We start from the raw sequence: 288,358 nt of genomic DNA, 5'->3' as shown, positions 1-288,358 counted from the left end.
AATTTCTCTGCTAGTGATTGGACAGATTTGTGTCCGGCTTTAAGCAGGCTTGGCTGTCCATTGTTTCAGCGCATCTCTTGGCAACCTACAGTGACCTCACCTTTTCCCCGTCCCAGCTGGCTTAGTCCTACACCAAGTTTTCTCAAGGTTTAACCCTGACTGTCATTGGCTATTTGTCTTTGAGAAAGGCAAAACAAACACACAGTGAAAGTAAAAAGGTACCCATAGCTCTCCCCCTTTTTCTTATTCCTGTTATCTTTAGTGACAAGGGAAAAATTCCACAAACACTAGCTTGGTTATTTATCCTTCCATGGGCTTGGTTTTCTTACTTGAAAATAGAAAATGTTAAACAGAATATTTCCTGTCTTGGGAATTGATAGAGAATGAGCCAGTGGTAGGAAACTACCTGACGTTGTTCTCTGCAGTAAGCCCTCTGCAAACACCAGCGACCGTGTTTCCTATTGGGTACCATGGAGAGAAGCACGCAAGGGAATCAGGGTGAGACCCTTCACGCCCTTAAGCCCAATGTGATTTGATCTGTGTGCCACTGTCCATCCGCTGCATCCTCACAGGATGGCTTCTTATGGAAACAGGTCCAGCTTTCCCTGATGCTGTGTCCCTACTTAACAGCTTCCTACTTTGTTTTGTTCTGTGTTGTTTAAGTTTTAATCTTAAAGTAATATATGTATACCAAAGTCACCATCCTATTTGCGGTGAATTCTACCGAAAAGCAAATTATTCTTTTTAAAATTTAAATTTGTGTGTGTGTGAGGGGGAATGGGGTAAGAAAGTCAGAGGACAACTTGCAGGATTTGGAAGTTGATCCTCTCCTTCTGTCATATAGGTCCTTGGGATCTAACTCATAAAGTCAGGCTTGGCCGTAGTCTCTTTTATCCACTGAGCCATATCACTGGCTTGTCACTTTCATTATTTTTCTCTTTCTTGTGTGTTATTTAATATTTTTAGAAAATTTACATTTATTCTTTGTATCTGTGGATCATACACATTTGGGGGGGGAGAAACCCTACATTAGATCTGAGCAACATGGTAGCATTTTACATGGCAGGGTACTGCATTCGGTGCCTTAAACAACAGAGATGACTTAAGGATACAGGCGGATGTGTGAGGGCTGTATGCAAATGCTACGCCATTTTTATAAAGAACTTGAACATTATTTATTTGCATCTCTGTGGGATTCTAGGACCTACATCCCCAGGATGCCAACAGTCAACAACACTTATCTTGTTATTTCTTGGAAATTATTTTCATATATATATATATATATATATATATATATATATATATATATATATATCATACATACACACATACACACACACACATATATATATAGTCTCATGTATCCTGGGCTGGCTTTGCTGTGTAGCTGAGGATAAGCTTGAACTTCAGATCCTCCTGCCTCCACACCCCAAGTTCTGGGTTTACAAGTCTATACCACTAAAACCTGGTTTATGTGGTGCAGAGGACTAAATGCAGAGCTAGGCAACTGAGCTGCACCCCCACCGTCTTGGCATTCACTTTAGACCGTTTGTTGGTTTCCTCAATGGAAACTGAGTCTTGCTTTCTTATATACTGCTCTACACTCGCAGAATGAGTTTAGTACACTCTGCCATTAGCATTACATCGTATTTCCTCTCAAATTGTTCTTCAGTATTTATATCATTTTATTATGTAAATATTGTTCACTGCTCAGCACCAGAATGGAATGAACCGTTGTTAACTTTCCTTTTTTTAATGAACCTTTGTTTTCTCCTTGGAGTTAATAATTGCTTTGCTTATTTATCTCATTTTTTAAAATTGAAAAAATATTTTTTCATTTATTCTGATCACGATGTTCCCTCTCTCCCATCTCCTCTCAGATCCTCCCCACCTCCCCATTCACTCAAGTCCACACCTTTTTCTTCTCTCTTTAGAAAACAAGCAGGCAAATTAAAAACAAATCAGAATAAAGCAAAAACAAAGAAAACGCATGAGAGCATACACATGTAGACACACACTCACACACACACACACAAACAAAGGATCAGTAAGGTTAAAAAAAATAAAAGCCCAAACACAGCACTATGAGACAAAACTACCCTGCAAAAATGCCACTGACTTTATTTTGTGTTGGTCATAAACTGCCGAGCATTGGGTCTGTCCTTGAGTGTGGTTTGTATACACAATGAGACGCCACTGGAGACAACTAGTTTTTCTTTTGTGAGGCATTGTCAGTTGAAGATAGCTTCTTGGTAAGCAATGGAGGCATGTGTCTACTTCCCCTCTCGGCACTGAAACACTGTCTGGCATGGACCTGTGCGGGCCCTGTGTATGTGTTTCTGTGAGCTCATATGTGTGCCAGTACTGTCGTATCTGGAAGACACTGCTTCCTTGGTGTCCTCCATCTGCTCTGGCTCTTTTAATCGTTCTACCTTCTCTTCCACAGACATAGCCTTCAGGACTGAGTATTTCAAATCTCTCACTCTCTGCAATTGTCCAAGTGGCTCTCTGTATTTGTTGCCATCTACTGCAAAAGGAAGCTTCTCCCATGATTGTTGAGAGAGGCACTGATTGATCTAGGAGAAGAGCAGAATATCTTTAGGAGTCATTTTATACTGTGTCCCTTAAGCATAGCAATAGTATTTGGTTTTCTCCTAGGTCTGTGGTCTATCTAGTCTTAGGTTGTTGACTGCCTGAGCCAAGTCAGACATGGGCTCCATCTCATAGATTGTGCCTTAAATCTTCAGACAGTGGTTGGTTACTCACAGAGTTTGTGCACTATCGCACCATCGTATTACGAAGACGGGTCATACTGTTGGTAGAAAGAAGGTATTGAAGCTGGCTTGGTGTTTCCTTTCCTCCTCTGGTAGCGTGCAGAGTTCCTTCCAGTACTGTGAACACTCATCACTAAGGGTAAAGGCTCTAGTTGGTCACCAGCTCAACTTCTCCATGTTCAATGAGTTGTGTAGGTACTACCATTAGCAGTGGGACCTTGCTCTTAGTTTGTGGAGAACAACCAATAGCCTTCTCAATATAGCTCGAGTCATTTGGGGCTTTACGGCCACTTTGGCCAACAACTCAATTAGCTATAATCCATTCCTGGTATATTGGTGGCAAGAGATATCTAGCGAAACTTTATTTGGTGACTCCATTTAGATTTCTTTCAAATGTGTATATATTCTAAGAAGCTTCTAGTTGAGTAGGCTTCCGTATGACCCCACAAATGCCCCTTCACATTATACCTCTCTCCCAATTTATCCATTTTTCAATGTCTTTGTTACTAATTTCTTCTCAAGCACTTTGGTGAAACTATCTGAATCTTTCTGACATGTCCCAACTGTCAATTTGATGTTTGAAGGGGCCTTGATTCTGTGTCATCCAGTGCAGAGTACCCTCCCTGTAGGCTACCTGCCAAGTTATGCGTCTCCATGAAAAAGGAGGCTTATTTCTTTCTTCATTTTAGCATCCTATCTTCCCCAGTTACTAAGGAAGAGCAGGTGGGATGCAGAAATAGTAAGACTGCGTGTCTGGCAATACAAAGACACTTTATTACTACAGTTGATGAATCATTTATTTAGGTGTGTAGTTCTGCCTTAAAATAATTATTTTCCAGAAAAATCCAAGGCTTCTCTCTACTGCTTTCTGGTTTTTAGGTTATGATTTGGGACATCTAAGTACTCTGTCCTCTTCAGTAGGGGGCACATCGTGCTTGCCATCTCTCAGGAAGTCCTTGGTGTGAAGTCTACTCGGCATTGCTGGGGTTTTGAACATCCTAAGGCTTCACCCAAGAGCATACTTCATCTGTTACTCTTGTTGTGCGTCAGGGCCTTAGTTCCTTCTAGAGATTCATATTCTACAACTCTGGCAGATTTTATTGTTGTAAATAATTAATGGTTGCCTCTCCTTTATTTTTCCCATTTTCTCTGCCTGAGCTTCCCATTTGGGACTCCAGATTGAGCCTTTAACTTTATTATCTTAGACTTCCTGTATTTTCTGCCCTTTTTGTTGTATTTTTGAGATTCTTTTTCTTAATTGTGCCTGTCATTTCTTGTCTTCATTTGCCTTATACTTTTGTGCTAAATTTCTGTGTTAAATTACCTTTTGTTTTCAAAAGTTAGAGGTTTGTATTTTGTTTTTTAAATAGAACGCTGTCCTTGCTTCATGAACACGGTATCCTTTTCTTCTTTTCTTGTGTATGTATGCCTGACATATCTGCTTGTGTGTATGCGTGTTCACACATGTGTGTGGGTGTGCGTGAAGGTATGTGCTCATGTGTGTAGAGACCTGAGGTTTATGTTGGGAATATTCCTCCAATGCTCTTCCACCTTATTCTTTGAGACAGAGTCAGTCACACCCAGAGCTCATCCATACGGCTAATCTCACTAGCTGGTTTGCTCTAGGCATCTCTTCTTTACTTTCTGATGCTGGAGTAACAGGCAGGCTCACATGTCCTCTTAGCGTTAACATGGGTTCTGTGGATCTGAACTCTGGTCCTCTTGCTTTGTGGCAAGTGCTTTAACTACGTAGCTATCTCTTCAGCCTATACTCTGTTATTTAGGATTATGTGTTTGGAATCTGGGTCTGTTTCTCACACTGTGTCTTTTCTTTGGCCTTCTTCCATTCTCTCTACCTGCCCCTCCACTGCACAAAATATTTGCTTTCATTTTAATCTTTAGTTCTAGAAGATTTGTTTATGTATCTAATGTTCTTTGATTGTACATCTGTATGTTATGGAATAGAGGGAGGAAAGTGCTTCAAACTTGACTCTGGGGTGTTTTTAAGCATTTTCCTGTCTGGGATTATGTATATTCTTGTTTTGTATATTCTTTGGTGTGTATGTCAATGTGTGTGGGGGATATGTGCTGAGAAATACCTTTAGGTCTTTGAAGTATGTGCTTTGAGGGCTGTAGGTACAGGATGTGAGCATACCTGCATGTGTGTGGAATGTGTGTGTCAAATGTATTTGGCAATATTGATGACTTGATAGTAAAGGAAACATGTTCCAGCTATTTTTATCATTACGCTCCTCAAATGTCCATACATGGAACTTTATTTCTTTGATTTAGTAAATATCTCTATCTGGTAATCTTTTTCTCCTGCCTCAGAGTATATAGTTACTTCTGTGGTAATCCTAGAAGCTTTGCTAGGCAGAATGGTGGTGGTCTTATCCCTTGGCCTTCCAACTTACACATCCATATTTTATGTCTGAGACCTCATCTAGTTCTTTGCCGTGTCTTGAGTTTTCACATAAGAGGGCAGCATCTGACTTGATATCTCCAGATACAAGAAGAAAAATAACTCCTGCGGTCAGGTTGAGCCTGAGCCATCTATGAGGGGTTGTAGGAGACTTTGGACGTCTGGCAATTCCCTTGGAATTTGGACTAGTTCTCTTATTCATTTTAACCCTTCCCCTTTCCCCTTAAAGATATCCAGTGTCTCCAACTCTCGAACCTTCCTGGGCCACAGCAACATAAATTCCCAATCTTGTCAGCTTCTCCCCTACTCCCCAGATCCATCTTTTAGGTCTCAGGAGTCAGTGTTCATAGTTTGCTGACGACTTTTAGCCACCAACATCTTATTTCTATTTCTGTGTCCTTGTACCTTTACTGACATTTTAGTGTGAGCTTAGAAGGAAGCCGCCTCACTCGGTGCTTTCCAGAGGTCTCAGTGGCTCTTTGTTAATGCACTCTGAAGTCTCTACATCTCCACAGAGTGTGACAGAGAAGAGTGGCTGCTTTCTGTTTTGTTCTGTGCACTGTGTCCAGGCAACAGTATACATTTGCTGTTTTGGGGATATCTATTGAGCACCTATCGTATGCTAGGCATCAACCTAGATGGAGAGAGGAGGGATATAGAGACTAACAGACACTGTCTATGCTTAGGAAGTTTCTGGGTGGTTGTCATGGAGATAAGCCATAAAGAAAAACACCAAGCTGTCATTGTTATGTGGTTCTAAGTGGGGACTAGTCACAAGGTTTAGACTGGGTGGCTGCAGGCTGTATTGTAGTTTTTAAGGGAAATGGGCTGACTGGTTTATGTGTTTAAATAATTGGTCACCAGCTTGTGGTGCTGTCCTGAGAGGTTGTTTAGGAGGTGGGACCTGGCTACCAGGGATGCACTACTAGGGATGGGACTTTGGGAGTTGTAGGACTACCCACTCTTGGTTCTGTCTGTTGCTATGATATGGTCTGCTGCATTCCAGTTCTGCAGCATTGATCTAACCAATTCAACTGTCGATGAAGGGCTGTAACTCTTCAACTGTGAGCCAGCTTACATCATGCCTTCTTTAAATTGCTTCTGTGAAACAAAAAAAAAAAATTGCTTCTGTGAGGTATTTGTCAAAGACCTCCCTGTTAAAGAGACATTTATATTGACCTGTGAGTAACCAGAAGGCATCAGCTGTGCCAAGGTCAGAAGAAAAAATACCATAGATGTAGGGGGCAGTTGGAACAAAAGTCACAGTGGAAACCCAGAGACTTAAAAGTCATGGGCAAGGGCGGTTATGTTGGGGGCCATAACTGAGGTGTAAGCCATTTGAGGACAGGTTAGAGGCTTAATAGGATGACATTCTCTGTTATCTCTGTGCTAGGAGTGGGTTTTGAACTATAAATGCTATAGCGAATGAGTTGATAGTGCTTTCTCTCTTTCTGTAGTGCATGTGTGCATGTACACACTTCTGTGCACATGTGTGTGGAGGCCAGCAGCTGATGTCAAGCACCTTCTATTATCTTTCTTCTCCTTGTCATTTGAGACAGATTGTCTACCTGGACCTTTATCACACTAGACTATCTACCAACACGTGCTGGGATCTGCCTTTCTCTGCCACAATCTAGCACTAGGGTTGTAGAGTTGCTCAATTGCACCAAGTTTTCATGTGGGTCTTAGGGATCTGGACTGAGGTCTTCTGGTTTAAGAAGAAAGCACTTTATCATCCGGGCCATCTCCTCAGCCCTCTGATAGTGTTAACTTGGAAGGGGAAGTAGTGAGATTTGAGTGCAGGCTTCTCAGATTCACTGTGGAATTTGAATAGAACCAGTGTGGTGGTTTGGAAGAAAATGGCCTCCAAAGGGAGTGGCACTATCAGGAAGTGTGGTTTTGATGGCCTTGTTGGAGGAAGTGTGTCACCGTGGAGGTGGGTTTGGAGGTCTCATATATGATCAAGCTGTGCCCAGTGAGACAAACCACTTGCTGTTGCCAGCAAGTCAAGATGCAGTAAACTCAGTTCCTGCTCCAGAACCATGTCTGCCTGTATGTTACCATGTCCCACCATGATGATAATGAACTGAAACTCTGAAAGCTTAAGCCACCCAAATTAAATGTTTTCCTTTATTAGAGTTGCTGTGTCTCTTCACAGCAATAGAAACTCTAACTGAAACAGAAGATGGTACTCGGGACTGGAGTATTTCTGTGATAGGCCTGATTTTTTTTTTTTTCTGAAGAAATGCAGGCCTTGGGATTGTGGATTGAAATAGCAGTTGAATGCTTTAAGTGCTGCTTAATGGGCCATCCCAGTGGTGGTGCTGAGTGTGATTTAAACTGTGGGTGCCTTGATCAAGAGGTTTCAGAGGAGAAGAATGGAGGAGAAGAATGCTAGTTTGTGGCCTAGAGATCATTCTTGTGATATTTTGGTGAAGGATGTGACTGCTTTTTTTGCTCTTGTCCAAAGAATATGCCTGAGAATAAATAAAGAGTTTTGGATTAATTCCATTGGTAGATGAAATCTCAAAATAGTCTAACCTACTATAGACTCTGTTGAGAGGTTACTAGTGGTAACTCTAATGAAGATTTATAATGAAAAGGAGCAAAATGAGCAAGGAAAATATTTGAAGAGAAAAGTGAAATGGAGCTAAGTTCTATATTCATCGAGATAAACAGATTAATAAATGGAATAAAAAATTAACAAAAAGAAATGGAATAAAGGAAGTGGTCACCTCAAGGCAAGATCACACCCAGTTAAGTTTCCAGCTCATGAAAGTAGTTAAATAAAAGATTAGAGCCAAGTGTGATGGTGTATGCCTTTAATCCCAGCACTCCCAAGGCAGAAGCTGTTGAATCTTTGAGTTTGAGGCCAGCCTGGTACACAGAGAAAGTTCCAGAACAGCCAACTTTAGGCAGTAAAGGTAATCACTGAAAACAGCAAGTAGAAGATGTAATTAAAAGATCTCTGAGTTCAAGGCTAGCCTGGTCTATAGATCTAGTTTCACGATAACCAAGGTTAGGCAGTGAAGAAAACATCAAAAATAGAAAGTTGGTGAAGATGTAATTGAACAAGGGAACCATGTTCCAGCCCCAGTGATGAGGGAGGGGATGTATGCTGTGAATATGTTTTATTGCTATTGGTTAATAAAGAAGCTGCTTTCAGTCAATGGCTTAACAGAGTAAAGTCAGGCTGATATATATATATATATATATATATATATATATATATATATAGAGAGAGAGAGAGAGAGAGAGAGAGAGAGTAGGCAGATTCAGGGAGAAGCCATGTAGCTTCCAGACACGCTGGAACCTTGATGGTAAGCCACACCCATGTGGTGACACACAGATTAATAGAAATGTGTTAACCAAAGATATAAGAGCTAGCTAGCAATACACTTAAGTGACTGGCCAAGCAGTGATTTAAATAATACAGTTTCTGTGTGATTATTTTGAGTCAGGATGGTCAGGAAATGAACGAGCAGCCTCCCGGCTACACCTCAGCAAGCTGCAGAACCTGGCAGCTTTGGCCACATGGTTCTGGAGATAAGGAGAGAAGAAAGGGGCTATGGAATTTGCCCCTGAGACTAAGGAAAGCTGCTGAGGCCAGACATGAGTCAAGGATGTCCCTGAATTAAGGCCTAGAGAAGTCATTGAATGAAGCTGTGAAGTTGAAACCTGGATTGCCTTAGAGGCCTCAAGATATTTGAGATGCCAGAGCCATGGGATACTTGCTGAGGAAAGCTACCAATAGGAAGTGGAACCAACCCAAGTGGAAGAAGTATGTTGCAGTCAGCAAAGCTGAAAGGAATTGAAGATCTGAAGAGTACTTTGATATCAGACATGGAGATGCAGAATTTGGAGTCTGCCAACTAGTTTTTGGTCTTGTTTTGGTCCAGTATTTCCTCACTATGCTCCTTTCCCTATATTTTGGAATGGTAACATATATCTTCTGCCATTACATATTGGAAGTATGTGATCTGTTTTTTTGATTTTGTGGTGGATTATAGTTAAGAGAGTCCATAAACCTCTTAAAAGAAGAGACTGAACTTTAGACTTTTTAAATAAGTTTGAGCCTGTTATAGACTATGGGACTTTTGAAGTTGGACTGAATGCATTTTGCATTATGATATGGTTACAAGCTTTTGGGGGCCAGAGAGTGGAATGTGGTGCTTTGAAAAAAAATGGCCCCTAAAGGGAGTGGCACTATTAGGAGGTGTGACCTTGTTAGAGTAGGTGTGGCCTTGTTGGAGGAAGTGTGTCACTGTGAAGGTGGGCTTTGAGGTCTCATATATGCTCAAGCCATACCCAGTGAGACAGACCACTTTCTGTTGCCTGCAAGTCAAGAACAGCACTTAGATCCTTTTCTGGCACCATGTCTGCCAATACGCCACCATGTTGCAGCATGATGATGATGGACGGAACCTCTTAAAATGGAAGCCACCCCAATGGTGTTTCCTTTATAACAGTTGCCGTGGTCATGGTATCTCTTCACAACAAAAGAAACCCTAACAAAGACTGCCAGTAAGTAGAAACCAAACCTGCTAGTGCTTCCCTAACATGTGTTTGCAGACTGTGAGGCTTAGGAAGTGGGTAGGCATTTTCTCATAGTTCTGGACTTTAGAGAGCTAAGATCAATGTATGGGGATGGTTGGTTTCTGCTGAGGGCTCTTCCTGGTCTGCAGATGCCTCCTTGCTGTGTCCTTACATAGCTTGTTTTTGTTCTTCACACATTCCTTGCTTTCCGGTTGTAAAGATATCAGTCCTATTTGATTAAGGCTACACCATTAGAGCCTCAGGTAACCTTAATCATCTCTCTCAGAGCCACGTCTCCAAATCAGGGTCACTGGGGCTTCAACTATAAATTTTGGTGAGAGAGCTCAGTCCACAACAGTCGCTTGACTGGAGCCCTCAGGATGGTAGGACATAGTGTTGGGAACACAGAGAGGAATGCTGACTACTCGAGCAGATAAAGAGGGGAGTGAGGTGGGCTGCAGGTGTACTAGATGTGGGAAACTTGAGCTTTCCTAGAGAGATTCTGGAAGAACTTGTTTTTAAAAAGAATGGTTGGTAGCACCGATCTGTGAATTTAAAAAGTGACCTCTCTGTCTCTACATCTCTCCCTCTTTGTGAATGTATAGGTATATAGGTGTCTGTGTGTGTGTGTGTATGTATGTGTGTATGTGTATAGGTTTATATGTGGTAGGTATGAGTCTGTGTATGACAAGATGTGAGTGTATGAAGGCACACCTGTGTGCATACATGTGGCCAGAGGCTAACCACAGTTGTTATTTGTCAAATGCCATATATCTTGGTGTTTTTTTTTTTTTTTTTTTTTTTTTTATGACAGAGTTTCCCATGGGCCTGTAATTCACCAATAAACTGTGCTAGCTGCTAGGTGATACCCAGCTGTTTCATCTTCCCAGCTGAGATTACAAGAATATATCACTCCTTGTGACCTTTTCTACGTGGCATCTAAAGATTTGAACTCAAATTCTTAGGCCTGTAAGGCAAGCTATTTTTTTTTAATACTAAGCTATGACCCAACCCTAAGTGGGACTTTTACGAAAGTATGAACACCAATGAAGTCACTTTGGTAAACACTGTGGAGTCTCACTTTGGGCCAATGTAGAAATTTGTCCTGCAGAGGCAACTTGGGTACCCAAATCAGATAGTTAGTCACTGTCTGGAAGACAAGCTGCAGGGGAAGTTCAGGAGCCATTTTAAATCTCATGGCATTTAAGACTAGATGAATTACCTGCAAGAAGAATCTAGGCAGAACTGTGAATGTTGTTCGCTGCTGTGTGTTCTACCTCACCACACCACATAACATCCACTGGTGAGGATGGCCATGTTTTGAATAAAGTTATAAAATCGTATTAGGAGTGAGCAGCAGCCCATGGACAGGAGGCACGGTGGCATCATATTGGCTTCAAGGCAAGATTATGTTTCAGGCAAAAATGTCCAGGTTACTCTCAAGCTGCCAAGTTGCAAAGCAAAATGAAGTCGGACATACATCCTCTAGTCTGGGTGGCATGAGACTCCTGGGTTGCACTGAGGAGTTGTGGTGGGAGAAGGGTGAATTAGCCGGCCTCAGAACAGCATCAAATGGAGTGTGAGGTTGTGGAAATGGCAAGATGACCCAAACTTAGATCATTGGTATGAAAGGAGGAGATAGATCCTGTGGGGTCTAGAGGGAGTTGTAGGGTGATGCAGGAGTATTTTTTTTTATGATTAGAACATTTTCATACACAGTGTGCACTCTTAAGAATGATCCAGTAGAAGGGATGACATGGGAGTGTGAGTCTGAGCCCTATGGAAGAAGATGAAATTTAATTTTTTTTTTTTTTTTTGGTTTACCAAGACAGGGTTTCTCTGTGTAGCTCTGGATGTCCTGGAACTCACTCTGTAGAACAGGCAGGCTTCAAACTCAGACATCTGCCTGCTTCTGACTCCTGAGTTCTGGGACTAAAGGTGTGTGTCACCACCTCCAGAAATGGGATAAAGTTTAAGGAAGGACATTTCCCCGGTTATAACAAACTGCAGACCGATAGAGTGACTTTGGTGGAAGTGAGTAGGTAGATTGGTGGTAAGGGTTCATGCCTTAGTCCTCATAACTTCCTGAAGTATCAGTCAGGGACCTGGCTAGAAGGAGCAGAGTGAGAAATGAGTCAGGTCTTTCGGTAGAGGAAGGGATGAAGTAAGCCTGCTCCTGGTGATCTCTTAGGATTTGTATCCATGGGATTTAGTACAGAGTCACAGAGAAGACAGCACAGTAGCTGTGAGTGTTTCAGCGAGTCGCCTTCCAATGCTTAGGAGCCAGCCTAGAGCAGGTAAACAGTGATGCAGAAAACAGCATCATTTGGTCCCAGAAACAGCCCTTCCAGGGAAGTAAGGAAAGCTAGCCAGAGACACACAGTTTCGTTATGGGAAAATACTCTTATATACTGTAAAGATTTGTCACTTGTGTTGGTTTAATAAAATGCTGATTGACCAGTAGCCAGGCAGGGAGTATCGGTAGGGCAGCCAGACTAGGAGAATTCAGGGAAGAGGAAAGGCAGAGTTGCAGTCACACAGCCAGTTGCTGAGGAGATAAGGTACTAAGCCCATGACTATTTATAGACAAGAGTTATGGGTTAATTTAAGTAGTAAAACCTAGTTAATAATAAGCCTGAGCTAATAGGCCAAACAGTTTATAATTAATATAAGCCTCTATGTGTTTCTTTGGGACCAGGCAGGACAGAAACTTCTGTCTACACAGTTTGTCACTAATAGAGCTTTACTCTACGTTTCTAGTGTCCTGTTGCTCAGCTGGTAGAGCATGGTACTTTTAATCCCAGGGTTGTGGGTTCAAACCCCACATTGGGTACCATATATAACTGGATGCTTTCTCTGTCCTGCCTAGTCCCTCTGTGTGGTTTTCTCTCCTGCCTGCCAGTCCCCACAGCCATATAAATAATTATTCAGAGACTTAATATTAATTACAATTGCTTGACCAATGATTCAGGCTTATTACTGGCTAGCTCTAACATAAATCAACCCATTTCCAATAATTTATACATCACTACATGACTTTATGCTGTTACCTGTTCTCCAGTATATCTTGCTGCTCCAGCAGTTCACTGGCATCTCTCTCAACTCTGCCCTTTTTCACCTGTATCTCTGCTTGGATTTCCTACCTAGCTTTATTTTGTTCTGCTATAGGCCAAAGCAACTTTATTAATCAACCAATAAAAACAACACATATTCACAACATACAGAAGGACATTCCATACCAGTGTCCCTCATGCCCTGTGCACACTACTGTCACAGCATGAAAACAGGCATAGAGAAAGGTCAGCTGCCATACTTGGCCATGTGCTTTTTGGTGTGTGTGTGTGTGGCTGTGGGTAACTTCAGACTTACCATGTAGCCAAGGTTTCAGACCCACTATGAAGCCAAGGATGACCTTGCCTTAAGATATTCCTGCCTCTACCCCCAGAGTGCCAGGATGACAAGTATAGTGTACCACAGTCAGTTGATGTGGTACTGGGTAATGAACATGGGCTTTGTTCATTTCAGACCAACTGTCTACTAACGAGGCTCTTTGTGCAGCCTGCCTTTTGCACTCTCATCTTCAGTGTGCCCTCTTGATTCCAACAATATTTAGAAACTGGGAGAACAGGTAAACAACCCAATGCTTTCTTAGCTCTCACTGGCAGAATGGGATAGCTTCCCTTTGTTTGCTGTTGTAAAGGACCTGCAAGGCAAGCACAGTTGGGATACCAGTCAACATGCTGTGTCATGGCCCAGTGTCATCTCAGTGCATGGAGACAGGAGGGAATCAATCTATGTGGGCAGAAGTCAGTCCAGATACCCATGTCATAGCTCCTTGTCCTCCTGTGGTTAAGCTATAGGAAGCTGATCATGTAGGTTCAGATGAACCTTTAACCAGCTGGGTCTCCCCCATATGTTTACCCATCTCTGAATTCTGCTCTAGGGTGTCACCATGGGAACATATTTGGGTGACATATATAACACCCAATGTATGAGTAGCCCTGGAGCCAATCTTCAACCAAAGGGGTCTGGAATGTGCCATACCTCTCATCCCCCCTGATTGCTCTGGGAAAGGGCATCCATCAACTATCCCAGGGCTGTAGGGCCCCTGGTACTCCTGGGAGCAGCCATGATAACCTGACCTGGCCTTGACTTTTTCTCACTCCCTGCCTTTCTATTGTTTTCTGAGATTGTCTCCTTCTTCAAGTGCCCATCTCCAGCTCCACATCTCAGGCTGTCCTTTTAGAGCCACCAAAAAGAGCAAACTGTCTGGGTAGTGTTTTGCTGAGGACAGCATCCCACAGAGCTGGGAACAAAATTCTGTGTGAGGAAGTGGGATTTGACAAGAGCCAGATTAAGCAGAAAGAAACACCCAAGAAACAGTTTGGTGGGGGATTAGCTTTAGCTTCAGAGCCAGACCTAGGGGCCACTGAGCTATGCAACATCTGGATGTGACTTTTGCAGTGTCCTTTTACCCCACGGCAGCTCCCATTCCCACATGTAAAGAAGCAAGATAAGTCAATGACCTCCAACTGAGATTTACATGAGAAACTCAGTGGATGTGGAGGAAGCAGGGTCCCAGGTTCCAGTGGCACAAAACAGAACCACTAGGACCGTCCCTCCTCCCTGTTTCACTGGAGATCTTGGTACACAGCAGTAAGAGGAACATTGCCTTGTGGGGCAGTGATACCATATACAAAGCACCATGCATCGGATAGAGAGAGTGCTTCACACTCTGCTGACGTGACCCTCATAAACGTGAGCAGTGAGGATGATAATGATGATCTAATAATTACTCCAAAGGCGCCACTTGCAATTACTGTGCTGAGCCCATCACCCCCAGCCTTCCTTCTCCAGGGCAAGAGTAGGAAGCTTGGGAGAAGATAGCATCCGAGACAGCAGCTCTCCGAGACAGCCGATACCTGAGAGACTCTGGGAAGCAGTTCTCAGGCAACCGTGCCCACAGGCCAAAACTAGATATCAGAGTTTAGATACCAGGCATGGAGACTGCTACCCCCTGCCTTGGATCCTGAGTGCCATGGAAGCATGCTGTGTTGTCTGCTGGTGCCTGAGTGGGGGCCTAGCTCTCTCCTTAAGGTGTGCTGGGAGTCACCCTCGGTGCAATATTTATCTCACCACGTAAACCAATATAACTGGTTAGAAAAACAAGTTTTATTGCCTTCCCAGGCGGTGCACTTAGCTGGCTGGTCTCCTATGAAGCCATCTGTGTCTGAGGGTAGAAATAGCTTACCGGCATAAAGGCTGGATAAATTGGATTAAGAAATCACTGTGTGCTGAGAAAGTGGACAGAATAAATTTAGAAAGGGAGGAGAGGAGACAAGAAACATTTCATGGAGAAAGAATTGGGGCCGACGACAATCGTGTAGACCAACTGTTTGGATTCAGGACCTAACTTCTTTACCACACAAGCAGTGTAACCCTGAAGAGTTTGCTGACTTCCTGTTCTTCAATTTGCATACTAGATGGGGAATTAAATGAGCAGCTGTGGATATTAATAAAGTAGGCTGCTTCCTGAAAAGCTCCGTAGTCTTGAATTACAGTGCAAAGAAACCATGGGAAAGTACCGTGGTGTATACCTTTATCTCCAGCACATGGGAGGCTGAGGCAGGAAAACCACAAGTTTAGGGTTGGCCTAGGCTACATAGCAATGTATAGGCTTAGCTTAAGCTATATAGTTAGGGTCTGTCTTGGAACAAATGGAGAAGTTGGATCTGAACTATCAGAGCTGGTACCAGAGCAAAGTACACAAGTCAACTATATCAACTGCACAATTTGAGAGTATTGAAGAACTTAGTAACCAACCTATATAGTCCTTCAGTGTTCTTGAGGCATTACAGTCTGCCTTAATTAGGGTTTTATTGCTGGGAGCAGGCAACATGACCACGGCAGCTCTTATAAGTAAATATTTAACAGGGTCTGGCTTATAGTTCAGAGGTTTGGTTCATTTTTGTCATCGCAGGAAGCATGGCAGCACACGGGAGGCATGGTACTGGAGAGGTAACTCAGAGTTCTACATCTGGATGAGCAGGCAGTAGGGAGAGAGAGAGAGAGAGAGAGAGAGAGAGAGAGAGAGAGAGAGAGAGAGAGAGAGATACACTGGTCTAGGCCTGAGCTCTAAGACCTCAAAGACCGCCCCCCCCCCCCAGTGATACACTTACTCCAACATGGCCACACCTACTCCCAGAAGGCTACACCTCCTAATAGTGCCACTTCCATGAGCCCATGGAGGTCATTTTCATTCAAGCTACCATAGCGTCTATAATGAACAAAATATCTCAATATTAAACCAAAATAGAATCTGAACCAAAGACTGTTTCAAATGAGGCTCTGCTTGCCTCACCTGAATCATGGGCTTTCAATTAAAGCTTATTAGCGAAAATGATGACTGAAGGGGCCATGATTTAATGACTTGCTTTATGAAAGAATTACACTGATGTGGTTGGAGAGATGGCTTTGCAGTTAAGAGCACTTGCCGCTCTTGCAGAGAACTCCAGTTTAATTCCTAACACCCACATCTGGTGGCTCACAGCTGCCTGTAACTAGAGCTCCGGGGGATTTGATGCCCTTTCAGGACTTCATGGGCACCTGCATTGACACGGACATACTGTCCCTCCCCCACATAGACACACACCTAATTAAAAAATAAATCCATAGCCGGGCGGTGGTGGCGCACGCCTTTAATCCCAGCCCTTGGGAGGCAGAGGTAGGCGGATCTCTGTGAGTTCGAGACCAGCCTGGTCTACAAGAGCTAGTTCCAGGACAGGCTCCAAAGCCACAGAGAAACCCTGTCTCGAAAAACCAAAAAAAAAAAAAAAAAAAAAAAAAAAATCCATAAACACTATTCTGAAATCTATATTCTTATGTATGGAGTTTGTTTTGCTGTCTAGGATAGCACCTCACTTCCTTGTCCTATTCTAAGCCCAGGATGCTTTGTCCCTCTCAGAATCTCAGAGGAACTCACATCACATACTGACATCAGAGTTCTTCCTGGCCATTGAGAGGGTCACACTGCTCTGGAGGCTGTAGAATATTGGCCAAGGGCACACAGGACATCTAGCGGGTAGCATGTGCTTTTAGGAACTACTCCGAGGTCACTTTCAGGCTAAACTTCAAATCGGAAGAATAATGTTTCCCTATACTTCCCCTTCCCCCACAAAGAGTATTTTGAAATTAAACTAAGTGCAGAGGGAATGTTAGGGCAAAGGGGTGGGGCTGGGGGAGAGCTAGATGAGAAATTCCAAGGCTGAGAGCGACTGCCTTGTGCTGTGTTGTTTTAACCTTCTCCGTGCTCTTCAGAAGGAGACATTTGTCAGGGATGCTATCAACTTTAGTGCCCTTTGCGTTTATGGCTGTGAATTTAATAGCAGAGACATAAACATATACTTTTCATCCATTTTCGCTGTTGCCTGCGCAGTTCAGACAACAGCTGGGATTATTAGAACCCTTCAGAGGGAGCTATTATGGGACCTATGGTTTATCCTCGCCCTCACAGAGCCGTAAAGGACTTGGTGTACAGAGATATGCCATTGCCATGGCCCGGTCATCATAGAAAGGCCCCTCCTGGCACCTTCTGAGAGAACCAATCCTCTCTTTGAAAGGCTCAAAGTCAACCGGTTCTTAGGGAGTTGTCACCCCGGACAGTTGCTTATTATGTTGCAGATCCATGAATGTGTATAAGCTACAGGCTGAGAAGTGACCTTTCCCAATGTCATGTTGTGTTAGTACTCATGCTGAGCCTGTGTCTCATTTGATCCTGTCTGGAACCCTAATGTCAACACAGCCCCTCATTGTGGTGACCTGAGGAAACTAAAGTGCTCTCTCTCTCTCTCTCTCTCTGTGTGTGTGTGTGTGTGTGTATGAGAGAGAGAGAGAGAGAGAGTGTGTGTGTGTGTGTGAGAGAGAGAGAGTTGTGTGTGTTTGTGTGTGTGTGTGTGTGAGAGAGAGAGAGAGAAAGTGTGTGTGTGTGTGTGAGAGAGAGAGAGAGAGAAAGTGTGTGTGTGTGTGTGAGAGAGAGTGTGTGTGTTTGTGTGTGTGTGAGAGAGAGAGTGTGTTTGTGTATGTGTGTGTGTGTGAGAGATAGAGAGAGAGAGGGAGAGAGAGAGAGAGAGAGAGAGAGAGAGAGAGTTTCTTTCTCTGTCTTTCTGTCTCTGTCTCTCTCACTCTCTGGTCAGGCTGCCTGGACCCTTGCCTCTGGGTCAGAAAATTAGGGAGTATGAGGTTAGCCATCTAGGAGGGCTGCGTTTGCAGGGCTTTTAGTAATACAGAACACTAGGAAATACCAGCCCTTCAACTGTATAGAGCAGTGATTCTCAACCTTTCTCATGCTTCCACCATTTAATACAGTTCCTCATGTTGTGGTGACCCCCAACCATAACATTATTTCACGCTACTTCATAACTATAATTTTGTTAATGTTACGAATTGTAATTAAGTATGTGATATGCAGGATATCTGATATGTGGCCCCAAAGGGTTCATGACCATAGGTTGACAATTGCTGGTGTAGAGGGTCTAGGTGTGTCCAAACTTTTGGCTTTGGAAACATTCATGCTTGAGAACTGAATAATTTAGTTAATAAAATGAATAAAATCTCACGTTTTATGTAATTTATGGTTTTGCACTGAGTTGCATCTATAGGTGTCCTGGGTTGCATGCGGCCAGTGGGCTGATGTGGGAGAGTCTTCTGTTTTGTGTTGATTTCATTGGTTAAATAAAGAGACTGCCTTGGCCCTTTAATAGGACAGAAAATTATGTAGGCAGAGTAGACTGAACAGAATGCTGGGAGAAAGAAGCCGAGTCAGGCAGTTGCTATAGCTCTCCTCTCCAAGATGGATGCAGGTTAAGATCTTACCCGTAAGCCACCACCTCGTGGTGCTACACAGATTATTAGATATGGGTTAATTAAGATGTGAGAGTTAGCCAGGAAGAGGCTAGAGCTAATGGGCCAAGCAGTGTTTAAAAGAATACAGTTTCCGTGTAATTATTTTGGATAAAGCTAGCCGTGCAGGAGCTGGGTGGCAGGAAGCGGCCTGTGGCTCCACACTACAGTGGGCCACAGATTGAACACGCCTGTGACCAATACCATATAAACTACACAAAAGTAATGGTAACTAAATGGGGAAAAACCAAGACAACACATATACACACTGTTGGTACAGAGTGGGGTTAGTTTTCCATCTTTTCTATGTATTCTTCATCAAGAGGATCTGTATCCTTGAGTTGATGTGACTTTTGTAACATCCTTGATGATGCAAAAAACTATTCAGAGCTGGGTGTGTTGGCACTGCCTGTAATCCCAGCATCCAGGAGGAAAAAGAAGGCAAATTCTAAGTTTAACGCCAGCCTGGGCTACATAGGAAGATCTTGTCTCAAAATAGATATAGAATAAACAAAGACTGGAAGAAACCATTCAGTAAAGCAATACATTTATTAAAGCTACTCTCTAATTCTCATGTATAAATCACATTATCCTATTTACAAACCTCACATTTTAACAATCTCATGAAAGGAAATATTATTTACTGACTTTATTAAGCTTATTTCATATCTCATAAGCTTATTTAAAATATTTTCTGCTGCTCGGTGATTTTGGTCAGACTCAGTTTCCTTTTTTCTTTTTCTTTTTTTTATTAAGAATTTCAGTGGACTTGAACTGCATGAGTTTTCCAACCTTTCTACTTGCCTCAGCCATTTTTACCACTCTCATAAATGAAGCTCTGTCAAGATGGTACTACGTGATCTTAAATGTTGCAGTATTGCTTTTAGAATAGACTTTAGAATTGCAGGCTGAAATTAAGTACAGACATGCTACGGTTGGGACATGAAACATCTCCCATAGGCTCGTGAGGTTGAACTCTCTCTCGGTTTCCAGAATCTGGCGCTGTTGGAAGATTGTGGGACCTTTATGAGATGGAGCCTTGTAGAGGAAGTGAGTGGTTGGTGGTGGGCTTTGGGGGTTGATAGCTGGCCCCACTTCCGGTGTTGTCTCTGCTTTCTGGCTACATACACAGTGTGACTGCAGCCTCACACTCCTGCCCTTAGACTTCTCTACTACGGTGGACTGTATCCTTTCTTAAATCACAATAAACCCTTCCTCCTGGGAGTTGATTCTCCACAGGTGTTTGGTCACAGCAGCAAGAATATTGACTAATACCTCTTAAAGTGGGATTTAAAAGGTAGTAGATTAACTCTACTAAACGAAATTCTACTTCAAAAATAAAGCTGTAAGGAAAGAAATAATGCTCATAGATATTCTTTTATTTAATTCTAAATCCAACTGAAGCAAGGGAGGACTGGAAAGATGTCCCAGTGGGTAAAACACCTGTCACGCTAAGGTCAGGACCTGACTTCGAATCTTCAGGACCCACAGAAAGCTGACATGCATCTGTAATCCCAGGGATCCTATGGGATGATGTGGGGAGAGGCAGGAGAATCTGCAGAGCTTGCAGGCCAGCTAGCCTGGGATATGCAGCAACGAACAACAAAGAGGTCCTGTGTCAAACAAGGTAGACAATCAGGACTGACACCATCCACATCTGCACATGTACAAATGCCATGTCAGAAATGTGGAGCTACCATTGTGTTTTCCAATGTTCTTGAAAACTCCCTATGTCCAGAGATACCCAGTGGAGTGAAGAGGAGACCCAGTCCACGGCTTTGACAGTGGAGTAAGTCTGCACCTTCAGTTCGCAGGGCACACAGCTCCATCCAAGCTGATCTGGATGCTCCATTTGTCCGATTTATAAGATCTGTGACCACAGTAGACATCAGCATTTAGTCGTACACACTCTGTGTTTTGTAGATAGATGAGCGTTCTGGCTAATATGAAAATGACAACAGATAGGTCTTTGCAAGGCTATATTTGAATTGTGGAGGTTGGGTTGTGTCTCCTCAAAGCAAATGTTAAATTCTTAATGTTGGTGTAGTAGACTTTGACCTCAGATAATCAAGAATAAGTCCTTTAAGGTAAGCCTTAACGCTGTGTGACTGTGTCTATAACATAAGAATTTAGCACACAGAGAAAGACACACAGATGATAGGAACATGGCTGTGTACTGTTGAAATCAGAATTGGGACAGTCTGCAACCAAGGACTGTGTGAGACTCCTGGAAACCAGGAATAAGGCTTGGCACGGATTCTTCCGTAGCATCTTCAGAAGGAGCATGGTTCTGCCAGCACCTTGGTTTTGAACTTCTGATAGCCAGAGTAATTAAGCAATCCATTTCTGTACCTGAAGCCACCGTAGACATAAATCCAAACCCCAAGGAGGCCATTTTGGTAAGAGTTAGGGTTTTATGCCTCAGCTTTGCCCCATCTTGCTTCTAAAACTGCTTTCAATTTCATGAGTGTGCCCAATTGGTAGCTCATGGACTATGCACCTGGCATTCTGTTGGCAGCTCCATGCCAACAGTTTTTACACGATTTTTGTTATGGTGTTGAAAGACAGGAGCTAACACTGAGATGCTGCAAAGTAAAAACCGAATAACAGCTGGGCCTTATTTTCAGTCTCCAATAGTAGGAGAATGAAAATGACCCAGATTAAAGGCAGAGTTGCCTTTCAATACCAAGCGAGAAAGTGATTACAAGTGGAATTTTGCAGTTATTTTCATGTGAAAGGTATATGTCATGAGTTTATGGTTAACATATCACGAAGCATCCTATGGTCAGTCAGTCCTCAGAACCATGGAAACAATTTATGATGTATAATCCACAAGATTATTGAGGAAGAGACAGTCAAAAACGTTGACCTCTAGCTAAGGACATGTTCAAAGCCTAACAGTGTTTAATTTAAAAAGAAAATGGAGTCGGCCATCCCTTAACAATTTTCTCCCATGTACTCTTTCCTGAGAAGCTTTCCTGAGCCACCTAGTATGAAGGAGTCCTGTTCGCTCTGTGTCCTGACCCTCCCTGATTTACGGATGTCTCGCCCTGCACAGCCCAAAGTTGTTTTGGGTGAGTGTTTAGTTGTTGTCGAGAGATGTTTGTTCCCTCTCCCACCCTGCTACAACTTATTTTCTGAGGTTTTCGAGCATCCCCGGTGACTAGCGATCTCTGATGGAGCATGTATCAAACCGGACTTTCTGAACGTATCAGACAAGGAGGGCTGACTGAGAAGCCAAGGACAATGGCACTGGGTTTTGATCCTACTGCATGCACTGGCTTTATGGGAGCCTAGTCTGTTTGGATGCTCACCTTCGTAGACCTGAATGGAGGGGGGAGGACTTCCCACAGGGCCGGGAACCCTGACTGCTCTTTGGACTGGAGAGGGAGGGGGAGGAGGATGGGGAGAGGGGGAAGGAAATGGGAGGAGGTGGAAATTTTTAAGTAAAAATAAATAAATTAATTAATTAAAAAAAAGGAATACAGAAGAGGTTCTGCCCATGGTTCTGTTGAGACAAGTCTGTACCATTGATCATCTATGCTGAGGTCTCTGTAGCTCAGCCCACTGGCCACACAACTCCTTCCAAGAACAAAGGTTCTAGTCTAATTTGCTTGTACTTTGTGTCTGGTGTGCTGACTAATACTTGGTGCTAGATAAGCTAAGATCCCATGGCCAAGCCTGAAGGAATCATGGAGTAGCTCTCTGCCACCTGTTTGTCACCAAGTCCATCCTTTTTTATTTCTCTTGAAGTTCTCATTGGAAAATTGCTCTTTCCCCCTCTTCACCGTTGCCCCCTCCTCTATCCCCATATCCCTGAAGGTTCTTAGTGGAAAGCCCACCTCCTTTGTTCCTTCTAGTCTCTGTTTATTTTTCCACTCTTCCATCCTCCTCCTCTCTCCCCTTTCCTCTACTTATCCCTCTCTTTATCACACTCTATCAAGCATCCACCTTGTCCTTTTTGTCCAGTCTACTGTGCTGAGCAAGAGAGCCATGTGCTGTGTTCTTAGGGTGTTCGAGTCTATGAAGACGGTATTCAACAAATGTCCCCTCTTCAGTAGGTGTCAGAAGGAAGACTGTGAGTTGAGGTGCATGTTTGCCATGGGGATCTTCCTTAGATTGTAGGACACGTGTGAGGAGATGGGCAGGAGATTTTAGATTCAAAGAGTGGGAAACGAAGAGCATTGGCTTGGATGACTTCTCTGTCATGGTCAAGGGAAGAATGTCTCTGATCACTCCCTCACAGCTTGGCAAGGTGACAATCGGCCCACCTTTTACACACAGTGTTTGTCTAAATGCAAAATGCACAAAATTCTTATAGTTAATACAAATTTCAGAGACAATTCTCTCAGAAAATTTGTCATGGCACTTATATGCTAGTCAGACATCGATGGTGGTTTAACTAGCCCTTCTCAGGGCATAGTTGAATACATGTACATGTGTGTGTGTATGTGATGGTATCTTGTACATATGTGAAAATGATGTTGTGCCTCTTTATTCGTTGGTGTGGGAAAATGTCTGTGGCACTGTGTATGTGGTGAGGTGTGGTACATGTGTTGAGTGTGCATGTGGAGGCCAGAACAGGACGTTGGGTCTCTTCTTTCATCATACCTCCTTGCCTTGCTTGCCTTGAAACAGGGTCTCTTGCTTAACCGGAAGCTAATATTTAATCTAGGCTGGCTAGCCAGTGAGCTCCAGGCATCTCTGCTCCCCAGTGTTGGGACTACAAGCGGTAGCAACCATGTCTGGCTTTTCAAATGAGTGCTAGAGATTTGAACTCGGTTCCTCAAGCTTGAAGAACAAGTGTTCTTATATCTCTCCAGCCCCATGGTATATGTTTGTTTATTTTTTTTTGGGGGGGGGTAAAAGAGCATTAATGAAATGATCCTATTTTTGTAAAATAGGATTTTTTTTATTTCTATTTTGTAAAATAAAAAAAATTGGATCTCAGCTTCTGGGGAAATATTAAAAAAGAACCTTTGCCAGTATGTTCTTGAACACGAAACTCTACGGCTTTCTCTCAGGTGCGAAGGCAGAAGGAACAAAGGACTGCTTTTGAGAACATTTATGCAACTCGTTGGCACCCTAGGACTGAGACAATGTGACTTCATGAAGTCAGTCTAATGCATTGGGGTAGCTCCGTCTCAACGCCTTAATGAAGGCCTGAAAACGTTCACTGATTTATTTCATGTGGTGCCTCCATCGCTGAACTCTCAGCAGGCTGTGAAGAAGAAGTTAAGCACCCAGTTTAGAGTGTGTCTGGCTGTGTGTCCTGCCCTGCTGCTTGGGGTATGCCTGGGCATGTGTTGTGTGTGTGTGTGTGTGTGTGTGCGCGCGCACGCATGAGAGAGAGAGAGAGAGAGAGAGAGAGAGAGAGAGAGAGAGAGAGAGAGAGAGAGTTTGAACATGGCAGTCAGCTCCACAGAGACTTGCTATCCTTATCCTTACCTGGGCACAGACTCACAGCTTCAGGCAGGGCTTCCTAAGAGCCGGCTGGTATCCAGTACTCTGCCCTGTACCTGGTACATATGAGGTGCTCAACAAAGCACAGACAAAATGTTCCTGCTGTCTCTCAGCCCCTGCTCTTCTAGGCACTTGGTAGGTTCAACCTGCCCCAGGTAACTTTGAGCCTGTAGGGACTATGTTGAAAGAAGGACGGTAGAGGAGAGAATGCACTGGGCCACAAATAAGATTTGTCTTTCTAGGAATTTACTTTGTAAGTTTGGAGACCCCTGAGCTGAGTTTCTTGTACTTTAAAAAGAGAAACTTGGACTGAGAAGTCCTCTACCCATCTAATTCTAACATCCAATGACCAAAAAATATTAAAAAAAAAAAAAAACAGGTTCTGGCTATTACAAATAATGCTGCTATGAACATAGTTGAACAAATGCTTTTGTCATATGATAAGGAATCTCTTGGGTATATTCCCAGGAGTGGTATTGCTGGGTCCAGGGGTAGGTTGATCCCAATTTTTCTGAGAAACCGCCACACTGATTTCCAAAGTGGTTGCACAAGTTTGCATTCCCACCAGCAATGGATGAGGGTACCCCTTTCTCCACAACCTCTCCAGCAAAGGCTATCTTTGGTGTTTTTTATTTTAGCCATTCTGACAGGTGTAAGATGATATCTCAAAATTGTTTTGATTTGCATTTCTCTGATCGCTAAGGAGGTTGAGCGTGACCTTAAGTATCTTTTGGCCATTTGAACTTCTTCTGTTGAGAATTCTCTGTTCAGTTCAGTGCCCCATTTTTTAATTGGGTTAATTATCATTTTAACGTCTAGTTTCTTGAGTTCTTTATATATTTTGGAGATCAGACCTTTGTCTGTTGCCGGGTTGGTGAAGATATAGCCATACTGATGAATATCTTGCATATCACCATAGAACCTTCATCTAGCGATGGATGGAGATAGAGACAGAGACCCACACTGGAGCACCGGAATGAGCTCCCAAGGTCCTAATGAGGAGCAGAAGGAGGGAGAACATGTACAACGAAGTCAGGACCACGAGGGGTGCACCCACCCACTGAGACAGTCGGACCGATCTATTGGGAGCTCACCAAGGCCAGCTGGACTGTGACTGAAAAAGCATGGGATAAAACCGGACTCTCTGAACATGGCGGACAATGAGAGCTGACAAGAGGCCAAGGACAATGGCACGGGGTGTTGATCCTACTTCAGGTTCTGGCTTTGTGGGAGCCTAGACAGTTTGGATGTTCAACTTCCTAGATCTGGATGGAGGGGGGAGGACCTTGGACTTTCCACAGGGCAGGGAACCCTGACTGCTCCTGGGACTGGAGAGGGAGGAGAAGAGGAGTGGGGGGAGGGGGAGAGGGGCGGGAGGAGGGGGAGGGAAATGGGAGACGGGGAGGAGGCAGAAAATTTTTTGTTTCAATAAAAAAAAAAACCAACAACCAACCAACCAAACAAACAAACAAAACACCAAGAAATAATGAAAACAATACCCATGTTACTAGCTCCAACTTCCAGGTGGGGCTAGTTATCTGTGTGCCCTGGGCTGAGGGCTTCTCTCAGGGACGTTTAACAAGCAATTCTTTGCTATTTACTTTCTGATCCCATTGCATCAGCTGACAGCCTTGCAGAAGGATGCTATGGGCAATTTATGACCACCTAATGCCATGCTTTTATCAGCGCAGCTAATCACATTTTAAGCTCTTTGAGCCCGTCTGCTTGGAATAATTGCTCACTTTTACTGCCCAACAAATCTTGAAGTGATAGTGGTTCTTTATTATGGAAGAACTGGAAGATGGTTCTGGAAAATTCCAGATATTTCTGCCACAGGAAGAGACAGATTAGGTAAAAACAAACAAACAAACTACAGTGAGAAAACTTCAGTGGCCTTGGCTCTGGCTGACTAGATGTTGAGGTGTTGATTGTTTTTTAGTGTTTTCCTAAAAGGTTACTCATCATTCTAAAATTCTTGTCATTAGCTCCCAACAGTCATCCTTAGGACAGTTTTCTCAGAGCTGGAAAGATGGCTCAGTCCACAGAGATTTCTCCTTACAAGTGTGAGGACCTGGGTTCAATCCCCAGAACCCATGTCAAAAGAAACCCACACATACAAATGTATAATCCCAGGGTTTGGGAGGTAGAAATAGGGAGATTCTGGGGTTTGCTGGCCAGTCAGCCTAGCCTGCTTGTGAGTTCAAGGGCAAGAGAGTTGCTCCACCTTACTCCCCAAACAAAAACCCAAAGGCCTGAGAGATGGCTTAGCATGCGTGTTATTCAGGGTTCCCTGAAGGAACAGAAATGATAGAATGAACACACACACACAATCAACACAAATATGCACTCATGCACACACACACACACACAAGAGATGTGATGGAGCTTGTTTTAGAACAAAGTTAGCAATGAGATGCAATTAATATGCATGCTGAGATTAATTACCTTAAAAAACTGTCAAAAATGTTAGAAAGTCAAGAAACTTCCATACTTAGTGACTATCTCCCTGCCATTTTCAGAATATAAAACTTTTAAAAAGTTTTAGATTTATTTATTTTATTTGTATATGTGTGAGTGCTTGCATACATGTTTGTATGTACATCACGGGTGCACCTGGTGCCCACGGAAGTAAGAAGAGGGCATTGTATCCCATAGAACTGGAGTTACAGCTGGTTGTGACCCACTATATGGGTATAAGAATCTGTTGGTGGTGGCTGCTTGTTCGTTCCTGACTACCCAAAATAACCACACAGAAACTGTATTAATTAAAACATTGCTTGGCCTATTAGCTTATACATATTTCTAGCTGGCTCTTATAACTTAAATTTACCAATTTCTATTAATCTGTGTATCGTCATATGGTTGTGGCCTACTGATTAAGGTTGCATCCAGTGTCTATCTCCTGTGGTGGCTTCATGGCTTCTTCTTTTTTTTTTTTTATTTGCCTTCTTTCCTCCTCTATCTGCTTGGAACTCCTTTCTTGCTCTATTCTGTTAAGCCACTGACTGAAACGCTTTCTATTAACCAATGACAACAAAACATACTCATAGCAAAAGAGGGGAATTCCACATTACCTCCTATTTTCTGTCTAAATAAAAGGAAAAGTTTAACTTTAACATAACAAGATTACATACAACAAAACAGTTATCAAGCAAGAATTATAGTTACATTTATATTTATTTTATCTTTTATCATAGCTAAGAAAAACTATAACTATTTTTTAACTCCCTCAAAGTCTCCAGAAAGATATATTACCTAAGTAAACAGGAAGTACATTATAAGCAACTTTTTTTTTTATTGAAAAAATATTTTTCCGCCTCCTCCCAGCCTACCATTTCCCTCCCCCTCCTCCCACTCCTCTCCCCCTCCCTCCACTCCTTTCCCCCTCCCTCTCCAGTCCGAAGAGCAGTCAGAGTTCCCTGCACTGTGGAAAGTCCAAGGTCCTCCCCCCTCCATCTAGGTCTAGGAAGGTGAGCATCAAAACTGGCTAGGCTCCCACAAAGCCAGAACATGAAGTAGGATCAAAACCCAGTGCAATTGTCCTTGGCTTCTCATCAGCCCTCATTGTCCACTGTGTTCAGAGAGTCCGGTTTTATCCCATGCTTTTTCAGTTCCAGTCCAGCTGGCCTTGGTGAGCTCCCAATAGATCAGTCCCTATGTCTCAGTGGGTGGGTACACTCCTCGTGGTCCTGACTTCCATGCTCATGTTCTCCCTCCTTCTGCTCCTCATTGGGACCTTGGGAGCTCATTCCGGTGCTCCAGTGTGGGTCTCTGTCTCTATCTCCATCCATCGCCAGATGAAGGTTCTATGGTGATATACAAGATATTCATCAGTATGGCTATAGGATAGGGTCATTTCAGGTTCCCTATCCTCAGATGCCCAAGGAACTAACTGGGGACATCACCCTGGGCACCTGGGAGCCCCCCTAGGTTCAAGTCTCTTGCCAACCCTAAGATGGTTCCCTTAATTAGGATATATGCTTCCCTGCTCCCATATCCATCCTTCCTTTATCCCAACCATCCCAATTCCCCAAGTTCCACCCATCCCCTCTTCTCACTTTTCTCTCCCCATCTCCCCTTATCTGTATCCCACCCAACCCCCAAGATCCCAAGTTTTGCCCAGCAATCTTGTCTACTTCCCATATCCAGGAGGATAACTACATGTTTTTCTTTGGGTTTACCTTCTTATTTAGCTTCTTTAGGATCACAGATTATAGACTCAATGTCCTTTATTTATGGCTAGAAACCAATTATGAGTGAGTACATCCCATGTTCCTCTTTTTGGGTCTGGGATACCTCACTCAGGATAGTGTTTTCTTTTTCCATCCATTTGCATGCAAAATTCAAGAAGTCATTGTTTTTTATCGCTGAGTAGTACTCTAATGTGTATATATTCCATACTTTCTTCATCCATTCTTCCATTGAAGGACATCTAGGTTGTTTCCAGGTTCTGGCTATTACAAATAATGCTGCTATGAACATAGCTGAACAAATGCTTTTGTCATATGATAGGGCATCTATTGCTGGGTCCTGGGGTAGGTTGATCCCGAATTTCCTGAGAAACCGCCACACTGATTTCCAAAGTGGTTGCACAAGTTTGCATTCCCACCAGCAATGGATGAGTGTGCCCCTTACTCCACAACCTCTCCAGCAAAGGCTATCATTGGTGTTTTTGATTTTAGCCATTCTGACAGATGTAAGATGATATCTCAAAGTTGTTTTGATTTGCATTTCCCTGATCGCTAAGGAGGTTGAGCATGACCTTAAGTGTCTTTTGGCCATTTGAACTTCTTCTGTTGAGAATTCTCTGTTCAGTTCAGTGCCTCATTTTTTAATTGAGTTAATTAGGATTTTCAAGTCTAGTTTCTTGAGTTCTTTATATATTTTGGAGATCAGACCTTTGCTGTTGTGGGGTTGGTGAAAATCTTCTCCCAGTCAGTGGGTTGCCTTTTTGTCTTAGTGACAGTGTCCTTTGCTTTACAGAAGCTTCTCAGTTTCAGTAGGTCCCATTTATTCAATGTCGCCCTTAAAGTCTGTGCTGCTGGGGTTATACATAGGAAGCAATCTCCTGTGCCCATATGTTGTAGGGTACTTCCCACTTTCTCTTCTATCTGGTTCAGTGTGTTCAGATTGATATCGAGGTCTTTGATCCATTTGGACTTGAGTTTTGTGCATGGTGATAGATATGGGTCTATTTTCATTCTTCTACAGGTTGACATCCAGTTGTGCCAGCACCATTTGTTGAAGATGCTTTCTTTCTTCCATTGTATACTTTTAGCTCCTTTATTGAAAATGAGGTGTTCATATGTTTGTGGGTTAAAATCCGGGTCTTCTATACGATGCCATTGGTCGACTTCTCTGTTTTTATGCCAAATACCACACTGTTTTCATTACTGTAGCTCTGTAATAGAGTTTGAAGTCAGGGATGGTAATGCCTTCAGAAGTTCCTTTATTGTATAAGATTGTTTTGGCTATCCTGGATTTTTTGTTTTTCCATATAAGGTTGATTATTATCCTCTCAAGATCTGTGAAGAATTTTGATGGGACCTTGATGGGGATTATATTGAATCTATAAATTGCCTTTGGTAGAATTGCCATTTTTACTATGTTGATCCTCCCAATCCAAGAGCAAGGGAGATCCTTCCATTTTCTGGTATCCTCTTCAATTTCTTTCTTCAATGCCTTAAAGTTCTTGTCAAATAGATCTTTCACTTCCTTGGTTAGAGTTACCCCAAGATATTTTATGCTGTTTGTGGCTATTGTGAAAGGTGATGCTTCTCTGATTTCCCTCTCTGCTTCCATATCCTTTGTGTATAGGAGGGCAACTGATTTTTTGGAGTTGATCTTGTATCCTGCCACATTACTAAAGGTGTTTATCAGCTGTAGGAGTTCTTTGGTAGAGTTTTTGGGGTCGCTTATGTACACTATCATATCATCTGCAAATAACGAAAGTTTAACTTCTTCCTTTCCAATACGGATCCCCTTGATCCCCTTATGTTGTCTTATTGCTATTGCTAGAACTTCAAGCACTATATTGAAGAGGTATGGAGAGAGTGGACAGCCTTGTCGTGTTCCTGATTTTAGTGGGATGGCTTTGAGTTTCTCTTCATTTAATTTGATGTTAGCTGTCGGTTTGCTGTAAATAGCTTTTATTATATTTAGGTATGACCCTTGTATCCCTAATCTCTCCAAGACTTTTATCATAAAGGGATGTTGAATTTTGTCAAATGCTTTTTCAGCATCTAATGAAACGATTTTATGGTTTTTTTCTTTCAGTTTATTTATATGATGAATTACATTGATAGATTTTCATATGTTGAACCAGCCCTGCATCTCTGAGAAGAAGCCTACTTGATCATAATGGATAATTTTTCTAATGTGTTCTTGGATTCGGTTTGCCAGTATTTTATTGAGGATTTTTGCATCGATGTTCATGAGTGAGATTGGCCTGTAATTCTCTTTCTTGGTTGAGTCTTTGTGAGGTTTTGGTATCAGAGTAACTGTAGCTTCATAAAAGGAATTTGGCAATGACTCTTCTGTTTCTATATAGTGAAATACATTAAGGAGTATAGGTATTAGGTCTTCTTGGAAGTTCTGGTAGAATTCCTCATTGAAACCATCTGGTCCTGGGCTTTTTTGGTAGGGAGGTTTTTGATAACAGTTTCTAATTCTTCACGACTAACAGGTCTATTTAGATTGTTCACCTGGTCCTGGTTTAACTTTGGTATGTGGCATTTATCTAAAAAAGTGTCCATTTCTTTTACATTTTCCAGTTTTGTGGCATACAGGCTTTTGTAGTAAGATCTAATGATTCTCTGAATTTCCTTTGTGTCTGTGGTTATGTCCCCCTTTCCATTTCTGATCTTATTAATTTGCATATTCTCTCTCTGCCGTTTGATTAGTTTGGATAGGGGTTTATCAATCTTGTTGATTTTCTACAGGAACCAGCTTTTTGTTTCATTAATTCTTTGGATTGTTTTCTTTGTTTCTATTTTGTTGATTTCAGCCCTCTGTTTGATTATTTCCAGTCTTCTACTCCTCCTAGGTGAGTCTGCTTCTTTTTTTTCCTAGAGCTTTCAGGTGGGCTGTTAAGTCTCCAACGTGTGCTTTCTCTGTTTTCTTTAAGTGGGCACTTAGTGCTATGAACTTTCCTCTTAGGACTGCTTTCATAGTGTCCCATAAGTTTGAGTATGTTGTTTCTTTATTTTCATTGAATTCAAGGAAGACTTTAATTTCTTTCTTTATTTCTTCCTTGATCCAGGTGTGGTTCAGTAGTTGACTGTTCAGTTTCCATGAGTTTGTAGGCTTTCTGGGGGCATTGTTGTTGAATTCTAACTTTAATCCATGGTGATCTGATAAGACACAGGTGGTTACTAATATATTTTGTAGCTGTGGAAGTTTTGCTTTTTTACCGAGTATGTGGTCAATTTTCGAGAATGTTCCATGAGCTGCAGAGAAGAAAGTATATTCTTTCCTATTTGGGTGGAATGTTTATAGATGTCTGTTAAGTCCATTTGATTCATTACCTCCATTAATTCTCTTATTTCTCTGTTAGGTTTCTGTCTGATTGACCTGTCCATTGGTGGGAGAGGAGTGTTGAAGTCTCTTACTATTAGTGTGTGCGGTTTGATGACTGCCTTGAGTTTTAGCAATGATTCGTAAGTGGGTGCTTTTACATTAGGGGCATAGATATTCAGGATTGAGACTTCATCCTGATGAATTGTTCCTGTTATGAGCATAAAATGTCCCTCTCCATCTCTTCTGATTGATTTAAGTTTGAAGTCAACTTTGTTAGAAATTAGTATGGTCACACCTGCTTGTTTCTTAGGTCCATTTGCTTGATAAGCCTTTTCCTAACCCTTTACTCTGAGTAGGTGCCTGTCTTTGTGGTTGAGGTGTGTTTCTTGTAAACAGCAGAATGTTGGATCCTGTTTTCGTATCCAATCTCTTAGCCTGTGCCTTTTTATAGGTGAGTCGAGTCCATTGACATTAAGTGATATTAATGACCAGTGATTGTTAACTCCGGTCACTTTTTTGGTAGTAGAGTTTGTGTGTTTCCCTTCTTCGGATTGTGCTGGTGAAGGATTTCTAGATGTCTGAGTTATTGTGGGCATTGTTGGACTCCTTGGTTTGTAATTTTCATTCTATTACTTTCTGTAAGGCTGGATTTGTGGCTACATATTGTTTAAAATTGTTTTTATTCTGGAAAATTTTGTTTTCTCCATTTATAGTGAACGAAAGCTTGGCTGGGTATAATAGTCTGGGCTTGCATCCGTGGTCTCTTAGTTTCTGCAGTACCTCTATCCAGGATCTTCTGGCTTTCATGGTTTCCATAGAGAAGTCCGGTGTTAAGTCTGATAGGTTTACCTTTATAAGTAACTTGGCCTTTTTCCTTTGCAGCTCTTAATATTCTTTCTATATTCTATATGCTTTGTGTTTTGATTATTATATGGTGAGGGGATTTTTTTTTGATCCAGTCTATTTGGTGTTTTGTATGCTTCTTGAACATTCATAGGTATATCTTCCTTTAGGTTGGAAAAGTTTTCTTCTATAATTTTATTAAATATATTTTCTGAATAGTTGAGCTGTACTTCTTCTCCTTCTTCTACTCCTATTATTCTTAGGTTTGGTCTTTTTATTGTGTCCCAGATTTCCTGATAGTTTTGTGATGAGAGTTTGTTGGATTTTTTGTTTTCTTTGATCAGTGCATTTATTTTCTCTATGGTATCTTCACAATCTGAGACTCTGTCTTCTATCTCTTGTATTCGGTTGGTTATGCTTGTTTCTGTAGTCTCTATTCATTTACCTAGATTTTCCATGTCCAGTCGGCCCTCGGTTTGTGTTTTCTTCCTTCCCTCTATTTCAGTTTTCAAGTCTTGAACTGTTTCCATTATCTGTTTGATTGTTTTTCCTTGGTTTCCTAGGGTATCATTCACTGATTTATCAATTCTTCAAACTATCTGTTATACTTCTCATCCATTTCTATAAGGGTGTTTTTTACATGCTGTTTAAGGGCCTCTATCACTTTCATAAAGTCAATTTTTTTCTGCTTCTTCTTGATTAATGTGTTCATGTCCTCCTGTTGTAAGGTCGCTGGGTTCTGGTGGTTTCATGTTGTTTTTCAGCTTGTTGGGTGAATTCTTGCATTGGCGCCTGCCCATCTCTTCCTCTGAATGCTCCCCGATAGATCTTATTTTACAGGATCAGGTCTCCTTGCCCACTGATGTACCTTCCCAGTGATGGCACTCCCCAGTGCTGGCTCTCCTGGTGCCTAGATCAGATCTCCATGCTGGTTGGGTAGCTCATAAACAAAGGGCCTACCTTGCTTGCTGCAGGCAGGCTATTGAGACAAAGGAACTACCGCCCGCCTGCTTGCCCTCACGATTTGGTCCCAGCGCCCAAACAGGGTGATGTTATGTGCCCAAAGAGGGGAGGGAGGGAGAAGGGGGGCTTCTGGATGCAAGCTGGGTCAGATAGGAAGAGAGAGGCAATATCTGGGGAGTATAGCCCTTGCAGGAAGATCAGGAAGTATAGGGGGGATGAGGAATGTCTGAGTTCCATGTCCTGGCTGCTGCCACGGGTCAGAAACTCACTCACCCAGTGATGGCTCTCCTGGTGCTGAGATCAGATCTCCATGCTGGTTGGGTAGCTCGTAAACAAAGGGCCTACCTTGCTTGCTCTGTAAGCAACTTTTAAAACTCTAGAGTTGACAGAGACATTTTGCTGCCTGGATAGTCACCCAAAGTTTTTTCTGTAACACTGGGGCACCATCTTCAGCCTACAGGCCCATAGTATCCACAGACTTTGTCATGAAGCAGGAAATCTCAAAGACGTTTCACCTATATTGGCCATTTTTCAGTCACTTTCTTCTGTGTCCTGCAGAATGTCTGGCAGACTCTTTCATAAAGCAGAAATCCCGAAGGACAGTCTCACCTTTAGGCAAGTTCAGCAGTCATTTTTCTGTGGGTTCTGCATGCCTATTTCATACAGCAAAACATCAAGCAGTCCAGGCAAGAGCAGGTTCTTGCCCAAATGGCTAGCAAACTCCATAAGGAGTCTCTTTGATGCTCATCATCTTCTTGAAGTAGACTGGTGCTGCCAGGAGCAGGTGTGTCTCATTGTCATGAAAAATCCTAAGATTTTAAAACATTTTAAATGCCATATTCCATAGGTCTTTGAAAGGTTTGAAGAATATCTATCTAACTGAAATATATCCCTGCACTTCTAGACAACCTAACTAACATGACTACAAGCTTGACTATTGTAGATGACTACCTATTATCCTGTATTTCTTAATTATACATTACATTTTTTAATGAGCTGCATAAACACAATACCTTAATCAAGAGCAGAAATATACATATAACAAAATTGACCTTAAATCTATATCAATAGATCAAGATCCATACCAATGCAAAATATTCATCTCTATAGCATATCCCCCTTTATATATAAACAAATATTTATAAACAATCTTTGGGAATTTGGACATAGTTCTCTCCAAACTGCTTTTTGCTGTTTCTTGAAGGGGGGCTAAGTATTTTCTGTGGTTCATGGAGACCTTTTGAGGGGTCTTGGTCCATAAACCACATTAGTCTGGAAAATATCCACAGGTTCTCATCCTCTGTGGAAACAGAAGCAGAACCTCTTTTCCAAAGCAACATATCCTTAGACCCAAATTTTGCAGTCAAGATACCTTTAAAGTATATATGTTGGTTTAGCTTAGAAGCCCATACAATGAAATATCTCTCTGTATTTAGCTCATTCACAGTCAAAAAATTTAAAGAAAACACAATAATAGACATAATCCATATATACATAATAATATACATAATACCCTCTGTGTATTTTCCATCTTTACATGGCTTATCTTTCTTTACTCTTTCAATCTGTGACTATCTGTACTGTGTCTCTTTAAAGACAATGTTCTATTTTTTTAAAACAATTTACTTCTTTATATAACTCTCTATACTCTTTTTTTTTCTCCCAAGCCTATATTCATTTTTTAAACACACTGTGTCTCGTTTAGAGGTCTTTATGTCTGAATCTGTCCTAGTGTATATCTGAAATCCTTTTTGACAAAATGCATTTTAAAATGGTAAGCAGTGTGGTCATTGCAGTCCTGGATACTGACTCCGCCTCTCTCAGGCTTTTAATATAGTACCTTACTGTCAGCTCTGGGACTACCAGGTAGACCTCAACTCTGTGTAGCTCCATGCAGCGTATAAGGGCCTCAGTACCCTGTTCCTAGCCTCTAGTTCACTGAGCCTACCTCTCCTATGTATTGGCCTTAACTAGGAAGCAGATAGTTATACCAGTTCTGCTTTTTATGTTTTAAATAGCCACTCATCAAATAATGTAATGATCTTGTCTCTGAGTATCACAGAATGGGGACTGAAATCAGAACAGAGGCCTCTGTTCACATGCATGCAGCCCCCTGTACCTCTGGTACCAGAGGTACCAGATCTCCTGAAGTTCAAGTTATAGGCAGTTGTAACCACCTAACATGAGTGTTGAGAAACAAACTCAGGTCCCCTTCAGGAGCAGTATGTGCTCTTCACTGCAAGGCCGCCTGTCTAGTCTTATAAAGTGAGTTTTAAATATAAATGATGGGGCTGTAAGATGACTCTATGGTTAAGAACACTCACTGCATGTAGAGGGCCAAGTTCAGGTCCCTGAATTCATGTCATGCTAGTGCCTGGGAATCTGATGTGCTCTTGGACTCCATGGCTACCTATATTCATATATCACCTCCATATGAAAACAAATATAAAAAGAGACTAATTCCAAATAAAATCACACTCTGAAACCTTGAGTGTGATGCCTAAGGCCTGGGACACAAGTGTTTTTCTTGCCTTTTCTGGGTCTTGAAAAAGTTTGTCTTTGGCTTCTTGACTTATGAGCTTACTTTGGAGGTTTGGGGACTTGGCCATCCTCTGACACTGAGTAAACCAGTTCCTTATGACAAATTTCCCTCTATCATCTCTTCTTCTCTCTATATCTTATGTACACACACACACACACACACACACACACAGAGCCCCTTATTTGTCATGTATCCTCTCTATTGGTTCTATTTTCTGGAGAACCCTAGACATACTCTAAGCCCAGAGTTGGTCAATATCAGATGTGATAGCCTGGATTCTGCCTTTTGTCCTACATATTTTGGTAATTACTGTTTGATCCTTTTCAGGGAGAGCTCACTGACCCCATATCTAATGTGGCTGTCTCAAGGACATCAACAGCACAGTAATTGTTTGCCCTCTATAATTTCAAAATTATTACTATTTATACTCTGTAGAGATTTTTTTTAACACTAAAAAATTGAAATGAAGTTGTGGGGGTGGAGAGATGACTCAGGTTAAGAGCATTGGACCTCTTCTAGAGTCATGAGTTCAGTTCCCAGCAACCACATGGTGCCTCACAGCCATCTATAATGAGATCTGGTCCCCTCCTCTGGTGTGCAAGCATATATGGAGGCAGAATGTTGTATTCAAAATAAATAAATCTTTAAAAAAGAACAAGAAATGCATCCGAATAGAATAGGATCCCAAAAAGCCAGTACATGCAGTAGAGACAAATCCCAGTGCCATTATCATTGGCTTCTCAGTCTGCCTCAATTGTCAGTCACATTCAGAGAGTCCAATTTGATCCCATGCTCATTCAGTCCTAGTCCAGCTGGATTTGGTGAGCTCCCATTAGCTCAGGCACACTGTCTCAGTGGGTGGACCAAGCCCTCATGGTCCTGACTTCCTTGCTCATATTCTCCCTCCTTCTGCTCTTCAAGTGGATTTTGAGAGCTCAGTCCAGTGCTCCAATGTGGGTCTCTGTCTCTATCTCCATCTGTCACCGGATGAAGGTTCTATGGTGATATTCAAGATAGTCATCAGTCTGACTATGGCACAAGGCCAGTTCAGCACCCTCTCCTCCACTGTCCAGGAATGCATACCTTTCTAAGCCTGGATGTAGTGGGGAGGGTCTTGGACTTCCCACAGGGCAGGCTACCCTGCCCTCTCTTAGAACTGGAGGGGTAGGGGGAGGTCAGTGGGAGAGCAGGAGGAAAGTCGGAGGAGGGAAGGAAGTGGAAATTTTGAATGGTATTATTTATAAAGTAATAAAAACAAATTATTTGAAAAAAACAAATTACCAGCTTTTAGTTCACCTCTTTTTAAGGTTTTCCTCATAGGCCAGAAGTATTTAGATAACTCAGTGTGTGTGTGTGTGTGTGTGTGTGTGTGTATATGTATATAATTCTGTGCCCTGTATTTTGATGTTCTAAAGAATAGAACACCCTTTCTATCTATCTTATAATAAAGTTGTGGAGATTGAGTCTAAAAAAAGTCAAAAAAGCTTGGCATTATGAGCTTCAAGTACTGAGAGACCATAGATGCCAGTCCAAATTACTACAATCAGCAAAACTATCTGTCATAATTGATGGAGAAAGAAAAACTTTCTAAGACATAAACAACTTATGCCCACTGTGCAGTTAGAAGGTGAATGGCACCCATAGGCCCATATATTTGAAAGTCAAGTCACCAGGCAGCAGCACTATTTGAAAGGAGTAGGAGGTGTAGCCTTGTTGGATGAAGTAAGTCACTGGGGGCGGGGGTGTCTTTGAGGTTTTCAAAAGCTGATGCCAAGCTCAGTGTCTTCCTCTCTGCCTGTGGATTAGGATGTAGCTCTCAACTACTTCCCCAACATCACGCCTGCCATGTCCTCTGCCAATCCTTTGGCCATGGAAATATTGGAGTAAACCTCTGAAACTGTAAGCAAGCCCCAATTAAATGCTTTCTCAGTACCAACCAACCAACCAACCAACCAACCAACCAACCAACCAAACAACCAAACAACCAAACAACCAAACAACCAAACAACAAGAAATAAAGGAAATTTCTTCCATGGGTATAATTTAGAACAGAACTTGCCATCTTTTCTTGAGGATGGAGGGAATTGCAGGAGAGGAGGCCAGATGTTGCTTCTGTATGACTCTGGCTTTAAAGTACAGTACCAAACCCGGACCTGGTCTTCAAGATGAGGAATTGTTGGCTCTCACTTGACTCCAACTCCCTGGTTCTGCCTCCAAGAGGCTTGAATTACTTCAGCAGGGCTTGTAGCTTTTTATGTTTTAATGACATCACTTAATGACAAATGAATTTGTTTTGGGGATGTCTTTGTGTATTGTCTTACAGTGTTGAGGAAGGGGCTAGTGTCAAAAGAACTATTTGAAGCCGGAGTGCCTGCTTGAAGCTCTGGCTCCACCCCTTACTTAGTGGGAAAACTGTGAGCCTGCCTGTCTAAGGTCTCTCTGACAGAGAACAAGTCAGCTCCTGTAAATGCTACCTGGGCTTGGTGGTTTTCCAGGCAGAGACCAACAAGAAAGCAATGTGTTCAGAGAAGCGGGAGATTTTTACTAGATTCCCAAAGTAAGAGATTGTATATGCTTATGTTCCTGGGTTAGCTATGACTTCAAGCTGGGCATGGTGACACATGCCTGTAACCCCAGCACTCGGGAGTCTGAGGCAAAAGAATTGGTAGAAGTTCAAGGACAGCCTAAGCTACAGAGTGAGACTCTATCTCAGAAAAAGCAAAACAAATTCAAGATTATTTCAGACTTCAGAAACAAAAGTGGGCCTTGTGAGCTGTGAAGGGTCATGTATCAGGAAGTATAGCTGTAGTGTGAGCTGCGGGCCTGCTTTTCGTCCTGCCCGGCTCCTGCACGGCTAGCTTTATACCCGAAATAATGACACACAAACTGTATTCTTTTAAACACTGCTTGGCCCATTTCTATTCATGTGTGTAACCCAAGGTGTGCTTACCGGAAAGATTCTAGCCTACGTCCATCCTGGGTCGGAGCTTTATTGCGTCTGCTGGGGAGAGGGGAGCATGGCATCTGCTCCAGAGAGCAGAGCTGTCGAGTCTGAGCTCACTTCCTCTTCCTCCCATCATTCTGTTCTGTTTACTCCACCCACCTATGTTTTAACCTATGAGGGCCAAGCAGTTTCTTTATTACTTAACCAATGAAATCAACAGATTGATATATGACACTCCCACATCACTTCCCCTTTTTCTGTTTAAACAAAAAAAAAAGGAAGGCTTTAACTTTAACATAGCAAAATTACATATAACAAAACACTTATCAAGTAAAAATTACAGTTACAATATTTACATCTACTTTATCTTTTATAACAAAGGAAAACTATAACTATAACTAACTATTCTTCAACTCCATCAAAGACTCCAGAAAGATACAATATTACCTAAGTAAATGAGAAGTAAGCAACTTACAAAACTCTAGAAATCACAGAGACATCTCGCTGCCTGGACAGTCACCCAAAGTTCTTCTATACCGTTGGGGCATCCATCTTCGGCCTACAGACCCATAGTTTCCAGCAGACATTTCCATGAAGCAGGAAATTTCAAAGGCAGTTCAGTCACTATCTGCTGTGTCCTGTAGAATGTCTCGCAGACTCTTTCATGAATCAGGAACCCCAAAAGATCATCTCACCTTTAGGCAAGTTCAGTAGTCCTCTCTCTGCGGGTTCTCTGTGTCCAGTTTATACAATAGTCCAGGCAAGAGCAGTTTCTTGCCCAAATAGCTATCAAACTCCATAAGAATCCTCTTCGATGCCCATCTTTTTCTTGAAGTAGACTGGTGCTGCCAGGAGCAGAGTGTCTCATTGTCATGAAAAGTCCTAAGTTATTAAAACATTAAATAGCATATTCCGTAGTCTTTGAAAGATATGAAGAATGTCTATCTAAAATATATGCATGCACATCTAGAAAATCTAACTAACATGACTACAAACTTGACTATTATTGATAATTATCCATTAACAACCTATATACATTACATTTTTAAGTGAACTACATAATCACAATACCTTAATCAATATCAGAAATACATATACATATAATAAAATTGACCTTAAATTAATATCAGTAAACCAAGATTCATATCAATGCAAATTATTCACATCTATATTATCTCCTCCTTTAAATGTAAAAGAACATTTATAAACAATATATGGGAACATGGGCGCAGTTTTTTCTCTCCAAACTGCTTCCTGCTGAATGGGGGCGCTGTTAATCAGGTCTTTCATGGTATAACCTGTGTGCTAGATTTATCTCAGTCAGCAGTCGAGTGAAGTAATTTTTTGAAGGTATTCACAGCAACCCTTCAGGAGGGCGTGGTCCACCATACCATATTGGAATAGAAGCAATACACAGGATCTCATCCTCTGTGAAACCAAAAGAAGAAACTCCTTTCCAAAGCATCATGTCCTTAGATCCAAATTTTAAAGTCAAGGTATTTTGAAAATATCTATCTTGGATTAGTTCAGGAGCATTTATAAACAAATATCTTTTAGCATCTGTTGCTCCTTCCTCAGCATTCAAACAATTCAAACAGAGCATAATAGCATACAGTATCAAGATTCTCATTGTATTTTCCATCTTTGTGCGGCTTTATTTTAACCTCTATTTCGTTTACTTTTACTTTTATTTTATATTTTCTGTATATCTTCGTCCTGGAATAACTCTTTAGACCAGGCTGTCCTTGAACTCTCAGAAATCCATCTGTCTCTGCCTCCCAGGCATTGGGATTAGAGGCGTGTGCTACCACACCTTGAAGTCACAGAGGTCAATCTCCCTCTGCCTCCAAAGTGTTGGGATTAAAGGTGTGTACTACCACACCCAACTACTTTCTTTCTTCCTTATTTTTTAAGAACTTTAACATTTAGCCTGCATATATATTTTAAACACATTGTAAATCATTTAAAGTTTTCTTTGTCTTTGAATCTCTCTTTACTGTATCTCTCTCTTTTTCTGACCACACAAGCCTTTAAATTACTGAGCAATATCAGTAGGACGAAAGCCGTGGCTTTGACGGCTGGATCCAGCACATTCCTTAGCTTTCCAGCCTCATGGGGAGATACCAGCTGTAGCCATGTTTATCACCACAACTCTGTGGCGTTTCAAGGTCCTTGCCAGCAAACAAGCTACAACACTCAAATGCTCTCTCTGTAGCTGACCTCCTGCCTCAGAGTCAGGGTTTGCCCTGGCAGGACGGCCCAGAAAGCCAGCATTTTAAAACAGCACAACTTTTTTCCTGCTACGGCTGAAAACAAACAAGCATGCAGTCAGCTTTTATCAATACCTTTTAAGTGTTTCGTGGCAGGACCTCTTAAAAGAGCAGCAAGGTTTGCAGCTAAAGCTGAGTCAGGAAGCCTCTCTTAGATGAGAGCATTTGCTTGCCTCTGGCAAGCAGAGCAGACCCGAGAAATTGTTGCTACCAAGAAAACATGCTTTACTCTATTCTTTCCCAAGCTTTCTCAGGCTTTCTGTAGATTCAGTGCCCCATGTCTGGGCGCCATCTGTAGTGGGAGCTGCGGGCCTGCTTTTCGTCCTGCCCGGCTCCTGCATGGCTAGCTTTATACCTGAAATAATGACACACAAACTGTATTCTTTTAAACACTGCTTGGCCCATTTCTATTCATGTGTGTAGCACCCCAAGGTGTGCTTACCGGGAAGATTCTAGCCTACGTCCATCCTGGGTCGGAGCTTTATTGCGTCTGCTGGGGAGAGGGGAGCATGGCGTCTGCTCCAGAGAGCAGAGCTGTCGAGTCTGAGCTCACTTCCTCTTCCTCCCAGCATTCTGTTCTGTTTACTCCACCCACCTATGTTTTAACCTATGAGGGCCAAGCAGTTTCTTTATTACTTAACCAATGAAATCAACAGATTGATATATGACACTCCCACATCATATAGCCTTGACACAATGCTTTCCTACCCCAGGGCATTGGTACTGTGCTTTCTACTTTAATTTGCTTGGGACATTCTTGCCCAGGCTTTGCAAGGCTAGATCATTGTCAAGCTTTTGGTCTGAAATGAAATATTAGATAAGTTTATTTAATAATCCAACTTCAAGGTGATGTACTTCAATTTATTTATCATATTTTCTATACAAAGTTCCCATTATTCTCAAGGACTGTTTTAAGAAGTGAGATCCACCAGGTGGTGGTGCACGCCTTCAATCTCAGCACTCAGGAGACAGAGGCAGGCAGATCTCTGTGAGTTCAAGATCAGGATCAGCCTGGTCTACAAAAGCTAGTTCCAGGACAGACTCCAAAACTACAGAGAAATTCTGACTCAAAAAACAAACAAAAAGCCGGGCGGTGGTGGCGCACGCCTTTAATCCCAGCACTCGGGAGGCAGAGGCAGGTGAATCTCTGTGAGTTCGAGACCAGCCTGGTCTACAAGAGCTAGTTCCAGGACAGGCTCCAAAACCACAGAGAAACCCTGTCTCGAAAAACCAAAAAAAAAAAAAAAAAAAAAAAAAAAAAAAAAAAAAAAAAAAAAAGGAGAAGGAGGAGAAGGAGAAGGAGGAGGAGGAGGAGAAGGAAGAGGAAGAAGCCCTGCAATTTGTAGGGAAGGCTGTGGGGAAAAAAATCCTGCTTGTCTGTAGTGTTTCTCAGACCTTAGCATGTGTTTCTTCTGGCCACATGGAAGACCTTTGGTTAAACAGAAGTTGGGCCTCTTGCCCTCTAATCAGTGAGGCAGAGCAGTGTCTGGGGGTTTGTATTTTAGATGATTGTGGTGTTGTGGTCTGTGGCCACTCTCTGACAATCCCAGGGTCAGTGTCCTGCTCTTTCTAGTCTGAACTTGTCTCCTTCTCATGACTGTAATGACTCTTGTCCTCCCATGATTTGCATATATTTCCTTTCCTCCTGTCAGAACAGGCTGTCTTGGAAGGGGAGACGTTCTGCCTTTCCTCCAGGTGTCCAGCCTGGAGCAGTTGCTTTATAGAAGCTTGAGAGGTGAAGGCTGAAAGAATGGAGCAGGAAAGCTTTGTCCCTGATCATCCTCCACAAGCCCTTCTTTTCCCCTTTTTACATGTATATGTGTGCATGCATGTATAGATGCATGCTTATATATATGTGCATACATGTGTAGAAGCATGTTTATATGTGTGTGCATGAATACATAGACGCATGTTTAAATATGTGTGTATGTATGTAGATGCATGTTTGTATACATATGTGTATAGATACATGTTTTTATATGTGTACATATGTGCAGATAACTGTTTATATATGTGTACATATGTGCAGATAACTGTTTATATATGTGTACATGCATGTGTAGATAACTGTTTATATATGTGTACATGCGTGTAGGCACATGTTTGCATGTGCATATGTATATGCATGCCGTGAGTGTGGGTGTATGTTAGTGCATGTGTGAAGGTTAGAAGCTGATGTGGGATATTTTCTTCAGTTTCTCTCCACTTTCTTTTACTGAGGCAGGGTCTTGCTTGCTCATTCCACCAGCCTAGCTAGCCTTCTTGCCTTGGGGATCCTCTCTCTGTGCTTCCAAGTGCTGGTCACAGGTGGGTTGCCATGCCCATCTGGCTTTCTTGTGTGTTGTCGGGATCTGAACTTGCATTTCCATGCTTGTGTGGTGAGCCATCTCCTCAGTCCACACACCCTCTTTGAATACTTGATTTAATTTTTTATTTTTTGTATTTATTGACTTAAGATATTTTCATGATTTATTTTCATCATATTTTTTCCTTCTCCCAACTTCTTCCCGATCCTTTCTGCCTCCCTACTAACACAACTTTATGTTTTTTATCTCACCAGCTCATTAAAAAAAAAAACAAAAAACAAATCAACCAGTCAATCAAACAAATAAGAAAATCTAAAAGACAAAAATTGATAAAACAAAGGGCACACAAAAACATGGACTCATTTTGTGTTGGCTCACTTCTCCTGAGCATAGGGCCTACTTGTCCTGGAGTCAGATGACTTTTGCAGGTTGCTTCCTTTCTTCTGGTTAGAAATAAAACCTGTCTTCCTCTGGAATGTTGCTTTATTCTAGAAACTTCTTCATGCTCCACAGTTTGTTAAATGGGAGTGGTCTGTTTTTATCTGTACCCGTTATATGTAGTGAAGTTTGCTGTTGATAGTCTTTAAGTGGCACCAGCTCTATTCACAATGCCATACACCTGTCGATACTCTTTCGAAAGTCTTCAAGATCCTCAACAGGGGCTCTGGACCTGTCTGTGATTCTGTCTCCTTCTCAGAGCTGTATGAATTTTCCTATTCTATATATTTCTGTAACTGAATTCATACTATTAGTTCCTTTACATCTGGCTTACTTTATGAATAACATTTCAAGTCATCTTGTGGCATGTGGTACGATTTCCTTTTTTAATGGCCAAAGAGCATTCTATCAAATATGTATCCCACATGGTGCTTAACAGTTGCACTATTGCTTTGCCCAGATATTTTTCAACCTTTTGGCTGTTGTAGCTAGAGCTCTTATGAACATTAATATGAAAATATCTAATTCTCTGATTGTAGCTCATTTATACAAATTCAAAGTTGCCAAGTGGTTTGGTAATTCTTCATTATATACATACATATACGTGTATGCCTGTGTGTGCATGTGTGTATATTGGTGTGCTTGCCCTTCTGTGTGCATGGGAGATCAGAGTTCAACATCAGCTATCTGTTGCTGTCTGCTTTCTGTTTTTGAGACAAGATTTCTTTCTAAGTATGGACTTTGCTATTTATGTGAGAGTAGTTGGCCAGTGAGGCCCTGGGATCCACCTGAGTGTGTCCGCCCACCCAGTTTTGGGGTTCAAAAGGTGTGTTGCCCTGTAAAGTGCAGGTTTGCTGAACTCCAGTCCTCATGTCTACACAGCAAGCGCTTTAACCACTGAACCGTCTCTCCAGCACTCCAGCATATATGTAAAGACGCCCGCTGAAGTGTTCTGGGGCAGCTGTGTCATTTTTATGCCTCCCATCGCTAGCTTCGGATAGCCGTTCTTATAGTTGGGCTTTGGATTTTATTTGTGTTCTGTAGTGATGAGTGAGCTTCTTCTGATAAACCTTAAAGGCATTTGTATTGTTACCTTTGAGAAATATGTTTCAGAAGTGACAGTCCATGTTTGAAACCGGGTCATTTTAGTGCCATTGGATTCAGGTGGGGCCCTAACGGAGTGTGGCTGTCATCTTCACACGCTCTCAATACTAGGTGTTTGCACACAGGTACCCCCATCCCCATTCTAAGTCAACCGTTTTGCTTTCTCATGACCTCTCTTTGGTGCACAAAACTGAAGACCCAGTTGCTCATGATTTTGCTGTCTTAGCCAAGGCTCTATTTCCAAGTCCAAGATTATGTAAACCGGTCTGAGGCGCTTGGGTGTGGGAGATCACTCATTTCGTCTTTGCTTCAGGCAGCACAGCACCCTGAGTCCCTTGTCATTTAAAAGTCATGCATAGAGTCTGCAGCTCTTCCTGGAGCTTGACAAGGGTCTCCGTGACAAAATAAATAGCAAGGAGTGTTTGGATATAACACAAGTTACTGGCTGATTGTTTAGGGCTCTAGCTGCTGACGTGTCCCTTTTCCATACTTTCCCATAAGTGTCTTAGATAACTAGCTCGCCAGACCCTGAGCATACAGACTGAGCTTGGTGGAGGTTCTATCTTCCTTGCAAGGCTTTTTGGATATTCTGCACCATCGGCTGAAGTACTAATGGATTTTAGAGGCACCTTCACCATTTAGCCTTGCTTGGAAATGTGAAACTAACGAGCAATGCATATGTATATTCAGAATTTTTCTTGTTGCTAAGCGAAGGGAAAACTCCAAGCCCCATTTAGTAATAAATGTTCCTGGGGGTTCTTAATGGGAACATGGTTGTTACACATCATGTAGGTAGGTATTAAGGAAGTGACCAACCCTGGTAAGGAGGAAGCAGGAGCTGATAGGCTGGGAGGCAGAAGCAGGTCTCCCCTTTCAAAAGCTGGCATATAGGTTGATTTTAAAAATTGGCCCAAAAGAAGTCTCCTTTCAAAGGAGCCCTAGGAGTCCAGGGAATGAGCATTGCCATGTTCTTAAGGTAGCAAAGTCCTAGCTTAAACCAGCAGCCTCTGGCATAGGTTACACTGAAAGTTCTGGATCTCATTTCCCTAGCAGAGCCCAGTTCCTTTTATCCATAGACTCTTCTCTAAGACCCAATGGGTTCATTTGAGTTGTTTGGCCTGGTAACAGTTTGGCATTTACAAAGATCCACATTCCTTTCCTGCCAAATCCTCTGACTCTCTGAGGATGGAAAAGCCCCAAATATAATTCATAGCTCCTTAGGTCATCTGAGCTTCCTGTTTGTGGAGATGACTGTTCAAGGCTTTTGAGCTTGGTAGCCTCTGCATGTGAGGTTTTGGAGGTCACCGCAGAGGCAATCACGGTACTTGACACTACAAGGCACCACCAAGGATGGATCACCAGAGAAGCTGTGTGATCGATCCTAAAACCACCCAAATTGCCTTCTTCGTTATGCACTCTCTGGACCCAGCTCATCAGAAGTGAGGATCCCCAGGGAGGTGGAAAGAAGTGGGAGAAAGGGCCATAGCTGGTGACAAAGGACAATGGAAACTCTGCTAAACCTCTGAGCTAGGTGTTGCTTCGAGGGAGTCCCCTGGCAGGAGTTTCAGGGAGGGTGTGCATGGTATTCAAGGGAAAAGACATTCGAGGATCGAGAAGAAGCTGTTTCTGTTGATCACCTTGCTTGATGCTGTGGAAGTGAACTAAGGGAGCCTGCAGGTTGGATCACCTGCTGGAGCTTAGCCACAGGCAGCAGTATGTCTCTAAATTCTCCTCCCTGAGCTGGAGAAAGATGGAGGACAATCTGATTGGCTTGGCTCTAGATGTAATGGGAAGATGGAATCTTCCAGCTTTTCCCAGGGTGCGGATACCCAAGCTCAGTGGTGCAGGCTTCTGGTACAGCGGTTAAGAGGGGCTCAAAAATGTCGAGTCAGCTGCCTTACTGGCCCCACAGCAGCTTACCCTCCTTATCTATGAAATATGAGTAGCAGTCCCACTCATCCCATCGGCTCTTGATTAAGGGAGTTGTTACATGTAAGGCATCCAGTGTAGTTTCCAATATTGTGCATGTTTGATAAGCAATATGGTAACCATGTTTAAAAGGTATTTATGGTCAAATAGATACCTTCCATACCTCCATTGGCTTATAAGCTCAAGGCACCCTGTTTATGGTCCCATCTTCTGCCTTCCCAGGACCTGTGCAGATGCTGCCTCTTTGCTTATATCACTTTTTTTCCCTTAATGAATAGGAGTTCATCTTAGCTCAGCCACAATTTGTCTCAGAAGACTTCCATGGCTTTTTGGCTGCCCCTCATGTCAACCTTCCTGGGATTTTAGAATGATTGGGTTACTATTTTCTTTCCCACCAGGCTGCAAGTAGTATTGAGTGCTGGGATTAAAGGTGTGCACCACCACCACCCAGCTGAGACAGGGTTTCTTTCTGTGTGTAGCATTGGAGCCTGTCTTGGCATTCTTCTGTATACCAGGCTGGCCTCAAACTCACAGAGATCCACCTGCCTCTGCTTTCTGCCACCACTGCTCAGCTACAATACTGGCTTTTGATGTGGCTCTGAGAGCAAGGGGTAGTTACAGTTCTTAGAACAAAGTTGGCACCATCGGGGATAGCACTGAGGAGAGGGGAACAAATGCATAATATATTTATCCCATTACCCATTTGTTGTTTTGTGTTTATGCACACGTGTGCCGCAGATAATGTACGAAGGTCAGAGGACAATTTGTAGGAGTTCTCTCTCTCCCTTTCTCCACCATGCAGGTTCCAGGAACTGAGCCCAGGCCACCAGGCTCGGCTGCAGGTACCTTTACCTGCTCAGCTGTCTCCATGGCCCTAGACATAGCAAATTTTTGAGGGACATTGGTGATGCCTGGCAAATCCATGGGGTACGTAAGGATTTTGATGAGGCTCGCTGAATTAGAAAATAAGTTTCAATTTGTCAAAACCAGCGAAGGAAGGCTCATTATTTCCCCAGCTTTCATTCCCAAACAATGCTAATGTACTAAGGTTGGCTCCTGCCGGTTAAAAGGCAAACCAAGTTCAGGCCCATCCTGTGCCCTCATAGACCATGCCCTTTGAGGATTATTGTAACTGGAAGCTAAAGAAAAAATGGACCATTTACACAGAAAAGTCCATCTGAATAAAACCCCAAAAGCCTTGCTTTGTTCTCGGAGTGCTGCAGGGGCATTCACATTTAATCAAAACTGAAGACCACAGCATTTGCAAGAGAAGTCTCACATCTTATCTTGTTTTAGTGATTTCCTGTTAATTAGTTGATGCTCCACAGAAATCCTGAAATGCTCAAATAATTGGGAGGCAGAAATAAAAGCGGGGCATTGTGATAGCTTATGGCAGAATTACGTTTGCTTCCTTGGTTTGGGGCAACTGTGCTAGCAAGTAACCTGTAACCTACTTCTGAAGGCTACAAGGACATAATTATTTGGTTAATTTTCATACTTCAGTTTATGATCCTAATTAGTTCTCCGACTAGTGCTCCCTAGGCGATGTACGGTCCTACCTCAGCATGTTTGGGATTCTTGCTATTTGGAATCTCTTGTTTTCATCGAAGAGATGAAAAACTTCATGGATGTCCCCTATTGCTATTTTTGTACACTGTCATGTGTTTTTGCTAGGAGACTTAGAATATCCTGTGACTTAGAACTCCAGAGGGAACACGGTGAAGTGCCTGGTACTGTGAAAGCAATTTCTTTTATTGACATCATGAATGTGTTACAAATATAATGAACATAATCAGGGCATCGTTGGGTTGCTTCCTGAGTAGACGGTGGAACAGTGGTGAGCTATGAAGAGCCAGACACCAGGAGTACCAACTCCAGTCACACTTACTGGGAAAAATTCTTTTCTAAGTTTTTTTCTTTTTATTTTATGTGTGTGTTTTTTTCTTTCATGTATGTCTGTGTATCGGGTGCATGCCTGGTGCTCACTGAGGCCAGAAGACAGCATTAGATCCTCTAGATCTGGAGTACAGAGGATGGTTGTGAGCTGCCATGTAGGTGTTGGGAATCAAACCTGGGTCCTCTAGAAAAATAGCCAACGTTCTTCACTGTTGAGACACTTCTCAAGCCCTAAAATTTTGATCACATGTATATGTGTGTATGTATTAGCAGTTATGTGCGTATGAGTGTACATGCCCGTAGAGACCAAAAGAGGCTGGTTGATCCCCTGAAGAAGGTGGGTGTGAGCCATCTGAGGTGTGAGGATGTTGGAACCAAACTCTAGTTCTCTGCAAGAGCAGCAAGTTCTCTTCATGACTGAGCCATCTCTCCAGCCCCAGGCAAATTTATATTGTGAGTTTATATTGTTGATAAAACTACTAACCTTGAAGAACTGACCTATAGGTTTAGTGTCGCAAGCATTTTGCATATAAACACCTAATACTGTCTATATTAGTGGTACTCAGTAGACATATAATGTAGTGAGCATGTGAAAATTTGGAAATTTTGTAGTGCATGTATGTGTTCATATATATGTGTGCATGCTCATATGGAGGTCGCTAGTGATTCCAGTTCTCTGGTGCTCATAACTTAATTTTTGAGGCAAGGCTTCTCACTGATCCTAGAGCTCACGGATTGTCTAGACAGGCTGACCTTACAGTAAGCACTGGAGCTCCACCTGTCTCTGCTACCCCTCCCATCTCTACCCCTGGCCCTGACTAACCTCTACAGTTATAGATGTGAGCCACGGTGCCAGGCTTTTTCGGGGGTTCTGGGGATCTGAACTTGAGTCCTGATGCTTTCTCAGCAGGCACTCTATGGACAGAAACATCTTCCCAGCCCCTTTATATGGAATTTAAGGTTTTTTTGTAGCCTCAGTTACAAAGTAAAGTTAATTATAATTATATATTTTACTTAACATATGTGATGTTACTGTAATTCAATAGAAATTAATAGAAATTACTGCAATTTCCATAGAAATTATTATAAAACTTTGTAAGATTTTGAAGAAGTATAGTAATTTTGAAATCTATTTTGCCAGAACATTTCCATTTAGACTAATCATATTTTATTCCCTTTTTTTTTTTTTGTGCTAGGTACACCACCCACAGCTTCATGCTTTGGCCTTACCATACATCAGCTACTTAGTAGCTGGATGTGGCCAGTGACTACTGGATTGAACAGTGTGTCTCTGGGTGCTCACTAAAGACTCATTCTAGAAAGAGTTGAAACCAGAGCTATCCAGACAGTGGAGTGGCTGTAGTGGAGAGGGAGGAGCATACACTCACACTTTCCAAAGCTAAGTAGCTATAGGAAATCCATTAGCATAATGCCCTTGAGATTGTAGGGATCAGTAGGTTGCTGCAATTTAATGGCCTCAGAGGCCACGGCTCTCATAGGGAAAATAGATTTCTTGCTATTCAAAATAGGGATTTGACTCAAACAGTGCTGCAGAATTCAACTACAAAGACCAAATGAAGAGAAACACAAATGCATTCGGCTCCTATTTTTATCTAAACCTGGGCTTCTTATGTGAGTAAGAGTCTGTGAGTGCTCTGGGCTATGCAACATCTCCCAAACTCTATGCAATTTATTCACATGTTATATACGTCCCCTTGCTCCCCCTGCAAGAATGAACCCATAGCGTCTATCAAATTCTCAAGCGGGCCCTAGAAGTAGGTCAAGAGGGCTCGTTGAAATGTGTTAACAACAGCATGTGTTGTCTACATGGACTCCAGGGTTTCTCCGTAGAAGTTGTAAAGTGTTTGCAGTCTTACCCCGAGACACCCCTGGATTTTCCCACCAGCTCAGAAAGGCTTGAACTGTGAGTCCTTTGGGAGCACAAGCTCACATAAGAAATGTTAGATTCATGTTTTCCCAGCTTGGACTGACTCTGGGGCATCAGTTAATGAAATGCTTGCAGTTCTTGGTTGAGAGCGCAGGATGGATACATGGAAGTTGACTGTTCACATGCTTTACTACTTGTCCCTGAGTACGAGCCACTAAGAGATGTGGGCCAGGTGCTGAGTACGGAATTCGCGCTTGGCTATTAATGAGCTACCTTGTATCTCTCAGTCTCCTATTTCTTTCTGATCGACACTATCATGCTTTTTCTATTTTAGCCCAGTTGTTATCTGAGAGGAATTGCAGACTGCAGAGTATCTAGGTTCAAGCACGACGTGCAGTTGGAAATCTAGTATGGCAACTTTAAGGTGTTCTTACTAAGTGTGCAGGCTAAACCCTACATGTGGAGGTATTCCATAAATCCAGATGAGAAGTACCCCTATTTGCCTTTGATACGCTGTGACTACCCAGGTTCCATCTGAAGTAGTCTCTTTGTTCATGTGCCATGCATGCAGCTCTTTAATGAGAGGAAAGCTATTCTCTAAATAATAGTCGCTTGGATGCCTTTCTGTACTTTATAGCAATTTGAAACATATCAGACAGGTGTTTGGGTTCTGTGAAATATTTACTAGAAGATGGGCCATCAGAATGCTAGGGCTACAAGGCAGCTGGGGAGCTGTGGATGTCACTACGTTAAAACTGCACTTGGGGACGGTTGGGACTTTGTGTCTCCACAGTGCACTTTGCAAAACTTGATTCACCTTCTAGAGCTGATTAGAATTATGTAGCAGAAGCTATTATCTGAGCAACGCCTGGTTCTAGAAGAGGCAGCAACCGGATAGTTCACTGGTGAGGAACCATTAGCTCAGTGTTTTATTTTCATTGAATTATTTCATTACAAGTGTGTTGTGGGATAGTTACACACCGTGTGAAGGTATGTTGCTGTGATTGGTGTAATAAAAAGCTGAATGGGTAGACAGGAGGTATAGGTGGGATTTCTGGGAAGAAAAAGGAAGAGGAGGAAGGCTCTAGGAGCAGAGGAGACACCAGCGAGATGCAGAACAAGTTGAAGGTACAGATTGGAAGAAAGGTAAAAAGCCATGTGGTAGAATGTAGATTTTAAAATATGGGTTAACATGTAAGAGCTAGTTAGGAACAAGACTATACTATAGGCCAAACTTTCATAATTAATAATAAGTCTCTGTGTTATTATTTGGGAGTTGGCTGGTAGGACAGAGAAAGACTGGCCACACAAGTGTAACCAGTAATTAGTTCTAAGATTCTAGCCCCAAAGGAGGGGATTTGGGCTCTAACAGGGTCTGTGTGTTTAAATCAGTCAGAGATGCCTAAAACACTTTGCAATTACAATCACTACTTCAGTTAAAACAGGAGTGAACCAGATGGCTGGTGGGATGGCAAATAAAATGATGCCCTTCCTAATCTTATCTTGATTTTCATTTTTCAGAGGGCATATAGCAGAAATTGGTATAAACACTGTAGTTAGGGGACATTGGTAGCAAGTCCTTTACTCAGGACCTTGACAGTCACAATAGCCTAAAAGAAACCTCTTTCCAAGCCCATCTGCTTTAATGACCTTTGCTATACAGCCAAACTATTGCCCAGTGGACAGGTACGTCTCAGAGATGGAAAGTTGGATCAGATGATTTCCAGAATGGGCAGAGAGTAGTGTTTGAGGAAAATACCAAGCCTTGTAAACACGATCCTGGCTGAGACGCTTGCCCACAAGCTTTCCTGTTTGTAGGATATTGAGCTAGGTGGAAGCATCCTGGGAGGCAGGTTGTCAAGGTCCAGGAATATAGAGTATATTTTATTCCATACTCTTTGCCACAAGACCTTTTACATCTGTCATCTGGCTCTAGGCTGGATGAAGGAATCACGTGGCTTGAAAGACTCAAGAAGCAGCGAGGCAACTAAGAAGGAATTGAGATTAACACCGTAAAATAAGCACGTGTGCCAAACATATCAAATAGAAAATAATAATTTATTTTAACTTCATTTTACTTGATGTTTGTAACTAATCATGATTCTGTGAACTTGCTTGGTTAAGTCTGTCTCGTCCAATCTACAAAGCGAAAGTCTACAACGATGAGCACTTAAAACTCCACAAACTGTCTCCGTCCACAACTTCCCTGTACATGCAAATTCTTCCAACAGGCAGCAATATTTGCAAACATGCTTTAAGCGTCCATAAAGCTGCAGTAAATTTTGCTTTCTGTTAAAACCTTGACACTCTCCTTGGGAACCTTAACCAGAAAAATGTCATAAATGGATATCCTGACTGGAAACGTTGCTAGTTTGGTTGTGTGTATGTGTCTGTGTGTGTGTGTGTGCGCGTGTGTGTGTGTGCATGAAATCACCAACCAGGCTTTGGCAGGTTCGCATTAAAACCACAACTGATATAAGATGTATGAATGACTGGTGTCTTGTATGAAAGACATTTCAGCGAAGTGACATTACAAAATAGGGTCCCATTAAAAATACATAGTTGGCAGTTGCATTTTGTGTTTTAGGCAGAAAAAAAGCGTGTTTAACCTTCTTTTATATGAATATAGTTTAAACAAATTATTCTGTGAAAGTATGCTTAATAAAAGATCTTCTGGAAATTTAAACACTTTATGAAAAAGGTTAACAAGTAAAAAATTACCATTGCTATTTGAAAAAAAGCTGCTTGTTAATATTGCCTTCTAAGAGAGGAAGGGTGTATCTTCCCTTCACTGAAAACAGAGCCAGGACACCCAAAGTTGTAGGAGTGGCAAATTTAGACTATCAACATGATGGCCGGGCTTATATATACAAAAACTTGCCGCATTGAACGAGGCAGGGATGTCTACCCCAACGGTAGTGGTCTCTCGTCTGTACACAGTGAGAGTTAAACAGTAGTCACCGACAGGAAGGAATTGTATACCCTAGTGCCGTCTGGCGATTTTGTGCCATGGGTTAAGAGTTCTTGGATGGTCATCCAATTGTCAAAGATCTTTTTGTTCCTCTTCTTCATCATCTTTTTGTGGCTCAGTTCCAGGATGTTCATCTCCTTCCTGTCGTCAGCCGCCTGCTGCTCCTTCAGACAATCCAGCCTGCTCTGTATCATAAACTCGCGCCTCCGCCTCTGCTCCTTGGCCTTCACCAGATGCTGTTTGCGCTCTTCCTTGCTCCAGTAGCGCCCCATCTTCATCTCACTCATGGCGTCATCATCTGTGGTCAGGCCGCTGCGTTCCTCGCGGATCTTAAGTGCACGCTCCCGCAGTAGCCGGTCACGCACCGGCCTTTTGGTGATGTAGCGCGTCCCGTCGCTGCGGATCTTCACTTTCCACTCCATCCTGGGTTCCGACGAGTTAGAGGAGTTCAAGTCCTTGCACATGCTCACCAGGCTCATCTGGCTTTGCGCATACTCCACTGCCGACTTCTGCTGGATCAGGTGCATGTAGCTCTGGTAGTGCTGGGCATGCGCTGGGATGTGGGCGTGCTTGTATGGGGAGTGGTGGTATGAGGGCAGGTAGGCACTGCCCAGTTTTGGGCTGGCAGTGGGGCTCCTGCTGCCATCGCTAACTCGGCGCTCTTTGCTCTCCAAGGCCTGGCTGGGGTCCACCTCTTTGGAGCTGGGGCTGTAGTTTGGGGTGCTTACTTCAGGATCCTCAGTGATGGCCAGCAGATTCTTGGGGGACGGCCTGTAGGCTTCGATGTTGGCCGTGGCCCCTTCGCTACTTCCCTCGGCCATCCTTCGCAGGGAGTTGTCTGGGGAGATCTCCAGGGTGAGTGGGGTACTGCGGCAGCTCTCCCCAGTGTTGTAGGCGCTCGAGCTATCCTTGTCTGACTTCTCGGGCAGCTCGGTGATGTCCGACAGCTCATGGCGGCGCACATCCACGCTGGTGTTGTAGTTGCGGAAGCCACTGTGGTGCAGCATCCAGGACTCGCGGTACTGTTCCTTAAGCTGCTGCATCTTGTGCGCACGCACGATGCTCAGGCACTCCAGCTCGATGCTGCGCAGCTCCTCGTTGAGTAGCTCCAGCTCCTTGTCCACACTTTCAGGGTCGCTCTTGCCAGCAGTGTCCAGTGGGCTGCTGGGGTAGTACAGGCTGTAGGGACTGCTGCTCTGCACCTGACACTTGAGCTCCAGCAGCTCGCGAAAACGCTCACACTCATCTACTGGGATGCCCAGGTAGTCCACATCGGTACAATCTGCAGAGATGAACGATTCATTGCTGAAAGGCAGGTCGCCACTGCCTAGGGTGTCCTGGCTACAGGTCAGCTTCCTCTGGCCCGCCAGCGGGTTGGAGGACGCCGTGGCGTCTTCACCGTTGTTCTCCTGTTCTGAGCTCTCATCGTTGCGGGTGCTCTCATCTGTCCGCCCCACACCGCTGTCTTTCTCGTGCTGGTTGGATAAGATGGTGGCTGTGTCTGTGGTTCCACCATCTTCCTCATGCTTCTTCTGTATCAGAGGAAAATGACAAGAATAATGGGTTTATGGGGACGGAACTCTGGGGGAGGGGGACAGGTAACCTGTATGACCTTTATGTGTAGAACAGGAGTTTTGAATGGAGTTCTAATTTCCTAAGATTGACGTGCAGCATTTCAGTGGCCTGGGGCACAGGAAATGGCCAGCCCTAACTCTATGCATCTGGGCAGGTCCCTAATTCTCATTTTTTCAATATATAAAATGGGGTAGATAATGTTATCCCAACAACTAACTCACAAAGGAACCAGTACATAGGAAGAATGCATAAGCACTCCTAAGAGACTCAACAAGTGGGTAATTAGGACTCTGACAGTGGCACAGGAGGGAGCTGCAGGGCTCTGAGCAGCTCAGGTTAATCACAGAATTGCTTTACTTTCAAAGGCATGACTTAATTTTCTCTGATCTCAGTAAACACCGATGCCTATGTTTTCCTGGGGAGCACCAGACTAGTGGCATCAATATCTCCGCTTTGTTTGTTTGCTTTTTTTTCAGCTATATAAGCTTCATAATCTAGGCGAGGTGGCACGTGCCTGCAATCCCAGCACTTGGGAGCTTGAGTGGGGAGTCGGGAACTATGTCGTGATTTCCAGGGAAGAGGTTGGTGAGGGCACCCATCTGCTGGCATTCCCTTCATGCTCAAGCAGAAAAGCTCTTAGGGCTTTTCTGATGGCCTTCGCCATGATGGAGGGTGCGAGCGCTCCTGGGCGGCGGTGGTATGGGGCTGCCCGAGGTTTTACCTGCTGGAGCACACTGGCTGTGAACTGCATTGCCTGGTGATGCTGCTCCTCAAGCATGTCCATGTGCAAGTCATCCAGAAAGTCGTTCCTGTCGTCATCCATCCAGCCCTCGTCCAGCTAGGAGAAGGATGGCCAACACACGTGGGAGGTCACGGAACGGAAGAACGCAAACTGATCCACCCCTCTGCTTCATGGTTGAATACCCTGAAGAGAGCCGCTTCATACCCCACTTGGCCTTCCCCACCAGGCTGGCCCATCCCCTTAAAATGAGTCAAAATAAGCCCTTCCTGCCTGAAGTTGCTTTGGACAGGCGTTTTGCCACAGCAGGGAGAAAAGTAACTGGGTTAATATACCATGGAAGAGCTTTCTTTCAAGGAGGGACATTGCATTCAGAAAGAGGCACTGTAGGGCTCTCTCCAGGAGTCACCAAATGCAGGTACTCTACAGCAGTGGTTCTCAACCTTCCTAATGCTGTGACCCTTTAATACAGTTCCTCATGCTGTGGTGACCCCCCCCAACCATAAAATTATTTCATTGCTATTTCATAACTGTAATTTTGCTACTGTCATGATTGTAAGGTAAATATCTGATAAGCAACTTCCAAAGGCGTAGCAACCCACAGGTTGAGTGAGAACCTCTGCTTTATCCTCTTGAATATAACTTCCTTCTCAGCTGGAGACCCCTAAGCCTACACCACACTGAGGAAGCTTCCAATACCCCTCCTTGCCTGGCTACTTTGTATTCAGACTTACTGGTTAATGCCTTTAGTTACTCTTTGAAAGACTCAATTCCTTTCATTTTGATTTCCCTGTGCTAATCAGTGGGGCTTAGCTCCAGGCTGGAAGGGGCATCTGTAAATCCTGCCATGATTCCTTCATTAGTCAGACTGTGATGGGTCCCAGCAAGGTGGTTAAACCTTTGGCTGGAACCCAAATCACAGCGAGCTCAGCTACCTTCCAGGTGGCAAACACCTTTAAGCTCAGATGCGATACTCTGACATTGCTCTGCAAGGTTTGGCAGTGCGACTTTGCCTACAGAAATCCACCAATTTTTTTCATAGGACATCGACTTACCTGGAGTTCAGGCCTTGCAATCAGCAACGAGAAGTTCTTGTTTTCTTCACTGGTTAGGAGAGCCACAGCCTCTTCACGGTTCTGTACTTCTATCCCATTAATCTAGAAGGCACGAGGACAGGCGGGGACAGGTAGAGAGGGACATGACTGGGTGGAGTGGGAGCTTCAGAACTGCAGCTGCCACCATGCACAGTCATAACATGGAGATTCCATGTCGCTTTTCCAGAACGCCAATTTTAGGAAAGACAGGCCTTGCTTAGCTGGAGGCGCCAAATGATCCAGAAAAACCCCTGCTGCTCAGGACACACCTAAATTCTGAGCCCTAGAATCTCACTCGGGCAGGAGGATAGATAAGAAATAGAAGACAGACATTTCCTACTTAGAACAGGACAGAAAAACAGCAGGATTGCTGCTGGAATCGTGAGGCGTAGACAGCAGAGAAGGGAATGGCTATACACAGGGACTGCACGTGTCCTGTTTAACGGGCTGTACGGGGAGTCAAGCGGGAATGCCTCTCTCACCTTCACACTGACAACAACAAGGTTGTCTGCTTGCATGTCTCAGCAACTTTGAATTCTGCAAATTTTAGTTCCTGGGCTGATATTCCTCCAGGGATACCATGGCAGTCCTACTGACCTGGAAACTGAGCCCTTCATCTGACTTTGCCACTTTATGTCAAAGAACCAAGAGGCGGCAAAGCTGAGACATGACTGGTTGTCATTACCCAGTTTGACTACACAGTGAATACAGGGAGGGTATGTCTGCAGCCCGGGCAGTCTTTCCCTAGGGCACCTCGCACTGCTTCCATTTCCTGTTCTCAACTGTAATGGTTCAGAGAAAACTGAGGACTAGGGCCCTCGGGTGTTTGAGGTCTGGGTCTCTTTCCTAGGGAAACTCAGCTGTCAAGGCTCTGGGTAAAGGCTGGAGAACAGAACACAGAGTGGGGAAGGAAACCTTGTATGAAGTGGCATATGATATGAGAAAAAGAAATTAGTAGACTATAAATATGAAGAGGTAGAAAGCAAAGCCTGTGGGACACAATAAAGCCAAGGCTCCGTGACCCCCACAAAGAACTATGGGGCCACATATGTAGCTCAGAGGATAGAACGCTTGCTTAGCATGAATGAAGCCCCGAGTTCCATCCCCAGCACCACGTTAAATGGGGTATGCAAGAGCTGGAGGCAGGAGGATAAGAAGTTTAGGGTCATCTTTACGTAGTGAGTTTGATATCAACCTGGTACATGAACCTCCTCCCACTCCCCCCCCCCCGCCAAAAAAAGATTATAGCTGAGAGAAAGAAGTAAGCCGTCTAATTTTGCCTACATGAAACAACAGGATTCAAGGTAGATGTCACCCTTAGACCTGAGTTCACAGGACAAGTAGATGTTGAATTTTGAAAGCTTAGACTTCTCAGAGGTATTTGATTCAAAATATGGGACCGCTGGATCTGTTCTCACTGCTCTTTGCATGTGATTGGCCATTAGTCTCATTCACAAACCACACAGGGTTGGTGTCAGGGCATAGCTGAATTCCCGATGCCTGTCCTTAAGCCTCTCCTGTATTTCCAACTTCAGGCTACTCCGGGAACTCAGTTGTGTGCTGAAGACATGCACCCGCAGCAAGGGAACATACCTGGATGATGCGGTCTCCTTCACGGATGCGGCCATCCTTGGCTGCAATGCTGTTGGGGTCAATCTGAAAAACACAGTGGACACCTGAGCGTGAACACAAGCACTCTTTGACATACCGTCACGCCCATCCCTGCCTTTCTGTGTTACATGGATTTACATGTGGGACTTAGCATGGTGCGCAGGGAGAAATGGACTAATCTGTTCCATGACTGTCCCAGGGCCTCTCAGAACCCTGCCTGATAGTACTGTGGCAGAGGACTGGTCTCAGAGCTGCAGACCTGAGCTGGTGAAGAGGCAAAGGTGACTCTTGTGGGACACAGAGTAATTAGAAGCAAGTCAGTGGCATGGAGTAGGTGAAAGGGCAGCACCCTCAGGTATAGCATCCAGCAGCCGTACTTTGCCTACTCTGGTGATTTTACACTAAATCTTTGCTATTAAATATTGGAAGACAGCTTTAAAAGTGAAATGTGTAGTTGGGGCAAGTGGGACTGAGGATGGCAAGGATGCCCTAAAACATGCTGATGTGACACGCAAAGCTTGGTAGGTGGTGCTTAGCCAATGAGTTGACTGTGGAGTCTATGGCAGACACAGCTCTTGGCTCAGCCCATGGAGACAGATTTAATTTCTTTAGAAAATTGTGTTTCTGCAATTACAAGGAAGAATGCATGCATAGGAAAGTATTCACACTGAAATCAATTTCTCTATTCTCTTCTAGAAAGATCACTGCATCTTCCATTTATGTACTTTGATAAGTCCACATTAAGTTATGTGCAATATATATGAACTCAACTGTGTATACTATGAAAGGGAGGCGGGAGAGAGACTTTAAAATATATAAGCCATTCTGCCTGCCATTGCATTGGAGTTGGGAAATGGGAGGCTGCTCTTCCCTCGGGGGTGAGCACACAGACCATGTAAACGACTCCATTTTATGGTTGGTTTGCAGCTTCTCAAGGGTAATTTTGCCTTATGTACCAACATTAGAACTTAACCTCTGCATAAAGATGGGACTCCATGAAGTGTGATAAAGAGGGGCATGTGTGCTGTATCTTTCTGAAGATATTCTTGAGGAGCTAGGTCTAGGGTGTGTCAACAAATACAAAAACCAAACCAAAACAAAAAGCAAAAGCAAAAACCCAATCCTTTTGATTTTGAGAGGCTAATTTTCAAACCTTCGCATCCGTACCTCACTTATATAAATCCCAATGTCATCTTCATCATCCGTCCGGTAGCATACGGTGAGGCCCAGCTTGTCCTGGCTGTTCATCCTGTAGAGGCCCACTTCCTAGACAAAGAAAACCTTCTCTGTGAGACTCCAGCAGGTGAGGAGAGCTGGGAGCATGTCAAATGCTTTGAAAATATTTGGTTTAAATGATGAACTGGATTTCTTTGCATTCAACTGTGCAGAGCCAGTTAACTTACTGAACAAAAAGTGATTATGGACATGGGATCAATGCCCTGGGCATTTCTGACCTCTCAGTCAATATAAAGTCATTTTGAAAATAGTTATTTTATTGATCCTCCCCAAGAAAAATTACCCATATTTCAGTCAGCGTCAAGACCTCAGGGGTAGGGCTTTTAAAAAGCATTCTTTCAATGTCTGCCACAAACAATAATATTTCCCCACTCTGAACACTCCAGCCACTTTGGTACAAATGTTTCCAGCAGGTTGGGTTAGATTATCTCATGCTGCGCCCTTAATATGCACAGGCGCAGAACTCGCAAACAGATTACGCATAAATTGATCCAAGAAAGCAGGGTAACGTGATAGTGTGCAATTAATGCCTTCCACAACAGCTGTGATATTTACAGTCGAAAATTAGTTTCAGCCACTGTTCCTGCAAATTAAATGAGATAAAAAGCAAACTGAACCCAACACGGGGACACACGATGACAGGCATCGTTATTGTTTGTGCCAACTAGTCTGCACTTTGGGATAAAGTCAGAACTGTGAAGGTCTTGGGAGTTCCGGGAGGATGCTTCAGGTTCTCTGCGAGTGTTTACAAGCCTACTCACTCTGCCAGTGACTCACGTGGGGTTTGTGCAGCCGCAAGCTCTGGGTCAGTTTGAGGGACTACCTGCTCATAAGTTGTCCAGCTAACTCTTTGGTCCGATTTTTCTATGGTTTTTCCTGTATAACTAGGAGGGGGGAAGGGCTCTGAGATGAGGTCTTCAGGCTACTCTGACAGAGCCACTTGCAAGTGGTATCTCTAGAGGCCCTTCCTGGCATGTGGGAAGGGCACGGCAGTCTTGGTGGAGACAGCCTTCCCTCGTGAAAGACAAGGTGGCTAACATCACTGGTACCTTCAAAGCAGAAGAACAGGGCATATAAAGACTCTGGGCCAGTGTGGTCAAAGTCTTATAAATGGGGAAGAAAGAAGCAAGGTGTATGTGGACGTGGGGCTGGGCCGGAACAGGTGACACTCCATAGGCCAGCGTGAGGAGCTTCACTTTGGGTTTAGGTGGGCAATGCCCTGCTCCAATGGACTTCTCCCTGGCTGATCTGTCTCATATAAAATAAAATAGTTATGAAGGCATACACACATGCACACACACACACACACACACACACACACACACACACACACACAAATCCCTAGTCTACCTTCAGCTAGAGGCTTTATCATGGGCTTGTTGATTTGCCTAAGCCTTTATTTGCTCACTAGCACATGGGGGACAGAGAGAGGAGGCTCCCAGCACTGGGCCTGAGTGGCAGTTTAATAGTTGTGTTTGGGTCACAACAAGTAACCAGTGGTTACAACAAGCTGTTTGTGCAGAACAGCCCTCCTTAATAAGATGCTGTGAGCTTATTTTCTCATCACTGATATGTTAATTAATTCAGTGACTTCCTAATGATAGCTCTAACAATATGGTAAATTCTCATTAAACGAAACTCTTAATTTCTGATGCTTTAGTTGTATCAGATGAAAATTTCCTCCCTCAACTGTGAGTATGTGAGTTAGGCTGATTTTAAGGGGTGTATTTCATCATGACGGTAATCTCCAGACCCTTTGGAATAACTAGTTGTTACCCCACCAATGTAAGTGACACATCACACATCTGTGTTTCAAACACCTCTCAGGTAGCCTCATTGGGTTGTGTTCTGACTGAGACTGTGCTAAAGGGATAGTCTTTCTTGGACAGTCCAGAGTTCTGTCACTGAGGCTCTTACTTGCAGGACCCATTTGGTTCTGGAACAGGTTGAACAGAAAGCAAGACCATATGGAAAACTGGAGGGAGACAAAGAGAGCCATAACCGATGTAGAAATTCCTCTTCCAGTAGGATTCTGTATGACTTCCAAGATGACAGTCTCTTAAACTAGTGAATATGCCACAGTCCTGGTGTGCTTTATTCCAACCCTCCTTGAACTATGCTTCATGATCACAATGAAGACCTCATAGAAGTTGAGGGAGGTGTGTAGAAAGTTCTCTAACATTTCCTGATAACCAAAGGCATGGCTGTTTATCAGAAGGTGGTGTAGGCCAGCTCCCCGCAGGATGAGTTAAATACCGCTGCATCGGTCAGTCACAGACCAGCAGCGAGGCTTCACAGCTTTGATCACACCCAGGCATGACTCTGTGACACATGCTCTGAATGGCATATGAGACCGGAAAGATCTTTGGAAATCACATCACAGATAGGAACTATGTGGTGGATTAGTGGTTTTTGGGTAGAAAAAAAGAAAAAGGATAGTTGGTCCTCTACTACACAGAAAAGGATTCTCTTTCTCTCTCCTGGTACCAAATATGTCAGTATCTAATATCAAGTCTTTAGCACATGGTTTTGATAAATACCTATCCTGAAAAGCACCTCTTTACTTTCGGGCCGAGTTTTAATTGGCAAAATTAGTGGAGTATTAAACTAAGAGATTTTAGTTCATATTATTGCTAGTGTGATTTTGCTTTTTATTGTCTTTATAAATTTGTATGCTCAACGTTTCATAAGCAGGGGGAAATTTTTAGCACAGAATTTCACCCTGCAATGGAAGATATCTTGAAAGTGCTGAAGAGATGGCCCAGTGGGCAAAGTGCTTGCTAGGGAAGAATGAGGACCTGCGTTCAGAGCCCAACACCAACTAAAAGCTGGGTGTGTGGCTGGGTGTGTTTTAAACCATATAGCACCGGGGTGGCAGAGATAGGTGGACCTGAAAGCTTGCTGGCTAGCTAGTCTAGCTGAAGGAGCGACTTCCTTAAAAAAAATTAAGTTGTTCTAGAGAAAACACCAGAAGCTGACCTCTGACTTCTACACAGGAGTGCACATACTCAGAAAATACCTGAAAAAAATTTACAGTATTTTCATCAGAGTCCCTGATCATTAACTCAAAGCCCACTCATGCATGTGTACTCAAACACTTGATGTGTTGCCATTAACCTGACTTTCAGTGAATAAGTTAGGGTTGGCTCTACTTTCCCTGAAATGCAGCAACATTGCAAAGTTCTTGAGTTGAACCCTGACATAATGTGGCCACACGGAAGACTTCACATCTGACCCTATGGGTTTGTTCATGATTGAAATACAAGTGGGTTACAAATATTGTCCTAAAATTACCTTTGAACTTTATATATATGCTCTATATGAAATACAAATGAGCTTTATGTTTAGACCTGTTTCCTAGCATCTTTACCCCATTGTTTACATGTAAATATTTCAAAATCTGAGGCATTCTTTGTCCCAAGCATCTGGGATACAGGGGTGCTCAGCCTGAAATAGATGCTACAATAGCCGCTGTTTCACAGTTTGCATAGTAGAGAATAAGGTTCGCTTACAACAGTTGCTCCCAGTTAGGAGTAGTTTTAGAACACAGGGTCCTTCCCAACAGCAGACTGAGGTAGAGATTAACACTGTACTCAGCCTTTGAGCCCCTCTACCAATCCTCCCGGGACAGATTTTCATGGAGACAGACCCATTCTCAGTGTGGCAACTATCACTGAAAGGTTGTAAAGGCCACCCTCCTTCTTTCCCATAGATATGTGGTCCACGTGGCTCCAGCATGAGACACAGATCATCTAAATACTTGCCTTGACGTCTAAATTCTCTCTTCCACGCCCACCTTAGTTGCCTATGAAACAAGACTTTACAACTTGATCTTTAAGTACAAGAATGGTAGCATTATTCTTGTTGAAGATATTCTTGTTGATTTGTGGTAGTGGATGAGCCAGTGCTAGCAACATCCATGGCAAGGAATAAACAAGAGCATCTGGAATTTAGGAATATGCTTGGCATTGGTGTTAAATCTCATGGGTTGGGCTATAATCCTCACTTTATCTGGACACTCTTAGAAACTCTAGACAAAGCCTATGGTAAAATTACCTTCACAGACACAGTTTAACCTCAACTGCTATTTCTCCAGAATGGATCTCCAATCCAGAGAAGAGGCTGTGGCTAAGCCAGAGTGACCTTAACAGGTTTTTGATGATCTTGAGAAAAAGAAGAATAAGATTCCCACTGTCTTTGGATCTGCGTAGATTCCTGTTTTACCTTGACTTGAAGATGACAGGAAGGCATTCATAGCTAAATAATGGAATATACAATGTCAGCAGCACCCAGCCTTGCCATGAAGGCGTGGTATGTTCTTGATTAAATTAAACAACCTTGAGATTTTAAGGCAGAAGAAAGATTTAATGAAAACATAAGCTTGGCTTGGCCACCAACAAACATGTCAAGTTCTCTTGAACAAACTTTTCAGCCGCTTGACTCTTGGTAAATGAGACTTGGTGAAAGTCAAACATCCTCAAAGTTACTGGGCAGCTGGTCAGTTTTCAACCTTTACTTCTGCTTCTGAGGTAGCCTAGCCTCATTGGGCTCAAAGCTGAAGGCATAGGGGTTATCAATACACAGCTGTTGAGATGACGGAGATAGGATTTCAAAGAAGACCATTAATCAAACAGATATGAATAATGCATCAGCATTAGCTGGATTACACCAGCCCCATCTCTGGTATCCTGTTGCATACTGGTCTAGATGGACTATTTGATAAAAATGAGTGGCTGAGTCTGACATTTCAGATGAAACTTACATGGTATTCCAATTAACAGTATTAAGAGGGCCACACCACCCTCATGACTCAAGGTCTTTGTTTCATCCTCTGCAAATTAAATTGGAAAATACCCTAAACCTAACTCAAATGCTTTATGCCCTTCTGAGAAGCCCAGTCACTTCTTTATAATTCTCCATGTTCCTGGACCAGGCTGCTGACAGTTATCTAAACTGTTCCTATATATATTCATGGTGTTTCATAAGATGCAGAGATGTCTCTAACAAGATCACGGTTTTCCTGAAGACCTCACATCAAACTATTCATCCCTCCCTTCAATAAAGATTTAGGTGCCAAAATATTGGACACAGGCTACTCCAGACACCATCTGGGAATGAACAGGGCACGCCAGGTTCCTTAAATGAGCGCCCACCTTTTGTTTCACAGCTTTAATGAGAAAATTCTAGATTGGTTACAGCCTCCTATGGTACCCCCAGGACCATCCCAATTCCCTTCTGGTCTACTTCCCGCTATTCTGAGAAGTCAGAATCATTCAGACATCCTCCCTCCCCCATCAAACCCGTAGCTGGCCTTTCCTTCCCGGTCTCTTAAGGACATCGTCAAAACAATACAGGTGACAGCAGTTTCCCACACTGGGTAGGATGCTACTGCAGAATCACAGGGGAAATTAAAACAATAGAGTATGGGGGAAAAAGCTTCATCAGACATCTATTTTCTTTTTTAATTGCCTACAGGAAGACCTGGAGCAGGTGTTCAGTACCTGAAAATTCAGGGGTAATTATTCGGCTGCTCACCTCTGGGGTATACTTGGGAATAAGCCCTTTAACGCTAAGCAATTTCACAATAACAGGGATTTGACACTTACCTAAATATGATCATTTTGTGTACTTTAGAAGCAAGAACATCTGTTTTCCCCTCTGCATTGGCTTTGATAACATCCCACACACTCGTATATATTTTCCTCACACATAACAGGCATGGACCGGTTGTTCTTTTATCTCATTCAACTTGGGTGATGAGCATTACATTGCGAATGGGCTTTCCACTTGGAAGACAAACCTGATCTCTCTGATATCAGATCCTACACCTGGAACAAGCCAGGTGGGGACCTAGCAGAGACACTGCCAGCAGGTCTAAGAAGTCTTAGGAGGAACAGAGATGGTGCTTGCGTATCTTTCTGAAAACGAGGTCTGCTGTAGTAAATTCAGGTCTGAGCAGGGGGTTGTTTATTGACCCCTTAAACTGACAAGTAAGCTTCTACAGATACACCCTGGCCACAGATTAGAGGTCCAGCCATTGTTCTCCAGTGAACCCCAGTGAGACCCAGAATGTTTTCCTATCTCGTAGGCTGTAAGAGAACACCTGGGGCTAAGGACTTTATTCAGAACAGAGGTCTTCTTCTTGTACCTTATGGTTTGGGAGGTGCAAAAGCATGCTGCTGGCATCTGCTGGGCTCTATCACAGCATGGCAGAGGGCACCATGGCAGAACCATGAGAGGGAGAGAACACATGACACAGAAGGAAGCAAGAGTCCACAGCCTGGGTGGGGGGGCTCTACTTTGTAACAACCCTCTCCTATGGAAACAGATGCACCCCCCCCAGACTGTCTTTAGTCCCTTTAAAGCAAAGCCCCCATGGCCTAATTACCACCCACCAGGCCCAGCCCCTTAAAGGTTTGCCTAGTTCTTCACATGGCCATTATGGAGACCAAGCCTCCAACATACAGACTCCTTATCCAAACCGGGCCCTGTAGCTTTCATTACATTGCTGCTATCACCATTTCATGAAGTAGCTTAGCTGCTTTTCTCAAAGTGAAAGGTACATTATATGAGACTGTAGTTCCTTTGAGTGGTGGTGGCCCTAGGTCCTGCTGGTCCACAGCAGCTGAGAAGGCTGCTCCACCTGTGGTTTTTGCTCATGGTAGTCTTCATCACTTAAGCACTGTCTCATAACTCATGTTTTTCAGGGACAAATACTAAGATGTGCCCAGACCTAGCTGTCAGTGAGCATTCTTTTTATTGGCAGGTTCTATACGTTATTGACTTTCACCCTGTTCTGCAGTAAGAACTAGGTAGCTCTCCTACCTAGAGACAGCTGTCCTAGGCTTTCAAGCTGCTGCTACTGTGAAACAAGCCATCACTGCTAAATAGTATCCCTTCTTTAGCAGGGCAGTCTGGATTACACAGCAGGGGCCAGGAGAGTAGATGCAATGTAAATGGACAGATTTCCTCTGGCTGACTTTCACATGGGGTCAAAGGGCTTACCTGACAGTATTGTCTGCTATCTTGACCCTGCTCTACAAAATTAGTTCCCATGTAAGCTTTGAAATTTTAGAAAACATGTTGAAATTCAACACAATGATTTCCCAAAAGTGTAAAGAAACAAATAAAAAAATTTAATCTTCTATTTTTTCCATTTTTTCCTAAAGAAAATGTGAGAAGTAGAATTTGGTTGACTACTTGGTGTCTAAGTATTTTAAAACTCAACATAGGACAATGGACACTGTATACATCTAGACTCTCTGTCCACTATAATACTTGGGGAAAGCTGTGGATTTTTGTGATGTTGTCAAGAGCATTTTAGGAAATGTCAAGCAGTAGCATCTGGGAGCAGCTCCTTTTTGTTGGGAGGTGGCTGCATTCAGCCATCCTATTTATCACCTTATTGTTGAGTATTGTTCTTGAGTAAAAAGTGGTGATCCAACAACAAGCATGGCCTGATAACCCAATAACCCTCAGGGTACAGTAGTGACAAGCACACCTTGGCTGTAACCAACATCTCTTTAATTGGACTCAACACTCATTCAACAAGAGGGAAACTATGCTGGTACTGGAAACCAGGCTAACTACTCAGTGCGAGTGGAATCATGGACTCTGAGGAGAACCTACAATTGCTATGTTATTCAACTAGTATAATCCCTGGTTTATTATATATCCTGACTATATTCTAAATATTTGTCCTTACGTCCACAGATAAGTGCAGTCCTTACTCCTAATCAAGGGAACTTCTCTTTGCAACAGACAGAGCCCATTACAGAAAACCATAACCAATGAAAGTGCAGAGTCGTATAGTCTAGTCTCAAGGGATGCATTTACAATACAAACCCTGCACCTAACACTAAAGGGTTATTGTGGAAAAGGGGATGGAAAAATTGTGAGAGCCGAAGATGCAGGGAGTTGGCTGTGAGACTGAGCTTCCTAGCAACTTCAGAAGCTTAACTCATAAAGTCTCACTAATATGACTGCCAGAAAAGGAACTGAACAAGGACAATAACAACAGAGATGCTAAAGTGGATGGAGGAAAGAACCTTGAGGCTTCAACCCTACATGAGAACTACGGTCAAGTAAGGAACGTAGAGAGTTGGAGATGCCTTCCTTAGAGAAGAGCTGACTGATTTGTTATCCAATACCACGGGTCAGCCTTGAAAACACACCTACAAGTAACATGCTGCAGATCAAGCAGGTTGTATTTATGCATTTAGGAACACACACACACACACAACAACAACAACAGCAACAACAATTAATGAAGAAAGAGGCCATTTGAAAGAGAGTAAGGAGAAATAGGAAAGAGAAGATGATGTGATTACATTATAACCTCAAAAAACAAAACAAAAAAAAATAAAGAGTGATGATCATGTGAACAACAGCAAGGTGAGAGGGCATGCAATATTTGCAGTGTGTGCAGGTTTCATGTAGGTTTGTGTGTGAGACTTGCCTGTGTATGCACATGTTGGGCCATATATGTGTCACACGCCTTCTTCTGTTGTTTTCCACTTTATATTTTGAGAAAGAGTTTCTTTGCTGAACCCTGAGCTCACTGATTCAGCTAAGCTTCCTGACCAGGGAGCCTCCAGGATCGCCATGATTCTGCATCTTCCAGTTTTAGGGCTACAGACACATGTCACCATACCTGGCCTTTATGTAGGTGTTGGGGATCCAAACTCAAGTACCCAAACTTATACAGCAAGCACTTTAACACTGAGCCACCTTCCCAGTCCCTAAGATCCCCTTTTGACAGTGTGCCCTGGGGCCCTGACTGTTAGATTTTGTCCTGAATTAATAGAAGGAGGAAGAAGCTGAGCTGTGCTTTTAAAAGTGGTGGTGGTGGGGAGTTACTAAGAGGTTCAGATTTTGATAATTTCATTATTATCCATAAACCACATTTACACTTGCAGAGAACGCTAGCTTTTTATGAGTCTAATGGAGATTCCCTAAGAACGAGAAGCAGCAATGGTTCCTACCTCTAGCTCCAGCTCTTCCCTGTCCATGTCCTGATGGATGTCCCCCATGTAGTCATTCGGATCATAGTATTCATGGGATGAGGGGTGCCTGCAGAGAGACAGAAGGTTGTCAAGACCCTGATTCTTTGATAACTATCTGTTTTCTTGTCCCCAGCCATTGTTAGTACAGGAGCCCCTCCGGATCCCTCTCCTTTCAGGTGTGGCTCTCAACATTTCCTTCCCGGTACTAATTTGAAACCGTATGTAAGCTCATACAGACAGGAGAGTCTGCTGCCTCCATCAGAGCCGTAAAAGGTCTAGAAACTCAAAACAAAAGAACCAAGGAACCCATTACTTTGGTGAAGACTATCTTCCTCTGGAAATGCGAAGGTGCAGATTAGTGTATACCTTGTTATTTCCAGAGTCTCTCCCCTAGCCTGCCATCATCGCTTCACCCTGAGTACATCCAACTGGTCTCTAGATTGAAGAGAGGTCCACTGTTTCCTTTTAATCTTGATGGCAAAAGCTCAAATGTGAGCAACATCAGATGTATGCTGGTCTCTGAGACCAGTTTCAAGGGCCGCGATGGAAACTGCTGAGCCATTTGCTGGGATGGTGGATTTCAGTTGTTTTGCATTGGTTCCCCCAGTGAGAAATATATTTGCCGCCACAGCTGTGTGCACATGTGTGTGATGTTACACCTCCTTGCAGGCGCCAGTACTCATGGGTACGTGTGTAAGTGTGTGTATACATCCCTAATCCTACTTGAAAGCCAAGAACACTCATGTTTTTAGTACAACACATGTAACACACAGTTTGAACCCGGCATCTCCTAGAAATGGTGCTAATGGAACCTCCAGGAACAACAGTGATGGGAATTAAAGCACATTTGGCCAGTGGCTCTGGAGGGGCTTTGAATTGCACACCAGATGCACATAAAATTGCTTTTGGCTGGGGACCCAAAGCTGCACATTTTTACAGGTCAGGTAGCAATCAAGGGGGCTCTGATAGTCCCTGGCAGCCACTTAGTTTTGAAACAATAGGTCAGACATGGGTGGAAGGGCAGGCCGTCTGTTTCCAGACCAATCAGGCAATATATACTGCCTGCACTTAAGGGGCTTTTAGACCTGAGGATCCTGTTGGAAGTTCTGGGCTTTCAGTCATCAACCCAATACCTCCCTCCAGCCCCCCAGCTCAACCCCAACATGTAGTCTTGCTGTTGTTTGACCTCTGGACTTTGTGACATTTCTCAAGTTCCCTCAAGGGGATAAGTCATGTCATGTTAGTTAGACTTAAGAGGAAATTAGGGGTTTGGCTTCTACAAAGCCTGTCATTCTGACAGTTCAACATCTGAGAGTCTTAAAGGGCCCATCAATAACACAAGCACAAGTCTGGCCTGTAGTGTCAAGTAACTGGTTTTAAGGCCATGCTCGGGGAAAGGGCCAGATGCTTCCCAGGCTCAGCTGGACACCACAGTGTCATGGCTGAGAGATGAGATGGGTCGCCCTGCCTTCCCACCAGAGTCACTGCAATATGCTGAACTAGGGAGCGCTGATCATGTCCTTAGTCTACAACACCCAATGTCTACAGCAGTGGTTCTCAACCTGTGGGTTGTGACCCCTTTGGGGGTTACATATTGGATATTCTGCAATCAGATATTTACATTAGAAATCATAACAGTAGGAAAATTACAGTTATGAAGTAGCAGTGAAATAATTTTATGGTTTGGGGGCACCACAACATGAGGAACTATATTAAGGGGGTCACAGCATTAGGAAAGTTAAGAACCAATGCTGTCTAGGTAAATAAAGGAGCAATGAGCAGGACCTCAGTCTGCTGAACCTCTCTCTCCAGGCAAAGAAGGGAGGTGACAGTTCTTTGCAAGCTTGTACACTGTGCGAATGGTGAGGGTTACATGAAGGTCCTGTCTTCTCCCTTTTCATGCTGTCAGCTGCACCAGAATTCACTCTTGTCAACTGGGGAATTAGCCCCAGTTGCGGATGACAGCTAACCACTAAACTCATGAGATGAAAGGCAAGCCTTTGTCTGCGAACTGACAGAACCACGGGAGATGTGTGTATGCTCCAGCTACTGGATGACTAGCGGAAATCCAACAGGTATGGCTCAGAGGCTTCCCTGCAAGAGCAGAAAATGCCTTTGAAAAAATGCATCCAGACAATTACCTGAACCCCGATGGGGTTGAGATGGGAAAAGGCAGGTGTACCTGTGTCAACTAAACAACCTGTGCCCTCAGAGTGCATGGTTACATGGGGGAAAAGGTACATTTGGCTGGACATCTTTCAGCCAGTGGTGTCGGTAGCTTTCTCACTCTTGACTTGTTCCTGAATTACCAGTCACTGCCTCCACTTAATTGAAGGCTTACCCGATGATGAGGCACACATTATTCTTATTTAATCCTATGAGACAGGTATGACTTACATCTGCATCTTAACACAGTACAGAAAAAACAAAACAAAACAAAACAAAACAAAACAAAACAAAAATAGGCTGACCCCGACTCCACAGTAGACATTAGTTTGGGCAGCAAATCTACATGACCTGAAGTCTCCGAACTGCTTCGTGCTTTCTGTAGAAGGTAGAGTTATGGAGAAAGGTATTACTGATGTCTATTTGATCACAACTACTATGTAGTTGGCACATGGCAGCAATTATTTGTATGGGGTAGGTCTGGGTTTTGTGCATGGATGCAGGGTTGAAATGACACCCAAGGAAGCAGAGTGCATAACCTCCAGGGCGCTTCCTATACTCAGCAGCTTACATTGCTGTCTATTTAAAATGACTATCAGCATTCCCTCCAGTGGTAACTAGAAAATCTTCAAATTACCCTTTGCAGTGATTAAATTTTGTTCCGACACAACTTTTACAACAGTTGTAAGTAATTTTGTTCTTAGAATATAATTTGAATAACTCTGCTCCAGGGTTATAATAAAGTCATTAATATGTCAGAGCAGTTTTGAGCAGGACTCGATTTATTGCCTCTATAAACAATAAAGTTAAACACAGGCAACTTGGAGGAAAATTATAAGATACATTCATTTCTTGCTCTCCATGGAAAGGACGAAGCCAATTTTCCCAGCGTCTTTGGCCACTGCAGCAAGTTAGCAAGTCATGGCCAGGATACTTACTCTTCAGGCAGCAGGTAGGGATCCAGTACAGGTGGGCTGGGAGAAGACATCTTTGTCAGGGCCATGATGTGCTCGAAGGTAATGTCAGTTTGGGTGCCTGTGTCTACCAGCTGCGACTCTGAGGCAGGCGTGAACATTTTGGTTCGAGGTGTCCTTCTCAACACCTGTACCACGATGGGCTCCTTGGCTGTCTTGAAAGCTTCCACGGCCTGGTCATGAGTTGCTCGGGATAAGTCTTTGCCGTTGACCTATCGAGACATATTTAGAATGGGAAGATTATCATAAAGCAGAAGCTGGAGAGATCTGTTAGTGTCTTGAGGGCTTCTAGGTATAATGAGCCAAGTGGAAGGAGAATGTTGGGGGTACCTGAGAACTTCAGTTCTCTCCAATGAGTAGGAGTGGAGGGGTTCAGATCTGGCATTAAACAATAAAGCACAAAGCAAGGATGCCTTGGCCTCCACCCAGAATGTCTTTAATGCAATTTCAGCACTTGCTAATCTTCCCCATGGAAAAAAAGAGCAGCCTCGGGCTCCAAGCCTGCATCAGGGAATGATAACTAACTAAAAATTAATTATGTTGTTTTGTTTTCATGGTGTGTAGTCTTTCCAGTTTGTGTCAAGTCTTCATTTTCCTTAAAAAGTCCACAGCAAATGTCAAACAAATAGCATATATAGGCTAGAGGTAGATACACTATAAAGGAAGAAAGAGTTCCAATGACCAAGTGCTAGCCAATGATAGCTGCTCAGTTTTTCAATTTGTACAGCATGTTGCTGCTCCTACAGCTCCAATGCTTCTTTTTACTGAATGCCTACTATCAACTCACTGTTCTAGGGAGCTGAAAGGGTAGAGCTCTCTCTCTCCTCTCTCTCTCTCTGTCTCTCTCTCTCTCTCTCTCTCTGCTATAGTCCCCAGGATGCCTCATGTGAAACCATGGGCAGTTCCTGGCTGAGTTAAGACACAGGATCCAAGGCTTTCCAAATGGTACTATGAATACTAATGCCACACAGTTAACACAGATGAACCCCTGAGAGACCCTGTCTCAAGGGAATAAGTGACAGAATAATACAGCTGATGTCCTCCCCTGGCAGGAACACACTCCTCCTGGGATATTTCCTGACTTATACTAATTTTGAATGGGATCTGTATAATATATGATGTTACATATGAACAGCAGACCATTTACCAAAGGGAGTTTTCTTAACACAGCAATGCTATAGTTTATAAAAGAACAAAGTTAGACAGGAAAAAGAAGTACACAATGAAGTGGAGTAGGAAGAGAAGGAACTTAGACTGCAGAGTCTCCCAGATGTAAAGAGATTCTTCACAGGAGACTCTTCTTTTTGTGTGCATACACGCACGTGCACACACACACACACACACACACACACACACTTAGATCTTAGGACTTATACACACACAATCTCTTAGATCTTAGAACTAATGCACACACACTCTCTTAGATCTTAGAGCTAATGCACACACACTCTCTTAGATCTTAGGACTAATGCACACACACACACACACACACATATATGCACATACTTAAATATCTGAACTAATGCAGCAGGCAGACTGGTCACCCTTCCATCACTTCTTCTGTGTATCCTCTGCTAAGGGAATTCACACTGGTCTCCCTTCCCATCTGATCAGGAGTTTACCATCACAGGGGCATCTGAGCTATGTGTTCTGACTGACTGGTCTTAGTCTACGATAGTGGTTTTGTACTTTCTGTCTAATGATGGAGAGGCCTGAGATTTAGAGGAGGAATCTGCCAGGAAGCTTGAGGTTGTTTTATTTTTTTAAATAGATGTGAAATAGGGACGGCCCTTCTTGGATTTTAGGGAAGCCATTCTGCCTGTGGTGGCCTCCTAGGACCATGTGGAGAACTAACAGGTGAGGCCAACTTAATATGTGGACCATGGTAGAGAGGAAAAATAGGGACAGCAATCCATTCTGCTGATATAGTCCCTAGATTTTAAGGCGTTTGATTCGGATCTTAAATTTCTATAGTCCCAAAACATAAACATGTTTATATTAAACATAACAGGTATAATATGCACGGGCATACTGTAAAAGTAGACATAAGCATTTTCCAGTGCTTTCTTAGGATGGTCTTCTATCTACATAGAAAGTCTCTGTGGACACATGTACTTAAGGGCTGCATCTCCAGCAGCTTATTGCTACAGAACAACGGCGAGAAGGCTTACTTACATAAATTCCATAAACCTGTGCTGGAACCACCACATGAACATTCACACAACACCCCAAAAGGGCTACATGAAGGGCCTGTGCAGTTCAGTCTAAACTAAGAATTCCCCATATCTTGATGGACTCAATGTGGGGTGTTCTGAATTTAACTGTGGGGGCACCCTTCACATCTCTTCTACTCAGCTATAGAGAAAGAGAGTGGTCCAGAACTGTCTGAGAAATGCATATCTTTCCATGAAACATGAAATGTCACTATTGTGTAAGGCTGGCTTTCACTGAAAGGGATGTCTGACATCAGTGCCTAACGGTGCAGTATTCTAAAGTGCCCTGTGATTTCCCACAAAACACAGTTCAAGTTCACACCTACAAGAGCCCAGTGATTCTTCTCTTACATCTCTGGATGACCAGAGATATAACTGTGAGGTCAGGCCAGCAGTGGCATCCTAGCTGAGAGTTTGGGATCTATTTTTCTTATTGGAGGAAGATTTAATTACAATGTGATGATCCTTTGGATTATTATGAAGTTTAAGACAATATACATAATAGTGTAACATGCCGATGTAAAAATGTATTAAGACACCAGTGCTGAAGGTCAGTCTAATACCACAATAGTCCCTTTCCCAGGAGAAAACATCCACAAACCACAATCATCGGGCTTCAGCCTGGGGAGGTTGCCTCGAGAGGCATTTGTTTACTGAAAGGCTTCTAGCTTCCTGCCCATCTTGTGTTCCTAAACTAACAATATATGCATAAATCATTTCAAGCTTCAGCTTGGGATTCTCAGGGGTGAGGAGTGGGGGCGGCAACAGATAAATTTCAGAGGACTTGACCCCTGCCATGCAAGCTTCTTGACAAGGTATTTTCAGGATCATTACATTCCTTTAACAGACGACGAGACAAGGCGGGAGTTTACTATCCTAGACGATCTGTTTTTCCAGCCAAATTTGTTTTGAATTACCTCGTGCACATAACACTTATTACTCTGTCATCTTGCAATCACATCGCTGAGAGACTTAGCGAGGTGATGACTCTGGTGCATGCTGGCAGCCAACCGAGAATGACAACCTTTATTCTCAGGATTAGCATGGCATCTACATTACACACAACGGTGCTGATGATGGCTGCGATTAGGGATGGGACGCACACCCAGTGACGTTTGGCCCAGTCAAATTAAATATCATTAACTCGCCCAATTGAGCAGATTGCCTTTAAAACACTTTATGCAGCTCTAAAACCAAGTAAATGGAATGTTTTGGAACAAGAAATGCTGATTGCAAAGTTTATCTTTATTATAAATTAAATGCCTAAGTTATTCACCTAAGGCTCTGGATGGTTCTCCCACCCCCACACCCCCAAGGAATGAGGGACAATTATGGAAAAAATCCAATCACTGAGTCTCCGGGCAAATAGCAGCACTGAAAATATGACATGACACTAAGGAACCTTAAAGAGATCCTTCAGCGTAAGTTCTCCTGTGACAAGAGATAGACAGGCTGAGTGCACAGAAGGATTCCTTCCTGGCTCTGAGGAAGCCTGGGTAAAGCTATTGCTCTTATAAGGATGTACTTGTGGCTGTCATTTCTATAGTTTGTCATGACAACAATACAAAATTGGTGAATGGTCCATTGGGGGCTGAAGTTCACTGACACCCATCTATCTTTAGTTATCTGCTCAGTCAACTTGTATTGGCGGGGGTTATTTGTCTTTTGGTTGTCTGAATGCCACTGGACATGTTTCTTAGGGAGCATAAAACAACAGTACATAGTAACCACTTCAGAAACGGCCAGAAGACTGCATGACAGATGGCGTTTCAGTAAGACAATCCAGGGATGGTTTGATTTAGCTCTGGAGACCACATATCCCAGAGACTTAGGACAATTGCTTCCCCAACACACAGACTGTCACAAGAAATACTACTGCCTACTGCGGTCACACAGTGTTATCTCAACATCCAGGAGTGAGCCAGAGAGGTGGCTCAGCATGTAAAAACGCCAGGTGTGCAAGTCTCGTGGCCCAAGTTTGATCCCCAGTACCCATGTTTTTTTAAAATAAAAACTCAAAAAGCCACGTGTGGTACCGTGCGTATGTAATTCAAGGACCCCTATGGTCAGAGTGGAGGTGGAGGCACGACTTGCTTGCCTGAAGTATCCAGCATAGCAGCAGGAGCGAGCGAGGCGATCCTGATCAACAAGGTGGAAAGTGACAACCGACCCTGAACACTACCCTCTGACCTCCACACCTGTGCCATGGCAAGCATGTTCCTGCAGTACCACACAGACAAAGTGAATAAAAAAAGTTAAAAACAAAACCCAGGAACCTAGGTTTGCAGCTTTCAGCGTTTGCTGCAACGGAAACGTAACACAAATAAAAGACCTGTCCTAGCCTCTTGAACCTAGAAAATATCTACGTATGGGGAGTCATTTGGTTTCTAGAGCCTATCACAATCACCTCTATTTCTTTGACACATGGAAATAACCCCAGCGTAAAATGCTAATGCAGTTTTAAAGTGGAACTGCTATAAATTGTGCCCCTGGCTAAAGTCCAACTTTTATAGGGATCATTTAATTAAATACAGGGGCACTGGTTCCATTTTATAAAATATCATACCTCTGTTGTCAAACTAATTAAAACTTTGATTCCACTGAATCAAGAGGTGATGATAAACCACACAGTGGGGGAGAGAGGTAAAGGTTTCAGGTCCTGGCTTAGGCTGGATAATTTTTTTTAATTCAGGAAACTTCTATGTGCCTTAATTTATTTTAAATGTATGATCTGCTTCAGGGTGCAAGGAGTAGAAGGCGACTTCTCTAAAATGTAGGCGTTATGGCTGTTAAGAAAAAATATGTACCTTGATGAACAAATGGTGTTTAAAGATCATGCTGCTGTGAATGGCACTACCCTGCAAAGTTACACATACACACAGAGAGATACACAGACATATAGACAGACACAGACACACGGACATATAGATAGACATACAGACACACACAGACTATAGACAGACACACACAGACATATAGACAGACACACAGACACACACACACACACACCCTTAGACTACACCTACATAGATCTGAGTTCCTTTGCAGTAACCACTTGAACCTACATGGCTAGTCTGGACTCTAACAGGCACCTCAGACAGTGTCCTTGGGAGTTTTTAAACTTGTCTTAGGAGTTTCCTCAACTGCAAAATCCCCACTTATTCCTTCCCAGTGTCCTCCACTACTGAATTTGTGGCCTGAGTAAACTTTTTATGTGATATTGGGGTTCAAACTCGGGGCATGCGCATAGTCAGTCCAGGAAGTGCCCTGCCTTGGAGCTCCTTTCCAAGGAGCTCATTTTCTTCTTTTAAGGAGTCTTCCTTGTGGCTAACTTAGCTACTGAGCATTTTAAATTATTTATGTTTTTCCTAAATAAGAATATATCTGATGTCTAGCCACTGAATAATAAGTCGATGTATTTTAAAATAATAGATACTAAAAGTCACACCGGCACCTATTTGAAAATATGCCTTAAATATTTTAAACGCTTCCTTCTCTAGTAACAGTCCTATTTTGATCCGCATCTCACCCCTCTCTTTAGCATCTAGCCTTGATACCATTACCACAAAATCTCATTTTAAACATGGCCCCTACATGTCCACTAAACTCAGCATGTTTGATGAGTGCTCAGAATGCACATGGGTTCACGCTATTGGAAGTTGATAGTCAATGCAGCTGAGCAACGTCTGCTAGGACACCTAGTGCTGGCCACTTGGAATAAGGTGTGCCCACGGCCCCATCTCCCTGTAGTCTGTGTTGATACCTGAGTGACTGCTCCAGCATAAAGCACACGGATGTCCAGAGAGAGCATCTGGGACTTCAAGTTATACGGGATCATTGCTTCATAGGCTCAACACAGCATCACAGTACTCTCTGCTTTGGGGCTAAGGATGTGCTGTAGACAGGAACTGGTGTGCTGAAGAAGGGTAAGGAGGCTCTGGCCAAGCTCACCGCCTGTCCCTGGGTTCTGAACTGTCAGGGACAAGGTGGGGTCATTCAGGTGAAGAAAAGGCAGCTTTCCACATACCCACAATGGAGATAACAACAACGGACCCTCTGCTCTGGGTGACTATTGCTTCTGGCTGAGCAGTGGTGTGCTAGGCCAGGAGGGGAATAGGAGAGGCTGTGATTGCCAGCAGAACAGGATAGAAGGGCTGGCAAGGCTTTCACTTTGGGCCAAGTTCAAGATAGACACTGATGAACTTCAAAAGCATTTCTTAGGTGCTAACAAAACAAACAAACAAACAAACCTGAAACAAACAACCAAACAATCCAGGACCCTACACTTGTTATGAAAGGGCCCTGCGACCTCTCTAGTCTTGGGGATTTTGAGAAAGTCTTGCCACATTGGCCCAAATGGCCTTGAGTTCTTGATCATCCAGTCACAGTCTTCCAAGTGCTGAGATTAGCTGAGCTTTGATGTTTTTAAAGTCAACATTACTGACTTTACATCTAACTGTGAAAGCACATCTCAGCACACTGAGGGAGGAGAGGCTGGTAGGGTCGTGCAAGCGTCATATCTGAAGCCTATAGCACTATTTCATTCTGTTATGTTTCGTCTTTCTGGTGTAAACTTCTGCTGCTTTCAGAAATCGCTTGCATAAACTTTTAGTTCATTAGGTGTTTTCCTCAGGAACCGCCTGAAAGAAAAAGTCTCCCCTCAAGCCTCTAAAAATCAATCTCCCCTTCCTCCCCCCTCAACACAAACAGATTTCTCCACAGAACTGTTGATGTGAGGAATTTTAAATAATGTTAAAAAGAGCATTGAGTAGTGTTTTGCATTCATGTCACCACAATGATTTAAGTGTCAGGCAGAGATGATCTTCTTGGACCCTCAGGAAGATGTGTAAGAACTGGAGTATCAATGGACTAAAGTCAATGCCAAGTTCACGCTTTGGGCTGTGGCCTGAGTGCTTGGCTAGAAGGAACTTCTGTGCTTTGTCATCTTGAGCAGGGTATTCAGATCACGGTGTCTTAGTTTACTTATCTGTAAAGTGGGTTAATGGCAGGGCCCAGCTAACTAGAGTGTTGACAGAATTAAGCAGACTCTGCAGAGAAACTGCTAAAGGCCTGGATCATAGCAAGCACTCTGTGATGTTGATCATTGTCATCAATGACTTGATTTACAGAGAGAACCCTCCACATGCTGATAAAGTAGGAGTGATCAAGGCTCAGTAACCCAGGAGTTAATATTAGACAGGACTGAACATTCCACCTGGAAAATGTGAGGAAAAGCCAAATTCCAAGCAAATCACCCAAGAAATCCCAGGAAAGATATGTTTCGGGGTCCTGGGTCCATCTGAGGCTTGACATTCTGAACCCCATGTCCTCAGTGCCTGTTCTGGGTCACACACAGAGCTAAAAGTTTTTCATATATGATCTGATCCTTGGATCAGCTTCTTTTCTCATGGCTGTCTTTAAAAAAACTGACAAAAACGCAACCGAAAAGAAAAAGGGCGTACTGTGACACAGTCTGAGGTGTAGTCCCCAGGGCAGGGACCATATATCAGAAGCCGTGGCAGCAAGAGGCTACTTGCTCACATCTGGGAGGGTCACAGTCAGCTTCCCCTTTCCCAACACTCTGGATGACTTTCCTGCCTCACTCAATTTCCTCACACAATATATCCAAATATGTACTTCCCAAATACTCTGTTTCTTATAGTGAGTAAGTTGACAGTCAAGATGACCATCACAGTCTTGTCTTCATAGTAAGGCGCACCAAGAAGTAGGTAGGATTAACAACCCGGGCATCTTGGATGCAGAAATAAAGCCCAGTTAGCTAAGTCAATTCCTAAATCTTATAGTGCTCATGAATGTTAATATTGGATTGGCCCCAGACACATTGTCACCCCTGAGACATGTGGTTGGTAGACTGTCATCTGACCTGAGCCCTGGGAGGTTCAGGTGTTAAGTCAGAGGTATGAAGTGTAGGGAAAGGTACCCTTATCAGCATCGTGGAGAGGAGAGGTTGACTCTGGATAAAAACCCACCACCACCACCACCACCATCATCATCATCATCAACAACAACAACAACCACATGAAAAGGTGCTTGGGTAAAGAGCAAACACCCCTGCAAAGGACACTGTTCATTTGTACGCGTGTTGGTGCAGATGCCTGGGCTTGGCCATGGGCTCCGATGAGCCTAGTTTAATGACCTTCCCCAGGAATCATTTTCATAATGGCACCATGCTTACTAAGTTTTGGATACCACCCCCATCCCAGCCCCTATCTGCTCAATGGTAGAGAGGCTGGAAGCAAAGGGAGTCTGACACTGCCTGTCAATGCATTTCTTTCTGAGCTGTCACATCAAATCTCGGTGTGCATGTGCCCTACAAACACCCTCCAGATGTTTTATGAGCTCTTCTGATGGAACAACAATGAAAATGGTGCAGTCAGGACAAAAGCGATGTCAGCCGTCTGTTAAGACGGGAAAAATAAGAGCAACATCCTACATTTAGAATCCCTTCAGTCCTAAAGAGAGGCAGAGCCATAGAGCAAAAGTTAAAAAATGCTTATTGGATGTAATGTCCTCACTTCACAAGTTTTTCTTAGTAGGATATTGAAATTTCCTAACTCTTTACACAACACAAAGGTCAGCAACAAACCAATGGACACCAGGAAAGAGCAAAGCTAACAAAGATCTGCTACAACCCGATTTCCTAGCTCTTATAGATTTGTTTCCCAAAATTTTAGAGTAACCCAAACAACCAGTGATTGGGTATTTTTTTCTTCTTCCTTTGTTTTCCATCCAAAGAAAGAGGAGGATTATGACACGCAGCACTTGGTTCAAAACTAATTTTGGCTTTGCATAGCCAAGTGGTTCATCTCAGGAGGCAAAACATCCACTGGAAGGACTGTGGTAGGATCCTTCAAGAAAGCACTGTTGTATGAAACCACATGCTTGCAGTGCACACCCATGGACACTGAACCCCAGATCAGCGGACAGCCTGGTGCCAGCCTAGGGGTAGACCACTGGAAGCAGAGGAATAGGTGGTCTCCCTTCTCTTCTCTAAGAGTTGTCATCTTGTCTCTCCAACAACATTTTAAATAGATTAGAGTAATTATGAACTATGCTAAGAATTTTAAATGTTCTTTGGACCAAACAAAGGTGCCTAGTGACAGCCTTCCCACTTTTTGTGTCTCTGAGTTAATAAGTATGTTTAGCACTTCCGAGCATCTTCTGTGTACCACCCACTATGCATAGTATTTTACACGCAGTGGCTCATTCATTTAGTTAATAACCCGTGATGCTATGGCCCTAAAGGGCAAGCAAAGCCAGACGTGGGAGCTGCCCCCACAGACTTCATAGTCTGATGAAGAAGGCAGCCTGTATGTAAGTCCACTAGAGAGTGAAGGAGTGAGAATGTGGAGGGGGTAGAGGAGCAAGTACTAGGCAAAGGGAGTTTCCATGAGCAAGAGATAGTGAGTGCAAATGGGATGAGTAAGAGAGAGATAAGGAGGAAGAGGATACTTCAGATAGGAGTGTAATCATATTCAGAGGTCCTGAGGTAAGACTCAACATGCTGATGAGGAGAACCTTGTGAACAGAAAGACTGGGATGGTGGAGTGAGGGCTGTTAAGTACTGAGACTGAAAGCACATTGAGGACCCTTAGAAGAGGCACGTGAAGTGGCTTTTTAAAATTTAGATTTTACACTAAATTTTATTATTAATATACATTAAATATATATTGAAAGTATAGGTTTATAAATAACATATATAATGAAACAATTGCTATAGTCATATCAACATGTGTACCACCAATTTTTAATTAAGTATATTTAATATCATACCATATATTATATACTATATGTATATTATAATATACGTAAATTTGCCAGGAATGTAGAAAATATTGCGGCACTCTTAATGGGCACTCACAATTCAAAACAATGTCACACTTGGTGATTCTCTACATTTTCATTATGATTTCCACAGAGAATGTTATTTTTCCCCTTCCCATCACCCTTTCCCAGGCAGAAGACTGCAGGTCTGGATTCTGCAGGTAGGAGGTCACCCCCTTTGCTCAGGTTTCCTTAGAGCAATGGGTCTACAGTCACACCAGTGGGGTCACTATGCATGTGGGGGAAAGGGCACTAAACTAAAACATAAAACTTTGGTTTTTTCTGAACCCTGCTCAAATCCTGCATGTTTTAATTATGATTTTTGTTCAGCTTGGTAGGGAAATTTAGGCTGGAGAAGGAGATATTTCCTTCTCTTACCTTGTGTAAAAAATATTTCTAATTTTTGATCAGTTCTTTGAGAATTTCATATAATGTGTTTTGATCATGTTTACTCCCCTTTCCCAACTCCTTGAAGATCTGCCCACACTTCCATACCAACTTTGTATCCTGTTTGAATTTTGTTTCTTTAAATCTATCCAAACGTAATAGCACATGTCTGTCATCCCAGCGATGGGATGTGAGGCAGGAGAATGGGGAATTGAAGGCCACTCTCAACTACTTAGTGAGTATGAGGCCAGCTCCTGCCATGTGGGAACCCGTCTCAAAAAACCAAACAACAACACTGATAACAAACAAAACAAAACACCAACTTACCCTGACTCCAACAAACCAAAACCAAAACCTTCAATCTCGTGGCTCCAATACCATTTATAACACTTATGAGTACTCCATTGCAGGGCTTGCCTGAACACTAACCTGACGCATGTCTACTGAACCTCCAGAATACTCATAGTTTGTCGAAGCCCTTCCCTTCGAACAGAGACAACTATTATTACTAGAACGTATAAATCCTAAGTTGTCTCCACTGAAATATGCAGGCACTGAATGGTCACTATGAGAAATTACTGCAGAATTCTGGGAACTATTGGCTATGCAGGAAGAGCCACTGGAAGTGATTGGAGATGACTGACTCTAGAGATGGCGATGGTGGAGATTTAGAACCTCCATGAATCAAAAATAAAGTTAAGTTTGTACTTCTCTCTCAAAGATTTATAAATGTGGCTGATGAATGGAACAAGAAGAATAATGGTGACATTCTTGGGTATTTATCACCTGTAAAGTAGGAACTAAAATGACGCGCCTTCTCAACTTTGCGGCTGCAAAGGGCTTTAAAGAACGGCCACATTATAATAATTGATTCTTGCTTTTGTGATTAGATCCTGAAAATGAGGATGGCAAAGTATTTCCATATTTTAGCAGCAGAGAACATCAGGGATGCAGGGGCGGTGACATGTTTGTAGGAGGAGGCGGGAATTAAAAATGAGTCTTCTGTGGCGAGTGCAAACCGGCCTCAAAGTCTACAAGACCCGCGAGCTGTGTGCCAGCTGGTTCAATCGTAGCAACATCTCCTTAGAGTTAACAACCTAGTACAGAGCCACGGGAGAAACCTCAGAGCCTTCCCTGGGCCTTAATGAAAGTTGGAGAATTGCTCTCAACAGTGACTTTGTATATGCTTGTGCACCTGTGTGTTAGAGAGAGACAGAATATATATATATATAGTCAGAGGTTGTCCTCAATCACTTTCCAACTTATCTTCTGAGTCAGAGTCTCTCACTGAATTTACAGCTCAGTAATTCAGCTAGGTTGGCTGGCCAGTGAGAGCACTAAGGATCCAAGTTCTCCTCCCCAGGGCTTGGATTACTTGTTATGTGGGTGCTAGTGATATGAACTCTGATCCTCACACTTGGGTAGAAAGCACTTGAACTACTGAGCCACCCCACCAGCCATGACGCTATCCTTTATTATGTCAGGAGCCTTGTTAGCCTGACACCAAGGCCTCTTGCGTTGTTTCTGATGACCTCAAACGGATGGTCTGAACATTAGCCATCTTCTTAGACAGGGTTCCACCCCCTTTTCCCTAACCATCCTGCTACATCTTGGAAGTAGGATATGAACCCTGAGTCCTTTCCCACCCAATGGATACTCAGTTAAACCCTCTTGATTTCATTTTCTTGTCTCTATTTTGGTTACATGGTGATATTGTATCTGGGTGGCGGGTTCTCTGGGACAGCCCCTGACTATTGGGTCCAGCAACAGTCATACAGAGAAGTCTCTTAACTGAGGTCACTACAAGAGGGTATCTTTATTATTTTTTTTATTGATACAAGATCTTATTTAGCTCAGGGTAACCTCCAATTGATTGTGTAGTTAAGGCTGGCCTTGAACTCCTATCCCCCTGGCTCCAGGTCCTAAGATCTGGGATTATAGGCATGTGCCACCACAGCTAATTTATTTAGTGCTGAGGATCAAACCCGGGGCTCTGTGCACACTAGGCAAGCACTCTACCAACTGAACTGTTTCTGGAGCCTGCAAGTCTGATGAGAGGAAATAACCTCGAGAATGCTCCAGCAGAGCTCTCACTGATAACCTTAGGGGTTAGCCTAGCCCGCTCCAGCAGCCTCTCATTTGCTGTTGAACCGTTTTCATCATGACCCCCCAAAGGACTACTATTCTGAAAGGAGGCAGAATCCAAGTGTTCGTGGGGATGTAGGAATTAGCATTGTGGACACAGTCTCTCCAAGAGAGAAAAACCTGCAGCATTCCTAAGATGATTTATTAGACAATGGTAGAGTTTGCTAGAAATCTACCAGGAGGAAATCATCTGGGAAGAAGTTAATGAACCAAACAAAACACTTGATAATGCAATTAGAATGCTAGGAAATGGAGGGGTTTTCCAGAGAGAGAGAGAGAGAGAGAGAGAGAGAGAGAGAGAGAGAGAGAGAGAGAGAGAGAGAGAGAGAGAGAGAGAGAGGAAGGAGTCGGGTGAGAACTTGGAGGCTGAGGTTGGAAAAAGAAATGTAACTAAGTGTTTACAGCGTATCGGAGGGTAGAAGGAGAGGATGGGGCTAATGATTCAGTACAGTGAGCCAGGCTGCCCAGCTGGGTGGAGACAGACTCCCAGCTCCGCTTCAGCTGAGTATTGTGTGGCTCTGAGCAAAGCAATGAGATTGCTAGCGGCAAAAACCTGGATTCCCATTGCAGGGAATGGTGGAGACAGCCATGGGAGGATGCACACATTGCTCTAGTTGCTTTAGGCAACAGTAAATTTCCCCCTGCTTTTGTTTGGGTCTGGGATTTTTTTTTTCCCCTTTAAATCTCTTCTTAGCAGAGTTTGAAATCACAGTATAAAGCTCTCGAAGCTTGGCTCTGACCTCATTTCATCCAGACTTACAGATGCCCTTATGGGCAAGCATGGTAGCACGGCTTAATGTGCACAGAGGAAATTTCTGGCCATGTCCTTGTCCTGGGCACTGCAATCTAGACTGTATGGCACAGGCTATCTTTGCTTCGTGTGGATGTACAGCTCTAAACAAATATGCATGTTAGGTTTGTGACTGCAAGCCTCATTTCCCCTATATTAGTTCTTTATCAGGATGGGGATGTGTTTAATATTTTTATTGCCTTCCTCAAAGACGCTTTCATTTAAATATACAGCCACAGTGCTGTCTACTTCCCTAAGTATTTGCATATGTGCTAACTGGAGTGGTACGTGCTTAATGTGAGCCTGCCCTAGGAAACAAAGCCTGCTCTGGATTGGAGCCAGCCTGTGAGATATGCACCAGAGAAAACCTTTACTGAGACACTTGCCCTTGAAGAGCACAGGCTTCTTCTGTCCTGGAGCCTTGTCCAGGTGACAGCTTCATGTTTCCAGCCACAATGCCTGGATCTCAGGCCCTCTGGTGCTTTTAGTCCTTGTCATGGGCCATCACTGCTCTGAGAGAACTTGATGGATGTCTCTCCCATCTGGGTGGAAAGGACTGTGAAGACGGTAACCTTGCAAGTTTGACATTATGCCTAGTTACTGTCTCTATCTGGTAGAATGGATGTGTTCAACAGATAACTTGAAGAAGTACCGAAATTGGGACACTTTCTCCTAGTGAACTATGCGTTTCAAAGATGTTTTGCTTTTACATATTTTCCTTAAAGCCCGTTCTCCATTGTTACTTTCAAAGAAATGGCCTAGCACCAATGATACCCGATGATGTTCAAGTTGACCTTTCTAGACACACATCCATCATTATACCTGTCTCTATGGACACTGACAACCCCCAATTTTGGAAGCCTGGCTGTTCTCATTTCCTCTAGTACTGCTTTCTCTTTTGGTTCCCAGAGCCTTCAGTGTTCATCTGACATGTTGGCATTCAGAGGCGCCAATGTCTTAGGGTCCCCAGACAGCACAGATGAACGTTCCCAGCATCCAGTAGAAGAGCTTTTGTTTAGGCTTTGAAGGAAGACTGTAAGGTGCACAGAGGCCCAGGCACCTTTGCACAACTGCTCAATGACAGCCACAAGACCACTCCAGATCTCCTAACAAAGACACAGAGGAAAAGGGTACCTTCTGATGTAGCCCATGACACCAGGGCTCTCGGTGTTCCCCCCTCAGCTGCGGCTCGGAGAACGCAGTAGGCCTTCAGCAAACAGTTCTTTGGGACAACCTGGTGATTCTAGACTTGGACAATGTGCAGTGGAATCCCTCTCCTTCTTCAACAACATCCAGGTGGACTCGCAAGGGAGTAAGGCATCACCCCAACACCCCACGTCACCTGCAAAGCTGAAGATCACTTCTGTCTTAAGGAAGGAAACAGCGCTGCTTCCTGTGCTCGCGCGGTGAGTTCTAGAACCACATAAAGCTGAGGCAGTATACCAGCATAACTTCTCCTCTCTGCCTCATCGCTCTCTAGAATGCAAGCCGCCCAGGGACAGGGACTGTTCTCTCCATCATAGGCTATGAGGGCAGGTAGGAGAGATCTGTTTGTGTGTATTAGAGGAACCCGTGTCCCACCTGTCACTGAGTCAGACAGCCTGGTGTCATGATCCTGTCTCTGTTATCTCCTGGCTGGGTGACCCCCAGCCAGTCAGCCATTCTGTAGCCCCAGCAGTCTCATCTTTACATGAGTGAACAAGAGCGTCTGACTTGGAAGGGTGCTGTGAGGATGGCGTGAGAGTCCTGTCATAAAGTATGCACGTGACTGTCGTTCTCCACAGTAGTGTATCATGAGGATGACACCCAAGTCTTGTGCTGGATCCTCACTGGCAATTCAAGGATAAAAAAAATACAGCACTGAACGTCCCTCAGGTTTGCTTAACTATGGTTAGACAGGGAGTCAGGTTGGTTCCGAAACCCTCATCTGGTTGGGAAGAGGCTCAACTTCTTTTTTTTTTTTTTTTTTTTTTGGATTTTTCGAGACAGGGTTTCTCCGTAGCTTTTGTTCCTGTCCTGGAACTAGCTCTTGTAGACCAGGCTGGCCTCGAACTCACAGAGATCTGCCTGCCTCTGCCTCCCGAGTGCTGGGATTAAAGGCGTGCACCACTACCGCCCGGCCTGAGGCTCAACTTCTTATGCTCATCTCTCACTGGTGATTTCTTCTCTCCTCTTATCCTGAGCAATAGATACTTTGTCATCTCAGGTCCCAGATCCTTCAGTGAGATGTTTTCATTTATATAGCTGGGGAGAGGTGAGGCAGACACCCGGGACAACACAGAATTTAAATACCTAGCCTGATACTACAAATGTTAGATGCACAAACTTTCCAGCGAGAGAAAGAAAAAAAAAAAAACATGGGGGGAATACCAGCTCCAGGGAAACCAGAAGACATCCTGGTCAGAAACACATGACTACAGCCTATGTATGGAGGGCACAGTAGATGGTGTCTAAGATGCAGAGAGCATGCTCCACAAGCTCCAGCCGACAGGTGTTTCATAACCAGGTAAGGAAGAACACAATACAATGCAGATGTGCAATAGGACGGTGACGACGGACGGGAGGGTATTGACACGCTTTTTTCACCTCCTGTTGCTGAAAATATTGCTACTAAGGAGAGTAACTTCCCTCCTTCCCTCTACCTTTCTGCGATGCCCCAAATAGAAAACAGCTGCTTGATAAAGCAAAATTGACTTGTAATTTTCCGAGTTTCCTTTTATTAAGATGCATGCCACTTCTAATGTAATATGCCTTGGCACTGTGGGTGGGTGGGGGAGTGGATGGTTGCCACGTATGGTAAAACAGAAGCGTGTCTGTCAGGGTAAACTGCTTAACACGCTAGGAGAAAAACTGTGATTCCCCCAGATGTCTCTCAAATTAACTCTGCTCCCATTGGTAGGAAACTGTGCAGAGGAAATCTTGCCTGTGTTATTCAGGTCATGTGTTGCTTTTCACAAAAGAGGCATGTTTGATTCTTCATATTTCTTTAGCTAGAAGCATGCAAATGCTGGGAAAGTGTGTATAAAAAGACGAGTTCTAACTGGAGTCTGACAGATGCCTTCTTTCTTTTGCCACAAATGCTATAGCATGGGAGAGAAATTTTACTGCCGAACACTTTATATTAAGAAAAATTAAAGCAGCATTTTATACCTCTTTCTCCCTCCCCCTTTCTCTTTCTTTTGCAATCCTGAGGATTTGAACTTAGGGTATCATTCATGTACTTTACCACTGAGCTATATCACCCACCAAACATTTATATACATGAACTGTTTGTGCATGCATATATATGTTTGTGCATATAGATGTGAGGCACATATGTGTTTGCACATGTGTGGAGACTAGAGGTTAACACCAGGCATCTTCCTTAACCACACTCCATTCTATATCTGCTGGGACAGAGTCCCTAAACCAGAGCTCACCAATTTAGTTACCTAGCTAGCCCAAGTGTTATAGGGATCTTTTGTTTCTAACACCCTTCCCAAGTACCAGGATGGTGGGCTGCCATCCAACATTTTATTACTTTGCAAAAACAATTTTTGCATTTTTTAAATTGTGTGCATGAATCCTGTGTGTGGCAGTGGGGGGGGGCATGTGTGTGCCTTGTCACATGTGTGACAGTCAGAGGACAACTTGTGGAGTCAATTCTCTCCTTCCGCCGTTATGTGGGTTCTCAGGTCATCAGATTTATGTGGCAAGTGCTTTACCTATTGAGCCATCTTGGGAGCACATTTTTTTATGTTTTAAAAGATCTTGTAGCTCGTCAATCTCATTTCTCTCTATTCCTATTTATAATTTAGATCCCATCAGGATCTGGGGTAGGAAGAGATTTAAATATATACGTTCTTGAGTCTCTTCTTAGTAATTGTACTAAATAGCCGGGCGGTGGTGGCACACGCCTTTAATCCCAGCACTCGGGAGGCAGAGACAAGCGGATCTCTGTGAGTTCGAGACCAGCCTGGTCTACAAGAGCTAGTTCCAGGACAGGCTCCAAAACCACAGAGAAACCCTGTCTCGAAAAACCAAAAAAAAAAAAAAAAATTGTACTAAATATTGAGTAAATGCAAAGACATCCAAGGTAATAGCTATATACAGAATGATGCAAGAATACCTATTTGAACTCACTACTCCTTGAGAAAAACACTAACAACACACTGCCAGTTTGATTGACATGTTGAACATCACATGTTCACAGATGAGCAAAGTTTCAAGCAAACAAAGTGGCCTTGGGGAAGGACTTGTCCTAGCTATCAAGAATTACAGCGTAACTATAGAGCCATGCAATAGTCACGGAATTGCACTGATCAACAGGACAAACTAGAAAAGGTAGGAGCAGGTTCAAATACATGAAGAAACTGGCAATTCCTCTTCATGGGTGAAGAGTTGGACTTTTATCGAAGGGTTACTAGAAAATTCATGTATGAAAAAAATGAAGTTGATCTTCCGCATTGTATCACATACAAAAAAAAACCCAGAAAGACAAGACTGATGTAAAACTGTGCATAAACTTATAAAATATGCATGGGAGAGAATAAAGGAGGCCATCTTTATGGCTCTGAGGTAGAAAACACACTTAACAGACACAAAATGCAAACCACAATAAAAAGAAAAGATGCATTTGGTTCCCTGAAAGATGTCAGAGAGACACACAAACCTTTCATGTATGGAAGAGACTTTCCAATGCTTCAATCTAATGAGTTGGTACACAGGCCGTACTCTTAAAAATCCCGAAAGCCAAGAGAAAAAAAAAATGGAAAACTCAACAGAGAAATAAAAACTTTAGCAGCCATTCCACACACCAAAAGGAAACTCAGAAATAGAAAATATACATTACACATAAAATCAGGAACCCCAATAAAAATCAGACTGAAGTGACACAATAACCATGAGGTACACCTCTCCATAGTCACTTGAAAAATTAAAAAGTCCAATGACACCAAGTGTTGGACAGGAAGGAAAAGTCAAGCATAAGCAACAACGTCTCCCGTGGCAATGGAAAACAAAGCATTAGTGCAACTCAAAAGACTGGTGGTTGTAGCCCGCCCCCCCGACACCTCCCAATCCACATGAGATTTATTTTGAGACCCCCCACTAGAAGACATGCTGTATTTTTCTACATATGATAATATTTATGGTAAAAACCCAGTAAGGAATTAATAACTAATAAAATACCATATACTGTACTGAACTCATCCATGTGTGACTTAGTGGAACTTCTTGTCGGACTATGTTCACTTTTCCTCTTGGTGATGAAGTGAACGACCTTGGCAATGGGAAACACAGCTGTAGATGACAATATAATCCCTCAGAAGAGTATCACGAGTTATGTTGTAGGTATATCTTCCCAAAGTGGATGTATGGATAAGGGAGGTCTGAGGTAGGTAATAAATACTCCCCCTTCAATATTTTCCTTCCTATACCTATACCATCATCTTGACAGATTTTGGAACACCATGGAAACACACCTGTGAGTATGTGTATGAGGGTGTTCCCAGGAAGGCTTAACTAAGCAGCAAAGCCCCTTCCTGGATATGTGGGCGGTACCACCCCACAGGATGGGGTCCTGGATTGCATGAGAAGGAGAAAGAGAGCTAGATGCCAACAGTGACATCTTTTTGATTCTTGGCTGTAGCTGTGTGCCAGCTGCTTCACGGTCTAGCTACCATATTCCTACCATGATGGTCTGTACCCCAAGACTGTGCACCCAAACAAGCTCTCCTCCCTTAGATGGTTTTGATGAGATATTTAATCACAGAAGGGGAAAGTAACTAATAAAATTCATCAATGATTCTTTTTCTTTTTGTGGTATTGGGAATGGGACCTCGGGCTACACACATTAGGGAAGTTCTCTGCCCTAAGCTATTCCCTAGCCCCAGCCAGTGATGCCCCATTGGCGGATCCAGTGAGAATGTAATGGGAACTATCTTCCTTGGAAGTGGTGTTAGCCTTCACGTCTCGTCATTACGGTCCTAGCCATATGGCTCGTCACCAGAAGGATGTCCCTACCCAAACTTACTCCTTCCCAGACTTCTGAAAACAAAGATTCAAAGGAGTAGCAGTGTCTGTCTTAAAAATACACTCTCTTCTTGCAGAAGTCTGCCCATCACCATCCACATTGATGGAAATGAATTACATTCCGGTTCTAATTCTGTTGGGAGGGGCATATCTTCCCAAGCAGGAGGAAGGGTGCTGCTGCAGAGGGGGTGCTGTGAGGAAGGCCAATGGTGGCACTGTGGGTGCACACAGACTAAGTATGATTAGCTTTTACAAACAAAACTACAGTAACCTTCTTTCTTACATGTGTGAACTGAAGATTATTGGATAGTTTACTTTTAAAATGTTATTGAGCATGGACTTGGGGAGATGGTGGCTTACGAGTAAGTTAGTCAAGTGTTTGCCTGGTATGTGCAAGGCCTTGAGTGAAATAATGAAAAACAACAGGTTCCCAAGGAAAAGAACTTTTTAAAGCCAACAGATGGCTAAACTTTCCGTCTGGTGCAACGTGACTTCTGTGCTGCCTACGCATCTAACAAGGACTTCCGCAAACCTCCCAGAAAGTGTTAGTTCAATTTCTTCCAGGATTTTTGGCTTAACAGAGATGTGAGACCAGCATGAACATGGACCGTGCTTCCTGAGGGCTCATGGGACACCAGCCCCAGACATGGTGACTGGGTAGGTATCAGTGGAGGATCCTGCTGCCCCAGGACCACCTTTGACAACTAGTAATAAAAGGAGACACATAGAGAGTCTCACACTGCCAGATAAACTGTCTTCCGTCTTTACTCTTAAATCAAAAGTAGTAAGCAAAGGCACTTGCGCATTTCTGCCAACAATTTCCCTTCATTTCTGCAGCATCTCAGCTTATTCTTTATTGTGAAGTGATGTATAATTCTGTGCCTTTGGAAAAGACTTCTTTGCTAGGCAGGCGACCAGAGAGAGCAAAGGGACCCTTTCTCTGGAGTTTACCAGTGGACTCATAATTCAGCGTGCCCTTGTGTGCCCTTGGTGGCTCGAGGAAAAGGGGGTCATTCTGAGTAGGACAAATTCACTCCTGACATTTGTCAGGGCAGCGCTTGACGGTCAACAGCTCAGCCTGACTACATTTCACCAACATTGTGACACCTGTCACATAAATGAAGGTGCTTCTGTTAGAAGTCAGTTTTCCCGGCTTAGAGACCCAAGCTGTTTTCTTGCTTGACCCCACAGTGGTCCAAGAACACAGGCGATGAGCACAGGTGAGCCATTGCTCAGAACAGCTGAGGGCATTCTTTTCCACATATCCCACCCCGGCCATTAACTGTGACGCCTCCTGCGTTATTAACAAAAACAACAGAACTCAATTATTAAACCTGCATTTCTTTTCCCTTTCGTATGTTTCTTCTTCTTACCCGCCACAGTAAGTGGGTGGGTGACAGGGACCCAGAGCCAAGGGCTGCTGTTTCTCCTGCAGCTCTATGACACCTGCCTCATGAGAAAATGTCCCCTTCTCATAGGGACGTGGACTCATCTGTCGTCGCTGAAACCCATCTCAGAACAAAGTGGGGCCATTTCACACATTTCTCCTTCAGAATTTGGTAAAGAGGGCTTGGTGGTTACGGGGTGGGACTGGGGCATCCCGGAGAACAATGCGAAGCTACTCAGGGGGCTGACATTTTTCTGGGGGGCGGGTGGGAGGCGGGGCTGAAGACAGGTGACAAGGAAGCTGGAGAAAGTCCTAGGAGAAAGCCATCCAGAGATGAATGGTGTGGGGAGAGGACTTTCCTGGTCAGCGGTCTGCGAAGGGAAAGCCCGCTGCAGTCTTAGCCATACAGAGATGAATGGTGTGGGGAGAGGACTTTCCTGGTCAGCGGTCTGCGAAGGGAAAGCCCGCTGCAGTCTTAGCCATACAGAGATGAATGGTGTGGGGAGATGACTTTCCTGGTCAGCGGTCTGCGAAGGAAAAGCCCGCTGCCGTCTTAGGAGGCAGGGGAGAAGGTAGGTACGGGTACTGAAAGGGGACCCCAGGACCAGGGCAGATGGACATGGCAAGAAGCTTATGGAGATATTAGAAGGGGCCCAGTGGTGCACAGTTCCGAAGGCCACCATTAAGCGGTTCCCTTTATTAGAACGGCGCCAGGGAGTCAATGAGCACCACAGACTGAGTGGAAGATCCTTGGCACATGGTTGGTTGGTTGAACGAAGCCCTAGGGCCCGAGCGAACAAAACAATGAATGTAATGCAACCCCCCCTCCGTACTCCATTCTTGCTGCCTGGGTCCAGTCACAGCCATTGGCTTCAGCTCCTCCTTCTCTTTCTGGATGATGTCTAGTTACCATACCTATTTCTTTTCTTGTTCCTGTTCCCCAAAAACGCTAAAGAATTCAATGTGCCCAGGTTGAAAATATCTGGAGAATGATGAGACGTCCTGCATTCACGGCGTAATGGGAAAGGCAACATTAACATGGTAACATGGGGATGAAGCAGAGGGAGACGGGGGAGATGGCGGTGGGCAGGGCACGGCAGGCCTACTCTCTAAGAATACATTAGTGCTACATGGCGTTGTAGGAATGCTCCATATCAGGACAGCGAAGTGCTCGGAAGCACAGTGGCATGCTTTATAGGGACCTGGTGGTATTGTGCGGCATAGTGGGAATTCTCAGCGTAGGGATACCCTGGCACCGCAAGCGTAGAAACCTGCTATACAGAGATATAGTAATGGGCAGGGTATGGTGGAAAAGATCCATGCAGGGAGTCATCAGGGGGCAGCACATGGGGGAAGGGTTTCGTTTGGAGATAGAGTAATAGGCAGTACATGGTAGGAAGGTTGTATGTGGGGATATACAGTGGGTGGGGCCTGGGGGGAAGGGAGGCAGTAGTAGGTGAGGCATGGTGGGAAGGCTCCATGCAGGCATGCAAGCCCTGGTTCCATCGCAGGCCATTCTGTTTCTATTTCTTAGTTTAAAGCAATTTATTATCCATTGTTTACTAATAAGAAAATAACAGATAGTGATAGATGCATACATTTAAATAGTGGCTCTTGTGACCATAAGCAGTTTCATGCTCATAGGCGTCTCAATTTACTCAGGTGGAAAGAGATAAGCTAATTAAAAAAAAAAAAAAAAACCCAGAAAACTTAGCATTTGCAAAAGGGGCCTCACTAGTTACATAAGCTAGCCTGGAACTCACTCTGTAGCTCAAGTAGTCCTAAACTTGTGATCCTCTTGCCTCTGCCTCTTCCAGCAGCTGGGAATGACAGGTAAGCTTTCTGTTTTCCAATCTGTTTCCCCCAAAATGAATTCAGAGGGGAAAAACAGCATCAAAACCAGTCCTTTTAGCATTGACAGGCTGCTTAAGCAAACACACTCCCCTTTGCAGGAAATCTTGGCCTGGTTCAGCACTGCTGTGTGGAGGTCAAGTTTATGTTCATCCAATTAACTGCCAGTGACTCTGTCCATACTTAATCATCCCACGGCCCGGCTGATTCACGGCAGACTCACAGTTGCGCGGCAGCAGTAAACTCATCTAATTGAGTATTGCACGCAGCTAATTAAATATGAAAACAGGATTGTGTGCAGTCAAGTTTCCAGCCTGCCTCATAAACTTGCTGATTCTAATTTGTATTTACCAGAGAAAGCTGGGCTTTCCTAGCCTACTGGTTAATAGGTCGATAGGGGAGGAGTCGCAAACAAGGCCAGCTGCTGTGTTCTGGGTAAAGTGTAAGCTTTCTGAAAACTAGCAGATCTGCAGTAGACAGCGCGACTTTAATCTTATTACCGAGGGGCCAAAGGACCAGGTTTTTAAAGAGTACCCATTTTGAGAAATGCCCGGGAAGCTGGGGGGAACTTTCTGCTACTTTTGAGGTCATTTTTTCTTTATCCTCCACATGGCTTCACAGAGTGTCTTCTCATGAAATGACAAGTTGAAAGGGGATCTGACTGATAGTGCAGGCTCTTCACCCACACAACGGCAAAAGCAATCTCAACTCTCTCTCTCTCTCTCTCTCTCTCTCTCTCTCTCTTGCTCTCGCTCTCTCTTGTATATGCATGAGTGTCTGTTTGAATGTGTGTCCCTGTGTATACCAGCCAGCGGTCAACCTCTGGCATCATTCCTTAGTATCCATCAACTTTGTTTTCTAACACAAGTTTTATCACTGGGATCTGGGCTTGTGGGCTCTTCCTGTCTCTGCATTTCCATTTCTGAGACTACAAAGAAGCACGGCCATGCCTGACTTCTGTAAGTGTTGGGGATCGAACTCAGGTCCTCATGCTTGCATTACAAGCCCCTCTCTAGCCCAGACAGAAACACTTCATCCCTGCTGAGTCTCCCTGTAGTGTTGCTCACATACTTACTGACATTGCTGTAAATGATTTGTACAAAGAAAGGTTCTCAGACCTGGGAACTGTGGTGCAGATGTGACACCAAACCCCGCTTATAATTCCTTTGCATGTCAATTGCTTCGTCTTTGATTGGGGATAATAATATCATCTCTCTTCGAGATGCTGTGTGGATTTGATGGGAGAACAGATGATTGGCATTTAGCGTATTGCCCATACATACTACGCATGTTATAGGTAATGTGGATGTTTGTGAGTGTGTTTTCCTTGTCATTTACAAACTGGTCTGCAGATCTTAGTCAAGTGGGATAGTTACAACTTCTAGTCGGAAAATTCCCTATCAGAATTATTTCCCTGTCTCATCAAGAGATCATTGGCTACTACCATTGCACACACTCACAAAGGACTTTAGGGCAGACACTGTCTCTGAGCTGCTGCATCCCCTTCCTTAAATCTCCCCAGGAAGACCTGCAAAAGACCCAGATTGCCATTCCGCTTCTGCTAGCACAGCTGGCGCCTGCCCTGTCCTGGAATCACAGGTGTCCCGCTAACAGCATCACAGACCTGGCCATGCCTGATTTCCTTCCTTCCCACTCCTAACGTGGCACCCATCCTTTTCTGGCTTCCAATCCAGTCCTGGAACCAAGACCACAAGGCTCTCTGTGCTCTCCAAGTTCCCTGAGCAGAAGATTGCGCCCTTGACCACCTTCAAATACCTTTCTTTTCTGCTTTCTTTTCTTTTACTTAAATTCGGGATCAAAGCTATCTGATAGACTATTTTTAGCTGCTAACTTAGACATCCCATTTCCAGCAGACACAAATTCTATGTTGAAGCCCTTACTAGAATACCGCAGCCATAAAAGCCCAAGGAACTGCCCTACTCAACTGATCTGACAAGCCTTAGGGCTTGAGGAGGCTTGCCTTGTCTCCTGAGAAGTATTTAAGTGTTTCCCCCAAGATCTCAGTACATCCTTAAATGCACGGTGCCAACCGCTGGTGGGTCTGGATTCTTTGTGTCGCCCTTTAACAAGTAGGCACGTTGGTGAGTTGTTGTTCTGATGTGATTAAAGGTACAATAAGGTGTGTGTGCTACTAGAGGCAAAGCCATTGTTCTGCACCATTAAGCTCACAGCAGCCCCCCAAAGAAATTGTAGGCAGCTTGCCAATGGCCCTAATGAAGAACATCTCTTTGAATTATCTCTGGATGAGGAAAAGGATCAAGCCAGAGCCCTAGAATATTTGATCCTCTTTGTGTTGCTGTTATGAAGGCTTACTGAAGCCAGACACACCGGACTTTCTGGGACTGTAATTTATGGAAACCTTAATTTCACTGTTCTAATAAGGTTTTGCATAATAAGGGTGAGGGTGCAATTATTAATTCCTGCAAGTGTCTTATGAATTCCTCTATGCTATGGTTGAGGACACCCAGAGAATAGGAGGAAGGAGGGATTTTACTTAGCTGGCACAAGGGTAGTCAGTCTGAAAAGTTGTTTGGGCTCCCTGAAAATAAATCTGCATGGCTCCCTAAATTGCTGACAACATGTATTTCAGACGGAAGTCATTTATCAGCAACGTATTGAACGACGTTTCAGACAGAAATAGCCCCACAAAAATTCACCCAGTAAAAACCAAACAGAGTCCAGATTCTTTCTTTTGGGACTGTTGTTGAGGCTTAAGATCACAAATAATATAGCTGAATAAAACAGTAAGTCGACGCAGCTTTGCTGTTGATATCATAGACCTGAATTTGAAAAGTGCTGCTATTGCAAATGTATATGAAACTCACCTAATGGAAGCTAAACAATACTCTTGCTGCTGCTGGTAAAATCCACAGCAAGCATGGAGTTTTGCAAAGTACCATTTAACTTACTGCGTTTGCAGTAAGCAAGTCTAACAGAGCACCTTGCTTAGATGATGGGGTCCCATATTCTGCTCAGTTCATTTCTAAATGTTTGACTCAAGAAAAGCCTCTAGATCATCAGGCAACCGAAGATGAGGACATAACACATAATGGCATCAGGAATGGGGGCCAGATCATCAGTAATGGCAGCACTGTTGCCCCAAACCTCCCATACATCCCTAAGCTGCTCGGAACAGGATTTGTGTCCCATTAAATCCTGAGTGTGGACTTGGAATCCAGGTGTATTTCTAAGACTAAGAAGTCTCTCTTTTTTTTTTTTTTCAGGTGGGACAGTTCCAAGCCTCGAAATGTTTACATTTTTATATGTCTCACCGCAGGAAGCTGACAGACAGACAGACACACCTTTCATTTGCCCAGGGTCATCATGGTATCATTAGTTTTGTTCACAGAAGCAGGGAGCTCATTCAGTCGTCTTGCAAGGAGCACCCGCCCTCTGGCGGCTCATGCAAAAATGACACCCACCTAACAAATTCTTTTTAAAGTCAAGCCTGGCTCTTAAAACAATGTATTAATTTGTTATTTGTATTATAAACCAAGAAACGCAATCCACTCTCTTGCTCGCAATAATGTTAATTTTACCATGCTGATTAACAAAAGAAACTTAAAGGACTGTGATTTTCTGTTTACTGAAATTATGTTTTTAAAAGAGTCAGAATGATTCAAGAGGAAAATCCTTAACTGTTAGGTTACCAAGAGCTGTGTCAAACCTCCTTGTTCAAGACGGGGCTGAATATTTAAAAAGAAAACACTCAACACAGATGAAGATAAGCTAGCTGGGTTGTACTGAAAACATCCCCTTACATTGCAACTGAAATTTCATGTTCTGATGTAGAGGCCATGACAAGTCACCTGCTGTGGGTGACAGTCTGTAAGATCAAGTCACTTGCTTCAGAAGTTGCTAACGTTTGTACAGAGAGATAGATGTATGGACGTGGCAAGCGCGAGACATAAACGTGCACCATATGCCCCGTGACAAGAAGCTGCTGAGAGGAAGACTCAGCAGAGGATTTTGTCCCGCGGCAAGCAGTACCTTAAACCTGTTTGTAAACAGACACACACTGCAAGCATCCATCATTGCCCCTGTCTTCCCCAACTTGTTCAAAGGATGCGTGACCACTCTTTGACCCTTCCTGCTGGGCGCTCTGGAGAGTACTTAGTTGTCATGGAGCTCCGTGACACACTTCAAACACACTGCGAGACTCGCGACAGCTCTTTAGACTCTCGAAACCCAGCACCGGAAAGCTGCTAGGAGGCACATTTCTTAAGGGAGTTAACAGAACATCTCCGGAGAAGTGGACAAGGCTAGCTGAGGCAGGACCAACACAGACACACAGACACACACAGACACACACAGACACACACAGACACACACATTCCTGATCCCTGCCCTGGGAAGGGTGCTGCCAGGTGGAGAACTGCAGCACAACCTGCCGTGCATTACCTGGCAAACTTCATAGAGTAATTTGTACTGCTCCTCTTGCTTCTGCGCGCTGCACAAGCTGCATCCCATGTTTGGAGGAATGTCAAAGAAAGCCTTCAGGACCGCCAGCGCCGGGGAAGCCGCTCCCTCAGCATGCAGGCATTGAAGGGCTCTCTGAGAGCCTCAGGTGTGCCAGGCAGCTGCAAAGCCTCACGCAGGCATGGCTCGCTGAGGCTGCAAAACAACTCTCTGCTTCCTCCACGCTGCCTTTCCTTCCCTCGCAGCATGCACGCACGCGCGCGGACACACACACACTCACACACCCTCTGCTCCCTCCTCCTAGTGACTCTGGCAGCTGGATTGTGGTCCAATGCACATGCCATATATACTGCTGCTCATGCATATTAATCAGCTCTCATTGACTATTCATAACAGACAATGATACAGAAGCTATAATTGCCAACTATGACAGTTGAAATTTCTCTAATTAACAAGCAAGTGCTCCAGTGGTAGGGAATAATAAAAAGACACTAACAATTTTGCAAGCCATTTTCTGGCAGTTACAAATAAACATGACTACATTTTTTTTTTCCAGTAGGGTCTCTTAGGATAATCCCTAATGCATTTCGCCTAAGTAGAAATTCATTTTTAAATATATCATAAAATTTCTGATGATATAAAATGTATTTAATGCTGCAGATAATGATGGCACATAAACAGATTTTATGGAAAGGACATGTTTTGAATAATATTCCAATAATGTTTAGCTCTGTACAAAGTTGTAGGGCAAAAAAAAAAACGCTCCACCTATGAATAAAATATACGAATTTAAATTGCAAGCTAGATCCGTGAGTATGTAAAGTAGCTAGGTGGGGTAAGGAGAGAGGCTGCCCTACAGGCGAGCAAGCAGACATTATTATCAACATACCCTGCCAATCCCGAAGGCAGAAACTTATTTGTCAAAGTGACCTGGAAGCAACAGAAGCACAGCCAGCCTCATGCCATCTCCTCAGCGATGCAGATGTCACAGATAATGCAGAGATGACACTTCAGAGACAACTGTCACTGGCTGCTCCCACCTATGCTCTGGTATCCCACAGCTGCCCAGGTTCTGTAGCTGTGTCTAGTGTTGTGTGTGTGTCAAGGATGCAGGAAGAGTGGATAGTAAAGACAGAAGGTGAGCACGGACAGCGCTGGGGAGGGTCGGTCTTAAAAGACAACATTTCTTGTGTCTTCATTCAGTCCCTGTGCCACTGAACAAGCTTCAAGGCTTTTAAAAACTACTTAAAAAAAAAATAACAAACCCCCCTGCTTGCCCTTCTGCCTGAATGCAACACATTGGTGTTTCTTCCTAACCCAAAATGGCAATGCTGAAAAATCCCATAGCCTCTTCCAGAGCCACTACCACCCCCTTCCTTAGATAAAGGGTGAACTGTCTGAGAAAGACTCCCACATCCCCTGTCAGCAGGTGTCACGGGAGTGCAAGAATAATGCCTCCTTTTTCTGGGAGCCGAGACACACCTGAGATGTGAGTAAACCCGAGCCAGTCAACTCCTACTTAGGCCAGGGGCCAACAGGTGGGTAGGGTCCCATTTCCCAGACAGAAAAGAAGGTCCTGTCCCCTGGCTAAGCCAGCACACAGCTCTAATGGCTGGAGGGGAGGATGGCCACTTCCATTTCGCGTCCTTATCTGTTGTTTCTGCTTAGGCTGGTACCAGAAGAGGCAGGCATAGACTGAACTGGAGGGTGGATCTGGTCAGATGCCTTGATTGTCCACTGTTGAGGATTCTGGGAAGGGTCTTATGTAGTTAGCAGTTTGTGGAACCTCCGTCCCCTCATTTGTAATTGTGGACATGTTAACCAGCTGTTTTCCAGAGTGTTGTAGCACAGACCTGGGAGAAGGGAAGCTCCTCAAGACACAGAGTGATTGAAGGATAGGCCTACGCGTACCTTGTCCCTCGCCTGCATCCAGCTCCTCACTGAGTCTGGTCTGCCCAACCGACAACTGTACATGCCTAAAAGCCCTCCAGTGACTTCTAATCATATTTGGATGAAAGCATAAAATTTACCCCAGGGACTCAGAAGGCCTGGCAAAATTTGGTCCTCGCCTATCAATTGTCAGGACTCGCCCCTTCCCCCTAGCTCTGCTTCTCAGCACACTCCCACCACACTTTTCCTCATGGACAATGACGCTCTTTCTAAACTGCTCTACCCTCCCAGTTCTTATCAACCCTTTACCCAGTCTCAGTCCACAGGAACCTTCTTGAGGACAACTTTTGCTAGGTCACCTGCAGGCGTCTCCTACAGGCATTTACTTTCCAGTGTGCTTACCTCTGTCACCTTACCATACTCCTTTCCTCAGTCCCTGTGGTGTGCGTGTGTGCACGTGTGTGCATGTATGCATGCCCACATACGCATGAAGAGGCCGGAGGTGGATTTCCAGTGATCCCCTCTATCACTTCATATCTAACTTTTTAAGATAGAGCCTCTTGCACTGAACCTAGAGTTCGCTGTTTTGACTGTGCTGGGTGCCTAGCAAGCCCCAGTGATCCCCCTGCTCCCGCTCCAAGCACTGGAGGTTGCAGTAATACACAGCCACATCTAGCTTTGGCATGGATACCCAATCCAAATTCAGATTCTCATACTTGTGCAGCAAGTACTTTACCCACATGCCATCTTCCAGCCCCTGGGCTAGCTTCAGACTCAGTGACGAGCCTGTTTGTTTACTGTCTCCTTACAGGAGGCTTAAGCTTCCTGAGGTAGTCTTAGCAACCCTGGGAGCTGAGGAAACACAGATCAGCTGGCTGGATGAGTTAGGTGGAAGCTCCACAAAGCCGCCAATGCCAGTGCAAGCGGGCGAGCGCCACCTTGAAACAGCACAGTGCCAGGTGTCCGTGGGAAGGGAAGGCTTGCAGTCATGGCTGGCTCCTCTAAAGGTACGAGAACCCTTGGCTTCACTGTCGTTCTTCGTTTACTTATTTTCAAACAACCACAGATAAATGTTGAAACGAACCCAAGTGGAGTTGTTAGAGATGTATATGTCTTGCTATGAATCTTTCAAGTTATAATCCCAAGCTGAGAGAGTTGTAGCGAACACTCCACTGGGCTTCATTCAGCACAGTGATTGTTAAACATTTTGGTCTTAAGAGCCTTTTAAAAGCTTGAGCATGTTGAATCAAGTTGTAGGTTCATACTTGTAATCCTAGCACTGAGGCAGGAGGATCTCCACAAGTTTAAGGACAGCCTGGGGTATGTTACAAGACACACTGTCTCAAAACTGTGAGAAATTATGAAGGTATCATCGGTGTAACCATCAATATTTATCAGAATGCATGAAATCAGAAACTTAAAACTTGTGTTCATTAATTCATTTTAAAATAGCAGCAACTGGGTGGGGAGAATGCCCAGTGAGTAAAGGCTTTCTCTGCAAGCATGAGCACCCAAGTTAGATCCCAGAATTCATGGGGAAGCACATATCTGGAATCCCAGAGCTCTTCTGGGAGGTGAAATCAGGAGGCTCCCCAGAAGCTGAGTCAGCTAGCCTGATGGCAAACAACAGTTTCAAACAGGGTAGAAGGTGAGAGGACTGTCCCCCACACACAAACAGTAGTAATACTAGTAATAAAGTCACAGTATATATTAATACAAATAGCATAATGGAAAAGAAGTGACTGTACTTTCTACAACAGAAATTTTAAAGGGGAAGGACAGTATTTTACATTTTATCAAATGATGGAGGTGAGTCTTGCATCTGTTGCTTTTATTGGTTAACTGCTTGGCCTTTAATAGGGCAGAAAATTAGGTAGGCGGAGTAGACAGAACAGAATGCTGGGAAAAAGAAGCTGAGTCAGGCAGTCGCCATGATTCTCCCACTCCAGACAGATGCAGGTTAAGATCTTTCCTGGTAAGCCAGCTCGTGGTGCCACACAGAATATTAAAAATGGGTTAGATAAAGATGTAAGAGCTAGCCAATAAGAGGCTGAAACTAATGGGCCAGGCAGTTTTTATGTAATTATTTCGGGTAAAGCTAACTGGGCGGCAGGAAACGGCCGGCCGCTCCTTTATTTCGGGTAAAGCCATGCGGGCGGCCAGGTGCCGGGGACACAGCCCCGCTGCTCCTATTACAAACAACAATCAAAGCTCTCTGAGGATCATGAGAGACAGCAGATTGCCACACTTGCGGCTGTATCCAATGCCTGTGAGAAGTGTCATGTGGATGTTAGGAAATACCACCGGACTGTCTACTACTAACAGAATGCCAGTCTAAGAGGGAAAGCAGACTTTGGCATTTTTAGGCACATGTTTTTGACTTTGTAGATACTGAGAAACAAGCTTCCAGGGCCCTAGTGGGTTCCCAGGCCACACTCTGAAAAACCCGTCTCAGCAGAATATCGCAATAAGCTGGATATCACATATCTCCTTGCCTGACACTGGGAAGAAGGACAGAGAGGACACCAGCCCCAAATCTACTCTCAGTTCTGTTCCCGTTTTTGGCATTATTTTGGCATTATTCACATAGAAATAACAAAGCAAAATGCTCATGTACCCAGAGTGCCCCAAACAAGAGTAACAAAGTGAACATCTGCCCCTTACTTGGAACAATCGTCCAACACATGTACAATGCAAATTTCACTTTCGTATCTTGTTTTCTCTGAGCCTCTGAGAATCATGATCTGGAGAAGGTGGTCATTGTGTTTTCCTCAGTTAGCAACAGTATTACCTGAAAATCCCAACAGGCTTGTCAGAGTACAAGGCGCTCTGCTCAGCCACCTGGTACCATCTCGCACCTGTCTCTTCCTGCCTTCATGGACATTGAAAAAAATTAAGTGCAAAGAAGGGTCAGCTGAGTGCTCAATACGCCAGAGGAGGCCATCTGCAAACACTGAAGGGGCCGGGGCATAGCTTTAGTAACTGGTCTCTGAACATCCAATTCACTGAAGACTGTGCTGGCTAGTTCTGATGTCAGCTCGACACAGCCAGAGTCACCTGGGAAGACTCCAATTGAGAAAATGCCCACCCCACTCCCTGCCACCAGATTGGCCTGTGGGTAAGCCTATGGTGCATTTTCTTGATGGATGATTGATGTGAGAGAGCCTAGCCTACTGTGGGCGCTGCCACCCCTAGGCTGGTGGTCCTGGGACCTAGAAGAAAAGCAGGCAGCAAAAGCCAACAAGAATCGTTCTTCTTTGGCTTCTGATCCAGTTCCTTGTCTCAAAATCCCTGCCTTGACTTTCCCGGATAATGGACTCTAAGCTATAAGATGAAATAAACCCTTTCCTCCCCAGGTTGCTTTTGGTCGTGGTGTTTTATCATAGCAATAAAAACCCTATCCAAGACAGGGGTGATGCTCAGGGTCAGAGGCGTGGATGTGAACTTAACCTGCACAGAACTGCTGAGTAAGCTCTCTAAAGTGAACACACTGTTTTCCACACAAACTGTGTTATCTTGTCTGATACACGAAATAGGACCCGCTCATATTCTCTGGTGTATGAGAAACGCAAGTCTCATCAAACTAAAGACAAAAACTTCCCTATGAACTTCCTGGAAGACAGCAAAAATAGATGTGGTGTGACAGGGGCAACGAGGCAGAAAAATGCCATGTAGAACAGTCGTATCGGTGAGTGTTGGGACAGAACTGCCCTCCCCCAAGTCTCCCAGCTACTCAGGTTGATCTTACTGCCTTGCCCCTTCCTCAGATCACTTTCAACTTCCTTTCAGTTCACAATTGTTAACGCATCTTCTTCACAGCCCCAATCTCCTTCAGCCTCCAGTTCATACTATAGACCGTGGTTAGAGTATTACACATGCCCAGTGCACACGACAACCACCTGGCAAGTTCACCACAGTACCAAGTGAAAGCTCTCCAACTGAGGGCCAAGTCATTCTACTTGTCCTCCTATTCTTCATCTCCTGGGGACGTGCACACTGGTGTCTGGTAGCATTTAACGGTGTCAGGTGCTGCACTCTGCCTGGAGCATTCAACTTCATGTCCATTAGTATGTCCTTGACCTCACCTCCCTTTCATAGCACCACGCTGCAGGCCATGGCGAACCTTCTGCAAAAGGAGGAGTTAGCCCACACCTGTATCACCCTCCTTTTCCTGTAGCCCCTGTCTGCACCATTCTCCTCTTCCTAGCTTGGAACTCTTCTAGGACCAGATCCCATGCCTCATGCAGCTCTATCTACCCAACTCTCCCCTGTGAGGGTGCTTGGTAAATAACCAACAAACAAATTCAGTATAAGATACAGGACAAGATCTGAACTCTGCAGGGTAGCTTTTTTGGGTTAGTTGAATATTGAATCAACAAACAATATTCAACAGAGACAAAGGGAGTTTGCTTCCACCAGAAAGTTAAGGCCTAAAGCTTGGGAAACACATTTTTTCTGCCTTGAACAGAAAGATTATTCCTATAAGTCCCATAGTCAGGTCTCGGCCAGGGATTTAGAGTCACGCTCTGAGGAAACGATTTAATGCCTTCTAGTTAACCCTCAACCAGGCAAGCTGAGGTTTTGACAGCTTGCTTGAACCACAGTTAGCGAGTTGCCCTGGGCTTGATGAGAGGCGGGCAGTTGCTTGAAATGTAAGACTGGAAAGCCAGCATGCCTTTTTAGCTGAGGAGAACACATCTTCAAAGGTACCAGCAAACACAAAGGAGATGACCTGAAGACACGCAGGAGCAGCTGTGAGTGTGGTTTTGTTTCCAAGAAGCTGATGTTTAGAACATCAGCGCAGGCTCTCGCATCTCATCTTGAGCAATGAAAGGATTTTTTTCCCCCTCTCCAAATTGATTGGGGGTCTGCTGTCTCAAAGAAGTTTGCCTGGGCATCTAGGAATCTCCTGGAATACTCTGGCTACTGGAGATTGACAGCTTCCTGTTTGTGCTTGAAGCTCCTGGAGATGCTGTGCCCTGTAAGGAGGTTGGGTAAGGAATGAGGCAAGCAGACTGATGAACATGTACTGTAGCCGCCTTCAAATCTCATGCAGTCAGAGCATCTGTCTCTAAGACCTGATAAGTAGATCACAAAGAGGCTGCTGGAAAAAATGCAGTGAAGGCCAGTAATGGGGAGAATGCACCTGCTGTGTCCATGAAAGCAGGAGAGAAAAGATCTTGACAGACCTCAGCTTCAACAAAAAAAAAAAGTTTCTTTATGTACTTTTGCTATGAGGTTACCCCTGTGAGATGTCTGGTCTTTGGATGGCCACAAAACATTGTGATGGTGCCTGGACCTCTTCCAGCCATGGATGATAGATGAGTGTCCCTCTTTTCCTCAGTTGAACTTGGAATTCCTGAGAATGGATTCCCCTAAATGCCTGGAGTGATCCTCAGTCCCAGAAGATCCTACGAAGCGTGTGGGAAGAACAAGTCTGAGTTCCTACAAGGGCATCGTGTGGGCTGTGGTGTGGGCATCTGGATAGGGCAGGGAAGTATGCTGAGATGACTCAGTCCAGTCTATGGGATAACTTGCAAAAGGGTAGGATGAGCTCATAGCATCTTGGGAACTGGGTTTTTCTACCTTACGGCAGGGTGACCACCTGCTTCAGTGTTGCAGGGGAGTACTCATCAAAGAACAAAAGCCTGCCAGAGTTCTTAGAACATATTCTGCAAGTGGCCAATGAAGCAAGAAAAACTGACAATCTGCAGGGATAGGAAAACCATACTAGCACTAGTTAGGGGCAACAACCTTTCCTCATAAGGGTAGGCCAGAGAGAAAATATCTTTTGGGGACCAGAAGCAGAATCAAGACTATCACACTGTCTTGTATATTCATAACAAACCCTTAAACATCGTCTTCATCCACTGTTTTCAGTGGGCTGGTTCTGGATTTGGTTTGTGGATCATAACTGCCCAATTAGGACATTTGGATTTGAGCAAAGGTTCTTTGATATTAATGAGAGAATGAGCCAGTAACCCTCACCACCCCACCCAGCCATTCCTGTTCAACCCCAGTGGGAACTGTGGCTGAAAAGAGCCAAAGTAATGTGCCCAAGAACACTGGGCATGCACCTGGCAGCAATGAGATCAGAGTTTGGACTACTTACCCCTAAGGCAGGTAAGACCTTGCCTGGCCATTAGGAATGCTGATGTATGCAGGTAGGCTTTACAGGCTACCTTCTTGTTGGGAAAGGGCTGGGTCTGGTAAAGAAAACAGCTCAAGAAACACAATGTCCTCACAAAAAGAAACTAGTCAACACATGTGTTCTGTCAAGAGTTAGCTGGCCAGCAGGACCAGGCATGAATGGCCAGCATCATGAGATGTCTTGTCTCATTCTAGACAATTTTTCTTCTCATGTATAGCCACCAAAGAGCTGGGTCCACAGGAGTCTCGGCCAAATATGACAAATGGGAAGTATCTCAGATCTACTTCTGATGTCTGGGCTTGGGAAGCATGATGGATATGTAACAGGTTCATTTTGCATGATCTGCGGAAGTGACAGAGGCTCTTGTGACCAGGCCCATGCTACTAGCCCACCTTGCTCGTGATCACAGACCTGAGAGAAACCTGTGTGTGTGCTCCAATCCCTGCATATGAGGTTCTGCTGGGTGGCAATAAAGTCCAGGTCGGGAAGAAAGAAGAGATGGAAGCTCACTGACAGAAAAGTGATGGGAAGCAGAGGTCTGGAAGAGCAGCAGGAATCCAGGAATCCAGACAAGCGCATGTTCAACACCTTAGGTTCCAGACGACTTAAGACTGGCTCAGTTATGAGAGTACAGGGCTGGCTCTGAGAAGCGAGGGAGGCACGGGACAGGGTGGTCAGAGCACAAGACAGGGAAAGGGGAGACCCTCTGGGGACACACGGAAACATCTCTGGTGTGTCATAGAGATTTATAGAGTAACATGCTTGTAAAGAATACCCAGGGGACAACAAAAAGCTACAAAACTGCGGGAGGGACGAGAGCAGATGTGACCTCATCTCATTATTTTAAAAATTAAGTTAGTTTCAAACTGGATGCTGCTTTCGAACAGTGGCAGCATCTTCAAATTTGTTTTAATTAAATGGTAATTCAGAAAATCAGAAACAATTAAACATCAACAGCTGCAATCTAAAATATGGGTTTTAAAAAAAATCTTTTGTGAAGTGCCTATGCTCTGGTACACAGACCATGGGGACATGTGACAAAACTGAGCAATAGCAGGGTAAAGCTGGTCCCTGGAAATGAGGTGTATGGTCATGACCGCTCGGCTGCTCCTAGGTCGTGTCATGGGCCTGTTGAAGCTATGGAGTGCCAAGGTGTTGGATTTATGCAAGGTTGGTTATATATTATGATATAAATATAAAACCTCTGTCTGAGGCCACCGGTGGCAGGTAGGTCCCACTAAAGGGAGGCTGCGTCTCCTGGGAGCTCCTCCTAAGAGAGACTGTGAGAACTACTTCACTGTTCCCAGCTTCCCTATGTCAGAGCCCAGGGCTGCAGCGTAAGTACCAATGGTGCCTGTTCATGGCTAGAAGTCAGCGCCTTGTCTCATTCTTCCGTCCGTTCACTCGCCATTGTTACTCATCACCCACTTGGAACCAGCAGCACTGTTTAGGGATCAACATGGCAGGTCCAACCCCTGTCCTCTGCATCTCCCTTTTGGCTTCCACGGGGGCACCAGCAACTCTGGCTGAGACTGCTGATGCTGTCCTAGTTGTTGTACTCGCTCCGTGGGTCCTCAGCTTAGGTGACATGTCTACAGCGTCTTGCCCTGTGAGGTCTTCCCGTTTTCCCTCTGTGACTTCCAGCTACAGGGGCTGCGATGGCTATTCATCAATTGCCTCTGCTACTATTTATGTAAGCGTTCTCCTTAAATTTGGTTTCACTTATGTGTGTTTTTGAAATAAAATCTAATCCCCACAATGCACAAAATTAATCACTTGCGATGTGTAAAAAAATGCTACACAGCAACTATACGGATTTAAAAATAAGAAGACTCAGCCTATACCACACCATACTGACAGCCTGCTGAGTTCCAGGGCAGGGCGAATTTCCACTTTGTACTCCAGTCCAGCTTCACTGTGGCTTCCTGCACACTGTCTCACCAGCTCTGTAGGCTTGGCTTCCAGGACTTGCTGTGTTCTGGTCTGTTTTCTGAAGGATGTCTGGAATCTTTCACTTTACCACCCATTGGTGGACTTGCTATCTTCCCTGGCCTTTGCATGCTGCAGTCTGAACTCCATCCCTCAGCTCCCACATTCATATTAAAGCCAGCTTCACTATCAAAATTGGTCTGAAGCTCTACAGCATCTGCAAGTTGCCACCTTCTTGAGTCATGGCCTTCTATATTCCCAACCATTTAATTCAAACAGATAGAGTTTATGCTAAGGCTTTGGGATAGAGTGGCATCCTGGACAAGTCAGGGACCAACAAGAGAGAGAATTTGCTGAGTGGAGTGGTGCTGGAGCCTCCAGGTATGGGGCATAGGTAAGTAAATCCTCAAGAACTGTGCACTTGAAGGCAGATGAAGGATGAGACAGAAGCGATGCTCGAGAAAGAGCCTGTAGTTGTTTACGCTAGAGTGAAGGGGGAAAGGTTGAAGGAACTGAAAGGGTTGGGCTGTGGAGATGGCTCAGTCAACAAAAGCTCGGCTGTATGAGTACAAGAACCTGGCTTTGATCCCTAGAATCTGAAGAAAAACTGGGCATGGTCGCAAGTTATTGTGATCCCAGTGCCAGCAAGGAAAGCCAGGTAGATTCCTGAGGCTCACTAGACAGCCAGCCTAGCCAAACTGGCAAGATGCAAGCCAGTGAGAGGCTCAGTCTCAAAACACCATCACCACCACAACATATGGCTAGTGTCTTGAGGAATGATACCCGAGGTGGTATCACATCCATATGTACACATGTACAAACACATGTACAAACACATGAACATACACACACATACAGAGGGAAATAAGTGAACATGGACAGAGTGAGAAAGTGGCATGAAACCCGAGGCAGAGAGAGCTTAATTTCAAACTGGGCATCCAATCCACAAACTGCTTTGTATTATTTTTCGGAGGCTCTCAGACGGGACCAGAGCGCCTGTGGCTATTTTGTCAGTTTTTCCTTTTTGTTTGTCCTTTTCCAGATCCTGGAATTCAGGACACGCCCCCACAGTACTGTCCCTTCTAAGAGCTTGGGATTGAGTCACGGGCTGTTTGGATGCGAGGGCTGAAGAGGCTGGATAATTGGGGAAGCGTGTGCTGCTGGGTAACCTGGGCATTAGACAGAAGCTGGTTCCGTAGTTTAAGACAGCTCTACTCAGAAGATAAACAAGGAGCACCAAAGACACTTACTTGGGGGGGGGGGGGCATTGCCAACTGAGGCTTCATAATTCACTTTTACCTATGAGGTTCAAGTGCCATCGAGTCTGAAATTACTTACGAAGCTTCTACCCTGGATTTACTTTCTATATAAAACAGCACTTCACAGAGTAAGTTAGCAAATGCCATCGTGACCAACGGTTTGTTTTGAGAGGGAGATGTTGCCAACAAATGGCAATCCTAATTTTTAAACCTTCTCTGGAAAAATATAAAGACTTAGTATATTTGTGAGCTCGATAAGAACCAGTGACATTGTACTTAATCTTAAAAATTGATATATGTGTGTTCAAACACTAATACAAGTTTTCTACACTATAAATGGGGAGGAACTGGACACTAGATCTCAGGCAACACACTCACTTAGGATTCTCGTCTTACGGCTAGAGACTAGAGGCAGGGAAAATGGAAGTGATTTAGAACAGTCTTTGGTAAGATACATTTGATATTATTGGGCTTGCTGAAGTGTAGTTGGGAGCTGTGGGCCTCTTCCCATAGCCTGGCTCCCGCATGGTTAGCTTTATACCCGAAATAATGACACACAAACTCTATTCTTTTAAACACTGCTTGGCACATTTCTGTTCATGTGTGTAGCACCCCAAGGTGCGCTTACCGGGAAGATTCTAGCCTACGTCCATCCTGGGTCAGAGCTTCATTGCATCTGCTCTGGAGAGGAGAGCATGGCGTCTGCTCCAGAGAGCAGAGCTGTCGAGTCTGAGCTCACTTCCTCTTCCTCCCAGCATTCTGTTCTGTTTACTCCACCCACCTATGTTTTAACTTATGAGGGCCAAGCAGTTTCTTTATTACTTAACCAATGAAATCAACAGATTGATATGACACTCCCACATCACTGAAGCGCAACACTAATATCAGAGAGATATGAAAGTGTGAAAGCCATGACCGTGTGCTCAAATGTTGGGAGGTCTTGAGCTAACATCTTTCAGGTATGTTGCCTGTGCCCACAGGCAGTGCTGTGCTGGGCGATATCAACTTGAAAGCTGATGAGTGGGTTCTACGAAACCACAATTTAGGTTTTGGAAGGAAGGGAAGAATCTTAAGACCTTGTTTCACCATCTTCCTTTCATAGCAGGAGAGACCTGGGAGAACAATGAATTCTGCCTGGCTTTTTTCTGTGTCCTGCTCTGACCTACCTGGAGATAAGTCATGTATTATAGGAAATGGAACACATTCACAGGCAAGTGGATACTGGGTGCTTCTTGGGCAAGCCATACCATGGCCCCACTTAACCACCTCATCAACTAATTATTACCAATGGCTTGTGCTCTCTAGAGCAGTAAGACACCATCATTTGGATACTACGAACTGGCATCGCTAAAGAAGAAAAGTGCCGAGGATGAAGATTCTAGCTACAAGCACACTGTCTTATAAGCATCAGAGAAGGCTTCATTTGTTAGTGCCTTCCTTGGAAGAAAAAAACAAAACCACAACCAACTCCAAAGACATACTCCACCTGACTTGAGAATTTTTAAAAGAGTATGAGCACTTATTAAATTCTCAGTACCCTCTTTCCAGCCTCACCCATTGACTATGCCTCTAGTCACATTCCTGTGGAAAGCAGCACAGCCCAGTAGTGTAGAGCAGAGGGAAGAACAGGATGCTTCTGGACGTGAGAAATGCCTGGCAGGATGAAGACAGGGAGGGGGCGCTATGGAGAAAGGAGGCTCCAGAGCCTTGTGTTTCACATGCTGAGCTGCTCTGTAGCCAAGGGTACGTTCTCTGTGCCCATGCTTTAAGAATCCCCCACCTTGTAGTGCCCCAGACCCACTCTCTCCCACAACATTTCTTCCCTACTTGTGACAGCTACGTGGTGACAGTAACGTGGCAGGATTCTTGACTGATCCTGAGTGGCACGGGCTCCATCTTCCTACTTCATGCCAACCTCCTGAAATGCAGCAGGTTTTCTGCAGCCTGTGTATTAATATCTGTCCTTCAGCCAACTCCCCCTCCCGTATTGCTATTCTAGGAGAAACGACCTCTGTGACTCTTCTTCATCCTGTATTCTTGCACTGGGCTCCTCCTGTGCTTCTCACCCAGGATATTCTGTTTTACATTGCTGTGGGAAAATACCCGATGTAACTACAAAGGAAGGGCCTTTGTAGTTACAGTCCCTCGTGGCTGCAAGAGCATGAGACAGTCAGGTATCAGGAAGAAATGAATGATACTGCTCAGCTCACTTACTCCTTTTCATTCGGTTCAGGGTCACAACCCATAGGAGCTGCTACCCGGGCCTAGGGAGGGTCTTCCGACCTCAATGAACACAATTTAAAAAGTCCCTCACAGACATGCCCAGGGGTTTCTTCTCCTTCAGGATTCCAGATGTCTTCAAGTTGTCCGTATTTGCCATTATACTCAGTCACACAGGAAGGCAGCCTTCTTCGATGCCTATGACCTTAGGCTTGCCATACTAACAGACATGCACTTCCGGGCCACCATCCACCCTGAGGGGATTATTGACTATGTTTCTTGTTGTCTGTCTCTCTCCTAAAGCCCAAAGTTGTTTCCTAGATATTTTTCAGAAACACATTTGCTGTGTCCCACCTCTTCCTTCAATCTTCCCCTGTACTTCTCCACAGCCTCCACATAACTGTCTGCATTTTCACCCATTTAAGCAATTACGAAGTTGCTGTCCAAGATGTTTTGTGTCCTATAGGATGAGGTCACCTCGCTATTTCGTGGCAGCATTGAGATGTGTCCTTAGCCTCCTGCATCTAAACGGCATTACCAGCTCTAGCTCCCTCTAACTGCAGACCTTCACCCTGGCCCCTCTAACAATATACATTCCTGTTGGATCTCAGTAGATCACCGTTAGCCCTTCTGACCACATGTTGCCAGGTCCCCTCTTTCTTCTAAATAATGGGGTACCTCTCAGAAACCACCACCTTTCCTCTCCACAGCGCACTGCCGAGCACACATGTCATCTTTCTTTCCCCTCTTGTCTCTGTCATGAAAAATCTGGTAATTGGAGCTGTCTGGTGTCGTCTAAAAAGACCTCTCATCACTCAACAAGCAAGCTCTAGCTAGGCTAGCCGCCTGGGATTTGGAATCAGGATGTTTGGTCGTACATCCCACCTCAGACTTTTCAGCGCAGGCTGTCTCTTCCTCAGCTAACATTTCACCGGGCCACACAGAATCGCGAAGAATTCCTTGTAGTCAGTTACTCAGCAGCGTGCCTGGCTCCTAGCACCAGTGGCGGATTTCAGATTTCCTCCTTTCTCTTTTAACTTTTCCATTTTCCATATCCACTGGGGGTGACACATGCAATGTTTAGCTCTTTCCCTTGAGAATCTCAGGGTCTTAGCAAACCCACAGACACACAAGCCAACTGTCGAATAAAGCTTTCAATGTGCCATGGCAGATTCATGGAGAAGAGAATGGACAGACAAAAACCAAAGAATTAATTACACTTAGTTTATCAGAGAAAGCATCGTTTGAAATACTCAATGCTGTTCTAAATCTTATTTTCCCTTGGGGAAGCTTAGCTTCCACAGGAGCCACGGGCATACTTGATATTAAGATTCCCAAGAGAAAAATATCATGGCCAGAAATAATTAGGGCAGAATTATTCAGACTTTGGAGTGAGGTTTGTGGGTGTGGTGATGGTCAAGGAACATGGAACAATATAATTGGGGGCCACCCTGCAAAGACATCCACAAGATTTGTCACCTCAAGCCAGAGAAGCCATGGGGACAGTTGACATGACACATCTACACCTGAGGTACCTTCCCAGTGAACAGCCATCACCATGGCTACTGCAACCCAGTTTCCAGTGCTAGAAGAGACCTGCGCGTTCATCTGGATGAGGAGGGCCGATCTCTGCGGGCCTTTGAACTTCGGATTCTCCTAAGCTTCTTTGAGTTTCATTTTTCAGCCTGGTCTTTGCAGAGGTAGGGGAGGAGATCACAGATAATTAAAGCTGAAAATATTCTCATTTCGTGGTGGGGCTAAGAAGGGAAGCTGCGAGTAATGATGTAATTCAAGTTGTCAAAAAGGAAAATGAAAAGAGAAGACAGAATGCAGGACAGAGCCTGGGGACCTGGTGTGCCCTGTCATCTTCTAATTAACTAACTGATCCTTTAAACTGTCAAACTCGGCGAGACACTCTATGGCCTGGTGTCTGATTAATATTCATACTTAGGCATGGGATGCTCTGATTTAGGTCTCAGTGGTTGTAGTCAAACATCAGCCTTTAAAAAGAGAGAGAGAGAAAGGAAAACCTGCCTGGCAAGCGTAAGTGTCCAGGTTTTACATTCATAGGGAAATGAGAGGGGGCCACCCTGAAGTCCCCAGTCCACAGTGAGAACAAATCCCCACAGATGCATATTGATTTGTGAGTCATGATGAGGACCTGTGTATCGGAAAAATAATTATTTTGCTTCTTTCCTCTGGCAGCCACGTTGTTAATCACACTTGGCGCCTTATTGTTAAATAAGTGAACAGCACCTGTAACATTACATAGCATGTGGTAATATAATCAAGTTTTTAATTTCAAACAAAATAATTGAATATATAATTTAATCAAAGCAGGCTAGAACTGATCATTTAGTTGAATGTCACTAGTGGAAACTTTGACTTTTTGTTCATATAACATGCGCTACAAAGGGATACTAATACAGACTTTCACTGACATGCAAAAGATGTTTGAATCCAGGGTATATCTAGCCTATAGCTACTTAGGATACATGGTGGTCAGCTTCTGAAACAGTGCCCAAACCAGGAACTTCAGGAGGGATTTTCCTTTGCTGGCTTTACTCTTTATTTATTAAAGGCTTTATAAAGAAGAAAACAAGTCAACTGGGTTCTACTGCATTCATTTTTGGGAAATATTTCATACAATTATTTTGGATTAAGCAGACATAAGGCTCACGGTATAACTCATTTCACAGTGCTCCAGGACTACCCTGGTTATCTGCCAACCCCATGAACTCTTCTAGCCTGTCTCCTATGGAGCTTCTTCAACAGTCTCAGTCTATTGTTACATTTCTGCCAAGCTATTTCAGTATGCAGAGAAAAAAGGGGGGGGGGGTAACATTGCTTGTGAACACAGACTGGATTGCAAATCACAGACACACTAAATATAAATGGTATGGTCCTGCCAGATTCAGGGTGCTCCCTGCTACCCACAGACCCTGAACTCTAGTGCATAATAAGAAATATTAATAAGCTCCAGTTCATTTTCTTCAACGGAAGACGGCACATACACATAAGGCAAAAATCTGTGTGTGAGACAGCTATCCAGTTCTAACACATACACATCTATTCAAAGCGGAAAGGAGGGGTCCAGATTGAGCAGACACGCATGATCAGGCTGGTTCAACTCCAAGTGTAAATTCCTCCAGGCTTTTCTGTATTTCTGCTCACTGTACAGGATGAGGAGGAAAACCACCCAACAACACTGTGATGGCTGCTCTGGGTCACGCCCACCTGCAAAAGTCCAGCTGTGACAGGCTGCGCAGGAAAGACGGGCAAGGGTTTGAATTCATTCTCCTCTCTTTGAGGAGACCATCAGTATCAAGGAGCAGACAACTCTTCCTGGCTGTTGGTTATTGCTAGGATTTCAAGAATTTCTTGCCCTTTTCTAAAAAAGAATTTTAAAAAACTGACAAATTCCCAATTTCACACACGCCCACCTCCACTCAAAGTGGAGCCCTCAGGAGACCTACCGTCGTCACTGATGGTCGAGACCTGTGGACTCCCTATCATGAGGATTCCACCACCAAGGCAGGGACATCTCACTTCAGAAGGCAGCGTAAGCACCCTGCCTGCCAGATGACACCCTGTGCTGTGTTCCTCCGAGCTGCGAATACCTCTGGAGGTGGGGAGCAGGCTCCCGGGACACCGAAACTGGCTCAGCTCCACAGGCAATAAAGTAATTAATGGTGTCTTTCAGGGCAAGCGCAGTAAAAAAATAATTGCTCTCCATTTTTTTTTTACTGCTAATGAATGATTGGTACAGTCAATATTTGTGTTGTTGGGAGTGGATGTGTGGATAGACGTGGGAGTGGGATGTAGAGGTAAGTCTTAGGGATGCAAATGCCCAAACCAGTCTATCAGTCCTGTGAATGAGTTCTGAACTCCAGACCATAAACACCAGAGACCACATGGCCTAGATGAGAGCACACTGATTAATCCAACGGAGGCCACAGCCTGCCACGTAGGACACAGTGCAAAGACACACACCAAAGTGGGTCACTGAAGAGAAACACAAATGGGATTAAAACACAGCACGACACAGCACGACAAAACACGACAAACCCGCCAAAGCTAAGCTGGTTCCCGAGAGTGGCTGAGTTACTAACCACCTGTCCAGCGCTGCTGCCCACTTGTGTCAATACACAGCTCCTTTCCATTTGTTAAAAGAACAAGTGGCTGGCTGACGCCAGGTGACTCCACCCATTGCAATCACAGCATGTTCTATATGAGGTCATCAGCTTTCTCTCCATTGGATCTCACAGACACTGAAACTTCTCAGCACACACAGCTCTATAAACAACAGGCTGGGAGATAAACACGCTGGAGCCGCTCGTGGGGAAGTGGCTTTATTGAGAAGTAGGGATGCTGCACTACTGTTTGATATAGAAAGGACACGGTAAGAACTGAACCAAATCAGATTTATACCAGAACACTTAAGACGTGATCTGCTGGATTTGGGGCTGCCCTCTAATGGATTTGGTGCAGCCATGGACAGATGTATCTCAGGTCACAGTCATGTTCTTGACCCCTGTGGAAGAGGAAAAATGGCTTGCTGGCTACAGAATAAAAACAAATCCTTGATCTTCAAGTATCATCCCAAAATTTGGTTGAATCTTGTTTAGCGGTGAGGAAGTGATTCCAGGACTCTTGCATAAAATATATATCAATCTGTGGATGCTCAAGTTCCTTGCCTAAAATATCTAGTAATTACATATAATATCCTCTGCATAACCCCCTGAATTCTCTGATTATTTACATACCAAATTGAAACGCTATACAAATAGTTGTTACAAATGCTGTTCATAACAAGAAAAGTCTGTACATGTTTTATACAGCTCTCTCTGTGTGTGTGTGTGTGTGTGTGTGTGTTACTGGAGGTCAAATCCAGGGCTGCTTTGTATACTTTAAGCAAGCATTCCCCCACTTAGCTAGACTTCTACCCAGGGATACATCAGTGTGTGCAAATTCGTGTGCACCAGTGTGGACATGTGCAGGCCAGGGCATGTGTTTATAGGTCAGAGGGCAATCTCGGGAGCCAGTCCTCTCACCTTCTGAGACTGGATCGCCTTGGTTTGCTGCTGTTTACTCCCTGCTAGCAGACTGGTAAGCTTCTGGGGATTTTCTTGTTTCCAAGTCCCATCTCGGTGTAAGAACACTGGGATTACAGATGTGTGTGCAACTGTTTTGTATTTACTCTGGTTCAAGGATTAGAACTTCGGTTCTTATGCTTGTGTGGCAAATACTTTCTCCAGTGAGAGGTTCACTCAACCCTGAATTTATTTTATTTTAATTTATTTATTTTGTTGCTGCTGCTTTTTGGTTTTGACTCTATCTGTGATTGTCTAACTGCATGGATAGCTACAGAAAGTCCATATACTGAGGAAGAATGAGAGACTGTCCAACTGAAAACAAAGGCACCAGCAATATGTTAGGTTATTAGTGTTATCTACAGTCAAGGTGGGGGTGAGGACAGGATTTTAAACTTGAGCAAAATTCAGTGCCACCAACATGATAATAATCTTAATGTTTCCTCCTGGGACCTGCATGTTAGCTGTCATCCAGAGTTCTCTAAAACCAGTATGGCAGTATGCACTTTAACTATGCAAATATATTCTATTTAAATTTGCTTTTCATGTAACTCCAATAAAGGTAAGAGATTATAATATAATGGAAACGCCATGCTCACCAAATAACAGTATGTATGGCCAAGTCGCATCTGTGGGAACAACAGGCTTCTAGAATCAATCAACCGGCCCTCTTATTCACAAACTGGTTTAATTCTTAAATTTCCAACACATATACTTCCCCTTCGCTCTCTACAGGACACTCCATTTTACTGGGTTCCAAATCTTAAGCAACCGTGGTGTGATCCCCAAACAATGCTCAGTCATCACTAAGTGGATGTGGATGAGTAATTTGTATTTTATAAGATATTCACGAGGGAAGAACTTGTGCCAAGCTTTCAGAGGAAATTCTTTAACTGGCCACAGCTCTGTTGTTTTAAAAATCATCTGCAGTTGTCTTTAAGTTGTTTCTGCATAATTTATTGGGCAGCTGTCAAATGTGTGTGTCCCTCTGTCTCATAACTGACATTTGTACGGTGATAAATGACATAGGAAATGGGCTATGAACAAACTGACACTGGGCCATTGAATAAATGAAAGAAAAGGAGGACAAGGATGAGAGGCAATGGTAGGGAGAAAGCAAGAGCTTTCTTTTTTTTTTTCCCCAGCAGGCAAGCACACCAGTGAACCCGCTGTCTACAGAAATGGACTTACTTCACAGAATGGCTTGCTTTGCACCGTGGCTGCTATGGTCTTCTTTTCTAAACAATAATGATTGCATCTAGCTTTAAAGATGTATAACATTTACATATAATTTTATATAACCCAAAGATTTTTATAACGCCAAGTGTATTGATACTGTAATGCAAAACACAGCTTGAAAACTTAGATTTCCCTGAAGAAAATGCCTTATTCTTGTAAGTGGGGCCAAATAATGCAATTCCAAGGATCCCCTATGCAGACAATTGATCTCCATGTAAAGCCGTGCGGCATCATTTCTAAACTAACATGCTCGTTCTGTTTGATCTCTTTCCATTTCCTGCATTGTACTCGGTGCCTCTTATCCCTGTCCAACATCAACAGGTCATTCTGAGAGGGGTCAGTGTCAGCCAATATAAATAACCATTATAAAACCTCTAGCATGCATTAAATCAACAAGCAAAGTGGCCTATGCTCTTTAAAGTATAAATTCCAAATATTTTCATGGCAAAGGGTAGGCAAGGTCTATGCAAAGCACAATAGAAAAAAATTAAAAATCAGAGTTAAATAACCCAGTCATGGTGAGCCATTCCAGCACATGGTTCCCTATTTTAAAACCAGCTTGCAAACAAATGTTCATGTCACCCCCCCTTACCCTCTTGAAAAGGATAGTCAGCTTGGGTCTGAGGACCACAGGCGCCCATGTTTCACAAGAGTTTTGCACACATGGCTGACATTACCACCATGTTTATAAACCCAGGGAGGCTCAGCCAAGACTAAAACAGAGAACTGGAAGACACTCAAAGTATGAAGAGAAGGTGACAGGCCCCCTCCTGCCTCTTTTTTTCCCTCTCTCCAAAGCCTATGGAAAGAGGGAGAATCTGTACCACCAAGCATCTCCAAAGAATGGTCCTCTGGAGGAAATCATAGGAACAGCTCAAGACTTACTGACAGCCGGGCAGTGGTGGCGCACGCCTTTAATCCCAGCACTCGGGAGGCAGAGGCAGGCGGATCTCTGTGAGTTCGAGACCAGCCTGGTCTACAAGAGCTAGTTCCAGGACAGGCTCCAAAACCACAGAGAAACCCTGTCTCGAAAAACCAAAAAAAAAAAAAGACTTACTGATATCTCTCTTGGGAAAAAATATATGAAGCCTGCTTGATTCCACATTTTCCTCTCCTTTTCTTTCCTGTCTTACCCTGGATGTTACTAAGTTCAATCTGAGTAATCTGAGAACACTATATGCCAGGTGGAGCAGTTTCAAATGCTAAGGGGGACGCAACCTTGCAGGACAAGCAAAACAGTGACTGTAACTCAGATGAAGTACTACCTTTGCCATTCTAGAAAGATGACCAGAACAACATGCTAACTGACCAAAAGGAGCTGAGTGGGTATGGGCACAGATTCCACTCCTCCTCCCTCTCCACTTAGGTGGGGTAAGGCCTCCCGTGGGAATCAACAATGCATGGCAGATCAAGCAGAGGCAGGACCAAGCTCCTCTGCTCTGCATCAAGACTGAACAAGGAATATACCATAAGGAATAGGTTTCCAAGAGCCAGCTCATGCATCAGAACAGGTCCTGGTCCCACTGCTAGGGGCTCCGCAGAAGACCAAGCTACGCGATTGTTACCCAGACGCAGAAGGCCTTGGCCATGCTGGCTTGCTAGCTGTCCCTCCAGAGTCTGTGAGCTAGCACAAGCTCAGCCCAGCTTGGCTGTGGATCTCTGCATCTGCTTCCATCAGGTACTGGATGAAGATTCTATGGTGATAACTAGGGCAGTCACCAATCTGATTACAAGGGAAGGCCGGTTCAGATACCCTCTCCACTATTGCTAGGAGTCTTAGCTGGGGTCATCCTTGTGGGTTCCCAGGAGCCTTCCTGGCACCAGGTTTCTCCCTAACCCCACAATGACCCCCCTCTATTAAGGTATCTCCCCCACCACTCTCACATTAAAGATGTGTGTCACCAAACCTGGAACAACCTAGGTGGAACACATCTTTAATCCCAGAACTGAGGAGGTAGAGGATCTCTAAGAGTTCAAGGCCAGCTTTGTCTGCAGAGTAAGTTCCAGGACAGTCAAGGCTACACAGTGAGAGCCTGTTAGGGAAAAGAAAGAGAAAGAAAGAAAAGAAGGCTCTAGAACAAGCTTGGAAAGCAACACGTTGTTTCACAGATAATAAATATGATTGTTTTAATAACCATAAGTAAATCAGTCCATAACATCTAGGTATGTCTAGCCCGAAGCCTGGCCTGCTTAAAACCGAGGTTAGCAATGAATGCAACCCAATAATAAATTGGAAACTGACTTAAAACTGTGTGTGAACGTGTGTGAACTGTTTTCATAACTTAATTGCACAGTTATCAAGCTTGAACTCTGTAGGGAACAATTTCACGTTGCAATGTCAAAGGGCTAGGCATGCTTGAAAGAGGATGCTTATTCAAATTTCATCTCTGGATATTGGGATACTAGCCAAGTCTGTAAATGTTCTTACCTGTTACTATTTTGGTCTGACTGACTGATTATGCTTGGGAAACGTGTCTTGATTTTCTATCCTCTTCCTTAGCTGCTTTCTTCTGGCATCTTCTCAGTTCTGTACACACTCTTTTGAGCTATTTGCTCAGAAACGCACAAGTATTCGCTAGTGAAACGAACACATACAACACGTATCTTTGGGAGCCATCTCCCAGCTTGCATGGTAAGTTTAGTTTTTATGATTAGGGAAAGAGTTGTTTTTCACATTTTAAAAAAGTCACAATTACTGGCCAATGACAGCTTTCCCATCATCGGGATCTACTCTGAGTTTCTCTAAGAGCAGTTCTCTGAGTTAACTTCTCTTGCTCTTTTCGATGACTCCACAGGGTAAGAACACCCTGGGCTGCACTATTATTCCCATGTGTAAACAGCAAAGTGAGGAAATGACTCATGGTCATGCAGAGGAGAGCTAGAACCACAAGTAATTCCAGCAAACCCAACAGTTAGGGCGGGGACTCTTAATGCTTACATGAGAGGCTATGGCCACTCTATGATGCCCATGATTGTGGAGAGCTACATCAGATGCAGGAAATCCCAGGGCTAACCCTACCTGTCGCCTACAGAAATCATTTTTTTTTTTGCCTATTTGAAGCTCTCAGGATTCATATATATATTCATCACTTATATAACATATATTTTGCTTTAAATATGAGCCTCCGATGTTATGCTAAGGTAGAAGATTTATCAGTTTAATCAATGATAGTCTGCGTTTCTCTAGCATCAAGCAAATAAAACATAACATAAACAGTGGGTTTTTTGTTGTTCTATTGCTTGTTTTGTCTCATGCAACCCAGAGGGTTTTGAACTGACTGTGTAGCCGAGGCAAGCCTGCAACTCCTGATCCTTCTACCTCCATCCCGCAAGTGTTAGTGTGTGCTCCCACACCCAGTTTAGTTTCTTGAACTTAGATTCAGACTAGGAAAAGTGCCTACTTTTCTTCACTAGCCCAACTGTCCTTATCTGACCCCCTGTTAATTTTCCTGATGATGTTTGACCAGAACATACTGATTTAGATAATTCCATATCCACGGACAAAAAATAATCAATGACATCAGCATAGTTATGGGAATTAGACTTATTAGTTAATTACAAAACCAGTAGAGGGAGCACAAACCCTGCATAAATAATAACCACTTCTGAGTGTCTTGCAGAACAGTGGTTGTGGAGATGAGAGAAATATACTTGAAGATTAAGTGAGAAGTTTCAGAAGGATGATCCAAGTTTTCTGGGGACAGGGTGGAGCAGAAAGCAAACACACTCTTCATATAGTCTCAAGTATAAATATTGGCTTTCATGCATCTACAATGATAAAAGTTGGTGTGTGCACAGGTGCATGCATGTATGCATGCATGTGTGTTCTGTTGTTTCATGATGCTACCCTCCCCACTGGTGCAGCTATTATGGTCAGAGGGTGAGACCTGCAGGGTTGGCAAACACTTTCTTATTCATCCCACATCAGCATTGTTTTCTACTTGCTTATTCTAGTCAAAAGCTTGAGCATAAGAGACAGTCAAGATTTATGTTTGTGGTTGAAAAGATTGGACAGAAGTAAAGCTAACCAGCAGCTATTGGCAAAAAGAAAGAAAAATAAAAATCATTCTTTGAAAACAAACAAACAAAAACCCTGTATCTAGTAGGAGCAACTAGAAAGGTTAAGTGGATGAGGATGATTGAAATATATTATGTACTTGTATGGAAATGTCAGAATGAAATCCCTGAGAGTGTGTAATTAAGAAAAACTAATCTGCCCTAAGTACTGTTAACATTGAAATAAATGGACACTATTTTCTAATTTAAGCCAGATGCTATTCATAATTTTTATGATTGATAAGATTTATGCATCCCACCAAATAACACTGTAAAAACAGAAGTTAAGACGAGGGACATTTACGTATAGGTTGGGTCAGCAATTTAGGGCCTAACCTCTCACAAGAAGGCCAACTGCTTACAATACAATTGTAGTCAGATTAAACACACGAGCTCTACCCCATATGACATAAAATTTAACCTAAGAAATAAATAATATAAATAACTTGATTTCTTTGCTACATGTTTTTTTTGTTTGTTTGTTTGTTTTTTGTTTTCTTGTCTTCCTATACCTTATTTGGGTAAAGCAGAAATGTAAGTCAAACTACATAATGCATATCTTCATTTAAAGCATATGTATTCTGATACTATTTTTCTATTAAAGATTAATGGTGGCCAAGTAGTTGGCTTAGTTGGGAAAGTTCTTACCTTGCAAGTACAAGGAAAGGTATTCAAGCCCCAGAACCCATATAACAAAAGCCAAGTGTGGTGTTGTGTGTTTGTAATTCCAGTGTTGGAGGGACACAAGAGGATCCTTGGGGCTTACTGGCCAGCCGGACTAGCCTACTTAATAAGAGACTCTGTTTCAAAACAGAATATGAATAGGGTTTGAGAAATATATTGGAGACTGTTCTCTGGCCTTAATGTGCATGCATACCAGAAAACACATATACATCTGTAAGACACACACACACACACACATTAATGGGGATGGGTCTCTACTTTGGCTCACATTTAAGGGAATTATCAGGGACCTGGAACAGAAAACTGGTACCAGTAAAGGGGAAGAATGGTCCCATCAGACATCTGTCTGGTTTTAGAGTGAACTAGTTTAGGAACGCAGAGAACATTGGGGTCAGACACAGTTACAGACCCTACTGCATGCGTGTGCACCTGCTGTGGACTCTAATGTCATTGTCCACATAGAACCCAAACTGCATTATGAGTTTAGCATCCTTTAAAATTCTTACTTGACAGAATGCAAATCTGGGACTCAAGGAGTTAGATAACTTGCCAAGGTGATTCATCTGTCACATGTCTGTCCACGGAAGCCCACACATGCCTTTTTGCTAAAGCTCGTTGCATACCCATTTTCAAATTACTGTAAGAGTCTCTCTCTCTCTCTCTCTCTCTCTCTCTCTCTCTCTCTCTCTCTCACACACACACACACACACACACACTGTGTGAGCTCTTTTTGTTCTTGTTGAAGAAAGAGCTTGTTGATGATGAGACTTAACAACAAGAGAAGAAGTACTAGCCAGAGTCCTGCCATTATAAGAGTTATCAGGCGAGGTGGGAGAATGATGGCCAGATGATTGTGAGTGCCTGCACTCCTGTCCTCACAGGTCACTGCCAGGCTGGTCTGTGAGCCTCCTAGCCCCCGCCCCCGCATCCATCAGAGTGTAAGGCCAGGATCAGTTGTACCAGTGATATATCAGGATGCTGCAGCTTGGCATCCTGATTCATCTTGACCATTGGGGGAAACCGCAGGCATCTCAGGATGTAAGAAAAACTTACATTCTTCCCAGGAAGCACAGTAGGTTTCCAGCAAGTATATCCCACCCATGTTACTAAGCAAGAAATGGATCAACAAACGAAAGGTGCCTGTTTCCATGTGGGAAAGAACTTAAGCGAGGCTCTTTGTGGATTAGGCAGGAATACAGGCATTCATTTCCTTTTGACTATCATTCCTTGGAACGAGTGACAGCTGGTTTCAGGAACCAACAGACCAGTTAGTGGGCCTCATCTAACCGTGTCAGGAGATGGCTGAAAATCTAAATCCTGTCATTTCCTTCAGTGAAAACGGCCATGCTTGAAGGAGCTAACCATTAGTCAGGCCTATGTTTCATATATCTGTTTTTATTTTTAGCATATCACAGCCATGCACTGTCAGTTCTGCAGATAATTCAGGAAGCTACTTAAACCTCAGACAGGTAACATGAGCTTAGGAGCCGCTGAGGTCCTAAGAGGAATCATTTGGACACTTCTCCCATTTAATTAAATAGGCACCAAGGAGATCTGTGCCAGTAGAGCCATGGCATGAATACATTAGGCGCTGATGAGCACAAATGTGCTTGTATTAAAAATGGCTCGTTGGCTTCAATCGCCTGTTTAGAGATACCAGTTTCCTTCCCAGATCTGCTGATCATAGAGTTCTCATGATAATCTGGACATAAACACACATAACTTTTCATGTAGGTTATTTTCTCGCTTTAAACCAGACCTAGAGAGAATATTAAAGCATTTGGGTAGTTCCAGCGACAGCAAATGTACCATACCACAGTTGTGTCTCACACACACACACCAAGAAAGATGTACTTGTCACAGCCACTGGTAAGTCACTCACGGCTTGAAGAGCCCAAAGGACAGGGGTTCAGCTATGGGGCGGCTACAGAAAGGGTCATGATTCACTGTGGCAGGGCCAGGGCTTGGACACAGTCTTTAATTGCCCGGTTGTCATCTCCCAGATCCTCCGGGGTGACATTGGGCCTAGAGTAATGAAGAAAATAAATACTCAGAGTCTCATGTGTTCTGCCATCTTGAAATGCTCTACTTATTTGCTCAATATTCATTAAGGAGGGGGAAAAATTAGAGTTCATCTTTCATTTATTTGCATCAATACCATACATCATTTTTGCCTGAGCACAAATTGGCATATTATGCTCTTTCAATTACACAAAGAGCAAGCAAGATGTTGCGTGATCCTGGTTGCAATGAAACCTGTTTTTTACGCTCACATTCATGATTATGAAGGCTTGCGGTTGAAAGGCATGGGTAACCAGCTCAGAGTCACCCTATGGAATGGCACGGTAGGGGTATAGAACTGTATTGTTACTAAAGAGTTACGGAGTTTGTGAGTCTGTAAATGAGCTCCTGATGTTTTCTAAGGCCGAGATAGTTTCTTCATTTTTGTGTGCGGTAGCAGGAAGTATGTCTCCATACTTCCATCTGGGCATAATGGCAGGTCAAGAAACTCAAAGCCCAAGAATGGGATTTTCTTTCTTCTTTGTGTGCTGTATGGGGTCGTCCCTGGTTTCAGCCCTCCACAGTCACAGCAGTCAGCGCTGCGGTCGCTGACTAAGTGGTCACCGGCGGGTATCAGCGATGCATGATGCCGAGCCCCACTGTACATGGCATCTGGTTTAGTGCTCCCTGTCACCTTCAGCCACAGTGGCATTACCTAGACTTTTGCAAATGACAAAAGGGGGCTTAATGGGACCATTAAGTTCAGTCAGGATTCACTGTGTGTCAGCTTCGGTTCCAAGAAAAAGCTTGTGCTTGGGATAAAATAATAGGTATTACTTACAATATAATTTCTCTAATCGTTTTACGAGTAGTTACCGTGGGGACCATGACCACTAGAAAGGAAGACAAAAGAGAAAGACAAGGGAGGTTGGTGTATAAGGTGCAAAAAAGGGGTGATTGTGTTATAGATGGAGGGGTGACAGAATCCCTGCTTTCAGGGACCTCATCATCCGGCTGTCTCCACAGGCTCAACTGTGAGACATGGAAAGGAAAGGGCTCTGAAACCACAAAGTGGAGAGCCTAGATGGTTATGTGGAAGAGGCCGATCATCCAGACACAGAATGTGGGAGCTGCCTGCTTATTCATTCTCTTAGGTCTGTTGCTTCCAAGATGACCCAAGACACTAGGGATACCGGGGGGGGGGGCACTTGAGGATGCGCCATGCACATATATAGATGTTCCTTCTCATCACCCATAGTCCTCATTATTTGCGAACTTCATATACACACATCTGTTATGTGGCAGTTTCACACCTTAGCAAAGCCTTTTTAAGCTTAATCTTTAGAAATATGGACTTCTGATTCTATTCTGTCAAGTTCTGAATATCGTTGATCATATAGTGTTGGCTCTTGAACTGTGTGCGGTGAACTAACTGCTATATACGAGTCTAAATTGCACAGGAATACGCGGGTATGAGCTGTCCCCTAAAAGGTGGAATAGGTTTAATATTCACCATTCAACCTCAAGAGACCAGGCTGATATGATGTGGCCATGGTGAATGAAAGGGCTTAGTGTCCTTTGGAGATGTTTGCATTTGAACCCCACCTTCCTCTTTCTGTGCTTCCCTTGGTTTAAACATCTTTCTCAGCTAAACTGCCTTACCGTGGCACAGTGGGAGAGGGTGTGATGTGAGCGCTAAGACTCCCTTGTCTCTGTGTTGAAGGATTTGCTGACGGCTTTTGGAAAATAAAACCCCATGAGAAAGCAAATGAGAAAGCAAAATGAGCTGCCCCTTCTGTATTTCATAAAGAAAACCTCAAATGGGCAAGGAATCGAAGAACAAGACCCTTAGGTTTGTACAATCACAAAGCTAACCTGGTCTGAGCAGGAAAATCTTCCGGGAGTCACAATTATTGTTGTACATTATTTGTGTTTAGTGCCAGAGAAACGATTTTCTTTTTGCAATATCTCTGCCCCAATAAAATTAAGAACTTAGTGGAAGCTCCAAATATCTCCCAAAGGACTCAGCTTAAAAAAATTTATTGGTTCCGCTGCCAGAGGGACTTATGGTTGCTTTCTTAATAGGTATGGTCGGATATATCGTAAGTTTCTTTGGTCACTAGGTAGATTCATTTATCTTTCTTTTGAAACACACACTGAGGTTTTTTTTTTTTTTTTTTTTTTTTTCAGCAAAATAAGGCCTTCCAATTGATTAAATCTTCCATGGAGGAACAAATCACTGAGCGGCTTCAGAATATATCTCCAAAACAAGAAGGCCTTGAAATAAAAACAGACACTGAAGACTGTATTTTCCTGATTGTCAGTCAAGCTAATTACGCTTTACTTGAAAGCTTTGTCTATCAGCAAGAAAGGAAAACGCAATTGAGGGCTCTGTCCTGGAATAGCCTGATGCTTGGGAATATAGCACAGTTTATTCACAGCGGGAGGCTGCTGTAATTGGCAGTTCCGCTTTCCCTGCTACGGGGTTAATTCTCTAGTGGAGGAAACAATGTTAACAGGATTTTACAAATTTGACACGTGGCATCGTATGTGAAATGACGGACCAAAGTTCCTCCGCTTCCCCAAGCAAACAGTTACCCCTGGGTAGGGCCAAGGAGATCTGCAGGAGACAGAGCCCCCTGGAGTTCTAGGGAGACCTTAAATCTGGGATCATCACAAGCATGCATTTAATAAGAAAAGGAGGTGTGATACCCCAGGTGGGTGTGTCTGAGAGCCAGGGATGACGGGCCAGCCGAGACCTCGCCTAGACACCAGGCTTCATTAGCAGCAGCTGACCATGCTTATGACATCCCACTGAGGACTGAGGCACAGGAGAGAAGTCTGAATGACCCATTTGGGAGGGGGCTGCCTGGAGTGGATATGACACATGTGACACAGCCAAAAGTTCTGGACTTCTCTTTTTCTCCTTCCTAAGCACACGGAAACTCAAGACTGCATTTTGAGGAAGAGTCTAATTGTTTTGGTGTGGATCCAAAGGCCCTGCTTCATCACAAATTCTTCCTTCAAAATCGTACATCCCAGTGAGGTCTCTGGATTCTGTTTTAACTCACAAAGGGACACGAGGAACACGAGAATGTTCTGGTACATAAAATGCTAGGCAGGAACGCGTGCGCAATTTTCAGGAAAAGAACACTGACTTGGGCCCCTCCTCTTGAGCATATTAAGTGACACACCATTTCATTCTTCCTTGGAAGGCCATGTGGGTAGCTTCTAAAAGCGGGCAAAAATGGGTCCCCAGGAATGTATCCTGAATTCACTGCTAAGATACCCATAGTTTATCGCCTCTAGTCACTAGCCAGGGGCCGTTAGCAGCCTTGGCTGATGTTCCTTCCGCCTGACTCTATAGCAGCAGAGATGAGGCACGAAGCAGATCCACATTAGAGCTGCAGATCTCAAGGGCATCACACCAAGGGATTAATGAGGAACTTCCAAGCACCAGGTACTGGCAATAAAGGCACGGAATCAGGTGAAGTCCTGATTTTCATGGGGAATTAAACTGCCCCTTGATGCCACATGGCAACACTCAATTGACAGTGTACTGGACTCTGCGTGCGTGAAGAGAAGAGTGAGACTGTAGAGCTGTACTTCAGTGTTTTCTCTTTCTCTCCGTACCTCATAGGTGCGTGTGTGTGTGTGTGTGTGCGCGCGCACACACACATACACCCCTCCAAGAACAATTTGTGTTTCTTCACTTAACATTATTCATTTGTTTGCTGTTCCCAACTGTGTTTTCTTTCCTGCCCAGTGTTCTTTCTTTATGAAATCTCCCCAACCAGGCTGTTTTTAAGAAGGGAGGGAGAAGCCTTTGTTTTCTCCAAGGCCTTGCCATCCTCACATCGAGGAAGAGTCAGTATGGCGCTTTAAAGCTCTTGTACCTTGCTAGCATCTGTTACTCAAAGAGGGAGACCAGGAACGGCTGTTTGTTTTATACAGAACCCAGCTAGCATTTACTGATCAGCTGTTTCCACTGTGTTCATTTCCAGGGTCCTTCCCTCTATTAACTACCTTTCTACTTCACTGACAACACCCTTGCTAAGTGAAATAAGCTCCTCACAAAACAAACACTGTATAACCCCACTTCCACAAGATATTGGCAGTCAAGTTCATGGACACAGGAAGGAGAACACAGGTCACTACGACTGGCTGAGGGGCTTCTTGAGAGCTGTTATTTATTGGGTATGAAGTAATTTCTATTTTCTTCATGATGACAATGTCCTGGAATTTGGTGGCACAAACATGTGAGGGCATGTAAGCTGGATAATTTTATGTGTGTGGGGTTGGCAGGGGCAGAGGAAAACACAAAATGTAGCTACGGCTAGGGAAGCAGGAAAGAGGCATGTAAACCGCCAGCCCCGAGGATGGATGGAGGAGGATGAGGCAGGAAGTGAGACAGATTACAGGACTCAGACAAACAAACAGGTGCTTGCCTTGAGAAAGGATGTAGCTCTGCCATCACACCCTTTGGCTAATACAGTACACCTTGACTTAGGCTGCCAGAACTACAGTGTTCAGGGTTTATGTCATTTTGAGCACTTTCTACATTCTCCCTGTAGTGGCTGAATACAGTCATTCCATGTGCCACCCTCACACCCTGCATACACGTTTAGGTCAATTTCTACTAATTTGGGAACCATCTATGAAGATACCGTGGGGATGGCAAGGGGATGCCTATTTGACAACTCCCCCACATTGGATTAATAGGTAAAATGAAGACCTAGGGTAGAGATCAGAAGGAACTACTTACACTGCTTCCCACCAACTCAACTTCCTCAAGTACCCCCCAAATCTCCCATTGTGTTGACTGAGGCAGATGTAGAGGCCATGTTAAGTTGAGTAATGTTGGCTCTACCACTTACCAGCTGAATAAAATTTGGCTTGCCAACTAGTCTCGTAATCTTGGTTGTTGCAGTTTTGCAATGGGATAGTTAATACTTTAATCAAACAAGCTGGGAAGGTGGCTCAGTTGGTAAAGTGCTTGCTGAGCAAGCATGAGGGCCCGAGTGTGATGTCCAGCACGCAAGCAAGAAGCCAGGTGTTGGGGTATGTCCCAGTGCTGGGGAAATGGAGGCAGGAGGATTAGGAGTTCAAGGCTATCCTCAGTTACATAATTGAATTCAATGTCAGCATTGGCTACTCGAGACCTTATTTCAAGAATGGATTCAGTACATATTATGATTGAGCTTGGAGCATCCTCAAATCAGCCTTCTGGTATTCTAAAACATCATGGGTGTCATGGTTGGTGATCTTCCAACAAGCCAGGTAGACACGCTCTAGAACATGACTGCATTTCTTAATCAGCTAAGTGAAACTCGCCAACTCTCTGTGTACTGTGCATGTAGGGCCAGCCCAAGAACCTCAGCCACTTAATGCTGAAAGGCTGGCCAGAGTGGCAGGTCTCTCCACAGCTGTCACTGCTCAGCAACACAATTCCCCGGAGGTATGCATTCATCAAATCCTTATTGACTCATGCTGCAGGGGTTTCTTTCCTTTCATAGTATTAAAAATATTACTTCTGCTTTAAATAATTTTCTTGACAGAATGGAAATAAATTACCTAATTACTTTTTACATGGTGGTCATTTATGATTGGACGCAATGACAGAAGGTGGGAACTTAGGCAAATACCTTGCTGCCATGTTGCAGGGAGTCTCATTTTCCAGATTGTTAACTTGCTGGGTCAGATATGCCTGCATTGCTGTTCTGTGTGAGGTAGCACATTAGAAGTATCCCTGGGCTCTGTTCAGATGTCATGAGCATCTCACACCCATGTTGTGACAACCAAACCTATCTTCAGACATTGTCACTCAACCTGGAGGCAAAATTCCCTCTAGGTGATTACTATTGTATAGGGCATGGTATCAGCTCTGAGGCCACTAACTATGGCTGCTTGTTAAAAAAAAATAATTAAAATATTGAACAAGGAAGATTCACAGTTATGACCAATAGTTGTGAATAATTTAAAAGAAGCACTTTTATATTTAAACCAAGTCCCCCAATCAATAAATATAAATTAAATGTAATAACAAATAAAATTGCTTTTTAAAATGTATAGTGTTAAGGTGTGTTACAATTATTCCAGTGTACTCAGGGACTATATACAGGCAGGCTGCTTGAGGAACTGTTTATTAAGCCTGTGTTATGTGTTAAATCTTTTCCTATAGGCTCCTATGAGTTGCAGACTCTGTTTTGAAGGAGGAACAATGGAAGGTCAGGAAAGCCAAGTGGGATGATCAAGGCCACTTGACTAAAAAGAGGCGGCAGGATCTGAATCTAGGATTATAACTATGGTCTCCCATGTACCAACGACCGTATGCTACAGCTGCCATTAGTGGACTGGCAGGAGACACACATAGGAGACAAACAGGCCTCGTGTGAAAACCACATCATGGAGATGATGCTATTTGAAAATGGCTAACTCCAACCTAAATTCAGGAGCCAAAGACCTGAAGCAGTTGTCCAAAGCAAGTAACTATAATCTAACATCTTTGGATATGGTGATGGCATTTGCTCTTCTTTCATCATCAATGATGATTTTTGGAGAAATATACTGACCCATATTTAAAACAAAACAAAAGAAAACAAAGAAAGAAAGAAAGAAAGAAAGAAAGAAAAGAGAAAAGAACCCAAATTTTGTTTATCAATTTTAAACATGTTGAAACGTGTTCCCCTTACCCCAAAGATGTGTGTGAATCCAAGCAATCAGGTCTTTTCAGAGATAATCAAGTAAAAATGAGGCTATCAGTGTGTGTCCTAATCCAGTATGACTGGCGTCCTTATACTAAAAGAGAACAGTTTTATGTAGAGAAAGACACAAGGAAGGTAAGAGAAGAGATGCAGAAGGCACAATGCGCAGAGTGATAGAGAGAGGCACCTTCAAACCAAAGACCACCAAATCTGCAAGACAATACCCAGAAAGTAGGCATAACCAAGCAAAGATTCTCCTATAGGCTTCAGAGAGAACACTGCTCTGCCAATACCTTTATCTGGGAACTTTAGTCTTCAGAATTTTAATACGCTAAAGATCCATCATCCTAGCTATGCAGTTGATGGTAGCTTATTACTATAGACAGAAAAATCTCATATAGCACCTATGTACAAAATACATACAGAGGTTGCTAGAGTGTGACAGTTCTTCCAGTCAGGATGCTGCCTCCAAGTTACCCACAATCAACTACCATCCACAAATATTCAAAGGAAAATTCCAAAAGTAAATACTTCATGTTTTAAGGTATGTGGCTTCCTGAGCATCAGGATCAGATCTTCCACTGTGGATGTTAGCTGTCTTCTTCATCCAGTGTATACACCGGATATGTACTACCTGCTCATCAGTCTTAGTAGCTATCTAAACTATCACGTTACTGGTGACAGATTACTGGCGTATTGTTCAAGGAGCACTCCTTTACTTCATAATGGCCTTGAAACACAAGAGCCGTAAGGACAGCAATCTGTGCATGCTAAACAGAAGCTATAAACTGCTGTGTGAAGAGGTGAGGTGAAAATTCAAATCATAGAAAGAAACAACAAGCAAAAAGGATGCTAAGGTTTCTAAGGTCCAAGGTCGGAATGACTTCTGTTTCCGGGGTAGTCAAGGTCTATACGTGACTGAAATTTCTTTATGTGAAAGAAGACAAAGAAATTCATGGCCTTTCTGCCTATCATACCTCAAAATGATAGTCATGCACACAACGCCTGACAAGTGCCTGCTTGGGACTGAAAAGGCAGGGTGGGGCTACAGCTCCGTGGTAGAGAGCTTGCCCAGCATGTGTGCGTCCTAGGTTCAATGACCAGTGTTGTGAAATAATAAAAGATGGGAAGGCATTGAATTTAGATAGGCATGATAATGTAAGAAAATAATGTGTATGCATATATATATATATATATATATATATATACACGCGCTTATATGCATGCTTATCAATGGAGGGCTTGATAATAGCAGTAATTTCAGGCAGCCATCAGTGTTTTCGGAAGCAGTTCCTGAGGATAAGGAGCAATGATTGCACTTGTAGGTTTATGAGCATGAAGAACGCTGAGTATTCTTATGGGGCTTCTCAATGAGCTGTGCCTGCCATATGCAAGACTTGGCAAAGTGCCATGGCGTCGGGGGCCCTCGCCCATGCCAACGGGCAGCTGAGCCCCACTCAGTCTTCCCCACAGTTTGCTCTCTAGAAGGGCTTCTCCTATCTCCTTCGTCCACATTCCTCCTGTCTTGACTAGCTCCCAGGTCAAAGAACCCGTGTGCCACTTTAATAATTCAGACATGTGATAACCACATAAACAGATTCAGAAAAACAGGGGACTCTACTAAATGCATGCACGGTACCATTTAGCTGCAAAGTGGGTCAAGACAGGGAGGGATGACTTAGTGGTACTGGAGGGAAGAGGTGAAAAAGTCTGTTTTTTTTTTTTTTTCCAAGAACTTTCAGACTGTATAATGGAATACTGATTTACTAGTCCTTAAAATATTACCATGAAGAGGAATTTCCATGCGAAGTTAGAAAGTTTCCATCTGGAATAGCCGGAGCAGTCCAGAGCACTGCACATGGCTCCTCAGCTCAGCGAGGTGGCTGCTTCTACTTAATTATTTCAATCCTGGCTTTGTTAGAGCTGCCAGCCTGGGATTTGTTTATAGGTGTCCTTTCCTTCCAATCTGCCCGCAGGGGCTCACCCGTGTCATTTGTCAGGGGCTAAATAGCCCGAGGCCACGAGTAGACATTTACTTACAGAATCTTCAGACTCCTTTAAATAGGCCTTTGGGGTTTGGACACTGACCATTCTGTAGTGATCAGCTCTGGGACACCTTGCTGGGTGTTGCTTTTAATTGACTAACCTCCATGTCACTGTTCCAAACCCGGGTAACCCACATGTGCCCTCGGTCTAACGCTTCTAATGACCTTTCCCTGGCCCTCAACACATATGGCTGAGACAATGCAAACATCATTTGCGAGATGAGTCAATTCAATAACCCAATTACAGCTGTACCAAAGCACCATTGATCAAACTTGGGCCACAGCACTTTGTCTCTCTTAGCGCTCTGTTTTTCCATGGCCGGGCATTTGGGGGAAAGTTGCTAATCAATTTAGGAATGATTAAATTGAAATTTGTAACACTTTCCATTATTAAACCTTCAATCTTCATTACCGCAACTTAATGATTACATCATGGCCGAGAAAAACAAATTATGGGTAGCTGGTATCATTCAGAACGCTGGAGTGGTAGGTATGTTGTCATAAATACCAGAAGTTTATGTGTGTGGGCATATAAATGATTATTCGACATGTACAGAGGAACATCAAATTGTTATTTTCCAGCCCAATAAAAATGTACATGAAAATTTGGCATATATGTTGCTCTTGACTTCATTCTTGCCCTTTTTATCCAGAGAGGGTTGGATAACTGGAGGGAACCTGGGGGCCTCTCAGAACTGAGAGAAGATGTGGATACGTGCAGAGGGATCTTATTTCTAAAAGATGTTTGGCCCAGAAATCCCATGAGCCCCTGAACCAGGGCCAGGTGTTGCAGACAACAGTGTTTTACACTTTCCCTGTTAACTCTTTCCCCCTGTAACTTGATTCTTTTTCTCAAACAGCAATATTAATCCCTCTGATTGAAAACTAACAGGCAGACTTTTTTTTTTTTTTGCTGTTGTTGTTACTTTATTGGCAAGTCCCTTGTTTACGCAAGTTCTCCACACATCTTGTAGTTAACCATGCCCACAATATTTTGTGGCCCTGGCAGTGATGGGCATTGCTCCCTACGTGTCTTCTTTCTACCAATATTCTGGTAGGTCTAAGCATAGCAGCTATAGGAGACAGTGTCATTCAAAGCAATGGGCAAATACCTGGGAGCAGAGGAAAAAGAAATAGGACATGAAACTTGTATGACCATTTGGATGCTTTGGGATATATGGGGTAGATGATGATAAAAGTGATAAAATTATAATGGCTGATTATAATTACTTTCATTACAATTTCGTCAAGAGCCTTGGAAGGTTTCCTGTTTCTCTTGTTTTACAGGTGAAGAGACAGCTGCTAGTTTGGTTGGCTAAAGCCTTGTGATGAACAGATACAAAGAGTTAAGCGACAGCCTCTTGTCAGCAGCCCTGGGAATGAATCTAAAGGCAGAGCCCTCTGTCCTGGGCAAACCGCAGGTGATGGCTGCCCAACCCAGTGCCCTCAACACAGCCTCAATGGGGACCATGCAGCAGAATCACTCAGAGCTATGCCATTCCTGATTCTTAACATTTAGCAATTGCAAGCTGTAATAAATGGTAGTTGTTTGAAGCCACTAGGGGCTGCAACAGCTTATTATGCAGCAATAGATAAATTACAAAATGACCACACATCTCCCAAAGGCTAAGCCTCGAACTTAGCCCTAAACCTAGCTGACTATAGGGTGCACACTCATGTGCACAATGCTACCCTGCTTGCTCGGTGCTGTTAAGCCAGTCCGCCCTCCTCCTTTGTAAGAGCAAGCTCACTTTAATTCTGCTTCCACTACCACCTTGATAGAGACTTTCAGAAGTAGCGATGGTCTTTAGCAGCTTGTCAGTCACCAGAGAAAAGGTCAGGGGAAACACAGCTTATCATTCGCACAGATGGGAGAAATCCCAGCATGTAGCAGGTGTGCCTTCTTCTTGCCTTGATCACTTTCGGAGGGTTATATTACACAGACGGCCTCGAAAGCAAACAGCTCCAATAAGCAAATATAATCACATCTCCTCATTAACTTATTTATTAAAAAAAGGTGGAGCAGATTCAGTTCACCAAATACCATCTTCTACCAAGAGGTTCACACATTAGAGCAAATTCACTAAATAATAAGATCATCTCATGTGTTCTGTCTTCATTTAAAAAACAGACTCAGTAAGGAGGAGGCTGTTAAAACCCTGCAGGTTCCTAATGTCCTCGCAATCCTAACTTCAGTTAGAGGACAAGCCCAGAGCAAAGGCTGCGGTTGTGGTGACAGTGTAAATTTTTAATCCCAGAGAGAACAGTGAGGCACTGAACAAAAGAGGATCAGCAGGAGCCCCCATCCATTTCAGGCCTAAGAAAGGTCCCTCTGGCCAAGTGAAGGGGGGAAAATGAGCCGTGAGGTATTAAGAAAGAAGCAAGCTGTGAAATGAACCAAGGAGGGAACGGTGTGGTTCATGACCCTGCAGCCTCATCATGCAAGCCCTTCAGCCACAGGGTTGCTAATGAAGGGTGATGCCTGGAAACTAATGGAGTGCTGTGGACTGTGAGGGCAAGGATAGGAGCGGGATGCTTTCCCTACATTCTCTGGGATCACATTCGGGCAGGTCAGGTACCCATAACTTGGATAAGGTGATATTTTATTGCAGAGTCATCAAGTACCCAAGCATCTTTTGCTTGAAAAATAAAACAAGCGAAAACACAGAAGGAACAGAGATTCCTAAAGCAGAGAGAACAGTTAGGGCTATCCAGTTCTTCTATGAGCCTCCTCCAGAAGAAAAGAAGAAAGGGAAGTGCCGCGTGCCCATGCCTTTCCAGTCTCTGAGGCCCTGATGAAGTGAGGGAGGGTCTCAAGGTGCCTCTTTTCCAAGGGAATGCAGTGGAAATCCCCCAGCAAGGGCTGGCCCTCTGCACGGCCTTCCCAAAGCCTCACAAATAGACGTTCATGGCGAACGCAGAGCACCAAGTGTGCTCACGTATGAAAGGGGATTTTCTCTTTCTGTGACTCGAAACCTGAAACCTTTCTCCTTTCATGTCCGCCGTCATTTTTCTCCTACAAATGAAACGAGTAATTCCCCCTCATGGCAGTCCATTTCAAATTCACAGGTCCCCGCCACCTCTGAACCTATTATATTTTGTTGCATAAAACCCATCTCAAAATAAACCTCTCAAAGTTGTAAATTAAAAAATAAACATTCGTGAGAAAATGTCAAAGGCAGGCCTGAGAGAAAGGCCAAAAAATCCATTTAGGGGAATACTGCAGTGAATCCATCCCCAGAAAATTGGGGGGAAATGTTCAGTCTGATGATTGAATATAAATTCGCTGCCTTCAGCCAGTCAGTAATGAAATGAACCGTTAGCTAGAGGTTACTATATACTTTTAAAACTGACTACGAGATGAGCAGCGCCCACAGTGGAAGGAGATCACACAATACGTACCGGAATATTAAAGTACAAGCAGGGTGAGCCAAGAGCACGGGGGCAAACACATCTGTGTGGCACATCTCTGGCGAGGACAAGAAGTCACAGAGAACATCCGCCAAAACAGCATGGCGGTGCTGCTTCAACTCCAAGATGTCACACACGCTGCTGAGGTGGACAGGCTTTCTGCCCTTATCTGATTCCAGGGAATTTTCCCAAGGATTCATCAGTTCCCAACCTTCATGGTTTGGTATGTGCTTCTTAGGAGCGTAGTGTACAAATGACTCCATGCTGGCCTCGAGTGACCCCTGACTGCTACTGCTCACATCTGGGTACATTCATTGTCACCCCTATTATAGCTCAAGGTTGCTCCGTGTCAGTGACAAAAGGTGGCATGTGTGTTGGTCTTTAACTTCTAACATTAGGCTAGAAAAGACATGGTGGCTCTGTCTTTTGCTTGATCCTACGTTCTATCTTTCTCCCTCTACCCCTCTTTATTCTTATCGTTTGATTCAGAGGAGACCAGATGGCATCTCAAGAAGTCCCTGGGAGACATCCTGATGCTGAAGAACTGAGGTCCTCCAGGGAAGAAGTGAGGCCTGACAACACCCTGGTAACCATCATATGGATACTGACCCTTTAGAGACTCAAGTCCCAAGTCTAGAGCGAGATACCTTGAACTTAACAACCTACCTAAACATCTCCCAGGTGTCTATCCCTCAGGAGCCGTGGGAGATGGACAGCATTTGTTTCTTAAAGCATTCCATTTAGGGGTAATTTGTTACACAGCAATAGATGACTATCAGAACTACTGTTGACAGCTCATATTGAGTTCAGAGAATGTAACAGAGAGCCTGTGAAACACTGTCCATGAAGTTACTTAATAATGCATCCGCGTCGATCATGCAGGAGTCATTATTATTCCCAGACACACCTCAGGAGGGTGTAATGAGAACTGAGTAGCATACTTGACACGCTGAACCCTGTTTAGCACATAGTAAGAGGCACTTAGTGACGTCAGTTAGTAAGACTCTGATACCCACTGGATAGAGGAGGAACCTTCAGGACATTTCACTGGCTCTGCCTACACGTCTAGGAAGCAAGAAATCCAGATGCCTCTTTTCCCTTAGGCCTATAACCTTAAATGAGAACACAATCTCTGATAATGGCACCTTAGGAAGCAACCATCCAAAAACCAAAGGCAAACAACCTGATTGACCACACCCTCTATTATTCATATTAAAAATCCTCAGCCATTAGTATTCCTAATCTCTAGAAACAGCCTCCCACATTAAAAAACAGTGAAAGTAAGGACTCACTAGCAAAACAATCCCACAACCGTGAAGGTTTTTATTTGGTAGAGAAATTCATTGAATGTTTGGAGCAAGGAACCAGCTAACCACCACCACGAGTTCCCAACTCAGAGTCATCTTTGAGATGGAACCGTACATGGGGAGAATGAAAGATCACTGCTCTGGCCGAATCCTGAACCTTCAGAGATACTGTGATTGACAGTCTGCATCCCTGGGTTCAGGGAGAATGGTAGAATTTGAAAGAATCAAAAGAAAGGTCCAGCTCTCCAGTCCACATTCTAGGTTTTCTTAGAAACCCTATAAAACCAACAGGACTCAGACACGTTTAAATGCTCACTTGAGCAAGTCTCTGAGGGTTCGCCAATCAGCACAGCTTTGATCCTCAAGGCAGAAATTTAGGTTCTACGTAACCTGCTGATGAAAGAGCATCTGCTCCCCACTGGGGCTTGCTGAGCATTTGGGGGGTGGACTTAGGAGGTGGGATTAGAAGGGGGTCACTGCTGGAAGGTCCTTGAGGATGCCTTGTCCCAGTCCTTTTCTTCCACTTTCCAGACGTCTCTGTTCATTTCATAGCCACAGCTCAAAGAAGGTTCTGGATTTTTTTCTGATCTCATTTCATTGAGATGCTGTGATTTTTTTCTTAATCAAAAATAATCCAGCAACTTCAAAATCGAACAGTTAAGTCCTTCTTGTTTGTAAGCATTTTCCAGTTGTAAAGGACCAGTTGGAAGGGTCTCCCTCTTTGCCAGTATAGACTTTACTGAGTGTTCCCTTTTACTGCTTTCCCCACCCCCAACACTCACCACATTCAATAACACAAAACCTGGGGAAGGAGCACCCCCCTTTCTGTTGGGGGCAGGCACCTGCTGGAACTAGTCAAACCCATGACTGACATGTGTACTGTACCTGAAAAGAAGATCACTTGTGAGGCCACCAACGAGAACCTGGAGACTGTCACTGTGATGCACTGGGACTAATGGGGTCAACCCTCTCTTCACTACTCTAGATTCCATTTCTACCCATATCATTACTAGACAGTGGGTACCTCTAAGAAATCCCATACCCCCTGTCCTGTCTTGCCGTAAGTCAATCTCCTAGAAGGAATATAGAGACAACTCATAGCCATCTTCACAAACATAGGGAGTCCTGCAGTGTATGTAATTTAAAGAAGAAAAACAGTGACTGTTATCTACATGTGGCTAGAGGTAGGGGGGAAAGAGGAAGGCCAATATGGCAGGTGGGGTCAGGGAAGGAAATTAGGTTAGGTGCAGTTCAAGAAACAGTGTAGTGAATTGGAATATAATTTTAATATAGACACAGGCACCAGGTGTTCCAATAAACCCTTTTGTTTGTAATGTGATTTTATTGGAGGCAATCCAATTATGGAGAAGTTTAAACCACCATCCTTGGGGTAAGACCCGAGGCCAGAGGCTAACTATTAATAACTATATTAATATTCCTCCTCACCAGGTGACTGCCTGTTAAACAAAGCCATGATTCCCAAACAACTGCAGCTTGAAGCAATCTTGGCTAAAGCCCCTCTATCACAATTGTGGCCCATGGGCTACCGTGTACTGCACCCTTGCGATCTGGCACGCTCTCTCACGTGACCTTCTGACTCTGTTGAGATGGAGCTAGCCCAGTATGGTTGGCATTTATATACATGGAGAGCTCTCTAGGTGCAGTCTAGCTGTCTTCTAGCCCACACTGTCCACACATATCCCATCCTTCTTGGACATGCTGTCTACTGAAGACTTGCTATGGCCTGACTGTGAAATGGCCCTCACAGGTCCTGTGTTTGACCCTTTGATGGAGGATTGTGAAACTTCAGGAGGTGGGACCAGGTTGGTGGAAGGAGGTCACTGTGAGCCATTACTTGAGGGTGTCTTGTTTCTGACCCCTTTCTGCCATGTTCTCTGCTTGTCACTCACCACACAGAGTCTTTTCCAGCATCCTGACTCACTTTCATGATGCCGGCTGCGCAGAAAACACAGACAGAATCCTCTAAAAGTCACCGCAAGCAAAAGAAATCCTTTTCCCTTAGGATGTTTGAGACTATTAAAACAGCATCGAGAAAAGTAACCATTACAGCACTTCAAGCCTGACTTATAAAGCTTTGTCCTCCTTCACGCCCCATCAACCAGTCCATGTGTCTTCTGCAGTGGCCAAAGACTCAGTGAGAAGGGAGATAGCAAGCTTTACCACTCTCGCAAAATGTATTGTAGCACCAGCCTGATTACCTAGTTGGACCCCTAGAATCCAGGTAAAAATAGGAGATAACCAAATCCCAAACTGCTTGTTCACCTCCACCCCAACACAGACAGACAGACAGACAGACACACACACACACACACACACACACACACACACACAAGCATGGCACACATGCACACAGGAATTGGGGATTTTTCTTTAATTATAGTCACATTATTAGGTATGACATCAGTTCACAGAAGTCTTTTTCCTTTTACTGCAAAATAACAAGGAATGGATAAAAGACAATTGATTAAATTGATTAAACCTAGCAAGGTAGGGCAACAGGATTCTGTCTTCTCCAGGACAAGCAGCTGGGGACATAGATGCACACTGGGTTCATCCACCTTCTGATTTTCCTCCCTATTTTAGGGAAAACATGGGAGACGTAGTCACACCCATGAACAAACTGCTCATAGGACTTAGAGGGTGCTGCTTCCAAAATGAGTCTTGGTCAGGTTAGAGAGATGGTTTAGCAGGAAGAGGCTTGCTGCTAAGCTTGATGAACCAAGTTTGATCCCGGGACCCATGATAAGACTCCTATATATGTGGATATAGGAAGAGAACATGCAAGCACTAGCTGATCCCTATAAAGCTTTTTTTTTTTTTTTACAGTAATGGGTTATGCCTATTTGGCTGTATTAAATTTATAATTTATCTGAAGAACACTTTTATTAATATCATTACAAGTTTAGTTCTTGAGGTTATTATGATTCAGTAAGAGAAAACAGATTTTATGTGTTCCACATGATTCCATGACTCCACACTCCTCTACAGAGGAGAACCCTGGGAAGAGAGGCAATCACTAACAATGAACCCACTGGACAGTCTAAACACTTCATTCTGTTAAAAATGTAAGAGACAATTCCTTTTCCCCACTCTTACCATCACTTGCTTAGGCTATTTCAGAACAGGCAAAATGCTTTCATGCCTAGTTTCTTAAAATACAAATTTTTAATTTTTAAAACATCTGATAGTCTACAATTTTATTTAAAAAAACATGAAAAATTATTTGCATCAAAGATAACTGAATGCCCATGAGACGTAGTGAGAGAAAGCTCTCTTCAATTTTGAGATTCTGCTGGGTCAGTGAAATTAAATATCTAAAAACATACACAAGGAGTAGGGCTGGTCTACATCATGCTTCAGGAGAAAGAGTGAAGGATTCAGTTTGTTCCAAACAGCATCCATGCCAGATAGCTCGGAGTCATGAACTCTCAGTGTTCGAGACTGGACACTCCATCTTTCAGCAGGATAGACTGCCCTGGCTTCACCCAGAAGGAGCATGGTTTTCCAGTTTTCATCATCACACACACACAGCTTTCCTTGGAACACCTTAGGGCTTAGGGAACTGTTCTTAATGGCACTCATTCTACAGCAAATTAAACTGTAGGGCATTAGGGAGCAGAAGCGAATAGGCACACATGCCTAGCCATGCTTCTGCTTCATACTCTAGGGTAGAAGGTGCCAGACCTCTGTACTTTAGAGGAAGTCAACTCTAGAAGGAAAGGGGACGGTGAATCTCACAGAAATAGGAGGAACCCTGGTGACTCCTTGGGGCACTCAGAGGGGAGTCAACCATTAGGAATTAACTCACAAACATTAAGTGGAGGCTTTATTTTGAAGCCATCTGTGAGAAGTCACAGACATGAGCTTTCATGAACTGGGATTTGTCCCTGTGCCTGTGCTGGTTAGCGTTATGTCAACTTGAGAGAAGCTAAAGTTATCTGAAAGAATGGAACCTCAATAGAAAAAATGTTTCCCCTCTTCTTCCCCTTCTGCCCTTTTTACTCCTCCCACCTCCATGCTCCCAATTTTGTCAGGCAATCTTGTCTATTTCCCCTTTCCAGGTGGATCTATGTATTTTCTTTAGGGCTCACCTTGTTAATTAACTTCTCTAGGATCATGGGCGGGGGGAAACGTGAAGGAACGGGATAGTCAAAATGGAGGAAGGACAGGGATGAGAGCAAAGAAAGAGATATTTTGATTGAGGGAGCCATTATGGGGCTAGCAAGAAACCTGGCTCTAGAGAAATTCCCAGGAATCCACAAGGATGATCCCAGTTAAGACCCTAAGCAATAGAGGAGAGGGTAACTGAACTGGCTTTGCCCTGTAGTCAGACTGATGAATATCTTAAATATCACCATAGAACCTTCATCTGGTAACTGATGGAAACAGAGGCAGAAACCTGCATCAGAGCACTGGATTGAGCTTCCAAAGTCCAGATGAAGAGTGGGAGGAGTGAGAATATGAGCAAAGAGGTCAAGACCATGAGGGGTACAACCACTGAAACAGTCTACCTGTGCTAATGGGAGCTTACCAACTCCAGCCGGATAGGGAAGGAAACAGCATAGGTCCAAATTAGTCCCTCTAAATGTGGGTGACAGTTGTATGGCTGGGGCAGACTACGGGGCCAATGGCAGTGGCATCAAGATTTATCCCTATTGCTTGTACTGAGTTTTTTGGAACATATTCTCTTTGGATGGATATCTTGCTCAGCCTAGATATAGTAGGGAGAGCTTTGAACTATCCTCAAAGCAATGTGCCTTACCCTCTCTGAGGAGTGGATGGGGGTGGGGTGGGGAGGTTAGGTGGAGGGAGTGGTAGGCGGGTAAGGAGTGGAAACTGATATTGGTTTGTAAAATGAAAAAAGATAGTTTGTTTTCTTTTTTAAAAAATAAGAAAAAATTAAAAAAAAACCAGAAAAGATTTTTCCATAAGATCTGGTTATAGGGCATTTTTTTAAATTAGTGCTTGATAGGGGAGGTACCAGCTGACTGAGGCTGGTGCTATCCTTGGGCTGGTAGTCCTGGTTCTCTAAGAGAGCAGGCTTAACATATCATGAGGAACAAGGCAGAAAGCAGAACCCCTCCATGGCCTATGCATCAGCTCCTGTCCCCAGGTGTCTCCTCTGTTTGAGTTCCTGTCCAGGCTTCTTTCAGTCAAGGACTATAATGTGGAAGTGTAAACCAAATAAACCCCTTCCTCCCCAACTTGCCTTTGGTCATGGTGTTTACTCACAGCAATAGCGACCCTAACTAGGCTACTCCCCATCTAGTGCAGCCCACATAATGAAGAGATGTTTTAAAGTAAATAACGGATTCCAGTTAGATACAAGCTGAGGGCTGTCACTATAAAGTACTGTTGATCATCCCAAAAAAGAAAGGAGCCCCAAGTCCTCAAGTTTCGCAGTGTTTGCGGAGGGAACAAATTCATTCGGGTTCCTCAGAGGCGACTGCGAAAGCTCTTTTCAGCTTCCCACCCCTCTCTCTCGTCTGGGGAAAGGGGCTGCCATGCAATCAAGCCTGAGCCTACTCATTAAAGGGCAGGGAGTGGCGACATCAAATAGGCACATGCGCCACAAAGCGAACAGTAATCTGACTGGTCACATGATTCCCAGCACAGACCTCACAGAGGAGCAGTCTGGGGGGATTTAGGAGTCAGCACGGGCAGAATTCTGCCTTCGGTCCCTTGGGGGATGGCACTCACTCGAAAAGAGGGTTGGTGGATGTGACGGTGGTTAACGTCCTTGTCAACCTGACCCAGGAAAACACCTCTGGGTGTGTCAGTAAGAGTGCAGCTGGACGGCTTAACTGACCAAGAAACACAAGACCCACCTTGAATGGGAGTGGCACTAATCCACAGGCTGGGTGCCAGACTGAGGACAAGGGAGAAAGAGCTCAACATTAGCATTCACCTCTCTCGACTTTCTGACCTGATGAGATATGACCAGCCACCTCACACCATGCTTCCCTCAAACTGAGCAAAAACCAACCCTTCCTTCTGGAAGTCCCTTTTGCCATGGATTTTAGCACAGCAATCAGAGTAGCTACTGTAGCGGGAAAGGGGCCGCTAATGTGTCAGTGACCTATGCATGACCCAGACGGGCCTCCGTGCTAGCAGCAAACGCTCTCTGCTTCTGTCTGATTAGTTTTCTGGGGGAAAGACAGAAAGTCAATGAGCCCAGTCCCTTTTCTAGAAACGAGAAGAACAACTTGGTTGGTGTAAGGAGAGGTAAGGACAGGTGTCTCGGATGGCGGGGAGCTTGACTCTGGACATACCCTGATGCATTTGGGACTCAGCATGGATGCCTCATAAAGTCTGGGCTGTGTAGAGTAGGCAAGGGTGGAAAACAGAGATGGGAGAGGCTGCTGAGGGGCTTGGAGGTCATGCCTAGTAACCAACTCTATTCTCCAACGGGGCTTGAGAACTTCTCATTAGGCAAAAACATAAAAGTGGAGGTTTGAGGAAGTCATAATGCTTGAGACTATTACAAAGAAAAGACTGGAGGTAGAAAAAAATGGAAGGAAGGAGTAGAATCAGGAGGAAGGAAGGGAAGAAGGAAGGAAGGAAGGAAGGAAGGAAGGAAGGAAGGAAGGAAGGAAGGAAGGAAGGAAGGAAGGACACTGGGAGCTTGCTTGACATGACAGTAGAAGGTCCTACATATATATATCCTTCACCAAGAGAGCTTCCAAGATGCTGGGGGAGGAAGCTGGACTCTGGGACAGAAATAAAATCAGGCAGGACTCAGTTTATTCAGCAGTGCTATACTGAAGGCCAGGAGGTAGGAGCAGTGTTACTGGAAGGGAATTAGGGGCCTTGGCAAGGTGCAAAGTACAGCACCTCGCTGCTCAGAGTACAGTCCGGTTTTGCACATGGAGCACACTTGAGCTGAATTCACAAATTCAGAACCTCAAAGTCCTCTATAGAAATGAACCTAACTTGTCTCTTCACCAGAGTCTGTCTCACATGCCAGGCCCAAGAACTGGGTGCAGCAGGCTTCCCTGTGAGTGCAAGTGAAGGTCCTGAAAATAAGAAGAACCAATGACCTCCCAGAGGAAGGGAAACAAGATTAGAGGGAGCTGAACTTGAGGATGAAGTCAGAAGAAGCACAGATCCAACCTTCCCTTCCTCTTCCCCAAAAGAGCCATGAAAACAGCATGCCTCTGTAAAATGGAAAGAATGAGGACGCTTGCTTCAGACCTGAACGGAATGATAGACTTGATGAGCTTTTGGAGCCTGAGGAAAGACATCCACGCAACCACATGTACCCACTTGAAAACATCACCATTTAATATTTCAATAGCTTTGTTTTCACAATTAGGCAGTTCACTCTAACTTCCCTAGCTCCTTCGCAGAATGGCTTCCTAACGAAATTCAAGGCAATGACAGAAGACTATTTCAGTAGTTCATACGCCACTCCTAAGCCCAGGGTGTTCCCGGGTGAAGGGGTTGTCCTACATTATTTGGTTGCTGAGACATCTAGTAGCACAGGTTGTGGTGAGGCCTTCTGGAAGAGTATGCTAAGAGTCAGAAAGGCAGGGGGAACTGGGCTGGAAATGACCTGGAAGCCTCCTCCCTGAGGGCTAGCCCTCATACTATCAGAAGGTGCTACACAAGCCGCTAAGGAATAAAACAAGCACCGTTCCTACCCAGCTATAAAGCCTAAGAACCACAACAGAGTCAGGCCTGGCAAGATACTCCCAACAGGGCAACGATGGCGCTTATAACTTGTGGCAACGAACAGCTGTCTAGTTGGATTTAAGGCCTGATCAATAGGAAGGGATTCATGCCTGGTACTATACACCTAGCCAACTACCTTCCTCCTAGAGGGGGACCTCCTGCTGCTCCTTTCCTAAGCAGTACACTTTCTAGATGCAGCCCTAAGGCTATTCTTACACCCACAGATAACTGTAGCTCTCACGTCTCATCAAAGAAGCTTCTCTCAACAGAAGATGCACACTACCACGGAAACCCACACTGGTCAAAACCCAGGGAACAACGGACCATGGGGTGCCCAAGCCTAGCTGATACATCTGCAGCGCAGCCCCTAAGCCCCTAAGGCTCAAAGAACACTGAGGGAGAAGGGGAAGAGAGATGATGAGGGCTGGAGGACCAGAACATCTGCTTCCAGATAGTGTCTTTTATATGTGACTGCTGAAACAAGACCTGCACAATGACAACACCAGTCCAACGTGGATGTGGGAGGCATCCTAAGGCCTGACCCCTAGATGAAGCGCTATAGGCAACTAATGACTGCTGAGAGAATCAGTCTTCCCCAGAGACGATCCCCCATGATAGGTTATCCAACCTTAAGTGGTCAGTCCTAAATGAATATAAAAATGCACAACACTAAATGGATTAAGCATATGTGTGCATGTGTGCACGCATGTATGCATATGTATAAATACATGCATTGAGTTCTAACCTGAAGACAGTGTTATGGTCTCCTATCAAGATCCAAAATAAGATCTTGGCCAATACCAATACCCTGGTTGCATAAAATAAGTTTAAAGTGTAAGATGATGAAAAAGTTTATTTCTATTTTTAATAGCTGCGTTTAAAGAAATGTGTGTAGGGAACAAAACATGACAAATAAATTAGGTCAACTGGGGAACCGTGGCTGATGTGAATCAGCTGATTTATTTCCATGTTAATGTCGAGCAACGAATTAGGAAAAACATACAAGCAAGGCAAAGATAATGGAAACCCATAATAGCAACCAAGAGGCCATCCACAAAGCATCTATGTCAAGTAATTAACAATGTGTCTGGCAACGAATGCACGTGACTTGCTGCTTTCAATTTCTTTAAGTGAATTTTAAACCTATTAGCCATGCCCCTGGCAGCACGCAGCACGGGAGGTGACCGAGAAGCTCTTGCGCAGAAAACCTTCATCTTCATCAGAGAAAGTTACGCGGATAAAGCTGGCAGAAGGCAGGGAAGGAGCACACAGCGAGGATTGACTCCATGGTGTAGGAAGTTAACAATAATAGGTGCATGACCACAGTGGGGCCTGAGAGACGTGAGTGGCTGGCTTTTAGGTCAACGGCTTAGACCTGACTCTGATGGGCAATAACTGCAAGCTCTATAGCCTGTACAGGAGCCCTTGATGGCAGGGCTGGGAGTCCCCTCTAGGCTCCAGTGTACTGCTGGGACTTGACATGAGTTAGAGCCCGAGGGCACACAGACCAGAGAGGCAGAGGAAAGGGAAAAAGAGAAAGAAAAAAGAAAAAAGCACTCCACCGACCAAGACAATTTTTAGAAAATCTCAAAACAGCCCCATTAAACCAAACAACAGAAACAAAAATGCTGATTAACGGTTATAGAGTTTCCGTGTGGCGCAATGCGAAAGTTTGTGGAGGAAAAAAAAAAAGATAACACTGCGAAGCAACGAAGGCCACAGAGCTGGGCATAGAGAGATGGCTACGGTGGTGGAGTCTCGCCCGTATTTTACCACTACTTTTTAAAAATGAAGGTAATACTACCCATGTAACTCTTTGGGTAAGTGGAAGTTTCTATAATACAGTGTTGTATAAGTTGAGTGGCAGATCTGGGATATATTTTGATCATCCAGGAAGCCCCCAGTAACAGATTGGAATGGGCAACTGGGCAACATGCAACATCACTGTTAGACACAACAAGGTGTGCTGATTTAGTTCATGTTGCGAAGACTACTTATGTCGAAGAGACTGGAGAGATATAAATAGTCTTAAACCCATGGTCTAATATAAACCAAATCTTCAGTTATCCGAAAGATGTTAACTGATGTATTTAATGAAAAAAAAAATCTTTCCAGTGAATGGGTTAGAATATATAAACACTCAGTCCCATGTATATGAAACTCAAATAGATTTTCATAGTGAATATAACGAAATCCAATTTTATTGTTTATTTTTTTGACTTGCTGTTCTACATGTCAACTTGCTAAAATGTAAATGCACTGGGGTGTTTTCTGAATGATGGCACCACGTTCTTAAGTTTAAGGCAGCTTCTCTCATAAAGAAATGGAATTGATTTTATATAGTATTGAGTTCGGCCTGACTATCGGGTCATAGTCTTGAAGAGAAAACAAACGACTCTTTTGGTACAGGAGGAAAAGTTAACCACAAAGTAAGGACCTAGAAAGCGAAATGGAGTTGATGAAACTACTCCTTCATGTCACCCGGGCATTGTCACTCTCCGTTTTCTGAGAGACGCCCTAATCAGTTCATTTCAATACATAGGATGAAGACGGAACAATTACTAGATCCCAGTTAATTGCTTCTGGGACTTCTCTGGCCATTTCAGAGTCCCATTCTCATGCAGCACTAAGCTTTCTTCTCTGTTTGAAATCTTTTTTTCGTTAGTTCTCTTGCAAATCCAGGGCAAGGACACCCCATGAAACAGTCAAAACATCCACAATCGCAACTTTCTCCAAGCATCTGAAAATCGGCTCTTACGCAGCCTGAGTAATTTTCATGTCTCTCTTCACAGCAAGTTGCGGGCACTCAGTAGAGCCCACGTAATCTGCCTGTTTCTCACTCGGTGCCCAGACTGAGACCTCTCCCTTCTCATTACCCGAAGCATCCACCTTTCGGGCTGCTTCCCACTAGGAAAGGCTACCAGCACTAGCCCTGGCGGGAACCCTAGAAACTGCTCTCTTATCTCCCAGCAGCACTAGGCAAAGAGCTGTACTATGAGCCTGCTGTGGGCTGACTTTCCCCAATTTCAGATAAGCATTTTCTTGCAGGGTTGCGATGGAGACCTGGGGTTTTTCTATTACAAGAAGGTAAATGGAAGGCACAGAGCATGCTCAGATTTTTAGATTACTTCCTAACAGATGGGCCAGCACTGGTCCCCTATCTACCCAGTGAAACCCCCTTTAGAAGGAGGAACTAAATGAACTCAACTCTAAATGTTTCTGTTAGAGATTTCCTTGGGATGGAAAGCTGTGCTTCTCAGGAGCAAATTAACTTGAAGTGGGAAGGGGTGGACGACAGAGGGTCCGCTTAGGGAAACTGATGGTAAAAACTGTTCTTTCTGTGAGTGTAGTTTCAGTGTATTCAGTCACTGTGGCAGGAGCAGTATGGTTGAGGGGCACAGCTCACATTCAGCAGAGAGCTAAAACCTCCTTCTAACTTCCAGGTGTTCCCAGATCGCTCACTCTTTCCCATTCTCTCCCAGATGCCTCTTCTCCCATACTAACTAAATTCTAATTTCTCCTATGAGCCAACTTCTTTCCCAGAAAGCTGTTGTTCCTGCTACCTGGGACAACCTTCCCAACTCTTCCCCTGGCTAAACTTCTGGATCTTGCCTTAAATGACATAACCAGAAAGCTGCCTGGTTGCCTACCAGCTATAAAGGTCTCTCAATTTTTTTATTTTTATTTTTTATTTTTGTCCAAATTTTCTTACTAATTATCTAGCTCTAACTAGTGGACATTGTTTTGATGGGCTTGGAGTGGGTATTTCTGCTGGCATTTTTCTTCTTTTCTAACCAACAGAGCTGGCTTCTTATACTTGAAGAGATCCTATATAGGGGCTCAATGCTCTAAAGTAATGACCTTGAAACTCTTCGAATTTTATCTGTGTGTATATATATGGTTTGTAAGGGAAATTCAACGACTCCACCAAGCATGCAACAGACAGTGGAAACATGGCTGTGGGGCAGTCCCTCTGGGTTCTGCCCAGTCTCCTCTTCCTGCTTCTGTGGCTTATCTATAGTGTTGGTGGGGCCTGAGCATGGACATGGTTGGGGTAAGATGTTTGTACTTGTGGCATATTGGGTGGGGCAGGCGGTGTCCCTGTGTATTCTGGGAACCTCCCACTCCTTGGCACATGGTTGGAGCAGTTGTGGGGATCAATCACTGACTGTGGACCAGAGCCAAGAGCCCATGGTTTGGGGAGATACCCTGCTAGACTTCTCTGGACTTTACCAAGGGGGCAGGCACTGACAGGACAGAGCAGCAGGTGGGCTGGTGCAGGGAGGGGCCCCTGACACATGCCCAGTTCATTCCTCTCTCCCTGCCCAAGCAAGCATGGTACCAAATAGCAAACTCATGATGAGTAGACAGAGAGGCCAGGGAAGCAACAAGAAAGATTTAGATTTTAATACCTTTCAGGACTTTCCCCTCTCCCCTGCTTTTTCAATCAGTGGAGCTCCTTATTTAGTTCATGCTGAGGCTTCCAAATAGCATGGCTGGTCCCCAGTTACTCCTGTATCCTGAGCAATTAGCTCAGTGTTGATACTCACGCTCTGTGAATAAGGGTCACTTACTCCACTGTCCTGTGAGAAATAGATCAAAGTCTCCAGCAAGGGAGACTTAGGAGGTACTCCGCAGAAGACAAAATAAAAAGAAGATGGTCCCAGCATAGCCTAAAGTCAGATCCCAACCTTTTCCATGTGCCCAATACAAGAGATGCCTCAGAATATATCTCCAGTCCACACACGAGTACAAATGATAATCTAATTTCATCAACAGTTTGTGGAAACAGGTGTGTCCTTTATGATCACAGCCTTCACTAAAGAAAAATAAAATCCGTTGATGAATTTGTTTTAATTGGCGCTGTCTGCCCAACGGAATTGTACTCTCTTGGTTTCCGAGACTGTGATTGAACATCATGATCAATAGAAATGTGGGAAGGAAAAGGCTTATCTGGCTCACATGTCCTGATCCCAGTTTGTCACTGGGGGCAGCCAAAGCAGCACCTGGAGCAGAGGCGTGGAAGCGTGTTGCTTTCTCCCCACAGCTCGCTCACCCGGCTTTCTGATACAACCCAGCACTACCTGCCCAGGGCTCTCACTGCCCCAGTGGGCTGCCTTCTCCCCGTGCCAATCAAGAAATCAAGAAAATGCTCCCACAGACTTGCCGACAGGCCAGTCTGATGGAGGCGGTTCCTCAACTCAGATTCTCACCTCCCAGATATATCTGGGTTTGTGTCAAATTAACAACAACAACAACAACAACAACAACAACAAACCCAACCAGGACTTGAACCTCACAGACATTTTTCTCTTAAGTCATTGCATACCCATACCAGGCACAGCACCTGTCCCTCTCAGGCTGCCCCACCCCCTTCTGGGATTTCTCAGAAAGTCTGCTTTTAATGGCCGAAGCAATGTTCACTCTGTACCAGAGGCTGACTCCCAGGCGGTGCACGTGAGGTACACTCCACAAGTCCACTGTTGCTCTATTGACTCTTCTCGTGTATGTCAATCAAGAGGTGAAGGGTTTACTTCTAGGTGCTTGTGGGCTGGGACAGGGGTGGGCTCTGGCCTCTCTTATTCCCTTTGTTGGGGCAGGAACACGACATCAGCACCTGCACAGCAGCCAAAGTGCGCAAATCCTTCTTGTATGCACACACAAAGGGTTTTTCTTAAAGATTTCCCCAGCTATATATTCTACTGTGAGCTAGTCAACAAGGAAGGCCTGAGGATATGGACTTTGCTTTACTGCTGAGTTAGCCTGGAAGCCACTAGAGAGAGAAAAGACTAGACTCTGAAGTTAGAGTCACACTGAAGTGACCTTTCCAACAAAGGCCTGGTTCTTGGCAGCTCGGTAACCCCAGACCCTGGTGCCTGCCTTCTGGAGTAAGGAATGCAGGCCAGACTACTGCTCCCCAAACCCCTGAACTTCAAAGGAATTTTAGCAACTCAGCCTAGCTGGATGCCAAAGAAAACAGCATTCAAGGGCTCCCTGGCTAGAAGTAACCCCAGGCACCGCAGCCTTTACTGCACAGAGGGCCTCTCTTTCCTGCCCCTCGCGTGCATGCTGAAATGACATCAGGAGCCAGCATGAACCTGCCAGGCAAACACTCCAGGTTCAGGGTCAGTTCAGCTCTCTCCAGGAAAGCCAGGGATGTGGCTGTGATTCCCAGCTGCCCCATTTAACTCAGTTCACACGTGTGGCCCTCCGGTCTCCTGGCAGGCAAGCTGCAAGAACTCCTGCACCTTACAGCCTCCCGCTCGTGTTACAAGACTTGACACCAATGATTCTCTCTGGGGTACTTAGGAGGAATGTGTGCAGCCCATGCCATTTGCAACTGTGAGGACTGAACACAGATTAGTCTATAACGCACTCAGTGGCTCACTGGGGGCCCTTTCCCACTCTCCCCATGCCTCATATGTCCAGGAGGGGTATCTAGTGTCTGGATGCTTTCTGCTGTGCTACTAGGTTCTAGGCGGGTTCTACTGACAACAGATTCTCTTTCTACATCCCATTCAACAGTACATAAAATCCTGTTGCCAGCTGGGGCCCGCACTCCAGCTCTGTGAGAGATCTTAAACCCTGAGTGCAACGTCACGGGAGGTAAGAACTGACTCAGGTCAAGAAGTTTCGTGGTCACTGGGAAGAATACAGCAGTACCTCAGGCAGCAGTTGCCTGATCAGACCAGAGACCCACAATTCCGGGCACAGCACAATTGCTCAGGATACTTTTTGCTCCAACAGCAAACCGGGAATTTCTCCATCCAATCTGTCTCTCTCCAGACCCTTTCTTCCAGAAGAGAATCATACAAAGCAGTAAGAAAGAGCCAGCATGCTGGTTCTGAGAACGGGCTGAATTCTTCATTTCTACTCCCGGAGTCGGTCCCTTTTTGGGCTATTAACAGTCCCCCACCCTACCCATCAGTTCCGAGAAACTTGTAAAATTTCAAATTTCTCTGTAACACAAAATAAGCAGATTTCTAAAACAGAAACATTCAGATTTTGGTTTTCTTCTGCAAACACAGATGCACAATGGCTGTTTGGTCATCACTGTGACAGTTGTGTGAGCCCTGGCTTATGGGCGTCCCCACGCTGTCCTAATCTTCCCACTACACTCATACTCGGGACTGGCCTCCGTGATTTTAAATAAGAAGCACTTGAGTTTATGACTTTGGTTCTACACCTGTCCTGGAAAATGGGGGACTGGCGGATTACCCAAAACCAGGTGAGGTTTTGCACAGAGCTGTTGTCAGCGTGACCTACGGCTGCAGATGTATTTAAGTTAAATTCTCCTCCTTATAGGAACTCAGAAGGAGGCAAACAGAGGAGAGAAATTCTTAGGAGAGGCAGTGGAGAACGCACTGTGGTCCTGATGCTTTGACGCCTGAGCAGACAAGCCTACTGGCCTTCCAGAGCCCTTAAGGAAGAGGATGTACAAGGATAGTCTGTAAGGTTTTCAACTCTCTTGTCCTCTTAAATTGGGCAGACTTATTTCTCATGGGAAACATGACACAGAATGAAATCTGACAGAGTGGGAGGGGGGTGGCCAGACCTCCATCTCTCTGGCCCTAGAGGGCTCCCAAGAGAGCTCAAGGCGCTCTCAAGTTCAGGCTGAGCACTTCCAGCCCCAGGGAAGGCTGAGTTTTCTCCATACTCTACCTTGCTTCTGAAAGCTTCATGAAAGGGGGGTGGCAGGTGTGCCATGGTTTTAAAAAGAATTTCTTGGTGTCACACTGAAGAAAGCACCTCGAGAGAGAATGATAATACTCACGTACATGGAGCATGCGATCCTAAAATGTTGATGTGGGGTGGAACATTAGCCCTAAGTGTGGTGAGCTAGCACTCTAGTAGAACACACATACACCAGAGAAGGTGACATGCTGTGGAAGTCAGGGTGCTGGCAAATCCTCATGCTGTTACTGCAGCATCTCTCAACTCTGCCTGCCCCATACCCAGTCAAGCCAACAGCTCCTCACTTCTGCTTCCCTGGGCACCTATCCTTTCATGCTCTCTACATTGAGCTGAAGCTGAGTCCGACCACTGGCACTAGCTTTAATATGAGTTTACACCTCATCAGCCAGAGGCCTGGTCGATCAGACTGTCGCACATCTTTGATTTATTTAGTGATGGCCCATGATCTAAACTATAGCAATGGGTGTCCTCTGTAAGACTGCTGTGTGAATTCGCCAGCGAGGTTCCAAGCCGACAGGATTGATCCTGAAGTGTCTGAGGTCACTTTCAGTGGTTTATGGGAAGAAGTGCTCCTCACATCCTGAAGCCACCAGAGTTCATCACAATTAGGGCACATAAGAGACCAGTGTACAGTGAGAAGATCTGCATGTCTAGACCTAGCTGAACCTAAAGCTAGATAGCTTGTATCTTTCCACGGCTCCAGGGACTAAGGTTGTGACACCCATTTCAGACCAGCCTGTTCTCGCACCACTGGCCGCCTCTATCTTCACACTGTGTTTGTTACTACAAACCACAAAGACTAAAGTCAGAGCACTAAAAGGCAAAAGGCTGATTCATGATCTCCGTGTTCGTTGCTGTAGATCTTTGTCCTCATTCATTAGAAAAGTAACTTTGGCAAGATGTTCGCATCTAGCCATTCCTTGAAAGAACACCTTTGGCTTGGATGTCTCAAGCTCAGAGCAGAACAGGCCTGGTGAATTTATACCCCGCTGCTTTCGGGAAGGTGTGCCACTAGTAAGATCTATGTCGGTCTCATGAAAGATCATCTGCTGTCAGCCAAAACACCATAAAGGAGCTCAAATATCTCATCTAGCACGTATGAAGGGAAATGCCTAAACCCTTACAACACAAGGGCTTCATGATGCGCCACACGGATTGTTTCTATTGAAATACAGTTAATGTATGTTTATTATATTTTGTGTATGTTCTGAATTTATTATATTAAAGAGATGTTGATGAGGATCTAATGCTTTCTTTTGTTTCCTTAAGAGGCTTAATTTACTACACAGTGTTTATCTACTCATGGCCTTCTCTTCTGCATTCTTTTAGAAGATATTTAGATTGTCCCAATCACTTATTTACTTCTATGCTCAATCCACTGGCAAAAGACAGCATCTAAAGATTGTGCACGTGCATGCACACATACACATGCATGCACATACACACACACACAAATACACTAATATAGGCACACACATATACACACAAAAACTCATACATATGAGTCAATTGGCTGGTTTATACCAAAACTTTATTTATTGTGTGTGTGTGTGTGTGTGTGTGTATGACTGTGTGTGAGTGTGCATATGAGCTAGCATGCTCAAACTTCACTTTTTATGTTTATAAAACACTCAATAAACATAAACAATTGCAGATATGAGTTGTATACAGTGCAGAAGACAAGAAACCCCTGTGCTGTCCAGCCAACATAAGAATGGCCTCTGAACGGCTGATGCCCACGGAAGGCTCCAGCCAAATTTCTCCACGTGCTTTCACCTGGGGACTTGCTATTCTGACCTTATGTTCACCTTAAAAAAAAAAACCCTAATGTTTTATTACAAAAATTTTCTAGCACACCCAAAGTCACAGAGAATGTCTTAACGAACTCTGCACACGCCCACCCCGTTCTTCAGTCGTCCTGCCTTGTCTACCCCTGACCTCAACCCCATATCTTTTTATTTCTTTGGAATATCTTAAGGCGAGTACCAGAGGCCATTTTGTTTCAAGCACGGGAGAATAAAATAATAAATAAATAACCATTAAGACGTTGCTCCACAATGATTCCTAACTACTTAGTTTCACCTAATGCCGGCCCATGCTCAGACTTCCTCAAAAGCTTTCTGTGGCCAGTAAATAGGTTAGGTAAACAAGTCAGGATACAAACAAGTAAACAAATCAAACACTGTATTATTCTGAAAAGATTTTACTTACAGTTTTCCCTCAGATAACGTGCAACAGTGGGATTTTACTACGTAATCAATAACTTGCCAAACATCCCCAGCTCTACTACTCAAAGAAGTCCACAGGGGACACAGTCCCCTTGCACCGCGCCTGCAGCCAGCTCAGTGTACAGCCAGATCATTAGGGATGGGCATGGCAATTGGTAGGATTTACAAATTCCCAAGTGTATGGATGCAGTCAACAGATGAACGAAACGACATGACTGCAGGGTTACGGCGTGCCTAATGGACACTCTGGGCCTTATTTTCCAAGCTTAAAAATAATTGGGTAAATACTCTACAGTAGCTGGGTTTGGGACTTGTTTATTTTGCTCTCTGTAAGAAAGGATATGATTAATTTAAACACAGCCATTCAGGGGCATTTGCTTCCTTGTTCCATTTGCTCTGTAGACCAAGGAAGGAAAATACCAGTGTTTGCAGAGCTGGGGCACATGTGCATTTGACAGGAAGATTGTTGGGTTAACGCAGGGACAAAAGGCTTCTGTGGGGGTTGGCTCTCCTTTCCTAGGCATATTTATCAAGAGTGAGGGAAAATATGGGTATTCATCTTTAAGTCACACAATCATAATGTTTTTTGTAAATTCTGGTACTTTGTTTAGAAAAGCAAAGGTCTCGTTATAGTTGAAAATATACGTGTACCTTGACTTAAAAACAACCCCAAAACAAAATATGAAAGGCACAAAAATTAAAGGACAGGGCCAGGGAAGATGGATCAGTAGGTAAAACGCTTGCTGCGCATATAAGAGGACCCAAGTCTGGATCTCCAGCAATGCTGAAAAGGTAGGCACAGTATGATGCGTCTGTGACCCCAGTGTTAAACATCCTAGGGCATTGTTAGTCAGCCAGGCAGGTGAAATGGCAGACTCTGGGTTCAGTGGAAGACCCTATCTAAAAGAAATAAAAAGAAGAAGCCAGAGGTAAAGCAATGGAACAAGATAGCCAATGACATCCTCTGGTTTCCACAGGTGCTCACTGGGCAAGTGTACCTGAACACACATATGCATACATTGCACATAAACCGTACACATACAGAGTAATGGTGATTACTGACATTATAAAACAAAATAATTGGGGTGGTTGAAGGTGTAGCTCAAGGGTCAAGCCCATCCTGAGTCTGTGCAACATGCTGGGTTCAATCTCCAGCACTCATAAATAAATAAATAGTAAAATTATTATAGTAAATTTCAACATATGAAGGTGAGTAAGGCAACAGAACCCCATGTACCTATCAGTCATCTTAAAACATTTTTAATTCTCCTAATCTTTTTCAAGGATATCTTAATTTCATAGAGATGATGCCACAGAGGAATCTACTGGCCTCTGTGAATATTCTACAAACATTAGAAGGCAAGCAAACTCCTAGAGGAGACCCTGTGAATCATCTCACACATTGCTGAGCGCAGTGCGGATCCACACCCACAACATCCCTGCCCGACATGGTGGCTCACACGTGCCAGCACTTGGAAGCCCGAAGAAGGAAGATCAGGAGTTTTAGGCCAGCCTAAGTTACAAAAGAAGGTTGAGCCCAGCCTAGGATACATAAACCCACCTCTGGCTAAAACAAACAAATAATAGCAAAAATCTAAACTAAAACACACACACACACGTACACTCACACACACACACATTCACACAAAAACACATACATACACTATAAAACAATTCCTTTTTTTCCCTTTATTCTACAAGTAAAAAGGGATTTTGGTGTGATGACCTGAATAGGGAAAGAAACCAGCTTAGCCGAAACCCAAGCCTGTAGAGGTCCCCATCCCTCTTCTCATGAAGATCTCCCATTTTTGAAACTTTCCTCAGAGAAAGGGAGAGCGCCCAGATTGAGGCAGTCTGCCTCTGTCACACACTAATGCAGAAATCACATGTCAGGCATCTTTCCACACACAGGTCGCTGAGGCTCACCCCCAGTGTCCAGCGCCTGCTCCATCCAACTCCCTTCCCTGGTCCTCTCACACGGCTGTTCTTTCCACAGAAGCCCCATGCATGTCCCAAGTAACCTGAGAAGGGCCTCCCTCCACACCAGGAGGGATGTTTATCAGTCACTCTTGTGAATAGATACTACATTCATTTTCACTATAATCTAACTCCATCTTTGGTGCCAATCGATCCGCTTAAGACCTTTCTTTAGAACACCTATAGTTAGGGCTCAGCAGCAGCTGTATGAGTTATTGCTTGGCCTCGCTGCTGTTTTCTGAGGTTAAACTGGAGAGGAACACCCAAGCGTGAGCAGAAGCCACCTTGTTACTTTATGAGATAAAACTAGGGGATTCCCAGGGTCAGCAACACCACAAGAAGAGGTCAGTGAACACAGCCCCTATTCTTAGGCTTAGTGGGACAGGAGCTGAGTGCCCGGGATCCCTCAGCAACTGGCCAACAGCATGGCTCCTCCTAGCCTTCATGAAACAAACACCAGATACTGTTCCTCATGTGGTACACACATCATAGAATAAGACCAATTAATCTTGGCCCCACTGACGTTGGTTTGGGATCTACACGGTGTGATGAAGGATAACTCATGGCCTAGTCTCCGATCTTCAATGCTCAGTCTGGTTCTAGATGACTACCGTTTCACACATAGGGCGGGATGAACCATGGCTACTCAGCTTTGATCCGCAGTTATTCATCTCCCTGTGAGTCCTAATACCAACTCAGCACGAGAAATATCCCAGAACTCCTATCACCCTGAGGACCAACCTTTGAGGTGAATCCTCTCGGTACAAAATCTATACAAGTTTCTGATTTTCTAGAAATATTCTCCTTCTAAAATTATCCCAGTCATTCCCTAGACAGTAAGAAACAAGACTGGTGCGACACCCAAACAGATTCTTTTAAAATGCTCAGAGCCTGGAGGGGTGGGGTCCTGCTACTCACGGGCTGTGCCTACCTGGAAAGTTACCACATCTGTCTGTGAAGCCATTTCCTGTGCTCTTAATGACGTTCTCTGCCTTGTGTGGCTGTGGTGGCTGTTAATACGCACAGACTCTCTGCCTAGACCAGGGCCAGCTACACAGGAGGTATAGTGGATGAGAACCGGCAATACCTCTGTGGCTGTCATCCGGAACAGGAGATTTCTGCTATCACTTGGAAAGCCCAGTCATCAAAAAAAGGGGGTCACAAGGACATCAGGGGAACTCTTATCTTCAGAAACAATCACAGCTGTTATTAAGACTGAACTTGGCCTCCATGCTTCTTTCCGATTATCACATCCTTCCGCCTTTCCTCGTGAGATGTGCCATGCTTCACTCGGGGCTCCAAAGTTAATTGTTGAATTAACCATCAAGGCTCCAGTCTGTGCCACTGCCCTGACCCGCGTAATCCCCTTAAAACACAGTCCCAGCACTAACACACAGCCTGGGCACTGACACACACACAGCCACAACACGGACACACAGACATAACACAGACACATGGCCACCACACGGACACACAGCCCCAGCGCGGACACACAGCCTCAGCGCGGACACACAGCCTTGGCACTGACACACAGTCCTGGCCTTGAAGCCCAGCTCAAGTGTTAAGACACAGCCCTATCTTGCTGCGGCCAACAGAGTGGCTCCTGTTGCAGACTGGATGAAGAGCAAAGTCCTGGTCCTCTCATGGGTCCTCTTCCTAGCCTGGCCACCATCCAGTTCCAGCTTCTCCCCATGTCAACCCTTTTAAACCACCTACAAATACCTTCCAGACAATGTCAATGTTTGTCCGAGCCCTCTAAAGAAAACTCCTCTGAATTCCCTTTTCTAAAGCTTTCATTTCTCCTTAAAGTCTAAGCCACCCACTGCTGTCTGTGTGAGCCGACTCAGTGATGATCCTCCCGATTTTGAACTGGAGCATTTTTTTCCTTGTTTATTCTAATCAGACCTTGCCTCATCTATGCAAGTCTGGCTTCTTATGACACACCTTTTAGTTCTCAAAAGCAACCACTGGACTATAGATTCTTCTGGTAAGCCACTTTCTCTTCTTCTCTTTTTCTTACCAAAGTCTGGCTAGACAATCCAGACATATCTAAAATCTTTCAAACTCCAAGGACAAGTTATCATTACGAGCTCCTGCTAAGATTTGGCCATGGTTCCATGAACCTAATTAGAGCTGTAAAATATAAACACCCAACGACAGCTGTCTTGTTTGCTGTGGAACTGTTAATGGCACAAGCAACTTCGGTACTTGTTGTCCATTTCTGATGGAAACCACGCCAACTGTCGGCCTGAGCTGGTGGGCATCCACCCAAGTTCTTCATCCTGTCAAGTGGGACCTCCATGAGCTTCAGTGTGATACCCTCCACCCAGGATTCCATCTACTTTGTACGTGTGAAGGTCCTGGAGAATCTTTTCCTTGATTGGGGCACATTATCTTGCCTTCAACTTTCCCGCCATCTCTGAGGTGGCTGCTACAATACCCTCCTTGGTGACCATATCTTGTTGGGATCCTTAAAGGTTTCAGGAACTCTGATGAACACCAAATGCAGGAATGCTCAAGTCCTCTATACAAAATGGTACAGAATTTGAATGCAACCTGTGTGCATCTTCCAGTGTCCTTTAGAACATTTCTAGGATATTTTAAGTGCTCGATAAAAATAGAAATACTATGTCAATAGTTGACATGTTGAAAGAATATTGTCAAGGAACACGTCAGAATATTAGCAATATAGATTCACCTAGAGTATATGGTGTGTGTGTGTGTGTGTGTGTGTGTGAATACTTTCAAATTGTAGGTTGCCTGAATCCAGGAACGCAGACCCATAGACAGAAAGGGTCAAACGTATTCCACTCCCTCCCCGGATTTTCAGTCTTCTCCTTTTCTAATCTATGACTTACTCAATACAAATCATATGCCTACAATGTAGAAAGCATGAATAATGTCATAACGTGGAGTACTGTGCTCTCAGGGGGAACACTTCAGCGGCGGAGTGCTTGACGAGCACGCACAACAACGTTGGTGAGAGTCCCGGTGCTCAAACAACAACAACAAACCAAAACCCCCTCCTATGGATCTGAAGGAACACTTTGACTCCATGTTTGTTATGAATATGTCTGGTGATAACAGCCGTCTAAATGCTCCCACCTGCCACCAGACGATGAAGCTCCTTAAGCTGTCTCCAGCAGGCAGACTGACGACCTGAGGCGTTTTCCTTAGAGCCGTGTTATTTAGAAGAGACACACAGCAGGGCAAGCAGTAAGAGAAAACCCAGCACACAGGCACAGGAGCCCCGAGTTAGCTGGCACACAGAGAGGCAGTGCTGAAGACGCTTGTGGCCTCCAATCACGTGGGAAACCTTTCTCTGGAGTAATCATTATGTTTCCAGACAAAATTACAGTGTGGCTGCAGCCAAAATGCACGTTTTCATAATAAAAGAAGGCTCCATAATGATGTCCTTTAGTGTCTAAGTATATGGCTGCTCTCGGGGAGGGAATTATCAAAGGGGCTGTCCAGTGACACTCAATGCTCTGTAAATTAAAGCTAGAGACAACTGATATTCCCTTCCATATCCATTGCTTCTGCTTAAAACTCATCTTCCTGAAGTTTGACTGTGACTCTCTCCTCCCCTTCTCTATCTCTGTTTCTGTCTCTCTCCTTGTGTGTGTGTGAGTGTGTGTGCGCATGAGCGTGTGTATGCAGGCTAGGCTGGAGGAGGCTACGCAATGCCCTGATTTAACACTTTGCCTTATTTGAACCTGTGCTGGTATGGTTGCCATCAAGTCCCAGCCATTCTTCTGTCATAATGCACACTTAGCCACACGTCCCCCGCCCCTCCAAGGTTCTGGGGATTTGAAATCATGTCCTCATGTTTGTGTCTCTGTAGCCCGCTCCAGAACTTTCTGACATAAAAGGCAATCAGAGTTCCAAAGTGATGTGTTTTATGTTCTCGACTTTATGTCAGGAAGTCAGGCAAGGGCCAGAAGTGACATACTTTAGCTGTATGACCACAGAACAGGCAGCTTGGTTAAGGGTCATAAACAGCCTCTCGGGCGAGGGATCCTTGAGGATCCACTCTGCCTTACAGCTGGCTTCATGGGACGGAATTATGAAAACATATGGTATCGCAGCGCCACCTTCTGGCGCAACTGTGCCAATGTTTTTTTATCTCAGTAGAGGATGTGGATTTCAACTCTGTAAAACAGGAGGAAGAAGGCTGCTCTTGTTCATTTTTAGGCCTGGGTAGATAAACAAATCTCTCCAGTCAGAAGATGTTATACATAGAGTTGGCACTTTCATTTTTCAAAACAGAACAATTTTATCTGTATGCTTTTCTGAGTTTTGAAGTTTTGCCATCTATGACAATCACCATGAAGAATGCTGCTTACTAAAGAATTCCAAAAGAAAGTGACTGCTCTTAGACACTTGAGTTTCCTTTATAAGAAAATCTAGACTTGATTTTGTGGCTCCTTTGATATATATATATATATATATATATATATATATATATATATATATATATACCCTCCTGGGTGTCATCTTTACGAGCAAATGTGTCCTGTGTTCACCTGAAGCATCCCCCAAGAGCTCAAAAATCTGGTGGGAGTGGCGTTTAAAAGTGATGGAGGGGCTAGTTACGTGAGAATGCATAACCAAAGTTCAGCATCACACACACATAATTCTTTATTTCTAAAACCTCTTTAAATAACAGGTTTCCAAACAAATCTAGGTCTCTTTGTTTTAAATCAATCCTTTATTTATAATGCTTTATTCAATATAGTATTCGTATTGACATCCAAGCAGTGAACAATAAAACCCCCCATTTTGATTAGTGTAGTAGTTTATTATTTTATTATTATTATTAAGAACATCACCTAAAGTTTTGTTCCCCCACTTTGCAAAGTGTTAAATGACAGAATCCAATCATATTTCCAAAAATACAACATAAGATTTATTGTGTCTGAAGTCAGCTGCCTTGGGGGCCACCATTGATATGCCTTAAGAAACATGGACAAAGCTTTGAACTTCTCTGGGACATAAAATCATCTTGGATTGAAATGAAACCAGTACAATTAGGGCTTTTATCCTCAATTCATCTGAAGATCAGGTTCTGTACCCCAACACATAGGCTAGAAAGCAAGAGAGCTGGGTGAGAACATGTTTTTGCTTTGTGTACACGGCATCTGCCTCTGAGACATAACCCAGTGAGGTAAAAATCCCAGTCACATGACTTCTTCTGCAGAGCAGAGACGGGCATGCAGAAGGCTGGTTTGGGGCACGTGTGAGATAGGCAGCTTTGCATGCTGTTCCCTTCTTCATACATGGAAATGAGTATCTCATTGCTAGTTGTCTGTGTGTGTCTACGTCTCCTGGGGGCATCATTTTTCTCCCACCTGACTTCAGTCTGACCCTCTGTAACAGTGGTCTTCAATCTTCCTAACACTGACCCTATAATACATTTCCTCATGTTGTGGTGTCCCCCTGAACTGTAAAATTATTTTCGTTGCTACGTCATAACTAAATTTGCTACTATCATCAAGAGTAATGTAAATATCTGTGGTTTCTGATGGTCTTAGATGACCCCTGCGGAAGGGTCATTCAACCCGTAAAGGGGTCGCCATCCACAGGGTGAGAACCAGTGCTCTATAAAAAGAGGCACTGACCGCACAGAATACAGGGTTAGTTAGCAACTGTGCGGTGCATGTGGCAAAGGAACGCACAGAAAATTTACATGTGATTTAACTAGTTGATAATGGGTCATTAATTGAATGGTTTAGGACAGGAATTATATTTTCTTGAACACAGAAAGGCTCCATTCAGGAAGAAAAGGTTTGTTTTTACACGGCCCTTCTCAGCTAGCAGAACCACCTGTGCAAACAAGGGGCTTCAGCCTGATGACAAGTGGGGTTTTATGGTACCAGGAAGATTTCCATCTCCATGACAACCTTTCTGGCTCCAAACAGTGACTGTTATGTTTCTGGAGTCGACGTCCCCAGCAAGGCAGCAGACTGGATTAGGGCCTGCCACACATCTCGGCAACCGTTCCTGGACGGCCATTGTTCCTGGGTGCTTATTTGCCAAGCCATCGCTGGGCGGCAACTACTAATCTGACGTGTTTTGTGGCAACTTAGGCTTCTGGGTAATGATGAATTTTCTAGAAATGAAGTAAGGCTTTGTTTGACTCAACAGCTTCCTGCACTAGCCACTTTTCTCGTCTTCAAAACATACCACATGTACAGAGAGGGTGGGAGGTGGTTGCTGGGGATGGAGTCCAGGCTAAGGCCCTGCACATGCTAGACAGGCATCCACCAATGAGCAGCACACTGTGTCAATCTTATACTTTTTTCTTCTTTTTTCCCAAGACAGGGTTTCTCTGTGTCGTCTTGCCTGTTCTGGAACTCGCTCTATAGACCAGGCTGGCCTCAAACTTAGAAAGATCTTCTAGTCTCAGCCTACAGAGTACTGGGATTAAAGGTATACATCACTTGGCTGCCATCTTCTTTTTTATCCCAAGGTCTGACACCCACCTTAGTCACTAGATTTTACATGAAAATCACAACGTGTAGCTATTTCACTTAAGTAGGTGCAGGTAATGTAATTTATTATATTAATTAATATACCTCGTTGATATAAGGCTTGGTTCCATAAGAGGTCTCCTGGAAAACTCTCTCAAAATAAGTCTGAAGAAAACAGAGCAATATAAGAATAAGATTGTGATAGGGGAAAAGAGTTTTTTGCAGCAATGGCTCCTGGCTCTTTGCAAATGATATTTCATCAAGGTTTTGATTTATGGCCAAATCCCATTTGTCCTCTAAGACAGTGTGACACCTGAGGGCAGAGGCTCAGAATTTAAGAGTATGGGATTGCTGAGCTGAAGGCAAAGATTCTGTTCTTTTAATTAAGAAATAAGTTATCGTTCTACACACGCATGCCACTTTATGTAGCTGGCTTCCATGAATAATGATATCAAAGGTGCCCCTCTATCAGAAGCCTTCAAACACACTCTAGTCTTTTAGACTCAGCCTTTGTTCCGGGGTCCAAGGTGTAGAGCTGTGCTCAGAACTACAACTTGCAATACTCTATCATAATCATTTCTTTAGCATATCAAGTCTCTTGCTATTTTTAGGAGCACTGGACCACAAATAACAACACAAAAAGCACCCCCTTCCTAGTCAAAAATCATAAAATACCAGTGATGTAGAAAAGACAATCTAACAAACCAGGAGATCCAGCAGGCCCCGGCTCAGGGCGCCAAACTGTACACCCCGTGAAAAATGCTCTAATAAACTTATCAAATCGTACCACTGGACAGCTTAAGAAAAGTTACTTTTATCCTTTGGTGCCTATTTGGTACTGGAGGGGCATATGCTTTTCAAGTTATTAAAGGCTGTAAGTGCTTTCTATGTCATTTTGAAAAGTTGGCCACAGAGACAGTATGAGGCAAAATGAAGTGCATTCCAACATTTGAGGCAATAAAAGCCACAGTGGATTAAGACACCCACCGATCCCCAGCTGACTCCCCAGCCTCATGTCTCCCTGATGAATGGTCAGCTCTCAGCCTACTTCCTGTCACTAACACCCGCTCAACACCTCCGAGCCATTCGACACCTTCTAGATGGCAAATACAATCATTTATACGTGGCATGCATTTGCCCCAAGATCACCTCAACTGACATGGCCATAGACTATGGGCCTGCGCTGCCAGCAGGTAGGGAACACTCCTGTGCTCCCCCTTCATGGGAAGGTACCCCCGTGTCCACTGAGATAACATAGTCAAGGGGACTTCAGGACAATTATAAAGCCAAACAGGAGCACTGGCAGAGCAGAGTTTAGAAAGGGCAGTGCATGTCCCCAGGCTCTAGATACCCACAACTCGAAGATCAAGGGCTGGGTACTGGGTGAGCTTAAGGTCTCCTCCCATCCCGGTGTCTGTACATGGTTGAAGATGGAGAGGCGGCCGGTCCAATGCTCTACAAAGTTAGCTGGTTTCCTTCCCTCCCCAGCTTCCTTCCTTGAGACAGGGTCTCATGTAGCCCAGCCCAGGCTGGCCTTGAACTCCCTATATAGCTGAAGATGACCTTGAACTTACAACCCTCCTGCGTCCATCTCTAGAGTGCTGGGGTTCCAGGCACACTCTACCATGATTTGCATTGTGCTAGGGATTGGGGCTCGGTCTTTGTGCATGCTAGACCCGCGATCTACCAACTAAGCTCTAGCCATAGGCACGAGCAGCTCTGTGTATGATAGAGACACACTCTGACAGGTCCCAAACTCTTATCACAATGACCTTGGCAACATTTGAATTTTAGAGGCAATGCACGCAAGCCACTGCAAAGGCAGTGTGCACCGCACTGGCACCTCTAGGTTCCGGCTAACAGAGCCAAACTTATTATGCACACCTCTGATGTCCAGGCCAGGGGACAGGAAATGATACTCTTATCTGAACATGCAATTTATGATTTTTCCTTCCTCCTACCTCAGAAAAAAGTAAATTATACACCAAGAATAAATGTCTATAGCAATAATGAAAGGGGTGATATCCAGCATGAAAGCCAACTTCTCTAATTACATTTCAAAAACTAAGCAAGAGGAAGTCCCCGGCCCACTCACAGGACAGGTAGCATGTGCTCCACCAGAGAAGAAACGCAACTGGCCACTGCGAAACAAACCAATGGCTGAATCCACCAAGATAGCAACAACCAGTAACTAAATAGTGACACTTCTTTTCTTAACAATATGGCAGACGTTAAAAGTAAAAGTGCCCCTGGGCCCACATGAAAACGTCCAGCTCCAGATTTGGTCAACAGGAGCATGGAGGGCATTCCTCTTCTGGGGTGACATCATACCAATGGCACAAGGACTCTGTTTCTTTAAAACACTTTGTTTAAGGAAAATGCATAACATGGAAGAAAGGACTTCAGGGTGGCTCTGTACCTCACCGTCATGAGTACAATTGTAAGGAGTATGGGATTCTACAGTGGAGGCACATGGATACGATGTAGCCATTCAAAACTCACAAGCCCAAACCCACCTGTGACATAGTTTATGGTATACTGCTAAGCAAACACAGTCTACAAGAGGGTCTGTTTTATAAGACGCATGTAAGCATCCATTTTCACCCTTACCATTTAACACACTCACCCTTTAACACACATATAAGATAGACACGGAAGTAACAGGCTATTTTTTTTTAATTCTTTTGCCTCGTGAGATGTTTCTCACTGTGAGGTTTTGGTGTTTTTTTTTTTTTTTTTTTTTTTTTTTAACTGTATTATATCAGTAACTTGGGGAAGTTAAAGAGTTTTACCGTGACAGATCTAATTAGAATCAGCCTGAGGAGACGTCACTGCTGGCAGCTGGATACTTGGCAAAGAAGAGATGGGCTGGTATGACGCCCGAGTCAGTCTCTAAGTGCAGACGACGAGGAAGGCTGCTTTGAGATGTTCCCAGTCAGACTTTGTGACTGAGGTGTGGCATCTGGCCTGCCTCGCCCTCCAACATAGAATCTCCTTCTTCACAGGCTGGACACCTGCAGTGCCCATCCCATAGCCCATTCACCGTGGTGCTCTGACTCAGAAACAAGGCATTGGCCTGATTCATTTCTGGGATGTCATCCCTTACTTTGATCCCGGGTTGGGCACATTAAGTCAATCTTGTATCAGTCTTCAAAAATCTGGGGATGTGGCTTACTTGTAGGCCATTTGCCTAGCAAGCACAAACCTCTGAATTCCATCCCCAGTACTGCATAAATGGGCATGGTGGTACTTGCCTGTAACCCCAGCACTCAGCATGCGGAGGTGGGAGGTTATTCTTGGTTGTAAAGTCAGTTCAGGACCAGCCTGGGTTACGGGAGACCCTGTCTCAAAACAAACAAAACAAAACAAAAAATCTGGTGACAGGAATGAACGGGTTAAAAGGGGGGGGGGGAGTGAACATTCACAAAGAAGCCAGCTCATGTCTTATGTCTTTGCACACAGTATCCTGTCACATGACAGCTAGCTCCACTCTGGAAAGAGGCAATAATAGGCTGATGTACTTAAAATTGGGACCAGCCAAGCTATTCCCTTTGCATGGGCCAGACTGGCCACCAGGCGGCGATCTAGGAATGGGCAGTTTCTCCATCCTTAGAGAAGCCAAGAAGCCTCTAATTCCCAGACTTGTCACGTAAAGGTATTAGTCTCCACACGGGCACTCTTTTAATTTGAATTAGAATTTCAAATACTCTTTATGTTTTTTAACTTCTCTGGAAGTGCAATCAGAATGGGCTTTCTGTTACACACTCGTGAAACGGGAAGACATGACAGTTAAAACTGAGAAGTTGGAAAATTAGTTTTTCCATCCTCTCTACTTCTCTAGTCAGAACCAAGCCCCATTCTTCCAAAACTGGGGTGGGTGGGAGGGTGGGGGACGAAGGAAAATAAGCCACTGGCCAATGAGCAGTTTGTGTCCCTTTGAGGTTTTATTTATGTATTATGATTGTGGTTTTTAACAGACCTAAAACATCCTATAGCAAAAACAAGTTGCCACCCCACCCCCTCGGCCGCCCTATCCCTGGTGGTCCCCCACCACCCACCACCTGTCTCACTCGTTATCTGGAAGCTTTTTTTGTTGCTATTAGCCCCTCACTGTCCAGTGGGGGCCTTCCTATGAGGACTTAGCTCTCAGAAGCTGTTCATCCCAAAGCTTTTATGGAAGGAGGGTAGATATAATCTTACTCAGTTGTTACATTTCTCTTGTGTTTGACTTTTCCTCTTTTATTTTCCAAGCCCCATGGAGGAAGTGGCTTTCTTTACTGGTCACACTGGAAATCAAGCATCCGGGGCTTGGGGTGATCTCAGAACAGCACAGTCCCTGAGCATCTTCTAAGTGACAGGCACCAGGAAGGTGCTAGCAGACATTCCACAGGTCACAGACACAAACGACCACAGCCCTCGTAAGGCCAAGGAGTGTCCTCTGTTTTCTGTTGACTTCTGAATGTCTCCGCTGTTTGTGATGTCATACTGCCTGCCTCAATTTCCTCATCTACAAAAACCAAGCTTCTTCAATTGGATAGCTGGTGGGGGCTTTGGGGTCTTGTGGCATCAAGGTGATGAGCCTTGCTGCAGGCAGAGGGCACAAACATGTCCCCCGAGAGGTGAGTCACACAGAAACATACATTTACAATGGGGATTCTGGCATTTGTGCCTTCAAATGGCACAGTGCCCTTTAGGAGCAATTATAAGCCCTATCATTTGGCTCTGCTTGGACCATCAATTCTTGCCAAAAAGACACCTGAATAAATAGTAAGCAGCAACTTCCGGCCCTGCCTCCTGGCATGGGGCTGTGCTCTATGGCCTAAAAACCATGGCAAATGTTTCCACCTGGGGACACAAGGGCCAGGGCCCCCTCCCACCCCCCTCCCACCCTTTCCTTGAAAGCCACAGTCGCAAATGTTTTGACAACAACAGATTATCTTGAAAGGAGGGGCAATAACAAAAAGCCATTTGTTTCTCCTTCTGTGACTGATTCATTTGTTGGGCACTGGGGGTGGGGGTGGGGAAAGACAGGCCTCAAACAAATGTTTCCTATCAAAAGGAAGGAGTTTGGTAATGGGGAGAATGGCCCCATCGGTTTGCAGCCAGCCTGGTGCACTTCTTGGCTTAAGGTTCCATTTGATCTGTATGTCTTCTATGTCTGCCCACGAGCTAGGAATCAAGTATGGCTATAGCGAATACAGTTCTCAAGAATGTGAGAAAAGTGTCCTCCTACACACTGATGTTTAAACTCGGGCTTTACCCAGGGTCAAAGTGCATTTGTAACTGTCCACTTGAGAAGAAACGCATTTGTGCCATAAGAAAAATGTGGGAGATTGTCAGCTCAGCGCTGCTGGACAAAGGAAGCAGAAGTGGAGGCAAACTCAATATCCAGCAACAAGCCAGTGGATAGTGTTACGCGTTCTGTGATCACAAAGACGCCTAAGCCAGAGAGGTAGCTGGGAGGTCACATGTGTACCCAACACAGATGGAAAGAACACATGTCAAATGCCCAGTGGGGACAGACGGCTGTGGTGGGGAGGAGTCTGGAGTGCAGGGATGGGGGGTTTGTGGAAAGACGACTCCAGTTCTAACAATGAAAATATAAACATACTTTTACCTCTTGTCTTTCAACAGATGGAGGGAAGAAAGTAAGACACTGAAGGTAGTTCAGCAAGAAGGTGGCAATCCAGTGACTTGATTTCTCCAATTTGCTTTTCTCTATTAAGAACCATCATTTTCTCCGAATTTAAAAAAAAAATAAACAAACCCCTTAGCCTTGCATGCCCTCCTAGACTCTGCCCATTGAGGAGAATGAAGTGTCTGATGACACCTCAGTCAGTGCAAAAATAAAAAGGACCCAAGCAGGCAGGAGGCAGAGACCGCCCTGCCCCCTCAGTCCCATCTTGCCTGTGTTAGAATACTTAGGACCAATGAGGCCTGGTATTCCCTGGACCCCGTTTCTCAGCCAGAGGATCGACCGAGGCAACCCCGAGCTGGGCTGCAGGTGGTCAGACCCTGCTGCACTCTCATTTGCTCTTGTGCATTCGGGACACAAACATTTCCCATAGCTCCTGATTCGTAGCAGCACACCTCCCTGAAACCCCATCCCGGGAACAGCTGGCCCCAGGGTCGTTCACAGAATGGAAACAGAGAAGGGCCCCATGTCTCACTGCCCTGCAGCTCCATCCACAGCACCAGTAGACAAAGCAGGGCATGCTGGAAAAAAACCCAGCTCGCTGGCCAACGGAAAAGGAATCCATGTATTTGGACCGAAGCTTGTTGGGCACATCTAAAACAGATACCTCATTGTGCTCAGTTTAAATGGAGCCCTTCGGAAGAAGGGCCTTGTGGGAATGACAGTTAAATCACAACGGCCCATATTGACATGGACGGCTTCCAAATGTCTGGGTGAACACATAACATTTCCATTTCACAGGAACCAGGGATATAACGAGGCAGAAACTAGGGAGCCACACTGGAAACCCCTGGGTAACAGGACTGTGCTCAAGACCAGAGCTATGGCCTTGCAGAAATTCATGCTCAGTCTCTGCTCACAGTTTTCCTGTAGTTTTTATTTTTTTTAAATTAGGTCATACTTCTAACAAATCAGAATATATCTGCCATGCATAGCTAAGGAAAGTTTTGTGTGTGTGCATGTTCATGCATGCAGGGTCCATGAAATGCATGCACACATGCAATGAGCCATCCACCCTGTCACCGCCGCTCCCCCCCCCCCCCCCAGATATATGTCCCACTGCCCAGGAACCAACCAATTCAGCTAGGCAGGCTGGCAAGATGTCTTAGGGATCCACCAATTTTTTTTTTTTTGCCTCCCCAGGACTGGGATTAAAAGTATGCCCTTGCCATACCTGGCCCTTTTATGTGTGTTCTAAGGGTCAAACACATGCCTTCATCCTCACAAGGCAAGGATTTTGACTGAGCCATCTCCCCGGCTCTCAGGAAGCCTTCCTATGTGCTAAACCCTGTGTGCTCCTGGAAGTGTGCTCCACTGGGCGGGCCTTCTTAAGGAAGCTGGGCGACTCTGGGCTTCTTAGGGAAAGCCAGGGTCCCACAAGCCTCTGGAGGGAGAGACTCCTTCCAAGTTCAGACAGGAAACACCTGGGCCTCCTCCCCCACTCAGAACACACTTTACATTTCAAAACAGATGATTTGGAATTGTTCATAAATATTTGTCTTGCTTCCATAAAACACTTTGCGGCCAGTTTCATAAACCCTCGTGCAGAAGGCTGAAGCATGCACGCTAGGAGCGGTCCACATCCTTCTAACATTGCACATACTTGTGTGGACAATATCCCGGGAATAGAAAACCTGAAGGCAGGCATTTAATAGTGTCATAAGAGAATTTCAGTGTAGCTTTTTTTTTCCCTTGGTGCGCACAACTCTCTGCATCTATAAATAAAGCTCAAATCAAGCCTTACTTGCTTTCATGCAGGGAAAACGAGGATAGAAATATACATTCAACTCAAGTTGCCCTAACGTTCCTATTATAGCAAATAAGAGGCAGAAACACTATCTTGGAGGCTTAGCAAAGCTTTACTGGATTGATTACCAAAACCCAGCTACAGGCTAGCGCTGTACTTAAGGATAAAAGGCAGAGCCATACTAGTGGCCCCGGAGCCAACGTGCCCTGTACTTACCATGTTGAACCCTTTACAATGTGTTCAAAGCTGTTTTAAACTCAAAAATGAGTATGTGTTCCATCTCCATGTTGAAAATTCAATTTTGATAAGTCATTTTTGACCTGCGAGTCTCCAAATTGCCTGCCTGGCTAGGGATAGAGGTGTGTTCATGTAGTTTAGTGGATACGGTGGTAACTAGATACAGGGAAATGATTGTATACGGGGCATCTACAACAGACTCCTCACTGTGCTCGCTTTAAAAGAAGGAAGGGGGGAAAGAGCATTTGTAGGTGGGGAGGCAGAAAAAGCAAGACTCTAGAAAGTACCAGAAGTCTCAGAAGTACCCAGGACCAGTATCTGAGTGCTCAGGTGGTGCCCAGCAGAGCCTTTGCCCACCAGGCCTGCCTATAGGAGGCCATGTGTTTACCTTAACCAGCTTCTGGAGGCAGGAAGAAAATGGAGTGGCCTGAAATTACCAAGAATTAAATATGAAAGAGGTCCATGAGCCAGTAAGCCTCTAAGTACAACCCCAAAGTGGCCTCCAGTGAGCTGTCCCTTCTCTTCCTCCCCCTCTTCCTTCCTCCTGCCCCTCCCCCCACCACAGCTGGAATTAAAAAATTTTCAATTGACCATAAACTGCTTCCCTCTGGTGCGACTGAGAATTATCAGTGCCTTGCCCCATTAATGACGATTAGGCTTGGTGGTGATAAGACCCTGCTTAGGAGCTCTTCAGGACCATAAAAGGTGGTCGTTAGAGGTAATGACAAACCGGTTCTGAGCAGGCAGAAGTCGCCCAGCCTAGGTTAAGGATTAACGTGCTGGACTCTGGCCAGTCGAGAAGTTGTTTAACCAGGGAAGCAAACTTGTGAACGTTCACATGCCCGTAACTGCCTCTGCTGTTTCCTTGCTGGGTTTTCCACCACGTGTGTCCTGAACGAAGGCTTATCTGGAAGCTTGTGCGGTTCTCTAGGAGTCGTCAATCTTTTCTGACACCACTGTGCACTGACCCCATTAAACGAACGTGGACCAGAGATGAGTGACGGTATTGATATGGACGGCGATAAGACTGAGAACGATAAGGAATGACGGGCTGTTTGGAAGAATCCCGTTTGTTTCTATGCACGCACCCTCCACGACCTTCTAGTTAGTACCTTCATTGATAAGCTGTGAGGATGTTTAATGACCCGACTGTCACGGGCAAACACTAGAGAGAGCCATTTGGGGGCATTTAATCTTGTTTTCGGGACAGTGCATTTGAAGAGGGTGATTAGTCCTGCAGATGTGCAGCCACCTTTGGGTGGGATAAGCCAGACAAACAAAGCCTACTTAGAAGTACTTGTGCTGTCTTTTGGATTAGCTGTTGCTGCTTTGATCATGGTAGAAGAGAGACTTTTTATTTTAGTTATTTATTTCCTTTTAAGATTAAAAAGCTAGGTCTCCATGGTAGGAGATTTGGGGTCTGCCAGTTCTGCTTAGTTGGGACTGGTGCTATAAAAAGCTCTGGAAGGATGATCTTCAATTAGTCTCCCTCCCTGGTTCAGGCTAAGAGCATGCTGCCCTTGTCAGGAGCCGGAGCATGAGGTGTGTAATCCGCATATGTGTGAGGTCATGGAGAAATATTTCTTTTGCTTGTTTATTTTTAAATCAATATTTGGGTTTTAGAACGTTAACAACAAAAGAGTGGATTTGGAGGATGGGCTGGAGAAGAATGGGGAGGGGTGGTACTTAAGATTTATTTAGGTTTTCCCCAGGCAAATTCTGGGGTCTTGATTTGAACTATGAGGGTCAGGAATATAGACAAGGAAACAAGGTTGGCTATTACACAGGGAAGGAACAGTGGAAGCCACGTCTAGATCCAGTCAACGTCACTGCAACACTGAAAAGCAACAGGTCCCTAAACTGTTTCCTCTTAGAGAATCGCCCCAAACATCTCATTGGAAGTCTACACCACAGGAATCCCCAAATGTGAATCCCAGCTACCCCCTTCTGACAGGTTAGCCTAGAGCATCTTCTTTCCCACCAAAAGCCAACCCTGAGGAAACACCTAGGAAGAACTGTACTTCTCCCAGTACTCAAAACATGCACTGAAGGGGGTGGAGTGGGGTGGGTTCAGTTGTAAGTACAGTGCTGGGGAGGCCAAGACAGGCAGATCTTTGGGGTTCACTGGCCTGCCATCTAACTGAATCAGTGCTCTCCAGATCCCAGCAAGTGACAATGTCTCATGTCTCCAAATGCAAGGTAGATGATTCCTAAGGGGCAACACCCGAGGTTGTGCTCTAACCTCTGTATGTGCTCTGACTTCTGTATGCACGCACGCACGTGAGCACACAAGCACATATGCACAGATTCCAAAACAAAACTGCGAATAAGGAAATGACCTCCCAGGTGTCACCCCACCGTGGTCTCAAATGCGACTCTACCCGAGACTTAACAGATGCATTTCCACTGAGAGACAAAAGACCACGGTTCACACTGGAGGGAGGCTTGCAGCCACCGATGGGCAACGCCTTATCTTTCCATCTCAGAAGCACAGCCCTGCACAACTGCCTTGCCCAGAGCAGATTAGGTCACACGTGGTTACCTTGTATTACAGCGCGTTCACACAGATTTCCAACGAATTTGATTTTTTAATGATTATACTGCACAAGGAAATAACGTAAGCGGCATCAGCCCAGACCCATGCACAGCCCTGAAACAACACTCCCCTAACTAGCATTGTGGATGGACTGTGTACCTCTGTACTAAGGCCAGTGCTCGCGCACACGCACATGGCCGGATGAGACGACTTACAAACCCTTGCCACAAAGCCTGAAGCTCTGTCCACCTGAGCGCGTACAGATGTACCTCATATTCTTTAGTGGAGCCTTCCATTTCATGGAGGGGTTGTCAATTATTTTTTTTTATATTTTTATTTTTGTGTGTCTAGCCTGAACATATGTAAGTGCACCATGTTCATACAGTGACCACAAAGGACAGAAGAGGGTATGGGATCTCCTGGAACTATAGTTATGAGTCACCACGTAAGTGCTGCGGACCGAACTCTGGTCCTCTGCGAGAGAAGCAAATGCTGTTAACTGCTGATCCATTTTTCCAGCCCTGAGTTGTCATTCATTTAACATTTTGATTGTTTTTAAAGCAGAGCAATATTGTCATAGCAATGTTTTAATGCTACAAGGAACATCCAAGTGTATGCGTGTGTGTGTGTATGTGTGTAAACACACACAAATGTTGGCATACCCTTTCATGAGTATATGCATAATGTAGATTATGTAATTTATGGCCCAAACAAAATGTGCATTTTAGTTTCTGTGGATACTGTCAAAAGCTGCTTCCATTTAAACTCCAACCAAAGGTTTACAATCATGCATGTTTTTGATGCATTCATCAATGCTTCCTATTATCAGACAACTGCAGCTGTCAACCTCATTTGATCTGCACTTTATTAATGAAGCTGAGCGCTTTTCACAAGTTTATTGGTCACAGTCTTGGCTTATGTTCCTACTGGGCAGTTTGTCTTTTTATTTGATGCGCGGAAGCATGTTAAGAAAACAGAACCCCAACCCTTCCTCTGTCCTTGCCACTTTATTTTAAATTTTATTATATTTTTTTTGGTCATATGCTAGCTTAATGCTTTAGGTAGTCAAGTGATCAATCTTTACCTTTATGGCTCCGGGTAGGTAGGATGAAAAATCGATAGAAGTTCAGGTCTATAAATAGGTACCCACGCGAAGTATGGAAATGACTCTGGCCAGAATTACACTCAGCTCTGACATCTAAAACAAACACTCCAGAAAAGGTCTACACTTGTTCAGGACAGAGTGTTCTGGATACCTGCCCAAAGCTTCCAGAGCTGCCTGCTTCAGATCCATTTATGGTCTAGATCTGGTGCAGGCTGTGCTCATTTGTCTATGGATTTACACACAGAGGTTTCCGACAGCCCATCGAAAAAGCTACACACAATGGCAAAGCAAGTTCAGCCTGCTAGGCTGGGCTCTTCCTGTAGCTGTGATGGGGTTTGGGAGATGCTTCATTAATCCTGGTCCATCAAGTCCCATGATCATGAAAGGATATAGGTGAAGATTCCAAACAACTGGAGGCAGGAGTGTGTGGACATGCACACACATGCCCAGTGCGACAGAGTGGGAAGAGGTCAGGGTCAGTTCTGGATCTTCCATTTCCTGCTCTGAGACTGTGGCTAACTTAGTCCATGTCTCTGACTCTCAATGTACCTGGCAAACGAAGAGGGCAATTCTTTTGTCTTTCAGGTTTATGAAAGTGATAATAAAGTAGTAACTATTACCTTACATTAGGTGCTTGGCCTATAATCAGTGCTTCCTAAGCGACACTTGTCATGACTTCATTAGGTAACTCACATGTGGGACTAAATCTAGGAAAAGTTATGATTCCAAAGAGATCAATGTCTCTCAAGTTTATAATCTGCCTTATGAACGGTTTCTCAAATAGGTCTCCCTACACAAAAATAAGACACAGCTCAGCCACAACATGCTATTTAACTAATAATTAATGTGTTACCATATCTAGAACTCATTTACAAACGGATAGATATGAGATAAGAACAGTCTTCAAATTTAAAGTCACAGACAGTTTTAAGCCTACAAGGATGCTGGGAAGCTTTCGATAGGCTTGATGGTTGTGACATATCGCAACGATTCTCCTAAAGCAAGAGGATACTTGTAGAGTTTGAAACCACGGCAGTTAAAATGTTTAGTGTATTATTTAATTGAATCCATATCTGTAATTTACACATCTGCTATGAAAACAGTTTCAGATTTCACAAGCATCATGATGTAGAGGTCCCACAATACATTCCACTCAAAATAATGCCAGCATCAAAATTATGGTAACAAAATGAGATAAGACAAAGACAGCTGACCTCACACATATAGCTAAGGTAAGGAAGGCTCTTTGATATAGAACACGACATAAAGTGAACAAGAACAGAAGTCTTTCTGGTCAAAGCAAACAACAAAAATACTAGAAGATTAAAAAAAAAAAGATACAGCATTTCCTCAAACATAAAAAAAGAATTACCACATGCTCCAGCAATTCGATTTCTAGAAATGTACCTCCCTCCTGAACTGCAAGTAGGGTCTCGAAGAAATATTTGCACACCCACAGTCTGAACATTGTGACTTGAAACTGCCAAAGGATGGAAGCAATCCAAACGTTCATCAGTTAATGAACCGAGGAAATACGATACATGGCATGGCAGAGTAGAGCTGAAGCTGCAAGAGGGAGGAGATGCTTACACCACCACAGGGCTGAACACAGGATATTATGCTAAGCACAGCAAGCCAGTCACAAAGGGACAAGTACGGTGATTTCAATGGGGGGGGGGGAGTAATTCAAATCACAGTTATAGAGACAGAAAGTAGAATGGCCATTTGCCATGGCAGGGCCATGAGATGAATAGCAACTGACATGTGATGGATATAGGCTCAGTTTGAGATGATACATATTACAAAAATGGATAATGTAATGGCTGCACCATGGTATCAATGCCCATGACACTAAGATGGAGGGCTTGGGAGATGACCCAGAGATTAAGAGCTCTTGCATAAGACCTGAGTTGGGTTCCCAACACCCACACTGGGTGGCTCATAACCATTTGTAATTCTTGCTCTTGGATCTGACCCTCTTTTCTGGTCTCTGTAGGTATCTCATGTGCACAGACTCCACCTTCCAACACACATAACCAAAAATAAATCTTTTGAAAATGGCATGGATGGTTAATTTTATGTTGCACATATTTTACTACAGTTTAAGACAACCTGAAGAGGAAGAGGAAGGGGAGGAGAGGAAAGAGAGACGCCTATTGGCCCAGGCCATACAGGCTGTTGTAACAAAAACAGAAACACTTCTCATTATTCTGGAAGCTGGCAAGTCACTAACCAATTGAGGGGCTTATGAAGCATCCAGGTGTACAAAGGTGCCCTATCTCTCTGTCTTCACACGAGAGAAGCTACAAGGCAGCTTGCCAGGCCTCTTTCACAGCACTCCGATAACATCCCCACTCAACAAAGGCTCCATTCGCTAATTAGCACGGGAACATCGTCAGCTTTCAGTCCAGGAGTTTGTGATCCGCACACAGATCCCAGCCTCTGTGTAGTGCGGCCCCCACACTGAACAGGTGGCCTGTTTACCATCAATCAGACTGCCTTGCAGAGTAGGAGAAGGGGGACGACCATGGAGAAACAGAATGAGAACTGTACCAGAAGCTAGAAGCTGATCCCAATGGAAATCAAACAGCCAGCATGGTGTCTCATGGTGTCTCAAGCACTCACACTAGGGAGGCTGAGGCAGGAGGATCCAAGTTACAGACTAGTGGGCTATTTGGTGAGATCCTATCTCAGAACAAAACCAAACCATGTACGATGATAATAACAAGAATATTGGAGAGCTACAGTGTCCTGCAGAACTTTCCTCTCTACCTGCAGTAAACCTGAGACCATTTTGCTAGGGCAACATTAAAGGCAGGTACCCCAACCTCACTTTCCTCTTTCATTCTCTTCTTCTGCAGGGTTCTCTCTGGTCATACCTGCCTGGAAGCTAGGGGACACTGGAACTGGAAATGGGCATTATGGTCAGGAAGTAAGTGGGAAAGAAAGGAGAACAGACAGGAATAGCATTAGCATTTAGGCAGACAGACCTGTGCCATCACGGCAAGGAAAACAACCACAGTACCGAATGAAACACCACAAGCTGTAGAATGGGGCTCCAGCACCAGGCCATGCTTGGAAAGAGAAGGGAAAATCCAGCATGGGGCACTTCCTACCTGGGAAGTGCAGAATGGAATCTAAAAAGAATACATATCAGACTGGGAAGAGTGTTGACTCGTGGGGTCAAGAAGAGGGGAGATCAAAAGGGGATTGAGCTTGAGCTCCTACTTCCTTAGAAGCAGGCTCAGTGTGTTCCAGGTACGGCTCCACACAGAGAGTAATAGAAGACCACATGGAAGAATTTTAATACAGCGGTGATATCTCCAGCTTTGGCAGATTCCAGGGAATCAAACTAGGGAGTCTTTGGCATGAGAGAGTCAAGAGCTTAGCTCAAGGGAGAAGTGAGACAGTTCAAGGATTCACTGTCAATGTATTTTCTCACTCAGGAGACTCCAACTTGGCTGGTATGGTCGCAGCTCCAACATCCCCCTTTCTGCCCTGCTCAGCCACAGAGGAAACTTTTTCCTTCTGAACAAGGCTGGAGCCAGAGCCTGCCCCTTCATCCCCATTAATTCCTATTTTTTAAGAAGTTGAGATCAGCTGACAAAAGCTTTGCCAAGCTTCAGAGGATTAAAATGTGCACTTGGGAGGGGTGGGCGGTCCGATGGCGCCAGATGAGAAAAGACACTGGGTTCACTCGCTGCTCTGTGGTCTCTGAGTCGCCTCCAACACAGCAGAGCAGAATCAAGACCTCCATCCTGTGACCTAAAAACAAGCCAGTTTCTACAAAAAACAAAAATCCTCAGCCCTGTGCAGGACAGTAGTAGGGGGAGGCACACATCCTGGTGAGACTAAGACATCTTTCAAGCTGCAAGGACACTGTTTAGGAGTCTACCCTGCCACTCCTTGGCTACCTCATGGAAAACTCTCTAAAAACAAAGGTGACCTCACTGATCTACAAATCCCACCACCCAGGTCGGGCTGTCATTCCGGAGCATCTCCTCTCAGGTCTGGGAAATCAACTTCCTGTCAGGAAGGGCAGTTTGAAGCGTGGGCTGAACATACATCTCTACACGTATTTAGATGTTTAAGACGTCCACGGAGAGGGCAGGAATGGCGCGCTACGCTAGGGAGTCAAATCCGGCCTTTGGGCCATTTTTATAGGGCTCGGGAGCTTTTAAATGACTGAAATAACCCTACTTTGTGATGTGTGAAATTCTATGAAATTCAAATTTCTGTTTTCCAGAAATAAAGTTTGGACTGGAACACAGCCACGCCCACTTGTTTTCAGTTTTGTCAAGGGCTTGTTGTTTTCCTGCAGCACTGGGAGAGCCAAAAAGGTGTGATGGGTGTCTAATAATCCACCCGGTCCAGAATGTGCCTTCTCTGACCTTTTAGAGGCACTTGCTGATCCCCAGTAGAAACGGCAGCAAACAAGATCCAAGCGAGGTATGTACCCAAGCATCCTCTCCTTAGTAGAATCATTTTAGCTTTAACTCTATACTCTTCCCCTCCCTGATGCAACTCATTTTGGGGTGCAGACAAGGAAACATCACAGTGCCTTAACAGCGTGTTCTAAGGTAAACTGTGTACAGTGACCATTCCTCAATGTTCAGACGTATCACTACTCCGTGACCACGCCCAGTAGGTTTTCTGCTTCCTTGGTCTCTGTCTCTGCAGCAGCAACACAGGCACTTCGGAAGGACCCGGAGAGTGGTGGGGGATAAATGGGTCAGTGACATCTGACCTCTTTTGCTTTTGAGACCTATTTTTTTATTCAGATTGTTTGTCCAGTTTTACATTTAGTCCTGCGGTTGGGTGAATGGATTTTCCCTTCTCAGCATAGAGTTACGTGGTGGTTACGTGGTGGTTACATGGTGGTTACGTGGTGGTGGTTGGTAGCCCTTCCTTAGTAATGACCAGTGGAATAAAAGTCTGTGACGACATCAAGTCCATTGCCTTCCGCATCTGCCCAGTCAACACAGAGGTGTAACACAGCATCTCAAGCCAAATGGCTGATGGTGGATTCTGGAATTTTACCTCTTAATGTGGTACCTGATACCTAGCCGGCATTTGCTAGAAATGTATTAACTGTTGTTTTATAATGTTGTTGCTGTCTTTGGAGGGTGACACAAACCTAAAGAAGATATGCGCTTTGGAATTTGCATCAGAAATCCATTACTTCTATATGGCTGTAGCTTTTATATTTAATAATGACTTGAAGAATACTATCCTAGGATCCAAGGGTTAACTGAATGAACTCACACCTCAATGATGCCTGCCCAAATGAAAACTATATCTTAGGAAACCACAGGATGTTCTTGCTAATGCGATATAACAAGAATAAATAGATAGACATATTCGATGAGAAGGAATTTTTATTATTTAAATGTGACATGACACTTTACCCCTCAAAAACTGCAAAAAACAGATAAAGCTATTTTAAAAGTTATCGGTTACCTTAGCTGTCCATATATGTTCATATATGTATTCATATATAACCACACACACATATCCACACATATAAAGCATCAAATAGCAAATAAAATGTGCAGTGATTCTTTGCCAGGAGAAAAAGCCCACGGTTTTGACTGAGGAACATGGGGAATGTGATGAAGGAAAATGGATCATAAGACTTCAAACAACTGAAAAGTAGGAGTGCAGAAACAGAGCAGCTGCTGAAAGGTCCAGAATGCAATATGGTGACCCAGCAGAGATGGAAAGGCATCAAACAGACCTCAGTCACAGCGCAGCACAGCGGGCGACAAGAATCCCCGGTCATTCAGGCACTGCTGGTGAGGGCTTTCGGGAAGCTGTTTCCATTTAGAAGCAAACATATTCAACTGGCAGAAAGGAAGCAGAAAGCTTTTGGGAAAGCAGCAGGAAATGGGGGTGGGGGATGATGCATTCACTGAGACCTGGGAAAGGGTCCAGAGTGCGCTTGTAAAGGGAGTTAGGAGTCTGGGAGCCAATTTCCCAAATTTACAATTTGGCGATGGATATTTTCAATACTGTGAACTAATTCTCATTTGCAAATAGCAGAGGGTTTGCTTGCTCTTCCTGGGACTGTGCCTGCCACCAGACACGTGTTTTCTGGGTGTATGGGAAACATTTGAATTGGAAGGTCCGACTTTGACTTTAATATATCATCTTGCAAAAAAGGAGATGCTACAGGATAGCATCTTCCCCCTAATGTGGTTAAAGTTATAAATGTATTGAAGAACAATGGAGGATGAGAGTCTACCTAGCAGAACCGAAAGAAAAAGGTAAGTCTATGTAGCAGGTACACAACTCCTATCCCCTAAAGAAGAGTTTTAAAAAGACAGTTAAGAAAACTGTAATAATACAGATTACCTCTGACGAACAGACAGAGTTTAGAAAAAGCTATGGTCACTGAGGGCAGCTCTTACCTCTGGTACCACTCACTGTGAATGGCCATGCCATGAACCAGTAGCCAGGTGCACCTCTGAGGCTCAGAAAGCCTCTGTATTAAAATGAAAGGGTAGTTGGTTTTCTCATGAAGCTTTGATGTGAGATCAGCCATTTCTAATAAAAGGGATTTTTTTCCCCTAGACAGGGTTACGGAGAAGAAATCTATATTTAGAAGGATATGTTTACACTGGCAAGCTCTCTTTTAATTAATTTCCATTTATGAAGGAATAGCAGAGGTTGGTGACATTGTTAACCAGGCATACAAATTAAAAGGGAACATAATCCTAGTGTACATTTTGGGAAAATAGCCAGTGTGTCTCAGGAGGTAAAATGTACCACAGACGGGCAAGATCTCTCTCTCTCTCTCTCTCTCTCTCTCTCTCTCTCTCTCTCTCTCTCTCTCTCTATTTTATTTTATTTTGGTTTTGGTTTTCAAGACAGGGTTTCTACTAGGTTTGGAAACTCACTCTGTAGACAAGGCTGGCCTTGAACTCACAGAGATCTGCCTGCCTCTGCCTCTTGAGTGCTGGGATTAAAGGTTTATGCCACCACTGCCTAATAATATAGGTAGCATTATTTCTAAGAGTTTAAAAAACATTGTCTCAGGCTGGGTAGATACCTTAGTTTGTAAAGTGTTTGCTGTTATGAACTTGCATCTGATCCCTAAAATTTATGTAAAAACCAGAAACAAAACAAAACAAAACAAACTTAATAAAACAGGCGTAGAAGCTATGCTTGCAATCCTAGGGTGGGAGAGGCAGAAGCCAGCAGATCCCTAGGACCGTGGCTAGGTAGTGTAGCTAGATCCGAAAGCTCCAGGGCCCAGTGACAAAACCAAAAACAAGGGAGATGGAGTCTAATGAAGGACACCTGTGGATGTCCTTTAGCCTCTGTATGCATGTGTCACATGTGTACCTGTAAAGTTTGCACACAACACACACACACACACACACACACACACGCACACACGCACGCACGTATGCACGAACATTGCCTTCTACCCTAGAATCTAAGGTTATGGTTAAGAACTATCAGAAAGCCTTTTTGGTGGTCTTGTTTTGTTACAAACAGCAAAATAAATTAGCATTCATTAACGTCCAGAACAGTACGACGGGTCAGTATCTGTCACATCGAGGATCTTCTGAGGGCATCTTTGCTCAGAATTACAAGCCTGTTCTATCTTTTGATTTTAACTGTATAAAGGCAGAACAACATCATGTTTTATGAACGCATGTCAGGTTTGAAAGAAGTGAGCCTCATAAAAGACGACTAAGGGAATATTTGGAGGCACAACTTCAAAAACTCCCTTCCTTCTGTTTTCCCACATTTGCGAGCAGGGAGAGGATTTGTGAAATGGGGCCTCTTATGGGCATTGAAAAGACTGGCTCTCTTTCATGTTTATAAATTTGAACATATGTAATAAAATGGAGAACATACTCAATCGGCCAGGCAGCTGGGCATTCCTTTTCAGACAGATTATGAATATTTCTAAGCTTAGATGTGTCCCATAACCGTGCTCACAGGTGACAGGGAAGCTGTTCAGAGGCCCTGGTGTCGGGATTTGCTGGTTTCCAGGCTTACGCATACATGTCATCTCCTTATAGCAGAAGCGTGCACCCTACATGGCACAAGGCTGAACTGTCTAGATGTCATACTCTCAGAGAGCCCCTCTCTTCCAGATTCAGCAGCCTCAGTGTCTCTGTTTATTTCTCTTGATGTGTCCCTTTTCTTCCTGGCATTGGCTTTATGCTTGCTTCACTTCTGTCTTTGCCCTCCCTGGACCTGGAGCTTCCTGAGAGCCGAACACAGAGCTTATGACATCATGGTGAAAACACAGGCATTAGAGACGGACGCCTGCGTTCCAGTCCTGACTTTACTACACACTAGCTGTGCAACCTCAGCAACTTACTGGACCTTTCTGGGCACAGTTCTCCCCTCCCCATCTTTTTTGGAAGCAAATAATACCTGCATTGCGTTCTCTATTCAAAATTAAGTATGACGTTGCAAGCAAATCGCTTAATATGACCCCTAAAAAGTAAGTTCAACCAATACTCAATATTATATACTTATACCAAAACACAGCATTCAGAAGCTCAACAAATACTCATGAAATCATATCAGAGTATTTCACAGGCATTCCTAACGCAGATAAGGACACACAGAGATTATCAAGTCTTCCTCAATGTTTCACTTCCGTGCCTAAGCCTTAGCCCCACCAGCACTAACTGGAAGGTTGCTTGCTTCTCTTCCTTTATGTGAGATTTTTGTCTTCATTAACTTGGCCAGGGGCAGTGGCAATGAGAAACAGGGCACAGACTGTCTGTGAAAAGCAAATCTGTGTTCACAAATTGATGTTTATGCAACAAAGAGCTGAAGATGGTGTGTACACACAATCCCCCCAAACTGTGAGCCTTCTTTTTTCCCTTCCATAAAATGAGGGCCCATGCACAATGTGACTTGCTATGAATCACTGTAATAAAAGGGGAGACAGCACACGGAGGGGACCTCAGGGCTGGGTCTAAAGACTCAACTCACACATTTAGGAAAGTCAGGTCTCCCCACTCATTCCTATGACTCCCTTGGAGACAAGCCAGTGTGTGGCTTTGTACACTGCAGGCCACGCTATCAGGACTCTCATCAAGTCTGCGCAGAGCGTAGTTCCTCTTGGCTTGCAGAGCTCAGAGCAGCCTGAGTGCTGAGGTCCTTGAACTTGCGATAAACGGCATGTTGGGTAATTCTTCCTAAGGGCTTTTAAATTCTCTGATGGCAAAATAGGAGATTCAAAGGTTTCATCCATACTAGACCTGAATGCCAGGCTGGCCACTTTCAATCCCTAAACTGAGGGCAGGCACACAGAAAAATTCTAGGCACGGTGAGATGCTAACTTAGAAATCTCAAGTCCATGAGGAAAGCTGCGCCAGGGAAAGTGGCTGCTTCCTTGGGCTGTTTTGAATGGCCTAAGTAATTATGAGAAGAATGTACCACCGTCATTAGCAGACACTCAGCCTTTGCCAGAACTGCAGTCCCTGAAGTTCAGCATTGTTACAAAGACAAGAGGGACCCTCAGTCATCACTTTACATGTCATGTCCCAGACCACCCAGAGAGACCTCTTGACCTAAAAACCAACGGGAGAAAAGAAACTTCTATTTAATCAGAATGGGAAACAAACAAACCCAAAATGAGGAAGAACTCTTCTCTTCTGAGGAACAGATGTAGAAGGTTCCATTCATGAGAGGTCTTTTCCCGCCCTACAGCAAAATCCCATTGGCCCAGGTTCACACACAGCAAATTTAGACAAATCACTCTTGTCAAGATCAAGGGCCAAGTGCAGAGAGACCTGAGGTCAAGGACTGTTCAGCAGAGACTAAGGAGAGGAAAGGCATGTTTTCCTTCCTCCTGCCTCAGAAGTTTTTAGATCTGCCTCAGAAAACTGCACCACGAACAACAGGCTCTAAAAGGCTGCTCTTTAATATTCTGAATGTCCTGCCCTGCTTCATGCAACATCACAGGAAGATAAACTCCCCGGTGTCCCTTCTAAAGGCTGCAGATGCTCCAGCAGAGTATGAAGTTGACCACTATGGAGAGAAATCTTTCTGGGGGATAATGACCAACAGGACAGGATACTGGCCAATCTCTTTAGGGCTAGGGAAGCTAGGAACTAAACAAATGTGCTTTCTTTTCAGCAAACTAGTGTTGCAAAAGGATTATGTGACCCTGTTTTCACTCAACAAAAAACAGAGATTCTTTGGGAAATTGTCAAAAATAAACAAATGACCCCACAGGGTGACACTCCCACGTAATCCCAGCATTTGGGCTATGGCCATAGGGGGATTAGAATAATAAGGCATTCTTCATCTATGTAGTAAGTTCAAGGCTAGCCTGAACCACAAAGAGTTGGACATTGGAACAGTTTTACAGATGACTCCAAGGTCATGAAGGTAATTTCAAATTCTGCTCATTTAAAGAGTTGCAAGCATTGCTCGTTCTAGGTCTGGCTGCACCCTCAGTCAGATTCACAGCATAACAGGGCCAGTCAGGGAAGATGAAAAAGCCAAGCCAGGGAATGGGATGAGCCTGCTTCTCAGGCTGAACAGACAGCACAGCCTGAAGGAGTAAGGGAGTGCTGGTGGGGGTTGCATTCTTTGAGCAGAATCTGGTATGGTGGGGAGGATGTGGCTCTATACTTAAATGTCTTTTGGGAACAGGAGGGAAGGGAATGACTACAAGTCAAGCGGATACCGTTAACACGGGATTGCTTTAAAGCCCGGTGATAAACAGGCAACCTCAGGACAGTCCAACATGCTGCTTCATATATATATATATATATATGTATATATATATATATATGTATATATATATATACATATATATATATATATGGAGAGAGAGAGGATATATATATATATATATATATATATATATATATATGATGATTCTTGGCTTGGGCTGTGGAGGAGCAATCCAGAGCTGGAACCCACATGTACAAGTAAAAATGAAGTCCCTCTCTGGACAGAATGTTGATCACTGACTTTCTGCTCCTGTTGGATTTCATTCACTATGCTTCTGAGTGTAGACTAAGAAACCCTGATGGCTGAGAGATTTATCTTCCTATTTCTTACCTGCAAAGCAGAAGCCATGTGGGTGTCTGAAGCCTCCAGTCTGCCACCAGCACACCTACCTGCAAGTTTAAGGCAGGGAGATAGAGCTTGGAGCCAGCTTGGAAAAGGCCTCCTTGTATGCAGAGATGGAAGCAAATGCCCTGAGGTTTGTTTAGCTCCTCCAATCGATGTCCTCTGGACCAGGGATACCTGGACAATATTTGCTGAACCTCTAGGCCCTCCTGCCCCACTATACCCGGTACAGCCCAGATAATTCCTTCCAAGGCAATTCAGGAAATATGTTTTTTTGCCATCTCAAAGTCAAGTCGACTATTAAGCAAAGGACATGAAGGTGTGAGGACAAGAGAAAGGAAGATGCAGAATTAGTGAGCACTTGTCCTTAAAGGTATGGTAAGGGGTTTGACAGAAAGTAAAAGTACTTTCTTCCAAATGCCTGGGTCCATCGACAGCATACTGAATAGTTCTTTCTCGAAAGAAATAAAGGAAGGAAGAAAAGAAAGAAGGGAAATGAAAATGTAGGTGGGGGAACAAAAAGAAAAAGAAAAGAAGAAATCACAGCTACAAGGCCAGCTCTCTGTTTGCTTGGAGAACAGCTCTTTTGAAGTGACACAAGCCAGGTTATTTGCTCTTCTGTTCCAGAAGACTTCCTCATTTCTATGGATGTTCAAATCCCTTGTATACAACTGAGTAGAACTTGGCACCCTCCAGTATCCTTCGGTAATCAGCTCTTGATGACTTTCATTGCCTAACACAATGGAAAGCCTGCATTAACTGTTATGCTGTGACGTTTAGGGAACAATCACGCAGACAAAGGTCGTCAGGTGTTCAAGTACAAACACAATCTGCAATCACCCAACTGCATGATACATGTGAGTAACAGCAGAGCACTTTGTATTTGAGCATCTTTGATCAACGATTGGTTGAATCTATGGAAACAGAACCATGGAAAGACAAAGGGAAGAAGGAAATCTGCACTGAAACTACCAGAGTGGTCCATTAGGTGGACGAAGACTAGAAAAACAAACACAAACAATCAAAAACCAGAGGCTTGTGAACTTCGAAGTGCGATTGACTGGAGAACTCCTTCAGTAGAGCAGGGCAGGCACGGTGCTTTCTGGAGAGTCACAGTGATGGGCAGATATTTAAATTACACCCACACTACATGCACAGAACAGAGAAGTGTAATACATTTTATGATTAGGTGAATAAAATTGTTAAAAATTCAGTGCATCATAAGAAGGAGTTTCAATTGTTCTCCCTTACCAACCAATACTGGGATTACTAACCTAACTCAAGAGCCACCAGTGAGTCTGTTTTTATGTGACACATTTTTTTTTTTCTTTTTTGTACCTGTCCTTGAGAGAAGACAGACATGGGAATGAAGAATGTCCATCAGAATGGGTTGAGTCAATTCTACCACTTTACCAATGTACCAACTTTAGTACAAATGTACCAAAACTGAGTGAGTCGCTTAATATCTCTGGACCCTCCTTTCATTCCTTGCTCATAAGTATAGAAGAGTCAGCACCTCCCTCTTAGGACTGCTTAGAAAGCAAATGTGCAAGCATTAATGCACAGCCAGCCCTCAGCATAAAACCCAGCACCTAGAAACAATATTATAGCTTAGCTTTCACAGCACAGCCCTTGTCATGCTTAGTGTAACTTTACCTCTTCCAGTTCCCTATGCCACAATTCCATAAGCTGCTGATGACCTCACCAAAACCTACAGCAGAACCACAGGACACCAGTTTCTTTTCACTCACAAGGCTTGGCCTTATGTGTTCTGCTGAACTGAATTTTCTCCCGGCCCCAAGTTAACACTGGCATGCCGGAACAATGACCACAAAGATGTTTAGAGGTCTGGCTCTTTTACTGAGCACGGTATAGACACTTTTTATGACTTAACACTCTGGCAATAAAAAATTAAGTGGTTACATAAGACCACTATCAAATGACAAAACCATGATTATGTATTTGTTCACTACCAAAACCTTCAGAGAAATGGACGCTGGCTGTGAACTAGCATTGAATACACATAGCCTCAATATTCATGACAACATATTCAAGTTTTTTTTTTTTTTTTTTTTTTTTGGTTTTTCGAGACAGGGTTTCTCTGTAGCTTTGATGCCTGTCCCGGAACTAGCTCTTGTAGGCCAGGCTGGCCTCGAACTCCCAGAGATCCGCCTGCCTCTGCCTCCTGAGTGCTGGGATTAAAGGCGTGCGCCACCACTGCCCGGCCATATTCAAGTTTATTAAAACCAAGCAAAACCTATATCTTGAGAATTAAAAAAAAAAAGTAGAAGTAACCATTAAAGAGATCTTATAAAAAAGTCCTGATGTACCTGGTTAAACTAAATCTGGGTTAAATGCAAGACCCAAACAACCTATAAAATTGTAAATGTCACTCACAGCCAAACGTCGCCTCTAAAATTACAGTGTGAACAATACAGATCAAATGTCACTTTTTCCTTTCTTAAGTGAATTTAAACAAGAAGACATGAAGACATGAACTTGTTTCCTAGGGAGAAAAATTAAGGAGATCTTTGGCTTGTAGTCATTGAATATGTACCTCAAAAATGTATACCGAATCTTACATTTAAGAAAGAAGTCCACTAAACCAGTGTATCAACTGATAGGTCACTTTGTTGTGACAAGTTTAACAGGTTTTGATAAAGATCAGACAGAGGTAGACATTGAAGAGAAGAAAGCCTGCCTACGCAAAGGGAACACCACTTTGATCACCCAGCTTTATGAAGAGCGCCGATTCTGTTCCAAGGGGTGTTAGGTAATGAACTACCTGGCTTGTGTGGTGTCACTTGAATTCTGCCTTTGCTCCTGGCTACCCCACAGTCACTCATATGCCTCACTGTATTCACAGTATTGCTTTAATTTCCCCATTCACAATCACTGCCATTTACATGTTTGCCCATGCTACCCATGAAAGTGACTTGTGTGCATACAGTCGCATTGTACAGCTGGTTAGAGGCTCATCTTCCTGACCCACTGTCCCAACATCCTTCCCAAATATAACTTCCCATTAGGTGCCGCCATGGCTGAAATCTCAATTGGAGAAACAGTCTTCCCTCAGACATGCAACTGCTCAGTGTTCAGAGGAGTCAGGGATCTTCCTTCTGAGGCTAGAGCCGCATACATTTCAAAGTTTGGGTAGACTTTGCAATTACCAATTCCACACACAGAAAATCTGCCCCAAGTTCATCCTAATGTCTAGACAGAGTCGTGTCAATACTTCAGGCACTCAAGGGGGACAAGCAGGTACATCACTAAGAAAAAAGAGCCCAGTGTATTCTTTTCTGTGTAAAGGAAGCTGCCAGCTCCTGCTGACTGCTAGCTCTGTGGGAAAGGAGGGGGAGGCAGTGGGTTGCCAGACTCTCGGTTTTCAAATAAAGCCAGAAACCCAGACTATCCTGTAAAAATCTGATTCTTAAATTCTGGCAACAAATTCTGAACCATTTTTGAAACATGGTGTTGGTTTGCCCAAACACTTTTCTTGGCCACATGAAGCCTACAGGCTGCCAGCTGTGGAGGTGGCAACCCCAGAGGTCAGGAAACACGAAGAGCAACTGCTTCCTGCAACAGATTTGCAAAGGACCAACCAACAGTGATGCCGGGCACAATGCATGCTCACGACTTTGCACACGTCATCTCACTTTGATCCCTGTTACACGCTCTGACAGGGATGCAACTGCCCCCATTGAACATCTGAAGAAAAGTCTTCAGCGACAACCTTGCCTAAGCTTTCCCAGGCAAACTTGGATTTGGGTCAGCCTAACTTTAAACTCCATCCGCTTTCCACTAAGTCACATGGCTTACATCTTGTCACAACAACCAAACATGTTTAAGAAACCTCAAAGAAAGGGCCTATGGTTTGATTGTGAAATCCGCCCCCCTCCCACCCCCACCACAGGCTCACATGTTTGAAACACTTGGTCCCTAGCCAGTGGTGTCACTTTGGAGGGCTAGGGAACCTGGAGGAGGTAAAGCCTCACTGGAAGAAGTGCGTCACTGGAGGGGTGGGTCTTGAGGTTTTTCAGTCTGGACTCACTTCCTGTCTGTCTCCTACTTGCTGACAGCAAACCCATTTTGACAAGCACCTCAGCCTTCTTGGCCACATGAAGTGTACAGGCTGCCAGCTGTGGAGGTGGCAACCCCAGAGGTCAGGAAACACGAAGAGCAACTGCTTCCTGCAACAGATTTGCAAAGGACCAACCAACAGTGATGGGATGAAGTATATTCTTTCTTAAATCATGAACCAAAATACATCGTATTTGAAAAATTATTTTCCTTTGGTAGTTTACCACAGAAAAGACTAACAAAATGAACTAACTCGAATAGTCTGATGTGCCTCCAGGTTGTCTGGTGGGGGTATGTACTGTGCTGCCCACTGTTATGGGGGACAGTGGGCCCACGGACGAGTCTGAGCATGTTCAGCCATGCTTCGAATGTCTGACCTTCAGTGGGGTGATTGCTAGCTGGTAGACCATTGGCCCAGGTAATCTCAACATCGGGTTGCTAAGTTCATTTGCGAGTAAAAATGCTTTTAGAAGTAAGAATTCAAGAAATCAAAACTGGCCACTCCTTTGAGAAGCTTTTAACTCCATGATCTTTATGTCTATAGGTTTCCCATGAAACCCGTTGATTCTAATCTGATTATTCCAACATCAAAGAAGGAAAAGAGCTCAACAGCAAATGGGTCAGAAACCAGGCACTTTACAATTTCATCGACAGTCTCTCCTTAATTAAATCAACTTAATCTAGTTTCCATATTCCTTGATTATTTTTTTTTTCAAAAATGAAAGCAAAGGCAACTGGAACCCAGAAGCAGCACGCAGGCTGTAATTATAGCTTGCCTTCATTTCACAGGACAATACAGCCACTGTGAAGGGTGCTACTCCCCCCCCACCCCCAACTCCCACCTCCAATCTCCTGCTCTGACCATTTCATAAACAAGCTCCTATTATTTCTCAGGCTTGCAGAATTTTCAAGGTTTCTAACCATCCACCAAACCAAACCATTCCTTATTTTCAGGTCCGAATGCAGCAAGAACAGTAATGAAACATCTATGCATGGCATATTACACATTTGAAGATTTACATGGGGCTGCATTCATGGCCATGTACATTTGCAGCAAAAGGTGTCCATTGGATTATCCGGGTGACGTAGTCTACACAGCAGGCAGGATATCTGACCAACATCTATAGTCAGCACTATTACTTTTGGAACACCATCAGCTGTGTCTGTACCAGGAAAAGCTTATGAGTGTGTAACACACAAGATAAACCAACAGAGAGAAAGGCAAAAAGATACACCTATAGGAGCTAGCTACCATCTGGTGTCTCAGTCCTAGGCTCTGCCTTCTGTTCCATTAACCTTGAATGGCCTTTGAAAAAACATGTCCCTACCTTCTCCTGTCTATCACAGGCAGGCCACCTTTCATCAAGGCTTACCTGACCCTTGTAGGAAAGAGCATACCACTCCACACTCCTTATTCCACTCAACTTTGCTTTTGTTTTTTAATCAGACCGTTTAGCTTATCATCGCTGACATCACAAGCATTGACTTCTTGGTTTATTTCTCATCTACGTCCCAGTCATTCCTACCAGCATATGCCTTTATGCATGGCTCTGCAATAATTAAATAAGGTGTTTTTCTGTTAGCTTTTCTGAGATAAGTCTTACTATGTCACTCTTGTTGGCTTAGCACACACAATGTAGACAGAACTTGTGGCAATCTTCTTGCCTCTGCCTTCCAAGTGCTGAGACTGTAAGGATGCTGTATACAGCCAGCTCATATTCGTGGGGTAAACTGATCCACACGGGAGCGAATGGCAGATTGTTAGTAATCTGTGCGCACTACAATAAGGCTACTTCATAAAGCGGGGCTGCTGTTCACTGCCTTCCCTGAAGCTCCCTTGTAATGATTGCCATGCAGGGATAAGTGGGCAAATGAAGGGCATTCTTTAGTCTATTCTAAAATTCTTTAACTACACTAGCAAGAACACATTATTCCTCCATGCTTAATCAAGTTCCCGATGGAGAAACAGTCCCAGTGAAATACTAGTCAGCTTTAAAAAGCTGGGCAGGAAAGTATGCCATTTATGAATTCTTGCATAAATGAAGTAAACCACTTCGCATAAACCTGGAATCTAATAAAGTACAACTCATGGAACCAGACCAATGACTATCAGGGGCTTGGGAGAGGTGGAGAAGGAGAGAATGGGGGCTGCTGGCCGAACAAGTCCAGTTGGAGAGAGGGATAATTATAATAATAATGAAGAGATTGCATTCCCATGTCTCACTATAAAAAACAGGCAAAGATGGTCACTAATATGTTAGCTGGATTTAATCAGGTCACATTGTATAAATATGCCAAAAGGCATCCTATCATAGCTTGTAATGTAAGCAATTATTAACTATCAATATCTATATTTTTAAAGATTGCAATAGAAGTTATATCCTGGGTTTTTGTGGGGATTTGACGCCCTCACTTTTTTTTTTTTTGAGGCAAATTCTGAAGCTAATTAGAGCTTTTAAATGTTGACTTTATTATTTTAACTCTGTAGAGATTAGAGGAAGAAGAAGGCTCACGCCACCCTCCCAGAAGGGGTGCTTGTGGGAAGGAATGTATCTACAGGAATAGGAAGCATGGGAAACAACAAGCTTCCTCCAAAAGCTCCTGCTGAAGATCATGCTCCTGATCGCAAGCGTTCTTGATCACGCAGCAATGAGCACATATCATTCTGCCATTTGTGTGCAGTGGCATGCCTCAGGCGCCAATGGCCAACACAAATGATTTCTGGTTCGCCAAGCCAAACCCAGAGAAAATTGGTCCTGCCGAGTCACGTACTCAGAGAACATCTGTTTCTCCTTCTTTCCAAGAGGGCAGTACCTCCTTAGCCTAATGACGTCAGCCTGGACGGGTACTCGCTGATAAAATGCACCTGGAGGAAGCTGTGTCCCTCTGAGCAGGTTAAGGACCAGCACCTGCCATCCCTCCCCCAAATCCCCCCTGCCGCTGTCTTTCCCTTGAGACAGCTTCTTTGGCCTGGACCAGGAGGTTGATGACACAGGCCAGCCCTGCTGCTGACTCCAGAGAGAAAGAGAACATGAGCAAACAATAAAGCAGCCTTGCTCATTGTCACAGAAGAACTTCCCGTAAGCGGAATGATAAACTGCTATCGGTATTGTGGTGATCATTTCCTCATGTTCCAATCTGTTATCAAGACATGCCATTCGGGCCTTGGCCAGACCTTAAGAGATGTTTATGGTCTCTCCACACCTGGAGGGAGACTAAACAAACAACCATTCATGTGCCCAGCCAAGCAAAGGCCAAAGCATTTCACCTAAGTCATGCATTTCCCATACTCTCTACTCACAAGGCTCAAACATTTAAAGGGAAAGCCAAGGCCCGGGAAGACCACAGCCAGACACCCGTGCCCACAGCTGCTTTCTAGGAGAGAGTGGCTTGTGAAAGTTTCTCTTGACAGTTCACATGGAGGGGGTGCGCAGTGAAAACAAGTGCCACTTAGGCCCGTAATTAGCATAATTGCCCACTTATTCCTGCACTCCCTGAACTGTCACTCTCTGTCCTTTCAGACAGTGCAGCCCTGGCATGTAATGGGCACCTGGAAGGCAATTCCAGAAGAGTATTTACTGTGTGCCCACATGTGGAAGACTGCACTCATCTAAGCCACACTGACTCCAGCAATGGCCTGAATCAGCCAGCCTGGAATTTAACTGCAGGTTGAGGGAGAGTTTACAAGGATAGGAATTGAGAGTTACTCCTTAATTATATATATGAAACTCTGATGTAAAAGAAAACTATGATATGATCTAGACAAATCCTCATAACTAACTCTCTCTCTCCCTCTCTCTAAATGTGACTGAGATAAAATAACAACAAAGGTCCTAAAGAGTATAATTAATATCTCTTTTGGGGAGAGGCACAACTTCTGCTCCTGGAAATAATCACTAAGGTCTATGCTACCACACTCCACAGTGAGCCATCTGTAGCAGAGCGTAGTAGCATCTGGTGACTGCCAGACAGCAATTGCGTACCCCAGAGGCATTAAACCTTTATTTAATTGAACCAGTTAATAAAGCACCAAGAACACACACTCTGATGCCAGAGCTCATCTTGAATGTTTCTAGTCCTTGAAGCTTGCCTGCAAAGGACTAGGTGGGATAGAAACGTGGGAATGGGCACACAATGAGCTCACCAATGATGAACCCTGTGGAAATCCATGCTCTTACTTGACAGCTCAGCATCCTCTCTCCCAGGATCGACACCTGAAGATGTGGCTTCGCTGGCATGCTAGGTATGCAAGTCATTCCAGAGTATCTGCTTGTGCCTACTGCGCACAACACAGAGGCTCTACCCAGCCCAGAGACTTCCAGCTGCTTCTAATCCTGAACATGGAGAACTTATTTTAAGAGACAAAGGCTTCTTTAAGCCAATATCCATAATTTACAGACTGGAAGGAGGGCCCTGTGTCTAGAATGCCACACATGCTCCTCAGCTGTTTCCATCTTTAAATCACCCGTGGTGGCAGGTCCCTACACAGGAGCACTAGGTTTTCCATTCTCAAGACCTACTGTCTCAGAGATGAGCTAGGAAGCAATGGACTCCAAGAGAAGTCTGGCCAAATGACTCAACTCCTCTGGGGGAGGTATATGGTGGCAGTAGGGTGGATGCTCTTGAAGACTGTGCAGCTCAGTAGAGCTCAGAGCCACGCAGCGAGCACTGGTGTTTCACTACTCCACTGCTCTGTTGAAGACTGGCCAGAGGGTCGCATGACCTGGGACTCTGGGTCATGGTATCAGTTTGAGCACCAACAAGAGGAGGGGCCTCTGGTGGCCCTGTACAGAGCCTGCAGTGAATACAACTCTAGCCATGTAGGAGAGACTGTTAGCAAAGCTTGCACCTCTCTTGCAAGCAGTTAGGGTGATACAGGTAGGCAGGTATGTAGAAGTGATGTGCAGGTATGTAGAAGTGATGTGCATTGCTTCCAAGCCTGTCTCATCCCTGTCCCATGCCAGCTATATCCTCACTTTCTATTCCAAGCAAGAGATACAGAAGACCCAGGCAAGCTGAGGCCAAAAGATGGGAGAACTTTATGTTTCAGAATGGTGGCAAAGAACAGAGTCCCCACCTCCTGCTGAACTGCACTTGGCTCCCAGCTTGAACAAATAAAGAACATCTGCAATGTTATGCTACTGAAGGTTCAGGCTGATTTCCACTGGTGATGCTTAGCTGGTGTATTTGGAAATTCCAGGCAATGAGCTCGGCTACCCTTGACCTATAGAGTGTTTTGGAATAGTAGACAGGACTTAGCTGATGGAAGAATCAACAAAACCCAAACATTAGTCTCTGCAGAATTTGGGGGATGAGAGTCCCCATCAATATCCAGTTTACTGCTCTAAAGGGGATTTCTGGACCAGAAGGATTCCTCAGGTTCCATCCAGTCTCAACTGGGAGTGGGCATGAATCCCTAGAACACATTTCCCATAGCGAACAGAATCATGTCTAGTTGCCCCAGGCCTAGACCCCTTCTCCAGTGGTCTCAGACACCCAGAGATGCATCCAGATTTAATTTTCCACCTTCATTTTATACTTCAGACTTAGAGGAGTCTTGCATCTGTGTTCCAGCAGCCACAAAAAGGCCTTCTCTAATTGCTTCTCAATGGAAAGCAGAGACTTCTCATTTTCTCGCAGAACACGCACACTCTCCACATACTCAAGTACAGCACGGTCGTCTTGCTTTCTGTAAATACTGTCCCCCAACCTACCCTTTCATTGGCAGAGAGGAGCCTCTCAAATCAAACTAATACTCTTAAAGAGGCAATGTAGTGGCTGTTGGTTTTTTTCTTTTTCTTTCTTCTCTCTCTCTCTCTCTCTCTCTCTCTCTCTCTCTCTCTCTCTCTCTCTCTCTCTCTCTTTTTGGGTTGGAAAAATGAGCTTTGCCAGAGCACTGGGGACTCCTATTACATGTATTTACCTATGAGCTTTTATAGTATACATAATTCACAAATTGCAGGCCACCTTTTATGCTGCACACTATGCATTTTAAAAATGTATTTATGATGTCAAGCTATTTCATCTGTGGTTTCTTGAAGCGACTCCTCACTCGGAGCGTTTCCTGGCCATTCCCTCTACAAAGCAATGAGCTAACCTTCAAGCACTTCAGAGTTTTGCAGGCCTCATTTTGCATCCATTTTTTCCCCTCCTGCATAGAACATTTGATTTTTCATCTGGTTTTCATTTCACTCGACGATGTAGGTAAAGGCAGACTCTAGGCCTGGTAATTACGCCCTCATGGCAGCTCCGCTGATGCACACGAGATGTCTGCTAATTACAGCGAGAGGCTGGCTCCCGGCCTCAGAAAGTGGCTGCGTTTGCAAAGGTGTCTCTTGTGCCTTAATCTGTGTGCTTACAAGAGAGCAATAGTAACCAAAGTGCTCTGTTGTATCAAAGTAGATCCTTAAAGAAATGTTAACTTTATAAAACCATCCCAGAGGCTTTGACAAACATATACAGCACTACTTCTTCCCATGTGGGGAGGAAGCATGAAACCTGTTGCCACTCTTCAAGATGGACGGCAGACATGGGTCAGCCTCACTCACTTTCCCTTTATGCAAATATCTAGCAGTGTAGTGATTCCTCAGACTCTAAGGGTTGGCTCACTGGCATTCTTAGAAGAGATTTCATGGCATCGGTCACTCTCAGCTGTCTTGGTTTTGAACTACTACATATGCTGAGGAAGTCATGCCCACGTTTAAAGTATTTCTACTCAATGCATGTTTTAGATGCTTACAGAAACCACTCGATGTTACCTTTGGAAATGAGGTCACCATCAGTTGAAAATGGCCACCCTTGCCAGGACGAGGAAGAGTATCTCCTCACTGAAGTCTGGGTTAGCCTTATAACTAACAGAGACCATCAGAACCCTGGAGATGTGTCGAGTAGCCTCTCACTCCTGAGCGAGGTTTTAAAATAGCTTCTATCCTTCCCCTATTGTTGTTCTGCATCTGTCCCATCAAAAAAAAAATTTGTGTGAACCTCTTGGAGCAGAAAGGACCACAGAGAGGGACTAGCCTGACACCTAGCACCGATTGGTGGGCATGGGGTGAGGCCATCTGGGTCAAACCATCTCTGCCAGCTGTAATATGAATGGTTCCAAACAAGAGCAGTAGAAGATGACAAGTTAATTTCCATATTCACAAAGTCACTTTTGTTGTTATCGTTGTGCGTGGCATATGGACTCATCTGTGCGGGTGTATATAAATTTGTGTGCTAGATGAGGCCAAAAATGACCAACTGGTGGCTTCCTCTATCATTCCCCACCTTCTTTTTGTTGTTTGTTTGTTTGTTTGTTTGAAAAAGAGTCTCACACTGGATCTGGCGCTTGCTGATTGGCTAGGCAGGCTAGCCAGTGAGCTCTGTGGAATTCACCTGCCTCTGTATACCCAATATTGGGGTTACAGGTGCATGTTGCTTGTGCCTGGCTTTTACACGGGATGTGAATTCAGGGCTTCATGCTGACACAGCAAGCACTTCCCCAGTCCTTGGTATGTATTTTAAGTAATAAATCTGGGGCTGGTTTGTTACATAGCAAACTCAACAGCTGAAATGAGAAATGAGAAGGAAAAAAAAAAAGACTGACAAAGAACTATTTCTAATATGAATTTCTACACAATGCCAGGTTTCAGTGAACACACATCCTCGGAAGACTAATTTTAAAAGCAAGCCAATGAGTAGTTATGAGGAGCACAGATTCACTCACAGGACGGGCAGAAAATGGATACTGGAATGCTGCGTGAGCGAGGATTTATGGGTGCAGAGAAAATTCTGCAATACATTCCACTTCAGAAGCTCTGTGCTACTAACCACTTAGGCAGAAGTGAGCCCAGCAGGCTTTGAAAACCTGTTGGCTGAAAGCTGTCCCGAGATGATGAAGATGCTGGTGTTAAATATGCACAGGGAGTTTTCGTAAAACTGGCCATGAAATATAGCTTTTAACAAGATAGTGTTTCTACCTTAGCCTGCTTTGTATGGGATCTGCTTAAAATCTGAAGTTCAGAGCGTACTGAAAATAGTTTTTGAGCTGGCATCTGGTCCTCTTGGTGGCATCTATAAAGGTGACAACATATTCAGGCTGGCTCCCTCTAAAACAACAATGAGGCCCCCAAACTTGTTTGTGAATCTTTTCCTGGAAGAAATGACAGGATTACCCTATAGGATGGAACATAGCACTCTATAAAACAACAGAGAAACAAACTCAATAACAAGAGATTGAGAACTGCAGTTGGCATGAGGTTACTTTGTGGAGGTATATAAGAACTTGTATTTTCCAGAAACCATTTCGGCTAATTAAATTACTTCCCGAGCAATGCCTATTTATCCACTTCTTAAAATACATCTTATTGTTTGAAGTAATCAAGGGATCAAACCGTCTAATGTATGGCAAAACTTTTTGAGAAGCAGAGATGTTTGGGGAATTTGCTGAGACCTTTTAATTCCATTTACAGAGGTTAGCGAGGAATTTGGGTTGAAGGTTGGCAAAAAATTTTTGCTTCACTTGATGAAAATATGTTCTGGATGCTTTTCCAGTCATCTAAGTATGACTCATTCGTGATATATTTATATATTTCAAACCCTGACTTGAAAACCCTTTTTTTTCTATCAAAATGACACATGTCCATTACAGAAAGTACCAACATTTCAAGACTGAAGACAATATAATCTCCCTTAATATTACCTTTCAGGTATGTTCAGCGTAGCGCACATTCATTAAGCACACAGTGTAAGTCACTGGCCTAAATTCTTCATGTGTTTTAATCCAGCTCATTCACCTAAGCCCGTGAGCTACACACCATGGTTACCTCATTTACAAACGAGGAAACTTACTCATAGGTTATCTCGGTTACATCACCTGTCAGCCACGAAGGGGAGAGGTGAAGGTCTGAGCCATTACACTCAAAACCGGTACTTACCTGCATCTCGATGCTTCCTCCAAGGCATTTGTCTGCTCTGTGTAATTTTTCCCCCACGGTGGTGGGGCTGGGGCGGTGTTATCTTTTTTTTTTCTTTTGAGAACTTGATTAACTTATAGCAGTCACCTCACCTTTGTCACAGTCCCCTTATCGATCTTCTAATCCACGCTATTTCATCTATGTGGTGACACAGCCATCCCGGGCAGTCTGTCACATTGTGACCTAACTCAGTGTGTTACGCAGGTCACTGTGCCCCGAGTACGCTGGAGCTACATCTGATTTCCAGCTGCCGTTTCCTGATACCACTTTGATTTTCAGTCAATGCCAGAAACACTTGGGTGCCTGGTGAGCTGAGAGCCAGTATCCCGGGCAATTAATTCTTTGAAAACTCTTCGCTGAGCGAAGCGCTAAACTTCAGCCTTCTGTGTGCTGGGATTACAGGTGTGAGCCCCACTCCCCACACTTTAAATCTTAGCTGGCATTTCTAACAGATAAATGGATACTTTTAGGTTTTTTTTTTTTAAATTCCTTTTAGATTTTTGTATCTCCCACACTCCATTTTAAAGAAAATCTTGCTATGCAGCTGGCACCGACAGGTGCCAGAGACATGCCTCATAAAACTAGACCAACTGCTTGACTTGAAAATAAAGCACAATGCAGAGCGTGGGTTCAGAAAACTTAATCCCGGGGTGGGGGGCACAACACAGGATTTCTGGTTCTATGGCAGACAACTGAAGCTGACCAGCGATGAGCAGGTGTATGGGAGGGAGAGTATGTTTACCTGCCTAACTCAGATTCTGCCCCTTTTATCTGTTACTATCAAAAGAAGGACACAATCATTACAAATGCACACAGGAAAAATGCTAGAAGTCAGATACGCTGATTTGGGGAAGGACTTACACAGCAGCGCGCCACAAACCAGACTGTGGGTGAGGCCCTGTGTGAAAAGGGAGCCCACACAGCCTGCAAACCAAAGTCACCACTTTACCTCCACTCCCAAAGGCGAGCACAGACGCACATCAACAGAGAGACATTGGCAGCGGCAATCTGCAGGAGGAGACAGATTTCATCTTCCACCTGAACCACCCTGCTCCTTCATACACTTAACAGAAATGTCCAGCATTTCTGCTGCCCTCTAGGCCTTCCTGGGTCAAACGCCCACTGTCTCTGGGCAGATCTGGGGGAGAGAAGTCTCACGAGATGGAGGTAGTTGCCTATGCACCTGCTCTATCCCCCAAATCTAAAGGAATTCTTTCCTTAACACGTCAGGAGGTGACAGACAGCAGTAGGAAAGGATAAAGAGGGTTATAGAAGCCCTTTGGGGAAGGGGGAATCACACTGTGAGGAATCCCACCAGCTGCTGCCTGGAAGGGTATGGAAAACAAGTCCTAATAAAACGCTTGTCTCTTCATCTACGTAAGTAAGATGCCTGCCGAGCGGACAAACGACAGATGATTCTGACAGCTCAGAAATATCTGCGTTCTGGGGACACAAAGAAATGCCATGTGCATTTCTCGAACACTTAATCCCATACTGTATACAAAGAAGATAACACACCAGCCTGACCCTGAAGAATGGCCAACAGTGGCCGTTCAGACAAGAGAGAGAGAGAGAGAGAGAGAGAGAGAGAGAGAGAGAGAGAGAGCACGTTTCACAGGGTACACTCCAGTGGTTCCGGTCTTTAAGACAATGTCAAATCTAAACTACCTGAAACACGCTGGAGAAAATTCCTGGATCTTCAGACTCCCGGACTAGAGGAGTATCCTAACAAGAAGGCTTTCAGTGTGAGGCTTTTACATGGCTGAGTCTCTTTTACACAATAACAGAAGGGCTGTTCAGAGGAAAATTAGTATTTGGAGCTGGGATGGAAACTATGAATCTTTCAAACTAGGCTGATGATGGTTTGGATAGACGCCTAGACTGTGTGTGGAGCCTTGGACAGGTGGGGCCATGGGGGTGGAAGTTCAGTAATGAAGAGTACTGAGAACCCAGTGTGTGGATATTCACTTCTTTCTCCCTCTCTCTCTGGCCATCATGAGATGAGTACCTTGTTCTGCCACACATCTTCTCCCATGATGTCTGCTTCACCATAAGCCAAAGACAATGGACTAAGCGGGCATGAACTAAAGCTTTTCTTAGAAGCCATAAGCTAAAATAATCTATTTCTCTTTTCAAAGTTGGTGATCTCAGATATTTTGTCACAGTAACACACAGCTGACGTGACTGAGAAGCAGTTGAAGAGCCCAGCTCACCATCCGTCTAAGCCTACTCCTTTGCCTAGAACAAACTAGAAGAAACTGCAGGGGGCCCCAGACCGTAGTTGTTTTCAGGACTGTTCCTGCAGCACCCAAGGAAGATCCAGCACCAACAAACCCTGAATATCTGTTGAATAAGTGAACACGCAATGGTGTAGAGCACTAGAAAAAAGTCACTGGATGATAGTCAGTTCTGTTTCCCTGCCTGTGGGAGTCCCCTGGGAGACCCGGAGCAGGATGGATGATGGGGCCAGCATTTTATTAACTGTACAGTGGTATTATTTTGGAGTAGAGGGTCAGCTGCAGGCAACACCTAAGGACGAAATCTGACCACCACTATATTCAGTGATAATTATGTTTTGTGGTTTGGTGTGTGTGTGTGTGTGTGTGAGAGAGAGAGAGAGAGAGAGAGAGAGACAGAGAGACAGATAGAGACAGAGAGACAGAGAGAGACAGAGACAGAGAGAGAGACAGAGAGGCGAGAGAGAGAGGCGAGAGACAGACAGACAGACAGACAGAGACAGAGAGCATGTGTACTACATGTGTGCACTCACATTAGTGCACAGGTACAGACACCTGTGAGTGCACATGCAAAGGCTGAGAGTATGCGGGATATACTTCTCTACTGGTCTCCTATCTCACAAAAACACTTGCCTCCTCATGCTGAGAAATAATCACGACCCAGTGAACATCACTTAGGTACACATTTTTCTGTAACGTTTTCATACGGCCATGGAATTTCAAGTTAAGTTCATTGTTCAAGGATTCCAGAGATGTAATTCAGACTACTTCCAACCTCTTTTTAGAAATAATGTTTTTATTTATTATTTTAAACTTTCACACATGTATCCATTGTGTTGTGATTATGCCCATCCATGCTCCCTCTTCCAACTCTACTCCCAAACCTCTCTTCCTGAATGTGCCTCCTCCCAACCACCCAATTTCATGCCCTCTTTTCTTTGTTAATTTTAAAAATCCAGAGTTCAATTAGTAGTGACTGTATATGCAAGGGCAACCTACTGGTGACCACACTTCTCAGAAGAGATTAGTGACTCGCTTCTCAGCAGCCATCAACTGCCAGGACCTTTCTCCTTAGCTAGGAGTGTGGCCTCAGGACCCCCTCCATACATTGCTAGAACTGTAAATGGACTGATTTTAGGGTAGGCAACCACAGCTGCCGTGATACTAAAACACTCTATAGTTAATACAAACTATTTCAAAAGTCTATGGAAAATGGTTCTCTCACTGATACAAACATACAAAAAACACACACAGGTAATATCTAAGTGTAATGTCTTCATATGGGGGCTGAGCAGTGGCTCCATCCGATTTTCTATTCTGGCACATGATTACATGTTGAAGGTTGATATGTTTAGGAATGAGTGGGTCTATTTTTAATTTCATAGTATAAATGAACATGAAATAAAGTCTCTGGATAGAGATCGGGTTCAACAGCTGGAAGAAGGTTCTAGATCTGGCTTCTCTCACCATGATGCCTACATATTTCCATAGAGCCAGGTTACGGCCCCAGGAAGTTCATTACCACCCTGGATGAAGGAACAAGTTCGTGCATGCAAAGATCATCTTTCATGCTGCTTAAGACCAATAACTAGGTGAGGAATACTAACCTCTCAATGGATTTCCACAACCCTTCCTTCCAAAGCACAGAATACCCCGTAGCTTCTCTTTGAGCCAAGGCTGGGAGCAGGCTGACTCATTTCATTTCTGTGGTTTTATAGCATGAAAATGCTGGAGTCTTACTGGCAACAGGTAGATTTTTCCCGAAAGCTTATAAGCCATCTTCTGCTGAAGAAACTAAATGCTCAGAAATGTCTTTAAATAAAATAAGTGCCAAAAATACCACCCTGAAGTCTAGCTTGTAGATGCTGGTACCACTGACACTGTCCCAACACTGCCCAACAAAAAGACAGAAGTCAGGCTTGAGAGACGACTTTTTCAGAAAAGTGCTTGCTGCACAAACATAAAGATGTAAGTTCAATCCTTGGAACCTGCATAAAAAGACAGGTGTGGTCCCAGTGGGAGGGTAGAGGAAGAGGATCCCTGGAGCTCACTGGCCAGCCAACCCAATCACACCAGTGAATTCCTGGTTTCAAACAAAACAAAACAAGGTATATGGTTCCTGAAATATGCCTGAAGTTGACCTCTGGACTGCACAGGTTCATACACATGTGATAGGCGCATACCTAAATATGCACCGAGAAAGAAAAGGACAGGAGTCACTGCAAAGAACCTGTGCCCTATAATCCTCTTCTCTAAACTTGTGGTCCATGTATTGCCATCTTACTATCTTCTCGTGTGTGTGTGTGTGTGTGTGTGTGTGTGTGTGTGTGTGTTGGGGCCAGATGTCCACATATGGTATCTTCCTCAATAAACTGACCCTTTTATTTTCTGAAACAGAGTCTCTTACTGAACCCAGGACTTGAAGATTTAGCTATACTGACTGGCTAGGGAGTCCCTAGGGTCCTCCTGTGTCCACATCCACAGCTGAGATTACAAATTCATGTCAAGGCAGTCGGCTTTTATACATTGCTTTGGGGAGGCGGGTGTTGAACACAGCTCCTTCTGATTGCAGAGAAAGCACTTTATCAAAAAGCCATCTCCCCAGCCTGTCCTCCCCCCCCCCGCTCTCCCCCCACTCCACCACCCCAACCCACGTGGACTTTAAGTAGGCTGTGTGCATACTTCCACTGCCATAGCATCTCCTCCACTTTTGCTGAAGCTGAGTCTGCCAGGGACTCTCAGCAGCAGTGGGCGGCAGTGGTGCCAGAGTGAATGGAGGCTTGATTCTATTTACTCTTGGCAACTCCCAACTTCCTGGTTCTGAGAGGAAAGGGGGAGGGTGGTTAACAATCTCATAAAAAGGCTCCAAAGACTTCTTGGACACCAAAGACCTCTTACAAAACTACATTTTGATGAGCTACATGTAAATGAATCAGAAACATATGGCTCTCATTTCCTTCATAACATGCCAGGGTTTCAGAGGGAAGAGGTGGAAGAGTGCTCACCGTGAGGAAGCCACATTCCTGTGAAAATGTTAAGAAAGGGGTTTCAGAACCTTAACGAAGGCTACCATGACACCCTCATTGTCTTCAGCCATCCCTTGGCACATACCAGCGAACCTCAGGCACAAGGATGATCACAAAAGCATGGTATTCCCAAACTGACAGGGCACTTGAAGACCAACATTCTCTGGTGATATGTGGGTACTCGAGAGTGTTCCCTCAAGTAGCGGATAATATGTTGGCTGAGGGGACTCAAGAAACAGAGCACCCAAAGCAAGCTCAGTGTCCCTAAGATCTCCGTAAAAGGATAAAGGTGGCATTTTCTTGAGAGGGGTACAGTGAGCAAGTGGGCCACAGTGAAGGAGCTTTCGAGCACTCATGGATGCGAGGTTAACGGAATGGTCTATCCTGGAGCCATGATGTCCCACTGAAGCTCAGCATCACTCGGATGCCCAGGATGTGAGCTGGGCAGCAAATGGGACAGATAGACTCACTGTGACCTTTGCCTCTACTTTCTCACACAATCATTTTAATGAAGTTTAGGGGGCCAACAAAGAAACTTGGAATAGGGGAGGTTTCTGGAAGGAGCCCACATGACAGGTTCAATGACTCAAAACCCATTGGTTAAGAATAAAGTGAACTAAATGTCAGCAGGCCAGTGTGTCTAAACCAAGAGATTCTTCCCTAAAGAGGGAAAGAAAAGATAAAAATGTATATTTAAAAAGAAAAAAGAGTGAAACAGCGATGAGTAAGGAAGAGATAAGGACAAATGGAAGGCGAGTGAATACTGCAGAGGTCACCAGTCTGGAGAGTGCATAAGAAATAACTCCAAAAGAGCTGCAGAGAGAAAACGGTGTGGGAAGTGGTACCCACCCCATATGAAGCAGAGAGCTGGTTGTCACAGGACATCACCCATCACAACAAACTTGTTCTTTCTGATAACCCAAATGCCTGGTGGCATGTCTCCACACGCCTTGGAATGCAGCTGCAATCACTTTCTGTTGATAATGCTCGGGGTAATTACACAGCAGTTGCACCCCAGCGCTGCCTTCCTCAGAGCTGAAGCCGCAGCCTGGCTTTCGCCTCGCTGCAGAATAAGGCCAGCTCTGTTCACCCGGCCCAGGAACTGCAAATACAACAATGGAGAATGGAAAGGCAGCACAGACGTCAGTTTTCATGATTGCCACTAATTAGGGGTCTGTTGAATGCACAGAATAAGGCCTTTTCTTCCCTATTGATGAGCGCAGGGCACTTGACCGGGAGAAGAGCCACAGGAGGAAGGACGGGAAGAGTGAGAGGGCCAAGCTGCACTATCTGTGTGGGCTTGGGTTCAAAGGTCAGTCCTGCAATGTCTCTGGAAGAAGAACAACACATAAATACATTCATATGCCCATCAGTCGGGAGAGCTTACACCTGGCACCCAGCAACGATGGAGTCGTAGAACTGTAGACACTGCATGTGGGCTGTTCAGTTCGAGTTTGAGGAAAGCTTTTGAAAAGGAAATGGCAGTATAGGTCCAAGCAATGGACACAGGAAAGTGTGTGTGTGTGTGTGTGTGTGTGTGTACGCACGCATTATTTATATACAAGATAGATACATCTCCATACAGTCTGTATATTCTGCAGATGAAACGCCCTCTAAGAGGGGTCAGTTACTACACTTAGGTTAGCTTTCACTTCTGGCCATACTGCAAACTGTCGGGGGTGTTCAATTTTTGGACGCTGTGGCACCATAGTGTCATCTGTAAAAGTTTATGTTTGAGAACTGAGTTACAAGAAGAAAAACATCTCATAATGTTTTAAGTTTACGAGTATGTGCTGCCTACACTCATGGCGATTCCTCCACCACATGCCGGACACTCCTGGGACCCTTGGGTGCACTGTCATTCAAATCTGCCCAGGCTGCCTCTCTCAGCAAAGCCTTGCAGCCCTCAAAGGATTTCTTGGTCGTTGTAATAATTCTGACTCTTAAGGCATAGTCCATTGAAGCGTAATCTTTTTGGGTCTTTGGCTAAGATCGAGTATCAACAACAGCATCGTCCCACCTCTCTACCCAGCTCTTTTCAGACTTAAGCCTCAGCTGCCTGCTCATTGATGAGGGTGCTCATTTATGTGGTGAAAGGGAATCGTCCAACTCGCATATGAACACAGAAGCAAGACATTTTAATATCTGTACCTATGAAAAGAGAAGCAAGAAATTTTAATATTTGTACCTATGGCAGTTTTTTTTAAGATTTATTTATTTATTTATTTATTTATTTATTTATTTATTTAATCTTGATGAACATTTTGTCTTCATGTCTTCTGTGTACCATGTGTCTACAGTGACCAGAAGAAGGCAAAGGATTCGTCTGGAACTGGAGTAACAAGTGGTTGTGAATCACCTTATGGATGCTGGGAATCAAGTCTGGGTCCTCTAAAAGAACTCCAGCCACTAAACAACTTCTCCAGCTCCCATTAAATGGCTGTTTTTTGTCTGTTTGTCTTTTCCCAAAGAACCATGGGTATGTATCTGGGTTGTCATGCTTTCTTATTATACAATCATGCAGAGCTCCTGGAAAGTTCTTTAAAGACCAGCAAAATGGGTTCTCACGTCCTGCAGCAGCAGCATCTCTTGGGGACTTGACAGATGCATAGAGACCTAGCTGTGCAGGTTATGCATGCATGGAAGCAGGAATCTCAGGGGTACAGCCCCGTGACCTATCTTAGCAGACTGTGATGGAGCTCGAGTTGTTGGAGAGTGATGGCGCCAGGTCACCGATGGTGACACACATGCAGGGCTGCTTGGAAACCAACTACTTCTTGGTCCCATTGTCAGTCAATCAAGGGAGCAACCTGTGACTGGGGAAACCAGACTTCTGTCTGTAAAGGATCCTCGGCTCACTTTATTGCCACATCAGAACTGAAAGCCACAGTTATGGGTAGGTAGGCTTGCCCTGCTCAGCCACTTGCGGAGGGAGCCTTCAAGCTGTAGATATTTGCAGTGCCTGCAAGTAGCAGCTCTCAAAGTGAATAAACTCCCTGTGTATTGTGACTTCTACCTAAGGATGACCTGGTCAGATTTGTGGATTATAAGACAAGCAAAGACAGCAAGGGCTGAGGAAGAGCAGGGGAGGAAGAAGAGGGGGAGTGGGAGAAAAAGGGAAGGGGAGGGGAAGAAGACGGGAGAGAAAGGGTGAGGTATAGGAGTGGGGGTCAGGAATGCTCACTTTCAGCTTTGGGTCAGCCTCAGAAATCTGTGAGCTTGCTGGGAAGAGGGTCAGTGGGTGACTGCTCTCAGTGTCACTGCCTTACAGATGTCTATAATTAGATTATCAGGAAGAAAGGCGTTTAAGATGAACAGCACAGAAACGAGTCCTGGGTGCTTTTAAGCAACTAATAAAGTGCAAAGAATTGTAAGGTTTGCACTGAAGTTCAGCTGTAAGCACACAGGATACAGGTACCCAGTCAGACATCGCAGTATGCTTGGGATCCAGCTGACTCCTGCTCGGTTGGCTCTGGCCCCTAAGGCTGGACTGGTGCTCATGCTCCCTTCCTACCCACCACCCATCCAAAGAGAAAGTGCTATCCCCAGCAGTATAAGTCGAAGGGTGTGAGCAAAAAGGTTACACAGAAGAAGGCAGGTCCTCTTAGGGTCTGCAAAGGAGACACCGGTCTCACTTCTTGTTCGCCACAGGTCTCCTAAGAACTTCCGGTATGCATTGTTGCACAAAAATTCTTTATTAGCTACATTTTGCTGCTGTGACCAAAAGACTGTCCTAAGAGAGGAAGGTTTCGATTTATGGTTTCAGAAGGTTAGTGCAAGCCAAGTGATAAGGGAGTGCTTCTAAGTCTAGATAGAGGCCACTGTTCCTCACATCGTGACCAAACAGGATTCAAGAGAATTTGACCTGAGCTGGATCCAGGCTACAAGCTTCGACCCCTCTCCCAGTGCCCCCACAACACCACCAGCTGGAAATCATGTTCAAACACATAAGCCAGGGGTGCGGTAAATCAAATGCAAACCCTAGCAGTTTCTTTTCCTTATTCTTGACATCTCTCTTCATCAGTGCCCTCAATTTTGTATGGACTATTCCAGTCCAATAAATATACTCTTTGCTTTGCTCGTCATGGCACTCAACTATCAAATTTTAAATTCCCTTGGGTCAAAGGCTGTGTTTGTTTTGAACTCGAACATCCATAACCTTAACATCAGCTCTCCAGAGCCCCAAAGCCCTTGCCAACAGGTCCTTTGTCTCCAATCCCTGAGTATTGATCCCTAAGTCCTTGCTGCTCCTAGCGAAGCTGCCCATTGTGAGGCTTGCTCTGATCAGATTACCCCCTTCAATGCAATGAGTGGCTTATTTTTATTTTAAATTCAGAGTTCTGATGGAGGAAGGTCATTGGTTAAATAATAAAGAAACTGCTTGGCTCTCATAGGTTAGAACATAGGTGGGTGGAGTAAACAGAACAGAATGCTGGGAGGAAGAGGAAGTGAGCTCAGATGCCTTAGCCCTGCTCTCTGGGGCAGATGCGATGAAGCTCCCACCCAGGATGGACGTAGGTTAGAATCTTCCCGGTAAGCGCACCTTGGGGTGCTACACACATGAATAGAAATGGGCCAAGCAGTGTTTAAATGAATAGAGTTTGTGTGTTGTTATTTTGGGGCATAAGCTAGCCAGGCTATCAGGAGCTGGGGCGGCAGGAACACAGCCCGCAGCTCCCAGGCCGGCCCACAGCTCCTTCTACAGAGTTCACAAGGAAGAGGAGCAATACAACACTTTGCAGGAGCCAGGGTGAAGTTAGAGCTACGGGTTCTGATTCTTGTCTGCTCCCCTATTATATCTGTACCCTTAAGAAGGCTGTTTTGACATGTTAAAGCCTCAGTTTTTGCATCTGTCAAATGGGACGGTAATATGACCTACTTTGGAGTTACCCTAGGGAATAAAAGAGTATTATCTCCTGTGTGCACATATGGAAATATGCCTTGGTTCCAGAAACCCTTTAAAAATCACCAAGATAAAAAGATCAAACTTCAACTCAAAAGCAGTCTACACATCTGCATGAAGGAAGACAAAGGGATCAGACGAATCCAGAAAAAGTAAAATGTCTATCACTGGGGGATTTAGTGCCTTAAAAACAGACCAAAAACTAAACCAAACAAACAAACAAATGAACAAAAACCAAGCATTGCAGAGCCCTGTCAGCACTTCCTACTCCATGCCCACATCTATCTTAGTTACTATTTATTGAACTTCAATACACTTTAAATGTTTTATGGAAAAATAAAATGGACATACTAAGACTAAGAGTAGCATGAGAAAAAGCTGATACACACCCTTGCGATTTTATTTTTGCAAACATGAGACCAAGGACTACACAGCCGCTGCACTTTAAATCCTTCCCAAAGGTGTGCTCCTGACAATTGCCAGGGGAGGTGTAAAGCAGCCACACCCCTCATGCTGCTGAGGAAATGTTACTTCCTATGGGCTTATTTAACCATGGAGGGGCAGCACAATGCACTGTCTGGGAAGTGCTCTGGAGTCTCTGAGTACAGAAAGAAGAGCTGGCGGCCAAGGAAAGGCAGTGTGGTAGCAACCCTCAGTGTCTGCGAGGACGGCTCTAGCTGGCCAATGCTTTTCCAGCTACATTGGAAACTCACATAACTATTTTCCCACTTCTGATGCCAGAAGCCCACCGGAGAGACCTGAAGAAGAGAAAGGGACAAATGCTGGCTGAGGGCTACCACCCGGAAGCAGTAAGCCTCTGGTTACATGTGATTTCTTTTTCCCACAATGACACAAAGGCTATTTTTGTTTTCTGATTGATCCTCAAAGGACCTGAGCTCCAGGAAAGAAGCCACGGATCTAGGAAAGAAGACCCATCCGTGTCCCACTGACTCAGATGCCTGTGACCTTCCGTCCTTCTCAAGGCCTGTCCTGTTCTGTGCATAAGCCTCCCTGCTCTAAAAGGAATGTCAGTTCTACAGGGAAATGTAGCATTCGCCGAGAGTCCCTTCACCTTCTCGTCTTCTTACCCTACCTTCTCCTCTCCCCAGGATGACTCATGGTCTCAGATTCCTGTCTGGTGATGCTTCTAAACTTTCGGGAATCAAAGGCATATGTACGTGAGGTACACTGGCCTAGGTACCTCACAACGATCTAGCCTATATATTTTACAACAGTCCTGTGCACAGTGGGTGTCATAAGAACAATCACTATTGTGCAATGTCTACCTTACTTTCTTACCACTCACCTTGCCCCTAATGATTAAATATATTTTATTTATTTTTGAGATAGGATCTCACTCTGCAGCCCTAGATAGACTATGTAGACCAGTCTAGCCTCCAACTTACAGAGGCCTACCAGTCTCCACCTCTGCAGCACTGGGACTTTCTGATGTTTCTAAGATAGACTCTCACTATGTAGCCCAGGCTGGCCCTGAACTCTCAGTCCTCCTGCTGGGAGACTTATCTTGACCAGGTAGTAGTTAGGGGACAGATTCACGAGATTATTTCATCTGTTCCCCACAATCCAATCAAACTGGGATATTTTCTTTCTTGGGAAAAGGATGAACTGTAAACAGCAGATCCCCACGCTGCACATGAGATTTGTGCTAATAGGTATCTCTGACAGCAATGATGGCATGGCTCCATCATACTAATTTGATTCTTAGGGAAGCAGGAGGAAGAACACGTACACCGCGAATGATTAGACATCACTGCGTTAGTGGATTCTCACCGGATTTGTCCAAATGCCTGTTTACAGATAATTTGCCCAAGGAAAATAGGTACCTTTGCACGGAAAAGCATGACAAATAAACTGTTTAGAACTTGAAGAGATTTGGGAAACAGACCTTCGTAGTGAAGGTCAGCATTCCTTGCAGGGTAAACAGCCCAGCGAGAGAGCACGTCCAGGATGACGCAGGAATCCTGGGCCTATCAAGACCTACCACAATCACAGAGAGATAAACAAGCCCTACTATGTGTATGTCACTGTGGTCTGGTGCTGTCCTGCACAGAACAACATTGGGTGACTATGGCTGTGGCCCGGTTCCCTCCTGATCTTGCTCAACTATTCGAGAAACTCTCATGTGAAACAGATTAAGCACAGGCTAAGGCAAACAAAACAACAGGTCAGACATAGCTGCCATCATTCGCAGTTATCATCTTCAATCTCCAGGACTCCTATCCCCATCCCAAAGCTGAGGAAACTCAAGGTCAGGGAAAGGAAACCACCCAGACCCAGCATCCCAAGTTAGGTCCCCGGTGATACATCCTGTCCTTCAGCATTCCCTTGGGGGATTCCAGAGCACGCAAGAGAAACACGTACATATTTGGGTAGATGCTAAGCAGGACAGAAAGGTCATCTGGGGTTCTAGCTTAGGACTGGAGGGGTGTGGACAGGTGAGGAGGGGTGTCAGGTGATAGGCAATGTTCAAATATGTAAGCATATATATGTCAAGAGTTCATTCCGACCAGAGCCACACAAGGCAACGGGAATGAGGAAGATTGGGGTGGGAAACAAGCAGCCTCCAGCTGCATACACACATCTCACTGGTTTCTGGGGAAGCCAACGAGAAGCCAGTGGATCCTGGAAATGCGGCCACCATAGACACAGAGCTGATGACCGCATGGTATATATAAGTAGCTTCATGAGCCAAGGATGAGCTAGAGAATGGCGACCACTCAGGGCAGAAGAAAAAAAACTGGAAAAGAGCAACATGGATTCAACTATTTGATTTATACTTACATAGTTCTATATGGAGTCAAATTCCAACTGTGCAACTCAATAGCCGTTACGTGGCCTGGCTCACAGAACCTTTCTGTGGCTCACATAACTTAAACATAAAGCTGCACCTGAGAATTGTTGTGGAGACACCACATACACACACACACACACACACACACACACACGAAGAACTATGCTGAGCAAGAAGTAAGCATTTTGTAAGTATCTACCGTTGTCATCACTGTTCATAAAAACATGGTTTGTGGGATTATATGAAGCAGTAAAAAAATTATAGCCAACCACAGTCTACATCCACAGGGGAATGGCTAACTGAATATTTATTTATACCCTGAAGGTCATATAGCAGTTTTAAGACTGGGGTAGTTTTAAATATCTTGTCATGGACTGGATGAGGTGGGAGTGTGCCTTTGAGAGGTTCATATGTTGACAACTTGGTCCCTAGGGTGGTTCTACAGAGATGGTGAAGCTCTTTGGATATCGGGCCTAATAGGAAGAAATTAGTTCACTAAAATGACTTTACTAAAAAACGAAAAGGTTCTTGTAAGACCCCTGAGTTTGTTCTGCTAAGACCAGGCTGTTATAAAATACAAGCCTGGCTTTCACAATACCCTTCCTTCCTATCTCTCCATGTAAGTATTTCTTGCATTTATGTTCAGTGGTATGCCTTGGTGTGGGGCAGCTATGCCGGCCCCTTGCCAGATGATGAGTGCCATGCTGTTTAGATATTCTATCTCCCAAACTGTAAGATAAATAAGCCTCCTTTCTTTATCTACTGCCCAGCCTCAGAAATCTCATTATAAGAGCAGAAAACTATTATATATCTCAACCTTCCTGGGAAAAACAAAACCAAACACTCCCAGACACAAAAAGAAAAAAATAAACCAATTTTCAATCCTCCCCACTAACTGTGAGAATGAAGTGACTCATCACGCTTATCAAACTATTCAGTGTTACGTAATATCTCAGTAGAGTCTTTGTAGACCCCACATGGCAGGGATAGCAGTATACTAGATTGGTGTGTTAACGTACAATAAAGCCTGAAACAAAGGCCTCTGTAGCAAGCAAAAGACTAGATTCCAGAGAGCTTAACTAACTGCCTGTTGCTTGTGTTACTCACTAGAGGAGAGGAGTTGCAAAGAAAATTGAAACATGTCTGTCTTTGTTTTTCGGAGGCAATTAGGAATTTATAGCTTGAGTTTTATTATTTTTTTTTTAATCAGAGCCAGTGATTACTTATTATGTCATAATCACTGACGTTTGTTAAGGAACATTTTTGGAAGTCCCACTTAATTTCCCCCAAACACACTAAAACCTAGCTGTGTCATTTAGGATATCAAGGAAATGTTGAGTTAAGGGCTCTGGGGGAGGCTCTCAGAAGGACACCTTTGTTCTCAGAGCAGAGCAATCACACAAACAGCTGCAGCGGTTATCAACATTGTGAGCCCAACTCCGCAGGCATGAATCCACAGGGGAACTCTCATTTGCTGGGAGACCTACAGTCCAGGATGTTTAGACAGAGCTCAGCTCTCGAAAGTAATTAGAACTTTACCATGACATTTTCTTAAAAGGAATGTTCTCCGCACAACCATTCCTCATGAAAAATAAATGCTGGCTCTGGGATGATGAGAACAGTGCCACACTGCTTAGGCTGAGGTTGAGGGCACTGTTAAGCCTTCTCACGGGAAATACGCACATCACGTGTGCACCGCGAAAGGGAAACCTCTGTGTCCAGGCTCTGAACTCTGAAGGAATGAAAGAGAAGGTCTGTGATAGTGTTTGTAAAGTGGCTGTCATTGAAGATAAATGAAAAAGAAATTGATTGGGCTGTGAAGTGCTTGCTCGGCAAGCACGAGGGTCTGAGTTCAAGTCTACCAGAAACCATATAAGCAAAACCAGGTATGGCGGCACATGCTTGTAATCCCAGTTTAGCAAGGTGGGGACATGGAGGTCTCCGGGGCTAGTTGGCTGGCCAGTTGTGCCTACTTGGTGAGTTCTTAGCCAATGAAAGACTCTGTCTTAGAAAGCACAGCTCCTCAGGAAAGACAACCAAAGTTGTCCTCTGGCCCCCAGAGGCACATGTGTACACGCACCTACATGTATGTGCACCTGCCCACACAGGAACACACACACATACATACAGCGAATGTATAACAACACTGAGGAGAAGGCTTAAATGCAAGACTGTCTGTAGCAGGATTTATGTCTTCCTTTACCCATAACTAACACATTCATAAATTCAGAGGCTTGTCCAGTATTTTATAGCTACAGGGCCGATCCCTGAAGAGGGTGACTCAAGAAAAGCAATAATAAGAAAATATGCTGAAGGAGCCCTAAGAGGAAATTCCTGGAAATGTTCCCCACTACTCAATTTTCTTTGCAAATCTCCCTGACAGAATAGGCCTCTTTACTCTCATCATCTCCATCTTTACAATGAATACAGTCTTCTTTGGTACTTTGAGTGACTTAAACACCAAGAAAAATATTCAATATAACAACAAAAAAGATATATTTTCAGTTAAGGAAAACCTCTTGGGGAAAAAGAGTCTATATAGGAAAAAAAAAGGGTTTTAGGATCTAATGACTGAACCCTTATTAAAAAAATAGCTCATTATTATAGCACCAAAATAGATGCTTGAAACTACACTGTAAGTAACAAACGTCCTTAACTAACTTCTCCTATATGTAAATGTCTATGGCAGAGCTTAAATATATTGCAACTAGGTATAGTAAGAGATAAATGGTGGGAATAAAATAGAATTATAATAATACACTATGACAAAAACCATGAGAATGTGGACTTTTGCTCTCAGAATACCTTACTGTTCTTTGTTAATTTTTGTTTGATGATGACCTGGGATGTCAACATACTTTAATGATGAGATGATCTTTGGGAAATAGCTTTGTGCTGTGATGTTTAGGCTGCTACTTAAGGGGGATTTGAACACAAGCACTGTAAGTCATCACAGTGATCCACACAGGCAGCACCACAGGTAACACTACCATGGTAACCAAGATGGGTCCTAAGTAGCTAAAGGAGAGGCAGCACATCCAGTGTGGACATGCCTGACGAAGAGATGATTCGCATCTGAGGTAGGATGGAGAAGGGAGGTGTGCATTTCATCACGTGACTCCTAATGGAACATCGTTTCTAACACAAGTATTGTTTATTTATTTGTTTTCTTTGAATGGTTTTAGACTTTTGCTGACCACAGGTAACTAAGTAAAAAGTGAAATTTTAGATAATGATTAGGGAAAAGTACTATTTTAAAAGAAAACTAGGTATCTTGGTCAAGTGGCTATCAAGTGCTTAGAGATGACCTTGTCAAAAATCAAAGGCAAAATAAATAAATACATACATACATATATAAATAAATAAAATGGAACCCAAGCTTCTCTCCAGAAGGATACCAAGTCCTGTAGTGTGTCCTAGGGCCAAGAACTCAAATCCATTCCAGTCTATCTTTCCAGAATGTTTGGCTCAATGATTCAGGTGCATCGTGGATTCTGCCTAGGTACCTTTTCCCAGGCCTCCCTCCTGGGACTGCCCACTGCTGGATGGCCACTTACTTCCTGGGATATGATGGTGAAACATGGCAGCACATGTGGAGTTCATTCAGGAAGAGAAAATGTGACGCTCACCACTGCCCACAGACCCTGCCTAGAAGTTGGCCAAGCTTGGTCCCTCTTCTCCTTTCCTCAAGTTCTTTACCAAGGCACCTAGACCCCAGCCTTGCCTTCCGTAGACATGACATGGAGAGCGTTCCTGCGTTCATGGACAGCTTACTGCTGGGAGGCCAGCTGCTTGCACAAAGATACAAGCATGCTTTATTTTCTAAGCCCTTTCCCATTTCCGGGGGTAGACAAAGTGCCACAGCAGGGACAACAGCTGCATTCGGTTAATAAAGTCTGAATGATCTGTGCTTGGAACTCGATCAGCAGTCTGAAGCCGGAGAGCTGGACTCTGTGATTACTTTTCTGATGATTTTGAATTCTTTCTTTTCACAGCAGCAATCAAATTTCAAGGTTAGTCTTTACTCTTAATCTAGGTTAATAATAATACAAGGGCTCCTATCGCACACTATGCAATTGAACTAGTGGTTATAAATAATATAAAAGTAATTACGAATCTGAAATGCATTTGCAAGTTTGTAACCAATTCAACCATCACTGGTCCTCCTTCCACTTAATAGTTAAATGTCACATGTTACGTCTCATGGTTGACATTTTGTTTGTGAAGAATATTTAAGCAACATGGAAAACTGCGTTGTTAGAATGTTTCAAAATGTGCTCTAATAAGTTTTCTTTTAAATCATGTAATTAAATTCTATAAACAGTAAGCAGTACAACTAAATACTTGTGTCTTGCAGACAGAGCAAGAGAAAGAAGCAACAAAGAGAAACATGCGGAGTAAGTGATATGGTGTGATCTGATGAGCTCATTTCTCTAGGCTTAGAAACAAGAGAAGCCACCAAAACACGACGTGATTCCCTCTAGAAGGTCAGAGTCTCACTTTGTCACACAGCCTTCCTTTGTTTTGGAGAATGGGAATATATTTATTTTATGATTGGAAAGAAGTGTTTATGTCTTCAATGGCTGTTTTCCCTTTAGGGCTGAAGTGATCAAATATAGAAACGTTGTTTCCCAAAATAGCACTCTGCAGCGTAGCCAGTTATGTTTATATAACGAACATAAAACCTATCTGGAGCTCCATGGTTTGGGGGAAAGCTGCTTGGGTATGTGAAAGAAAAATAATCTTCAGAAGCCTATTTGCAAAGTTAGAAGGGATGTGTTGTGGTTTGAGTTTAAAATGTCCCCCATAGACTCATGTACTTGAACACTTGGCCCCCAAATGGTGGTGCCATTCAGAGAAGTTGTGTCAACTTTTCGAGCCTGGACCTAGCTGGCAAACATAGGGGTGGAGACTAGAGGGTGATAGTAAGGCTCAGGTCCAGCCTAAAACCTTGCCTCAAGATCCACCAAGATGGAACTAGTCAGGCCACAAGTTCCCCACCAGTCAGGACGCCAGGCTGCTGTGCCTCTCTACTGTGAAACTGTGAGCTACAGCAAATCCTTCTTGCTTTAAGTTGCTCCAGAGAGATATTTTGTTCTGGAAACAAAAGTAGCACCATGACACGTAACTTTTTAAAGCACTAAATACCAGTTCAAAGGGCCTGGCATTTTAAACAGCATGGTAGAGTCCTGCGGCCATGTAAACATCACTGCAGGGTTGAAAATGTGAGTTTTGAAAAGTATATTTTCTTAATGTAGTATACAACATACTTCCACACATAAACCGTGGCAAACGCTGAAATGCACAGCCCATCACAGCAGAAATAAATGCAGAACTTGGCAAAGAGAGTGACGCATGCATCCTTGGCCCCATGCAGACAGAAGAACAGCTGTCCAGACACAAAAGTGTGAACACACACTGCGTTCTTCTGCTGTCTAGATTCTGTGCACTGGTCAGAGGTGAGCCCCAGTCCACATAGAAGGTCAGATGGGAAGGAACTAGCCATGTTTTAGAGATTCAAGGGCAGACACAGCTGGACCCCTAGACTTCTCATAACTGCAAATGGAAGGAAGTGGTAAGGAGAAAACAAAACAAAAATCAAAGCTATAATTACTTAAATATGCTACACAAGCCTTACCATAAACTCTCAAAATAGTGAACTCATGAGCCTATGAGATTTGTCACTGACAATCCCATGCAACAAAACCAGGACTCTGAGCTCTGCACTGTTTGACAGCTTATGGGGGAAAAAAACAGAAATGTATCTGAGGACTAAGGCAACCATCATATGTTCCAAGTCTTCCCAACGAGAGCTGACAAATGTGACTCTGCATATCTCAAAGCTAAGAACTCTGGTCCTGTCCTTAGAGTCTAGGCATGAACACCGTGTCTGCAGAACTCCTAGGCAGCCACAGCCAACAACCATCAGCCAGAAGCCATGGCGCTACGGTTCTCTCTCCAATCCCCAACTCTCAGCAGCTTTGGGAGGCACAGGATGATTTACTAACAGTGGCTTTCCATACCTGAAGCTTTTGCTGAGAGGAGTCACTCAAAATATATATGTTTTAAAAATGAATGAAGTAATAAAGCTTTATTTTATTTACAGTGCTATGTTATAGGGAGGATCGGAAGTGATAGAAACTCTTCCATTAGTAAAATAAGATGTTCTGATATCAGATGAGGTCTGATCTCCTAAGTTAATACAAGAAACCACAGCCACCTTTTACAAGTTATCTAAGGTGTTTCCACGATAGAATGCTCAATTTGATGAGCAAGCATCTTCCATCCTTTGGCACATGATTGCTAACCTCCTTTTCACAAGTGTTTCAGGTGGATAGAGCCTTCTGCTGATACCATTAATGCTACCTTCCAGCTACTGCCTGTGAGATTTGTTTTCCATTAACACGGAAGAGACTATTGCTTTTTAAAATGGTTTTCCATTTTTAAGTGTGCATTTACATCAAGAGTATCAAATTGCAAAATGGACATAAGAGCTGATAGTGATACCTGATGGACTGAGGCTGGCCAGCACTGGGATACATATTTAATATGGCAATTAATTAAAAGCCCAAAATTAGGAAGGGTTGGCTCAGTTGGTAAACTGCATGCTATGAAAGCACAAAGACCTGAGTTCAGACCCCTAACATCTACATAAAGAGCTGGGTATGGGGGTAAGCGCCTGTGGTCCCATGCTAGGGAGGTGGAGACAGAGGATTCCTAAGAGTTCTCTGACTAGCCAGTCTAGAAAATCGGAGAGCTTCAGGTTCAGTGAGACCCTGTCTCAAAAATATGGTGGAAAGATAATGAAACAGGCACATTTGACTAACTTCTGGCCTGATCATGCATATGTATACACTAATACAAACATGTGTATACACTATTCATACATATACCTCATATGTATAGATGCATGTGCACATGCATGCACACACACGTACACTCTCACAAGTCTGAAGAACTAGAAAATGTTATCATAACATCATCTTAGTTGCTTTGAGAAACACTATTTACATTCAGGGTGGATGTGTAAATACATAGCTTGCTTGCAAAGCACATGTTATATCATCTGTCCTGGCAGAATCTGCCTTATGGTGCCCACTTGTCTGTAACATGGGAAATGTTCAAAGGTATGTTTTTACATTCTCTGCAAGAGACATCTCACCAGGGGATGTTCCAGTGATGTCAAGGGAAACAGCCATCTATTAATATTAAGAAGGCTAAACTCCTTCACTAGACTCTATCCTTCCAAATCACAATGAACACTTTCTACAGTTTCTTTTGAGTTTTGTTACTATGTTTGTGGGAGTGTGTTGGCAGAGGTTTTTGTCCTGCCTGGTTCCTGAAATAATCACACAGAAAATCACACAGAAACTATATTATTTAAATCACTGCTTGGCCTATTAGCTTTAGCTTCTTATTGGCTAGCTCTTACATCCTAAATTAACCCATTTTTATTAATCTGTGTATCGCCATGTGGCTGTAGCTTACTGGCAAGGTTCCCATGTGTCTGTCTCCTGTAGGCGGCTCCATGGCTTCTCATTGATTCCGCCTACTTTCTCCCAGCATTCAGTTTAGTTTTCCCGCCTAGCTCTATTCTGTCCTATCACAGGTCAAAGCAGCTTCTTTATTCATTAACCAATAAAAGCAACACATATACAGAAGGACATCCCACACCAAGGGTGTGTGCCTAGGCATGCTTGTGGTCAGAGGACAGAGTTCAGGAGCTAGTTCTTGCTTCCCCTCTTTATATGAATCCTGGGGACTGAACTCAGGTCACTGGACTTATGTAGCACACACCTTTGCTCAGTGAGTCATCTGGATGACCCTTTTCTGTCTCAAGCCCTTGGCTAGCCCAGATCCTCCTAATTCAACAGCCACCAGAAGACCATCCTTCAGTGTTGCTGATGTCACCAGTTTAGCAATGAAGAAACAGCAGGAAAGAAAGATCAAACAAATGGAATAAAGAGCAAAACTCAGCTGGGCTGCTGAGTTCTCCCCGCCCCCCCCTCCCACCCTCATCCCTACAAAGATGTTAGGGAAGAAAGTCTTTAAGGCCCAAACACCCCGAACCCATGGTGTGTCTGATGTTCCTTGCTGGATAGTCAGAAATGCTAATGCCACTCATTCCAAACATCGTCCACACACCTTTGGCAAGCCTGTCAACTATCTGGTCCTGTTCTCAGCTTGGAGTGGACCTCTGGAGATACAGTCCTGTCCATCAGCATAAGGTGAGTTTTGCAGACACGGAATCTTTATGTCACACCTATGTCTATGTTTGTAGCACCAGGGCCAAGCCTCAGTTACGGTCTGAAGGCCACAGTCTCGGCTTAAATTCCTTAATGCAGAAATCTCCCAGACTCCTGGGAATCATCAAAAAGCTTCCCAGCTCATGTGCACAAAGTTGGGTGTGGCACCTTTGCACATTCTAACTCCTGACTGGGTCTATGCAGTTTGTTAGAGTAACCGGGAGACAGAGCAGAGGAGCAGAGAGGGAGGGACAAACATAGGGTGTGAGCAACTGAAAATCAGGTGGGTTTTGCCTATGAGCAGGATGTAACCAGATAACGGAAACAAACTATAAAATTACTTATCTATCATCAGCCTGTCACACTTCACTCCTTGCTGATTACAGAATGGATGAGTAAGTCTGGATTTCGTGAGGGATTTGACTGTGACGTAAACATTAAGAGTCTCTGAAGACTGTCACTTTGTCTTGGCATTTGTCTTATTGCTCTGGAAACGCTGCTTTGAAATAAACTGGAGAGAATACTGACAGCTGCCAGTGAGGGGCTCTCAGCATCCTCCAGCTACATCCCTGCATTGCACACCTTGTGCAGTTTTCGCGATGGCTGGAATCACAGTAACGTGCGTGCTGTCTGGAGACTGTGATGAAATGAGGACCACAGTTCTGATTCCTCAACATCCCATGATGAGGACAATCAGCAGGGCTCAAGTTTGAGGTGCAGGGGCCTCAAACTTCTGCTTCCATTGGCTAAAGGGGGGATTTCGGGTGTGTCTTAAGGATTTGGTATCAGACAGTGGAAGCTTTGGTTATTTCTCAGCCTCCGACCTTGATAGTCCATCTTCTTATAAGGAAAAATGCTGAGCTGGACTTCTTTTGAAAAACCCATGTTTCATTTATGCTGTGATGACGCAGATAGTACACTCAGGTTTAAAAGGCAAATATCTTGAACTGTTGCGAGCTTGCTTTCTAAGCTAGCTATTTGGAAAAGTGTACTTAGAACTCATGGAATCCCATATCTCCATTCATACACATGCAGTTTACAAATTCCCTTTCTTCATTTCTTTGTTTTTTTTTAAATCAGTTTTTTAAAGATATTTATTATGTATACAATGTTGAGCCGTATGTATGCCTGCAGACAAGAATAGGGCACCAGATCTCATTGTAGATGGTTGTGAGCCACCATGTGATTGCTGGGAATTGAACTCAGGACATCTCAAAGAGCAGCCAATGTTCTTAACCTCTGAGTCATCTCTCCAGCCCCCTTTCTGCATTTCTTACTGTGGGCTGATCAGCCTCAGCAGGAGAACATTCCCTAGCACAGTGAGGCCTTGGAATCAATACCCATTACCATGGAGGGAAATAAAGAAGGAAGCAAGGGAGGACTGAGGAGGTAGGGGACGAGAAATGGGTTTAGGAGCACATGCCTAGCACCAGGTGGGCTGAGGCACGGGGTATGGCCAGATCAGCTTAGCCCACATTGTGAGCTTAATATCATCCTGTCTCAAAAAAAAAAAAAAAATCAAAACGATGTATAAACAAAAAGCTTCTCAGTGTGTTATATGAACCACCTTAAATCCACCCACATTGCCTTCTATGCTAGAAAAGCTCTGTCTTCTTCTTTTCCCATGAGGGATCCATTGAGCTAAATTTCAAGAAGACACATCTGCTTCCCAAACCCCACTGCCATCACAGCCTGAGGGATTTATATGCTTGGTCCAGAAAAGCCTTCTTTTAACCTGAATGCATTTCTAAAGTCCAGATTCCTAAAACATCCACCATCTTAAAGATGCATGATCAATCAGTATTTCAGTTCTACGCCACTGTATAGTGTAGGAGCTAGCTGATCCTCATTTAATGCATGAATGTCAGACAGCAAAACATCACAGGACCTTATTAGAATCATCAGGGTCAAAATGAGTAACAAGAATCTAGTATGTTCACTCTTGTGAACAAATGATATCCCCTAGGAGATGGCCACGAGATGTGTTCCCGATAAAACCCTGATCCAGGAGACCCCTGGCTAGAGGAGGTGTTTCATTAGATTGAAAGCAAACATGGTTTCCACAGTCATTGTGAAAAACTTCACAGGTTATGTTCGCATTCCTGGTAAGCTTCAGGCCTTCATTGCTTCTAGAAGAAACTGCTAAGAATTCTCCCCTGGCAGCACAAACCATGCTTACAACGGTCAGCCTAGATAACAGAAAAGGGAGAAGAAAAGCTATTGCTTGAAGTACCCTAGGAAAATGAAGAGTTAGAAGTCCAGGTAGCCTGGGTCCTGTCGTAATCATGATCAACAATCTACACTGTCATGAACAAGCATATTCTTCCATGGATTTTTGGTAGATCCAAAAATGAAAAAGCATCAATAAGTCATGAAATTCTTCAGGGTCTACATTTTCAACAGGAGAAGGAAGGACGTTCACTGAGCTATAGTAAATACTTTTATACATTGTCTCAAAGAACAAGGTCAATCTCCAAGCTGAATGACAGCCTCCACCACACCTGGGCAAGCAGGATAAACCCTACCGGTTTCCATGCCAACCCTGAAGAAGCTCCACTTTCAAGGAAACTCTCCCTGTTCTCAGAAAGGCTGGGGCTGTCTTCATCCCTCAGATCATTTCCTGAGGCTAATCCTTTAAGACCAGGAATCCTGTGTGTGGGGAAAAGGACAAAGATTGCCCGTACTTTTTCTCAGCTTCAGAAAAGCCCAACACTGGAAATGATAACTAACTAGAGAGTGAGGTGATTAGAGGAAAACGGAAGGGGAGATGAGCATTAGGCAGCGGTCTCCAGTTGGACGGGTGCTGTTAGCTGGAAGAGAGAGTCAGAGGGGTAGCTTGGTTTTGCACCTTTGTAGCTGGGCTTACTGGAACCAGCTCATTTTTCTGGTTTGTATAATGATGCTTCTAGTAACAAGGATGCAAAGAGCCTCAACTCATCAACAGACATGTACCCTGATTGCTGGATTAAAATGCAATTTCAAAATTCTATTAAGATAGTCTCATGACTTCTGAGGAAACATTCCCCCCATCACAGAGAAGACACTGAGGCAGTGGGGGCAGGGATCTGGATTGATGGTGGGTAACTCTTCAAAAACTCTTCATCAAAAGAACCATCACTGTGTCACAATCTTAGAAAATACTAATTATCTTTGAGGAAAACTTAGCATACATGATGGAGATTCCAGAAGGATAAATCCAGGAGCAATGACCACTTTTTCCTTGTTCATCTTTTTTTTTTACCTTTGATGTTACAAACCATACATAAATAGATGTATTAATTTATTTTATTATTTATTTATTACATCATATAGTATGTTATTTATGTATTTTTAAGTATTAATTATTTTCTGTGTATGAGTGTTTTGTCTGCATATTTGTATGCGCACCACATGCCTGTCTGGTGCTTGAGGAAGCCTGAAGTGGGTGCTGGATCTCCTAGAACAGAGTCACAGGCAGCTGTGAATTGCCACATGAGTGCTGGGTACTAAACCAGGGACATCTGGAAAAGTGTAACTGCACAACTGCTCTTTTTTTTTTTTTTTTTTGATAGAGTTTATCTGTGCAGCAGCCTTGGCTGTCCTGGAACTCGCTCTGTAGGCCAGGCTGGCCTCGAACTTACAGAGATCCACCTGCCTCTGCTTCCCGAGTGCTGGGATTAAAGGCATGTGCCATAATCATACGGCTAGTAACTGCTGATCCAGCTCTCCATTCCAGACCATATTTTGTTCACCCTCAGAATCAGGGAATAAATCCCCACTACTCCAACTTAATCATGGAAATTTATGGTGACAGTTACGACATGTTCTGGCCCACAAACCACCTAAGGCTTCTTTTAAAAGAAAATACGTCCTTTAGCTTTAGACAGTCAAGAAAATGTTGTCTTTTTGGAGATCACAGAGGAGATCCTTTTGCTGTGTCTAGATAAAATGCCTGCCTGAACCTCCGGCAGACATATTTTGGCTATGAGATACTCTCACAAGCTGATGATGACGACAAAGGAAGTGGGCCCATGGCGAGGCCACTGACTCACTCATCTCATTGTCCTGAGAATCACTTAGCCCTTGTGCCCAAGATAGCACGAATAAGCTGGCCGGATTTAAATCTTCTATTACTTGGAGCTGAAAATAACTAATGTCATGGAATTGGACCAGTGGGAAAACAAAGAAAAAACTCGAGTTGCTCATTAGACATGCCTTGCACAAAGGTCATCCAGAACTGGATTCTTCTGGTTAACCCATACAGCAGTGCGGTAAAAGAACAAGATTAAGAATGTGGTGCTTTGAAGACCATGGCCATCTGTCACTGTGAAAGGAGCTTGTCACAGCTCACCTGGCTCCTTCCCCCCAGGTGTCACATCGCCATCTCAAGGGAAGGGATTTACAGACAGGACTCTCAGATCCCATATGGATACAATAAAGATTTAAAACTTAACAACTAGAAATATCTGTACCCAAATGCCAGGTCTAATTATTAGAAAGTTCAAATCCAAGGCCTGCCTTCCCAAAGTTTAAAAGTCTCTCAAGGCTTAAGGCAAAAGTGATGATTAACACATTGTGTCAATTCGAGTTGAGGAGGACAGGCATTTGAACTGCTTCTAATTCAAAGTCCACCAGGGACGGAAACGTCCCCAGAGTGAGGCTAAGGCATCTGCTAAACATTATTCGTAGAAGTCTGCACATCGGAGTTATAAGCATGGTTTGAAGTCTGCACACAGTGAGGTGTGCTTGGGTATGTCAACGTATTTGAGTACAATCCTCACAACCCAACTGGCCTTCCTGCTTTCTGCCTTTGAACACAGGTATAGGTATTCAGGGTTAAAGTACATTCCCTATTGTGAAGTCCTGAACGGCAGAAACCTGTCTAGAGGGTGGGCCTTTGAGAGGTAATGAGAATCCAATAGCACCGTCAACATGGAACCTGCCCCCATCTTTGAATGACTGACACCTTTTTAAGAGGGGACAGAGAGACCAAAAGATTTGCAAACAAGCACATGCTTGCACACCTTGTCTCCTGTGAGGTCTTGTGTCACCTATGCAAATCTACTAAGAAGGACATAAAGAAATGAGGCCTCTCAACCTTCCATGCATGACTGTGAGCTAAAGTAAATCTCTTAACTTTGTTAACTTAACACCCTAGGGTGTCACCACCAACAAACAAAGAACCAATAAATGTCCCAAGAGCTACACAGACCAACAAATAAAATAAAATAGGATTCAACAAGCAAAACCCTGAATGCATACATAAAAATAAACAAAGTGACCCATGTCAGCAGGAGAAAAGTAAGAGGCTGAAGATCTAACTTGCAACATGGAAGGAGTTGGGGCACCTGCCAGCTGACATTTAATCTACAAGGTCTTTGGGACGAGGAGAAGCCAACCCTGGAAGGAATCACAGGAAATGAAGAAAGACTGGCCCCGGAACCAAAGGTATCAGCCACCATGGTAACACCATCTGGCACAAGATGCAGGAACAGATCGGTAATCTGTCTTTCTCCACGGATATGGTCATGATGACACACAAGAAAAGCTTTTTCTCCTTCAATTCAAGGCTCAAAGCCCTATAGATAATAAGTGCCTGGATCATTAGTTTTCTGTTAAGAAAGTTTAGTTGCTCCAAAAATAGACACTCACTGCTTCTTGTGTTTCATGCTGTGTCTGGGAGGCAGGAACACTGCCGCTAGTTTCCTGGGAAGATTGTCATAGTCTTGGGGCTATCTGGAGTCCCAGCGGGCTGTGCCTCCATACCTAAGCCGAACAACACACCTCTCCAGAACTGTGAGAATGTATGCTGTTATCACAAAGCCCCGCAGAATTACTCTACACAGTGACCTTGCAACCAGACCCTCGAGGGAGGCCAACCAACAGCAAGCTGAGGACACCAGGGCGACTCATTTGATACCATAGCAGGAGGTGGCAAGACAGTTTGGAATTTGCTGGCTGACCACCAAACCCCGTTTGTGCAGTTCTCTTTTTATAGCACAGGCTCCTAATGCACGCTGCTTGTTACACAATTACATAAATATTAAATAATTGGCTAAGAAGAAAATCCTCCATTTCCACAAACTGGGACAAACAGCAAGGCCCATCAAGATACTTCAAGGATGCTGCACCACTGAGCCCTGTGGCAGGCTGGGTCTGCTATCATCCTCATCAGTCTGGGGTCTTCAGGAAGAACCTGAACTCAGGTCTCTCCTCCTTCCCCGAGGCCCAGCAGACACTCACTAGCCTTTGCATAGCCCAGTGATTGGGTGAGCTGAGCTGGAATCACAGCAGCAAAGACACGACTTTTTAACCATGGACTTTTTAACCATGCTTAGGGCACGGGCTCCTGGTGACTGGCCACTCATCTGCTGTGTCGCTCTGGCTATGTATCTGGTAAGCACTCTGCCTTAACTCCCACAGCTTTAAATGAGGATGACAGTCTTGCGCGCCCCACCCCACAGCTGTTTGTAGTATAAAACACAAGAGACAGAGAAGGGGAGAGGTCAAAGCTTCTGGACAGACTCTTCACGGTGGCAGTGACCATGATGCCACTGTCATCTCCCTTCCCTTTCACCCTGAAGACGCATACATGGTTCGGCTTAAGGTCTGATCTCCACCTATCTCATGTAAAGGGCACGAATGAGGTCAGATCTCTTGTTTTCTTCTCTGCATTGGCATCAGGGACAATGACTGGGACTCAGAAAGATTTTCATATGTCTTGAGTACAAAAGGAATAAATGAGCGGGCAAGTGAATAATGTTAAAATGACTGAAGAGATGAACGAAACTGGCCAACTCAAAGAGCTCTTGGTGGGGAAGGGACCTGGCAGACGTTAAGATATTAGGCTGTGAAGTGTGACTTCACAGCAATAAAATCACAAGGGCAGTTCACGTTTATCCTGGGTCACAATGTATGGGGGGGGTGCTGTTCTTCAATGACAATTAGTTTCTGACTCCACACTAGGTAACTAACTGGGCAATTGCTTTGGTGCTGCGCTCCACATTAAACAGCACAAACTCATGGGCAATTTTTCAGGAGCAACTCATCTTCAATAGGGTCCGCTAGAGAGGAGTGGATCTTCTGTAAGACACCCCCATTGCTCCAAGGGGACAGCTGGGTTGACTGAGGTTTCCTAGCCTTTTCCTGACACCACACAGAGCCTTCCTACTGAAGAAGCCTGGGTAGTGACCCTGAAAGCATCCCCCGTGGCACTAGAATCATGTCCCACCCAGCACAGAAAAGGGAGGAGGAAGTGGACTAGGTTCCACAGCTCCTCCCTGTGCTCATGCTTTCCAAGAGAAACCTGAAACATCTCTGCAGACCCCAGCGTTGCTCTCGTCTTCACAGCCTACGGAAGTACAAACCTTGCTTCCGAGGTCTTTCTCTCTAGCCATGAGCAGAAATGAGCAGCGGAACTGCAGGGGACCAAGACCCAACAGTTTCCTGTTCAACACACACAAAACCCTAATTCCATCAGCTTTGGAGAATGCTACCTATTGTGTGGAAAAACCTTTAATGGTAAATTTTACTATGGTTTCCTCAAAATGATGTTACAAGGATGCGTTCGCTCCTTGGTGCTGGGGTTGGGGGGTGGCAGTGAAAGGGAAACAGAGAGTGGGCTCGCATGAGCTTTAGTCCAATCACAAACGCACCATACCCATGCCAGGGTGCTGCATGCTCCGGAGGCCTTTTCATTTTTCCTGTTTTAAATGGCCTTTGCATCCCCTTTTCCTCAATCTTCAGGAGTGAGAAAAGTGATTTATCACCTGCTACCAGCCCTCTCTCTGCATTCCCACCATAAATCTTGCCTCTGCGACACAACTTTTATCTTCATAAACAGATAGCATCGGTCGTTACTGCTTTTTTATGTCAGAGTCCTTTTATTTAAGAACGACTTTGTTTTCATTATAAATCCCTGAACATATTAGCAGAGGACACTTTCGGAGCAAATGTCTCTAGCGAGGGGCAGTCCCCATAGTCACATTCTCGCTTCTAAGTGAGAGCAAAGTCCTTAAGTCAACACATTCTGCAGAGGCTGTGCTAAAGTACATTTTTCAAAGGCCGATGCCATTTGGTTGAAGTCAGCTCTGGGGGGGTCACATACCTTTTCAATCAAAGCTGCAGTTACTCATGTGAGAGGCCTACAGGCCAGGGAAAAGTCTCCTGAGGTCTCCCTCAGCCTTTCTCTCCCCTTGCAGGCAGCACTAACCTCAATGCACCCTTGCTCCAGCAGTGAACCTTTAAGGTGGTTTCTCAAACCAAAGAGAAGAGCATTGTGTTGGAAGGCAAGAGTCACACTGCCCTGTCTCTCACTCGGGGAAGACAGGAGGGTGTGTTCCCCTCCTCCCGCCTTTGAGAGTCCCTACCGGGACTGGGTAGGGTGAAGACTAGACCACGCAGGTTAGATTTAGCAAACATGCCCCCAGGCAAATTTGTACTTCACCTAGACAAAGGGCAGGATGATTGATAGCTTCCAGAAAGTTAATGAGATTTGAGGCTACAAAATTTGAGACTCACAGGAAGATTCTTAGAAATTATTTAGCATCTGCCATTTGCATCAGATAAGCAAGATGGAGTGAACACAAGTATTTGGGCATTCAAATTCATTTTCTTCCCAAACTCAATAGTTTGAAAAATAAATCAAATCGATTTGCCCAGAGCTCTTTCTTCCGATGTAATAAACAAATAAGCTGATAGTCTCTACTAAGCTCTTACAAAGTTCCCATGGCTAAACTGCTAGCTGGTAACTCCGTCATGTGGGAACTCTATTCAGTAGTTGATTCGAGTCCACCCCAGAGGACTCACAAAAAGGAAAGAAGGCGCTGTGGTTCGATTCGTTGTAACACGAAGACCTATCAGTGGTTTCTGATAGTGCTTTCCTCCTTCACAGGCCTCAGAGCTCACACGGGTACCGACCGAAAAGCTATCTCTGCTCTCTGTGAGAACCACTCCCATAAATCACAGTCTACAGTCCAGCTGTCCAAGTGTACGGAAATCAGCCGCAGTGAGATGTGTCCTGCTTCCATATCCGAGTTACTGCAGGGAACGGGACAGTGCTGCCCATAGGAACTGTCCCCACATGACAACATATTCGATACCAACAAAAATGATCATAGAGGTCATTGGCAAAGATCACAGAGATCACAACTGTCCATGGCAGATAGCTCAGCTGGTAAAGTGCCTGCAAACATGTACAGCACCCCCAGCATCTTCCAGGACTAGGTGTGGTGGAGTATGCCTGTAATCCTGATACTTCAGAGAGGGGTGGCAGAAGGATCAGAAGCTCAAGGTCAGCGTTGGCCATGTGAGAACCTGTCTCCAAAATGAAGAAGAAGAAGGAGAAGGAGAAGGAGGAGGAGGAGGAGAAGAAGGAAAAGAAGAAGAAGAAGAGGAGGAGGAGGAGGAGGAGGAGGAGGAGGAGGAGGAGGAGGAGGAGGAGGAGGAGGAAGAAGAAGAAGAAGAAGAAGAAGAAGAAGAAGAAGAAGAAGAAGAAGAAGAAGAAGAAGAAGAAGAAGAAGAAGAAGAAAAGGAAGGCAGAAGGACAGAAGGAGCCGGGCGGTGGTGGCGCACGCCTTTAATCCCAGCACTTGGGAGGCAGAGGAACGCGGATCTCTGGGAGTTCGAGGTCAGCCTGGTCTACAAGAGCTAGTTCCAGGATGGGCACCAAAGCTACAGAGAAACCCTGTCTCGAAAAACCAAAAAAAAAAAAAAAAAAAAAGAAGGACAGAAGGAAGGTAGCAATGAGTCTGGACAGCAGCTTTCACTGGAAGAGTATCTCTCCTTTAAATAAAATAGAGCCCCAGCCCCAGACTCGGGAAATTTACCCACCCACACGGCTTAGATTTTAATTTTTCTTTTTGTAAGATACCTGGAAACTGAAGAGTTCTGAACAGATGATTTACATTTCTGGCTAGAGACCTACAAGAAACCACCACACAAGTTGCCCCCCACAGAGGGCTTCCAGCTCTGCTTTGTGTACACAGTGCAGGGGTGGAGCAACGTGGAGGGCTTATCCCTGAGCTTGGAGCAGGGCCTGTGATTACTGATAGTTGACTGGAAACCCGGGGTGGCTTACAGAAGTATTGATCTGGCTTAGCTGCCCAAATGACTTCTTTGAGGTCTTACAGTTTTCCTCTCTGTCAGGACAGGACCCCAGATCAAAATAACAGCTAGGCAAGGGCTCTGCAGCCTCCAGGAAAGAACAGAACATACATAAGTACTCCAAGATCAAATGTGTTTATTAGAGGGCGCAGCAGGTGACAGCACAGAATGCATGCATGCCACAAGGATGTGCAGGGAGCCTGAGAGCAAAACTGCCCTCTAAGTCAGAGCCACCAAGCTGGAGCTATTCTTCAGGATAAATTTCTAGTCAGATCTAGAAGCCTACAGGCAATTTTTGACTACTGCTGTTTTCCTTTTTAAATAAAGTTTTATTAGAACACAGCTGTGATCATCTGCTTAGATATTGCATATTGTTGCTTTCCCAGCAGCAGAGTCAGGTTGCCTCAGCAGTGACACTGTCCTCAAAGCTAGAAATGCTGAGCTTCTTTATAGACAAGTTTGCCAAACCCTGCTCAATAGAAATACATAGGACGCATAAACAGAACTCCCCTCACACACAGGAGCTACCACACCAAGCTATAAAAAGGAAACGACAGGCAATACTTTAAAATGCATCATAGCTAATAAAGGGGGCTATATGTACTCAAGACAAGCTGATGGCGTCTGCCTTCTCAGAAATCCAAATGCCAGGCTCGGAGAGAGAAGCACGGATCTGCCCTCTAAGCAAAGCCTCTGGACACAAGTAGTTTGCAGGAAGCAAGAAGGCCCCAAAAACAAAGGGAATAGGGAAACTAGCAGGTGTCAGGATTAACAAACCCATTCAAGTCCTGCCAAATATTTGACACACAGTCAGTAAACAGAAAAAATAATTTGTCAGCTATTAGTTACCTTCTGGGGTTAAAGGTCACCCTGTTCTAAGTATACTCTAACCCCCTCTCAGGGAACCTCTTGAAGGGCTCCTCTCTTCCCCTTCAGACTAACTGCTCCAGGACAGAGATGCTTTCCTCGCTACAGCCAAATAAAGTTCTGGTGGTGCCAGATAACTAGGTAGAAGGAACTGATAATGCCAAAAGATGCTTCTTAGCCACCCCAAACACATCTTACAACACTGAAACAAAGCCAAGGAGTGTGGCCAAACAAATACAGGTATTACTCCAACATGACCTAAAGGCACAGGCCAGTTTCCACTCAAGCAAGGAGACATGATGGCAATGCTTAAATTCCATTTTCACCATCGAGCCTCCTTCTGCCTCTAGCCATGCAGCCGTGTGCAGAACAACCTCTTCATTTGCAGCCTAACTGGAGCTGAGCTATGAGGTTCTCACCTCACCAAGAAGCAGGGGTAAGATGCCCCCACTTTAAAGAGTGGTACAAAATGGTGAAGAAAATTTGTTTAATGCCGGTAATTGATATAACAGAAAACCTCCACGCCCTGAAGGATTGTATCTTTCAAGAATTAGGACTTTTGTTCTTCAGCATAATCACCTGTGAAAGCAACAAGCACAAATGGCATTGTGTATACTTAAAAGCAAGAACGGTGCTTTATAATTGCAGAGATAATTCTTGAAATTGCCCAGAGGATTCTGGACCAAACATAGTGTGCTTGTGCTTAGCATATCACAAAAGGATCTAGGACCAGAAAATGCCACCACTATCCCTCATGTCCAACTCATTGGTCATACTTCTGCCTCAATAACAGCAGGGAGAACTTTTCAGGGCCAGGGTTGAGACTCAGAAAGAGATACCCCAAAAGAAATTGATTTAACATGCTCAACTATAGGAGCCCTAAAATCGGTTTCACCATCTTCCAATCCAGTGAAGGGCTTTCTCCAGCTTCCCTGTCTACTGGATCCACCTCAGGGATCTTTAACCTTGCTGAAATGCCATCGACAAAGGAATGTGCAGCTCTCAGGACACATGATGGAGGAGTTACTTTTATTTAATAAAGAAACTGCCTTGGCCCATTTATAGGCCAGCCCTTAGGTGGGTGGAGTAAACAGACAGAATGCTGGGAGAAAGAAGCCGAGTCAGGAGTCGCCATGATTCTCCCACTCCAGACAGACGCAGGTTAAGATCTTTCCTGGTAAGACAGCTCGTGGTGCTACACAAAATATTAAAAATGGGTTAGATCAATATGTAAGAGCTAGCCAATAAGAGGCTGGAACTAATGGGCCAGGCAGTGATTAAAAGAATACAGATTCCGTGTAATTATTTTGGGGCATAAGCCATGCGGGCGGCCGGGTGCCAGGACACAGCCCCGCCGCTTGTATTACAACAGAGTATAGTTGTATTTGGTTTAGTTCTATCTTATTTAGACAAAAAGGGGAGATGTAGGGATATAGCCCCACCCATTGGGGGCGTGTTCGCCTCGGGCTAATGTTTACAGATAAATCTGCCGGGCGTGATCCCAGCAGCCCCTTTTTCTTTTGCTCCGCCGCGGGAACCTGTGGTCCTGTAAGTCTATTTCCTTATTAAAGCTGTATATATCTATATAATCTGTCTGCATTCATTCACGCCACCACAGACACAGGAAGAGATTGAAAGCCAAATCTCATTCAGGCCACTGTCTGTTTTCCCGAGACATTCCATTTTCCCCGGAATCATGCACTGCTCCTGTAAAATTACTTATGACCCCCATTTCCCTCTTGTCTGGGAAGAGGGGAGTGAAGTCTTGGTCATATTGTCCTACTCTGTGTTTGCCTATTTAGTGTCCAAACTTCAGCATGTTAATAAAATCGTTAGAGTTTTTTTTATATAATTTAATTTTTATTTAATATTTTAGGATTATTTTACATTTCTTTTTATTGAAAAAAAAATTTTCCGCTTCCTCCCCGCCTCCCATTTCCCTCCCCTCCTCCCGCCCCTCTCCCCCTCCCCCCACTCCTCTTCTCCTCCCTCTCCAGTCCCAAGAGCAGTCAGGGTTCCCTGCCCTGTGGAAAGTCCAAGGTCCTCCCCCCTCCATCCAGGTCTAGGAAGGTGAACATCCAAACTGTCTAGGCTCCCACAAAGCCAGAACATGAAGTAGGATCAAAACCCCGTGCCATTGTCCTTGGCCTCTCATCAGCTCTCATTGTCCACCATGTTCAGAGAGTCTGGTTTTATCCCATGCTTTTTCAGTCACAGTCCAGCTGGCCTTGGTGAGCTCCCAATAGATCGGCCCTACTGTCTCAGTGGGTGGGTGCACCCCTCATGGTCCTGACTTCCTTGTTCATGTTCTCCCTCCTTCTGCTCCTCATTAGGACCTTGGGAGCTCAGTCTGAGGCAGTTGATGCAGTTATTAAACCTTCAGAGGTGATGTCTGAATTCCCCTTCTCGAGTCTTCTTTATAAATATCTACAACCAGCTCCAAGAAGGGCCACGTGGGAAAGAGCTGTTCCTAGAATCCAAATCTCTTTCTTCTCTTCCAGAAACAGAGTTTCAAGTAGTTTGACATAGCAATCAAGGGATAGAAAAATTAAGGAATGCTCTTGAAAATGTTTGTAGCTAGGACAAGTAAGTTGTCATATTTGTTTCAAAGATAAAAGGGTGGGGATAGGGAAATGACTTGTGGGTAAAGGCACTTGCCATGGAAACTTGACAACCAAAGTTTGATCCCCAGAACTCACATAAAAAGCTGGATGTGGTAGCACACATCTGTAATCCTAGCACCCATGTTGTGATATGAAAGGGAGAATAAGAGAAATCCCAGCTAGCCAGCCTGAAGCACACAGGGAAGCAGCAGGAACAAGAGGCCCTGACTCAACAACAAAGAGGTGATAACAGCCTCCTGAAAGCTGTTATCTCTGAATTCTGTATGTGCACTGCCTATGGCTACGTACATATTGCATGCACACACACACACACATACACACAATAGATCAAAGACCTTAATATAAACAGGGAAACACTTCAAGGGCATATGCTAGGACTTCTTGGAAAGGACTCCAAAGGCTCAGGAAATACTTTCTAGAAATGACAAACAGGACAGCATGGAAATGAAAAGCTGCTCAACAGAGTAAACAACCAGCAAGATCAGCAGAGAATCTTTTCCGTCCAGGCATCTGGCAGGAGATTAATATCTAGACTATATAAGGGACTCAAAACTTCAAAGACGCAGGCATGTGTGTGTGTGTGTGTGAGAGAGAGAGAGAGAGAGAGAGAACGCACACACACACATACTGTAATCCAACTAAAACTGGTAAAGACCTCAAATTCGACATTTATCTAAAGAAGTAGTACAGATGGCCAGTTAATATATGAAAACATGCCCAACACAGTTAGCCTTTATTTAGGGCCATCTGAATCAAATCTACATTAACATTGGATCGCACTCCAGTTAGATGGCTATCAGGATAAGTCATAATGATTGTCATGGGTGTGGTGAATAGTTAAGGTCTGATCAGCTTAGGTGTTTATCAACTGAGTAGTTCTCACTGACACAGGAGAAAGATGTCTTCCTTTATCATTTGTCTGCAATAAGGTTTAGTACTGGGTTGCTTCCAACTTTTGCTCTTGATGCTTCCATATACCATCAAAGCCATCAGTATGGTCCCCATGTGTGTAGGCCCACTGCTTGCTCGACTGCATCATCCTCTTAGGTACAGAGCATATATTTGTGTGAACACAGATACACATGATTTGCATCAAGTGTCTTAAGACTTGAGCAGAAAATGTAATAAACCCAAAGTCTACTGAAGAAGCAATGATTCTCAGTAAACTTACCCCATAAAAGGAAGGCCCCTAACATGTCCTAAGTCACCACCTGTCTTTTTCTATGTTATATGACACCTTATACCCTTATCTTTATATTTTGCAAAATATTCCTCTGTGGCTTGTTAATACAGTCCATGGAGAGCTGAGAGGTCAGATTATGGTCCATCAGATCTTGAGTGAGGGAGAACACCAGTTTCTGAAGTTAGTAAAAGACCCTTAAAAGTGCTGAAGAATTCTTTACAGAAACTTTATGGATAGACTTCAAGGAATGAAGAGTTCCTTTAAATAGTGTCGTGTATGAACATGTTAAGTGGTGGTGGGGGGTTGAAAAGGCAAAACATTTGTCAAGAAGATACAGAGCTCTCATTAGATCCTAATGGAGATCTAACCCCCAGTCCACAAAGTACTCCTCATGTGAGATACAGTCCATTTCTGAAATTTTCTGGAAGCTTATGCTGGCTTAGGTAGAGGGCAATGATATTAGCATCTTCTATTTTTCCCTCTCCTAAGAGGCCTGTAGACTTTCCCCTTTCACACTGCCTTAAAAGCCCTACTCACCAATGACTCAAGTGACCCTATGTTGTCACCAGGCACCATTCCTTACACAGGGGAACTGGGTACAAAGAAGGCTGGGTTGGACTCCTTCCAAGTGGTCTAGGTACTCAAGAAATAGCAGGGCCTCCTCTGTGGCTTGTGGCCATTTTACCTATGAGGCAATTTCTTGACATGCAGCCTTAGACTCAAATGGGGCCTTTATTTCATCTTGACTTAAGCCTGTCTACAAATATCGTAGATGACCTCTCCTTCCTCTCTGGACATCAGTGATGAGTGGTTTCGCAGAAATGGCTCTGCTTTGTTATTGATGCTATTTGTCCACAGTGTAGCTTGAATTCTAGCTTGCTTTCAAACAGTAAAATGTACCTCAAACTAATAGCCAAATCCAGTCCAGCTACCTGCACAGTATCCAGTCAACAACTATGATAGAACATACCAGAAGCTACCTGAAACCATTATATTCCTGTAAAACACTCTTTTGAGGGCTCTGAGGTTGACTCAAGTATAAGTTTCCAAAGTTCAAAGATACTCCTAAATACTTAAAAGCAGACTCAAATGGATGTAGCTGGATTACTCAGTATGTGTGCTTTAACCTCTTTTTGTTGGCATGGATTTAGCATACATGAAATATGGCAGACAGGGAAGAACATAACACTAGATGTGAACTTGGATCCTGCCACCTTGATTGTTTTAGTGTGCCCTAAGGGGGAAGTTAACCAGAGTCTAAATGGTCCCACTTCAAAAATGAAGACAAGACTACTGACTGTTGCAGGGTAGTGGGGACCGTGACATGAGACATACTGGGGCGGTTATACTCCAGGTCTGCGTTCCCTGCATGTGTATACATGACTTTCTGGAAGTGTTCAACAAAGAGAGAAAATTACCAATAACAATGTCCCCACCATTATGTAATTTGGTTCTTGTCATATGCTAAGAACAGCTGTGATCTGCACCTCTGGCATATAAAATGGGGGCTCTTATTCATACTTCTCCAATGAAACATGGAAGCTCCCAGAAGAGAGGTAGTTCATCCAAGGCTCTGTCACTAACTGCAGGAGAGCTGAAGGTCAAATGCAAGCAGAAAGCTCACATAACAGGGTGGCATCACTGCTTCCCATTCAGACTGCAGACAGAGTGGAAGAGAGTTCTTCCCACACTGTGGACCATGTAACCACAGGTTAATTAGTGCAACCAAAGAAGCCTCAGGCTAGGAGTCAAGATTTTCAACACTGGTCCAAATCTTTTCACTTGGTGGACATGTGTGTGACCTTCACTTGACATTTAAATCAGTCTACCTGTTCTGCTCAGCCTTTTCTCCTAGTGTCCCTATATGCCCATCAAGTCACATTCTGTAAAGCCACACAGTAGCCAAATTTTCTTTCTTGTATATGTACCCCAGTACCACTAAGCAAAATTTTAAGAAGAGGCAACAAGAAAAGTCCCTAAGTTTAACAGGATGGCCACCCTTCTAGGGATGTTTCCAGCTGTAGGGATGTTTCCATCTGAGACCAGAAATCTTTTTTCAGTCTTCAGGGGAATATGTATCCTAGGCACTAGCTTATGACGACGACTCTGCTATTTACATGTTGGAATGAATGGTTCTTCCATGGTAGGTACCACCCCACTCCTATGCCCCATCCATCATGAGAATCCCACAACCAGCTTATTAAACATGCAAGCTATTTTAATGTCACAATCAGCTTCTTATTTCCAGTCTCCAGGAACATTTATCAATGTACATGGCCACTTTCAAGAGTCCCTTAAATTGGATCAAAATGGCATTTCGGTTTCTTTCAAAGCATAAAACCCTTTAGTTCTCGCTCTATCTCCAAGGTGGTCTGAAACCTTAAACCGCCACCAATTAGATTTCTGCTTTTGCTTCCAATGCCACCATGGTTCTTTTCTCTCTCTAACAGGGCCAGGGCATTCCCTGTGTCTGCCTCAGTATATGATGGGAGAAAGAAGACACCGCTCTTCAAGGGTGGGATCCTTGGGGCCTTTCTGACATATAGCAGGAATCACTGTTGCAGCTGGACTTGACATATCAGAGGTGAAGTTAGGAAGAGAGGAAAAACAGAGGACTGGAGGAAAACACCCAAGTCCACCCCAGGAAGAGCATAATGAAAGACAGACACAGAGACCCCTTTCACTTTGGAGTTGAACTTGAGTTCTGAAAAACCACTTTGTGCCCAATTAGGAAAATGGCTACACTTCCAGTACAAATAAGGCACTTGTCAACCCTAATTGAGTGCTCTTAATTAACAGTGCTGATTCTGCGTGTGTATAGAAAGAGAAATAACTGAAGACTGATTTAGGAAAAATAAAAGAAAAACAATTACTAAGAAAGCCCCGTCATTTTTTAAAGTGTTTATTACAGTTTTGGCAAGAACAGTTATCCTGCCTTAGATGTTCACGTGACTAGAAGGATGTCCTGAATCAATAGCACTCTAAGGCAGGGCCACTAATGTAAATACAGATGCTACCTTGTATCGTCATTAATATGTTCATTCAAGGTAGCACAGCAAAGCTGAGCAAATGCTATACATTCAACTCTGCCTCAGCACAGACGATGGCAAAGGGGGCTCGTTAGGCAGAGAGCTACCAACATCTTTTTAATTTCTTCGCTGAGGTCTCACTATAAATGAACCAGGAATTCATTTGAAAGACCCTTGTAATCCCATGTTCCTAGGGACAAAGGTATGTAATATATATATATATATATATATATATATATATATATATATATAATTTACCTTTTCTGAAGACTCTAACAACAAAGACTATTTTAAAGAACAGTTATTCTGATAACTGAGCCTGGGATTCCCCTAACCCTCCCCCACAACAGAGCATTTCAGCTTCTGGTTGGTTGACATGGCATGCAAGCAGATGGGAGCTCAATGATGAAATAATTTTAGTTTTCTTTCCTGGCTGAAGTGTATAAAGAAAGAATTAAAACATTGCTCGGCATTAAGTTTATTATTCTGAAGCTTAAAAATTCAAGCCTTAAAGTTTCTGTTAGCAAGCACTGCTAGAAAACATGTCTGAAAATGTCTGAAGATGATTTCTACTTAATCTTTCAATGTGTATCACATTCTGGTTAAGATTCTATGACACTGCATTCGCTGTTTCTTTTTATCACACAGAACAGAAACCTCAAATACTGTGGTAGACAGAAGGAAAAAGGTAAAAAACAAATCTATAACACCATCAGATCCATCCTTGAGTTGGGTATGGTAGTTAGAAGCCATGGAGACCTTTCTTGAACTTCTTGTTTAACGCTCTCCTTTGCATCCCTGACCCCTAAGCTCACTTTCCACTATGGTTTACTGCTTCAATGAAAACTTGCTTTAATTAAGTGACTCTGGAATGGCATTGTTTTTTGGATCATGGATGGAAATTCTGCAATGACAATAGCAGCTGAACTTGCATTGAAGAAAATGCCACGAAAAAACAAGAAAGGAGCAAAGAGTCTCCTTCAGCATCCAAGTATTGATGCTATCAGTCTGCCCTTCTTAAGCCTGACTTGGAAAGTGAGGTGAGCTCATAGCCCGTAAGTGAGGAAGAAGGGGAAGGTGACCATGCCTAGTCTCCAAGTATGGTGGCACCTTCAATAGCCAAACGCTAAAGACATCACAGCCTGCCTCACAGAAAGCAGCCTACGCAGAAACAGTGGCATTTCCTGCATTGGTGCTAAAGAGGGCTAAGAAAATGTTTACTTACAAGGTAAAAATGGGGTGGGCACATCTGGGGAAAGTACTTCATGTAGAAGCACGAGGATCTAAATATAGATCTCCAGAACCCATATAAAAGCCAAGCACGGCAGTGTTCACCTGCAATCACGGTGGAGGAGTAGGGTGGAGTCTAGCAGGTCCTGGGGGCTTGTAGGCCAGGCAGTCTAGCCAAAATGGTAAGCTCTGGGTTCAAAGAGAGATCCCATCTCAGAAAATAAGGTGAGAAATGACAGTCAGTGATACCCGAGGTTGATATCTAGCTTCTACATGTGCATGTATAGGCCAGTGTATCACACACACACACACACACACACACACACACACACACATATACATGTATACACTTCACAATACACAATAGTAATAATAAAAATAATAATGGTAAAATGGGAATCATGAATAGAGAAGACTTCTTTATTTAAAGTTCACTGTGTAAAATCAAACACTGTATATCAGAAATTAAACATTCAACATGATTTTCTCCTGTTGCCACTCTAGTTATTGTTTTATGTTTAAAACAGAGTTAGGGCTTCCTTGTGATTTCTCTCTGGGAAGTCTATTCTCTCTTCACATAAAGGAACCCTGCTCCAAAATCCCTCCTGGCTCTGAGACAGGGATCTATTTTTAAGTTGATGCTATTCCTGTGTGGACAGCTGGCAGATTCCACCTGTCTGAGGGATGTGTTGTCAAAGTATCAAATGCCTCCCAGGCCCCATGACATACTGCCACCTACCATGAATGCTTCTAATGTGAGAGGGCCCCCCAGTATACCCTCAGAAGTTGATCATCTGACTTAATCTTCTCCTGAGCAGGACAGCAGATAGTGACCAATGTGATATGCTACTCCAGAAGTGGGGCTAGATCTGGGAACAGCAGATACATGCAACTCAGTTAAAGTGACCTTCACTCAAGAGCTTAGACATCCAAGGGTCTCCTTATCCTTCTCTGACTTTCTATGACCCACCCCCAGAGGCTAACTCACCATAAGGCTACAGATGGTGAAATCATCTGTATGGCTCTTGAACATCAAAGCACTGTCTTTAGAAACTATTCAGGTTTCCAAAGCAGGAATCAGTCTTTGTGCTAAGCCCATTATGGTGCATGTGAGGTCTGGCTACTGCCATCCATCTCTTGACAGTGTGTTCAGAAAGAGGTCATATGTAGAAGGCTGAGAAGCAGAGGACATATATTCTATGTCAAATCTGACTCTATTCTCTTGGCAACAGGCTAGGACTCACAGTTGCCAGCAGCAGATCTGGCAGACTAGGGTTATAACATCAGCAAAAGAAATCTGGCCACCTAGAAAGTACAAATCCATTGTCCAAAACAAAATGTTTCCAACCTGTGGGCCACTGCCCTTCAGTGAGCCATAAAATCCACTTAATGGATGCCAGACAGCATTAAAAGAAAAAAGAAGCACATAGAAATACCAGCCCATAGTGCGTGAAGCTTGGATAGATGTTTCTCATGACACTTATTTCCATTTTATACACACTCAGCGTTTGGGAGTGCCGCACAGTGTCACATATAAAACATGTCTTGCTATAGAGCAGAACGAGAGAAGTTTGCACAGAAAAGCTCTTTGGGAAAGCAGTCCAGCATGGGGTGGTTTGGTTATTCTCCTATCTGTACTTTTATCAGTTAAAACTGCACATATTGTCAACAAATGTAACTAGGATGCTTAAAAACAGGAAGATAGTACAGTTGTTGTTGTTGTTGTTGTTGTTGTTGTTGTTTAATCCATAAAAATAGCACTGCTCTGGAGAGATGACTTGGCAGTAAGAACATTTGCCGAGTAAGCATGAATGCCCTAGTTCAAAGCCCCAGAACCCACGTAAAAAGCCAGGCATAGTGACATTTGCCTGGAACCCCAGCACTAAGGGGTATCAACAAGAGGATCTTGGGATATACTAGCTGCCAACACAGGTACAGGTTCAGGGAATAAGATGGTAAGAGATAGAGTAGGACTCCCGACATGCATACAGAGTTATATGCCCTCGTAAACATACATAAACATGTATCACACATGTTCGTACACACACAACATAAGTTTAAAAAAGAAACAATGTAAATCTAATTAAAAAAAAATAAAACTTGACAGAAGAAGATCTTTCAATTTCTGGTTTACGACACCAATATTTGGCTTTCTGTATGTATACAAGAGGTCTGTGGAGTCCAGGAGAGGGTGTCCTCCTGGAACCGGAGTTACAGGCGGTTGTAAGCTGCCTGATATGGGTGCTGGGAACGGAACCCAGAACCCAGGTCCTTTGCAAGAGCAGCAAATGCTCTTGAACGCTGAGGCACCTCTCTAGCCTCTGCATCTAGAATTCTCCAAGTTGCGGTGGGATTTTCTCTCTCTGTAGTAGATTTTCATCTTGAAAGGATTCATTCTTGACCAGAAGAATCAAAGTTGTCACTCAAAGCTTTCAGCTCAGACTGCTACATGGTGGCAACCGACAAGACAGAGCCAGGGAGAACTGGGTATTTATACAGCCCCCCATGGCTTAAGTGCCCAAAGGATACATTATTAAGAAGTTTGATTGACAAAACAATCAAGTCATTATTCTGCCCATCTCCAACTAACCTGCTGTATGTCCAGTGGACAGGCCAGATGTGAAGTTTCACATCATGGGCCACTTTTAAGGATGAATTGGCACATCTGGGGCAGTGGGCAAACCACCGATGCACACCTTGCTACATCTGTGCACTTTGGCACCTCAAACTATCACCTGAAAGATGCACAGAATGAAGTCCTCACACCAAAAGCTCCCCGTCGGCATCCTCACTTCTAACTCCACAAAACGAATTTACTCTTCAACAGAGAAAAAAAAATCAAGGCATGAGGACCACAGTCCTTAGCAAGCAATGTATCTTTCGAAAATCTGATTTTCTGGTTTCAGTTTTACTATTGTCTTTTATGTATAGAATGTAAAAAAAGGCCTTCTACTTAGATACTGCCTCAAATTTCTTTTAAAACAAATTTAGGTTAAAAAAAAAAAAGAATGTTAGTTAAAGAAAAAGGTTAAGTATTAGCAAAACAGGCAGTGTATATAGCCAAAAATGAGCAAGTAGTATATGGCTGCCTGGAATGGAGGAATGACTTGTTCTGATTTACTTGTTCATGGAAAGACCCGGCAAAGATAACTAACCACTCCTCACTCAGTCATCTTGCCTGGGTTAAGGTGGGTGGTTCCCACTGTCACCCTAATCTATGGGGGGAAGAGATGAAAGAACCAAGCTTTGTTTTGCAGTCTCCCCGGTGGAATGGCCAGTGCTCTCTGGTAACAATGTAGCATTAGTCTTACCCCCTCTAGCATATACTTCTCACACACATCATGCTAACAGACTGAGAACAGCTGAGTCAAAATGAAATGAATGCTTCCCCCTCTTCTTTCCTCCCTTCTCTCCCTCTTCCTTCCCCTTCTCCCCCCCCCCCCCCCGCCCCACCACCCAGAATTGCACTCTATAGTGAAGGCTGGTGTTCTTTTTCCCTCTGCCTTCTGAAAGAGCCACATGCCTGGCCAGATCTCTCTCTCCTCGAATCTTAGTTAAATTCTAAAGGATCACCTATAACTGGAGAGAATTATAACCAACACCACATTTGTGTTTCTAAATGCCTTTAATATTTTAACTGTGGCAAAAAAAAAAAAACCCACCAGCAAACACTTAATATGGATTTAACTTTCAAACAAAGGAAGAACAGGAAGAACCATTTCAATAAAAACAGCAACTTCCTTCTTTACTCTCCTCTCTCTGACTTAGTGTAATCCCTAATATAAGCTATTAAATCTTATAAATTTGAGGTGCTTTGTATTTCACTTCCTAGTTATTAACATGTCAGGCAAATTAAACTCAACTTCCCCATGACTAGTCTACAGGCAATGAAGTCTTCTTGTCTAGACAAAGATTTCTTTGCTGCTACTTTACACCATACTGCCTGACCCAAAGAATCTCCATCTCTGACATAGTTTGAACAAAACTTATTAAGCGTATACTATGTTCAGCGACTCAGCGCCATCTAGTTCCTCACAGGTCTCTAGTAGGTGAACATACAGAATGGGCCTCATGAGCTGCTCGTGTGAAAGCCAAAACAAGGCACACATACACAACAAAGTACACGTATACAACAAGGCACACGTATACAACAAGGCACTCATACACATGGATGGAGATTCTACCCCAGGTTCACTTGCATAGACACAGAAAGTCACCCAGCCCAACCCCCAGTACTAGGGATTGAACCTAGGACCTTATGCATGGAAGGCAAGAACTCTACCACTGTACTACAGCCCCAGCCTGACACATCTACTTCTTATAAACTTTCTAATGCCAAGCAATCAAGAAAAATCTCATATGCCCAAACACAGCATATTTTAAGATTGGCAAAGAACTGCAGAGGCAAGGTTTGGCATGTGAGCAAAATGGAAATACGAAGCTCTGGGTGAGATTCCTCTGTGGTTCTAGCAGATTCTAGATGTTTGCATCTCTCCTTTGTGGATCTTGTTTCTCTGCTGTAGCTTCATAAAGGAATGGGCACTTAACTGCTGATACCAGGGTACCGACAAGGGCAATGGAACAGAGATGCCCCCAATCTCAACGGCTTCAGTAGCATCATTACAGCTTTAAAAAGAAAGGGCGAAGGAGCACTTTTTACACACTTCTCAAACAGTTTTTTTTTTTTTAATAGCAAGGATATTGAGAGCACTCAGAGGCCTCAAGATTTCCATACAAATAGGAAGGGTTTTCTTTCCCTCAACTCTTTGCCTTCTTCACTTCACGAATGCCAGCACTTTACACCCAAGGACCCATCGCACATCAGTGTTACCTCATTAAACTTTCTTATGTGTGCACTGAGTGGCCCAGGTATTTCAGAGAATGACAGGAAGAATGCTGTCACAGAATCTGATTTAATCCTGTTGTCTCCCATTTCATTTCTGCTAGAGTTTCAAACAGGGCAAAGATGTGTTCCATGTGCAATGCCTATGCCCTGCCTGAGTCTCTCCATAGGCCACTGTACCCATTTTGAAACAATCAACCCAAAAGCCATTTTGTCAGAACAAGTCTTCATGTCAGCAAGTACTGCTGTTTTCATTTTTCCTGCATTTTTCACACTGGCAAACTGCACTGTTGTCAAGAGGGTATGCGTGTTCCCATATGTGCATGTGCATATGCAGGTGTACGTAAGTGACTGGAGGCCTGAGGCTGACATCAGGAATCTTTCTCAGTCACTCTCCAACTTATTCACTGAAGCAGGGTCTCGCGGGTGAACCCAGAATTTGCCAATTTGACAGGCTAGTCGGGTTGGCCTGCTTGCACCAGGAATCCCCTCTACTTTCCCAGTGCTGGAATTACAGGCATGTCATCAATCGCACCTGACACACAGGTTCCGGGGACCTGAACTCTAGTCCTCAAACACACAAGGCAAGTGCTCTAAGAGCTGACCACTTCCCCAGCTCTACTTCTCAGAATTCAAAAAACAAAACAAAAAACTAATATTCCTCATGAGTCATATATGAAGGGAGGGCCTGATCTGCTCTGGCACTTTAAAAATAGCTGATATTGAACACGCAACTGTTTTTCTTTATTTTTAGAACGCTTAAGTCGGCACATATGTGATGAATTACCGTGCTGTTCACACTAAAAAGTAAATTAAGAATTACTTCTGATTGATCAATTATCGTCATTTATATGGCCTGAGGAAGTGACAGCTCTTATTCAATCCAGATTCAGAGGGTCACTGATTTCAAACAAGAAATGTAAAACAAATTAAAACAGTCGATTCACGACTGTAATTTCAGGTTTATGAAACGGTGCCACAAAGCCACCATCAAAGCACCGGCTTGCTGGAAGGCCCCTCCAGCTGGCCTCAAAGACCTACAGGAAAAAACCTGGCTAGCATTTATTCTGGGGCCCAAATTATAGTCTTTAGACACATGCAACATTTTCTTTCTTAAAGCAGCCCTGGGAGCAAGTAAAGTTGTTCATATTTTGTACAAGAAGGCAAAGTTCAGAGATGGCCACAGGAGCTAGCACGGGCCAAAAGACAGTCAATATTCAAAAGCTTGTCTATTCCAGAGTCTGTGGTTCCTTATCACTATTCACTAAACAACCTTCCAGGGGCTCTGTGGTCACCTGTCCTTCTCTGGGCATGTAAACTCATCTCACAAGTAAACATCCCACAGCTGAGACCTTGGACATCCAAGCTTGTCTGCCATCATACCCAACTCAGCTAATCCCACAGCTGAGAATTTATACATTCAGGCTTGCCTCCCATCCATAGAACTCAATGTCAACCCTAACCTTATATGTCCAGGTCTACATCCTATCACACAGAACTCAATTCCAAACCCAACCTTATACGCCCAGGCCTATATCCTATCACACGGAACTCAATGCTAACCCCACAAAGAAACAAATTCTTTTCTGCTCTTATCCCAACAGCTCATCAATAAATCATAGATAGTTCACAAGTTCCAACCAGAGAAGGCAATAAATAATCCATCTCTCTATAATTTTGTAGTATTCTGAGAGGATGAAGGTTAGATATGTTGGACTAATGAATTCAGAAATCAACATGTTTGGAGACATACACTTCCAAGCAAAAACTGTTCTAGGATAAGAACAAAATTCCTGTCTTTTGAGTAGTGACATGAACATAAATTCTTGTCTCACTCAAGTTCCTCCAATAGTAAATCATAAGATATACTTAGCATTTTTTAAAGGACTTTTCTTTTAAAGGGAGAGAGGGTGACTATGAAATCTAAGCCCCTCAAGCTCTTACTACATGGTCTACATGTTCCAGTATTACTCCACCCATGGCAAGTTCAAAGGCACAGTTAAGGCTGAGAATGTGAAGCTTGTCATCAACGGGAAGGCCATCACCATCTTCCAGGAACGAGATCCCGCCAACATCAAATGAGGGGATGCCGGCTCTGAGTATGTTGTGGAGTCGACCAGTGTCTTCACCACCATGGAGAAGGCTGGGGCCCACTTGAAGGGTGGGGCCAAAAGGGTCATCATCTCTGCCCCTTCTGCCGATACCCCCATGTTTGTGATGGGTGTGAACCATGACAAGTATGACAATTCCCTCAAGATTGTCAGCAACGCTTCCTGCACCACCAACTGCTTAGCCCCCTTGGCCAAGGTCATCCATGACAACTTTGGCATCGTGGAAGGACTCATGACCACAGTCCATACCATCACGGCCACCCAAAAGACTGTGGATGGCCCCTCTGGGAAGCTGTGGCGAGACGGCCGTGGTGCTGCCCAGAACATCATCCCTGCTTCCACTGGCGCTGCCAAGGCTGTGGGCAAAGTCATCTCAGAGCTGAACGGGAAGCTCACGGGCATGGCCTTCTGTGTTCCTACCCCCAATGTGTCGGTCATCGATCTGACATGCCGCCTGGAGAAAGCTGCCAAGTATGACGACATCAAGAAGGTGGTGAAGCAGGCATCCGAGGGCCCACTAAAGGGCATCCTGGGCTACACTGAGGACCAGGTTGTCTCCTGTGACTTTAACAGTGACTCCCACTCTTCCACCTTCGATGCTGGGGCTGGCATTGCTCTCAATGACAACTTTGTAAAGCTCATTTCCTGGTACGACAATGAATTTGGGTACAGCAACAGAGTGGCGGACCTCATGGCCTACATGGCCTCCCAGGAGTAAGAAGCCCACCCTGGACCACCCATCCCAGCAAGGACACAACAAGAGAGAGGCCCTTGGCTGCTGAGCAGTCCCTGTCCTAACTAACCCTTGACACTGAGCATCTCCATCAGTTTCCATCCCAGACCCCCAGAATAGCAGGAGGGGCTTAGGGAGCCCTACTCTCTTGAATACCATCAATAAAGTTCATTGCGCCCCTCAAAAAAAAAAAAAGAAAGAAAAAGAAAAAGCCAGAAAAAGCAGCATGACATATGGCCATCAGGAAAAAAGGGTGAAGTGGCCTTCACGAAGTTCAGTCACTATCAAAATAGAAAAAGGAAGGATCACAGCCTGAGGTCTTCATTGATGAAAGTGGCACTCAGCATGGTGGACTGACTCTACCAGCTGCCCATCCCTGCACAGCCCACGGGAATCATTAATCTTCATTAGAAGAATGTGCTGTTAGCTGTCACCCTGGGGTGGGTGCTCAGTGTGCCCAGGGAAAGTGGCACAACTTCAGTGTTGGCAGTGGCTATTGTGCTCTGATTCTTCCTAATCGCTGTTCCGATGGGCAGCTCTGATTGTCAACTTTACCTTCTCACTGCCCACATCAGAAGATCCTGCTCTAGCAGCACCCTGCTTGGCTTTCAAGACCATGTCTTTCCCGTGCTTTGAAGGGGCTCCCCGTGGCACTTGCTCTAAATCTTAAGTCTGACCATCGAAACATGCCCTACAGACCTAATACCAATGTCTATAGCTCTTTTCTCCCATCAGCACCACACACACACAAAACACAAACACACACACACATACACAAAACACAAACAAACACAAACAAAACTTACAGACATATCCTACCAAGCCTGACAACCTGATTTCCATTCCTAGGAACTACGTGGCAGACAGAGAGAAATGACCACTGTAAGTTGTCCTCTGATCTTCACACATGTACTTGATTTACACACGCACACACAAATACACAAACAAATTCAAAAGGCAGCAATACTTTTAGAAGCTTAACTATTTAATGAGCGCACGTGTGTTACTGTTCTCAAAGCCTCCATACCTGAAGATAAATATGTAGCTATCATGTGGAAAGGTGAGTAAACATAAAAGGTATTTTATCTGCATTTGTCATCAAGGGTTTGTTGTACTAGGGTTTTTTTTTGTCATTTTTTTGGTTTTCTTTTCTTTTCCTTAGGAAATTATCTAAGATTTAACTCTTGGACCTAATATTCACTAGAGAAATTTAATTGAACACTAACCACTTCTGATTTATTCTTAGTTTTAAATATGCCTTGGGCTCTAATTAAATCTTATCAAGATATGAATAAGAGATACTGAGTCAGAACTCCCCAGGAAGCACAAGTTGTCTATGGGAAGCAAACTAACGGGCACAGGATTGGAGAGAGAAGCTGCCAGCAAGGCAGCCAGACTTCAGAGCTTCAGCTTGAGATGGACATCCATCTGCACACGCAATGCGTGTGTTATGAGCTTTGATAAGCAAAAATGCGGCTTTTATTTTGGAAGGTCCTGTGAATGCTAGCTGCATTACTTTTCAAAGTGACCAAACTCATTATAAAAACAGCTTCCGGGAAGATGAACTTATCTGGACCCACAGTTTGAGAGGGTTGTGTCCATCACAGCGGAGAAGGCACAGCGAAATTCCTGGCAGCGGGAGCATGTGGCTGGAGCTCTTCACATCTTAGAGGACCAGGAAGGGGGTAAGGATGGGTAGTGCACTCTCCCCTTCCTCCTGTTATTTTGACTGTCCTCAACCCTGTGGGCTAGTGTTGCCTATAATCAGGGTGGACGTTCCCTCCTCAGTTCAGCCTCTCTGCAAACTCATATAGATACACTGAAAAGTGTGTCTCCCAGGTAATTCCAAAGCCAACCATGCTGACAGTGCCAATGAGCCACCACAGTAACCAAATGCTCTGCTTTTGAACCAATCCCCCCAGCTCCAATCTGAGTAGTTAAAAAATATACAAGGAAATACATGAACAGGAGCAAGTGAAAGCAAGCTGCATCTATCTGTGATAAAGTTAAAAAAAAACTTCCAATGCTCTAATTCTTTACTTTTACTACTTCCTGTATTATATGAACAGGAATACTTCAGAGAATTTGGCATCACAAAGTATGGTTTTAAGTATTTTAATCTTCTGACAATTCCCCCACAAAATACTTGAAAGCTGTTAACTCAGACTGTTTCTCCTTTGCAGAGGCTAAGTTTCATAAATGTCTTAAAAATAAGTAACTGCTTCATACCACATGTATAATTTTCACCTTTTATGCTTGCTAACGTGGCTGGCATGAAATGCTTTATGCTATAAAGACATTCATCTAGAAGCAAAATAACGAGAAAATAATAACAACAGTAATAAATACTAAAGAACAGAGACCGGAATGAAGAGTTCAGTGCATCCTCAGAACGGGTACCAAGCAACGTTGCTTATCTAAAGGGACACTGCAGAATAAAGGTGGGATGTTGATTTTTAACTGTTGTCACATGTTGACTCTAGACAAGGCATCTCTCCGAAATAGTGCAGGGTTTTCTCCACAATACAAGAGCAGCGCCACGCTCCTGCTTAGGCACATAGAAGACAACAGACCAAGGCTTGTTTCAGTAAGTCCTATATTTGACTTTGCTATAAATTTGTGTGACCTATACCAAATCTGAAATAACAATTCACATTTGCTTAGGATAGCAAGAACCTTTTGACCTGCACCACGTCCCTTACCTGTTTAGACAGCATGGCAGGTAGTATTCGTATACCATTCTCAATATGAAAGAAACCAAGGATCAGCATTAAAATTGTAAAACTGCTGTATTTACAGGTGCCTCTTTATTTTACACCTGAAAACCAAACAATGGTATTATTATTATTACTAAGTACAAAGATATGACAAGGAAGGGAGAGTCATCACTTACAAGTGGCTGCATAGAGGTCCCCAAAACATCATTTAAGATAGTCTACAACAGAATCAGAAAATACACCGCCAAAGCCTTACCCACCTCCTTCTTCCCACCCATGACAGACATTGCTAAATGGTCACCACACCATACACGCTCAGTCATGCATGGATTCGGGATGCTTCTACTCATAATCCTATCCACAGATGTCACTGTCCACCAACAGAAGCCACTGTATGAGATGAAGTTCCAAGGCTGACCTCAGGAAACAGCTGGAAGGCTAACAGTTGGTCCTTAGGCCTCACCTGCTCTGCAGCTGGCAGAGAATCTTCTGAACACAGGTCAGGTTATACTGCATATCTCTCATTAACATAGAATAAATGGATAACAAAGGGATGAAGTTTTCCCTGCACAAGTAAGTTTGCTTGCACATGGGATCTTACTCTGTAGCCCAAGTTGTCCTTCAACTCATAGTCTGCCCGTTAGCCTCCAGAACTCTGGATTTCTGCTAGATACCACCATACTCAGATTGTGTGTGTGTGTGTGTGTGTGTGTGTGTGTGTGTGTGTGTGTCTGTGTGTGTGTGTAGGCCAGAGGATGTTTCCAGGTACTGTTCTTTCTCAGGAGCTGTCTAGCTTGTGTTTTGAAGCAGAGTCTTCTCATTTGCCCACCTCTTGCATGTTAGACTAGACTACCTGCCCAGTGAACTCCAAGAATCATTCTGCCTCAAGCTCCTTAGTACTGTAATTGTATATGGCCACCATGATGTCCAGCTTTGTTGTGGTTTTTAGGGAATGGACACGGGTTCCCATGCTAGCACAGCACTTCAAATGCTTTACAGACTGAGCTACCTCTCCCACATCAGCTCTTACTTTCAAAAATGACTAACTCACTGACATTTCTTTTTTTTTTAATTTTTTTATTGAAAAAAAATTTTTTTCTGCCTCCTCCCCGCCTCCCATTTCCCTCCCCCTCCTCCCGCCCCTCTCCCCCTCCCTCCACTCCTCTTCTCCTCCCTCTCCAGTCCCAAGAGCAGTCAGGGTTCCCTGCCCTGTGGAAAGTCCAAGGTCCTCCCCCCTCCATCCAGGTCTAGGAAGGTGAACATCCAAACTGTCTAGGCTCCCACAAAGCCAGAACATGAAGTAGGATCAAAACCCCGTGCCATTGTCCTTGGCCTCTCGTCAGCTCTCATTGTCCGCCATGTTCAGAGAGTCCGGTTTTATCCCATGCTTTTTCAGTCACAGTTCACCTGGCCTTGGTGAGCTCCCTGATGGAGAGTTACTTTCATTTAATAAAGAAACTGCCTTGGCCCATTTATAGGCCAGCCCTTAGGTGGGTGGAGTAAACAGACAGGATGCTGGGAGAAAGAAGCCAAGTCAGAGAGTCGCCATGATTCTCCCTCTCCAGACAGACGCAGGTTAAGATCTTCCCTGCTAAGCCAGCTCATGGTGCTACATGGAATATTAGAAATGGGTTAGATCAATATGTAAGAGCTAGCCAATAAGAGAATAGAGCTAATGGGCCAGGCAGTGATTAAAAGAATACAGTTTCCATGTAATTATTTCGGGGCATAAGCAAGCCATGCGGGCGGCCGGGTGCCTGGGACGCAGCCCTGCCGCTCATATTACAACAGAGTGGCGCCCAACGTGGGGCGCCAAATGTGGCGGAGCAAATGAATGCAGACAGATTATATAGATATATACAGCTTTAATAAGGAAATAGACTTACAAGACCACAGGTTCCCACGGAGTACTGGAAAAGCGGAGCAAAAGAAAAGGGCTGCTGGGCTCACGCCCGGCAGATTTATCCGTAAACATTAGCCCGAGGCGAACATGCCCCCAATGGGTGGGGCTATGTCCCTACAGCTCCCAATAGATCAGACCCACTGTCTCAGTGGGTGGGTGCACCCCTTGTGGTCCTGCCTTCCTTGCTCATGTTCTCCCTCCTTCTGCTCCTCATTAGGACCTTGGGAGCTCAGTCCGGTGCTCCAGTGTGGGCCTCTGTCTCTATCTCTATCCATCGCTAGATGAAGGTTCTATGGTGATATGCAAGATATTCATCAGTATGGCTATAGGATAGGGCCATTTCAGGTTCCCTATCCTCAGCTGCCCAAGGAAATAACAGGCATTTCTAGACTCCCTTGTTGAACATGGTCAGTGGGGACTCTGGCCAGAGCAATAGAGCTCCATGGCTTTATTTCTGACATTACCTACAAAACAGATCATCTGTTTGTGTCTGTTTAGCCACGATGCTTGCTAGCTATATGTTCTCGCATGAAATTATCATCTGTACTCACTCATAAGTGATTTTTAAACATAAAGCAAAAAAAAAAAAAACCCAGCCCACAAATCACAATCCCAGAGAACTTAGACAAATATGAGGACACTAAGAGAGACTTACATACATCTAATCTACATGGGTAGAAAAAAAATTCTCCTGAGTAAATTGGGAGCATGGGGACCTTGGCAGAGGGTTGAAGGCAAGGGGAGCGGCAGAGAGGGGAGCAGAGAAAAATATGGAGCGCAACAAAAATCAATGAAAAATTTCATTTTTTCTCACTTTTCTAACAAATAAAATAATATAATCGAAAATATCATTTAGGTCACGGAATATTTTTTTCTCTAAAATCAAACCAAACCCTAAATGGAAACATCTTAAGTATTTTTCATCAGCAAGTTTTCATCATGGGGAATATCTAAACAAAGATGAGAGATTTAATTCAAAGGAAAAAGTGCACTGCTCACCATTTCCAAAAGTTCTCACCCCAGCCTGAAAATCTATACAGAGGAAGAATAAAATCAACCACATGGGCTTGGGCTAAGATTAGACTTATTGACGTCAGCATGGTTTTCAAGACATGCATATGGATGACTGCAGAAGCAGAGGGGAGAGCATAGCTGGCGTGTCTGCGTGTTTGCACATACACAGCGACTTTTAATAAAAACTCTGTCAACTAAGGATGACTGGAAGCAATGAAAACTTCCACCAGCCGGACCTGGTAGCATATGCTTGCCATCCTAGCTACCAGGAATGCCAAGGAAGGAGAAGAGCAAGTTCAAAACCAGCCTCAGCAACTTAATCATTAAAAAAAAAAAAAAAGAGTGCTCTGGAAAAAACTTCCTACCAGGAACCAACAGATTATTCCCAAACCATGGTCCCACAGCCATCCTAGTAGAACTCAGTGGGTCACAAAACAAAACAAAAAGACATGAATGTGGGAAACGCATTGAGGTGTGTGTGGCAGGAGCGAGAGGGAGACGGAAGGGGGTAGATGTGAAAGTCCTCAGCTTGCACTGCCAGACTGTTAAACCAATTAAATTTTAGAAAAGCCTACATGTAGAGCATTTACTGAAGAGTCATGAGACCCTCGGTTCAACTCCCATCACCACAAAATAAAAAAGTAATAAATAAATAGGAAATCATAGTGAGAGTCTAGCATAAGGAGCACCTATATTCTGGTTAGAAATTTCAGATTGCGAAATTTCAGAGAGTGCCAGATTGCAAAAACAGAGCAAGGGAAGTCTAAGGTGGAAAAATGTTCACACATGATAGTTACATGTCAAAGAGACAGAATCTTAAAGTTTATAAAAGCTACATCTGGCCTGAGCCAGCCATGTGATCACCAAATTGTAAAGGTGTACAAGACCCCATTGAAACAGACAGACAAATGGGTAGATTAAATAGGGAAAAGAATGCCCCTTCCTCCAGGGGAAGGCACCATTGTATTCTCTTCTATTGACTGGGGCCCTGTCCTGAATAAAAGGAGAAAGTGAGTTCACAGCAGCATCCAGGTCTCTGCTTTCTGACTGTGAATGCCATGTGACTAGTGGCTTCAACCTCCTACTACCATGCCTTCCTCACTATGGTGACTGTGCCCCTACATACTAAGCCAAAGTAACCCTTTCCTTAAGTTTCTTTTGTGCTGTATCTTGTTGAAGCAATAATAAAAGTAACTAATATCACAGGGCATTTTCTTTCCCTGTGAAGAACATCATAGGAAGTAGCGACAAAATGTGAATCAATTGTGGAGGTGACAGTCTGTGCTCTTATTTATTTCCTGATTTAGATTACCATTTTGCATGTACTCAAGAATTTATTTTAATAAAAAAAATATGTGGTGTGTGCAGGGGTGGAGGGCTTGCAAGACGGCTCAGCATCGAAAGGTGCTTGCTACCAAGCCTTGTAACCTGAGTTCAAGCCCTTAGAAACCCTTCATGGTGGAAGGATCGAACTACCTCCTGAATGTTTTCCTCTGACATGCACACATGCACTGTGGCACACATACATGTGCATGCATGCATGAACACACTCACAGACACAGAGATAAATAGAATGCACAGACACATGAGCCTGTGAGCCTGAAACTACATTAAAATAAGGAAAACAAATAGAAACAAAAGTTGTCCTCCAGTCCTTAAAGAAAGGGGGGGGGAGCGAACACTCCATCATTCTGATCCATGCTCCCTTCTGCCACTTTCACTGGTCTCAGAACATCTTTGCTGTAAGAACACACAGTGGTGACACTGGCTCTGCAAACTAGGCAGCCTGGCTGCGGAGGAAGTCCTGTTTGTTTTTCAACCCGACCTGATTAGCAAAGACAGTCCAACACAGGCCAAGGAGGAGGGGTAGGCATCACACTCGCTGGGGTCCTGACTACCTGCAGGTCTCCAAGTCAGAACACTTTTGAGATGAACATGCATTTAGGAATTCCGGGAATGGACAGGCTGATGGTACTTTTTCTACACCCACAGACTCACATTTCATGGCTTGAACAGAGAGTGATTTCAACCACACAATTGCTACAGGCTTTTATCAGCACCTGTTAACAAGCCCTAACCAACTAACCAATAGTAGACTGAGCTCAGTCTTCCAATTCATAAAGCTTCAAGATGTAATTATATCTCTCTATTTTTCTTTTTTTCTTTCTTTCTATCCATCCCTCTATCATCTCTACCTATAGATATAAAAATACTTATGTATTTATGAGATAGACACACACATGCATACATACACACACACAGGAGAGAAAGAGACAGTGACAGAGACTGCATAATCACAAGCTTCAAAGTGAGCTTGCCAGGTTCTCCATTTGACAGCTTTCTTATGCTTTTCTCTCAATGGACAGCTTAGCCAAAGGAGGTGTTCAGAGAGCTTCCCAAACAGACTAATGTGGTAGTGGTAACTGGGGTAACAGGGAGGTGGCCCAGTGTTGGCTAAACTACAGAAAGATGGCTTGTACTCTGCCTGGCACACCCTGACGGCTGTTTGAGGGTGATATTGATCTTATGTGATTTTTTTCAACTTTTGCTTTCTTACATAGCCACGTTAGACTTGGGTAGCATCTGACTAAGTCTAAACGCTAGATCACAGAGGAAAGTGTTCTGCTTGTGAAGATCCTGCCTCCATTCGTTAACCCACACTTTATCTGGGCATATGAATATGAAGATTCTTCTGAAGATTTCAAACTGCTGGAAATAACAAGAGTACTTTTCCTTTGAGAACCTTGAGAATTATAAGCTAGAGGAGTCTTGCACCATCTTTCCCAGACAACTCCAAAAACTAGCTAAGAGGCAGAAAACCAAAACCACCAGGGAAGTCAGGGTTTCATGAGAGGACTATAAGATGGATTAAGAAATGTATTATAATCTCCTAATAAGAACAAGTTCATATTCAATTCAAGGAAGAGTCAAAAGGAGACAAAGTACCAGGAGGGTCAGAGGTGGAGGAGTAGAGAGGGTACAAAACAATCAGAAGCCAACGCTGTACAAGGCAGGAGCTTGTTGTGTCTCTGAGCAGATGTAAGAGAGAACAGCAATGTCTACACATACCCAGGCCATAGGGGACACACAGTGCAGGCAGAGAGCAAGTGCTCCTGCCACAGGTGCTGGAAGGGCATTTAAAGCAAGGAGCTTCACATCTCCAGCTCCAGCTTCCTTACTAGGCCTTGGCAGCACAAACTGGGGACTGTCACTCATCAGTCTGAGAAGAGATAGGTGCTGACAGCCCTGTCCCTGAGCAGCTTGACTGTAACCCATTCAACACCATGAAAGCTTGCATCAAGGATGGCACTTATGGTAACCAATACCCTGGCACCCTGCAGCTGGCATGGCACATTGCACCTACACAGAGGGGCGGTTTCTGACAGCATCACCGCATCTTCTGAAGCCACTGTGCCCCGGTGCTCACATAGCAACTCATTGTTAGATAATCTTCCATTCACTCTTACAGTCTCGTCTATCATTTTACACGTCTAAATGAATGTGTGCACACATAGTTTTGTGGCTTTCACTTCACGACAGCATTGAGTTCGCCTCGATTGTTATGGAAGGTGGTGCTGGGGGAATAGGGCAGATCTGGCTCTATGTGGATGAGGACACTGTTCTGGTTTCAGAAGCAGACTCCAGGCAGAGAATAATGCAGACTCACCCTGCAGAATGGATGAGGCTGCATCTCTCTCTGGATTTAAAAACAGCAGCCTCTTGTAAGAACTAAAGTTCCCCCATGAAGTTCTGCTACTAGCTTGCTCACTGCCTTGAAAACACGAGATTTAGTGTGGGAAAACAGAAAGCCTAACTCTTCCCATGAACACACACATGCACGCGCACACATACACACATACACACACACACACACACACACACACCCCACAGCACCATCAGACTCATGCCCAGGTAATAAACCCTAACACAGACAATGAGGTGAACTGGAGAACATATCTGCAGTCCCGAGAATCACTGTATCATGTCAGAAGAGATTAGAACTCGACAGAAAAGGGCAACACTGTGTCAGCCGTGATTATGTATGTGGAGGCTCTCTATTGGGATCTCCCTCCTTTATGTCTTAACACTGGGGCCTGATTAATATTTTACATACTGTCCAAAGTGGGAGTGGGACTTACCAGAAACCATACTGAACATTTCAAACACAGATCATCCTCTGCCAAGAGAAAATCCTGCCCAGCTGGAGATTTTGCGTTTGCAAAGCTTAAGAGCAATAAGATTCCGTGACTTGGAGAAACTGGCTGTCCCACTGATGCCTTGGCAAGACAGGCTGTACTTATCTTTTTGAACAATAGACTCAGAAAATGTATTCGCTTTCAAAAGCTATGGTAATGCATTTGGTTTCTGCTGCCCAAGCAAGCTGCTATTAGAGAACGCACCACGCTAAGCTGGAAAGTCCAAAGCACAAGATTTAACCCCAAGTTCAGAAGTCTTTTGAAGGTCAAATGCAGTGTACCAATCTTAATAGTATCCTTAAACAATACAAAGTAGGCTTCGAATATAAATGACCACATGGCTTTTATTCTCAGCCTTAACTCAGGTATTTGGCTTCTCTGGGAAGAGTCAACCACATTTTTTATTAATTTTATTCCCCAGAGGACATAAAATTACCCAGAAAGAAATCACTGCTCAATTGGTTCATGTAAAATTGGAACATTGACAATACCGTTCTTGGTCTTCTTTGCACTTTGTGCCCCCAGGAGAAGAAGCCTGTGGTCACATGACTATGGGTGATGCAAAACTTCACTTATGGTTTAACATAAAAATCCCTAGGAAGTGCAGATGTTGTGCAAAGGTGTCTGGCACAGCAAACTCCTCAGGTATTTGTGCTGGCTTTCTGGCTTCCTGTTTGGTGATTATGGAAGTGGATATAGCCACAGATGACCTTCCTGTGGCATCTAGCAGGTCACCTTGGAATCTCGTATTTGCTTTTTCTTTAGCAGGAGTTTGGATAATTAAGTTCCCAGAAATATTCATTAAATGAGAAATATGAATGATCCAAAACAGCACCCAGATGAAGTCAGGTCTTTCAAACTTGGCAAGAAGAGCCCACACAATGAGGTGAGAAACAACGGGCTTCCTGTCTGCACGCTAGAACTCTGCCAAGTGTTACCCTAACTCCAAAGCGCTGCATGGTGCCACTGAGAGATCTCCCAATGACAGCCTTCAAACCTGCTATGCAGTAACTGAAAATGAAGAGATAGATGGGTGTGAAGTGAGAGGACCCCAACATCCACTTTGACCTGCATGTCTCTGGGCCACCAGATCGTCCAACAGACCTCAGGCAAACAGCCGAGAAGGGAGTGTGAAGGAACACAAACAATGCCTGTGCCGAGGCTGCACTGTGGTGTGAGCACCGAGGAACAGACAATGACTTTGAGGCTGACACACTCACACCCAATATGTACAGAGTCCCAATCTGTCCAACAGGGGGCCGATCATCTGTTTCTAACTAGCATGTAAACCCTCTGAAGGTTGTTTTGTGCAGGGCAGGAACAGAGGCATAGCAAACAGATGTAGGTCCCCATGGAAACAGATGTAGGTCCCTTTGCAAAGAGCCAAATTGTGAACATGCCCCCTCCAAATCCAGCCTCTCCTTGCCGAAGGAAACTTCACACCAAGGCAATCAACACCCGATCAGGTTACACACCACCAGCAAAGTATCCTGCTCCCCACCCATCCCCACAAGAGGCACCCCTAACCCCAGCCCCTAAACATCCCTCTGCGAGCCAGGCAAAGGTGGATGGCAGGCAGTCTATCCAGACACCAGCCAGTGTTCACATACCTCAATAATCCTGTCATGAATTTGCAGGCCTCCTTCCTTGGCTGCCGGCCCACTGTCAACTATTTTGGATACAAAGATTCCTTCACTGGAGGGTCCATCTTGATTGTCCTTAGGGTTAAGAAAACACAGGCATGAATGCTAGGCATGGAAGCTGGCATGAAAAAATAAAATAATAATAAAAACAAAACCTCAAAAAAAATAAAATCAAATCAAAAACAACTTTGCACTCTGCGACCCCAACTTGTCAGGAGTGGTGTTAAAGGTAAAAGCTGTTTGTTTCCCTTAATTTCTGTTTTAACTGAAACTGGCTCATATGTATTGTAAAAATATTCCAAACTGGAGCCAAAGTCAGATGATGGGAGGAGTGTGCTATCTTCGAGCAGCCGTCCTCCTTCCTCCATGAGGCTTCTATTTCAGCGTGTATATTCTGTCCAAAACATTTTAACACATCACCTTCCTCAAGACGAGTCTGCTCTTCCTCCTGCACATAGCAGGATCACACCGAGCCCACTCTTCATGCACATAGCAGGATCACACCGAGCCCACTCTTTGGACCTTAGCTGTATATTTTCTTTTCATTTCCATTTATTTCCCTTTACCTTCCCACCCCGCTTTTCATCCCACTACCTCTTCTTTTCTCTTTGCTCCCTCCCTCCCTCCCCTTTCCATCCTTCTTTTCTTCCCTCCATCCTTCAATCCCTTCATTTCTTTTCTTCCCGCCCTTCCTCTTTCCTTCTTTCCTCTCTTCCCCTTCCTCCATGCCTCTTTTCTTTTCTGCTTTGGGAGCAACTAAGCCACACTTCCCAGCACTGCCCTGCTTCCCCAGTCTGAACAGGACTCGAGTTCAGGAAGGATGGACAGTGTCCACAGCTCTTACCATCAGATAAGATAAATCACTCTGATTTAGTATTTTGAAACATCTTTGCTCACAGACACCTAACAAAGAGTCCTTAGCAATTTGAATAGTTGGGCCAAATTTGTACAAGAGGCAAACACAGTTGACTGGTCCTCTAGAGACTGCCCTGTGATTTCACTAGACACTGGCCCCAGTTGCTACCCACACAAAGAATTGCTCCAGGAGTCACTATGTAATAATCTAATTATGAAATGAGATATTTACGAATAAAGACAAAGAGGTCAGCTCATTTCTCAAAGTCCCTCCTTTCCCTGACTGGAAAAGGATCCAACTGCTTGTTCTGACCCCAGCTTGTTCATGAACTTCTTTCTACACGGTACTGGGACAAGTCTTTTCCAAGTGTTTAGAACGTTCTAGTGATTAACAGATGGGTTCTTAAATTACATGGCACATGCATGTGCTGTTTCCAAACAAAAGCATCTGATAATATGCTTGATCTTACCAAAAAGGCCAATGAAACAAGATGACTTGAAAAGGGAGCACAGGACACTTCAGAGAACTCCAAACCAGCGCCATGCTAAATTCCTTCCCACAATGCCAAAAGAGCTATTTTAATAATGCTCTCTATAGAAGTACATAAAAATACCATGGCCCAAAAGAATTATGAAAATATAACCTTTTCTTTTTCAAACAGGAAAGAGAGATGGAAAGAGGGAAGGAGAACAAAATATAGAGTGGAACGGAGGGGGAGAGAACGAGAGAGAGAGAAGGGAGGGAAACCATTCTAAGGAACTATAGCTAAGGCTAAGAGAATGCACTCTGCAGCCTCTTCTCCCTTCCCTCTCTCCTTCCTTCCTTCCTTCCTTCCTTCCTTCCTTCCTTCCTTCCTTCCTTCCTTCCTTCCTTTCCTCCCTCCCTCTGTCTCTCTTTGGCTCTTACTCTCCATCTCTGTTTCTATGTGTCTTATATCTCTCTATATCTTTTTGTCTGTGTATCTCTTTTTCTGTCTTCTCTGTCTCTCTCTAACTTTATCTCTACCTCTTCTCTCTATCTCTCTCTGTCTCTCCATATATGCCAGAACAAAGCAAAAACGCCAAGTTGGCACAAGCAGTAAGTGTTTATCCATTCTCCATTGCTGCATGTCATAGACATATCTCTAAGTGCTACCTGAGTTCCATCAATGCTTCCTTAGAAGATGGGTCGACATTGGCATGGGTGTTGCATGAGGTTCTCTTTACCAGGCATCTCTGCTTACCATCTCAGCACTCAGCTCACACTAACCCTTAATCAGCTAAGAAGCTACAAGTATCTTTTCTCTCTTAGCCATTCATGCCTGCATCCCAATCCAGCTTCCTACACGAGCATCACAAATGCCAGCACAATGAGGGATTGTACTTACCAAGGACTCATGAGACAGCAGGTGCCTGCATCACTGAATCCTCACAATAACCCCAGCAGTAAGAACTACTGCTGTCTATCCCACAAGAGGAAAGTCTGAATTCAGAAAGGCTAAATGCACATAGTTAAAAAGCAGCATTGGTTCATAGAGGCTAGGAGATCCTCAAAGGCAATCCTCTTTCCCAATGAGAAAACTGACAAAACGAGGATGCAGAGGTCCAACATCTCATCTGCATGACCTTCTAATAAAGGCAGCTGAAGAGCCTCAGTGGACAGCTAAAGGTTTCTAAGCAAGCAGGGTTTCCCACAGAGGAGATGCGGATATATCTCATGAGAAAAGGACCTATCTTTGTTTACCCTCTTTACATTTCCTGGCCGGAGAAGAGATGCAGGATGGGGTTTGGGTTTGCTTTGTAAAATACTAAACTGTGTCTAAATAATTATTATAAAGGGATGCAAGAATGTTCAAGCAAAAAACATGACACGAACAAGCAAGGCCAAACACTGGAGTTAGTGTAAGATGGTAGTGAAGGCTGAGGCCAGGATACAGAAAATACGAAAAATGCTGTGGTTATAAGTCAACTGGGCTGGGAAAGCACTTGCTTTATAAGCATGAGGACCTGAGTTTCAAGGTACTGAAAAACTCTGAACACACACACGCACACACACACACACACACACACACACACACACACAAATTCATACACATAGGGATCACAAGAATGAAATGAAGGAAAACCATTCCTGACAGCCAGATTTCCCCCTTGGGTATCTGGCTCCTCTCTTAGCCTATCTGGCTCCTCCTCTAACATACTCCAAGTCAGATCTATTTATCAAGGTGAACTAATGTATTTGTTCAAGGTGAACTAATGGGATTTGTTTTATTGTCTTGAGTCAAAGAAAAACAAGTAGAGTTACTTTCATCTCAGGAATACCGAGATATAAAATACACTTGCCCAGGACCTAAGTGACAGGAAATACCTGACCAGCTACTAATTCTTAGGGGACGTAAGAACTGATAAACAAGCGCTGTGGTTTGGCTGACAGCACTGTGCAGTGACAGTCCTGATGTTGGAGTCCCTGGGCTGGGCTATTTCACAGCCCAAACAAGTAGCAAACAGGAATTCCTTGAGAAACACTCTCACCGTTCACATCACTTTCAGCTTCAAGACCTGATCATGTGTATGCCTGGTTGCTCAGTTCTGGTTCGCCCGAAACTTGTAGACCAGGCTGGTCTCAAACTCAAGTAATCTGCCAGAGTACCTCTCAAGTGGTGGGATTAAGGACATGTGCCACTGTGCCTGGAATTCAGCTCAGCTTTTTCCTGTGTACCAGAGATCTGCTAGACCCTCCAGGTGAAGGGCAGAATACATTTAGATTTTGACAAGCTTTTTCTGCTCATCAGGAGACTTACATCCAAGAGTACAGTAAACACATTCATGTGGAATGAAACTTTCCTCTGGTTTCTGATGTTTGCTATATGTGGTTTATATTTGTGTGCACTTGTGTATAAGAATACTCCTGTGTATTGACGTGTGTGTGTGTGTGTGTGTGTGTGTGTGTGTAAGAACACAGGTAGGCATCAGGTATCTTCCTCTATTGCTTTCCACATTTTAGAAAATGGCTTTTACATTTTATTTTATATGGATGTGAATATGCAGGTCAGAGGACAGCTTGAGGTAGTCAGGTCTCTCCATCCTGTGGGCCCTAGGGACCAAACTCAAACTCTACTCACTGGGCTATCTCACAAGCAGCTCCAAAACTCATTTTATTTTATCTTATTTTATTGAGACAGTTTTTCACTGAACCTGATCTTGCTTTTTGAGCTAAACTAGCTAGCTGGGATAGTTAGGATCTGGACTCCCCCTGTCTCTGCCCACCTTCCATCATTATAAATACAACTTCTGGCTCTTTGTGTGGCTGCTGGGGATTGAACTCCAGTCTTTGCACAGTGAGCACTTTACTCACTAAGTCAGTTAGTTACTCAGGTCCCCATGCATATCATTAGTTCAAGACCAAATCAACAGAGAACTCTCAGGAAGGCTACAAAATCAAAATCAGGTTTGGGGTTGTATTTAAATCAACTTTTTTTTTTTTTTTTTTTTTTTTTGTTTTTCCTGACAGGGTTTCTCTGTGTGACAGCCTTGATTGTCCCACTCTTTAAAAGGAAAAGAAGTGGGAGCCCCAACCCCTCCCACACCACCTCTTTGAAAAGCAGAAACCATCTTCCCAGGGAGTAGGCATGACCTTTCACCCCTCCTGGGGTGAGCCTGCCAAACAGCCTCCTGGACCCAGCATAATGGGTTTCTCAGCAATCACCACCCATAGAAGTACCTCTCCACACCAGGATTTTGTAAACACTGGGCTTTGATGTGGTTCCACCTGGGGCAGAGACCTAGGTCTTCCTAGTTCAGGCTCTGTCCCTGTAGAAGCTTCTGAAACTTGCAGTAAGTGAAGTGGATCTTAGTTTACAGAGGTTGCCTTAAAACCGACAGCGGGAGGTGGGCAGAGGAGGGGCCATCATCACAGATGCAATTAAAGGGAATCCCATCTTGTCTCCCTGCTAAGTCACTTACGGGCTTTCTTGTTCTGTCTTTTCCTTTAGGGTGCTGTGGGTGCTGGCCAAGGCCTCTAGTGATGAGCAATGCCCCCTCCCCTTACACACCCTTACCAATAGGTCCTTTTATAAGTTGGCACTTGCCCAAGGTCCTCTTTATTGTTAGCTGAGGTCAAATGCTTACATACTGAGGCTTGCCTGTTTCCCTCCCCCTTCCCCAAACTGGGGCTTCAAGGAACTAGATCAGAACAACCTGATGACACACAGCCTGGGGTCATCACCAGTTAGGACACACAGCCTGGGGTCATCACCAGCTAGGACACACAGCCTTGGGTCATCACCAGCTAGGACACACAGCCTGGGGTCATCACCAGCTAGGACACACAGCCTGGGGTCATCACCAGCTAGGACACACAGCCTGGGGTCATCACCAGCTAGGACACACAGCCTGGGGTCATCACCAGCTAGGACACACAGCCTGGGGTCATCACCAGCTAAGACACACAGCCTTGGGTCATCACCAGCTAAGACACACAGCCTTGGGTCATCACCAGCCAGGACACACAGCCTGGGGTCATCACCAGCTAGGACACACAGCCTGGGGTCATCACCAGCTAGGACACGCAGCCTTGGGGTCATCACCAGCCAGAACACACAGTCTGGGGTCATCACTAGCTAGGACACGCAGCCTGGGATCATCACCAGCTAGAAGAGGGAAAACAGAAAAGCCCCAGTCTCACAGGCTCTCCAGTTTGGTAAGATTTTCACAAAGATGATGGGAATCTATGAGCTCATTCCTCTGGTTTCGTAAAGTGGGAAAGGCTGTGGCCCCCACCCGACATTTAAAATGTTGTCCCAGACAGATGACGCTCATCATTTTATCTACTACATATCGTTTATGACAAAACTGTCAGTTTTTAAAAACAAAACTTTGTTTTTGAAACTGTGGTTTTGGCTAAAAGCTACAGGAATTCCACCATAAATCTCATGTCACTCCCCTTGAGTGAAAACACAGTGCGGTAAGTCACTGCCCACATTATTCCAGACTCCAGGCCCAGCACTGACTGCATCTCCTTTTGATCACTTCTCTGCATATCCCTCAACTCTAATCATTTGATTATGTCTAGTTGCCCCAAATCCTATCCCTGTCTCTACTCTAGTTTTGCGAGTGCTGCCAAACCCACTGTTTTCTATCTTAGTGATTTTACATAGCCTCAAATGTGTGTGTGCACACACACGTGGGAGGGTTCATATGTGCGGAGATAAAACATACATCATGACTCAGGGCACAGTGATACATATGTAGAAAACCAGCACTTAGGAGGCCAAGGCAAAAGATCACACCGTCTAGTCTAGAGTGGATCTGTAGCAAGAGCCTACCTCTAAACCTAAATGTTCCTTTGATTGAGCAAAGTTCTATCCATCTTTCAGAACTCAGTTCAGTGGCCCTTCTCTAGGATTCTTCCCCCTTCAGGGCATCTCTAGTGGTCCTTACCTACCTCATCAGCCTCTTTATGGAGGTGTGAGCTCCAGGAAGGCTGGGGCAGGGGATATTACCCATCTCTATGGGGCTGGCACGTTCTTCTGCTTGGGGATTCAGCACACCATCTTCTCTAGGTTTTCCTGACTCCCATTATTAGTGACGACCTTTGCTTTTGCCCTTCGATTCCCTTTTTCATCACACTTTTCCCACTCCTATAATTCACACGTGGACCTGCTTTGTGCCCGACTCAACCCCTGTCCAGTAATCATTCTCTGTGACTACAGAGCTCCAATCTCCTTGGCCTCTACTGGACTTATCCACCCCTAGCAAATAACCGTGTTTACTATGGATTTGTTGAATGAGCAAAGCTTGTTTTCTTGAGCTATTTTTAGCTGGTAAGCCAGGAAATGGTGAGTGTGAGGAGAGGAAAAAGCAACAGCAGACACTCAGCTACTTCTCCTTGAATGATGAAAGCCTGAAAAGCATTTCTTGCTATTCCCCCAGAACCCCTCCTGAAGACATTGTCTTCAAAGCTAAGCTGACAATGGCCTCTCTACTAGATAGAAGGGTGGCGCACGCCTTTAATCCCAGCACTCGGGAGGCAGAGGCAGGCGGATCTCTGTGAGTTTGCGGCCAGCCTGGTCTACAAGAGCTAGTTCCAGGACAGGAACCAAAAGAAAAAAAAAGATGGAACCTTGTCCATGGGTAACACTACAGTGGCAGAACAGCGTTCAAGGCGTTATTTCCACATGGGGAGCCCACAGTCCAGCTCAGTAGGGAGATCACTGATCACCCATTTCTAACCAATCTATACCATACAACTTCTTTCAGTCCTTCAGCTACACAATCAGTGAGGTAACCCAAAAGGTCAACGGTTTGAAAGAGAGGTACTACTAAGTCACTACTGTCACACAAGCTTGTGAAACCTCAGGCACAGGACACTGCTTAGCATGAACAGGTCTGAGTGGGAAATGACAGACACAGAACAAGGCAAAGAGAGACAGCAGAATGAAGCTAGCGAGTGTCCAGTTCTCACACCCCAGACCTCAACCCCTCTTCTAGCCTCTACAGAGAAAAGGAAAAGATAGTTTAGCAATTAACATACCACACATGGCCGGCCGCCAATAATATTGAATCCCAGGGAGCCAGAGTCCCGGTGAAGAACAAGAGTCAGGCTTTTGGTTTCTTCACCCTGCAAGAAAACAAATTAGTTGAAATGTTGATTTACAAACAGGAAATTGAGGGTAGGTATTATATACATGTACATATATATATATGTGTGTGTGTGTAATATATATATATATATATATATATATATATATATATATATAAAGCTAACTGTTTTATAAACCTTTATCTCTTGAGAAGTTCAGCCAACAAAAATTCTAGAACCCAATATAAAATTCAGCACTGCCTTTAGGACCTTGTAGACATGCCTGGATATTGTCTCAACCTAGGATGACAACAAAGAATGTCTGGAGGTATCCAGACAGGCCACCAAACATTCATTATCAATGACTCTTTGGTTTACTGATGCAGCCTTCTTCTGAGTGGCCTGCTGGACACTGGCTGTCTAGACAGCCACTCTCTTGTTTGTTTCTCTAAGCTTCTCAAGGACAGCATTCATGTCATGTCACGGGAGGGTCAAATGGCAATCCTCTCGGAAATGTGAGCACATGCAATGGCCTGTCAATTGTCGTCTGTTTGGGGGACTCGGGGGCGGGGGAGTGTATGTAGGAAACTGTCAGCTGCAAAATGTGGAGTGAAAACAGAAAGCCCTGAATCGTGCTGCAAAGAAGAGGGCTCCTTTCCGGAGACGTTACTGTCGGATGTACATGAAATATAGAACCACCTAGCACCAAATACGCTGGGCAGGGCTAGACATTATGACACCCTTAAATCCAACAGAATGAAGTCACCTGGGACAGGTCACACAAGTAATCAAAGGAACAGAGATGCCAGGCATCCTAGCTAATGCTGTCAAGTGATAGAAGAACAGGAAAAGCAGATGCAATCTCACGTTCAAACTGTTCCTCTTTGTTCTATGATATACACATTAAGCTCACTAACATTGCTTTGGAATTTTGTCTAGTCAGACAGTTTACAGCTTTCTGTGTTGGACACTGGGAATCACTAAATCCATTTCTTCCTGTGCTCTCTTAGAAGGGTGAAAAGTTAGAAATACATGGTACTTTGGACAAGTTATCTTACATGACTTACATGCCTGGCTTTCATAACAATCAATGATGGAAACTGTACAGTTACACACTAATCCAAGGCAGATGGTTGTGCTTTGACAACCTCAAATGGTGTACGAAGAAAAATGCATGATCAAATGAACACAAAGTTTATTTTCAAATCTACTATGTGAGACTCATGAAGAGAGAAGGGGGGACAAGGGGAGGAAGCAAACTTGGAAGAGAAGGGGAGGAGAGGTGAGGGAAGGGGGGAGGATGGATGAAAAGAAACGGGAAGGAGAGAAAAAAAGCAAAGAATTTTATTCTGCCGCATTTCCAGTGGTAACAGCTAATCTTTTCAGTGTCGCTATGCGTCAGAAACTACACTTGAAGTGGAGTGCTTTATTTTGACGTGGGATGGCCTTCTGTATATGCGCTGCTTATACTGGTTCATGAATAAAGCTCTTTTGGCCAATGGCCTAGCCGAGTAAAGCCAGGTGGAAGATCTGAACAGAGATAAAGAGAAAGAGTAGGTGGAGTCAAGCAGATGCCAGCCAGACGGCTGCCAAGGAAACAAGACATGTAGAAAATGAGGTAATGCTACAGCCACATGGCAATACACAGACTAATAGAGATGGGTTAATTTAAGATGTAAGAGCTAGCTAGAAATATGCCTGAGCCACTGACCAAACAGTGTTGTAATTAATATAGTTTCTGAGTGATAATTCAGGTCTGGGCGGCGGGGAAATGAAAGTGCAGTCTCTGTTTACATTATTTCATTTACTAGCTCACACAGGTCTATAAACTGATGCCATTACCATTCTCCCACTATAGGAAGACTGCCCTAAAGTTGTTACCTGTCATTGGGCTAACACTAAGTTGAGCTTGTATATAGATGAACACCCTCCAGTCCTATCCATCTGTCATACTTCCTTGTCTCACTGTAGCATGGAGAAGGTAATCTTAAGCAGGTCTGCAAAATCTATACCCTGCCCCACATGCTTCAGCTGCTAAAGTTCTTGGAAAGGAATTCATTGTAGGAAGACTTGCCCAGGAGACAGAAACAGAACAAAATCCTGTTTGAATTGAACTATGTATCTCCAAAGGATGCTATCTGAGGTGCCCAGAGACATGGTCTCGGGTATCTCGGAGCGATTAAGAAAACCATGCCAGAAACACATTATTCCTGAGCCCAACAGCAGCTTGCAAAGAACTGTCTCGATGATCAAGTTGGCCTACGCCTCCTTCCCAGAAGCAATCCAAGGGAAGTAAGAAGGATGCTTCACAACCACCTTGAACAAGTCTGCTGGCCAGACAGGATTCAGATGGCACAGCTCTTAGGGCTGAGAGACAGCAGTAATCTAACGTGCAGTAGACTCGCTAGGGATACTGAGCTGGCTAAGATGAATGTCACTGTGAGCTGAGTTCTTTCATTTCTCCACCCAGTTACCAAAGGCTAGTCTCCGTTCTTCCCCACGAGCTTCATTCTGCTTTTCCTTTTCTACTGCTTTCCCCAGCAACCTTCACTAGCTCAGCTGTGCAGGTGAAATACAAACTGTGGTTTTCAACACCAGATGCCAGACAAGATGCTGGCGGTACTAAGATTCATCTCTGAAAAACTGCGTAATCTGTTCCTGGGCTCAAAACACTTCAGAATCGAGTTGTGGAAATGGTTTCCATACAGTTCTATTTTCACCAACCAAAGAGAGGCACCCAAGGGAGATGTGCAAGGGCCCTCACCCTTGCTGCCTTCCTAACGCATCACACTTTATTATAATGGTATCTTCAATTTAGAAGAATATTTGAGCAGTACTGGATCATTTGGGAGCTTATCACAAGCCATGTTATGCAATTTTCTTTAAAATTAAATGTGGAGGATCAGACATGGGAACGAGTTCTTCTTATGTGAACGGCTGATTAAAAGGCACATCTGCTCTGAACACAGGCGTTCTATTAGCATGTTAGACCTGGAGAAACTTAGGCTCAGGGACAAACGCACATAGGCTCAAGATTGGGTAGAAGTAAAGTAGGAGGAACCTAAAGACTACAACCCAAGGCCTGTGAAACTCCAGCACCCATGCTCTCTGTAGGATGATGACAAATGTTTACATCCTATCCTAAATCCATCTGTCCCAGGTATGTCAATCTGCCACCTGAGTGGCAGCAATCTGAGAGGCAGAAGAAATACCAGGTCGACACATTTAACACCAGAGGGGGTAGGTATGATGACAAAAATAGGCCGGCAGCTCAGACTCTGAGCAGAGCACAGACGAGATAGGCTGGGGGTCAGCAGAATGACAGCGGGGCACATGGCCAGGCAGAGGGGGTGATGGCCCTGGGAGCAAAGGGGATGCAAAGCAGGTGTCACTTGAGCCATCACAAACTATAAACTAGGAAGGCAGAAGAGAGGGGGGCAGGCTTCCTAGGGATGGCTGCACACTCCGGAGAGCACCAAGTCCCACCAGATCGTGGGGTATAAGGCTGAGAAGGAAGCAAGAGAAGGAAAACGGCAGCAAGCAGAAGTGAGGAGAGCCCTCCTCGGGAGCTTTGCCTTCAGTTGTCCATACTCTGGCGATTCCCATGTCTCTTCCCCTGAAGGATTTCCCAGAACCCAACAGACAGAGGAGCAATAGGGGTGGAAAAGAAAAGCTATGGAGCCCAGAGACACCTCTATTTCTTGTAGCAGGACAGAGAGTTCTAGCACACTACCAACATGTTACTGCCATCCTAGAACTCTGTCCCAGGAGATGGCTGGGCCCTCAGTGTGATGCAGGTCTTCTTGGGAGAGTCTTACATCTTTAGGGTGGAGAAAGGGCATAGATTAACCTTAGAGAAGGGGCTATGGCTATCGAGACTCAGGGGCGTCAAACTCCCAAGTGGACCAGGCCAGCAGGTCATAAGAACTGGAAGCTCACTTCCCAGCAACATAAAGGTGATTCTGCTTAAAATACGCATGGCTACCCTCTACCATTACGAACCTATTGGATCATCTGAACTCTCAGCTCCTCAGCTTACACCTCCAGCAGGCAGCTGTTTAAGAATGTGGGGAGAGAAAAAACTTCAGAGTGGAAGTTTTCTATTTCATGTACAGCCATGAACCTCTTAATGATGTTTTTCACTCAAGGACTTTTCACTTAAAGTCAGGCCATATATACATGAGTGGTCCCATGTGATGTGGTGTCCTAGTGTCGCCCGAGTATAAATAGACTTTATGACGCTTTCATGTGACAGAACACATTTCTCAGATCATCTCCTCGTGAAGCGATGTGTTACTCCGCTTTGATTGTCTGAGAGGCACTCTTTCAGCACTGCAGACTGTGACCTGCCCTCTAGAGACAAAGTCCCTAAGGATTTCAGCCTTATTCTGTTCCTCTCCCCTGGCTTCAGAAGCTTGGCCCCAGGCTATCACTCACCAGTACGGCTCCTCCCTCCATCCCTGTCGCAGTCACTATGAACTCTTCCTAAAACTCCTTTTTGCCAAGCGGTGGCTGTTTCTGGTTCAGTGCAGTTGTGGGCTTGTGGAACGGAGTTTGCTGATCTGGAAAGCTGCCCAGTGGGTATAGGGGAAATGGAACTGACGGACTAACCGACCGCTAGGCTGTCTGGGATGACAGGACACCTCTCGGCTTCAGATTAGCAAAGCTCCTTGAGGCTCACACAGCTGGAAAACAGACCCATCTGTTGACTAGTGACATGAAAGTGCTGTATATTTGGCTGTCGCCAAGCAAAGAATGTGCAGAGTTGGGGGTTGGAGGGACCAGGAGACAGAGCCGTGTCTTCATTCCCTGCACTAGAAGGCTTTGTCCTCTTTGTAGTTCAGGCTTCGCCAATGAAACAGCATAGACTAAGCTCCTCCTTGTAATTCAAATTCAAGTGGAAATAAAGGGTTCTTGGAGGAAGAACAGAAGAGGACACTGTGTGAGCCTAAGTTAGAGGGGGTCATGGACATGATACTTGGATATAAGCTTCAGTTGGATGAGATGGCCATGGGAGAAAGAGCAGGATGTGTGGATGTGTGGCTTACCAAGACAGGCATAGAGAGAATGGAGAGAGATGAAGGGCCCAAGAAGAATCTCTCTCTCTCTCTCTCTCTCTCTCTCTCTCTCTCTCTCTCTCACACACACACACACACACACACACACACACACACACATCTGCAAGTCAGTCAAACAGCATATGTTTGCGAAATAATGTAACAAACAGTTCTCACATTTGCCCTACTCAAAAGTTTGCCACATTATTTAAACAAACTGCAAAACCCCTGAGTGTTTAATTTTGTATTTCCACCAATAAGCTAAGTTTCAAATTCATATCTTTAATTTTTGCCATTGACTCATTTGCTTTCCTAGTGACTGGTTCACAGGCAATGATTCATGGAAATAACCAAACACAATGCAAACCACCATCATGACCTCAAGTGCGACATCCTTAATGTGTCCATCAAGAGTATCATGCTGGGACTGTTTGTGTGCCCTCAATATTTAGATGTCAGGTGGTTGGGAGACGGCTCAGTCAGTAAAGTGCTGGCCTTGCAAGCGAAATGACTGTCACAAGGACTGGCGGTGCAGGCTTGTAATCCCAGTGCTGGAGATGTGGAAACTGGCAGACTCCTGGGGCCCCCTGGCCATCCAGCTTACCACACATGCCAAGTCCCATGCCACTCAAAGACCTTGCCTCAAAAACAAAATGGACATCACCTGAGGAATAACACTGAACATTGTCCTATATCCTATATATATATTCCCTATATTCCCCCCACATACATATATGTTTATACACATATGCGTTTTCAAATTTCTTTTGTTAAAATCCTAAGTCTCGATATCAATGGAAGAATGGAGGCGTGTTGAAATGTGATTAGGAATCAATGTACTTATAAGAGGCCCCAGAGGGTCTTGCCTCTTCTATAAAGGCATGGGAGGAAGGAAGGGAGAGAGGAAGGGAGGGAGGAAGGGAGGGAGAGAAGGAGGGAGGGAGGGAAGGATGGGAGGAAGGAATGAAGCAATGAAGGGAGGAAGGAAGGAAAGTTGGTTGTCTGTGAGCCAAGGCTGTCCCAGGCCCTCACCTGACATTGAATGTACCACAATCGTTTTCTTGGGCTTCTCAGGCTCCAAAGCATGAGAAAACAGGTTCTATGGCTTACAAATTACCCAGGTTATGACATTTTTGTTATAGCAATTCAAATGGACTAAGAGAGGGTGGGTAAGAGTTTGTGAAATTTTGTTTTTAACAGGGTCTCACTATGTAGCACAGGACAACCCTTGAATGTGATCCTCCTGCCATAGCCTCCTGAGTACAATGGTAAAAACAATATATATATTTTTTTTAGTTTAAATATCCAAATACCCACCCCAAAGTATTTTCTTTGCCAAACTAGAAAGAGAAAAGTCTACCTCACTTAAGAGTTGCAAGACCATTATATTCTTGTTTATAGGATCAGGGAGTTCCTTTCCAGAATCCCTGAATATCAGGGGAGAAGACACATGTCATCCTTCAGACCACAGTCTGATAGCCATCGCACACTAGCTTGGTGCCTTGCATCCAGTTCTGACCCTCCACCTGATGGGATTCTGTCCTCTCTTCATGTTCCTGCAGAGAGGCTGCAGGAACCTGACAACAGCTGCTGGCAAACAGGGTGAACTGCTTGCCAAGTCTCCTCCTGGTACACCCATCCCAGTTCCCAAGGCTGTGATTGCTGCAGGCCACACTCATACCAAGGTTACACACTGTCTTTGCTCTATTACACACTGGTAATTATACATGCGGCATGGTGAGAAAGATGGTCACCCAAGCCCATATATTAGTTATTTTCTTTACAAGAGTAACCATTATGTTACACCAATCCCATTCTTATTGAGAGTAGCTTATTAGGGCACCATTGCTAGAGGCAGGGAGAGAGTGGTGGTCTGACAGACACAAAACTTGAATAGGCGAAGAGTCAGTGTCAGGGGTGTTTTCAATTCATACATAGGTGTCCCCGGAGCTAAAGATGCTCAACTTTGCCTTTGTAGCAATCAACATCCACAGGAGGAACATAGTGGGCAAGCTACTGAACTGTCTAGGTTCTGATCTTGCCACGTATGGAGTAAAGAGGTGTCCCTGAGGATGAACTAGAAGACTCCATCCATGTTCCATCCTGCGTGGTGCTGGCCACAGATGACAAGAGTCCTTTCAAAGCTGAGAATACCACTCAGAATGATAAACTATTCTTATTTTTTAATTTGTTAAATTTTAATTAAAGTATAATTACATCTTTTTCCTCTTTCCTTCTTCTAACCCTTCCTATGCCCCCCTTCTCCCTATCAAATTCATGGCCTCTTCTCATAAATACAACCTGCTGAATTTGTTTAGGATTTGTTATATGTATGTGATTTCAGGAGCAACTAATTGCTATCAGATAAAGCATTCTTGTTTTAATAAAACAGCATAAGATCGAAGTCAGGAAACACTAGGTTTGCCTTTAGAATTCCACTTCTGGTTTTAACCAAATGATTTGGAGTATTTCTGTTTGGGGAAAGCATTTTTCTGGTTTTGTTTATTTGTTGCTGTTTTTGTTTTTAATTTTGTTTTGTATATGCATGTGTGTACGTGTTCCTGTGAATGTACACATATATGCAAATGTGTACTCATGTATGGAAAGGAGGCCAGATGTCAAGATCCAGGGTTTTCCTTCAATTGCTCTCCACTATACACAGACAGACAGACAGACAGACAGACAGACAGACAGACAGTCAGGTCTCCTTGAATCTGGAACTCATCAGACAGCTAGGCTGCTGGTGATCACGCAACAGGGGTTCTCCAGTCTCTGCCTCCCTCAGGCTGGAGTCATCAGTGTACACTGCAGTGCTTGCCTTTTACACGGGTGCTGGGGATTCAAACTCAGGTCCTCATACTTGCACAGCAAGCGCTTCACCCACCAAGCCATCTCCTGACTGAAAACACTTTGTCTCCGTAAAGAATGAGGAGGACGACAGGCAAATTCTACTTTATGAAGATGATGCCTCAAGACACTAACATATGTCTGTGCACACGGCACCCTAAGGTGTCAGCAACCAGCGAAACCTGCTGGGTGCTTTTCTTCCCCTTTAAGCACTCTGGGGACCAGTACAGTGAGTACTACCTGACACAAAATCTCTCATTTATCAAATACTTACCCAGAGAGGCAAACATCACCTCCGAACATCAAAAGGACCACCCATACATAAATCTCAGGAGGATTTCCAACCCCAACTGTTGAGTTATACACGCTGACTCCAATATAGCTAATATATCTGTAAACCAAATCCTCACCTTCTCTATAAACCATTGAGACAGAAAACAACTGTCAGCCCACATTTCTTTGAGCTGAAAGCGGCTGTTTTGTTAAATACACTAAGGAATGCCTATTTGCTAACACTTGTCAGAAATAAAGAACACCCAATGGCAAACACTGAGTAGATTCCTTTCAAAGCCTTCACACATCTGGAATACTTTTTGATACAATTATTTGTTAAACTGACTTATCTCCACTTCTAAACTGCCAAAGGAGTTTCGGGGATTCGGATCTTTATACAGCTTGATCTGGGTGGATCACATAGAAGAAAAATGATGTCTCCCAAAAACCTGGAAACAATTTGAGGGATGGATGACATAGAAAAATGTATTGTTTGTAACGCGAGTCCATTCTTCATGAGCAACCCAAAAGGTTTTCATGGCTGATAAAGGTGCCTATCGAGTATTTATGAGGCACAGGACAAGGAGAGGAGCTCTCAACCAGACAGACCCTTCTAATTATAGTTATAACTAGCATGCATTCCATGAACAAGGGCGAGCTTTAGGACACTAGATATCATCTATAAGAGCAGAGAAGCCTAGCTTCTGGATGTTGAACTGAGATAGGAAGGATAGGGAGTAAGTTATTTACCAAGAACAAACCTAGGTGGACAGAAAGGCCCAGGGCAAGAGGAGCGAGGTAGGAAGCGAGCAGGTTCCCCAGTGAAGCATGATTGGAAGCATTGTTCCAGGGAAGGAAAAACCAGGTGCAAAGGTTCAGGGTTAGTTAAGTTGGGAGCTTGGAGGCTTGCCCACAGAGTCCTCAGGCGTCACTGAAGCTGACACAAGACAAAGGTGGAAGCAGTGGGAAGTGGTTTGCTGGACCGTTTGCCTCCTCCCACCCAGGGCAGAGAGAACACGGTTGAGGGTGTGATGAGACGTAACATTTGTAAGAAGTTATTGCTAGCGCTAGGTATGGTGTGAAATAAAAGGGTATAAAGAGGACCTTCCGGTCCAGGCAGATGATGTTGCTATGGTGGTAAATGAAAGAAAGGGCAGTCTTGTTCCTCACTGTGGAGTAGATGCAGGTAGATCTCACTGTCACAGCCTGGGGAATGCCACTCTCTTAAGTGTGCTGATGCCAGGGCATGTGGCAATGCACACCCATCACTAGCAACACAGGCACAGCAGGGACAGCTAGCACAAATGTCAGCTGTGCTGAGGTTGAGAACCTCTGAACGAAACAGAACAGACTGTCTGAATGACCTAGAGAAGAGAGACTAGATAGGTGCAAGATAGGTTTCAAAGATAAAAACCACAAACCCTATGACTGTCTGGACACCAGGAGTCAACGGGCAGAAGGCGCAGGGGTGGGCCTCAGCCTTCTCAGCGACCCTGAAGTTTTTTCAAGAGATTCTCTTCTGCCAGAGACTTGCTCTAGAATTCCTTTACTCTTACAGACAGGTAGGTAGGTCAGGAAGGTCAAGGAGGGAAACTGAGGGTGGGAACAAGTCTCTTTAGCTGAAGGATAGCACCGACGCCAGGGCTGCTACCAAGAGATGTGGCCTCAGGCAAGCCAGAGGTATCTCCTAGAGCCCCACTATTGATGGCAGTTTTAAAATATGGTCCTGGTCTTAAAATGTTTAGACAATGATCCGAAGGGTAGGAATTAATTCACCCAGCATTTATGAAGCCAACACTGCATAGAAGGAAAAAATCATAAAACAGGACTGGGCGGCGGGGGGGGGGGGAGGGGTGAGCTCAGGGGTAGGGTACTTGCTTAGCATTGCGAGATTGTGAGTTCCTGAGACTGTTCAGTAGGTGAGACTGTGCGGTATGGGTTTCACCACATTCTCCAAGGATTCCTAGCACACTGAGGTCTGAAAAAACACTAATAACACTTCAACCGGAGCAAACCACATGGTACAGTCTGGCCAAACCCAGGGTGCTCAGGTGCTGTCAAATACGGAATCCTAAGGCAATATGAAGAACACCAGACCGTTTATGAAGCAAGTTTTATTGCATGCTTCAGTTTACAGTGGAGAAACAAACACTGGAATTTAGAAAAATATGGAATAAAAGTTTTGTATCTGAGAGTTTCCAGGCAACCTAAATCCTTCTGCCTCTGGCAAAGAATAAACAGAACCTAGGAGGGACAGAAAGTTGGCCCAATGAAATACACAAGTCCTTAAACAAGTTCCCAGTGGGAGGGGTTACAGCTGACACAGGAATTGCTGACCCTCTCCGCAAAGGCCATGGAGGGTTAACTTGGGGACAAGAGGAGCAAGCTTCCCTAAGACCTCAGCTGAAGCTGGCTAAGGGTTGAAGCCAGAGACGGCAGCTAGGGCAGCTTTGGATCAAGACATCCTTGGCTGTCTCCAAGCCTGGCACAGAGTTCCATGTAAGTCCTGAGCAGGCTGCAACTCCAGTATGGGAGCTTGGTGTCTCTCGAAAATCAACATCTTGTTCTTAAGTGTCGCACCCTTGATTCTGGGTCCCACTAACCCCACAGAGCTCCAAAACACATCCACAATTTTGATTCAAGAATCATATTTTTGATTCTAAGAGAGCGTTTACCCAAACATCCCAGAAAGAAAATAGAAAGGCAAGAAGAAATAATAAACTATCTCAACAATGAATGATGTATGAGCTCAGAAGGAGTGAATGGCTTATTTATAAATAGGCGTCACTTGTAAGACGACACAGGAAGCCCAGATGACAGCACAAACAAGAGACACTTGGAAAAGCCTTCACCCCAAGCCTGGCGCCTGGCTGAAAAGCAAGCTCGGCCCTCTGTTTGGGTGAGCTGCAAGCTCACCCCAGTCTTTTGTGCGCCTGTGCGGTCCTCCGTGAGCCTCGGAGCTGTAAATATTTGCCCTTCGCCCAGAGCTGGCCAGCTGTGGAGACTGCAGCTGACAGACAGGCCAGAAGCCAGGGAGGGGGTGAAGGGTGGAAACTTTCAGGCCCCATGTGCAGGCATGGAAGAAAGAGGGGAGGGGATGTGGGGGAGAACATAGCAGACACAGGTCCCTGGGGCCCCCTTGGGCAAATATGCTCCCCTCTCTGACAGGCCATCTGGAGCAGGCAGCCAGAGTGGCAGCAGCAGGGTCCACACCCCTTACCAGGAGGCAGAAGCACCCAGCTGTTGCAGTGGCAGTCTTGCTGGCTGGCAAACCAGCAGTTCTCAAGTGTGTGTGTGTGGGGGGGAGGAATGTGGTCCTTGAGAGGACTCTTGACAATATCTGGAGACATTTTTGGGATGTTGGGGTTTGAGAGGAAAGTCTACTGGCATCGGGGAGGTTGTCCCCAGGAATACTTTTCAGTGTTCTATGGGGTACCTGACAACGGAAATCCTAAAACACCACCCCAACAACAAAGAGTTACCAAGCCCCCAAATATCAACCCACATCTAGACGGAACCAAAGTCTAGTGAAACTTGTCTTCATAGGAGGCAGAGCCTGAACTCACTCCTTTCTTGTGAGTACCACTACAAGGGTTTTGGATGGCTTATATAATCCCCCACCAGTCAGGGACCTCATCTGTAAGGATTAGGTGATGTATAAAGTACCTCACCTCCCACTGCTGTTGGCCCTTAGAGTAACTGATACTGGAGGTTATACTGCGACAAAACACACTCGTGGTTAAGAACAGGGACTAGGGCAATGCTTCTCAACCTTCCTAGTGCTGTGACCCTTTGACCCTTACACATAACCCTCATGTTACGGTAACCATCGACCACAAAATTATTCCATTGCTGCTTCATAACTGGAATGTTGCTACTGTTATAGTTGTAATGTAAATATGAGATAGGCAGGATAGCCAATATGTGACCCCAATGGGGTCACGACCCACAGGCTGAGAATCACTGGACTAACGAGATGGGTGATTAAAATCCACTTCTGAACCTTAAAGCCCTGACCTAAACATAAGATCGTCCCTCCAGGAGCCTTAGTTTCTCCATTTGCAAAATGGCACACATTGTACCTATGTTCCTTACTCTGGGGGTGGGGGCGATGAAGAAGAAAGAAACGAAATGATTGAAAGAGCTGAGGTGAGTAAAGCCTCAGGAGTGGAGGCTGATAGAATTACCCTGATCGGCAGGGCAGAGGAAGGGCCCAGGAGGGGTTTATGGTAATTGCAGGCACTCTCAGACAGGCACTATGCCAGTTCATTTCCTCCATTCTCACCTAGATGAAAATAGCATCCTTTGACACTAGAGGTAAACTGAGGCACCCGTGGTGGATAAGCCACAGGCTGGCTCCCAAAAGGTAGAGATCTGAAATCAGTTCTAACTGCAGCAGACGGGCACTTAATTATCACTCTCTAGTTATTGGGGGCAAGGTGGGGGGGTCGCTGGATTCTTTCTGGATTGCCCAAATGAGTAGTCTTAGGGTGCCTGCTTGCCTGTGTTTTCCTGCTTAGGAAACCACAGTTTCCAACTTCAGAGGGGTTAAGCTGCTTGCTCAAGGTCAGCCAGTGAGCTGGCCGGAAAGCCCGTGTTTGAATGCAGCCCTAACCCTGGGCCTCTCTCCTGGCATCCCTTTCAAGCTGCACCACAACGGCTCTGGGTCCCCCTGATTATTTCTAAGATCTCAGCAGATTCCTGGATCCAGTTCACTCTGCAGTGCCACATCCACAAGGGCCGTGACTCTGATCTCAAGACCTGGTGAGCAGCTTCCCCAGGATCACCAAGCCGGCCTGCAGGGCAAAGCCTCTCAACACAACTCTGATTCTGAAATTTTCTACACTTAGTTGTGGGTTCCCTTTGGTGTTTGCAGGCACTCTCCAGATCCCCCCATTTCCCCCCCAAACTGCTGTTGCTCCACCTCGCCCTGTGTGTCCTGCCTGTTGCGACCTTACTTTCTCAGTTCAGATTAAGTAACTCCGCGTGGAGTGATGCAGCTGGCAAGCACAGCCAACAAGGGGGTGTCAAAGATACACCCAAGAAAGACCCTAGCATCCCATACTTAAAGGACCGGGATGCGGCTCTGGGTCAGTTAAGGCGCCTCATCAGGAGGGGAGGCCACAGTGGAAGATCGCCTACCTTGCCTGCGGGCGGCGCGGCCACGCAACGGCTGAGCGAGTCGAGGCGCGCGCTGTACTCGGTGAACTTCTTCTGGTAGCGCAGCGCGGTCATCTGCAGTTCGAGCTGCGCCGCGGCCAGCTGCGCCACCAGCGACTTCTCGCGCTTGCCGGCCCGCAGCGCCTCCTTCTTGAGCGCCTTGTGCAGCGCGCCCAGGCGGGCCTGCAGCGCGCCGTTGTGAGCCCGCAGAGCCCGCGCGCAGCAGTGGCCGCCCGCGCGCTGCTCGCCGTGCGTCAGCGGCAGCCCGCAGCCCTCCTGGCAGCGGCCCACGGGCCGCGCGTCGCACGCGTCGCGCATGTGGGCCTCCACGTCGCGTCGCAGCAGCAGCTGGCCGCAGCCCGCGTGGCGGCAGCGCGCGGGCGCGAAGTCGCAGCGCTCCAGGTGCTCGGGCAGCTCCTGCAACTTGACCACCCGGCCGCAGCCCCGCGCCGCGTGCGCGCACTTGATGTCCAACTTCAGGATGAGGCGCTTAAGCGGCAGGACGTGGTTGAGCTCCTTGGCCGACAGGCGACCGCGACAACGCGCCGGGCAGCTGCCCTCCTGCACTACCCAGGGCAGAACGCAGCCGGCACAGAATACGTGGCCGCACGGGGTGGTCAGCGGGTCCTCCAGGACCTTGTGACACAGCGCGCACTTCAGATCGGGGTCCACGTCGCCATCGAAGCGGTCCAACTCGAAACCCATGGTGGCGGCCGGGGCCCGGTGTCGCCGCCGGGCGACCGGCCGCCCCCTCCCTCCCTCCCTCCCTGCGAGGCGGCCCAGACACGCCGGCAACGCCGCCCGCTCTCCAGCTAGCTCTCCCAGGACTGAGCCTAATTGCTCCAGACTTCCTCGGAAAATGCCCGAGGAACAGGACTCCTCCGGCCGTATTGGCTCGAGCGCGAGCGCACTCACATCCTTCCTCAGCGGCCTGGCGACCCTCCTTCTGCCAAAGGGAGGGGGGCCGCGAGGCAGAAGGGGCTGAGGCGACCAAGAAGCAAAGAGACCTGCCAGAGACGCGAGATGGACCCCCTCTTAGGGGGTCTCCTCTCCCCTCTCTTGGAGGCTTTGCTAAAGGACAAAATACGACAGCAGCGAGCACCTCGCTAAGTTTGGAGCTACTTGTGTGACTTTCGCCTGGAGACGTTTCCCCGCAACCCTTCAAGTCTTTGCACTCCTCGCCTCCTCCTTTCTCTTGTGTCTGCTTTTAAGAGCGAAAAATATCTCAGACCCCGCTATCTCTGTATTTACGGTCTTTATTTATTTATTTCTCTAGGGGGAAAGTTCCAGCCCCTGCAGGACGCTCCGGCTAAAACTTTGGTCGCTACCAGAGGATCTGCGGAACCGCAGAGTTTATCAGCAGGAGGTTTCTAGGACCAGAGGGCGAAATTGCAGGAATTAGACCTCCCCTCCAGCTGTCTGGGTGGGACAGGCCGGAGTGGTTGGCCGGGTCCACTTCTCTTAACACCTCTGAAAAGAGGGCACTACAGTATGGCATGCGTTTTGCTGGGAGCTTCTAAATCCGTCCCTTTAAAAACCAGCTAGGCAATGTTGTGAGAGCGCACATTAGCTCCACTTGAAAACTATCTGTCCTGCTTAAGAAAGTCCTGACTCTGGCGGTGGGAGAGCTGGGGGAGCTTAGAACGTCAAGTCCCTGTAACAACGCCCACTCAGTCAGCTAGGGAGCTACATCCCTTCAGCTTATTTTTGTTGTTTTGTTTTTCTTAAGTCTATTTTGTTGTTGTTGTTTTGCTTTATCTCCATCTCTCCACTGGCACCTGCGAAGTTCAAAGACTTGCTGCAGATGAGCTCTTTTGAGAATTTTGTGTCTTTTCGGATTTTGAGTCAGTAGTTCACGTGGAGCTGAGTGTCCACATTGAAAGAATCTGCCAGCCATGTAGAGGCTGCTGGTGTATAGGCACCCTGAATTTCAATTTGATTGAAAAACCCTTGCAATCCCAGGCTCTGGATGTTTCTCTTTTCCTCCTGGGCAGCTTCTCAAACCGAGTTTACAAGCCTGACACTGTAGTCTGGGGCAATACACTTGGAGGATTCCAGCCCAAGTGGGAAAGTTCGTAGCATTACCCATTCAGTTGGTAGGTTTTTATTTATTTATTTTTTTAAAACCTCCCAAGGCTGTAGACATTCCTAAGAAACACGCAGTCAGTCCTGGTGAGAGTGAAGTCAAGTTCTGGAATTCTCATTCGGAATCTGCTGCCAGTTTCTCCAGAGAATCTGGAAACAGAGCTAAGAGTTTTGTGTTTGCTGTGGACCCAAGAATATGGGATTACAGTATTCCTTTTGTCTAATTGCTTTTACTTCTGTCCTTTCCAGAGTTGCTGGAGACCCATGACCTTCACTATTGAACTGCTTCATTGAAGGGAAAGAATTGCCTTGATGTCTATAAGGATTAGTGTTCTGAACTGACCTCCACAAAGCTGTTGCTAGCCAGATTGTTCCGTGCACGGCTGAGGTCCCCCAATGGTGTTCTTTAATTCGTACTGATGATATTTGGTGTCTAGTTGTGATACTTTCGTTTTATTGCTTCAATCAATTAGCACATTTCTTTTCTAGGATGCTGAGTGATGTGAAATACTCATGACCTTTGCTTTGATAAGCTTGGGCAAGGAAAATCCTTCACTGGTTTATCTATTAAAGCATCTCATAGAATGGTAAGAGGCAGATTCTTTCAGCCAAGGTGTGTGGGCTTGTCGGTTTCATAGACAAGCTAGTGTCAACAGGGTGATAATCTTCAAACCAAACTGGTTTTAAGGAACAGAGCAAACCCCACAATACAGCATAAATGGGAGATTAGCACTTACCTGAGATGTACACTTTAGTTCAGAGCTGTCCCTTCACACATCCTCTGCCCCTGATGACAGACTGGGGGTGGGAGGGTGAGGACACAGCTGAAGCAACAGAGAATCTGTCCCCTATTGTCATTCTGCCCCTTCAGGCAAAGCAAAGTCTTCAGAAAGCCTCTCCCCAGAAGTTAACTTTAGTATTAAAATTCTCGGAGGTCAGAAAAAAAAAGAAAAAACCCAAGCCAAGAAAACCTCCTGGGATGTGAAAGCTGAGGGGAGCAGCATGTGTATTGTTCAAAGGCTGGACTGAACAGACAGGAGAAACAAGAGATGAAATTATTGAGAGAAAAAGAAGGAGTTGGGGTGTCATCAGGTGTTTTTGTTTGTTTGCTGGTTGTTTTGTTTTCACCAGTGACACATTCTGCTGGGACCGTCCATTGTTGTGGGTCTGTCCTCTGGGATAGTTAGCAACATATTTTGGTGATGCCTTGGTGATGCCCCTCGATGCGGTGGCAAAGTAGCACTCTAACCCACCATGTGTTATGACATTCAGTCATGGCCAACGTCTCCTGAGGGAAAACTGCCCCAGACTGAGAACCACTACAGTTTTTGAGGGCGGCCTGCTTTTCATTCTGAAGCCAGGCACTGCCAGAAGCCTCACCCTCGACTGGCTGAAGAATCACATGGTGTAGACAACACAGTAAGAAGAGAATGCTACGCTGGAAAATCGAGGTTTCGTGCTATCAAAATGTGCAGTAAATCTACAGGACAACAAATACTAGACACGCCAAGCGTCCTGAAAAAAGATTTGGGTTTTCCTGACCTGGATTACCCACTCATTTAGCTGTCTCGGAAGCATCTGGAGGTTGAAATGTGGACAATTCTGGACATATAGTTTAGTTACTTGGCAAACCTTTATAGTCTTTCCCATGTCTATCATCACCCTTCTTTTTATAACCTTATTCTGTGCTCTTTCCCATCTAAGTCCTAACCAGGTTTGACCCTGCATGGCTTCCGAGATCAGGCATCCAGGGTGGTATGTCCACAGTGCAGATCTCCGCTGGCCTCATTTCATCTACCCAATCTCAAGTCAGACAATGGGATTGTTTCACTTGAAAAGAGATGCTATGGCAAAGCATTCTAAGGGGAGGGAGTGCATTACCTATAAAATGTGTGTTTGTGTGTGTGTGTTTGTGTGTGATTATGCCAATCATAATGGAATGCATCTCAAAAAAACAAGTATCCTTTTTGACAGTTTCTTAAGAGACGTTCAAGCTTCATTCTAGAGTGTGAAAAAGTAGTAATGACATGGTAACATGGGCCAGTGTTCTAACCCCAGGACTGGGCTCATACCTGTTCATAGGTGAAACTCAGTAGACTTATTCATTGTAATCGCTCCACTATTTGCTGTTCCAAATACGTATCTTTCGAGTTTCTCAGATCATGAGAGACACACGACTGTTTCTAAAGTGAATGAGCATGTTTGGGGGCGGGGGAACAAAGTAAGGGACATCAAGAGGGAGAGCTACAATTAGAAGTATTTCCCAATTAAAAAATGCATCACAGGCTGCATGTGAAGATTCAGACCTAAACACAAAACTCAGAATCCCAGGAGTCATAAACAGGAAAATTTCTATTTGGAAAATGAATTTTTTCCCAGCCTTCATTCTAGTATTACTACCCAGTACATCCTCATAAAAAACAAACAAACAAACCAAAAGAGACACCTCTTGATAGCCCTGCAGCTCAAGCCTATGATCTAGAAACTTATTAATTTTAATTTTTCTCTTGGCACTTTCCCCTCCACTCTCATTTACTCAGTCCGTAAAATTATGATAATGTTAATCATTGCTTACGGTAATAATTGCTAATTAACTAATTTTTATATGTAGAAACCTGTGAAGACATTACACAGGTGTTAGGCATTATTATTGTCTGGTGGTGCTGAGGAAGGCTGTCCTGTTTGAGGGAGACTGGTTACAGTGTCTGTCTACCTCGCCATGGGAATGGAAGCTTATAACTCCACCCCATGCATCATCTCCTTGACGATTGGCTTGACAAGCACAATCCTGAAGTGAGATGGTACTTGCCTAAGAGCCTGCTACAACCTACAACCCAGTGTTGTTGCTAGTGTTTTGACAGTTAGGAACTCTGCATCAGAATGTCATTTGCTCTAGTGTGGGCATCTGCAGGGATCAAAGCATCAGTGATACAAAGTAGCAGTTCTCCAGGGAGTCATCTGTTCTTTGAGTCTAGTACACAGTTGCCTTAATTTACAAACTATTTAAGGCCTGGGAGAAGAGTCACTTGGTGAAAGTGGAAAGTGCTTGTCCTAGGTGAGGCTCTGAGTTCATCTTCCAGGACCCAAGTGAAAGGCCTGGTGCAATCCCAGTGTCGGGGAGGTGAGGACAGCCAAATTTCTAAGGTTCTCTGGTCATCAAGTCTAGCTGAATTAGTGAACTCCAGGCTGGATGCGAGACCTTGTCTTAAAAAATAAAATGGAGTGTGGTTGTGGGGGGCATCCAGTCTCAATCTCTTTGTATGTATCCGCATGCTCAGAAAAAAAGCTTACTGTTTGCTTTATTTCTTAGAAATTTTTTAAAGATCATTTTTTTTTTTTTTTACAAGAGAATTTCTATTCTTCCGGGATGGCTTTGGGCAAATGGTTTTTGAGACATCAGCCAACCAAGAAAACTGTGGCATCAGTGTTCTTTGAAACCTTGTCCTAAAACTGTGGTTTCGGTCTCCAGATCAAATGGACACTTGGTGATTAAAAAGTCAAAACAAAGCATTCACCAGATTAGTTCTCCAACAGCTTGGCATTTCTGAGGATAATCGTTTGTTCTATTTCAGCAAACAAAAGCCACTTTAACCATTCATTCTCTGCTTGCTGTTGCACAAGTACAGACATGAAATGTTTCCCAAAGGTGGCTGGGAGCTTTGGGAGACAGGGATAAAAAAGTAATGGTGGAAAAACTTCACCCATGGTCATGTTTTTCTCTCCAGGTGAAATGGAAAATGTGTCCAAGCGCTGGCACACACTGCATGGTGTTGGCAAACGCACACTCCATTTTGACAGAATATGAAGAGACTTAGAAGTGGAATCCAGAAAGATGAAAGGGCTCAGAGGACAGTGACTCAGTCTGTCATTGGTGGGGATCTTTGTAGTAACTTATAATTTATCTGTGGGTTGTGTAAGCTTAAAGATGAAGATAAAGTCGGGGCTGCAGAACTCACCCTGGCTCTTCAGCCCGGAACAACACAGTTTTGGAGAGTTCTTCAAGCTGTGAAGGATAAAGAAACTGTTTTTCTCATTCTTCAATATGCCTTTTTTTTTTTCTGCTAGGAGATCCATAGCTGCCTAGACATGGCAAGAACGCTAAGGTATGTATAAGAAGCAGGGGGTGGGGGTAACAGCACAACTCCCAAGGCTAGCTTTCTGGGAAGAGTCAAAACAAGACATACATCTCAGAGTTCAGTTGGAAACGATGTATTTCTTTCTGTCAATAGGTTCCTGACATTGTTGTTTTGGCTTCTGATAAAAAGTATTGATCTTGTGTACCTATATAAAAATCTAGAAATGAGAAATATATGTAGTATTTGTCTTTCTGTAATTGGCTTAGTTGATACAACATGATTGTTTCCGGTTATATCCCTGACACAGTTTTGTTGATTAAACATTGAATCATACATACATGTGGAGTGTGTGTTGCGCGGGAATATAATTGTCTAGGATGAGAAAGAGGACCCATGGGAAAAGAGAGAATGAAAGAAGGAAAAATGGAGGATATAAAGGAGAACACACACATACACACACATATACACACATACATACACACACATATACATATACACACATACACAGACGCATATGCACACACACACCAAAACTTGAAAAATGTATTGAAGTGAGTTAATACTATCTATTCATTTCATAGCTAAGCTAATTACAATCATGAGGAGCACTCATCTTTGAAGCAGAAACAACTTCAAGAAAGAAACAATACATATGATTGTGCTCTCAGCAGGATTGGCAACAACATTTTGTGAAGATGCAGCCAGTAAATACTTTCTGTTTTGTGAGCCATGCAGTGTCTATCAGGAGTGCTCAGTGCCAAGGAGGCAGAAGCCAATATGTAAATGAATGGGTGTAGGTATGTGCCAATAAAACTTTATTTTCCAAAAGGCTGGATTTGGCCCATAGGTACTGGTTTGCCAAAAGTTGTTATAGATGAACACATTGTTTTCTTGGCAAGCACAAAAGCAACTGAATTTTTGACATTAAGGTTATCATCATGAAAGAGAGCTATAAAGATCTTATTTGAAACACAAATCGGTATGGCCTAGTAGGCACGGTACTTGCAGGGGAGTCTATTGCTCTAAATTATCTCCAGAACCTAGGCAAAGGTGTAAAGAAATAACTGACCCTCACAAAGTCCTCCTCCGTTTGTGTGCGCTCCTTCCCAAACCATGCACCCACATCCACAATAACAATTCCAAGCTTTATAGAAAAAAAACAGCTACTCAAAAGAGTCTGAGCGTATTACGTGCTTGTAAGTCAAAAAAGCCATCATCAAATGATTCTTCTCTCAACTCCCACTGACACAGTACACAGCACTGAAGGTCACTCGTTTCATTCAGATTTCCTTACTGGTACCTGGTGACAGTCTTTATGCTTTCTTGTTATTCATACTTGCTTCACAGAGTGAATGTAGATTAGGTGAATGTTGTAACATTTAAATGAGGACAC

The 288,358-nt window shown here is 44.3% G+C and overlaps 1 protein-coding gene and 1 pseudogene across 1 annotated transcript; one reads left to right on the top strand and one right to left on the bottom strand.

The window, feature by feature from the left end:
- Positions 1–52,773: 52,773 nt before the first annotated feature.
- Positions 52,774–281,545, bottom strand: Pdzrn3 (PDZ domain containing ring finger 3). Its single transcript, XM_057768199.1, has 10 exons — positions 280,787–281,545; positions 267,420–267,506; positions 260,021–260,128; positions 72,070–72,317; positions 68,945–69,032; positions 59,892–59,990; positions 58,707–58,769; positions 57,075–57,176; positions 56,002–56,118; positions 52,774–55,237 (listed from the first exon to the last, which is right to left on the bottom strand). The coding sequence occupies exons 1-10, from the start codon at positions 281,507–281,509 to the stop codon at positions 53,681–53,683; spliced, it is 3,192 nt and encodes a 1,063-aa protein (XP_057624182.1). The 5' UTR covers positions 281,510–281,545; the 3' UTR covers positions 52,774–53,680.
- On the top strand, positions 247,684–248,602 carry LOC130873396 (glyceraldehyde-3-phosphate dehydrogenase-like; annotated as a pseudogene).
- Positions 281,546–288,358: the final 6,813 nt, after the last annotated feature.

Source organism: Chionomys nivalis, chromosome 1, assembly GCF_950005125.1.
Source record: "Chionomys nivalis chromosome 1, mChiNiv1.1, whole genome shotgun sequence".
Lineage (NCBI taxonomy): Eukaryota > Metazoa > Chordata > Mammalia > Rodentia > Cricetidae > Chionomys > Chionomys nivalis.
The sequence above is the reverse complement of the archived record's forward strand: the minus strand, read 5'-3'. Positions and strand labels throughout refer to the sequence as shown.

Excerpts from the sequence above, each read along its gene's own strand:
- Pdzrn3 (XM_057768199.1), bottom strand. The coding sequence starts at position 281,509 with ATGGGTTTCGAGTTGGACCGCTTCGATGGCGACGTGGACCCCGATCTG. Across the intron at positions 59,991-68,944 it reads GGGAAGAGCTGGAGCTAGAG|GAAGTGGGCCTCTACAGGAT; the intron begins GTAGGAACCATT and ends TTCTTTGTCTAG. Across the intron at positions 55,238-56,001 it reads CAGCCAGTGTGCTCCAGCAG|AAGAAGCATGAGGAAGATGG; the intron begins GTAAAACCTCGG and ends CCTCTGATACAG.